The following is a 288,358-nucleotide window of genomic DNA, read 5'->3' as shown; positions in this document are numbered from 1 at the left end:
ACTCCTCATTTTCTAGGACAAGTTCAGTGTCCTACATTTAAAAAACACCAGAGAAAATTCACAGCGACAGAAATGTCTGGCTCACACCTGCGTGGTGTGATCTGCCATGTGGCATCAGCTCTCCCCCTTTGGGTTTCCCCGCCCGCTGACCTGCTCACCAGATTACAAGAACATATCATTCATGACAGATGGCCCTGCGCTGACCGCGTCCCCGTGTGGCGCTCCTTATTGGCACCTCACCTTAATTGTATCACATATAACACAACTAAAAGCATAATAAATCTGCCACTGAGCGAAACGTTTTATGCAAACCTTCATCTCTTTTTCAAAATGTTAAATTGCTCTTCTCTTGAAACATCACAACCTTTTGACACCACGACAGCATTCACTTAATTGCCTTTTCCACCAGCACCAAGGACGAAGGAAACAGATGAGGAAAAAGGGTGGAGAGGGGACAAAGAGCAAGCCATCATTAGGATTCACAAAGATCTGGAGGAACATTAACCGCAAGTGGAGTTAGGTATCATTGCCTGCCGGTAAGTAGTGCAAGGCAAGAAATGGCATGAAAGTCTATTGTACAATTGCACAATATGATGTTTTACACCGATGCGCTGCCCAGTAAATCATTGTGGATTGCATCCACATGAACAGGTTGTATCACCACAGGGTTTTTCGCTCGAAACAGAACCACACTTGCACCACACTGGCCACCGTTCCCATCCTTTCCCAGGATTGTTCAAAGGAGAGTGGTGACGTCGTCGTGGAGCAGATGCTTCAGGAATTTCCAGGGCCAAGTGATGAGTGACGGACTCCCTCCTGTCATGTGGGAATAAAAAGACTCAGATAGACAGTGATGTCAGGTGATCCTGAAATATACATGATATAGCAACACCAAGTACTATTAAAGGACAAGACACATGCATAGGGTCAGAAGCATGACTGCAGTAGATGACTAGATTAGACGTAGGATTTGCCTGCTTCCTTATAAATCGATGTTTTAGGACTATTGACATTCTGAATGAGTTTAACCAAAGGTCTGTACAGTTCTAGTTGAAGGCAGAAAGATCACATCAGGGTTGTACACAGAAATGCACATAAAAGAAGCAAAATGCACATTCAGGATTGACTGCTTTTGTGCAACTGTGCAGTCGCTTACTGTAGTGGGGCGTGAGGGAAATGCTAAAGAGTGACATTCTGATGTCTAAGTCTGTGTACTGGAACGCAATTTGATTTACAGTTACTTTTTTGTATTTATTTAGAATCAACCGATTGGACATATTCAGAAGTGCATGGCAGATGCTACCACAGCCAAATCGATCACTATCAATGGACTACGGCAGACAGCAAATGACCAAGGTGAGCTGTCCCCACTTGAAAAGCTGGCACAGCCTACCCAGTGGAACTGTCTGCAACCGCTGTCCATATGACAGTCAGTCCCTGGAAAGCAGCAACATACCGGGTCACAGCGTAATGTCCCTGATCCAGACCTATCCAAGCACCTGAAGCTGAATGAGACTGGGCCACAGTGCAAACCAAAAAATGTTTTTTCAATTCCAAATCACAACTCCCAATTTCATTCTCAATATCAGAATTGAAATTTATTTCCTGAAATGACAATGAGTATATGAACAGGCACTGGCGCATATGGACCCCGAGTGCCGGAGTCCGTTTTTTTCTCTCCGTGAGAAAAGTGGCCCTTTTCCTGAAGCCAATTGGTCTCCTCTATCTTGGAAAATCCATCAATCAATCAATTCCGTCCCAAGTATTTGACAAGGCATTTAGTTCCTCGTTCAAGTTCTTGAGAGAAGTGACTTAACCGCTTCTCTGACCTGCAGCATCAGACAGGTAAACACAGTCTTTGCGCAAAAGCCAGAGTTCGGAAGATTTTTAAAAATATATTTTGATTGATTGCTTGGCTGATGAGTTATAATTCGATTTCTTAAGAAAACACTCATCTCGTTGGACTGGACTTGAGCCTGCAACCTCTTTCTTTTTCTTTCGATAAAATATGTCACAGCATAGACTCGTTGATTTCACAACAGTCTTTTGGAAGCTGCTCTGTTCCCACCGGAGGAGTGTGACATCAAATAAATTGAATTACTCTCAGTAAAATGGAGTTTTATAGATATAAACATGAACTAAAGTTCAAAGAACATGAAATTAATTAGCGTGAGTAAGTGATCACACAAGGGTGTTTTCTATTAGTAACAAAGATGACATAAAATTGTTCTCTGTTTCTCTGCTGTTGTGCACATGGTCCCTACTGCAGGACTCATTTTTCATCCATTTAATTTCTTTTGATTATTTGAGATGCACAGTCTTATATGGCATCTAGGTGTATATGATTTGTGCCTCTTCATCTGCTTCATTCAGTTTGACCTTTCTTCTGCTGAACCTTGCTCAGTCTTCCATCCACGCGCAGCAGAAGCACCGCTGTAAGTCCTTGGCGTGAGTCAATGCTGAAGCGGTGGTTGCTTCTCTTTTAGCCATCACCAAAGAGCACACAGTAGGCTGAGTTTGCACTTGTGCAGCATTTGTAGGAGAGAAATAAAATGTAACTACACATTCTTATTAACAGTCAGTGACAGGGTGAAGGTTTTTAAATGCAAACACGACAGGCAGATTTGACTAACATTTGTCTGTAGAGGAAAATCTAAGTTATCTATTGTTTACCATTTCATTACCTATTCTGAGCAGTTATTGGGACTCATAGATAAAACCCTGCTTAGTGAAAGGTGAAGCACATGTTGTACAAATGACAACTTTTCACACTGACATTCATACCCACAAATGATTGAGCTAAAACTACAGAAGCCCATGTGAGATTTAATCGCATGAATTTAAAGATGACCTCTTTGGAGTTCAATACAAAAGCGTGACATAATAATCAGAAATAGATGGTGCTGTGGTATTTATTCAAACTTTCCTCATTGGGGTCTCATATCTTTGCACCATGAATTTTCTTTCCATTCAACTCTCTGGTGTGGCAGGAGTCAAAATAAGTGTCTAACCAGAGGAATGAGGTGAGATGAAATTTTCTCTATTGTTGCTTGAAAGAAAAAAAAAAAAAAACTTGACCTTTACCTGTCAAATGACTTAACCTGCTTATTTGAAGGCACCGTGAAGTTACAAGTTTGCCTCGCAACGCTCTTCTATGCTGTTAAATCCTTCAATTCCTCACACACTGTTTTTTTTTACATTCACATACAGAAGCATAAATTACAGACCAACCAACAGAGTGCTTCACTGTTGATTTAACAAGCCACAAACATGTCCAAAGACATGAACAGTACATCCATAAATACTTACATCTTCAGTTAACCACCACTTAGTCCTGTTCAGGGTTGCGAGGAGTGCTGGAGCCTATCCCCGTCGTCACTGGCCGAGAGGCAGGAATACACCCTGGACAGGCTTCTGTCCCCCCCTATTCCCCATATGTGCAGATGACATTTTGTCTTTCACTGTATTTTTTACTGAGAAAAAAGAAGGAAGGGACACAAGCACATCAAAGACACAAGACTTGTGCAGCAACAACTCCTGATAGAAAACACAACAGGTAAAACATTCTGATTTAGTATTGAGAATGAATGTGGTGTACATGCAATATGTAAAATAAAGTTTTTTCAATATGTGAGTTTTATATGACATGGGAATCTGACATTGACGCTGGGATGATTCTGTAGTCAGACTAACCAAGTGTCACGGTCAAGGTCATTAAAAGATGACTTTTTTGTAATAACAATGACAGTATTTTATCACTTTATGATCTCCAGTAGACTGGTATGATTTGATACTACAGTGTGAGAATGTGTTTAGACCTTATTTCTGCATCATCAGAATTGATGGCATGTTTGGGAGGATTTGGGTGATTTTAGGAAAGCGTCTTTACTCATCAGATAAACTACACACAAGACAGTCAAAGTTGTTGTTGTTATTGTTGTTGTTGTTGATTCATTACTTTTCTCTGCAAAACTGCCGGAGCAGATGTGGGCAATGAAGAGGTTGATCTAATGGGCTCTGTGCTCTTTCAGTTCTGAGAAGCTCCCCTGCCTGAAAAAGGAGGGTTTGCTGCAGCAAAGAAAAATGGAAGAAGAAACACACAGACAGAGGAAATCAATCAGGGCGTGTAAGGAATACTCTAAATGGCTTGCATTTCCTCTCTGATCATCAAAAGGTTATTTTACACCCAAAAGCATGTATTGATTGCAAAAACTCAGCAGTCGCTCACCGGCAATCAATGCTTGTTTAATGTAGCTGCAGGGATTCTGACATGAATCATAGGATCCAGGGATATTACGTTTTATTTGCCCTCACCACTGGAAAGGCTTAAGCACCATGAGCCATACAGTTTAACCAAGACTTCTGCTGAAATGGAAAGACACCTGGCTTCGCACACACTAATCCTTAAATCACGATTTTCCACCAGGATCAAAATCATTTTCGATCAAAAACTCTAAACAGCTTGTTGAAAATAGAGAGTGCTTCCCCTCGCCATGTTGTATTCTTTAACCACAATCGCAGCAAATTCTGAACGAGTGCGTCACTTGACTTCTATATATATATATATATATATATATATATATATATATATATATATATAGAGAGAGAGAGAGAGAGAGAGAGAGAGAGAGAGAGAGAGAGAGAGAGATCCCTTTGGGTAAGAATTCACAACGAACAGAATGCACAGAATGAAAAAGATTTTCATGATCAAGATTAGCAATTTGAAGGCAATAACAATTTTGCATGCTGCAAACTGGCAATTTCGATGCCGCTGGCAAACGTTGCTGCAGCTTTTGCTGTCTTAGATGATCAGTTCCAACAAAACATTTGCTGCAGTGGGATAGATCAATTCAACTGCAAAACCTAAAACACTGAAAATGTTTTCATGACCAATAGCTAAAGAAAAGGAACCTAATAGAGCATTACGGCTGAAGATCATGCAAGTGGAGGGGGCATGGATGACTCCTCTTACTGTAGTATTTCCCAGCCACTAAGAAATTATTGGTTTGGGCGGGATGGTTAAAACATGCAAACACAATATAAAAGCACTTCATTCCTCTCACTGTATTTTGATTTGGAGGACAAGAAATGCTTTAATTTGACATTTCATGATAACTATTAATGTTGCCAGCGAAAGAAAACAGGCACATAAAATGGGGGAAAAAGATACATAAACTTGCATTTCCCAGCTGTCATTGTGTGAGCGGCAGCCCAAATGAATGACTAGTCCCATGCAAATGTGCTGAAGCTGAGGGAAAGACTGAACAGAGACAAGATGGATGCGGGGTCAGTAATAGTGGGTGACAGCATGATTTGCCTCTGACAGCAGCCATGGAAGCCACCCACTTTACGGCTCGTCCTCGCTTATCTCCCTGTCTTGTGACACGTCTGCTCCAGCACATTTCAAAGACTCACTCTCGATGCACAGGAGTTTTAGTGAGGCGGTTCCAGTGAAATAACCTAAAAGGCTCTTTGATGTGTGATATTTCCACTCGTGCAGAAAAAGCCACATGTATGCAGATGATGAATAACTGCGGCACAACACTTGCTGAACAGTAGCTTCGTCATGGCTGCCGCTGATCAATATTTCTTTCTCCTTTACAGCCAGTGATTGATCACAAGGCAACATGCATTTTCAAGATGAAAACAGCATGTGTCTTCTCTGGAGGAGAATGTCGAGTAACAGGGAAGCGCAGGAGCTGATGAAACCGCCGGGCCGGCTGAGACATAGAAACGGAAGCCTTCACTCACCCACACACGCTATGCGACTAGAGAAGCTCGACTGAAGAGCCCTTGACAGCGGATGCTGCAGAACCCCTGACTGCTGCTTCTCCCTCACCATGCACCACTCACTTTTCCCGTAAATGACGCTTTTATCTGACGTGGAGGCTGTTCTTTCGGGTTTAGACATTTTGTCCCCGAACTTATGTTCGCTATGCCATTCGCTGTTGCACTGCGACACTCCAATCTTGCTCATTTCTTTTTCTTGCAATATGCCATTATGGACCCATTAATGCAACTGCATATAGTTTAGTTGGAATTAGATTTTATACATTTTGGTTTTACTTACAGTAAGTGAGCATTCATGGACATAAGGGTTGATCTTTCGTTATATTTCTCTCACTTGTGAGAGAAATATAGCAGTTGATCAAAAAGAAAAAGGTGGCACATATTCAAAAACTAGTGTTACAATGAGGGTTCAGGTTACTTAGCAGCCGTTCATGACAATGTAACAGCAATGTAACATTCACCGCTTCACTCAGTTCAAGGTTAGGTGCAACAAATATTCAAAAACAACTGACGGCAATGTTTTTCATCTGTATTTTTGGTTTGTTATTCTGCTCCAACATCTGAGAGGAAAACCTGGAAACCAATTGGAACATTATGAACAACACAGGCACAACAAGGACCATGTTTGATTTCATTTAAATTCTTCCTTTAACACCACACCTTTTCTTTGCAGCTCTTTTTAAATCCTGCATCTCCGACATCTGATGTAGATTCAAAAGTCCCTTTCGTGTTTCACCAACTGACTGATTTAACACGGCAGCCGGCACAGCCAACACTGATAAGACAAGCTGTTATCACAAAGCAGATGTTGGAAAGGGACAAAGCCTCTGCGATTTCATATGCTGCACATTCACCCCCGTCCTTTGTCCAGCTGTCTATCTATAGGAATTGAAATGTGAGATGCATCCGAGGAACGAAGCGTCCATTCTGAATTGATTCCATGGATATTAGTGCCATCAAGGACATCTGAGTGGTTCTGTCAAAGCTTAAGTGATGTTCAGACATGTCCTGGTCGGCATCTGATACATCACTAAGGATTAAATGTTTCTGATATGATCTCTAATCATACAGCAGCCTTGAAACGGTCAGAGCAACATGTTGCATGTGTTGTAAAGGACACTACCATCCAAGAAGACAAGATCTAAATCCTGACATTTCTAAACAATGGTGTGGATATCTTCCCCACAGTCGCATTCCTACCTCACTTGAATATTTTTAGATGGCACCTTGATTAATTGGTGGATGTAAATAATAATAATAATAATAATAATAATAATAATAATAATAATAATAATAACAATAATAATAATAATAATAATAATAATAATAATAATAATAATAATAATAATAAACTGACCCTGAATATTTAAATCGCAGAGAAGACACAGAGTCATCCTGTCTTTTCTTCTTGGTCATGCTATTCCAAAGTCAAAACATCTTGACCTTGGAAACCTTAATTCCTGTTAGATTTGATCTAACTGGGCACCTGGACTCAGGCCAAGACAAGGTTTAAACTTCTTAATAATAATGATAATAATAATAATCATTCAGTCCTGAGCCCAAGCCAGATACAAAGCCCTCCCTTACCAATGATCTGGCCAACTCCGAAGTTACTGGCTCAGAATTAAGAGAACCCTACAGACTCAGTCACCACCTCCATGTTGGCAGGGGAAAGAATTAGGTTAATGCTGGCCAACGTATAGGAAAATTAAACATTGGGACCAGTAAAAAAGTATGGGAAGGATGAGAGTGCAATAAAAGATGCACCACAGGTTAAAGTAGATTGAAGGACATGGACGTTCATGTCTTATCAAGTGAAGAAAGGGCAACAAAAAGATGGGGCATTCAAGGGAGATGATTCAGAGGGAGAGGGAGAGAGTACAGGTCGATGTGAGATGGTTGATAAGGTAATTCAGAGATTTGCTGGCTGGAAGTGAAAGGAGTAGGAAGAGATCAAAATGGACCCCAATAATAGCAAACAGTATTTTAAAAATTTCATGTTTGGATTTGTTGATAACTTGCTGGTGCTATGCAAATGTGAATAGCATAAGTATCCTGAACTACACAGCAATTCTGTTTGAAAACAGACTGAATATATTATTTTTGTGCAATGTGCGTTTCAAAGTACAGAAGATAAACAAGAAAACATTTTGTGAGATGAGGGAAATTAAATGTATCGCAAATATAATCATAAATGTGTTACTTTGGTTGTACACTTTATCATTTAAAAGGTATTTGTGATTTTAACTGAGTACTGCCTGTCTATGTAATTATGCTGCTACAGTTTGTTTGCTTAAACTGTACACGTACACCTTGATATCCAAACTAAATCATTGAACAAGAAAATCTTTTTCCAGTTCAGAAATACCAACCAACAAATCGGCATCTTGCCATGGCTGTGAGTCTTTGTTGAATAGTACACACAATAAATAGCCAACATGAAATGGCTGGTATTTAAACACTACATTGCTCTCTTGAGTGCCTTTTTGACATGTTTCACTGTTGACATTTGATTCCTGGAGGCCAGAAACAAATCACATGACAGATATAAAACACCATTGAATGTTGTACTTCCTTGTCAGAAGAGCTATTACTACAATGTTCTGTCTTTCCCTGATGGGACAAGGGTGTAGCTCAAACATTAACGAGTCCTTGTCTCTTTTATAGCAGCATGTTCCGACCGTGTAGTACATCTGGTGGAGTAAAATGTGTCTATGGCTTGTGCAAAGACTCAGCTGTGCAGAGAAAAAGAGCAGTCTTTGATGACTTAATGAGAGAGAAAATATCAGGAATCTGTGCGCACAGATTCTATCTTGCCATGCAACAGCTGTTGATCTTATTGGACATATGAGCACATAATATTCAGCCTGATCGTATCGGTCATTTCTATCACCTTTTTCCTGCTGTTAATCTTTTGTTTTGTTTTTTTCAGAACATCACAACGCAGCACAACGCAACACACACGCCTGGCATTTACACTGCATCATTTTGTATCATCACTCTTTTTCGTTGTTGTCTTGTGGACACCTGAAATGACACATTTATTTACACATCACCTTTTGGAAAACAGCAGGGAGAAAGAGTGGAGAAGAAAAGAGAAGAGATGACTGTTTACAGAAAAATGTTTATTGTGCATTACCTAGTTTGAGTGAGTGAAGGGAGTTTGTTATTTATGTCAAAAGGCTGTTGAGCTTTTGCATATTTACTTATTATTTTATTTATTCACAATATGTCCACCTGTAGAACTTGTCAGGAGCTGCCGGCTGTAAGAAAGGTGGGCTTTCAGACACGCTCAGCGCCCTTCTCGTACTAAAAGGCGAACACATATTTCTGTATGCATGTCATTCTGAGGATGGGCAGCACTGCTGTGAGGTGGATCCTCTTTCACTCCCACGTCTCCTCCCCCGCTGTATGTTCTGAATTTGGGTCAGTGTTGGGAGTCGAGTCTTGGGGGAGTCTACCCCTCTCTGTCAAGGGTCTTGACGCCTGTTGAGTTTGGGACTAACCAGAGACACTCAGAGTTGGGTCAAGTCTGTGGATGTGGGTCCTATTTAGCAGACCTATGACCTAACTCTAAGCTGTAAGTCATCTGCGCTCCACTTTGCCAGGTGACATTTCAGCCGGCAAATGGGTGCAGATTGTTCTCTTTACCTTGATTCCATACCCGATGGCGAGGTTGAGAATAGGCTGAGAATATTTCGACAATCTGACATTGTCTAGGTCAAGGATGGCCAACCAGTCAGAGGCTAAGAGCCACATCTTTTTCCTGTGTTGCTGCAAAGAGCCACATCCTACAAACATGTAGGTACAGCAAACAAGGCTGTAAGGTGTCCCTGAAGAAGAAGTTCTGCGACTTTGCGTCAGTATAGCGATTAAATCACATCCTTGCGTGTCAAAAGGTTGCTGTTTCGAGTCCAATGTATGGGGCGTCTCATGTTCCAGAACTAAGTAATCGTGTTGTTCGTGTATCAATGATGACACCAGTCTGAGGGCCACGAGGAGGGGTGAGCTTGGTACATCTGTGGCGGGACGTATTGTTTACGTTTCAAAGTTAAACGTGATTCAAAGTCTTCAAACAATATTAGTTTTTACTTTTTCGATTTATTTCCAGAACAAACAATAATCTCAACAGGAAGTTGACCAAAACTGCAACCAGTTTGGCGGCTCTGTGGCACAGGTCATTGGGCGAAGAGCCAGCATGCGGCTTGGGAGCCGCGGGTGGTCCAGGCCTGGTCAAGCCAAGTACTCTGGTCTACTCTCACGACCACTGGCCATACATTTATCATACGGCCTTTGCCTAGTCACCAATTGCAAAGCCCGGTCAGAGAGCAAATACACACTCTCATAGGAGCCTTGGGTTACCTGTAGGTAACAAATGAAGGAGGAGCAACTGCTGACACGTTCTCCGTGCACAAATAATCTGTCGCGCACAAAAAAATACGCCCTGAAGTGAAAATAAAATATAGTGAGGCTGATATATGCATTTTTACGAAGTTCATTGCTGTCAAGACATTCAGCCTTGTCACATCAGTGTGCTCAGAAATGCTCATTGCGCTGTTCAGCTGGCTGTTGTTTAAGTGATGATTTCTCTTAAAGTCGCCCATGGTTGGTCAAAATGTGAGTCAATCACGAGGGAAGGAAGATACATGCAGCGGAGTGAAACGAGAGAGAGGATCATCTCAGTGCAGGTTTCAGGGACGATATGCTAGTCAGGTGAAGAAATTGAGAAAACAGTAACCGTGTAGTAACTGTGTGAATGAAACCTGTTGCATTGCTGGCAAGCGGTCTACATAGTATTCCTGCCTCTTGCCCAATAACCGCTGGGATATACTCCAGCACTCCCGGCTACTCTGAACAGGACTGAATGGTGGTTAACTTACCATGTAGGCATGCATGTATGAGTAGTTACTGTGTTCAATCCAGGTATGGTTGGGTAGAACAAGGGTAGAAAGAAGAACTATATAATCCGCATTGAGCTCGTTGATGTCAGTGCAGAAACATTATATGTCGCCCCCTTTACCTGTCACTTCCTCTTCCATCAATGTAACCAACATGACTTTGTACTTTTACCTGTTCTTTCTCAGAATATTCAATGGAAATGATGGGACAAAGGAGGAGTATACGTCCTTAGAATTATGGCTAAAGGATGGGCCCACATCAACGTTAGAATCGGTAAGTGTTCTTTTGCATATTATGCCGTTTGTATGGAAGTGGCAGTTATTGTCAGAAGTCCAATGCAAGTGGCGTTCAACCCAGTCGGCACTTCTGAATAAAACTTGAAAATAGCCAGGTTTTCCTTTGTCCAACCATACTTGGGTCATATTGCTACTCGTGTAAATTTATGCAATTGCTTGGTGGCTTCTAACCTGGATGTGTTTTGGATCGTAATAAAACAATAATCTATGCTAAATGATAAATACCAAATACCAAATACCAGTGTGACTGAATGAGTGATCTGTTCTTCTTTCAACCAGTGATACAGGTGCAGCTACAACAAATTATCACCAGCATTATCTGTTCCTCGGCTATGTACAGAGATGTCTGATGTTTAAGATCGAATAAGAAGGCAAATAATACTTGATTACATTATTAAAGCAAAGTGATGACTAAATTCAATAGAGTCCAATTGGAACAGCTAATCCACTCTATGATGAAATATGTATTTGCAGTAGAATAATGTGCAAAGGAGTCCTCATAGTTATGGGATTTCATGGCCTTTATCTCTGTCAGGGGTCAGCGTAAACAAGGCTGAGGAATCTAATATATTACCATGAGTCAGATGAAGGCTGTTAAGTGGAAGATGAGGTCCCATATTGAAGAGGTCAGAGCCAACGGTCAAGGTTGCAAGCTGGTCCAATAAAGCTGATTCACTGTGTTCTTCAAACCAGGGTCAGCATGTCCTCAGTTGTTCTCAGCAATCCTTGAGCAATACGTCTGTTGTCTTGGTTGAGCGGCCAATTCAATGAAAACAAAATAGTGCAGAAGCAAAACCTCTTACAAGTTGTGTTTGTCCTTTGTGAAAACAACAAAATCAAAACAACAGCAAAATGCATGGCTGCACCCTCAGTATTGTTTAGAGATGAGGCCTTGAGGGTGGCAATAGCTCAGTTATGGAAATCGCATTGGCTACGTGTCATTTTGGAGGTCTTGAAAGGCAGGGACGCTTAATTGGTTAGAAAGTATTGTGCCAGCGGGGAGGGAATATCAATACTTGATGGCTGTATTCCGCCCAAGCATCTGGGCCTTTAAAGGACGGATTTTGTGAAGGACAGGGGCAGACAGATTTTAATCATCACTCTGATGCAATACAGTGTTTTGTGGTTCAATATTGTGGTCAATAGTCTTTGTTTCTCTTCCACAAGCCTGCACCTCCGTGTACAGTCACGCAGTCATGGCCATGTCGACTTCTCCAATAAGCTGCCTCCATGACGGGACGCTCTTGATGCAATTCTTCTGAGATAGGAAGTTGTGGTCATTTGCTTGCAACATGTGTCCCGACGTCTTATTGCCATTGGGTACGATTGCTCAGAATTTCGGCTTTCATATGAAGCAGTTTGTACATTTTGCCATTTTGGGAGGCCAGACGAACTCCAGGTTGCAAGATGCTTCAGTCAAGATGGCAATGCTATTGCTTATGAATGGAAGCAACAAGTGCCTTGAGTGTCTGTCAGTTCTCTCCATCTGGACACAGTTGATATTATTGAATGTAAATCTTTGTCTTCGATCAGCTTTTTGACAGGGCCCCATTAATGTGTTGATAAATGTGGGCAGGCCGTTGTTTGTAAATGAGTTTGTTGTTCTACTGTTAACCTCTCATGTTCAGGTTGAACCTTCCTATGAATAGGTAGAGGAGTGTCTCGAAGTATGGGTATCAACACTACGGCTGAAAGGGGCTGTGACCTCACTGAATGAAGATGAGAGTGCTTCGAGGTTCAACTCTTTGTCTGGTTCCATACAGTATAATCTTTGTGTGTCTCTGTCTTGGATCTCCAGAGTTTATATCATTGGGCCATATTTTTTTCCCCAGAACAGTGATACTATATGTTGTAGGGGCAGCAAATGTATTTCCACAATTAAGATGTAAATAGCCACAAATGGAGGAGTATTTAAATGGATTATTACAAGAATTGTTTAGTCAATATTTGCATCACAATGTGTAGAAGCTGTATTTGCTTGCTAAGGAGCAGATTTCTTTTTTCCAATTCACATGCCAGATAAAACTCAACAACCCATTACAGTCAGTGTTGATCCCTTATTTACACAGGTCTGTATTACATGGGATCATACACTGATGCTGAGAGACTGAGAGAAGAAATCCTTCTGTGATAAGCGAAAGCTTGCCTCCATCTCTCTGGACAGCTCTGGGAAATGATATTTCCAGCAGGGCGACGCCCCAAGAGCCACGTGTGCCTCGGGGTGACTGGAACAACCACTTATTCTGAATGGAGCACCGACTACAGGATAGATTTACAAGCTTCCCAACGGGGAATGTAAAAAATAAAATATTTGGGGAATATTAATCAACAAAACCAAATTTTTATTGAAATTTTTCGAGTTACAGAGTCATTGCATTTATGTGCTTTTCTGTCACTGTGCGCCTGCTTTATGAACTGTGGAATTGATTTAGTTGCCCTTTTGTGTTCTAATTAGCATGTTGAATTTGGTAAACATTGGCGGTTCCCAACTTGTAAAGGTCACAGATCTATGTATATGGCAAGCTGAGAAATGCTGTCCACACTTATCAGTGCTTTGTGTCTTCTCACAGGAGATGATGGACGGCGCAGCGCTTGATGGATGTGCTAGCAGCTTTTAAGTAAGTGGGGCAGAAAGGCCAAGTGCGTTTCAGTGACGCGCAGTGGGAAACATGGTGCCCATCACACAAATTGAGCCTCAGCATGAAGATTACGTTCTTCTGTTTGTCGCAGCCGCAGTTACCACCAGGATTAAATAACATTACTTTAGGACTAGTGATGCTTGAGGTACAATTTATGACTTCTAAATCCAAGCTGAACATAATCTTTTCCCCGCCGTAACATGACTGCCATGACATCACTGTACAATCGTCAGCGAGAAGAGAAATATGATTTTACATTTCTTAACATGACTCTTTCAAAATGGGATGCTTCATGGATGCAGTTGAATGACTAGTCTGTAAGTCACAGGTGCAGCGGTGCAGTCCACGCTGTAGAAAGGTCAGTGAATTCTGTGGGCTGTCTTAAAAATACGCCTCTGAACAAGAGTTTTAAACAGGGTCCCGCAACAAGACTCATTTGTAGACAATATTAATGATGAAAACACACTCGGCTATATTCTCAATGTGCATCATGGCACTACTATAACTAGACTTGTCAGATCAGACCAACGACATTACTAGTGTTTTATTGATATATAATGTGTGGCTCACCAAAAATGTATGATCACTTTATTCGGTCATTTCAAAAACAGGGTAATTTGTTGGCTAAATTGTATCCTCATGGGGCCTATTTGCAAAGTTTAAAAAGGTCACATAGATCTTGAAGAAAGGGCAGACATATCTATTTTTCATCAGTGTGTCAATGAAGTGTGTCCACGTGAGTCGGTCAGCAAGGACCTGCAACACTTTTGGATTAACTAACAAAACGCGGGTCTAAGTGCACATATCAATTGATGTGTTCAAAAGAAAATACAAACAGCAGGTTTATACGACTCTAGTCTTAAACAGCTGATAATGACGGAAACAATTGATTGTATAGTTGTTAGTGAAAAAGCCAGATAGGCCGATAGATGAAAAAATAAATGAGAAAATACTGCAGTCAACTGCCAATTTTAAACCAGAAATTACATCTTTTCTTATTTGCAACATAGCACAAAAGCACGAGCCCCACGCAGGACCAAGGACAGAGACCAAGGTTAGAAATTAAATGCACACAAAAGTATTGGAAGGAAGCCTCATAAGGGGTTAAAAATAACAACTGACATCCTGTTCAAGTCACTAAAGACAGGTTCTGAACATCTCCCCCTCTACACCGTCCCCTACACTGGTAGCGAAAGGTTTTGTACACCATTGAAATGCCTATGTGTCAACATGCAACGCGGAGGAGGCCACTTGACTAACATCAATATTTTACACCGTGGGAGTGAGGATGACTTAATTTTACAAAGCCCCCTCGATTACATTTTTTAGGAATATGTGGTAACTTGAAAAACATCAATACATCTGGGTTTTATCCTCAATTGAATGTGCTTCTTACTGGCATTAAATGTGCGCATGAGACACGGATGCAGACGGAGTTCAAGTGCTACTTTATTATGGTACGCACACCAGAGATGGACAGTTCAGGTCATTAGGTCTCCTTCTCACTACAATCACAGCATCCTCCTACACAGAACGTGCTATATAAAGACTTCTGGTGCCTGATAACTCACTGTGTGGTAAATTTAAATTGCATTTTCTCCTCCTGAACAATTCCATGTCCCTGAGAGAAAACTGGTAGACTTTAGTGAGTTTGTATTTGACCTGGGCAACAAGATTATTCAGTCAAGTACTATATTTTTGGTAATGTTTTGCTTTCATTTCATTTTCATTTTATTCACTTTTACATTTGTAAAAATAGGAATACTATATATGTGTGTGTGTGTGTGTGTGTATAATTTTTTTTAATTATCTGTCATTTCTATGGACTGTATTGTTGTATAAAATTGAAAAAAAAAAACCAACTGGTGAATCAATATATAATTTTATTTTCAGGCCATACTGCCCAGCCCAAAATTGTTTCAGTACTGACAAACAATTATAATCGGTCTTCAAAAGTAGATGAACATCTTTGAGAGAAACAGCCCTCCTAAGATGACAGTCCTGTTGAATAATGTTTCTGAGTCAAAATATATATTGACTGAAAGCTGTTGAATAAGTGTGTCACAGTAGGAACCAGGCACTTCCAAAATGTGCCATGATACCAACCTGCTCTCTTCATTATTTGGCGGCAATTAGTCGTAAATGTGATGTGATGTGATCTGACTGAGTCACAGCAGAGTCAACTATTTTCCCAACACACAGGGCTGTGGCTGCTGGCTTTTTCTCCTCTCTGATAATTGGCAATTGAAGCACATCATAATTAATCACCTGCTTTCTGGAAATCACTCAACTTTTCCCCTCTGTCTGGCACTGAAGTGGTCTGCAATTAAAGTTGCCACCGGAGGAAATGTGAGTTGTGAGTGCGACAGCTAAAGGTCTGGTGTCAGGGGCCGATGCAATAGTCTTCAGAGGCGAGGCGTGATGCCATGAATACTGTCCAATGGTGGATCTCTCTGCTTTCCTGGATGGTCTTAAGGTTGCACATCTACTAGGTTTATTTGTTTATTTGTTTTTCATTTTATTTGGATCTGTTTAGATGACAGAATTGAGCCAAAAGTTATATATTCTGATTTAGCAATGGCACATTGGAGCTGAGTCATGGACACATCCCTCGTACCGTTGCCCTCCAGTGAGAGTCTTCAACTGTTAATAATATCTGTAAATAAATAAAAATTGTGAATAAGTGTTGAGCTTCGGTTGTTGACATGTATTACTATTACTATTGTTATAGAAGGAGAAACTGGCAACAACTGATCAAGCACAAGCTGACTCATCAAACCTGAGTGCAATTTTGAATTGCACCTTATTTGTATCAAAGTACCCAAGCTGTGCAAATGTACAGTGACATGTGGGTGAACAGTAATTGTAGTGGGGAAGAGACATCAATGAATCATGACAAGGATTTTTTTTTTTCAAATTATGCATTATTATGAATATCATTGTTTTCTGAATAGTGGCTTTACTAACAATAAATAAAATCTAAATATGAAACAAAATGTATTGTGGAGTTCCAGACAGATCGGTGTCTGTGTGTGCAGTGAAGTGCTTAAACTATCACGACTGTAGAGCATGTCATTGCTGATGGTACGTGTGGATGCTTTCCCACAAAGACAATAGTGATAAAAAGGAGGGATGATTGGACGTGTGTATCAAGTATAATTATCAAGCATAACTAATATAATATTTTCATGAGCTTCTAAAGTTGACTTCATGTACATGTTACTCCTTAAACATGCTACGCGTGAAGCATGAAAAAGTTTAGATAAAACTGTGTGTGAAGAAGGCACGCCCCAATCCTAATCTCTAAATGACTGATCTAATGTTTCTATATTTGTATCGTTGTTTTTGTAGTGTGAGATTAAGTTGGTCTCTCATTACATGTCAACACAGATTTGAGGATAATTTCAAACCTGTGTTAGGAAGCAAATATTATTTTAGATGTTATTAGAGGAAACAAAAGGTCCCTCTCTTGTCTGCTGGAAAATATTCTCTCATACATGAACGAGCATCTTCAGGGTCTCATGTCTCCATGTAGCCAGGGGACACAGGACCGAGAACTGTCGTAATAGTATAATAAAAACATCTGTGATGTCAGGAATCATATAGTGCAAAAACACAAGACACACCATTCGCTTTTCTATTAAACTTATTGATCTCCACTTAGAGCAATAATCAATTACGGATTAGCATTAGCCACCCAATCTCCTCTGCTGCAAGCAAATGGATATGAGCTGACCTACATCACACAAACGTGCGGTGTCACCATTTGAAATGTGTGTTTTGTCAAGGTCAGAAATCGCAAGGTTCCTTGTGAATGATTTAGGGTTGCCACTGTTCAATGAGGGATGCCCTTAGCTGAGCAGATCCTAGAAGAAGCAAACTAAGGGACGGCTTGAACGGGGGCAGAATAATAATTCACATATAAGTACGAGAAGTATGATGTTGAGGTTTAAACTGTCGGGCAGAAGGCGGAGAGGAAGGCCAAAGAGGAGATTTATGGACATGGTTTAGCTTTGAGAGAAGAGGACACAGAGGACAGCGGGAGATGGAGGAAGATGATGCACTGTGGCGACCCCTGAAGGGAGAAGCCGAAAGAGAAAGAGGTAGCAATGGACAGTAGTGGATGAAATGTCTGGAGGACCATGACTCGAAATAATTGAGATCCCGTTTGCAGATTTCCTATCAATCCAAAATGTTTCACAATAATTTACATTTTGATTAAAGAGGAAATTTCTTTAATCTTGTAAATTATTCAGTGTTTTTTTTTTCATTGAAGCCATATTTTATACATTTTGTGCAATCAGCATTTATCAAGTTTCTGTCCAGACTAAGGACAAATCATCATTAAAAATGGATTACTCACGTTCATATGTGAGTCATGAGTATTTTTACTGAGTAGTTTCTCATTAAGTGACAATGAATTCATAATTTTTATCTTCAACAAATATTTTACAAAGATATGCCAGAACTAACATTATTATTATCAATGTCATCTTGGTCATGTGACTGAGTTTGGAGACATTTCACTGTAGTTTTCTATCCAAACTAGTTTTGTGGTTCACAGTACAATGTCATTAAGGTGGCACCACTGTTGGCCAGTCAAACCAAACTTACTCAGTGGACTTTCATGGAGTACAACCCTCAACATGAGTCCTGGAATATAGCTCTTAAGGACGGATTTAATTACAGATATCCATTTTGCAATTCATTTTAAGCCTTAAGACTAAATGTCAGCGTTGAGTTTTCATGGTATTTATGCCCAAGCTATTTATGCCCAAGACATACTTAAAGGAAAATCCAGTGAGATTGGTTTTCACTATTAACTTATAATTTTTTATTTATTTTTGCACAGCAAAACATAGCCACTGTGTCCATGTTGTTCAGTCATCATTTGTTCTTTTTTTTTTTTTCGTTTGATCATATTTTCTTTTAAATTTATCATTTTATTTGATCTCGTGACGCCTTGTTTCGTCTTCCACATTGTTTCGCACAATATTTCAGAGGAACAAAATATCTCATGTTATAATAACACCATTTTTCCTGCTGTCAGTCACACTGGTCTTATATAATCACTTTTACTGCAGTGAGTGATCTCACACGCATTACTCTTTCAAAACCACTAATGAAATTGATGTTACTAATCCAAGTCACTGTGCGTTTCTTTTTTTTTATTTTCTGGAAGAAAAATATTTACATTTGCTTTCTTCTGCTGTTTCTTTCGGCATGTACAGGAAACATCAGTCACATTTTCAGCATGTGGGCAGTTCATGTGTCAAGTTGCCAGTGACATCAACAAAAGCAGGGGAGTAAGGAGAGATACGCTCGCTTATAGCTGAAAATACAGATACATCCACCACTCTGAATTCGTGTCTGCCACAGATGACAGTATTAACCCTACAGAGTCCATGGATGTGCAGAAATGACCGATTAAAGAAAGCGAAAAAGGGTGTCAAAAGTGCAGACTCAAAACAATATAGCATTTACCACAGCCCTCATTACAGTATCTTGCACTTTAATCTGGACATCGTTGGTATAAAATGGATGCTCATTGGATTCATGAGTACATGATCTTGATTTGTGTGTATCAACGTGCTGTTCGAGTAAGTAGGGTTTTATGTAAAGCATGCAAGCATTATTATAATTTCAACTGTGTTGAATCCTTGCATCAACTGCAAGCGGTTCACTCACAATAACTTGAACTCCAATGTTTCCCTGTGTTCAGAACATGCATTTAAACAACGCTGTCTCTCCAAACTCTAACGTTTATGCTTTTATTCTTCACCAACAGCCCAACAGACCTTCTAGATGCACAATAAAAGCTTCCTCCAAACTCTGCAGCTGCTCTTCCAAGCTGGCTCTGATCCATCTGTCCGAGATCAACCGTTTTATCGGATTATCATTGACAGGGAGTCTAGACCTGCTGAGAGAGGCACTTTCCCTCCTGATTCTGGATCTGACATTGGGACCGACAACAAACAAGTCTATTCCACAGGGAGAACAGCTCTCTGTAATCCATACTGACCTTCCCTGGCTGCAATTCAGCTTTATTTTTAGTTGAGCTGAAGAGGACAAACCTAATCGTCTATTGTAGAAGCAGGAGGCTGCTATTTTCCCAGCATCACTCCACCCTTCCACTCATGTGTGAATAGGAAAAAGGAAAATTATAGACTCTCTTCCTCAAAGCCCAAGTATACCGATGAAGGTGACCGTGGATCAACTACACAGAATTTTACATCTTGTCTGAGGTCAGAGCCTTAAACCCATGGGTTCTGTATAGTTTTGAAAAACGGATCTGGCGCCACTGAAAGTGGCTTTGTCGAATTATGGTCACTCTGCTCAGCATCCAAAACTTCTGTCAAAGTTAAAATCAAAACATATATGGATTAAATTCAGAAAGATTAATCATAATTGCTCATATGCTATAATAGTGTTCAACCTTTCAGCCATTTGAGGTAAAGAAAACATTGTCTTTGCTTTGCTGCCAGGAGTGCCAAAGGGTTTAGGAATAGAGACATTGACACAAAACAAGATTGATATATATACTCATTTATTAGCCTATTAGGGCATAAATAAACACAGAAATGTGAATGTAAGTAAGGAAAGACATCTGTGTGATTTATTAGCTGTATTTCCAACTGGACAGTTGAGGCTTGGTGTCCTCACTGGAGCATAGGCTTTGACAATCTATTTCAATGAACAAAATTTCCAAAAATGACAATAATGCTTCATGAAGCCTCAACAACCCCCATCATCAGAAACACTGACACCAGCCTTTCTGAAATTAATTCTAACAAGTTACATGAAATTGAATGAATTTATTCCCAATACTTTGTCCTCTGATCATACAGATTTTCACAGCATTGTGTTTAGATATACTACCTCTACTGTGCACATGTAGGTGATTTTGTCATTTGAGATTGCCTCATCCTTCTGAGTCAGGTGTGTAGGCAGATTCCTGGGGTTTAATTTTTCAAAGCAAAAACAATTGCTCCTTACAAAACACAGTGGCAGTCGTTTGTGCACACTGACATTCAATGGCTTACAAAGGCTTACAAAGGATGACCACAAGAAGGGAGAATTGTTTTCAGTGAGTCTCTTGAAGGGGAAACACTAGCATGGTTATCGGCAGTGAAGTATGTGTCAACGAAGAATGCATGTCATATGCAATTTCTGTAACACTTTGTGATTAACCTAGACAACAAATAAACACCACTTTAAGACTTTAACACTTCTGCAACAAATAAACTTTTGATTATGCGGACACAGCAGCTACGAGCACTATGGCAAGCACCACTCCAATATCACATACATCGTCAGTGAACCCCTTAGTCCCGTAGCATGTTAAATGTTTGAATCCACATGTCAGCCGTCGTTGATAGGTCCAGCAATGTTGGAGGTTTGCCTTAGAATGGATGTCCCCTTGGTTTGCTTGCTCAGGACTGGCAGTGGATCAAATCTGTGTTGATCTGCGTTTCTGTATGGCCAGCAAATATCTGTATCTCTCTTCCTGTTTTGTCCTCTGTGTCAATCTGTCACGACTAGATCCACCCAAAACTGTCTCTTGGTAGATGATATGTAAGTCCGTTTCTGATGTCTCACCAGCGATTATAATATTGTTATTGTTATTGATGAACTAATCTGGTTCAGGGTGACCACCTATTTTGTTCTCATTGTTTTGTTTCGGTTAACGTTCTCAACGCTTCTTGTTTCAATTGTTTTCATTGCTGTGATATTTTAAGATTGTCTGGTCACTTATTTCCTTGAGTTGTGTAGAGTTGAGTATGAAAAAGATATTGTCTGTAAAGAAAGTAAAGAAATTGACATTGACTTTCATATTATCATCAAAGTCTCCGTCTATTTAGCTGTTTTCATACAGGAAGGGTAAAACCTGGCATTTCCATTTCTCTGAGAGCCTTTAGATAGTGATGTATGCGTGAATTATGTATGTTATTCACTCTTGTTTTCTCAGTCGTGTGGTCTAATCATTGAATATTATGCCAAAACAGGCAAGTTTCAAGAGAGTAACGAGATAGTTTTGTAAGAGCAAAGGTGGGGTTTAAGCTGTCTGAGAGACCTCCCACTGCAATGAACCTCCACTGTCGTCCTGAATTTATCTCAGTGTCATGTTTCTCTTTTTGTCTATTCAGCTGTGCCCTCTTCTTCTGATTTCACCTCCTTTTTCCTTAATTTCAGTTCAAATTCCACACTAACACACCATTGTCAGGGGAATAGATATAAGAGATTACGTTCCAAGATCAGGGCACATGAGATCCATCTCTGGGACCATCTCACTAGAGGAGAAAACGAGAAGCCAACGTACGGTAGGCTGGGTGGTTGTCGACGACAAGAGGAGGAAGATCCAAGGGGTGCAGTGGCTACTGCAACAGGCTTTTAGAGGGAGGCGGGAAAGGTGAAATTTATCTGGAGTAATGAGATGTACAGTCAATAGGTTGATGACCCGCTTGAACCTTGATGCCAACTTGCAGTATACAACTTGCAGAGGGAGGTCTCGAGTGGAGAGTCACACTTGCCGACCTGTGCAGTAATCAGGTATTGGAATCTGGTGATTGTCGGGTAGGGCATGACTGTGTTGGATAGAGCGAAAAAGAGCTTGTCTGGTATGTTTCCAGACAGAACAGCAGAGAAGAATGTTGGCCCTCAATGTCAGGGAGTTGTGGTAACTGGCAGCTCCAAGATGCCATGCCGACGCAGTGCAGATGGCCTCTAGATGCTGGTTGGTTTTCTCAGACTCTCCATTAAACTGGTGATGGTACCCACAAGTGAGACTACAGCTGGCATGATGCTTACAGGGGTGACAGTGTTCCCACTGAAGGAGGTAAACCAGCGATTAAGTCACTGGCAATCCTTCACAGAAACTGGGCGGATGTGGACATTAACCAAGTTAATTGATTGAATTGAGTTGGCCACTCAATCATTTGCCCTGATAGTGCCTTCCTTTCAGGATGAGAGACCTTTCCCAGTCTTTCCCAGACCTTTCCCGGGGAGTCAAGCTATAGAATAGAATGTACAGTTGGTGAGGGCCAGTGACAAGGCCCTCAACTTACTGAATAGATCGCCCAGGTGGTGATATTCTGGAGTTATAGCAGACTGGTCAGGATGAAGAGCAGAATTCCAAGGAATGAATGATGAAGCTCAAATGCTAGGTCTTCTTCTCAGCATCGCATAAGCAATTATTAATCTGTTTTTATTTCTGTATTTCTTTTTTTCTTATTATGTCATTTTTTCTGCATCATAAAAAACAGGAATGCACGGCAAGACAAATACATTCAACCATTGCACTTGGATAATGTTGAAGGCTTTCTGGAAACCGGAGACTGAGAGAGTTTAGTAACAGCAGCTGCAAATTGCTGCGAAGAACCACAAGAATGAGACAAAAAATGCTGAGTGAAACAAGAGCTACATGGTTATACTGGCAAAACAAGGCAACGTACCAATGATGGCTATCAATTCAGGGTTAAGACGACATGCCTGTTTGAGTACAGCTGTGAATGGGAAGTCCACCAAAAGGGTTCCAGGAACCCCCTGTTGCAGGCAATAGTGCGAGACGAGCAGCACATGTTGCTGTGCGGGAGTGTACGAGATGGGCAGCAGACGCGGGTGGTGACGTGCAGGAAAGGCAGACGTGCTGAAACTCTCTTCACTGAATGAGACTGATGGCAGTTGCTATTTATAACCGCTTACGTGGCTCTCCTCCTCCTCAAACGCACAGCCGTTTGATGGCCTTTAAATAGCAATTTGACACGTTATTAAAAGTAGAATGAATGGAGCACCATCCCATAGCTTACCCTAACCCCAACCTCCGTTGCTAAATGTAGAACAAATGGAGCACCATACCATGGTTTACCTGAACCCGAACCTATGTTGTTTTTTCACGTGCTGCACAGACAATGCATCAATGTGCAATGCTGATGGCTGCCTTTTTCGTCAGTACAGCTCACAAAAGGCAACTTTCCCAATGTATGATGCCATGGGAGTGAAGCCATGCGCCATCCTCTGCAGGTGGATTATAGACTTGCATGCAGCTGGGGACAACTGTCTCAGACACTCACATACAGGAGGTGGACCGACTGGTGTCCTGATGGAGACACAGCTACCTGATGCTGAACGTCCAGAAAACAGTGGATATGATTCTGGACTTCAGAAGTGTCACGTTCCTCCATCCCCCCTCATGATGGCTGATGTGCCCATTTCCATTCCAACCTCCTTCTATTTCCTGGGAACCATCATCACCAAGGACCTCAAATAGGAGCCAACCATCAGTTACCTCATCAAGAAAGCCCAGCAGCCCTTGTTGTTTGTGGTTTATTTATTCATTAGTCACTTCTATAATTATTGTGTATTGGTATCATTTATCGTTTTATGTTATTTGTTATTATTATTATTATTGCACAATATACCAAAGCACTTTCATAGTTGGTGGGATCCTCACTGAGCTTGGCAATAAAGGTGAGTCTGATTCTGAGTGACCTGTGTATCTGGTTCAGCTGTACTGGTGAGGACCTTGTTTTGGAAAAACACTGACATTTTGCTAAATGAGGGCATCTTCACCAGTCCCCATAAGGTAAAGCCTTGCTTTGAGGATTAAAACTTCAAAATAATGGACTCATTATAATTATTTTTGAGCTTGGTTAAGAGTCGTGGTTATGGGCAGCCATTTGTTTTGGAGCATTATGGCAATGAGAAACCTCCAGAAGTCCAAACAAGGATAGGAATATGAACTTGCGCCTGTGTATCTGTGTGTGTGAGTGCATGTGCGCCTGTGTCCTTTAAAGCGGAGCTTTGAAGTCTCAGAATGCCAGGTACAGAACCAAGAAACATAGAACAGGGAGAGTAAATGTTAAAATTACCATATTGATGGATGTTACAAAATAGGGGCTTCATCTTTTTCATCTGACTTTTAATGCTGCATAATCATAAGAGTCATACGCCTTGCCTTTTTGCATAGTTCCTAAAATGATTCAATATTGAGGTAATTTCACCAACAAGGGAATATGGACTACTTGGCGAATATTAGCTACTTATCTCCAACTGCCACTCACAGCAATGCACCTAAAGCAGCAACACAACATTCCAAAATGTTTGTCCAAAATAATCCGCTTCCAACAGCTTGACTTATTTTGCAGAACATGCCGCTGTTGCTAATTGTGTCAAGTGATAACAACAGCAACATAATCAGGTTCCCATCATGAAGATACAGTGTTAACGTGTGTTTACACCAACATTTCTCTGCTCTGTGCATGGTGGTCACAGGAGGTAGCGACAATTTTGTATCAGCAATTTTGCAACGTGTTCATGGACGTATCGTTCCTTAAACCCTCCAGAGCAGTCTTGAATGGTAAATTGCCTCCAGCCAGTGCATACCAGCCTTTGTCAACACAAGGAGAAGACATGGGCTGCAACCAGAGAAGAATGTTATAATAAATCAGGAAAAGGCATTTATTATACAAGTAACGTCCCACTTACAACCGACTATACAAGTAACATCTGACCAACCGGTCGTAAGTCACTAGTGCAGTGGTAGATCGCTGAGTAAGAGTGAGATACTGGGATACTGTCGTACGCAATGCCGGCTGGCTGCCATAATTTTAGTACACGTTGCTGGCATTGAAAAAATAAAATAAAATAAGCATCTGCTGGCTGTGGTCATAAGAATGGGTGGATGCAGGTCGAGCAGGTTGTAAAGCGGTTGTTACTTGTATTTAATTCAACAATATACAAGTATGTTTATTATTATTAATATTATTATTATTAGTATTATTAATATCAAACATGATTTCCCGCTGGCATTGAACTGGTTGCAAAACAGCCGCGATGTCACTCCCCTATGAAGCTGAGGCCATGGTTCTCAGTGGGAAATGTATGGAATGTCCATGGGAGTGTGGGAAAGCTGTGGCATAAGATTGAGAAACGGATTGGTGCTGAGTCTACCTAGCCAAATCGTTCTTGTGTTTTCAGGAGCCATGTGATTAACCTGTTTGATATACACAATATTACCAAAAGTATTTGCTCACCCATCCAAACAGGTGTCAATCTCTAGGGATGCAGACAAACATTTATGAAAGAATGGGTCGCTCTCAACTCTCTGGAACTGTCATAGGATGCCACCTATGCGACTAATCCAGTCGTGAAATTTCCTGGCTCCTAAGTATTCCACATTCCACTGTCAGCTTTATGATAAGAAAATGGAAGAGTTTGGGAACAACCGCTCAACTCAACCACAGAGTTGTTGTCCCTATAAACTGACGGAGAGGGGTCAGAGGATGCTTAGGCGCATAGTGCAAAGACGTTGCTGAACCTTCAGATTATCCCAAGTACTGAACACAGAAAGCTCCATGGAATGAGTTTCCATGGTAAGGTAGCTGCATCCAAGCCATATATCAATAAGTGCAATGCAAAGCGTCGGATGCAGTGGTGTAAAGCAGCCGACACTGGACTATAGAGCAGTGGAGAAACATTCTCTGGAGTGATGAATCACGCTTTTCCATCGGGCAATCTGATGGACGAGTCTGGGTTTTGAGGTTGCCAGGAGAACGGTACATTTCGGACTGCATTGTGCCAAGTGCGAAATTTAGTGGAGGATGAAGGATAGTGAGGAGGATGACGAGGGGTATTTTTTCAGCAGAATGGCTTGGTCCCTTAGTTCCAGTGGAAGGAGCTTTGAATGCTTCGGGATATCAAAACATTTTGGACAATTCCATGCTCCCGACCTTGGGGGAATAGTTTGGAGTATGCCCCTTCAACTTCCAACATGATTGGGCACCAGTGCACAAAGCAAGGTCCATAAAGACATGGATGAACTTGACTGGCCTGCACAGAGTCCTGACCTGAACCCGATACAACACCTTTGGGATGAATTACAGCGGAGACTGAGAACCAGGCCTTCTCGTGTATGATCCGCAGAGTGTGACCTCACCAATGTGCTTTTGGAAGAGTAGTCAAAAAGTAATAAATGAATAAACACTCTCCTCAACCTTGTGGACAGCCCTCCCCGAAGAGTTTAAGCTGCAATAGCTGCAAAAGGTGGACCGACATCACACTGAACCCTATGGTTAGGAATGGGATGGCACTTAAGCTCATATGTGAATCAAGGCAGGTGAGCAAATTTTGGAAATATATATCCTTTCTGATATCTCACCTGAGGCGGTGTGTGAAGACTTCACAGTCGTATACAGTCATATTCTTTCCTTGCTTTAATGTTGATTTCCTTTTGATTGCATTTGTCTTAATTGACATAGCAAGTCTTGCCACGTGCCACACTCCCAAGATGCCAGTGATTGGATTTGCATGCACTCGACATTGGATGGGCTTCTGCAGGTTGCTCACTCAGGTCTCCATGGCAACAACTTGTCATCTGTGTTTAAGTCGGTCTGTGTAGCAGGCTGGCAAATGCAGCATCAGTACACATCACAAAGTGACAGCACAATTTACTTTACTCCCTAATCCTGTTTTCCTCCTCGCCAACGCATCAATACCTGCAATTTGCCAAAATATTCAAAGCGAGTGTGTCACAACAAATTTATGCTTTCTGGTTGTATTTTAGCTATATCTATAGATGAATGAACTCTACATCACTCCTGTCATTTCTGCAAATATCCCATTTATTCACAACATCCCCAAAACTGTTCTGCAACCCAGTTTTTAAGTCATAACACAGACTCTACTTTCAACATATATAAGCTATAACAGCTCATCAAACTACTTTAAAGTGAATATCTACATAACATGCCACTCAGGCAGAACATCAAGAAAAAGCAGCGAATCAATACACGCTTCAGGTATTGACAAAACTTTTAATGGCTCATAAACACAATGTGCAAACAGTTTTCACAGCACTCTATTTTCCTTGCGGCACATTTGCTTTCAAAGACACTGACTTTTCATTCAAGCTCACTGCAGAGGACTGGAGGTAACAGCTGAAGTAAAGTTGTATGGCAACATTAACCGCAGTCTTTAAGGCGCTTCAATGGAATTCCAGGACGGGGGTGTGGATCGGGCATCACACTGCCCACAGCATCAGGATATGCCGCGCAAGGCGGAGTATGTGCTGTAGTTAAAAGTCTAATGCGTCTACATGCAACACGGACGGACGCAAAAGTCCCCTCCTCATTATCAATATAATATGTCATAGCAGTGAGGATGCGTTGACCTGGGTGAATACATGGAGTGACCCCATTACCATAGTGCTGCCTCCTAGAGCCCGTAAGTAGTGATGGGCTGGTGAGGCTTCATAAAACATTGTCCTCATATTCAAGATTAAGTCAATCATGTCAAGTTAAAGCCCAAAAGTACACATATGTAGATGGCTGCCATCAACTTTGTGTATTCATCGCAAACATCAACAAAGCTCAAAGGATCAATGCAGTGTCTCGTAACACACCCCTGCCCCCTTGAGAGTTGACGCTTACATCCGAGGAGCAGCAGAAGTTCACGCAGACACAGGCCTAAGATCATCCATTACGTTCATAGTAGTGCTAAACCAGTGGTGTCCAAAGTGGTCCTCAAGGGCTCCAGTGGGTGCAGGTCTTTGTTCCAACCTAAAGAGTGTATTCAGCAGTCAGGTGTCTTCAGACACCTGAAGCCTGTATAAACTCATCTCCCACGATCTCAAAAATGTATAAAGATGTCAAACTATATTGAATATCATTTTTCAAACTCACTGTACCTATTTCACTTAACCTTCACAATGGCCACGTGTTTGGTCCTGGAGCAGTAATATTTGGAAAATAATCCGTTGGTCATAGACTTGGCTCCTCTGGTCTCAAAGTGACAAGAAGTCACTATCATCATGCACATAGGCAGCAATATTATTCATTCTGTTCTGCTATTGTTATACGTACCATAACATAGCCGCAGTAACATATAGCTACACTATGAAAGGTCTTAGACTTGCTTGCTGCTTCCATTGTGAGCAGTGTCTTTATCAACAATGTAATATATTTCAATTGTGTGTTTGGTGTAGGGTGGTGTACAAGCAGCAGTTTTATTCAGGGACATTATTTCAGCAAACTTTGTCCTTATCGAAACACAATTTGCAGTTGCATGCAGAGTGTATCTTGGGCAACCACCTGACTAAGCCGGTTAGGCCGAGTGTGTCGTGTTCTCTCGGTTTATATGCAGTGCAGTGAACTTCACGTCTGTGACAAGAGGTGGCTCGATGAGTCCTTCAGTTCTTCTGGTTCCTACGACCGTAGCGGTAGAGCAAGTTGGCAGCAAGGAGCCTTTTCAGACTGTTTTATTGGCTGATGAACTAGTCCAGAGTCAGTGCATCGGAGTGATGGTTCAATGCTGTCACCATTGTCGACACACTTCCATCACCAGGTTTTGCAATTAAAGTTGCTGAATAAAATGTAATATTCTGTGTGTCCTTTGTATCATAAGAATGACAGATGTGGAATGTCTGTAGTGCAGAGTTGTGCTTTTGATCATTGACATAAGCTCACTTAGCAACCATGCTGACAGTTGCTAACATGGAGGTAATGTTGACTCCTGAAACCAACAAATCATGTCTTTTAATCTTCTTGTGGGAACTAAAGATCAAAACGACCTGAGTGAAGGAAGAAAGAAGACAAATCTGCAGTCTGAGTTACAAATCACAGCTGATATCAGGTTGACATCGGCTAAGACACAGGAACACACGTACTGCATCAGGTTACACACATGACTTACGAATTAAAAAGTCACCAGTTTGAATACAGGTTACTTGTCAAGTTACATTTAGCAGCTGACTACAGCTCTCATTGCCTGAACAATATTTGTATGTCAAATTTGAGGTAGGAAGTGTTGGGGGTCCAGTGTTTGTTATATTAATGTATATCAATCTTTCATTTTCGGTTTTCTGACCTGTCATGTAAACATGCTCACAGTTTGATGGTAAAATTATTGTATAAAAGCAAGCCAGACTTTAAAATGGAAATAAACATTTCAATGGTGTCTCCATGCTCTGTTGTCAAATCCGTCATTCTTCAGCTTATTAGAACCTTTTGTACTTCCAACTGCTGCGAATTCGAAGCAAACAAGTATGTCGCAGCAGGGCCCTGATTCCTCATGTGCTTGAGTCATCAAAAGTCTGGCCTTATTCTGCCAAATCCACCCCTCACTTACTGGAAGTCTCTTAATTGATGGATGAGGACATTATGGGAAATGGCAGGAGTCGTTAGACTGCTGCTTTTCCTTCAAACAAGTTTGCCACTTGCCTGGCAGAGGAAAGGACAAGTTTTCTTTGAGCGGCTGAGAAACTGGTGGGCTGACGATGGCACTTGCGTGGGGGGTGTAATGCAAGGACTAAATGATTGACATTGACTTAAAATGGAGCAGCGAAGCCGACCATTCTGTGTTGGTGCCTTAAGTCACAGTATCCACTTTTACCAGACGCTGTTCGCATGATGTGTCTAATGAAAAAGGACTGTGCTCTTTTTCCCGTCTTCAGAATCTTTCGCATGTCTCTGTCCTTCCTTGTTACCCACAATCCACTTTCTCTGCAGACCATTTCTCTATTGACAAAGTGTACTAATGAAATGTCACCTCCAACAGCTGGTCGGGAGGAGTGACGTGCCAGAACTTATTTTGCTTGATTTGAATTTTCTTCAGCTGCACTTGCTCTCACTCTCAATTTGCTGATGAATTGAGAAAAGCTCAGAGTACGGCACGGATTCATCATGCCATCTTCTCTAAGTTACATCTATTTAATACTCAAAAAGCAGTAAACAAGCAAACCCTCTCGAACATATTTTCTCACTTGCTCTATACTGTCTGGAATGTGAGAGCTTTCCTACATTTTGAATACTTACCCCACGCATTTCTTGTTTCATATCTGGAATCTAATAATATATATTTTAAAAAACAGTCACTAATTTGAGATGAATTAATAACACAGTTTCATGTCCAAAAACCCCAAGATGTACTGTGTGTTTAGGGGCTTCAGTGCCAGCAAAGCAAATAAGAATACTAGTCTTGGACACCTCCATTTGGAATGAGTCAATATTTTCCTGGAATCTGCTGTCAATTCATCTAAAAAATTAATGAGAAACCATCATCATTATCATGTCCATTTATGTTTGCTGACCTTATATACCAGGTATACAATATCATAAAAAGCACAACTCATTGGATCTAGCCCCCTGAGTGATGCGGCATTCATTGCATCTCCACTGGTCTGGTTACTATCTCCAAGGTGTGTCACTACGAACACAGCTCCCTGGGCTCATCACCACCTTCCTGCTCACATCCAACCATCAAATGCAATCATTTCATTGGCAATAGCTGTAAACACTTTCAGTATAATTGAGGGGAAATCCATTATTCATGATGCTTCCCACTGTGACATGTCCAGCACTCCCAAATAAAGTATAGACATGCCACTGTGACAGATATTTTTCCCTCATTTGTTCTGTGCACAGCAAGACAAAAAAGCCTAGAGACACTTCTCAATTGGCTTGTATTTCATGCTGAGCTGCAGCTCAAGGTGAACACAGTGCACTCACCGTCTTCCTCGCAAAAAAACAAAACAAAAAAGAATCAACATGGAAGTAAATGTCTGATGCATTAAACATGAAGTTCGATTGTCAACAGCAGTCCAGTGTATGAAGGCATAGAATAAGTGTGACTCATGTGGTGAGCTCTTACAGTGCTTATACTGTTGATCTTAAAATCTGTTCTTTCTTTGACGGTGGACTGCAATGACATGACCTGTACCATCGCCATGGACTACCTTTTTTCAGTATATATGGCTATCTATAAATATAACCTCATTAAATGTAGAAAAAAAACACCTTCACCTTCACCTTCACCTTCTTCTGCCGCTTATCCGGGGTCGGGTCGCGGAGGCAGCATTCGGAGCAGGGAAGCCCAAACTTCCCGGTCCGCACAAACCTCCTCCAGCTCCTCCCGGGGGATCCCGAGGCGTTCCCAGGCCAGACCAGAGACATAATCTCTCCAGCGAGTCCTGGGTCTTCCCCGGGGTCTCCTCTCGGTAGGACATGCCCGGAACACCTCCCCAGGGAGGCGTCCAGGGGGCATCCGGATCAGATGCCCGAGCCACCTCAACTGGTTCCTCTCGATGTGGAGGAGCAGCGGCTCCACCCCGAGCTCCTCCCGGATGACCGAACTCCTCACCCTATCTCTAAGGGTGCGCCCAGCCACCCTGCGGAGGAAACTCATCTCAGCCGCTTGTATCCGCGATCTCATCCTTTCGGTCACTACCCAAAGCTCGTGACCATAGGTGAGGGTGGGAACAAACACATTTTTTTCTAATAAAATGTGGATGATAATGATGATGGAAAAATATTAGCTGGAGTGTCCTAGGATGAATTTCTGGGTTTCGGTATAGACATGCAGCTCACATGGACACAGAAAATACAGCACATAAACCACAGAATGTAAATATCAAGACTTAAGAAATGCTAATACTACTTGAATGAGTATCAGGCTGCAGTACTGTGCTGAGAACACTGTACTGTATACTGATGTATACTGAATGATGATGATGATGCCACACCTAGAAAATATTCATTTCTTTATTTTGTATTATTATTGTTATTTGTTGTTGTTATTATTATTTTTACGTTTTTGTTCATTCTCCTTCTTCTTCTTTTTTTTCGGCTTCTCCCTTCAGGGGTCGCCACAGAGGATCATCTTCCTCCATCTCACCCTGTTCTCTGCTTCCTCTTCTCTCAAACATACAAACCTCATGTTCTCTTTCACCACGTCCATAAATCTCTTTTTTGGCCTTCCTCTCCACCTCCTGCCTTGTAGTTCCAATGTTGTGGCTATCACTCCTCTGTACATGTCCAAACCATCTCAATCTAGCCTCTCTGACTTTGTCTCCTAAACACCTGACATGTGCTGTCCCTCTGATATACTGGTTCCTGATCCTATCCATCCTGCTCACTCCCAGAGAGAACCTCAGCATCTTCATCCTCCTGTCTTTTCCTCAGTGCCGCTGTTTTCAAACCATACAACATTGCTGGCCTGACCACAGTTGTGTACACTTTCCCTTTCATCCTTGCCGACACCGTTTTGTCACACATCACACCTGACACTTTTCTCCAAAGACTCCATCCTGCCTGTACCCGCTTCTTCACCTCTCTCTCACACTCTCCATTGCCCTGGACATTTGAGCCTTCTTTATTTCTGAATCCTGTAACTTCGCCTGTCCACTTGGCTCGCTCTCATTCACACACATGTATTCCTGGCGTAGAGATGGTCTGAGGTTATCTTTCAGGAAGCTGGATCGGTGACAGGTGAGTCTGCCAGAGGCAACTTAGTGAACGGGGGGCTGTGACTCCCAACATCAAAGAAAACACAGTGAAACCGGGTGCAGTGCCATGTGGAAAACCATCCAAGCTCAACCTGTTTACATATAGGGATAGCTGTGGATAAGGCACAGACGTGTTCCATCCAATGAGACGATCCATCCCTTGAGTCAAAGGTCACAAAGTGAGCCACGACGGGGCTGCAGTTGATGCAGGTTTTTATTCCAACCAAACAATCGCACTCACTTCACTCAATCAGAAGTCCGCTGAAACACCAGACTGACAATGGAGTGATAACAGTCTTCAGACACCCAATTGATTAAAAGGTCATTGGCTTGAACAAAAACCCACACCCACATGGCCCTTTTAAGACAGCTCTGAGACCTCCGTCCAGACAGTCTTCCGGACATCTGTTGGAATGGGGAAACACCTGGTTCGACCGAATTGAGTGAAGCCTAAGACCACTGAACCATTTTGTGTATCTCTCACATTTAGCGGACTCCACCTGACCTTAGAGTGGGCTACAGCAATGTGGATTCAAGTGAGTAATGGTCTGAATATGAGCTGGCGGAGGTAAAGCTGCCCTGACACTGAGTCTAGCAGGACACCCAGGAAGGGTGTGGTCTCAGATGTGTGCTCATGGCTCCTGCTTGGACCTGGCTGGGATCAACCAGTCATCCAAGTTTGTCCTGATCCATAGCTCTTTCCACCTTTGTGGTTCCAGCCTTGGCTGTAAGTACTTAATAATTGAAGAGAGCGCTTGAGGATGATAGGTGAGTGTACTGGTACACTCGACCCTCTTGTCCAAACCAGAGAAACTGTCATTCTGACAAATCAAAATGTAGAAGTACGTGCCTGTCAGATCTGTAAAGGTCATCCTGCTCCCTGGACTGATTTCAATGAGAGCACCAGCATATTGATGGGCCCGCGAGTGGAGAGTGAATTGGCCTATTCCTGTGATGGACTGGTGACGCTTCATAAAAAGACGTCCATACTTTCGTTTCATGAAGCCTGACAATGCAGCCCATCACTATCATGGAGCCAAATTTCCCATCAATATGGGAAATGTAGACCACTTTGCTTTGTTGTAAATAAATGACCCAAATGAATATTGGAGATAAGTCTGTGTGGTCCAATCTTCCCTGTGATAAAGGATCCAGAGCATTTCCACAGATATCAACAATGAAGGCATTTACACAGGTTTTCTGGAAAATTGCTTTGGGGGTTCAAAAGGTAGGCAATTTTTCACTAACATTCTTTTCAGTAGATGGTGTATTTTCATAAGCATGCCTCCATTCAGGGAGGCATTATCGAAGTGGTATAAAGAGGTGCCGCATCTCCACATTACACGGATTTGCACGGATGGTTGAGCTGTCTCATTAAGTTGCTGAAGCGCTGAAAGCCTGCAGTCATCTTGTCAGATGAACAGGATGTTGTAAGGTTAGAGTGAGGTATTTACACGTAAGTGTCTGACAGAATGTTGGAGGCAAGCACTGCAGTGCCATTAACTTTCTGTGTGACCTTTCACTGGAAGCAAATAATAATCCAAACAAAAGTGCTCTAAAGCAATTTTGAAGTCCGACTGAGTTCACAGTTTATCTTATAATCGTTTCAAAATTTAACACAAAGTGTAACTGTCGTCCAATTGTTTACGATACGTGAATATCCATCTTAATATTTTTAAATGTGAGTTAATTCCTTTTAACTCTTACTCTCACAACATAGTAAAGGCAGGCAGCAGTGACAGACAAACAATGGAGGCAGGAAGCAGATGCTAAAATTTCAGATTTCATTTTAATTCCCTGGTACACGACAATGTTGATAAAGACAAAGTTATTTGGCTGCACTGCAAAGCTGCACTACTTATCAACACAGTACTTGTAGTTTCAAATATCACTTGAATGTGAGGCACGCCATCGCTGCTGGCAGATCCCTCTCACAAACAAATACTGGAGTGAGCTTTCGGCACTACGCTACGGTGCACGACAGTGTGTGGAAGAGCCGGAGATAAGCAGAGGTCAGACAAGCAAATGTAGTCTCAAAGTGGGCCTCTACAAATTGCTGGCTGATTAAAATGACTGATGTTGAGCTGAGTGAGTGAATGAGTGAACACATCACTAACACATATCAAGATGCACCACCACGAGACGAGTTGTATGGAAAACAGAGGACTAAAAGAGTGTATATATATATAGACCTGGCTCTCAGTCTCCGCTCTAATGCAATCCCAGAGATTCAGATCAGGACTCTGTGCAGGCCAGTCAGGTTCATTCACACCAGACTCTGTCATCCTTGTGTTTATGGACCTTGCGTTGTGCACTGGTGCACAGTCATGTTGGAAGAGCAAGGTGCCCGGTCCAAACTGTTCACACAAGATTGGCAGCATGGAATTGTCGAAAATGTTTTGGTATCCTGAAGCACTCAAAGTTCCTTTCACTGGACTAAGGGGCCAAGCCCAACTCCTGGAAAACAACCCTACATCTGCGGCAGTTCCACGCTGGAAATCACTGAGCTCCTGTGAGCCGTCCATTCTTTCACAAATGTTTGTCAAGCATGTTTGCATGCCTAGGTGCTTTATTTTATACACCTGTGGCCAGGTCAAGCGGGCCAGACTTCGAACAAATCGGAGATCGAACATTTTCAGATTTTTTTGCTTCTGATTTCGAACGAAAATCCAGAACTCGAACACCCCCGAAAAAAGCTGGAAAAAACATAACGTGCCCAGACCGATCAGCTGACCCACGACACGCTTTGTTATTGTGTATAACGCAGCCTCTGTATGCAGACGTGTCCCTGAATGTTTTTTCTTCATATTGAGGTATAAAACCTTTCCTGTCTCCACAGTGGACCGTGGCAGAGTGTCCCAGGGGAGGCGCTCGCTCTCCACACCTCCGTGGCTGGAGCGCACACTCCAGGGTTTGATGTCCTGTTGTGGGTTGGATCTCGGACAGGGATGAGGCGAGTCTCGGACAGAGCGTTACTTGGTTTATGACTTTGTCACAGCCAAACTGCACAGAACCACACATTCAGAGCTGGACACGCACCGGGCACCTCTTCACTTCTGGAGAGACGTCACTCACTCAGCAACCCCTCCCACATGCAGCGGCCACACACATAGACGAACAGTGCACCTGCAGCAGACACTCTACATTCACTCCTACAAAAACCTATTTTAAGGCTCGGAACGCATTATTTCTTTTTCCATTAATTGTAATGGGAAAAATCAATTCAGACTTTTCAAGGTTCATTTCTTGAAACGCCTTCTGGAACGGATTGTGATCGAGAACCGAGGTTGGTTTGTATGCGCTTACTAGGCTTACTATTGATGAGCTTGTGAGGCTTCATGAAACTGAAACAGCTCTCAGCTAAAAGTAATGTCCTGTCATGTCTGTTTCATGACATGGAATAGTTATTCATGTCGTGTTTGGTTTTAATTTACTTTACTTTTTCTTCCTGTGTTCACCCTCAGTTCTTCCGAGGATCTTGAATGCGGTTGATGGGAAACAACTAGAGATGCAATCATCGCCCATTAATCCCCTGCCATCCCTGAGGTGTGCGACAAAACAACATTGTGCCAATGAAAGTTCAAGTTATTTGCAGTAACTGTGAATGTGAGCTCTCTCACCCCCAGAGAGATGCAGAGTTTCATCTGCCGTATTTACACAGTGAGCAATCCACCATCGCTGCTGAGCGTTCCCACTCTGGAATCAGAGCAGTGCTAACACAAGCACAATGAGGGAACTCTGCATTTGTCACAGATCTGTGGTGGATTCTTTCATTTTTGTCTGAGTGAAACAGTTCTCGTCCTTACTTCAGTAAAGCAGAGATCACGCTTCTCAACCAGACATTCATCATATCCGGTGGGAGCAATAAAACTGTACTGCAACTGGTTGCTTGTCCTTTACATTTCCATCTCAGCTTTTAAGCGCTCATTTCCATTCATTCTAGTTTTTTTTAAATATTATATTTATATTTGGTAGCGCGACTTTCATTTGTATGGCACTTTGTATTTATAAAGTGATACAGCAAGCCTGTATGAACACAGTCAAAGACTCACGTCCTCCTCAATTCAAACATGAGCATCTTTTCAGAGTGCATCCTCCATCCTTGCTGTGCTCTTCTCTAGGGCATGCGTTCACCAATGTTATGCCTTTACCATATCACTGAGCCTCTTGAGTACCTCTGAAATTATTCTAAAGCATATCCTTGATGGTAAATGTTATATCGCCTTACAAATATTTTGTGAATACATAACCAAACGTTTCTGGGGGAACCCACAACAAATGGGAATTCAATGTTCCATGGCTTGCTGTGCTTCGGAGAAATTCTGCACTGAGCACCGGCACACCTGCACCGACACTGTCATGACAGGTATTTGGTTTGTTGACAGTTGTGACTGTAACACTCACAGAGAAGAGTGGACAAAGGAGATGGAAGTGAGGTTCGCAGTGAGGTTTCTACAGAATCACTGTCATTACATCAGTCAACTATATGATGAACGACAGAAACATAGTCTCAGTTGATCAACATTTGAACAAATCAACACGTGCCACCATTGTTTCATTAACTCATGTCAACTGGCGATGGTCTCCTGCCATCAGTGACTTACTTTGCACACATGATCAGAGCACAAAAGTGACTTCCCTAATACAATGGAGTCATCCGTGCTCCATCTTGCTGCTGTTGGTTGAAAACACTATGCACAACTCTGCTGTTGAAACAATAGAAACTCACTACCATGATGTCACTGCCCACATATGAAGTGGATGTGTAGCATGACCCAGTGATGCTGCTTCTTCATTATCAACAGTGACAAACTGCTTCAGACATCTGTACAACATATAAGAAAGATAAGCAAGAAAAGAGTTGGTGTGGTCTATTTGATTTGTTCGCATAATTTGTGTAGCTGTAAACGCATAGATTGTATTTTCAGTGTATTTAAGTACTTCTATTTGTTCTTGTCCTTGTATTTCCGGACATACACTGCTGGGGTCCATATTATAAAGATATTTAAGGGAAAGGCCTGGTTTTCCAGTTTCCTGAAGAAGGATCAGGAACCGCTGTGTCAGTTACCGGGGCAACATATGCATTGAGCCAAACCTACCATGCAGAAATCCATCCCATCAGGAGAGGATGATCATCACCCATTTGGATGTTATGTCATTCCTGGAACCTGGATGTGAAGCGTTACTGTGACTTCCAGAAAACATTGTTTTAAAACATCAGACTGCCCGTGTCACACGCTGCATTCAGAAGGGACAGGACAAAGAACGACTGACCAATAGGAAAAAAAAGTCTAAATACTCGAGCTGTCATAGGACGATCGCCTTTACTCTTTAAACACCTAGCAGGTATGTACCTTTGAACACTTTTGATGCGTATGTTAAATATTGCATTTTAGTGTCAACAATCACATTTTAGGTTGTTGCTGGTCAACAGGACGAAAGCCACTCCACACACGTTTATAGTGTTCAACTCTCATTCATCACAGCTGCGTTCATAAATCCGTACATTGGTGTGGTTACATTCTATTCCATCAACACAGTTTGCTCAGGATACTCTGAACAACAACACACCTGCCTCCATTCAACAGTTTGTGTTTCTAATTGACACCAACGTTGACCTGGCCAGCATTCTTTCTTTTGTCCGTTCACTTTCTACCTGAACAGTCAATGTTTCCGTCTCTACTTAGGAGAAAGTAGGAGGAGTGACTCTTTGTTTCATGTGTTGCCATGGTGAATTTGTGCAATTGGCATTCCACAGATGACAGCTTTTGACGTCTTCATGATCAAGGTGTTTGCAGATCCACTTTTACTTTTTCTGAAACCAAAAGTTCAGAGATGGAAAACACAAGGGTCTGGCTTTCTCACCGGCTTTGACAGATGCTTTATTGAAACATTTGGCAAAGCTGTGTGATTGTGTGTGATTTGATTCTTCTCTTTTTCCAGATTGTTTCATTGGTTCTGCTTGTGCTTGCACCTGGTTCTTTCCTCTGTCAACCTTTTGATGTCATTGTCGAGTCTCCTTGTTGCTAGCAACGACACACTCATGGGATCGTTGCGCTCACAAATACCTTGGCAGTTCAAAGTGCATTGACTGCCACTGTGCAGGGTCTGAAAATGTGGCCACTGTTTCATGGAGCCACACAAGCCCATTACTAGTTTCCACTTATTTTGTATGTTTTTGTACTTTCTATTCTTTGATCAATCAAAATTCAAGGATGAAGAATTGCCTGTACGCACAGTGTCTGTCCTGGACAACACAAATGGAATCATTTCCTGGTTGGTCAGAGTCAGCTGAATTTGGTCTCATTGTGCCTCAGTTGAGCACTGCCTCACAAGCTTGACTAGAACTATTAGAATTGTGAAAGTTACAGTGAGATCATGTGACCAAACTAAGTTGCTACCCTCTTAACTTGTAGTGGGGTAAGGATAGCAACCTTTGCCATTCTCTGCTTCATCATTTCAGTGACTCAGAACCCTGAGATTAGAAGGCACAGACGTTAATGTGCTGTCTATATAAACAAAAAATGTGAAGTAAATCAGCTCCAAATGTATTCTTTTTGCTTCATGTAATGACTGCAGTACCATTCAAAACTTGAATGGTACGGCAGTCAATCTACATTGGTGCCCTAAAACAAAACGAGATGGGAGTTTTGACAGAGTGTGCCATTAACTTCAGGGTGACCAACTGAATGTTAATGGGTGAGTTGTGCTTTTTCTCCACCTGGTTGGAAGTGACTTGGAAGGCCAGAACTGCAGGGAAATGTGCAGCAGTCATCAATCTTGTGATATTTAGCCTGCACTGCACCATGATGATGCATGCACAGTGTGGTGTGAATGGGAATGGAATTCAAAGTGGCAATGCTGACTGTATGCTGTTGATGCCCAGGTATTCATCGAACCCTGTTTCATTTTGCCACTCATCCATGTTAGATTAGATCTTTGTGAGGACCCTTTGCCGGCCTCCAGAGGTCCAAACCTTAGTTTGAGGATGAAGATTTACAAGATAACAAGGGGATTATAATTGGTTTCAGTTGGGTTCATAGTCCTGGTTAAGGAGAGTCATGAGCTTTGGAGGGTTAAGTTAAGGGTGAGAGGCTGGGGAAAGCATTATGGCAATGAGAAACCTCTCAGTGTCCCAACAGGGTCAGCAATACAAACGCGTGTGTGCGTGTGTGAGTGACCGAACACTATCCTTGTGAGGACCATATGACTTTGCGGGGACATTTGGCTGGACGCCTGGCAAAGTGAAATGTCACAATGTCGCCACAAGGACAGAAATACAAACGTTTGTGTGTGTAGGCGTTGCACAGTTTCTGTGTACCTCAACATAGGCAAAATGACTTGGTCACGGAAAAAAAAACATACTATGCAGCTTCCTCTTTCCCAATGTTGTTTACAGGTTTAGCTATTCTGTACATGTCGGTACAAATTCTTGGAAACACGCCTGCTTGTGAGGCCATTTTGCTTTGTGGGGAGATAAAAAAACAGGATGATTATAATTAGCTTAATGTTTGGTTCAGAGTCCTGATTAAGGTTTGCCATGTGTTTTGGATGGTTATGTTTTATGGTGAGAGGCTGGGGAAAGGGTTATGTCAATGAGAGGTCCCCAAAAGTTAGTGAATCATACAATTAACAGTGAATAGTCCAGAAGCTTTGAGGCACAAGTACAATGAGGAACAGATGCAGCAGAAAACATTCGGTTTATTTTTCAGTCTGGATATACAATAACATACCCTCATATTCAGAAGCTGTAAAGAATCACCAAAATGTGGCTAAGTGTGGCGCACGAAATGGATATGACTCCTGGGGCTTGCAATTTCATCACTCAACTGTAAATTTATCTGCCCATTACTTTATTGATCTCACCCTCGTTCTATAAAATCCCAAGGAAGAGGGTTGAATTATCTCAATATTTCTACACTCACAGTGACTCCCAGTGCTTTCTTATCATGACACACATTGACAATTAGATTTCTCACCAGAGGCATAAAGGAAAGACTGAAAAATAAGTCAATATGTCTTCCTTTTTCTATTGGTGTGTATTTATATTTGTCGATGAATTACATATTTTCTGTGGTTTCTATTTTTGTAAGACATGCTGTTTTAAGATGGCGTCCTGGGTTTGTACAGCCATTTCACACAGATATAAGAAGTAGTCAGGTAATACAGAGGGAAACATCCACAAACTGAGAGATCACTGCATCTCAACTGCAGGTGATGCTTCACAGTCCAACCTCAGATTTGCTCCACGCAGAAAACATGTGAAAAATGTCCTGAGAAATGTAGTGTTTCTTCATGACAAAGTCTGATGATGGTTTAAAGGCTTTTATAATTGCGTATAAATTTCATATTTGGAAGGAGGATTGATGTTTTTATTCAAATGAGGTTGATTACTAAATAAGGCCAAATTGAACATGAATCTGCATTGTATTGCACTCTAGTGAAGAAACAAATGGAATCTTCTGATATGTGCATATGTCTCAGTGCTGGCTGTAACTGGGGTTTGCAGCTATCCAGCATCTGCGATTCATGCCGTCCATGCATACCTTCTCCCTGGCCTGACGTATGCTATCAGCAGTGACAGCTGAAGTGAGAAGACGTTGGAATGCAAAAGCCATTTCTCCCCCTTGTTCCATGTGCAGCTTGCCTATGGTAAAGCTTCTTCTGAGATAGCTGTCAAGCCGTCCAGTACCCTGTTATTTTCTGCCATTTGACTGTCCCCTCTGCCACTGTGAAACACTTCTGCCTTTGCCGTTTGAGTGGTTTGATTCTTTTGACATCCAGCGAACAGAATCTGGTGATCTGTAATGGTGGTAATGTTTCCTGTCACTGGATGATCCAGGGAACTAAGGGTGTGGGAGACAGGGAGAGTGGGAGGTCTGGCGGATGAAAAATGAGAATGTTGAGGATTTCAGATGAAAAAAACATTCTCATATAATATGTAGTTGTTCTGTCGCTGCTAACAGCTCTATGTCAACGCTTTTACATTGTCTGAGAGAGAGAGCACTGTTGTTGTTCTGACCACTCTTCTTCAGTCACTTTCATTCACACACAAAAGGCAGTAATTACACAACAGAGGCACCACCTATTGTTCACCCCCTGCATGGTGCCATTAGTCCAATACATAACAGTATTTGTGACCGATTTCCTGGTTAACCTCAAGCTTCAAAGATTACTATTTTGGTTATCATGACAGATGTTGATCAGGTGACGAAAAAGTGGATCATGACCTACAAAAAAAGGTAGGGACGGTCTGGATTAAGCTTTCATGGAATTGAGAAGAGGAGAGTGCAGACAGGGTTAGACAGGGTGGTGTTGTGTAAACCTTCCCAGCTGGACGAAAAATGTAATTATTTGTCTTCATTCATCATGTGAATTAATAAACTGCTCACAATTCATGTGTGTTAGCATTTCTCACTCAACATATACACAGGGATTCCTCTCCGTCAGCGTGAAACTAAAAAAAAATATTACGCTGTGATTAAGTGTGAATCTTGAATTAAATCCAATTGGTCTTTTTTAAACTCAATACCTTGGAATATTAGATATTGTTGCTTTGCAGAAATCACAACAAATGAGCTAAAGAAGAAGCACTGGTGTGTTTTGTGTTACTATTTAGAGCTTTATTACCACATTTGCTAAAAGCCATATTTGACCGCGTGACACGTTAACACATTTGTTAATTACCGTATTTGGGCGTGTAACGCCTTACCACATTTGTTAATTACCATATTTTGCCATTGTGACACATTTGCTTGTTACCATATTTGTAATTACACGTTACACGCGACCACATTTGTTAATTACCATAGTACACCATGTGATACGTCACCACTTTTGTTAATTACCATATTTCTCCACATGACACATTACAAAAATTGCTACTGACCATATTTGGGCATGTGACACGTTACCACATTTGTTAATTACCATATTTCACCGTGTGACACATTGCCACAATTACCATATTTGGCAGTGTAACGCGGTTATTACCATATTTTGCCATTGTGACACATTTGCTTGTTACCATATTTGTAATTACACGTTACACGTGACCACATTTGTTAATTACCATAGTACACCATGTGATACATTACCACTTTTGTTAATGACCATATTTCACCACATGACACATTACAAAATTTGCTACTGACCATATTTGGGCATGTGACACTTTACCACATTTGCTTCTTACTATATTTCACTGTGTGACCAATTTCCACATCTGTTAATTTCCATATTTCACCACATGGCACGTTACCAATTTTGCGAATGACGATATTTGGCCGCATGATGCGTTACCACATTTGTGAATTACCATATTTTTCCATGTACCGCGGTAATTACCACATTTCATAATTACCATATTTCACCACCTTACTCATTACAACATTTTATAATTACCATATTTGGGTGTGTAATGCATTACCACTTTTTCTTATTACCATATTTCACCGTGTCACCAATTTCTATTTGCCATATTTCACACGACTCATTACCAAATTTGTTAATTACCACATTTCACCGCGTGGCACATTACCACATTTGCTGATTACCATATTTAGGCTTGTAATGTAATAATTACCAAATTTCCAATGACCACATTTGACGGTGTGATGCTTTACCACATTTGCTAATTACCATATTTCACCATGTGACACGTTATCACATTTGCTAATACCATATTTTTCCGTGTACCGCGGTAATTACCACATTTGATAATGACCATATTTGGGCATGTGACGCGTTACCACATTTACTTATTACCATATTTCACTGTGTGACGCGTTACCACAAATGTTAATTCCCTCCCATATCTCTCCCAAGCCGCATGCCACTCTTGGCCCAGTTTCACACGGCTCTTCACTGAGCAGGATGCAGTTTGGGTCATGCCGTTGAGATGTTATACAGTTATACAGGAAATAAGTCGAAAAAAGTAAAGGCTATTGTGGCAAAATTACAAAATATAGTTCGAAACATAAAGAAAACGCACATTTGCCAGGTCCTGCAATTGAATGCACATTTCTTCGCACACACTCCCAGCCATGAATCCATTGGCCCAAATAACTGGCATCATAGTTCTTTCTGTGTTTGGCCAAGAATTTTCATATTGGGCCAGTCCTTGTCATCACATTACATTGTATCATGTGGTGCACCTGGTGTTGGTGTACTGAAAAATGTTCCCTGCCAATACATGATTGTTGGATCAATTAATTATAATTTATGGACATTAATCATAAAAAAAATAATAATAGTGTAAATGGAGATATAAATATTGTGAATATTTTGAAAACCACTGTATTCTATGAGTTCACACCCATTTTATGGATGACTTATGTTTTGTCAGCACTGACTGGTTTTTAAATTAGTTAACGATTCAATATGCTCTTTTTTTTTCTTGGTGGTAAAGTATTTGTCTCATCAAGACAACACAAACATGCTTCTGCAGATTATGGTATAATATGACCATGGTAACGTCATGTCCCGCAGCTGCAGAGTTGTCTAATGATAGTTATTGCTGGTGTTTTTCAGTGGCTGTTTTAGAATAGTGGCATGTGATGCCATCATTCAATGGAACTACATGCACAGCAGGTCTGAAGAGTGATTTTCACATCAAGTGGACAACGCAATGTGAGAGATTGTGTCTTTCAAACACAAAAGTGTGCTGCAAAGGTGAAGCGAGCTCAGCACTTCAGCGGCGACATTGGAATTCACCTTTCCCCAGGCCGGTGTTTGTGGGAGGAGCAACTTACAGTCGAGCATTGCATGCATGGTTAGGGTTCCAAACATGACGGTGGCTTAGTCATGGTATCAATTCTGTGCTTGCTTTAAAAGGAACTCTGGGTAATTTCACTTCCTATTTCATGCAAATCCGTCTCATTACTCTTCTGGAAGCATGGAATGGAAAATGAGCCAGAGTTTTCAACCCATCTTAGGATTCTGTAGTGAGGTTGTTACCCAGCGCAGTGGACAGTTTTAGTGAGCTCCGCTGTCTGATGTGAAATGTAAATTTTGAATTGTACTTTCAAAACAGCTTGGAGCATGAACTGAACGACAAAGTGCCCCACGTGAAAGTTTTATTCCAACCTGCTGGTAATAATCCCCTTCTCATCTCTCCTTCCAACATTTTCAGTGTTGTTAAAAGAGGAACAATCGATAATGAACTGAATCTGGCTACATTAGATCCCATCTGGGAAATGAATGTTCGTTCCCCCCATAAATCCATAACATCACTGGACTGGCAGAGAAAGAGAGGCTTCTTCGGGTGCATATTTTGAAACAAATGGAATACAAAGCAGTGCTCTAAACTCAAGAGATCGTCAATTCTCCTCCATCACAGTCACTCAGCAGTGGGACTGCTTCCCTGAGGACAGTAGTGCGGTTGCAGATGTAAACCACACTGGCTTGGAAATGGTCCATGGACATTTGCAGACGCTGCCGAGAATAAAGTGCAATAAGACTGCAGGGAGAAACTGCTGTTATCGGTTGGATTTCATTACATGCGCATAGACCTTTCACTGATTCATCTGGACATAGAACACATTGTTTCTTTTTTCACACGATCAACATACACTTTCCCTAAGACTTGCAACACAGAGCTCTTTTAATTGACCAACAGCAACTCTGGTGGGATCCAACTTTCACTGGAATTTCATCCCACTCATCAATGAGGCCCAAACTGCGACAACGTCAAATAATGTCCCAAATAACCCATATTAACAAGGTTTGTTACCCCACATTTATGTGGCACCTCCCACAGGATACCACAGGAATATGGTAAAAAAAGTCCTGTGGCGACAGCCCTGGTGATGTGTGCGTTGTCACTTGTGTCAGTGGACTCTCCTTCCCTGAGGCCACCTCAGTGAGATCCTTGTGTTCTACTCTCCCAAAAAATTCCCAGCACCTCTTCATATATTTTGTACATTTCTTTATTTTGAGGTGCACAGAGGTCCTATGACATTACTATTACTGTGGTTCAGATGAAAAGGACTGTGCTCACAGTAATTCCTTTGAATGTCAGTACCTGGCTCTACCTACTGTATATTAGCATGCGAAACGTGACCTCAAAAAGCCCCAAACAGTCATATCCCCTCTCAGCCCGCTCCACAGCCCTCTTCACGGATGCTTGCTTCCGTGTGTCTTCTTGTGCTTTATAAAACCCATTATAAATAAGTAAATAAATAAACATGTCAAGGCATGAATGGTGCAATGCTCAGTATATGTGACCTGCAAGATTTTGATACTTCAAAAAAAAATGTTCAAAAGTGTTGTACAACTGATGTTGAGTAAATTTGTGTTAGCATTTTCACCAATAAGTGCCAGCACTGCTTCATGTAAAAATCAGCACCATAAAATAGCAATGCAATTTATTAATTCAGATAAGTCTCTGTGATGATTTTTATAGTGGCTCTGCCACCTGATGACTTCAGTGTTTGTTTTATTAAATCAAACCTGGATAAGGTCGATCGGATCTGGCAAACAACCACACACAGGCAAGGGACAGAACAAGAAAAAAAAAAAAAAAACAAAGAAAACTTTTTTTTCTTTTTATAATTTATGAGCAAATATAATCTCTGACTACATACCTGAACTATTCTATTGTGCGTCTCAAATGACACCTTTCAACTGGCATACAAGTATCTCTGAATCGCTCTCTTTCACTGATTTCACGTGAGCAACCAATAGGTAGCGTGACAATCTTACTTAACCCATGTTTCGACACTTCTCCACAAGGTTGAGGAGTGTGTTTATAGCAATTTCTGACCACAAGCGCATAGGTGAGGTCACACTGATGATGTTTACCCAAACCATTGAAGAGACATTCGAAGTCCCATCGTGTATTTTATCCACCAAATGTTGACTTGATTGATTTTCAATTTCAATGCTTTATCGACAGCTACAGTTATTTATATTTACCCATTTAAATGTGTTTCCATGATATTTCTGCTAAACATATTTATGTTAAAAACGGACTGATTTTGATCAGATGTGTGCCAACACTTCAGTTAGAAGGGTAAACATTTTTGAAAGCCTTGTGTGGTTTGGGCTTCGCTCAGGAGGAATAAGGAGGAAGTAGCATGCGTCTGCTTTGAAGGTCAACCCTTTCGCTGAGACTTGTGTCTAGCCTGTAAATATTTGATGATTTCAAAATGAAAAATGGTACATCCAATTCAAACATACCTCCAAGTCATTCCAATCGAGTTTCAGGCGTGCTCTTTACAATATGAGCAATGGTAAATTTCCTCTCTTTTATTTATCAACCTAAAACGCTCTTTTGTGGATTTCAAAACCCCCACATCAATATCATTCGTCGTGTGTTAAAAATGCTCACCTGTATGTCATGTACACACATTATTTACCGAATCGGTATGATCGAGTTTTTGCTGCTTTCCCATTTCAGCTAAATGTAGGTTGAAATACTTTAAGCAGAACAAATCAAATGTTGCTTTGGGGATTGAACACCAGAGATCTGGCCATAACATACTTGAATCTTGTCTTGGTGGCATCCCAGGAATACTGTGATAGAACCCTGAGATGAAAGGTACCGTGAGTCTGAAGAAGGAGGCCAATCGATCCTATCCTGAGTCAGTGAGGCCCTGGAAAATGACTTTCTGTCAACAAAGAGTTTTTAGACCACCATTTGAAAGCTCAGGATGAGAAAACTGAGGCAGAGCTGTGGCCTTCTTGACCTTGACCTTGCACATGGCTGGTATGTGGAAGGAATTCTTTGAAGGCAATCCCACTGACATCAAAAAGGGGAATTACACTTCCCAGGAAAGGTATATTCAAGGGAGAATCCAAGCATGTTGTCCCCGTATTGTGGACAATGTTGGTTTCCTTGCAGTTGGGCATCAGGTCTCCAGCTCTTCGTCTGAGGCAGGATCTTCGGAGGTTCATGAGAGTTTGCTTAACCAGTGTTTTACACAGGCTATCTGGTTCTTTGTTGATTCAGTCATTGGGTCTCACTCTCATTCATTCATTTGTAAATCCAGTTTCAGTAAACTGCGGTATAATTATTCTTAAGTAAGACAGAGCTGATCCGAAAGGCGTAGCTGTCTACTTACTGATCGTCTCGACCCTCACCTATGGTCATGAGTTTTGGGTGGAATGCTGTGGAATTTCCTGCCTACAATAAAGATCTTGGAGAGAGAATTGTCTTTTATGAATATTGATTGAAGAATCTTTGCAAAGAGAGTGAGAATAAAAGTTAATACTGTGTATGAAGTTGACACAGACTGAGGAATTCTCAGCGACGATATACTTTAACCGGATGGGAGGGATAGACAACAACATTGAAGACAACAAACACACTCAGTCTTTCACTCAGAGTTCTGAAAACAAGGAGAAATGGTACAACCAAAAATAATGAGACAGCCTTCACCTGTAACTTTCCGTTAGTCTGACCAATAACAATAATTGTCCACAGCCATGACCTTAAGAATGAGATCCCGGATACAAGGGGCTGAAATGAGTTTTCTGCGACGGGTGGAATAGCAATAGTGTGAGTAGTTCTGTCGCTCAGGAGAGACTTGGCGTAGAGCCACTACTAGTCAATTGAGGTGAATCGGGCATCTCATGAGGATGCCTCCTTTTCAAAGTGTTTCAGGCACAGCCAGCTGGGAGGAGACCGAGGGGTCGACCCAGGACGAGGTGGAGAGATTGTCTCTCTTCACTGGCCTGGGAGAGTCTTGGGATCCCCTGTCGCAGTTGGTGGATGGTGCCTGGGAGGACGTTTGGTGCAACCTTCTGAAGCTGCTGCCCCCGTGACCCTGCAACGCATAAGCAGATGAGGATGGATGGATGGACATTCATTATTCTCAAGGCTTGAATTCATTTGACTAAACAGCAGTTACAGGACTCTGCAGCAGCGTGGCCTGAGTGACAAATGCCAATATTATCTCACTTGGCTGGGACAAGAGGAGGGAATGACTATAGATCAACGCCATGCAAACACGGAGAACTGATCCATCATTTAGTCAGCCATTGTCCTTAGGCTGAACTGGATAAAAACCATGAAACAGCCTTTTAAAAAATCACCAATGGTCTTTATTAGAGTTAAATTTCAGGTAGGAAATCCATTAAAAACATAAATTTGTGTGTAACAATGATTTACAAATTATACTGAAATCTCCTTAAAAACCATCCCCATCTGCATGACTACCATGAAAGACAGTCAAGTGAGCAGTCACATTGAATAACTGTTGGCCTCAGTTGACACAAAGTAACAAACACAAAGTGCTTAATTTAAATGTTGAATATGTTAAAAGCCTCAAAGAAAGGTGTTTAATCCAAGGAAGACACCCTGCACAAGGATGTGCATTGCATTCATTGATTTAAAAAGCCACTTAAGCAAATTTGAAAGGTCAGCTGCAATACATAAAGCTGTTGATATTCGACAGTTAGTGGTGAGCTGTCCATATTTTCCCTTTTTCTCACCCAGAATCTAAAGAGCTGCACTGGAACTCAGTTGAGTTGAGCCTGCGTCACTGGAGGCAAAGTCTGCACAGTAGGGGTGTCCCCCTGGGTGAGGGAGGAGTTTGTCGCCACACAAGTCATCTGTTGTTGACTGGTGTATTATTGAGGTCTGTCTCTTCCACAAAGCACAGTCATGAGCCGTTAGAGACACACCCGTCAAGACATCGACGGACATCAGGTGCGTACCATTAGGTCCACTATCCACCTGGAAAAAATGTGTTTGGGTCAATAGGTTTTGATACCCCCTCAGAAGGAACAAGGGAAGGAGCAACGAGGTGAAAAGCAACTACAAATGTGGCCATGGAGAAAGCGGCAACTACACCGGGGCAGAGTTAGTCGGTCGAGTGAGAGCCGGCATGTAAACAAGGTCTCGATGAGTATTTAACATTGTCGGAAATGCAACGTGGTAGTCTCAAAGCTAAAAAAATTCAGTGGTAGTCCTTTGTCGCTCCAACATCCCTCACCCTGCACAACAAACTGCAGCGGCAATCACTTAATATCTACCAGTGGCGGCCCATGCATTTTACACCAAGGCCTTCAGCCAAGTCCTCCGCCGCCTACCAAGCGCAAAGCCAGCCTCCGTCTGGTTATCTGGTCGGTGTGGCTGTAGATGCAGGAGCGGAGAACAGCATGATACGCGCTGGATTGTCACCAAACATCTGTGGTTTCATTGCTCTGAAGCTAGTTTGCCCACAAAATTCTGTATATGTTTAAGCCACAAGATTCAGAGAGCGAGAAAAGAGCAGTGACTGGTCCGGAAATGACGGTATGAGTATCCCATTACAGGACGTGTTCAAGTCACGTTCACCATGAGGCCAGCAAGAAGGTCTCGCTGTCCCCAACTCGTGATTTGATTGGCTCTCGCAACCACGGACCATATGTGTCCGTTCCTCTGAGGGCACCTGCGCCTGCACTGTTGCTGCTGAAGGCCTAAACTGATTTCACCTGACATGACACAAGCTAGCTGAATTCTGATTGGATAAAAACTGTAAGCTATAAAAACCACACCAGGATGCCCTATGACATGATTATTATATATACTATATATAATATATTTTGGGAAAATACATTAAAAATGAAATTCACTTTTGTCATAAATATGCTCATGATTTCTGGTTATGTTACGCCTGCAGAGAAGGCCTTGCTGGTCCTTACTGTCTGCCAGATATCCACCATTGATATCTCCATATCAATTGACAGCTGTGACCAATGGCTCTGAAATAAGACTGGACACACATTCTGTACACACCCTGAAAACTTTTGGGGAGCCAGAAGAAATGGCACACATCATAAGATGTATTACTGCTGTTGTTGCTGGAAAGGTTTCTCAGTGAAATAAACTTTAACTTTAACTTTGTGCCTGGCAAAAATAACTTAATAACAAAAATGCATGTGGAAACTTCAGAGGTCATTTGCTGATTTTGGTGGCCAAGTGCCGAGAACATATCCCCATGATGCAAAAGCTGGCTAGTTCAAATCCTGAGTTACTATTTTAGAAATCTTTTGCACAAGTTCGAAACTCAATAAAAATTAAATTCCTTGTGCTTTTTTAAACAACTAATCAGCAATATCAAACGATTCCAATAAAACACATTCATATTCTTGCTCAAACACCATGTTTACCTCTCTGATGCTCAAATAAATGGACCATCAGATATTAAAATACAATTTAGCAGAACTGATGAGCGAGTAACTTTTTCAGGAAATGAAGAAACACAACACTTTTCTCATACAGGGTAAAGGGGCTGGTATGGCCTCCACTTTCCATCCTGCAAAATATTTAATATTCCACGCACTCTGCCACCCATTTAATAGGATTATTCTTTTTATCCAGGAAGACCTGTCTCCATTTGTACTACGTCATCTAATAAGCCTGACACTTAGTACAACATCGATGGTGCTTGGCAGATGCTGGCCCAAACTGCATGACGTGATCTCCTGGATGCTCCTTCAAAGGGTTGTCTCCAGACTGTGTAGGAGAGGGCCCATCCTCAGAGACAGTGAGGATAGACTCGCATAGCACTTTGGTGTATGCGTGGTCTTCTAGGTGGTGGGTGGACACAGGAGGTGGCTAAGTAGACTTCGTCCACTGTCTATTTTTCTTGAGGCTATTGATGTCTGTAGTACTACACCCCACCCACCCCAGTTCTAGCCTTGCTGAATGTGAATTTGCTTGTCCCTATAACCAATGAGCTACTTGGTTCCAAAGAGGCTTCAGTTCCAGCCATCAAATCCCTGAGTTGAGTTCAGACATGACATGGTTACCTTGTTAATTGAATTGATGTTACGGTTTTTTTTTCTTTTATTCAGATGTTATCTGGGTTTGCAGTGGTTCAAGTGGGGGACGTCGGACAATCAATTTCCTCCTCCTCTCAGTACTTGCAGCGGGAAGGTGCACATAATACCACCATTCACTTTGAGGACTTATTTGCTGTATCTTTGCAGAGCAGGTCCTTCACGTGGAGCAAACTTTTCCGGAGTCTCCTGTTATTGTGCTTGGTGACTTCAACAAGGCAAATCTGAGCGAGGAACTTTTCAGGTACAAGTAGGTGTTAAAATGCCCCACCAGAGAGCAGAGCGTGCTGGATCACTGTTACACATCGTTGCACAACACTTATACCGCCCTCCCTCGTGCAGCCCTGGGACTCTATGATCACTTTACGGTTCATCTTGTTCCCACATAAAAGCAGAGATTGAAGCTTGCAAAGCCTGTTGTGAGGGGCATGAAGATCTGGACAAGTGAAGCTGTAGAGTTATTTGGAGACCACAGACTGGGAGGTGTTCAAGGCTGCCACCAGTAATCTGGAGTAAGAGTATACAGATAATGTGACTTCATGGATCAGCTACTGTGAATAGTGCATAGTTCCAACACGCACCAAGGTGAGTTATGCAAATGGTGGTTCACAGCTAAACTCAGCCAGATTAGACGGGAGAAGGAGGCAGCTCGCAAGAGTGTAGACAAGAGCTGCTACAAAGAGCTGAAGTATCAGTTTCAGATGGAGCCCAAATTTGCTCAAATATCAGTAGTGTTCCTTCTTTCATCCCGCAACGAGGAAATTAAACAATATGTAATGATGCATATTGTGTGTCCCTCAAATCTCACATGTACCTTTGACACTGGAAAAAGTCACATGTCTAGTAGACTGAGAATGCAAGACATCTCACTTTTGTATTTGACTTTATTTGGAATCGTGACAAATTGAAGCCGATACCGGATCTGGATCAGGAAGGTCAGCATAATGGCAAAGAAAATTACAGGCACATTAACTTCAAAATTCAATTATATGTCAAGTTAGACTAGTAATGTATGTCATTTGGTGATGTCACTCTGTAACTTCACTGAAAGTGGAGGAGTGCTCTCATACTTCATCCAGATGCTGTTTTACACCATTTGCATGAGGGTGCATTGTCTTTTTTTAAGTACTGTACATGGATCGATTTGAACTATTGTTCACTAGGCTGTTGAAAAACAATAGAAACAGAAGCCAACTGGGCATCAAGGACTCTGCGATGCCTCAGGACAAGGCATCACAGAGCGAGTGAATATGAACTTCATGGTCTAAAGACTCTTGAGCTAAAAAGGGGAGGAGGAGAGAGACTGACTTTAACCACACTTATCACATTCAAACTTAATATGAAATAGTAGTTTGTCAAGAACAACTGACACTTAACAAGCTACAATTGCTCCGAATGTATTTGCAGCAAGAAGGTTGTGGGTCGATCCCCGGGTTGGACCATATTTCTGCCTCTTGCCCAATGGCTGCTGGGATAGTCTCCCACAACCCTGAACGGGCGCGCTCTTGTGCGTGTAATGGAGTAGACGTGTTTTGCTTGTGCTCTGTGATGAAAATAAACAAAATCAATATAGCTCCCAGTTTACAAGTTTGGTTTACATATTTAAACCCAAACTCATCGGATTCAAAGAGCAGGGCCAGACCTCGGATCAGACCCGGGTTATGAATTCGAAGCTACACCACAACTGCGATGTTGGAAAGATCTTTCGCCGTAATTGACCCTAGGGTCCTCTGCACTGCATCGGGGAAGAGGATTTATACCTTCCCTGATGACACTGCTGAGAAAGAAACTTGACAAAGCTGTTGCTCAATGCACTTTTCGCTTTCTAGCCACATGTTTATAGCAACGCTACCTCAGTCTTCAACACAGCTGAGGATGCTGAACGGTTTGCAAATTCGCTATCGAACAAAGAGCTGCTGCAATGTAGACATTGTTGTCTATAGAACATTTGTAGTTCTGTTTTTATTTGTTTAGACAGCATCAACATTGATCCCAAGCCCAGATAAATACAGAGGGTTGTGTCAAGAAGGGCATCCAGAGGTTTTATTTTTTATTATTTCTGGTTATTTTCAGAGTTTTGTGTTTTCGACAGCTTCCAGTTTTTTGAATGTTCAAGTGAGTTGAAGCACTATATATAAATGGTTAACGGTTCTAGAACAGGGTCAGGTTTTGTTGCAATTTCATTGACAATATGGAACGGTGGAGGTCTGGGCAGAGCTATTAAAAAAGCAAAAGCATTTTCACATTTAAAATCTCTTGACTCTGATATAGTCTTTTTGCAGGAAACCCATAATCATTCCACTGAACAGAGGCGATTAAGGGCCAACTGGGTCTCTCATGTCTATCAACCATCACCCATCGGTACAAAAGTAAAAAAAAAAAAAAGTTAATTAGTTTTGGGCCAGTTATCGGTTGTCCTGTTGGAGGGCGCAACTTATGAATAGCAGTACTGTCTCTGACCCACTTGATGGGGGATGCACAATGCACTCTGCCTTGAACCCCTCCTCCAAGCCTACAAGGTGCCGTTTTCCTCGGTTTTATTGAAAGTATGTTTGTATTTGCATTTGATGATGATATGATGGTATTGTCTTTACTAGAACAGAGAGGGATGCAGAAAACATTCAGCAATTACTATGTCGCATATACAGTGAGGGTCACCTGGAGCGAAAGTGGGGCCTTGCTGTTGGTGAGTGGTGTTGAGGTCCCCTGGTTGTACCCCAAAATCTGCAGTAGGGTAGAGACGAGGGTGTTTTTAGAACACAATTTTGTTGTTATAAAGAACCACGACAATGTCACAGAAGTAGCAATGTTAGAAGCTAAAATGGAAATGGAATTTGCTCCTTCCTCAGATGTATCTTAAAGGCAGAGTGTTGGTTTTACATAATTTGTTTTGCTTTTCCATTTCTGCTGACTTTTAGCCAAAACATCACGAGATACAGTAGCACACATAAAGCAACTGAACTGACATTAGCACAACAATTCAAATCAGCAATTCATTTGCAGCAGTATGTATCACAATAAAAGCTCAACTAATATTACCAATATATGGTGTTAATGGCAATTGTCACATCTCGCCATGGTAAGCCCTCAGGTACCAGTTGAGGTTTGTGATATTTTTTTCCCCAGTAATTGTGTAACTGCATTTGTAGCGGCCTCTCACACCAAGGCACGTTTGTTTTTCTCTTCAGTGTGATTGTTCCAGACCATTTGCTTTTATTCAATAATCAAGCACTGAAATGACTATTGATGATGACAGACGCATCTCTGACCAAGCAAATGTGTGTGTATCAGTGGAAATATTTTGCAGCCTTGACTGTCATGCATGAGCTCATGTAGCAGTCTCACACCAGGGCAAACAAGGGGTGAATTCTAATTCCTTCCTAAATCCATAACCACAGTTCTCAGTATTCTCAAAAATGTGTGCTCTTCAGTTATGAGTTGTCCATGGTGTCAAGTATCAACCGCTGCCTGCTCCATGGCCAGAAAGTGTGATTTACTCAACGCAATGTTGCCCCCCACACTACGAGGCATTAAGAGGCATTCAGTCACACATAGCCTTAACACTGGGTTCTGAGGGCTAAGGTTGGATTTCATCCAAGGACATATATTATTTAATATAATTTCTAGTACTTCCTCAGCTTCCTTCTCATTTTGTGAACAGACACAACTTATCAAACCCACTAATAATGTCATGGTTTGTGGGATCGAACCACTGGATTTAATCGATCCCATCGGGAACCGGAATCATAAGTAAAGAACCGATATTATGCTCATTTTGAGGAGCATTTAAAAGACATTAGATCCCAGTAGGCACTAATTTTGTCTGAAATGTCTCAAATAATATGAGAAAGAAATTATTCAAAGATATTCAATTAGACAAGCCCACACACTACCTTTGATACAGCTGGTCAGAGAGAGTTCTGCTTCAGTGCAGTGGAGGTATGAAAACGATAATAAATAACTCTAACAGCAGTTAATAATATTATAGAATGTTTATAATATGACTATAAACACCTAATTGTGTTGCCATTATTATTATTATTATTATTATTATTATTAATAATAATAAGAATAATAATAATAATAATAAGAATAATAATAAGAATAATAAGAATAATAATGTTATTATTATTATATCCTATTCGACCTTTTTTTTTTAGCATTTCAGTGTCGCCTGCTTCACAGAGAGAGTGAATAATGAAACAGGACCTGCTAGAAACGTCTAGACTGCCCTCTTTTGGTAAAATAATGCACTACTTTAATATTTTGACAGCCAAGGTTGTGATAGTAATTTCGAAGAAGATGGGAAAAAATATCGAAAAGTAGTTGAACTGATGCTCTGCAATAGTAATTAACTGAAATAGATGCCCTGAAAGGAGTGGTTAGCTCCCTTACCTCCGACCACCATGATAAATAGAGAGTTCTCCAACGTGCCTGCCCATAACAATAGAAAGAAGAATGGGCTGAGACCTACTCACTGATGTAATCCTACTCTCACAATGTCGCCTATACAGCGAAAGGTTAAAATAAGGCTCCACTGAAACAAAGGCCTGCATGTTTGTATCTGGTTATTATGCAGTCATTGGAATGTGAAATGAAATGTGATGAAAGCTACGCTTTTTGAAACATGATATTTCTGACAAAGAAAATCGTTTGTCAAATGGAAATCTTAGCAGGGCTGAACAGGACCACATTCTGGTTCATCTGGACCATATCTTCCTGAAACATTTCAGAGCGACAGTTTTGCTGCTGCTGGATAATCCAGTTCACTGGAGTTCACGAGGACTGGACATTGCACTGTGCAGTACAGTAATTGCCGTCCACACACACACACATATATATATATATATATAGTGTGTGTGTGTGTGTGTGACGTCACCAATGCACTTTTGGAGAGGAAAAATTCCTATAAACATTCTCCTCAATCTTGTGGACAGTCTATATCAGGAAGAGGCGGTATAGCTGGGGAAAGAGAAGAGAAATGGCCATGGATCATCAGTCTTTCCCAGTTCAAGGGAAGTTCAATGGAACTTGGATTCATGTCATCTTTGTAGCAGTTCATTGAACTTTAAGGCCCATTGGTCTGTCTACATCCAGTTCTGCTTGGCAAAAGGCCAAAGAGCTTATCAAACTTAGAGCAGCGATCAACAAGCTCCCAGGAAACGTTTCTGAATACAATCCAGAACATTCAATTTGGGATTTTATTTCAAAATCAATACAATATAAAACTGACGCTCAGCAGAGAGGATTTTACATTGCTTTTTTCCTGTCTGGACAAGCTATGTACTGTACACGAGTTGCAAAATAACTGTGAAAAGTAACTTGAATTAGGTGAAAATACTAGCCTGGGTCAAAAAGGGACCTTGCATCCAAAGCATTGAATTGAAAACTTGAGAACATTGAGAACATCGTCAATGTTTTCTAAAAATTTCAGACACTTTATTCCTTATGAGGCTCTACTTTGATTACTCAGTCAAGCTCAGTATACATTTGGACAAGAATTGGAAAGAAACCAGAGTAAAACCACATATGCACAGGGAGCACCTAAATCTGACAAATGGTGCCTCAAGATGGATGCTAACATGACATTTTCCAGTTTTCTAAATCCCAATCTGCTCACACTCCACATCTACCCAGTGGATGGGTTACGAAAACAACACAGTATTTTCTGTGTAGTCTAGTGTTTGATGCTGTCACTCAGTAATTGCACACACAACTGTAACCAATCATACAGTTCAATGGAAAGTGCCATTTCATTGAAAAGTTTAGTTATGGTTTTGGAGCACAGGATCACACACACACGGACCTTTTCTGGTGTCAATGATGTGTCTGAGATGCATGGCAGGCTTAGAGACACAAAAACACAATTTAATAGAAGACGAAATTAAGTTTTGCAGGTGAATTCATAGTGAGAATATAGCATGCAAAAGTGAACAACTGTGACTTGTTACAAAAAGAATAATGGCCAACAGAGGAGTGTGCCAAAAAATGATTGATCACAATTCTTATTTGCTACTGTACTGGAGCTGTGGAGAAGAGAAACAGAAGGGCTGCACCGTTGATGGGATGATACCAAACGCTGGTCAGATGAGAAAATTGAGAAAAAGGCAACAGGGTAGAGTGGGAAAGAAAAACATTGCTGAAAACACATTTATTTTACATCGAGCAGCAAAGCAGGTAGCTCACAAAATAGTCTTCATCCAGCAATCTCAGAGTACAATGGCCTATAGTGGACACAAGTCCTGAATTATGACGGCATCATGAGCTTTCGTTCATTCATTTTCATTCATCATTCAGTTTGAGTAAGGTCGAATATGTCACATTAGATGTTCACATATTTTCACTATCAAGCTCCAGCACTGTCATTTTACTTCATTTACTGCACGTGAAGATTATCCAAACATTCTACACAAATTTTCAGTATATTCAATACAAATCGATTTAGTGTGTATTGAGCAAATTAGTCCAGGACGGAAATATTTAAATATATTTAAAATGAATTCATTAAAATCTGCTGGCTGCCCTCCATTTTGTAACTATGTGGTACATCAACATGTCAGAAAAGGAGATCCAACCAGCTCCATCGTCACTAAAGCTTATTTCGAGTTCTACCAAATGCATGAAAACACCGAGCTGGACATGAAGCATATCATCTGCAAACATCGCAAAACTACGATCATGCACTTCGACAACCCAACAAGTCTGCCGTCTCGTATGGTGAGGACCCATCCAGAGATCACTGACCCTGTCAGTCCGCCATGCACAGCCATGCAAAACAGACATCAGAGCTCTACCAAGAGATTAAAAAAAGTCACCAGTAAAGCCACCTTGCTCAGTATTTAAAAGACAGAATGTTTAACTAGATATTTTTTTAATACAGAGGCATTTATATATTTGTTCCTTTAGCAGTATGTGATATTGATTCTATGTAACATTTGCACAATTTGTAACCACGGAAAAACTTAATAAATGAGGTAAAGACACTGGCGTCAACTATTTGTCATTCTGTCTTGCAGAGCAGATGGAAGTAGATAAAATCGTCCTTGAATCAAAATATTGGAATCGATTCGAATCATGATATAGTGAAAGATTCCCACCTCTACAGTACATTCGGAATGGAAGGCAGGGCGCAAACTGCAATCTCCCTAACAATTTCAAGAAGCTCCAAAAGTGTTGCAGAGTTTCCCTGCCTTCATTACAGTTAGTTTCTTGAGAAAACAAAACAAAAGACGGATTTGCATGTTCTTCTGCAATTTATTTACCCACCTGCTGTGCCTCAACATCGACACATGAAGTTCACCAGAATGCATATCAGTGATGAACATTTATGAATACACATGGATCATGTTTCACCAACAGCTGTTTGAGACCCACAAATGACTGTAAATTTAAACATTTACATCCTCAGGTATTCAGTTCAGTGTGACCCAAAACCTCCAGAATAGTTATCCAGTACCTCACAAACTTCCTCCTCCTCATGATTCCATTGAGTACTAAGCAAGTTAAAAGTGACTGTCATTTATAAATATGTTCTAAACGCTTTCACAGGATAAACTGATAAGATATTTTGCAGATGAAAGAAGTGTTCAAATGTTGTTCAGGAAGTGTGAAACAGCAACGACCACAGGAAAAATGTGGTGCTCATCTGTTGTCTACAGCAGAGGTTGGGTTGAAAATTCTGGTCAATGCTGGTCTCAGTTCTCTTTTCTTTTTTCTGAGGCTGCAACAGACAATCTACATACCAGTGTGGGTGAGTACGCTGCATCTGTGTCAGGATACATACGGTGGTGCACGGAGGAGGTTACAGTCACCAAGACATCGTCACTCGGAACAACCAGAAACCTTGGACGACTAAGGAGGTGCATGAAAGATGGAGGGAGTGCAATGCTGCATTCAAATCTGAGGAAGCGCCGGCGCTCAGATCAGCGAGGGCAGAACTGAACCATGCCATCCGAGTCGCAAAGCACACCTACAGTCAAAAGGTCCAGGGCTTCTTCCGGGACCCCAGCGACGCCAGACAACTGTGGCCGGGCATCCAGGCTGTCACTGAGTACAAAGCCACACCTGCTCCCTGCCAGGATGACATCGGCTTCCTCACTGAGCAAAATAACTAACTAAATAAGGTTTGAGGCTCTGAACAACAGCCCTGCGCGAGAAGCTCAAAACCACTGCAGTGCAGAGAGCTCTGAGGAACGTCAATGCACAGAGAGCTGCAGGCCCTGACAACATCCCAGGACGGCTGACCAGATCAACTGGCAGCAGTGCTCACAGACAACTTCACCTCACACCTCATTGAACCAGGCTGTTGTCCCTGCCGTGTTTCAGGCCAGCCATGATCATTCCAGTGCCCAAAAAACCAGTCATCACCTGCCTTAATGACTTCCAACCCGTCGCACTCACATCCACCATTATGAAGTGCGTTGAGAGAGTGGTTAAGGACCACATCATGTCCATACTCCCTCCATCATTCGACTCGTTCCAGTTCGTATACCAGGCTAACCGCTCCACTGAGGATGCCATCTCCACTGCTCAGCACCTGAGTCTGACAACAGTTGTGGGCCTCATACAGGACAACAACCAACTGGTACACAGGGAGGAAGTGCGACATCTTGTGGAATGGTGCAAGATGAACAACCTGGTCCTGAATGTCAACAAAACTAAAGAGATCATTGTGGATTTCAGGAGACAGAGGCACACACCCTCCACATCAACGGCGCAGCTGTGGAAGTCATGACCACAACAAAGTATCTGGGAGTGCACATCACCTATAATCTCAGCTTGTCTCTCCACACCTCCTCCCTGGCGAAGAAGGCACAGCAGCGCATGCTCTTCCTGCTGTGGATGAGAAGAGCTTTACTCCCCCATCCAATCCTGACCACCTTCAACAGAGGGACAATCGAGAGCCTGCTGTCCAGCAGCATCTCCATCTGGTCGGGGGACTGCAGGGTCCCAGACTGGAAGTCTCTGCAGAGACTGATGAGGACAGCGGAGAAGATCATCTGGACTATGCTCACCCATATCCAGGACCTGTCAGATAGCGGCCGCCTATCCGATTTAACTACCTCCTATTGTGAAATAACCTCCCCAGCTGCTACAATGTTTCTGTTTTGTTTGTTGGTACAGTTTACATATAAGTCATTTGGTTATTTTGTTTTCTGTTTCGCACTTTACTTTACTTACCTGCACTTACTTTGCACTTGTAATTATAGTTTTGCACTCATTAGTATTTTATTATTTGATCTGGAAGCCAAGCAACAGCATTTCGTTGCCAAGGTCACACTGCTGTGTTTCCTTTGTGCAATGGCAATTAAAGGAAGTCAAAGTCTATGTGACATTAATCTGGGAAGTATGAGCCTAAAAGAGATCATTTCATTGTGTGTCAAATGTCTCCATATCTTGATCATTTCTCTTAAATGTGTAACTGAAGCGATATATCAGAGCAAAATATGAGCCATATATGGGAAATGTGAGAACTCTTTTATTAGAAACACACCACAAAGATCAAAGTTTAACGCCTATTTGGGAACAGCATGAGAACAGTATAATGGCCTACTAAAGAACCAGTACACTGCTGGTACTTGGGAAAGCAGCATTGTGTGGTGACCTTGAACGCTTTGCTTACAGAACTGGAATAAAAAGAAAAGAATAAGAACCCTATCCTGCCTACTGCAGACATAAGTTGAAAGACAATAACTGTCATGGCTGTCTGAGTGATCAGACCCAGGTGCAACGTATGCTGGCTGACAGAAACCTCAGAGACGGGGTTAACTTAGAGATTTATTAAACAACGACGAAGCTATAAACAGATGAGCATATACGAAGAACCAAGGGCACCGGAACCTGAGCACAGACGGGGATATACACACAAGGGCTGGGAGAAAAAAACTGGAACAGAAAAGAGGTGAATTATAATCAAGCCTACTAATGGGGAGAACGCAAACACACTCGGAAATCAACTCACGAGGCCTAATCAATAGAAAACATACACACGAAAGGCACAAAACTTGTGCGGATACAAACAACTCCCAGTCTCCCTGTGGACAGGCTCTTAGGTTTAGGCCTGTCATAATAACACATTTTGCTGCTTGATAAATTGTCCCACAAAGACCAACTTAACTGTTCATGTAATGGTAATGTATAAAAAAAATAATGCATGCACACCCTTTTTCTTTTTTTCTCCATTTATTTCCACCAAGATGCAGTATCTTGTGATGGTCTCGCTAACTCTGAAATGACCATCATGAGGGTTCATTCACTCAGTTCATTCTGCTGTAGAACATATGCGACCGGGGAAGCGTCTGATATCGTGGACAGAGTGAACCCTTGTGTCGGCCGGCGAAGACGGGCTGGTCAGTAGTTAGGAAAGAAGAGGAAAGGAAACAAATGACTACCACATCAATCCAATAATAATTCTCACTGGATGAAGCTGCCAAAGCCACATGGACCAGTAGCGTAGAGGCCATAGGTGGTGGGTATCCTGAGAGTGAGAGACCACTGATGCCCACTTTGGTCGATGCATCATAAAAGTACGGCTGAAACAATTACTCGAGTAATTCAAGTTCTCGGCAGCAAAACAATGTTCTGCCTCGCGTGCTCATAAATTTTATTTTACAATACAGAAATCTGCGCACCCAGATTTGCGCTGACATCACCCACACAACAGCTGAAAAATGGTGTCTATAGTCAGAAACTCCCAAAAGTATAGGAGCCTTTTCGCCTGGATGTGAAGACAGATGACGTGCCTGTGTTCAACAATGCATGCCTCATCATCACTGTAGCACGTCTTCAGTCCTGCAGCAGCTTCATCGCAGACATCCAGGAGCCATGGAGTCAAAACAAAGATAAATCGTTAATATGCCAGCCTAGCATGACACTGGTTTTCTGTTGAATACTACTTTATTGCGATTGGTTATGGATTCTTAAACCAGCCAGTTGCTGCTAATACAGCTGGCACTCTGCTAATTTTGACATAGTATGCACTTGTTGAATATCACTCAACAAGGAGGCTGGTTGGATAGCTAAACTCACCACAGTTGTAACCAACTTCTATTGGTGCAGAACTATGTTAGCTACAACATACAATGCACACACACAACAATATTTATATGAATCTCTGGGTTCACAAAAATGTCATATATGTCATTCATTCTTAATAGTGGCAAGCAGTTATTGTTTTTCTTATTTTTAGCAATCGTCAGAGTGAAATGCCAAGTTTTGTAGTCTATCTGTAATATAATATATACAATATATAAAACACCTGCATGAAAATAATTCAGAATTTGGGCCACTAGTGTTTCAGCCTGTTGCATGCCCATCATCAGGCGACTGATTCTGCGTGGGGATAATGGTCAAACCCTGGAGTCAGAGGAATCCTGAGTTTTGCTGTTGAAAGAGAGCACAACATAAAGCATGCAGAACAACATAAAAAGAAAGTGTTCCTCACACCTACCAGGTTGGTCATTTTGGCGAGAAAACAAGAGCTGCACGGCAATTATTTTCAAGTTTTGACAGGTATTTTGTTCTTGACCAGCTTACATCAGCAAGTGCAGTGTTAGTGTATGTTTGTATGTACAGTATTGTATTCTTGGGTGAGCTTTTGCACAAATGAGCAGATCTTCAAGCTCACAACACGCAGACTCGGAACTAGGGATAGAAGGGTGACCAGTAAAAATGGCTAACCACAGTAAAATCCCAGACTGTTAGTACGACTGTTTCCTTTGTGACTCATGGAAACACGTCTCATTGCCTTAAATAGCAACTAAGAGGCCCTTTATATTGGCACAACTCTTTCAATTACTTTTAACAGCACAAAGACGGTCTGATTTAGAATACAAGACTGTAGATTAATGCCATTTAATAAAAATGAAAAACAAAATAGATTCATCAATTCATCAAAAAAAAAATCTATTGATGAATGATTCTTAAAATAATCTTATATCTTGATTCTTAAAATAAATAGTTGCAGCACTAATGTGTATAAGTTGATATATTTTGAGAACATGACTGCAGTCTGAGTTCCTGTGTTTGCCTCATGCCAGAGTGAGGCACATAGTTATTTAATTTAGTTTCCATCTCTTCATCGACTTCCTACTCACTTTGTAAATGCAGAATATGACACATCCACCCATGATGTCACGGTTTGCAAACCCAAACCAACTTTTTTTGGTTGCAGCCAAGAACCATCTTTTCTGGTTCCCAACCATTCTTTTTAGCCGTCTGAACATGCAAGATTCAAATTTTAACCTCAATTAATCGCACTGGAGCCGAGTAAACTCGTGATTAACAGCAAATTACTAACACATTTTGGATCTCTTGTAAATGTAGCTTAAAGAAAGATTTTATCAACACAAGAGCAGCCACTGATGGTTTCTTCATGCAAACATTTGTTTCCTACAACAACCCAACCACATGGCGAAAGCACAACGTTTTAAACATTATTGGACCCTTGCGTTGATAACATCTTCCTTTAACTTACATAGAGAACAGATTGAAGTTTTTATCGAGTGACAGCCCTAGATTTTTGTTTTCACGGATCGCTGTGCTCCCTTGAAGTTCTGCGTCCAGTGTTCTCACCTGCAGCCAAATGCAGCACCGATTTGAGCACATCAAGTGCTGCATTTGCCTACATCAAATCAGTCAAATACATGTTGCTGATGCAACAGAAGTTTCAGATGTTTAGCACACAATACAGACATTTGTAACGTTTTGGAGTCATCCGTGCTACATGGTGCTGTACTTGGTTGGAAGCATTAAGTGCACCTCTGCTGTTGATAGAATAGAAACAGCACAATGCCAATGAATGCACAATGAATAGTATAGTGTGGACATTCATTAATGCTGGGTGATGCTTCTCCATCCTCAACAGTGACACAAAGCATTTCAAATGCAGACAGCTGCACCACACTATTGTTTACAGTGATGTGTTGTCCAGAAGTTCACATTTTATTTGCAGAACCATCATTGCCTTAGTTATTTTCAAGCAGGGAATATATTACTGTCCGTTATTCGATTTGTTTGCTTAATTGTAAGTTGTAAACAGCTGCATATTACAGTTTGCTTTACTAAATAAATCACAGTTGAATAATTTCAGTGCATTTAAATACTTTTTTCTGAACATTTGAGCACATTACAATAATGAATTTTGCAATAATTTTGCTCACAATACCCATGACAATACATTGTCATAGTGTTATATCCCTACTCATAATCACTGGAGTCCAGCCCGCACCAAAACAAAGACACCCAGGAAGTTTGAACTCAATTTCATGTGTCATTTCCAAGTCGAAGCCCTTTTGAAAACGATGCTTATTGAGAATGGATGTATATATATTTATGATATCTTGGAAAATCCCTTAGGTTGACCACTATCCCGCTGGTTTATTCTTCAAGTTGTATTTCCACATAAAGGCTCTTTGAAAACTAAATCCAAAATTTTCAGGACAACATTTTGTGTATTAATACCCAACGCTACAAATCTTGCGCCAGAAATGAAATAAATCGACACTGCCTCAAGATTTTTTTATTTATTTATTTTTTTTCTGCAATTGCAAATAATATCACGTTGCTGTCCTCTTCGTAGTGTAGTTTAGTTTAGTTTAAAATAATTATTGACATAACAATATACAATTATGATGATATGGAGTTTAATCAACATCTGGTTAAAGAAAACTATTATTTGTATATTATATGTATTTTTGGTTTAACTAGGTATTGCTCAAATCAAAGGATTACAAAAAATTATAATGTCTAGAATTACATCGTCTGTTTGGCATGGTACATGTAAAAAAGCTGTGTGTGTGTGATATTAAAAAAAAGGTATAATAATGCAATATAATCAGCTTTTGTATGTCCCACTGTTTATGATTAAATATCCATTGTAACACTGTAAAATGTAATTTGTAATTTGAATTGCAGACTATGACAAAATAAGTACTGCAAAATGATAATGTTGATATGACCAAGGCTGCGATGCAAGGGAGTGGAAAAATAATGGACACCAACCCCTTGGCCTGTGGGGTTCAGTGTGCAAGACACGTTGCATTAACAGCAAGATAAACCCTCAAAGGGGGGATTCGAACTACAGGATAATTCAAAACTGTTCTATTGAATTACTGAATGATTCCACACAGTCTTCATTTTCTAGCATCGAAGAACTCCGTAGTATTTAACTAATATTTGGCAGGTGGTGATTTCCTGGTCTCTACTGGTTGTCAACCAAAGGGACTCTCCAAAATATCATTATAAATATATTCATCAATTTTCATTCAGTATCATTCTCATTTGAAATGACACATGAGAGTGGCCTAGTGGTCAAACTAAGGGATTCTCCAAAATATCATAGATAAATAGGCATTCATATTCACTTGCCATAATTTCTTTCAGCTCTTACTTTGAAATACTGCATGAGACTGAGTTCAAACTTCTTGGGCGTCTTGCATGGGACCATGAGTTGGATACAATGCAATACGGTATATTTCCATGAGAGAATTGACGAAAACCAGAGAGAGGTGAGGTGAGAGCTGTGGTGGAACATATCTGCCACATCCGCACGTTCGTTCTGTTCATTTTTGTATTTCCTCCGCGTTCCGTCTTGTGCTTTTATTTTCTTACTCTCGGTTGTTCTTGTTTCCTGTTCCTCTTTTCTCTCCAGCTTCACGGGCAACACAGCTGGCATTCATTCCCTCATCAAGCCTTCCAAGGATATGAACCTGTCAATGCCATCTCCTGTTGCCAAATGGTAGTTTCTTGCTCTATTAAGGTAATCACTTGCAAGACTTCCGTGTTCTCGCTCTCCTCCCTGACCTTTTCTAGATTTTACTTAATTCCATTTCAGCCGTACCCTGAGTTCCTTGTCCTTCCCCGCTCCACTTTTGTTTTCTCCCTGACTCCATTCAGTCCACATGTGAGCTGTTATTTAGAGTCTCACTTTTCAGTTATATCTTCGACAAGTTTATTCCTCGTGTGTGTGTGTGTGTATCTACACCACTGAGCGCTTTCAGTTTATTGTCACCCTGTGAGCTTAACTCAGAGTGTGTTTTCTGTTCTCCTTGTTGTAGGCTTCAATTCTAATTCGCCTCTCTTGTGTTTCAGAATCTTCCCCGGTCCCTGCGTGTTGTTCCCGGTCCACGTTCTGGTCCCGGCGTCCTTAGTTATTGTTATTTGCCTGTCTATTTATTGTTTACTAACTTACTAATCTTGACTCCCGTGCCTTCTGTCGACCAGCACTTCCTGCACTGGTTCAGATGTTGGGAGGTGTGATGAGTTTGTCGCTATGCTAATTGTTGTTCATCAGGTGAGAATGTGTCTGACTTTGTGCAGGCCATCAGGATAAATAGTGCTGTGACACTACTGCCTGGACACCAACATCTGGTGTGGGGGATAATCCCATGGACTGCCAAGTAGCACTGTTGTGATCAAAGCAACAAAGCCTTGCTCTAGCCCATGAAATGTTCTTGTTAGCAGAGTGGTAACACCATTGTGGGAAGATGGTTCAGTCCCTAGGAAAGTCATTATCCCCACAGACAAGCCAATAACCATCAAAAGGAATTCAAATCTGGCAAAAAATTTTCTGCGTCTGGCTGTTGAAGAGTTCTTGTCATGGCTGTCTGTGGGATCAGACCCAGTATGACTATGACACACAAGCTAATAGAGAGAAGCGAGAAAAGCAGAAAACGGAACGAATAGAACCAACTAAGGAGGCGACAGAAGATCAAGCATGCACGGACTTTCAAAATATAAAACAGGAGCACGAGTGAATGGAGGGTCGAGACAGTTTACCGTGAGGACGCAAAGCAACCAACTGGCAGCGCAGACTGGAACCCAAGTGTAGAAATCAGTGGAGTCTGATCAGCAGAATGGGATCTGGCTGCGCTGCTGTGAAGCTGGGGAGAAACAAGGAAAAGGAAACAATACGGGAACACAGGAAATAACAACATAAAAGCACAAGACAAACGGAACATTACAGCTCCAAGCCAACAAATATTTATACCCAATGTTCCCACTAAGCTGCGCGTGCGCGCAATTGCGCACAGCTGATACGATCTCAGCACACAAAAATATCTACGCTGCGCAAGAAAAATTCATCCTGAATTGAATATAAAATACCGCAATTTCCGGACTACAGGGCTTCTGACATTGCTACATACACAATGGGGTGAACAGCAACTAGAAGAGCTGCTATTTGAACTGAACTATTGGAGCTGGCTGATGTTTAAGAGCTGATTCCTCCTAAAGACACTCGTGATTGGTCAAAATGTGTGCATGCACTGAGCCAATTGGGCGGTGGAGTTGCGCACAGGAGAGAGAGAATCGTTGCAGCACAGGATTCAGACTGCAATACAAAGGGACTACACGCTAGTCAGGTGAGGAAATTAATAGTGTAGTTAGTGAAAGAAACCTGTTCCGTCTTCATTTTAGTCTGATCCACACAGACTCACTGTTCCGTGACGAGCGGTCACAGAATATGGTGGCCTGCAGTGGACAAAATTGTATGCATATATACAATGGGTGGCGGCTCAGTGAGTTTGTGTGTTTGCTCAGGAAAAATTTGAGGGAACATTGTTTATACCTTAAGTCCACCAATCAACATGCAGATGAAGATGTAGCCAACCTGACAGACATGACTGAGATGGCTGTAAGAGGATGTGCATGCTTGCTCTGAAATTTTCTCCAAGCTCAAACTTGACTGCGGTAAGGTGATGGACTTTCTTTACCACATTCATCTAACGGATGACAGGCCTTTTCAAATCCCTTACAGGCTCATCCCTCCAACTCTGGATGAAATTGAGCAGAAAAAAATCAACCAGTAAGTTTGCCTCTTTCCTAGTCCTTGTGTGGAAGGGGAATGGTGACCTCCGTATTTGCATCGTCTTCCGCTGGTTATACAACCATACCGTGAAGGTTTACCCTTCACCCCATCAAGAGGATTGTCTTGCTGCACTGGGAGGAAATGCTGTGTTCAGCACCATGGACCTCACCTCAGGATTCTACAACGTTCCTTTGCCTGAGGAGTTTGAGAACTTCACTGCCTTTGTCTCACCTGTTGGTTTACATGAGTGTAATAGACTTCCACAGGGACTTTCAGTAGTTTCATGATCATGAGGATGAAGATATTTGGTGACGGACATCATGAACGTATTGCTTTATCTGAATGGGCGTCTAGTGAGGATGAAGCAGTTGAATGGCTTATGAGAGTCTTCGAGCGTTTGCGAGAGCACAATGTTCACACTGAAGGTTCTGTCTTGGGTGGCCTGAGCCTGATTCGCCCCCTGGCCCTCAGTCAATGTCCTTTTTTTCTCCACAGCTGCTGCGCTCTGTGAAAAATAGCTGGTTTGTGAGCCACGATCAAGCACGTCTTAAGGAAGTCATCATAAGCCGGGCGACAACCTTTTTACCACCACACCTCATTTCTCAGTCACTTCTCAGCACTACGAGTCATCGTCACTGCAGATATTAACTGATGACGGACCTCCGTCATGGCTGTAACAGAATGTGGCGTTTCACAGCCAAAACTAATCATGAACAAATGTTGTCATGTTCTCATATTCTACGTAGTTTCTAATGTTGTCATGTTCTACAAGGAAATAGTGGAAACAAGCTGTAAGTGTCTTGATTGATCCACGCTGCTCTCACAACACGTTGAACAAAGTGAGCAAGATTACTGACGATCAAGAAGTTTTGAAGTACAGATCTAGGCGTCAGAAATGAACCCAAAATTGTCTGGTCATCTTCAGTAACTTGGGAAAAATCAATGTCTTTCCTCTTTGCTGTCCTCATTGAGACGTGAAAAGACGTGAACATCTGCACACATCGCTGCGCTCTCATTCCCCTGCTCCATTTTGCTGCAGCCGAGGCTGCACACCTCAGTATTCAGGGAGTTTGCAAAATCGTTTTTCAGACCCTTTGCTGCTGTTTGCCTAGAGTCGTGCTGTACTCGTAGTTTCTGGAATCTAGCGCTGAGTCGCCTGAAATGAGAAGCTCAACCCCCGTTTATTTTGTCCACCGACGCATCTAGTGGAAACATCGAAACACATCATGGGGGTGGAGATGAACATGACGGTTTTCACCATGCTTTTCACGTATGAATGCCATAAGAAAGGTGACAATGGCTGACGTCCGTTGTTCGCGGAACTGAAATGCATTCCAGCCGGACATGTGAAGGAGTCGGACCATTGTCGAAAGATGTATCTTACAGACAGATTTATTTCTCACAACTAAAGGATAGCGGTTTGTTGTCACCAATTCAGTAAAAGTCAAAACGTTGCCCTTTTCGTGAGCCTGAAACGTGCAGTCGAAAAAAGGTTTCATAATCTGGGCCCGTCGGTCTTGTAGCTGCTTCAGCCTCACGCTGGATACTGGCTCTCCTCACTGGCTGCATGATGGAGTTCAATTCCTGATAATGAATAACAGAGAACTGCAGGGTGAGTGGAAGGATAAACACACAGGTAGATTACATCATGTGCAGCGAGATTAATTTGTTGGGGATAGTGACCGTAAGGTGGTGCAAGGAGATCATGTTGCAAGGCAATGCCAGAAACCTGTGGAGGAATTGATGTAGTGGACTTCAGGGGGTTGTGGTGAGATTCCACATGAACATGTCAGCCATATGCCTGTTGTTGGAATCACTTCAAGCAATGAGATTGCGCACAGATTAGTTTTGGGAAAAACCTGCAAGACAATTGAACATGTCACATGTCAACACTCATTAGTCAGATTTTTCTATCTTTTGGTTGTTCATGTCATTCTTATTTAAAATACTGGTTTCAGTTAAATGGGCTTTGAAAATAACATTCAATGTACTTTTGTCTGACAAAAAAAAAACGTTTTTTTTTTTTGGACAATTAATTAAAAAGTGACTTCAATTGAATGGCTGGGTAGCCTTGTCACAGTTAGTAAAGTAAGTGACCCTCAAAAAGTCACCAAATATCCAGAGATCCTGCATGAAACCATGTATATCAATAAAAACAGGTCTGACTCAAACTGCAGAAGGAGAGACCATTTGAAAGTCTGTATCAACAAAGCTGTTGTTGATAGTGATGAGAGCGCATTTGAGGAAATGACAAATTCATCTGCCGAGTTTGAGGAGGGAATTGCGCTCTTCAAAGCCAAAGCAAGAGTGAAGAACATTACGATGTATTCAGTGCCAGAAGACATGGGAGCAGATCCTCTCAGGCTCTTCACAGAGAATCCAAGGACAAGATTAGACTCAACTAAGTATTTTTGATCAACTCTGCGCAGCAGACCGGCCGGCTCGGATCATCGAGCTTCACAATCTGAATTCATCTCCAGTTTGGTCACTTAAACTGCAGGGGAAGCTCAACACGCAACAGTGAACTGTCTTGAAAGCAGGTGAGACATTCAATTCTGTTTTCTAAACTGCATTCAGCAGGAACAACAACAGTGATTAAAACATATGCTAATCAGGAGAAAAGTGCCAAAGTTACACTCTTTATCATTTGTTTGTCGCAAATGAGAGTGTGGCTTCAAACTTCCACTTTAAAGGCTTTATTTAGCTTTTAGGTGAGTTACGCATTGCTCCTATAGCAATGAAAAAAACTGTACATTTTCTTTTTACTTGTCAAATCTTCACAAACAACACCTCCACATCGTTAACTGACCCTTCAGAGCTGAAAAAAAAACTGCTGCAATATGAATAAATAAGCCAACACACACTAATCTTGTGCCCCCTCACACAGCGAACAGTTCTGAACTCAATTTCACACTTCAGTGCCTTCTCAGACAATTTAGACAGGCTGATGCCAGCAGCAGAAAGTAGAGAGACAATGCATTTATTTATCGACTTTTTGGCAGAAGGGGGTATTTGTCAAACTGTGCTGGCTTATATCTGTGTTCATGTGCCCATATATGACAGGGACACATTGGAGAGAGGCATGGGAGATGTGATTCAAGCCTGCAGAAAAAAACAAAAAAAAGCAAGATAGTGGAAGACCGAGACGACAGGCATATCAGGGGAGGATTGTTTTCGTATGTCATTCAAGCTGTGCCGCAGCAAGGTGTCTAAGGAGGACATGAAACATCTAGAGACTAACTTGCATTAATAGTGCTGACAAATGACAGTCAAGTACTTTTCAAACAAGTAGGACAGTGAGCATGTTTGAGTGATGCAAATATTCAAAAGGAATGTTTGTCCATTGTGCATCGTATTGCGGATGAAATTCTGCAAGTGATCATGAAATTGTGCGGAAAAGGATAATATTGCATTATGAGCCAAATACTATCACAGTCTGTTTGAACCATGGTATCCTGTCACTGCATGTACAAGCCACAAAGTGAAACAAAGAAAGAATATTTCACATGACAAGACATGGCTGAAACGATGCAGAGTCTGTAAACGCTGATAAACTCACAAACTGTTCTAGTTCATAACAAGGTGTTTGCCGAATACCTTCAACACATGATGAGAAAAGGAACAAGTATAATAAGAAAATACTTCATTTAATTACATTTCTGTCTCTTGACATGCAGAATTGTCCATTCGCTGCTTTGTTTCTACAAGGCCACTGCATCCAGTGAGTCCTATAGGTCGGCAGACAGTGACAGGAATAAGGTTAATTTATGTGCTATTAGGTTTTGGTTCCAAATTGCCAGCGGTGTCGCCTCAAGTCCAGTCGAGCGGATGTCCAGTAAGGCAGCAACAGTGTAAGCATCTGAGAATGCCAGTCCTGCTATCCTTTATTATTATATTTATTGACTTCTTTACGACATGGTATACATAGAAACAGTGACCCTGTGATGCAGCCTCAAACCAAGAGAGCTCCATTTCGATGCCCACTAAAAAAATGCAGACATAGCGTGGTATTATAAGAGTCTCTGTTTATAACGACAAGTCCATTAAACATACACTGTCCATGAATCTTACTGACCAGGAACGAATTTCGCTTTTAGCTTTTTTCCTTGCAATATTTCCCATTTGTTCATTATTGGGTTGGCTAATTTATTATCACTATAAAATGCATTTGTGTGGTACCTTTCAGTACATTTACAGGTCCATAACATCAAGACTTTGAATAATTACCTCAGGCATACAGCATCAAATGAACTTTCCACAAAATCCACAGGTCGTCAGGTGAGACATTTTAATGGGCGAAGTCATCAGGCGGGGGGTAATATCTTTGAAATCATTTTCCATATATATCCACAGGCATTTTCATCTTAGATGTAGCACTGCCTGAGGGCATCATTCATTTGTGGTTGTGATCTGGCGCACATCTGTGTTGTCTCAGTTTCCGAGTGTTCATAATCAGCACTGAAGGCCACAAGTTGTGCGTCATCTCCGCAGTGTGTATGATGACTCCTCAGCGATACTGGGGTTGTGAGGGCACATTCTTTCAAGGTAGTTTCTGATCAGGTGTATCCTGTAACATGCGGAGGGATGTCACTGAAATGTTCTCCTGCTCAGCTGTCTGCTATTGTTTACTTCGGGTCTCCCTCAAGCTACAGAATCTCCTGAAACATCAAGCGATGAAGCTGCATCTGAAGCATCTCAAGCCCGATGAGTTCAGTCAAGCAGACTGGAAGCTTCTATGTGCCAATTTGCACGTGAAATTGATATACGGCGGTTGCAGAAGACAGACAGGGAAAATAAAAACAGGATGTTGTCATCATTCTACCTTGAACTGGCATGCATTTATGGAGTGGCCTGAGACAGTGCACCCTGATAGAGCTATGCTGTCTGCTGAACAGAAGCAATGGCACCATCTGGCCAATTGCTGCCTGCCATTGGGCTCACACGCACCAGTTTCATCACAGGTCAAAATACATCTTCACTTTTTTTTGCTGGTCCAATTTAAAAACCCATCCTCGCCTAAGTTGTGGATGGACGTCTTCTCTGTGGTTATTCACTTTGGCTTCCCCTGGTCAATCCTGCTAGAAACAGGATCAGAAGATGTGACGTCCTGATGCTCACTCAGTTCATCTCACATGGACTCATGCATCTACCCGCTACTTGCCAGACTGGTGTTGTTCTTCAGATCCAGGAGTTTATACACATCCAGCATGAGGCCAAATGTCTGCTCCTGCTTGTCTGCATGTGAAAACAAAGCCGTTGGGCAGTATGTCTAAGGGGCACAATGGCTGCCACTCTAGTTTTGTCTTTAGAGACAAACTGGACTGATTATGTTTGTTTCAAGGCCAACTCATTTTCATTGTCGGAAAAAATCAACTGGCATGAGTTTAAGTGTAAACATACCATTCAAAAGACGTTCCTTGCTACAGGAGATTAGATTGCTGATCTCTGCGGAAGAGTGTCATTCAAAAGATGCATGTGGAGGAGTAGATTGCTATACAAATGTTAGCGCCTTTAAACGTAGCAAACACATTATTAATGACTGAAGTATGAAGGTCAATATTCAATAATTAGAAACTGTGAAAAGTGTACTGCAGCATTTACCTCACAAAGCTCTTATTTCAGGTTTCAAGTGAATGAAAGAACGATATAAAAACTCTTGATGGTTCAGCCGTGCCTGCTCCTCTTCCTGAGTCGTGAAGTTAAAATGTCAATTGTTGACAAGCACTCAAGAGTGCACACATGTATAAATAAATCCTCAAAATATCATTTTGAGCATTTACACAGTGCTAATAAAGCTTCTACTGTAAGAGCTTGCATCTCATGTAGGGAGTGAGAAGTGCTCTTATTAAAGATGTGATCTTATTAAATCATCCTCTCTTATTCAAGCTCAAGAGACCAAGAACTATCTGGCCTTCCTAACCAGCAGTCTCTTTCTGTCCCTGACAGTGCCCCACTAAGCCGAAAGTCCTCAGCAAGGTCCTGCACAGCACCAAAGGACCCAAGTCTGCTCAACAGGTGATCGTGGCTCTGGCCCTTCTTGTACAGAGCATCTGAGATCACTTTCTCTGGGAGGGAATCATCAACTCCTTTGGCTTGTTGACATTAGTGCAGAGGTTGTTTTCTCCACAACACTGAAAGTACTTGACAGTCTCTCTGTACTCCTGGTCGCTATTGTCTGCCACCCTCCACACAATGGCAGTGCTTGTGGAGAACAGCCAAAGGTGACAACTGACTATATTATGTATGAATCCAGTGTGTACAACATAGCTGGAAGGGAGAGAGTACGGTGCCCTGTCGTGCTCTTGTGCTGCGTAGAACCACGTTGGACATACTGTCCGGCACCTTCCAGTTTCTTTGGCTGGTGATGGTTTGACGGTGATGGTGAAGCACTGGAAAAGGCAATGTATTTACATTTACTTTATGACATCATCAGGGCACACATGATAACCACTATCTCGCACCATGTTGTGTAACGTATGCAGTGCTCAGTGCCTATGGCTAGTGTAGCCATATCTTCGCATTAGCTTCTTTCAAGTTATGATGGGCTTAAGACAGTCAAAAACACTTTCAGATGGACACATTATTCTCACCCTGGTTCTTAAATACCAAATATGACTCATCAATATGTATTGTCAACTAAATGACTTGTGGAACAAGTTCTGCTCCCGATCATACTCTGAACGTGGACGTTGAGCCCCACCTCTAAGTTACCTGTCTGCTACCACACCTGTGCAAATTGGTCTCTTCCGACACCCAAATTACGTTATTCTTTTTTTCTTCAAATTCGACGACAAAAGAATTTGTTGTAAATCATGAGTGGTTATAAGGAATTGTTGAACATGTTTTCTTTTTTTTCACACACCCGCCAAAACTTAGGATGATGGAGTCTCTCTCATTGGTAAAAGCACAATTTCATGAATCTCAATCTTCCTGCCCTGTATAAAATCCAGGTAGGGATGGGATTTATGGCTCTTCAGAGTCTTCAACAATCAAATATGACGACATTGCTGAGGTGATATTTATTTAATAAATGCACGCTTTATTTTTCACATGAATCGCATGAGCTTACATGAAATTCTGATATCTGACAGAGAGAGAGAGAAAAAAATGGAAGTTGTCTGGAAAAAGAAAAGAAAACAAGTCAAGACCATGTGAGGTCAGCGTTGGAAATCTCTGTAGCAAACTTTTAAGTGTCCCAATTCAACACCACAGAAGATTTATATCAGATGACTGTCAATCTTGGAAATTGCTTGGATGCAGGACATCTAATAAGCGCTATCCCCACAATACAGAACAACAAAGGAAAGGAGGGGATGGACGTCTCTCAGTGGAAGTTAATCTTCACTTGTTGAGTTTTATCCAGCACTCTGCCATAATTTCCCCCCCAAACATGAACTCTTGGGATTACAGCCCAGAGAATGGTAGTGTCGGCGCTGACGGCATATTACCATGGCAACATTTCATTGCCATAGTCTCCTTAAATTATTTACACCCTGAATTGCGGACAGGAGCAGGAAATGCATGCTTAAACAATATGCAATACTTGTGTGTGTCTTACTATTTTAGAGTAATTATCCAGCAACTTGCTTCATCGAGAATCATTTGAAAAGCATAAACAACACCCTGAAGCATTTCCTCACAGCAAACGTGTCCTCAATCACCCAAATGAGGCACTTGACGTGGAATTACAAGTACAAGAGACGCTCAGTGATTGTCTCACTGGCACTCAGCAGTGGGGAACATTCATTCTGGCAGCCGCCTGTCTGCTTTTGATGAAGCCACATTTCATTAGAGGCTGTATCAGCCGACCCATGTTGCTGCGGAATGACTGCCGCAATAATGATAAGACAGTGATGGACGATCTGACAGAGCAGTTTCTGGGTGAAAAGATACAGGCAACGTCATCCCAATTGGTATTGTGGGTGATTATGGAAAAATATATTTTTAAAAATTGTTGAGGTAGCATCATAACTGTCATTTACAGTGGGAACCACTGCTGCAGCATTCACCGCTATTCGCACCGCAACTGTAACAGCGAATCATCGCACTGTCACTATGCTCTGAAGCAGCACATGCCTTTCTGCATGATCTGCAGCCTGAGAATATCACTACTGAGAAATAGTGTCAGTGAAAGCCACGCTCTTGCTCTTGGTTGGGCTTCTAATTCATGACTCACACTTGTCTCCGCTACAAAGGTTGGTTTTCAAACCCTTTTTACTCAAAAAAAATCATATAGATCCAGACTCAAATGGTGCTCCGATTGAAGTCATAGGCATTCGTCGTGTGCCTGTGTGAAATAGTAATGACATGAGGCTCCATATCTGCAGTTTGGCTTGTTTAAATGCCATGATGTTGCCTGCGGCTTCGGCGCCCAAAGGGTTTACACATGTTACTACTGTAGTTTGTTCATACTACTTAAAAGTTACTTCCTACAGGATGAATGGAAAAGTGAAAAGTATCTGGTTTTACTTAAACCATACCATGACCTCTGAAACAAATGAAACCATGCCCATGCCCCATTACAATAATAATAATAATAATTACTTAATAATCCTTGTTATGTTCTGTGTTTGTCTAAACTTAAGCTTTTCCTTTGTTCCCCCCAGCTTAATGACAGTGCAGCTGGAGCTCATCCGATGATCAAGCCTCGCAGATTTCTACACCTGGGTTCCAGTCTGCATTTCCAGATGGTTGTTCCCCCTCTAGTAAAGTCCTGCTCGAAATTAGCTCTTTGAATTCTATCTATTGTGCGTGTTGTTTCTGCCGCTTCCTTGTAAGTTCATCTCATTTGTTTCCTGCCTTTTATAGCCATGTTGTGCGCACTGCGAGAGTTTTTCATACTCATGTCTTATTTTCTCTTCCTCGCGTATGTGTTTGAGTGTTCCACCACAGAGCGTTTTTTGTTGTTTGGGCCTTGTGTGTGTATCAGAGTGTGGTTTTGGTGGTCCCCGTTACTTGGCTTTATAATAATTCACCTCTTTTCTGTTCTCAGGTTTTCCCTACTCTTGAGTGTTTCCCTCACTCCGCGTTTTGGATAGTGACGTCCTTAGTTCTTCGTCTCCTGTCTGTGCCCTGTTATTTTTGGTTTGTTGTTGATGAAATATAGTAAAACTGAGCCTCGTCTGTGTCGAGTCATCTGTGGGCCAGTTACTATCTAGGACTTGGGTCTGTTCACCTGAGCCAACCATGACAATCCTAGTCTTATTAACACAACCGTTTTTTATCATGAGGAAGTTTAGGAAAGCTTTTTTGGCCAGTGTTCTGCATAAAAGTTGGATTCTTTCTAAGCACCTGTGTGAGAAGACGTGCTTGGTCCTGGCCACTAGGGCCACCCTGCACAGTGGTTGCTGTTCTCCGACACATCATTACCGTCAAAACTAATGAGAGGAAGCACAACTGGTGGACCTTTGCAATCACTAAGCCTGCAATGTGTGATGGATATTTTGGGTTTGGAATGTTGATTTTGGATGTTAGTCATGAATTACATATGACCTTTCATTTCCTAGTGCGGCAGTCAACTTGCTAATTTGTCAAACCATGCAAAGGCTTTAATTGGGACGTCTGATTAGTTAATGGTGGACATGATTCAAGTGGGAGGAAATGCTGATTAATGCTCTTCACTGCAACCAAATTTGATTAATTTCACTCAATTTTCCAAGCTTGTTAAAGTCGCACTAACTTCTTTTTCCTCATTTTTCTGAGCTTGTTATGCATCGGGGCAATTAGTCACACATGTCTTCCCATTGCTTCTGACTGCTTTTACTTTGGAAATTACCACATTTATTCTTTCTTATCTACTAACCCCCTTTAATCCCTATAGAAGACATAGACAAAGAACCATTCCCATATCCACTTACATACAGGTAAGATGGGGCTTCAGTTGCTATGCCCATGTTTGGATGATCAAACTTTAAAACAGAATCACGAATGCTGTCCAGAAAAAGTGGTTTAAAAAGACAACTTTTCTGTTATATCTTTGTAAATGAATGAGTTTGTGTATTGTTCCCAACTTTTTAATGGAGAAACAGCCAAAGTGAAGTCCATCAATAGGTTCTTTGTGCTTATTTTCGTTGTGTGTGTCTCAACATTTTCATGGTAAGTTTTCTCTGAGTTGACTCTGGAAGTGAAGTGTGTGGATAAGGTGTCTCCAGAAGTAGAGGTTGGTAATTTCCCGTCGTAGACAGACGCATGGGGTGGATGCACCTCAGAGACGTTCCTGTAGACGTTGGGGAGTTGGGACCCCAAAAACAGACTTTGAGCAGCAATTGTTGGTTGAAAAGAAAAAGCCAAAGATAAGGTTATTAAAAATTCCCACAAGAGTTAAGAGCGGTAAGAAGGCAGAAAGGAAATCGGCTCTTCTGGATGCTCTTCCACTGATCCTCAGTGGAAGGGCTGAAAGGACTCCCCGGTCTGATAGGGAAAGATCACAGCGAATATTGTCAACACATGATTCATTTCCTGAATTATATTTCATGAGGAGCAGGAAAAAGAGGAAGCTGGATCTTATAGCCAGCAGATGTATGTCAGAAATCAACTGATGTCAACAAAGCTAAGAAGGATGACAAAAATGTTCACTCACAAATGTGGGTGCACAAGGTCTGATGCTGAGTGTGGGAGCAGTGAGTCGTGCATGCAAGACAGCAGAGGACGAGGACAAGCATCCGCCCCAGGATGATCATCCTGGCCAGGACTATCTCAAACACCTCCTGCGCCCCAGTATTACCCGGAGGTTGAGGCGCAGGACAAGTACACTGAAGGGCGATGCTGGGTCCTGGAGGGAGGTAAGGCAGAGCCTCTGATCCAAGTCATTGTTTGTGGACTGCATATCCAGATGTTGGTCGACACCGGAGCAACCATGTCATCAATCCAAGTGCAGCTTCCCCCCACTGCACTCTCCGGAAGAACGGCAGCACTGATGGGATTCGTTGGGGTACTTGTACGTCTCACAAGGCCTTTACAGACTCTGATTGTCGGACAGACTCACTATCAACATTTGTTGTGACCCAGAACACTCCAGTCAATTTACTGGGAAGTTCAGTGTCACTCTCAGATTCCCAAACAGGACGACCATGAACTGCAGCACGCATGGACAGTACAAACAGACCCAACTGCGGATGGAGACCGTGAACATGCTGACATTTATGTGGTCTGCCTGTGACCGGAGTCCAAAGGCGGAAGTGGGGTGAAAGCAAGGGAACTATGTCCAACTAGGTTAGGCTGACAGACTGGCAACAACAGAAAGCATCAAGTGTTTTTTTATGCAACAAGGGCAAATTGCATTGAGTGCAACATGACGGAAGGTGAACTTTTGCATGCCGTTTTAACCCATTTACACAGAGGCAAACTTTCAGACCATAAAGACTCTGAATCCATGCTGAACTGACTCCCAAAGAAGCTGTGGTTGAGTGGACCAGCGGATGCTGGCTTCTGGTAATCAGTGAAACCAATCACCTTTGAGGTACGCAAAGATTCATTTGTGAATGTGCCTCACTATCCTTGCAAATCAGATGCAGAGAGGGGAATATCAGCTGCCTTGGAGGGACTGTGCAATGCGGGTGTCTTGGAGCTTTCAACATCTCCCTGGAACAGACCCATTTGCCAGTCAAAATACCAGTCGCATACCTCGACCGAATCAATGACATCATGACCACACTGTGTCTCCTGCTCCTTTATTCGCACCGTTGCCTGAGTAGACTCAGTCCAGACTTTGAATGGTTTACAGTCATTGAGTTGTCTAATGAATTTTTCTGTCTGCCTCTTCCAGAAGAAGTTGCGTTACATCTTTTCATTTATCAAGGTCGGAAGTAAACCAGGATGCCCCAAAGACAGAAGCTGAGGCATCTTCAGGTACTGCGTGTGAGTGATCTGCTGAAGGACTTAGTGCTCCCAAATGGCCCCTTGGTGCTACAGTATGTGGATGATTCACTACTCGCTGCTGTAACCAGCTCACTGTGTTTGCAGGCCACAGAGATGTTTCTGTGTCGGCTCTGAGAACTTGGTTTCAAGGTCTCCAGGAAAAAGCTACAGCGCTGCCCTAAGTAAGTCAGTTTCCCATCAGACCATTATTTACTTTAAAGCTTCAATGATTTGTCTCTTTGTCTTCTGTGGATCACAGTTAGTTGAGGAATGGGGTCATGGAAACGTTTTTTTTTTTTACATTTACACCATCTCTCTAAAAATGAAAACAAAAAATGAAAAATTTAAGCTACGGCCACAGACCTTCTTCTGCAAAACTTCTGCACCTTCTGCACATGAGTGTTTGTAGAGTATGTTGTACAGAAATCCACCTCTTTCCACTACATTGACATGCTTCAAATTCACTGGTCCTCCTGCCTCTCTCTTCCACACACATGTATTTTGTTTTGGTTCATTCATCTTCGATCCAGCATCTCCTCCAACTTTTCCTTATTCTCACTCCAAATCATGATCCATGGAGACTCCTTCATAGCCTCTGCTGTCAGTCTGTCCATGACTAAACAAGAAGGAGCTGAGCGGTGATTCCTGAGCAATGGTACAGCACACCTCACCGCTGTCTCATTCCACATACATGTCCTGCACAACCCTCACATTCTCCATTGTTGTGCTTCACTTCCTCATACACTACTTCTTGTCCTCCCTAGATCCACAAAAACACAGTGCAGCTTTGTGCTTCTCTGGTAACATCGTCAGTGCATACAACATATCTAGTGGTGGGGATTTTTCTTTGACTAGTCTTCTCTAGTAGTGTGACTCAGCAACTTGATCCCTCTGCAGTTGAGAAAGTGTCACCAGGGACTTTTCTTTCACTCATCAGGCATCCTCTTCAAGATCATGGTGAACAATTGAGTCAGAAAGTTGCTCTTTCCTTCAGTCATAGGGTGTGTACATTCCTACACACAAGTAGGGATAGTATAGAACGTTCCATTGCCATAGTGGTTTAGAAAGAAAAAAAGAGATTTTGCAAGATCATGTGAAGGATGAAGCCCATTTTTCAATTCAGTCTTAGTGTTGTGCAAATTCTTAGTCACATTTAGACATTCACATTTGATTTTTGTTAGTTGTTAGTTGAGTTTTTTGACAGTTTCACAACAATTTAGTCTAGTTTTAGTCAAACGAAAACTGAATGTGAGTGGAAAAACAAATGAAGACTTTGAACAAATAAAGCGTGTACAGACGGCGAGTAAGTCTCTGGAAATTTGGAATGACTTTACTTCTGTGTAAGCACTAAACCGTTGATGCTTTGACCTGCAAATTGCCATTTTTGTCTGTGATACCCTGCTGATGCCAACAATGGGAAACCGCATGAAAACAGATCCACCTATAGATCCTTCTTTATAAAGATGTATACAAAATTAGAGAATACATTTTGTATTTTCTTCCTTATTTTCGTTCATTCTAGGAACCCTTGATCCTGCTAGTCCCAATTTCCAATTTTTTCAAACTGCTTTCATAGCAAACTTTCAATCGTGAGCATCTTTGAAGAGTAAATTGTCTCCAAAGTTGTGCTCATTTCAATGAGCACATTTCCAAATAAACTTTGCTCTGCCGATAAAAAATTCATCAGTAGACGCACAATGTAACAGATTCACACTGCTGTAAAATATATTCACATTAAATTTGAGAAGGACTCATTTCTGCCCAGAGAAATGGGCTTGTTGATAATGTTGCAGATGCCGCTGTGGTGATTCTGAAGCAACACGCTGATATTTCATTCAATTATGCCAAGTTGATTGCACAATGTCATCCATCGTGTCTGACGTCTCAAGATATCCTTCAAACCCATTTTGGCTTTATTGGCTGGCTGCTTTTCTGTCTGGAATCTCAATGCTTGTTTGATGCCATTAATGCACCATCTTCTCTATCCAGACCCAGGGATAGGGGGTGAGCTTGTGGTCCATGCAGAGAGATGCATGTGTGGAATCTGAAAGTCAGATGTCAGAGGAGTCAGCGGAGGGGAGGAAAATGCAGACACTACACTGGAGTGGAATATCAAACGTTCAGTTCTCTTCCAGGGAGTGTGGAGTGTGACTCAAATGAGGAAGCGTTTCTCCTTTCAAATTCAACAAACTTACAAAAGCTCACTTGACATTGGTCAAAGAGTTTCATCACTTTTAGGAACAAAAGCATTCACGTTGGGGGTTTATCCTTAGTTAGCCCCGAGTTTTTTTTGCATCTTTCCAAGAAAAAGGAGGAACATAATTAGTTGAAAGCAACACACAGCAGAAATGGTTCATAAATGAAATATGATAGCACAGACCAGGGTAACTCAATTCCGTCTGACAAAGGTTGCTGTCACTCTTGAAGACATGTCCTGGACTTAAGGCCAGCTTGAGAGAGAGAAATAGACAGGAGAGTGCTCCACTTTCTACTGGGAAAGGTGCTTGTGAGTTTTTTAAGGATGTTTGTCTTTCAATAATACTGACTTGATGCTTGGATTGATTGACAAAACTTTTACTTGCTTGTGAATGCCACGTTCTCTCTTCTGGTGCTGTATTAAGACTTTTTTTTAGAGTGGTTTCGTGCATTTTTTTTCACCATGTAATATGTGACATTACACTTTCATTCCAGTTCACGCACAACAAAAGAGTTACATTTTTAAAAGTGACATGTTGTTATATACTTATTCTGATTCTTTGCGTGTAAACACTGGAATATTCTAAATGTTATGCCGGTTATATGATTAAGTCAAACTGGTGTGGATGACATGAATTTGCAATGGAATTGTGAACCACATGTTGTTGGAATGTTGTCTTTGCTTGGTCTCTAACTGATGGAACACTCAACCTTGGCCTGAAATCAATGACTCAGCCACCATTACTCAGTGTGTTCATACTGAAATCATTGCTTTCAGAAATATGACTCAGCTTGAAGCACTAACGTGTGGTGACTGTGTGTTACACAACTTTGAATCAGAGAAGTGTCACCAGAAAAAAAAAATCAACTTAATAAAAGTAAACTGCTGTCTGTTTAGTGAAATTAAAAGTTTGTGAGCGTCATTGCTTTGGGAAGTCAATTCAGTCAGTCACAGTAAAGTGTTATCAGTGTTGAAGTTCACGATTGGAGTTTATATGAAGCAGTACATTACTCAGTACGGTACTTATCGAATTCCTGCACTGAACCAAACATGCTACAATGCTTTGATGTGATTATGCACATTGCGTCTTAAGTAAAATTGGGTTTTTTCATAGTCAGCAGTTCCACTTTCTCTTAAAATGTATACAACAGAAAGTGTTTCTCTGTCCCTAGATGGACAGCAACTGCACAGTGCTAATTTCCCACATTATACTGAACTAACCTTTTGGCTGATTTGGGTCTTTTGTAATTCAATATGGCATCATACATACATACAACATCCCCTGCAGTGTACATATATAACAACATCATGCCATTTGGATGTATTTTAGGTTCCAGCTGGTCAGATAACAATATTATACTTATATTATATTACTGACTTTGTTTGTGTGGAGCAACTTCTAAGTGAGTGATGCCTTGGTGGATTTTTTTTTGTCAATCTTGTCAACGCTCACTATCAACAAAAGCAACTCAACTCCAATCACCATTCAGTAACCCAACACTAGCTGGAGGTGCAGACATTCAATGGCATCTACATAGCTTAGCGCATCTTTATCACATTCAGACTCTTTCACGGTTGTTTGTAAAACAACAGACAAATAATCCTAACCTCCTAACCTCAGATGAGTTAGACGCATTATCACTGAAGCCTGGCTAACTCAAGACTGCTCCCCACTCAAAGAAGTGACTCCCCCAGACCTGACCCTCACGCACAGACCCAGGTCATCAGGCTGGGGAGGAGGGGTTACACTGATCCTCAAGAAATTGTACTCCCACTCCTGATCAGGCCTTCAACTCCTCAAGGCCTCGGCTTTATAATTTACCTAGTACCTACCCTGGTTTACAGACCACCAAAACCCACCTGAACTTAGTTCTCTGGGCTCCGGACGCTTTTTTCTCCAGAACTCATCCTCGACCGAGTTCTCTTCTGGTACCAACCCCACTCATATCATAGCCAATGACTCAGGGGTGTAGGACATGAACTCCAAACATTTTCTCTGTTCTCGCTCACTGAGGTTCCAGCCCTCCACCTTTGTGGTCCAGCAATTGCAAACATTCTTTTCTTGCTTTGCCTGTGAAGCACTTTGTGACCAGTGTTCTAAAATCTGCCACCACAATGCAATGACAGCTACAGCTATTACCACAGGCCCCAACAGGCTCCCTGCTGCTACGTGTGTGTATTTTGAAGTCAGAGAAACAGAGTCTCCTCACGTGAGTTTTCAGTCCATAGGTGCAGACCCAGAGAGAAAGATAAATAACAACCAGCAAACCCTTTTTCTTCTTCCTTTTTTATGCAGAAGCATGATGCACATAGGAGATGCAATTAACCCCCCAGCCTCACTCGTCTGCAGGAAATAAAGCTTTTACATGCAAATACCCAGGAGTAAATGGCTTCTCATCTTGCATTTCACTGTCTCCTCTGGGGATGTGGCGCCCGCAGACTGTTCTGCATATCATTGTAAACGCACACAGACCTCCAAGTGTGGTAGCTGCGGAGGAAATTACGGCACAGACTTCACCGCCTTGGACTGGGGGACACAATTAATCTTCAGTGAGAGAAACTAGGGGTCAAAGGCCATTTACCCCACTGAGATTTAATTAATCCATGGAGCTTTTATGTTGAAGCAAGCAAGTGTTCTGGACTGGAAAATGGATTTTATTTATTCATTTATTTTCATACATCAAAGCACCAGAAGCAAACAAAGGTTCAACAACATGTCAGACTGCAAATAAAAAAGGCTGTGAAAAGTTACCAGACTACCAAGGAAGTGAGAGGGTTAAGTGGGCAACGCATATCTATGATGCACATGAAAAAAAATAAATAAATAAAAAGCACACTCATCAGAAAATTGCGCCCTCAACTGGTCTCCCAGTACAAGGGAGAACATACGGTATATTATGAGGCTGCCAATGGCATCACTGTAGTGTAGATCATGACATTAAGAATGACCATTAAGAGTAATTAAAAATAAGAGCTATGTGTCAGAAAAGGTCAGAGAGCTCATGAGGCTGGCGGCCTGACAACAACCAGAAATGAATGAGCGTGAATTCTGAATGGCATTGAAGAATTTACTTATTTCAAAATAGACTGATGTTGTCATGCTGCAACATCTAAAGCTCCAACTTTCAGTGACACATTCATGTAGATTTTAGATTAAGGTCTTTATATGAAGAAAACAATGAACTAACATGAGTGATTTATGAAGTATAGGCGGACCCACCTATTTATTCTCAGCTGCACTGTGTGTATTCACCATTGAGTTGAATAGTGGCTATAAAAAGTATATTGTGGCACACTGTGGCAAGAATGAATACTATCTATCTGTCGATCTAACTAGCATTAGCACCTAAATATACTAGAGGAGTGGTGGCCAAACATTTCAGCCGGCAACACCTGAAAAAATGGCACCACTGACTGGCAACCCCCACATCCTCCAGGAGGGTAGACTACAAACAAGATTTAGGCCTAGTCCAACACATACAGGGCTCAATAGTACAAAAGAATGTCAGCCGAACAACTTCAATTTGAGTCATTTTCAGGTTCCAGTCATGTTTTCACTTTTTTAGTCTTTATTAGTTTATTTTACTCACACCTGGCAGAAGCCACAACCTACAACACCCACTTTTGAGAACCTCTGGCAGCTCATCCATAAGTTTTATTAATTATAAAACATAACAAGACCTGTAAAAAGGCTCCCTCGTTTTATTTAAAGCAAAATGAACAAATGTTAGCTGCATGTTACACACAGTTCAACAAATGCAATCAAGTATTTCACATCCATTCCAAAATTTTAGCAGCAGCGGGTGATGGGCAAGAGCGGCCTCAATTACAGAACTCAGAAGGGGGCAGATTTTTAAAAAAATATGCATGTTTGATGGTACTCAATCATTATATGTAATTCATTCCACAAAAGTATGGATGTGTAAAATAACATGAGTATGGAGAAGGTGACGTTTATTGCACTGCCCCTGCAAACTGAACGTTACCTGCTCTCTTCCACCCAAATACACGAAAAATAAAGGAAAACAACTGGTTTATGTTCTTGACAATTAAATGAATTTCTTCATCCAATATGTGTTAAATCAGAAACTTATGATTGACATCTAGAGAAGCTTGTTATGGCCCAAGAATGAGCATGCATTACCAGTCCAACCGTGGTGTGAGTGGAGGCAAATGGGAAGCGAGCAGCAGGAACTGTTGCTCTGGTGCCAGAGATGGCAGCCCTGTTTCGGCACCGCAGGTACTGACCCCTGCAGACACAAACTTCAAGAGCTGCTTGACTGATGAGGGAAATGTCTCCTGTAATTGGTGGCGACACAATTTTGAGCATTCAGCAAAAACTGTTTAACAGTTTACATTTCAGCCGTCTTTTGAAAAGCAAGGTCTTGCTTTTCTTTCTAATGCTATTGTAGTTACCATGAAACGTCAGCTCCTTATAGTCAAGAGAAATTGATGGGAAACTTGACGACGGATTTTGGATGTTGCTGTCACCATGTTGTTATTCAATGTATCCCGCGCTGCCAACTCACGTTATGTTGCAGAGTGACAGTGCCACCTAGCGGTCAAATGGTCTGGATTTTTTTTTTCTCCTTTTTTTTTTAATGAAAATACAAATTACATCTATGCTTCAGTCTCATGTTTATACGCAAAACGCATTGGCAAATAAGTTTCAAACAAAGTTTACATATTCTAAATCATCAGCATCATTCATGCAAATGATGAGGTACACTCGAACGGGTAGGAGTCTATTCTTGTTGGCCAGTCCTGGATCCAGGAGAGTTGAAAGAAAGACACTGACATGCAGAGTTGGGGCATCAGGCGTTCTTGTCGGCTGAGTCTCTCTGACCTCTGCAGGCCTTCATCAGGGCCTTGATGGCTCTGGCCCTCATCTCCAGCTCCAACAGCTCCAGCTGCTGCAGGGTAGGTTGACAGACGGAGGGTGTTTGGCTGCTGTGAGAGGGTGGACTGCTGACTGGTTCTGCTGCTGGCTTCAATGGGATGCTGGACTCCTTAACATTATCTTTGCTGGAGGACAGAATCTCACTCACACTTCGGTCTATGTCACTCTCCATTTCCTTCTTCGGCTCAGGTGGTTGGGAGCCCATCGGAGGAGACACACGCTTGGGGTCATGGACTTGAGCTGTGGTCCCCACAGGCTTGCCTGCTGGCTCTTCTCTGGCTCCTTCGATGTCGCTGTCACACATGTCTGCGTTGATACTGAGAACATCGCTCTCCTCACCAGAGCCTTCTGCAGAGGGGCGAAAACTATTAATCCACAGCAAGTAGACCGCAGGTATTATAAACTCACCTTGTTTGGCTTCTTCAGATAGGGCAGCAGCTTTCAGACAGGACGTAGAGTCAACATTATTGTCCTGTCTTGCTCACACAAATGAGATAGACAGCTATTTGAAACATTCTCAAATTGAATTATGTAATTTAAAAAAATAATCATAAAAGTATCATTTCTACTCACTGACTCTGGGAAGCCTTCTCAGAGCAGGCATCCTCTCTTTCAGATGTCACCTCGTCACCTCGACGATAAATAATACTCATTCACAGTAAGTATCATACCCTCTCATGTGCAACTATTTAAAATCACATTCCATTTACTGTGCTTCATATATTGTGTATTTTGACTCAGAAAAAGAGCGCAACACACATTTTTAGAATACAGACGCCACACTAGACGCTGTTGTGTTACAGGAATATATATATATAGTACACATGCAAATGTATTGTGTATTGAGTTTTTCTTTGAAAAAGAAAAAAAAAGTGGTAATACATTTAGTTAAGATATATAAAACGATGACATTTATCTTGCACCAGGGGCTAAGTAATCCTATATATAATGCTGTAGAAGACAGAACTGCACCTTGGTCACAGCAAGACTGAAGAAAGTAATTTTGAAATACTATTTTTAACTGGGTAGAAGACCATAGCATGGTCGTTTCAGAAGTAGCATGTCAAAGACAACAAACTATCAAACTTACCAGCCAAAATCTGTAAAATGCCCTTGTCTGAGATGAGCTCCATTTGCTCCCAACACAGTTTTCGAACTTCTTCCAAACAGCATCCCTTATAATATTACAAATAATCAATAATGGAAAGAAGACTACAGCAGAACGTTCAGCATGAACTTCATAATATAGTGTTTCTGTCACCTTTAGTTCATCAGGAAGCATCTTCTTCAGTTTCTTCTCCCCGAGCACGTTAAAACACTGCTCCAACATTTCCTTCCTGTTACAGATGAAGGCAGTGATGGGTTTGAACAGAATGCTCAGGTCAAGTCCTCCCTCTTCAATGTCACTGCCGATCCGGTCGAGTTCCACATCTTGCTCTTCTTCCTTGGATTCCTGCTGCTGTGAATCATCATGGTGGAGAGAACCAGTGTGCATTATTACACTCACATTTGAATGGTGCAAAACGTGCTCATGAAATATGAAGAAGGAAAACTATTAAGGACAAAATAAACTGAAACTAGTCACTCTCACGGGGGCAGTGTATATTACTGAAATAAGTAAATACACCTGTGAACGTACTAAACACTAAATTCCACAAGCAAACAAGGTTCGAGTGAAACCTGCATCGTTATCTAGACCAACGTGTTGAAGAGGACGCGTAAACATGAACTGAACCCCTTGAACAACTCACCTCCATATTCGCCTCGGAACTCCTCCGTTTACTGCCATGTCTCTTTTCAGGTTTAGAATGTTTCCGCTTCTTTTCAGAGCCACTCGACTTCTTTTTCTGCATTTTTTTATTCCTTCAAACAGCGGCTTGACCAACTGAAAAATGACTACAAATAATGGTCGAAGACAAATTACGTCACTTACAGGCGACGGGTTCTTCTTCTCTCCTGCTGCAAGTCGGCATTAACACATACACTGCCACCCTCTGGAAGATGATAGTACTGAAGCTAGCGGGAAAACTCGGAAGGGCTGGTACGTCAAAACACGTCAAAACATCTTTCAGAAATGCACCAACCAGTCCGTCCGTTTTCCATGGACTGGTATCATATTGGTCCAGTAATTTAAAGTTGCCACAATGCCATGTTTTTAATTGTTGAAGTTTGTATTTATTGTCACTATTGTAATTATAATTATTAAGAGTCATTATAACTACCACTATATAACATGCTGTTCTGTTCTCAAACTCACTCTCTTCATCGTTTTATGTCCTGTTCCAGGAACTTTTCAAACTATTGATGGACATGCTCACAAATGCTGTTTTCCACTTCAAAGCAGACTTGAGTCTCTCACAGTGTTCAACCATGAGTCGTCCTCACAGCTTCGTTAACATGCACTGTAGAACACGACTGTCATGAAACCGTATGCTGCATCTCATCTCATCATTTACTGATGTTTTTTTTTTTTTTTTTTTTTTTTTTCTTTTCCCACTCTAAGCAAGTGCTGCTGCCTCAAATGCAAACATAGGTGTCTTGAATATGATAAGGGGCTAGCAATTGCGGCACATTCATCATAGACATTTCATGAGTTCACAGACGAAAGGAACACAGGCAATAAGTCATCTCATGAATGAGTAATCGATTACCTCTGAGGACAGCATTTCTGTGTGATAGAACCTCAGTCGTGACATGATAAAGTTGATGACGAACATCTAAATCACTAGGTTACTTTCTTACGGAGAACATAAACAAGCAAATTAGATAAAAGAAAAATAATAAAGAATTAAAAATGCAATAAAGCAACAAAGAAAAACGGCATACATAGGCAGTTCCAAGTAAAAGGGTGACAGAACTGAGTTTGATGGGAAAAAATGAATAATATTTGAATTGTATGATCACAAACACGGTGGCTTAATGTCGCTGTTTGGAGGACAAATGACAGAACAGGTGGACAAGTCAAAAGTTCTGTCTAGCTGTGCATCTTCAATTATTATTATTATTATTATTATTATTATTATTATTATTATCATTATTATTATTATTATAACTAAAGAACAGTCAAGTAAAGAACATTTGACAAGTGGCAAGTGTAGGCAGCGTCTGGGAAGAGAAATGTCTGGGCCTCTTGGCTCGATCTGCACCAAGGAAGGAAGTCGGTCAAGCTTCCGGTATAGTGTGGTCAAGAGGGCAGTCATCGTGTGGACCTTTCAACAGGATTCAGGTGGCAATACTGAACATCACCAAATTGTAATTATCCGTTGCTTGCCCCACAATCAAGTTCAGATGTAATGAGATAATTTTGCTAAGCAAAAAGAGAACACAGTCACAGTCCATTCAGTCTCAAAACAGTCTTCTGAAGCAACTTGTTGATCACAAAACTGTTTCCACACTCAGAAGCACAACCAGGGAAACAATAAGTGTCATTGAAAAGCCACGACAGTATATTACGCAAATGCATGTGAACGCAACACAATTGGCTTTACATTCTTTTCTTTTTTTCCCCTTTCTCTGAGGAACACAATAAGTGAACCCATGCACAATGTAATAGATTAAATATGAACTACATGAACTACTGGCCTTGAGACAACGTTGGCAATGTTGAATACACTGCCAAAGAAAGTTGTTAATGCAATATTACAATCAAGAAGACTACATATTTTGTGTATCTTATTATTTTGCAAGAATAAAGTAGGAGAAATTCTCCTCTTGGACTTTGTTTTTGATGTCACTGTGGATACTTTTATTCCAATGTAGAGCAAGGACAGAAAATTGAGTAACAAGACTGGCTGATGGTTTTTGCAGCTTATAATAAAGATCCTGCAGGAAGAAAATCTTTCAAGGTTCCAAGCCGAAACAAATTTGGCCAATGGGTGCCTTTCGTAACTTCTACATGCCGACATTGGACGTTTTTCATGTTGAATAAAGCTAGTTCAAACAAGGGACCTCCAATTCATCGTTTCCATTATAATACTGCATCATTGTTTTTTCTTTATTCAAGATATGAAAGTAATTCAAGGTCGATTTTTATTTATTTAAAAAAATATTTTTGTCAGCAGAAGACACTGTGATCACAGCTGAATTTATTCCGAGTCAACTACTCAATTATAAAAAAGACATGAGTTCTCAGAGGATTCTACCGTTGTAATGAGACAGAAGTTGCATTAAAATAAATAAATAACGTCCAATATCAGCTTCTGGTATCGTTGTTATTGCATGCTAATGAGGACCTGCTCATCTAGTTTGGGCTTCCAGGTGTCACGGTGAAAAAGCATTGAGCATGGTGCTTCGACATGGAGGATCCGGTGTAGAGGAATGAGGTCGGCCATCTTGTCTGCACCTAGGTACTCTTGAATATGCATATGTTCACATGGAAAATTGTCAGCAGATACTGGGGAGGCAAGACGAGGCATGGTGTTCCCACGCTACTCACAGGGCTTGCATCTGTTGCAGCTGCAGTTGCCTTTTCTGCTGGTGTCTCGGCTCTGGAATGAGTCCACTGTCAGTGAATTACAAAGGTTTATCTCCTGGGAAATAAAACTCCTCTTAATACCTATAGATGCTGTCTCTGGCATGGGCATCAGTTCACCTCCCTTATCTGACAAGTGCGGACTTTCCCTTTTATTCTGGATATTGACAGTTGAGGTTTGATAAAGACTGACTTTTATGTTGTTATCCTTTTGTCCGGCTAAAAGACTGAACTCTCTGAGCACTCTCTGGTGGATAAAGACAAGCCATGTGGCCATACTTTCTAGGAACTAGAAATGAAGCTCATCATAAATGTTGTGTTTTATAATAGTAGTATATTTCTAAATCCGTATTGCAATTTTTGACTCTCCTGAGCAATGGTGGTGTAATGTCATGAATGTGTAAACTTCCTGTTGGCCAAAAAGACAGAACTGGACAACAAATAACGTTTGGGATCGTTTATCTATTAGATCCTAATAGGATTTTATACATAATTACAAAAAGATAAAGAAAATGAACCTGTCACACTAAAACAAACCGGTAGTGGTTTTGCAGAGGACACTTCTACAAATGAAAACAACACACCACATTACACACGGAACAAATAAAATATGAACATATGGACCGCTAACCTACTTCTCTTTTGTTTGAACCGCTCTTAATCACACACGTGCCTGCTCCCGTTCACTCTGTTCAATGAAAACACACGACATAAACATGACGACACCTAACATTACAGGTAACATAGTTGAACACGCACGTAAACACTCAATTACACATAGCAAACATGAACAAAACAAAACCATCTTACCCAAACGCCGTATCCCCCATATACATGTGCGTCACGCATCTGCACCCCGAAACTACTTCTAACTAAAAATGACCATCAATATTTAGTGAAATGCCTAAAATACAACAGAGTTCACACACATACGTTTTCTTCTAATGCTGCAGGCTGCTCAGACTGACGTAATGACACGCATATAACACGGTGACATCTATAACTTTGTTAAAGTAACACTGACATGGGACGGTAACATTCAAATAACAACATAACATTTTCCAACTGGTTACATTCCCGATACATTTCAGCATAACTAACAACATACCAAAGTGTGTGTAATCCAACACAGACTAGAGACAAGTGCAAGAAAACTCTTTGTGGACATGTTGACTGATTTGTTGCGGATAGCAAAAGATCAGAGCCTTGAGCCTCTCCGTAATGTGCCATTATCTGTGTCGGTGCATCTTCAGAGAAGTGTAATATTACAGAGCCTCTCTGTCAATGGCCTCTTCAGAGACTTCCTCTCCACAGTCTCTTTGAAATGAGAGTCAGTATAGGAGAGAGCCATTATTATGGCTGAGTACCCACAAGCTTGACACCCCACTCTTTTGCTCCTGAGCACTTTGGCTACACACACACACCCACCCACAAACGTTTGTCAGGGGGCAAATGAATCGTGTGTTAAAAACAAAACAAACAAACAAAAAAAGACCATGGGTATATATGTCGACGCCAGGGACTGTCAGTTAGTTAAAGAAAGAATTGAGTTAATCTCAGTAATGCACAGTCAACTCTCTAAAACCTCCACTGGTCTCCTGGAAGGCTGTGGGATGAGCTGAATAATACAGACGACTAGATGCCAAGCCCTTCCTCTCTCCATGCAGCAATCGGCTGAGAAAATCCCATAAACTCTGAAGCTTGAGGGGAAGGTGAAGTTTCCTTAAATGAGCAGAGACAGATTGCCTGTCAACAACTCTGGGTCAGTTGTAGACTGGAATCCAGCCTTTTGATGCAGTAATTGAGGACAAAGATAGGAAGGATAACTGACAAGCTTTCATGAGCTCTCGCCAAGGATATTTCCGCATTGACTTCTTCCGAGAACCTCCAGTCGAAGTTGGAGTAATGTGTAACAGACATAGGACGAGCACCGTTGTTGCACAAGTTCTTGTGTAATATTATGCAACTGTTAACGTTGTATATGTGTAATTGGAAATGTACATAAATGTACATAAAACATTCTTTTTCCTCTTAATTCTTGTTAGTAATTTTCTTCAGTTGGTGCAAATCATATCTGTTCAATGAATATTTTCTTGGATCCTGATTTTCCGAGTTGATGGATTATTGACAGGTGTGGAGCCTTCTCTAGATTTTCCAGCTGTGCTTGTTTTTAACAAACCCTCCACTTATTATTATTCTGAGGAGAAGCCACAGGTGCCGTTGGCTGTACACTAAATGCAGACACTGACAATCAGTCTATGCTGTGATTTTGGGGTGTGACTACACAAAATTTAGTGCCTTCTGGGGGGAAAGTACATCTTCATTTTGTTAAATCAAGCAAACAGCTGAGGCATTTCAACATTGACAGATTAAGGTGTGACCCAGTATAAATGGTTAAGATAAGAAGTTAAGAGTAATGATCGATTGGTCACCGATCATGATCAGCCGATTTCAGCGTGATCGGTGAATGCAGACCACTAACTGTCATTGCTGATCCGCGCTCTGATGAAGCCCTGCTGGTTGTGATGCGCCCGCTCCTCCCTACATGCTGCTCACCCTGTCATGTGAAGTTTGCATCCTGCAGAACATGCACTGGAAAATGCTGTGCAGGGAAGCAGGTTAAAATGAAAGTCAGTCTGCTGGTTCCTCAGCAGCAGGCTGTAAGTGCAACTTACGCAAAGCAACACCCGCAGGTCTGAGCGTGACATTCGGAACGCTAAGCAAATTGCCCCCCAAAGAAATGATTAATTCCACCGAGCTAGATGACCAGCCTTTCTCAGATGTTGTTTCTCACCGTTTTGGAGTTGGATCACCACCTGAATCAGAAACTTTTGAAAACATCCGGATTGGAAACTTTCATAAAGTTTCTTTCTGTCTCGGAGTCCTGCTACAAGCAGCGAGTATGTCAATATTTCATGATAGCAAAGTCTCAAGAGATTCACCAAACTCTGACGTCTCATGTCAAATTAAATGTTTTTCAGTTGATAGAATAGCTGTTGCATTCTGCAAGGTTTTCCTATTTTTTGCCTCCTTGATGAGGTAGATGAAAACATGTCTGAATTTAAATGATTTAATGGTTCATTTTTTTCACATCATACACAGAGAAGGTCTCATCATTTTGATCACAAATTCATTGTCAATCCATGTGATCGGTATTGGTGATTGGCACTTTTATTATTTGTCAAGGTGTATATTTACCAGTGATTCTGGCCATTAGAAGGTGCGTGAGAAGCCTGAATATTGAAATTAGTGTTACGGAACAGTCTGTGTGTGGACCTAAATGCACGAGTTCAACATTCAACAAGGTGCATTCCAAATAACAATTAACAAAAGGAGGGCAACGTAGAGCGCTTTGCACAGAAGGAAGATAACAGACTTGACTTGACTTGATTCGACTCGACATGACAGACTTGACAATTGGACAACACAGAAACAGAGGGGCAGATAAGGGGAAAAAGCAAAACACCAGGTGCAATCAATGACCGGATTAGGAGTAGACGCAGGTAAGGTGCGCGTGGAAGGATGAGACAAAACCTCACCAAAATAAAACAGGAAGTGAATTAGACAACATTAAGTACAAATTTAGATGAACTTACCATGTCTCCCTATAGTAAATAAACTATTCAACAGTTCCTGGTGTACAATGACCCCGACCACCCGCAAAATTGTATCATCAGTTTCTTACCCCATTTCTGGCATGTCGTGAAAATGCCATCAACATTTCTTTGAACGTTTAGAGTTAGACTGCTCATAGTCAGATTTTGTGTTGTATTAGCTGCCTGTCATGACAGAAGTGAAGGCCACAGCTGATGTCATAACCTCCTCACTACAAAAATTTATGAGGCTAAACTGATGAAAATGATTTCCCTAAACAATCCATACACGGTTACACACATCACATGCAGCAGAAATGTTTTTACCCACTTCCCGTGCATCACAACTGAAGCAGGCTGAAGTCACACTCTCTCTAATATTCTATTCTTCAGTTGGCAGTGCTTGCTCCTTCTAGGTAAATGCTAAGCACTGCATTTCTCATACATGGCTGCTTTTAGTTCCATGATCCCCCCTTCATAACGCACATAAAAGTTGCACTCATATTCACACACAATAGCCTCTGATCAACTGTTGTTAAACCACATATTCCTTGAGAATCTGCGGATGCAGCCAATCAGGCCTGCATGAATGCACAAGCTTCAACAGGCTTCAGGCGTCAGTCACAGACCCAAAAAAAGAATGCTGTTGATTGTTGAAAAAAAAAAAAATCACAACAACCTGAAAATACAACTTGCAGCACATAAGTGCTGGTGATGGTGGTTGATTTGATTCAAGACACACTTCCTTCATGAATCTGCCACATTGCCTCTTAAACTCAGTTTTAGATTTTTTAGAATTTTCTTTTAGAGATGGCAGTGTTTCATAGCTGAAGAAAAGGATCGTTAGCTGCCTGGAAACAAGATCCAGCAGAACATGATCAGGTCAACATGAAGATGAAGTCATCTGTTCAATAACACTGCACGTCACTTAAAAACAAGATAAAACCAAGCAAAGTTGAAGTCAGTTCTGCTTCCTGCAGACGAGGAGAGTGTACGCAAGTGCCTCGCCAGTGCAGCATAATTATAATTCCCCCATGATGCGCTCAGGGGTGATTACTTCAGAGTCTGGATGGCGTCTTTTGTGTGCTGAATATTAACCTGAGTGAGTCATTCTGTTTAATTTCTGATTGAACATAAAGGTGGCTGACATTGTTTAATCACCACGCAATTCATTTATTTTATGTTTTGGCTGACTGTGACCGCAGGACTTGTGTGGACTGTGGGATTTACATAATTACACCCACAGTCTGGTGATTACTTTATTCCACCTCCTAAAAACTATATTTTCTGTGACTGATTCAAAGAGCATATTTAATCCTGTTTGCATTTGTAATTGTGTGGCCGATTTACAGACACAAAATGTAATAAGTCAAAACAAAGACGGATTTTCAAACATACAAATATTTATTAGGCTAAATATCCATCTCATCAGCAATTGTACATGAATTTTGAATGATACTCCTTTTGACCTTGGCAAGACCCTTCACCACGAGGGCTAGCATTGGTCTTTACTGTTCAGTTAGGGCTCCACTTTGTAGATGTGGTTAGCTATTTTTAGAAACAAATAAACATCCCTTCATTTGCGCCTTTTGTTTACACATAAATGGAAAAGTTTCCCCTGGAAGCAATCCTTTTAAATAACTCAGAGTGGAGATCTTGATAAAATCCGGTTGCACTTTTGCATATAAACGGAGCACTCACATCTAAAGTGCGGCCACCATGGATTCCGTCAGAGTTGCAGCAGAATTGATGATGGTACTAGACCCCTTTGCATGTTTTCATTTACACATACAGATACTCGAATAAATTTCAACCGATCGAGGTTGAAAATGTCACACTAGTGTGAGATGGAGGTGGACGTTATGGTACGCAATCCTCCTCTTCCCACACACTCAAAGCGAAGAAGAATAGCTAATGCCGAATGTGACGTCTCCATTCAAAGCTTTGTTGACACTCGTAGACTGTCAAAGTTCCTTTTCATGACTTAAAAGTTAGATAATACTAAATGCAGAACCAAATAAATGAACTCCAAAACGTGAAGCGTGAAATAATCGTTGTTGTCAAGCTGAGGCAAACAATGTTAAATATATGTCTGGAAATGCCCCAAACTGGAATAAAATCATGCAAAACACATTGTGATAAAATCGAAATAGTTATTCAAAATAAATCAGTAAATCCTCATATATTTTGGCATACTGTCCACCCCTCATGGAAGCATTTTTAAACAATTTTTTTAACACATTTTAAACACATTTTCTGCTATTTGTTCCTGCTTTGCCAAAGTCGCCTAGTGTCAGTTGCTACAATTGTTCACAAATTAAACAGGATTTTCAACAGGACTGTCGACAATTACACAATTACACTATGGTGGAGGGAGCGTTGGTTGTGTGCCTCAGGATTTTTTTCAACTAATTAAATGAGCTGTGGCTTGACAAAGATTGAAAAAACACTGCTCAACTATAGCCGCTTTCACATTGTAGGAACAGTTTCAGTTCCAGGCACGATTTTGCAGATTAAATGGTTCCAGTACGTGTTCGCACAGCTGTTACCAGGATCCAAACCCAATGGTTCTAAAGACCTTTTTAGTCCCTCTTCCAGAGCAGGGTCGTGTACTTAGGTCCAATGGAACCATCTGCACACCTCTACGACGCGTAAGAACCTGCTGAGAGGCAGCAAGAAGAGAATCTGGAGGACTTTAGTTCACATTCGCTGTTGTAGACACGTTTCAATACTTCAATAGCTCAATAATGACACTTGTAGTGACAGGGACTCTGAGTAATGGCTCATGTATTCAATAATGCTGCAGCCGTCATTCTGTTCCAGACAGATTGCTGATTTATTCTGGAACAATTTGTTCATCATCACTGCGGATAACTGTAGCTAGGACAAGGTTCAGGAATTAAAGATTCGGTGTAGAATACGTTTGGCTGTAAAGTATACAGATGTAGAGCCGAGTTGAAACTTTGCTACGGCTGGTGAGTTTTGAATCAGTCCCTGTTCTCAAACATGAGGACATCGAGCGGTTAAATCCATACATGACGCTCAAGGACACCTCAACACACATATTATCTGGCAAGTGCACAGAGGCATGTCCTCAGCAACTGTCATGCTCTGTCAATCAAATGTTCTGAAGCTCTTTGATCTGGAGACCTGACATAGCCTCCGATGAACCGGCTGATGACTGATAACGCATGACAACAATTCAAATACTCAAATATGACAAAGCAAAGCATCGGGTGCGGGCAGCTGCAATCCCCAACCCACTTTCAACTCCAACTCAGAGCTAAGAGAAAGACAAAACGCAATACATCATAGGTGCTTTAACTATTGATGCTACCCCGTCATTGGTCCACAGTGGACCCTCTCCATCCATCACACACATCCTCCCTGTCTCCTCGTCCTTCTCACACTGGCACTTTTTACAAATGAGTTCCCAGGATGCTACCTGTCTTTCCCACCAACACACATTCTTTCACACTATCTGTGTGAAGTGCAAGCTGTGGATGAAAGAGCTTTATATCTCTCAGCAACGCTCAGCTCAATCGCCAGGGTGGATATAAATGCAGATCATGATTTTGGTTCACAGCAGAAATCAAATCATTCAGAGCTGCGAGAGGGGATATGGTTGAAGACAGTGTCTCGGCCTTCTCCGAGGACCTATCCAGACTTCAGACCAACCTCTGCATACCTCCACTATTACATCACATTCAGCAAAATCATCAGTGTTACTTGTATTTAGTTTTGCAAGTTTGTGGTATTTGTGGTTTCAAGAAACATTATAATTTGTTGGTGAGTTGTTGAGTTCTACCGCAGCTTAAACAAGTTATTTAAACAAACTTCAGGCAGCACAGTGTTCATACTCACAGATGGAAGAATAAAATGAAAAGCAGTGAAATAACCTGACAAATCTAAAAACATCCAACATCTTTGTTTTTTGTGAACCCCGAGAACATGTTTTTCCATGCCAAAAATTTAAGACCAAACTTTCTCACACTTACAAATAGCAGCCGTCCTGATATTGAAAGCCGTGGTGGAATGGACACAGCGACACATTCACACACAAGTCAGTGAGAATCACAAATGGTACCTCACTTACAAGTACAGGGAGGTCCCAACCAAAGTGGAGTTGCTCACTTACCTGTCCTATCAAAAAAAAAAAATCTATTCAAGGTCTGACGGAGAAAGTCGTGAAATATATTCTCAAGATGTATATTGTGCACTGATGTATATTGTATACTGTATATTGTACATTTGCTGCAACGTTGCAGAAATGTGGGAACATGACCTGATTTCATCAGCCCAACGGTCAGGAGGGGTAATGGGGGGATCACAGGTCAAGACGGGTGCCACAGATCCAGATGGGTCAATGGACCCTGTTGAGTCCTCTGACCAACACAAAGACCTTCTGCAGAAAACAAAAAAAAATTAAATGTGTCTTATTGCATCAGTACAGCTATTGAAAATGAAATTAGGCAACATAATCATAACGTTAGATTTGTGCTTATGTCTATGAGATGAGAAAGCTGTCTTCACAAGCGGCCAAAATAAGTAAACATGTGAAACACACAAACAATTCAGAGAAAACCTTTTTTTTATTAATGAGATCATTTAAAAGTGGTGAAACATTTCCCAGTGCGATGAGAGTCAAAGAGCAAGAGTCAAATGTCCCCCCCGCGCCTGCTAGAGAATGAGTTGTCATATTACTGTTACCAGAGACATTTGTAGCTCACTTTGCTTCTAAAGGATACTGTCGTTGATGCTTGGCTACTTTAGGGGATAGGCAGTGAAAGGAGTAACTAAAACTATGGTTAACATTTGTGAGTCACCAGCTGGAACTCTGGCACATCACGGCTTGCATCGAGCGACCTGACCTAATCCTGTGTCCTACTACACTTGGCACACTCCTCTCATTAATGGGTCCAAGGGTCCACGCCTGCCATCTGTCTTCAGGCTAAAGTTCAGAGAGGCCCCTACTGTGCCCTGTCGCCCTGTGTGGCCCTTCACAGTCACGAGGAGCAGAAGGTGACATTCTGACTTTCTCACTTCTCAGTCCGGGTTTGGAGCCTGAGTACCTGAAAAGAGTTGGCTGGCGGTGGTGAGAAGAATCAGGGGATTTTTGAATCAGCTGCACCTGACTTTGAAAGCCTTGCTGTTTGTTTGTGCATGTGTGAGGATCCCAGTGCACCATTGTACCCGCTGGCAGGATTCACAGGAATATATGGGCAGAAAGACTCAGAATAAACTCTTTGCCTTTCTTTTCCAGCGGGCATTGACTCTCAATAGAGAGGTGCGAGCCTAACTCAGCGTGACAATGTTCTCTCCTTTTCCTCTGAAAAAGTCAGAAAAAGACCAAAGAGCAGTTGAGGATAGTAGGGGGAGAGAGACAGCGGCAGTTGGAGCTGCTGTCAGAAGAAGCATGACTGGCAGAGGCACTCATCTCATGTGTCACCCCCAACTGAAATTAGGATGAGCTATAAATCAAACGCTTTGGCAACTGCTGTGGCCATCACCGGCAAAATGACTTTTAATCTCCTGGTTTAACCGTTGGATTCTCAGAAGAAAAAAAAAAAACACTCCACACAGATGTTTGTGTGGCGGAAGAAAAAAACAAAATAAACAAGAAAATAGATTCTCCTCAATTCATTCCATGTGACAGCTATTTGCTTTTGAAATCGCATGAGCCAAAGGTTTTCACAGAACCTCTGCCGTGTAGAAAATAGTGTCTCCTGCAGGATCACTATTAGCACTATAAATGACGCTAATGCTTTATTGAATTATTGGATCAGACAGACCATTATAAAAATGGTTTTGTATACTTTTTGGGCAAAATCAAACGCAACAGATCTCCTTAACTCACTGCCCACTGGCCAGCACAGGCAAGGTAAAAAAACAAAAAACAAAACATGTACCAGCTAATGCAATGGAATAAAATAAGATGAATGAAACCCAGATAATACACAAATGGAGATCTCTTGGTCTTGCTATTGAGCACCCACAGATGTCCCCTGTGAAATATTTCGAGGGTTGGTGGCTTGTCTAAGTTAACAATCCATAATCACTTTCCTTTTCAAAGCTGTGCCTCTGTTTTGTGTGTCTTTGCTTTGCACCAGGGTCTGTGTCCATTCTTGCACTGTACCTGGCTGCCGCTAAATGAATGCAAATGACCGAGCAAAATCTGAGTGATGGCTACCATTGTCATACTATCAAATAATCATTTTAAGTATTATCAAAAACAAGAGAGATCAAGTGAGTGAGACAAAGAAATACCATTTAGCCACCATTAAACTGAAAGCGATTTTTGCTTTTGGAGACATAATCCAGAAACACACACCACAGAAACATTGCTGTCTCCTCCCCAGCTAATTTCAATAAGTTTGTTTTGAGTGGACAGTGTTTCTGAGCTGCTATCGGACCGGTGTCCAAGTCAGCGAGCCCACCAGCGCCAAACTGAGGAAGAAGCAGGAAGAAGCTCTGCAAACTAATAGCATGTCAGGAGGACCTCGTGACATGAACAGTGTTGTAGAAAGCACAAGGGAATAATGGTAGCTCAGCTAGTTGAAACTGCTGAGCAAGTTGGGCAGTGGCTACAAGTGATGCCACTATATTGAGTAAAACAGGGCACCAATAAAATAAATAAAAATATAATGTAATATTTTTAATAATATTAAAATATAATAAAAAAAATACTGTTGTGTCCTATGTGTCAAATCAGGGGTATAGGTCGTCATTATGATAATTACAGAGCATTCCTGTTTTGTAATGTAATGTAAGTTTAATTTATAACTATTATAGCAAAAATGTATAACCCTGTTGACAGCTCAGAAATATTTCACTGAATTTTAACACCTGAAGTTGAACATGATCCTATAGATCACTGGCAGAAAATGCAATGAAAATTGGGTCAGCAACACAGCAGAAACCGGATGTTGTGATGACAAGCAAAAGCAGACCGTGACCGTCTGGATAAAGTCTGCAGCATGGAGGTGTTTCTCAGACAGACGCCATGTCAAATGTGTAAAGCTGAAATTACAGGCGCAGCATCTGTAAAGTGTTTGTCCACATTGCACTTATTAGATGCAGGAGAGCCTCTGTGTGCAAACACAATTCTTGGCAGCATGTCGTGCTGATGGCAGCCCTCTGTTTCGACGAAGAGACTTGTACTAGAATTACAATTCATGACTCATCCACAAGGGGCCAGTAGCAACCCACATGAATATCTCCCACGCTACCTGCTGGTAGTTTTGGAGTCCTTGCGAGTAAACAATGTAATAATTTGAAATATACTTTGAGAGAACATGCATCACGTGTGAATAATAAATAAAACTTACATTCCAACCCTCCTATCAATTTCATCCACCTGTCTGAAGATGATGAATTAAAGCTGAAAACATGGAAATATTATGATCAGGTGTGCCAGTCAGATTGTTGGGATACTGCAGCAGAGCTGTGAGGAGGAAGAGGAAAAAGTTGTGTTCATGTTTTGATGCAAAAGACTCCATCTTTGATCTCGGTAGGGTCACTCAGCATGGGGTTTGACAACTCATTCGCTCGGCCATACGATGAATCAGCATCATCCCACCCAAAAAATAATGAATGCGGAGACAGTTGCAGCTGGATATACATTCATGACCATTAGCCCTCCACAGAAGCACTCACTGCATCATTTTGCTAATACAGCAGCACACAGAATTGTTATTATGAGATTCCAAACAGCATTTTTGAAAACAATCCACGTTAATTTAGGTGAGACCGAAGTGAAGAAAGAGGATTTATGAACTAAAGTTTGAACAGCTGGAGCCACCAACTGTCTCTTCTGACAACACTCCCTTTGTTTGAATCACGCTTCTGTTTTTTATGCTCAACCGCTGTGCAACCATCAACAAGAGCATGTGGTGAATAACAATTTTAGGAATGGTTACAGTCAATCCTGGCTTTATCTTCTGTTCATTTACCACTTCCGTCTGTGATTCATCACAGGACATTCCCATCCATTCAAAACGTACATTTCATTTTACATACATTTGAAGTGAAATTCTAAAATAATTTTATTCAAGGTAATTTATTGAAAAAGGTTTGGATCAGAGATTCTCAATATTGTGAATATGTGTAACGATATTAAATGTGTGTCAGGAAATAAATAAAAAAAAAGTTTGAAAAAATGTGACATTTGGTTATTGTCTGAATTTCTTCAAGGACACTATGCACAGGCATCATCTTCCAGTCTTTTTTTCAATAATGCATATCAAAAGTAATGAGTTGAGTTGCACTTCAAAGGAGCCCCTCTGCGAACATACTGACGCAACCAACAAACGTTCTGATCAAACTCCATGTTCTGTTCATTTGTTAAGACTCTTGGCAAACTAAAGGAAACTATATCACACCGAAGACAGACACAAAGTTGTCCATTAACTCAGGGTTGGTAATAATTTTCCAAATAATCGGCCAGATCATCTTCTCTGCTCCGCTGTTGACTGGAAAGTAAAACCCATCACAAGTAGTGACAAGGAAAAATGATGAGACGTGCCCCTTGAGTGACTGTCCATTCATTAAACTCCAAACTTGCTGCGCATCGAAATGATTCCTTCAGCCGCTGTTGGAAATTCAGGTGTGTGAAAACCGAGATGAGCGTGATCCAAGTGCTATGAGTTGACATACAACCAGAAGAGAAGAACAGCGAGTCAAACTATATCATTTAAATAGAAAAAAGAAGTGTCCATGAATATGGCAATCAAATATCTCAGTGTCAAAGCACAGCCCAAAAAACCACCATCAAAACGTCCATCAAACCATGGAAAACAACGAATGGGGCCGAAAGTCTAAAATAAACCAAAGACTACAATGTTATTGTGTGTTTCCCACAAGTGGGAAAAAATAAAACTCAGGAACCCAGGCGCAAGAGACAAAAATACAGAATTGCTTCAAAAATCCAGGATATCCAAAGTCAAGCAGGGGGCCTTCACTAGTGGGTAATCCGGAACAATCTGGCACACAGGTCTGGAACTAGGCTGCTGAAGTAGGCTGTTGCTTCCTGCAGGTGCTGATCAGTTCCAGCTGTGACCCCTAAGTTGATATCAGAGAGAAAAAAATAGAGGTGTGTAGACGACAGAATAAAGTAGATCATCACAGGAGGGAGCGGAAGATTCTTTTGAACTAACTGAATCAGGGTCTCAGAAGCCACCAATATCACATTTGAGAATTTATTGTATCCCAAATATGTCTGCTTCAATCAGTCCAGTCAAATTTGTTTTGGTAAGCTGCTGAAATGCATTCATTAGTACGTACCATGTGGATGAAGAACAATTATACAGCGTTGCACCTACATTTGCAGCATTACTGACGTATATTGTAAAAAATAATAATGATAAAAATAAATGAAAATGAAAGTAACACAACATAATGAAATGCTACTGGGTACGTTTGGGAAAGTCTTTCCCCCCAAACTGTTTGGAGATTTTGAAGGTGACATATATTAAACCCACAATAAGGTAAACACTGAAGAACTTCATGATGGTCGTGAATAGTGGCTCTCATATCATAGAGAAAAATGTGCAAGGCCTCAAAGTTATGTACTGGATATATGACCAAAATACAATATCAATGTCAGTGCTTGCAGAACTGGCCTGGCCATCACGCTCCCGGCTGTTGTGACAAACCCGGCAAACGGATCACACATCCCTCATCGCACCAGCAACGGACCAGGTGGTGGGAGAGAGGGAGAAGGGGGTTCTTCCCTCAGTATTTCCTGGTTCCATAGAAGACTGCAGGGATGAGGCTGATTCTGGATCTGCTCCGATTGAACTCATTCATTGCACAGAAGCCGTCTCGGATGTTGACAATCAGACAGTTGCAATAGATATATAAATATCTCAGCTTTGCAATCGGGGGCGATGTGTTTCAAGCGGAAACGTTGCTGCATATAATTGAACCTCTTTGATGTCCTTGGGTGACAAAGACTCACATTCATACGTCATGGCGTCCAGCGTCCGTGCAAGCATACACATTATTAACAGAGCCAGATTCTGAGAACCAGCTTAATATACTTGGTTCAGTAACACAGCGGAGAGCCGAGCAGACAGCAGCACAGAAACAGACAAATTTGATGCATCTTTAGTCCACTCTTTTTTTTTTTTCGCTGTGAGAGATTTAATCTTATCTCCTTTGACAAAGGGGCAGATTTGTTACGAATGTCTACCAAATTGTCCACTCTACCTCTCCTCCTCTCATTTTTCTGACTCTGTGACCTTGATCTCCATAGGATGTGAAGTATTTGCAGTCTGTAATGATTTCAGCTGCCTTGTCATCTGCTCGTGAAGGTCCTCAGTGTTTTCTGAAGTCCACTGGTAACACAGCCGTCGAAACAAGACATTTTAGAGCACTTCATGTTTCTTTCTGATGACCAGCTTTGTGGAGATGCTTGTCTGTAGTTTGAGCAGGATTGGCACTCTGGGTACCAAAAGCAATGACCATGGAGACTCTCTGCTTGACTGACCAGCAAGTCAAACGAGCCGTGTTTGCATGACTTGAGACCCATAAATAATATTTTGCAGGAACATGAGACACAACCGACCTAATATTAAATATAAAAATATTAAAGTGGTCACGCCCATGCTATACCGTATGATGCAGTGATTCTTGCTAAAGGACGGCAAACCAAGTATTGAGTGCAGCAAAATGGACACTCTTTTCAGAAGCCTGACATTTGTGCTCAAACCATCCTTTGGTCTAATGTGATTTTTTATTTTATATATTTTATATTAGATTTCAGGGTTTAATGATCTGGAATTCATGATCATCAAAAAAGAAACTACATGTGTAATGCAATATATGGGTTTCACTTTCACTAAAAGAGTGGACTTTTTTTTAACCTTTTCATGATATAAATTTTAGCTGCGGCAAGGAGGCTGTAATTTTGATGTTGGTTTGTCTGTTATGGTCCAAGACGCGGGACAGGACTCAAGTGCAGTGGTGAAAGAGTCACAGGAGGCTGGAGCGAGTCAATACAATTATTTAATAACAAGATCCAAAAATATACAACAAAAAGCATCACCAAACTGGGAGAAGAAACCAGAAAAAAAAAATACAGAGTGTCACCAAAACTGGGAAGAGTCCACAATGGAATGAGTCCAAACGAAAAGCGTCACCGAACCGGGAGAAAGAATGCAACCAGAGTCCTTAACCGGAGAGCAAACACACAATGAACAATATAACACAAAGTATCAAGGGCGTTAAAATGAACACACAAGTAGGGATTAACAGATACAGAGAGAAAACCAAGAAGCCATGCGGAGCAGGGACAACAAAGCGAGTCAAAATACAAAAACTCAGAACACCGGGGTTTAGAAATAGCGACAAAAAAAACGACAAATGTACAACAGCAGAGAAGAACAACCGGAGCAGATTACCAGTTGAAGCAAAGGAGTCAATCTGGCACATGTTGCTGGAGTCCAGGTGTTTTTAAGCATGGAAGATTATGGGTACACTGGCCCCAGCCGTGTGCCACAGGAACAGGAAGACAGGAGGGAGAAAACAAAACGGGACTCAAATGACCAAATTAAAAGTGGAATCATGACATCTGTCTGTTAGTTTGTGAGCATATTTATCTGTGTTCAAAATAACTTGGGGTTGAGCTGGGCTGATGTGGTTGAAATTGCCAGGAAGTATGTAAAACGGACAGTGTGAATGTGAACAAATTGTCATGATTCACATTTATTTTTATCCTTGTCACTTCCGTTTTGGTTTTCTCCCTGCTTCCTGATTGTAATGACACACGGCTAAAATCATCTGCAGAGAACCTTTAGGCACCGTGGTTCCAGCAACTTGTGCCAGATCGACTCCTTTCGTAACTAGTTAAATTGGCTTTCCGCGTTCATTCAACTCAACCACTTGCAACTGCTGATCCTTGTTTGGTGCCTAATGGGTGTTTCCCATTAGGCAGCAGGGTTTTCCCTGGTGCCTAAGCTTGTGTTTTTTCATACTTGTGTTTTGTTCTGATTTCCGCGTGTTTCCCTGTTTCTTCTGATTCCGTATTTTCCCCATTGTGAGTACGTTTTGACGACCGCAACCACGATTTAGTTATTTCTGACCATCGAGTTTGTATTTCTATTTTCAAATTATCGTTCATTCATCTCCCTGTTCGGTGACACTTTCAGGTTGGATTCTTCCATTATTTTATTTTTTCATTGTATCATTGTTCTTGCTCCTCAACCTGTCTCCTTGTGAGTCTCCCATCGAGGCATTTGGGTCCCTCTCCACTTGAAGCATTACACAAATGCCACATGATGGTGGGTGTAAAAAAAAAATGTTATCATTCACTGAAATGCCAACAGACCAATTCAGCTCAGTGATAATAAATGTGGTGATATTGTTTTGATCTGCTTGCATACGCAGTGTCTAGTTCACATTGTAAGACTAGTTTTTGCAACCTCTTGAGTTGTTGCTGAAATGTCCCCAGAGTTACGCACATTAATTCATAGCAATAACACATTTTGGTGGTGTGCACATTCAATGTACCTGAGCAGAATTTCAGGATTGACGAGGAGTTTGGGGAAGCCAAACATTCCATTAACTTCCTCCTTTTGTGGAGGCCTTCCGTAAAACCATACAAAAGCTCATAAAAAAGAAACTATTTTAAAAAAATCTGAAATGAATAAAATGCTAGCTGGATAGGAAAATCAAATTTGTACAGCTGATATTGATTTTACCCTCAAGCTTTGTTTGAACTCACCCAGGTACTAGGGAAGGAATAAACATTTATTTGTTGGTGTGTAAACCTGAAGCAGCTCTCCTTTTGTTTTGAATATGTGTGCTGCAGGTCTTCATGACAGCTCAATCTCACTTACCACATCTGCTTAAAAAAAAAACAAAACAAAGAAAGCATTAGTCAGCAACTTGTCAAAAGAACAGCAGCAAAATCAAACAAATCCAAATATTAAACACAATATAATAAATCCATGTTCAGGTAGATGTGGCTGGAATCAATGGATTTGTGCCTCTTAGAAGAGTCATTCAACGTTTACTGTTATTGATATTGAGTCAGCTGCCATCTTGACAGGCAAGTATCTTGATTAAAAACGGCAATTTAATATAAGAAGTTAACTGCAGTTCTTTGTCATTAAGAAAAAAAAAACCTTGCATACATTCAATTGCGGGATTGTAATAATACATTGTGGTGAGCAAAGGACTATCGTCAGTGATATATTTGTATTTGCATCAAATCTTTTCTTTTGGTTGTCACAGCTGTGATTTACCCTGTGGTTGCTATTATCAGTAATCTAGTGCTAGTGGGCAAGCGCACCTGTTTTTATCTCCACTGTGTGTAAGACATACTTCAATGATGTCTTTGAAGACAAGAAAGAAAAGAATGAAATACACTAGGTTCAGTCTGTTATTACGATTATTTGTAATAGTTAGCACTAGTGTCCACAGTCACCCAACTAAACAAGGTATGCATTTAGTGTGGTAGCCAACAGGACACAGGCAGAAGCTTGGTCACCCTTGGCTGATGTGCAAACTGCGAAAGACTTCAGAGGCAGAGGGAGGAGAGTGGTTAATGTGAGGGGAAGAACGTAGATTGCACAGATCTTGACTGAAAAGGGTTGGAGAACAGAGAGAATAACTGGAGGAATATTATGTGTGCAAGAAACCAAATGCAAATGCAGTACAGCTAGCAACATTGGAGATAGATTCATGGTCTTTTTGCATGGGGTAGACCGTGCGACCTTTAGGCCACCTAAAAAAGTGATAAGTGAAAACTACAGCTACGTAATTAGAAAGTAGGATTGGGTTTTATTCTGTGGAAAAGAATAATTAAATAAATAATAGAGTTTCCATATGGTACCATAAAACACATTGATTCTGACAGGGTTCTCATTAGGAGGTCAAACGCTACCGCCGTCTTGTGAGGTAAATGGGGATGTGCTGATGGGTTTGTCAATGTTTTGAGGAAGATCATGTAAACGAAGGGCTTAGATTTCTTCGAACCACGTTGTGGAATCGACGACTCACCCTATAGGGAGTGAGAAGTGTCTGAATGTGATGGTTCAGGGATGGATGGACAACTGAAATGTGAAACTCTCTTAACAAGGGTCAGCAAAACATAATATTCATGTGGGTAAACAGTGGACCGTATTTTGTCTTTAACCAACGAGCACCTCTTTCTCACTCGTTTTGATAGCTACTCTGTACTGTTCCGGTTTGTATCATTGCTTGCCATGTCATGTGTTTCCATTCAAAAACAGAGGGCATTTTCCATCAGTCTGAAAACCCTTTTTTGTCAAACTTTCTGTCATAATGGCAGCTGATGGACCCAAGTGCAGGAAATGTTGGTCGGCAGAAGGCACGGGAGAAAAGGTTAAATTACAAAGATTTATTTGTTGGAACAAATAAATACAGACAAATAACTAGAGACACCGGGAACCAAAACACAGACCAGGAACAACACACAGGGTTGAACACGGGGTGAATCTGAAAAACAAGAGAGGCGGATTAGAATCAACGCCCTACTACATAAATGGGAGAACAGAAAACATACACCCAGAGTTAAGCTCAACGTGGTGGTGGCACTAAACTGAAAGCGCTCAGTGGCAGCGGCTAATCACACTTGCGCACACGAGGGGTAAACTAATGGATCTATAACTAAAAAGAGGCTTAGATAAACAGCTCACACGTGGACTGAATTGAGAGTAAGGAAGTAAGCACAGGAGTAGCAAGGAAGAACAAAAGGCGGCGACATAACAGGAAATCTAGAAAAGGTCAGGGAGTAACGCGAACACACGGAAGTCTTGAAAGAGTTTTACCTTGACGAAGCAAGAAGCAACAATCTGGCAAACAGGGCTGACGACAGGTTTTTATGTCCCTGAGGAGACTGATGAAGAGATCAATGCCAGCTGTGTTGCCAGTGATGCTGGAGACAAAGCAGGAACAGGAAACAAAGACAATCGGAGGTAACAAAATAAAAGCACGAGAGAAATACAAAAAGGAACAGACAAAAGTGCAGACATGACACTTTCAGGACAAAATATGAATGAATGTTTATTTCAATCTCTTATACATAACATTATAAAAACATTGCTTTACATGTCACATGACTATTTTAGAACTGTTATATCACATGGCTTCTTAATTCTTAAATGCTTACAATACTGTCAATATTTTTTCTTACATTACATAGAGATTGAAAAAGAGCAGAGTGGAGAACGGTTCTTATAATTTCTGCATGTTATTCCTACGTTCCCTGTTCTTTGAATCAGGTCTTGTCTCAGTGTGTGTGGGCCTGTAGGTGTGAATGAGTTTTTGTTTTAGAGTCCTTTTGTGTGTTACTAAGCTTCAGTTACTTTTGATCCTTATAGTTTCTTCCCCAGAGGAATGTAGCAGTTTAAGTGTCAAATTCATTTTCATTTCCTTTGTTGTTGTTGAGCTCCACATTTCCCCTCCCACCATTCCAGAGTACATTTGCCTCAGTGTGGTTCTAGCACATGGTTGGTAGAATTTGGTAGAATTTCTCACATCATCACCTCCTCATCAGGAGTTGGTTGAAACTGTCTTTGGAGATGATCCAGGAGCAGTCCATTTCTGGCTCTAAACACAACTAACAGTGTTTGTCTCTCTACTAGATCGGCTAACTACAGAACTGTATTACTTTGGTAGGTGTTCCCACACACCTTGTCTCCATAGAGTGCGTGTGGGAGTATCAGTATACGGTAGTGTTTTCAACGCTCTTTCATTCAAGCAGTATTTGTTCATGATATACAGCTGATTTCACATCATCTACCTCCACGTACTGTTGCCTCCACTTACAGTAGCTGTTTATCCAGCCCTTTTTTGGGCCTCTGATCCTATATCCTTGAGACCAATATATCATGGTCAACGGTGTTTATTTTTATTTATTTAAATATAATTATTTTATATTAATTATTTAATATAAATTTAAATCTAGAAATTTCCTTTTGCATACCTTTTTTGGTCAACTGCTTCTGTTATGTCATCTGTTAGACTCAAGAATGCCATGGCTGGTGATCTGTCACTCCTGAACCCGAACTGTCTATTATTCAGTGGATTTTTTTTAAGATTTAAGCAAAGCTTCAAAACACTAATGGTCGCTACTCATCCCTCATTCTTCGAACTTGCTTCACTTTTTTCTTATGACGCTCCCCATCTTTTGGTGCAATGGACAGGCTCACAGGCAAGATTAGAACATCTAGCCAACATGCAAGAGTTCAGCATTTCTCCTTCATATACACTCTGGTGGTGCGTTAACAGGATCTACCTCCACCCACGTCACAAAGGCTCATTTCCTGTTTTCGATTTGATTCACTTACACAACTAGATTTACAAGGAGACAAAGACATAGGGAAGGGAGAAATCTAAAACAGAACAGGTGAATATAATAGAGCCTGAAACAGGAAGAAAAAAATGGGAGAATATAAAATGTGTGCTACAAAACACTCACCCGAGCAAACCAAACCCACAAATACATAGTGTGTGGACACGTACGGAAGGGCAGTGGACTTAAACACACCAGCGGAATCAAACTAAACAAAGCACCAGGAGTACACAAGAACTTCATCAGGGTTGAAACAATGACATTGGCAGTGAAGAAACCAGGAAGCTGAAGTAGTCAAGTAGTGATCGCGGCATGGGGCCCAGTTAGGTGCCGTAATTGAAGGAGGGGTAACTGGACCAGCAAAAAGAACGAACACAAAAACCACCAAATTAAAGCACATGAAAGGAACATGACACAAGTGTGTAGCTTACAAATACCAGTGTGTGGGCTCCTTGTGACAAACAGCAGACAATTACCGTGTGTGATCTAAGGCCTGGGTGCACCACCAACATGGCGTAATGCAGAGTTCTTAACCTTTTTGATCTCGGGGCCCACCTTTCCCAGAGCAAATGGGCCCAGTGCCCATTCCAGTAGTAGAACTGATTCATTGCTCTTGATTTCATTTGTGATCAATAACCATATTAAATCTACTCACACATAAACAAACAAACACCTTGTGAAACCACGTGATCATCGCAAAGGTATTTGTCAGTGAAAAGTCCAACCAGCACCAGAACCAGGTGCAAGTCATATTCATCAAATATATTTATCAAATGTAAAGAAAAAATGCACTTGATCACATTTTTTTTCATTTCAAGAACTTCTTCATTGACGGTAACTATCACAGATTTGCAGCTTTCAAGTCAATTCAGTGACACACGACTGCCATGATACGTGGCTAATGTATTAAAACTGAGGATCTTACGGCCTTCACGACTCAAAGGTGTAAAACAGGAAACTTTTGGCGGCCCTCAAGGAGGCGCTCATTGCGCAAACATGGACCCTAACCCTGTGGTTAAGAATCACTGGTAATGTACTGAGGTTTGGAAAGTGGACTTTTGCGTATCATACTGATAAAAAGGCCGCCTTCAGCATAAAATGTAACACACAGATGTTTCAATGGACTGAAAAAAAACGTTTCTCTCCTGTTGTGTTCCAAGCAGGGTGGCATGCATCATTGCACAGTGCCGCATGGCGCATCACGCGTGGGGGTAAAGAAAAAAAAAGTTTTACTTCTATACAGCTCTAGGGTGTGGATCTTTTTGTGTGTGTGTGTGTGTGTGTGTGTGTCACACTGACAATCCGTCAACATGTAACGCTGATGGCTGCATTTTTCATCATTATAGGACGTAAAAGGCAACTTTCCCAATGTCAACATATGACGCCATGGGAGTGAGGATGTGTCGTCAGTCGCATTATAACTCAGCATTGTTTCATTGTCATCATTATTATTTAAGTGGTCATGTGCACCAAGGGAGTAAAAGCATGTGTGACAAGAACATTCAACTTAAGTTTTGAAAACTTAAGTGTCACCATTGAAGAATCAAGGCTACCTTATACCTTATTACCTCTCCTGAATTCACTACTTCAGGCCTGAAGCCTGAATATAGCTTTTTCAGCCGTGATCAGCTCAGGACCAAGTTGAAAGCAATTGCAGTTAGCAATGCAGTTGCCAATATGAGAGTGTAATAAGAAGATTAAATTGTATTAAAAAAAGGGTTGTGTGGATATGTGAAATATAAATATATAATAATATAATAATATGAAATATAATTCATCATGTTTACAAAAACAATTTTCACCACAGGTTCAGGTTCACTTCTTATAGGACCCCATTTATGGAGGGGTAAAATGTCAAAAGCTCTGCAAATGGCGTGTTCAGTTTTGGGAATTGAAAAGTCAAACAATTGACTTTTCAAATTTTTCGGTTTAACCAAATCACAGTTTCTAACGTCAACCTTCAAATATTTTTTTCAGGCCAATGAATGCCGTACATAATCACTGAGACCTCTGACAGCACTTCAAGCTAAACAGACAGGTCTGAAACGGCATCAGTCACAGTCCTCTAGAAAGGGACATGAAAGAATCTCCCACATTTACATTCAAATCCAAACATATTCCATCAGGAGCCTCATTGGGATGACTGGGTCGTGTCAGTTAAAGAGTTGACAGTGATGATGATGGAAAATGCATTAGTGCTCTTCTGCCTGGGAGGCCCAGACACCGTCCCATACATCGTCTCAAATGAAGATGGAACTGCAACTCATTGTGGGCATCGCCTGTCAATCATGCGTTGCCCAGCCACATTAATGACCTCATTATGACCACACCCACCCCCCCACTCACAGCTGTGAATGTGACCATGAACCACAGCCGTCAGCATCTGCTTGCCCACCCTAGAAGCAGATTGTTCAGAAGACAAGGCCAAGCTTCTGGTCACCTCTATCTGAACGTGATCGCAGCGGTTGCACTGACAGAGGAAACATGGCATTGGAGCATGTGCAGCTCAGATAATGGAGTTTTTGCATTTGCTTTCAAATGTCATCGCAGGCGTCTCTTACATTCTGAAAAATGGGGAGAATGAGTCGCGAGCCTGCCGGGCAGTCACTCACAGGGTGCTCTGGCGGGTAACATTAATGATCTGCGAAGAACCAAGGGATCAACTCAATAGATGACACAATCAGTAGCATTTCCTCGTTTTTATGTTCTTACTATTAAAATTAGTTATCAATTATAGTCTGCTGCATTTCTGTGAAATGAAGTAATTGAAGTGTCGGAAATAGGTTGTCAGTCTATTGGACCAGAGCACCACACTAGCTCGCCCCCAGCTGAGCAGATCACCTTAATAAATAGCATTTACTGCGGGAAAAGACTGGTTTACGGATCAGTACATGCTGACAAATTTCAGAGATTAACACACATTAACCGGCAGTTATCATCCATTTCCGAAACGTCCCACTTTGCAGATTCCTTTAGTGCACAGTTTTTAGTTTACAGATTATACAATTGGAACTGATGTCAAGGAAGCTTGTCATGTAGCCCTCAAACGATTATCAGATTGATGACTGACAAACTGCGACTTTTTAAAAGTGTTTTACTTTTGTCTTAAAGTAGCTGTGCGTAGTTTGGGAATATTTCCTTTTGGCGGCACCACAGGTAGATGAGTGTAATTGCAGGCTGTTGTAAAGCTTTGTCTTCTTCCCATCCCATGTTTGTTTATGAGGAAAGACCAAACGGTGAAAAGTGTAATCACAGATGGCAATATACACAACACTGTCCAGCTTATACTTGCAAATCAACTCTAGAAGCATCGATCGTTCAGCAGGCCGCCAGTGAGGAGAGTCAGGATCCAGCCAGAGGCGGAGTCAGCTACAAGACCGACGGACCCAGATGATCAAACTTTAGTTCGACTGCGCGTTTCAGAATGAAGCAAAGGGAAAGTTTTAGCATTTACTGATTATGTGACAACAAACCGCTACCTGTCAGTGATGAGAAATAAATGTGTAAGATGCAGCGTCATCAGGGTTTCTCTCCCTTACATGTCCGACTGGAATGCATGGAATGCACACTTGAGTTCTGCGAGCAACGGACATCAGTCGTTGCGATGTTTCTTATGTGATTCTTCCGTGAACATGCTGAAAAATGTCATGTTCATCTCATCGGCTCTCATCTCAAGCTGTGGCGATGCACCACCGTTGTTTACAGCGCTGTTGAATAATATAGACGAAGGAGCAGCCTTTTCCCTTTCTCACTTTATTACATGTGGTTCAATTAGGAGCAAACAAGCAGCGATCAGAACATGAGCATCAAAATGTCCCTTCACACGTTCATTTCGAGTTGACTGTGGACACAGATGTCAGAGTTAGAAACTATTCTTCTTCAATCAGTTCCAGAACAACCGCCAGGGATGATGAAATGTGGCGCTGGTCACGTCTCAGCAAAACCGAGCAGGTTTGCAGATCAGAGGACTCAACTGCAGCAGCTACAGATAGAACATGAGAAATAATATGTTACGCTTGTCCGAACCAGATGGACCATAAACACTGCAAATCGACTTGTGAATCGACTATTTTTCTGTCTGATAAATGCTGGTGGACTTTAGGTAGCGGCTAATGAACTAGAGCTAAAAGAGCTAAAACGTTTTGCAGGATATATTAAACGCAATAAAATGACTAACGGACACTTGCACGTTTGTTATCATCTCAAAAACAAGTCCCCCGCATTTGATGACACACCCAAGACCCGTGGTAAGCACAAAGAATGCCTTACAGGCCTTATTAGCATTGTGGCTAATCGGTTTGGCCAGCTATATGTTCACTGTAAGTGAACAATATGACAAACAGGAGACGAACATCCATAACTGTGTTAGAACGTGAGCAAGTCAGTTTCGCTGGAAAACTATTTCACCATACACGAAGTATATCTATCCCGTTTTAGCACAGCAGTTCATCTCGGTGCAAACATATATACACTACACTTATATACAAACAACAAGCATATAGACATTTGTTTAATGATTTGGCAGAGACAGCAGTGAACACAAAATTGACTTACAAGTCGAGTAGAAACATCGCCACTTTAGGATCAGATGAAAAACCTTTTGTAGCTCTCAGTTACTGCCAGGCTGTAAATGCATCACCTATATTGACACTTGTCTGGGATCTTGCTCGGTCATTCCATTCTTCTGCCATGATCTAAACAAGGAACTCATCTCGCTGCCGAAGTCGCCCTGCCCGTCTGCCGTAAAGTGTTGCGGTGGGGGTGGAGTTGGGGCAGTGATGTCACTCACAGAAAACACACCTCGGGCGGACCGCCCAGAGAAAGTTATGTACTCCAAGGGAGCGTTTAGCAGACAGTCTGACTCCGGGACTTTGGACTGTTCAAAATGAAACCTGTCATCTCAGGAAATGAAAATAATCTGTTTATGTCTAAATGTTGCACGTTGTGGCTTTAAAAGGTAAAGAAGTGCGCGTTGGGCTGTAAGGGAGAGGAGCATGCAAGTCTTGGTGGACTACTTGGCAGCAGCTGTGGGGGTCTCCGTCAGCAGCCAACATTTCAGAGCGACCAGCTTCACAGACATGATATAGAGTATCATGCTTAATCAAGGCACTCAGTTGGGAGTGTGACATCATGTGGTTTTGCGGTTTCCCTACATTGTGTAGCGAAACAAACAAACGTCTTATAGAGATGCGTTTTATAGAGATGCGTCAAACAGATTTGTTTAAGCACCTTTAAATGCTTTGGTAATTTGATTCGCGATGACAAACAATAGCACCAGAGGGCCCCATTAATAATCTCATTCATGTTTAATTTAATAGTGGCAAAGAAAAACAAAGAAAGAACTGACATTTACTCTCAACAGATACTGTAGATATGGCTTCATTGATACCATCATGTAAACAAGCAAAACATATTCTAAACTTCAAGAACGATGACAAAGGAAATAAAAATCAGCCGTGGCTGATGACTGGCCTCTGCAGCATTTCTGCTCAAGCTTGAATTGGTCAATAAACAGCATCCGAATGGACTTCCTCTGGAGAAATAACTGCGAGTTGGTCCTCTCCTTTATCGTGTCTTTCACCCTCCGCAGCCAGGATTGATGGTGGTTGTCCCCGTTGAAATGTTTTTTCGTGGTAACATGCTTTGCATCACCACATGCTTTTCCTTTCAGTCCTTTCCGTCTTTCAGGCGTTAGGTATGCTTTGTACCGTTTTGGAGTATGAACGCAAACTGATGCACAAAGGCGACAAAATTATTACTGAGTACTTGTTAAGATCACCCCAGACTGTTGACTATTAGCTCACATACAACATATACTAGGGCTTCTTTATTTGTGATTGTGGTTTTGCAGCTATACTTAAAATTCTGAAGTGAAAAAAATGAGGCATTGTTCTTTCACTGCTGCTGTGGACAGAAACAGAAAAGATTAATTGAAGCTGCCTCTTAAGTTTGGGTGTGAGATCCTTTCATTTATCATGTCTGCACACAGTGAACCTCATTCCTCAAACTTGTGAGGAAACTGGGTTATATTCATTAGCAAAAAAAAATCCTCTAAAGCCTTTATCCACATGAGTTTACCAAACATGCGTTACAGCACCATGAAGCTGATAATAATATAATATAATATAATATAATATAATATAATATGTCATTGGACATCAAACGTGTATTTTTTTGTGCAAATATTTTGCACATTGTTTTTTCTTTTTTTCAAATCTGCTGTTTCACTTCAGTGTTTCACTGAGAAAAATTGCAACGTTGATTCTGTCGGACCAAGGTTGACTTTTCAAAAATTTCACTTAGGACAAGTAAGTATTTGAAGAGCTCATTGTTGACGCGTCACGTGTGAACACACAAAGGTATTGAGGCTCTCTTTGGCAAAAGCTCAAACTATTTCCTTTGTATTTTCGTCTTCCTGGCCTTTCATCCGGCCATCTCCCACTCGCACATCCCACCAATCACCTGATTGGTCAATTGAAATATTGTGTCCATCAAATAACTATAGTTGGCCTCATCCTCCCCAGCAACATTCTTCCCATCTCCAGCGCTGGTCCGAAAACAATATGTGACATATATGTTACAAAAATACTGTATCTCATTTGGAAACTCGGCACACAGGCCACATTTTTTGTATTGTTAGATCCTGCTTATAACAGTCTGGTTCAGAAGGATTATTAAAGTTTGTCGGGCATATGCAGCATTTTCAAGGTGACTAATCCCCTATGTCCTCAACATTTTTTTCCCTGATGCAGCGATGAATGCGATGAATGCGATGGTAAACATATGTATCTTCCTCTCTTTTTTTCGCCGACTGTGCTTATCTCCAAGAGTGCAGTGTGCTGATACCGTTAGTTTCTAAGCTCTGCCTTTACACTGATTCACTCTGTGTCCCCTGTTTTGTATTCCAATGACAGGAAGGTCAATTCGCATTTCATTTGAGGAGGGTGGTAGCAGGGGGGCGGTCTTTACAGACAAACCAAATATTCACGGCATGGCCTGCAGAAAATTGTTTTCAAGCTACCACAAACCTCTACAATGCGGGTTAGTATTTATCATGAGGAGACTTGCGAGCGCAGGGCTGGCCAGGTGGATCTTCAGCACATCACGGCCCAACTGCTCCATCAGTGCAAAGCAAGAGGTGAACCATCTTGCGTTCCATCAGGCTTTGCTGATCAGTATGCACCTGCAGGCAGTGGTGTCTGGTGCATTAATGTCTTTATTCCTGGCTTGGGCTTTAACCCCTGAACCCTCTTCTGCATACAGATTCTTTTTCTTTTGCCATACAGTCTTGTGTGATGCATGAGGGAGTTGCATTTACTCCTCACACTTAAAATGGACAGGAGAACAGGACATCTTTGTGCAAGAAGTTGAAACAAAAAAACATTTCCACGAGTGCAATGTTGTGATAGCAGACGTAACGTGCACTGTGTAGATATAGACACAACTAGGCGAAGAAGATTCCTGTTTGCAAAGCGGCTTTCACAATGCAGGAAGGTTTTGGAGGAACTGGAATTGGTCTTAGTAGGAACAATTTGGAGGATCAATTTCTTTCAAAGAACCGTTCTGGCGGACAGAGGGACGTCATCATTGTATAAATCTCAGAGTCTCTGTTCACACTGTTGTAATTATTGAGATTTCACGAAATTTCAGTGAGAAAGGTCAGAATGGGGGTAAAAGGGAATTTCTCGACAGCAGGGCGAACTATCTGTGACTTCACAGTGGTGTGACGGTCTTCATCACTGCAGGAGATCTTAAATGAAGCCCAATAAAAGGAGATTGGAGGCCCACACAGTGAGCAGGAACCTTCATCATTCCCCAGCATGAGGCCAAGGCACATAGGTGGCATCTGCTGTTGCTTGAAAACCGCATGAGCAAAAAGAGCGACATACCTGATCATCAGAGCCATTTCAGGTGCTATTCTGCCTTATGTACGATGAAAAAGCAGGACTGGGTTTCACAATGAGTCACTGCAAACACCCACCCCCCGGAATCAGGGAATCTACATCCGCCAGGGTCAAAATGACTCACAAGGTTATGTTAGAGTAAAAATAGGTAACTGCTGAGAACAAAATGACCACGCCACCCATCTGTCTGAAGTCAAGAAGAAAAATAAGGTTATAGTGTCACTAAATCGTAGCAGAAAGATCAGAACTGACAAGTGGTGGTGAATGCCAAATGCACAATACAGGAGTGAGGATGTCAATCTATGGCAAAATAAAAAGAAGGTCTACATAAATCTGATCTATATTAGAAGGGGAGAGTTTTCATCAAAAAAAAAAAAAAATCTCACAAACATGCAAGTCAGTATCCTTAATTTCATTAGCTGCTGGTGTTGCAGTCTGTCATGACTCTTTCATGAGCCATTTTCAACACTGATGCTGTAGGTAGCAGAACTGGATGAGGGTGCAAGGAGGGAAGTTTCCCTTCTCGCTCAGGATGAGTGAATCATCTTTTGCATCAGGACACACAGGTTGTTTATGTCAACAGATTCTGGCAGATTGTTTGTGGGAGTGGTCAGGGTTAGGCGTTTGTTTGACTGTGTGATGCAGTGTTTTCGGACATTTCTCAGGACTACAGGCTCATGTAAAAACAGTTCATTTGGTTTAAGGTATGTATCATTATCTTGTTCAGTTCTCATATTGAAGTTCCCGAGGAAGGGGTTGGATCATCATTCATCATGCAAGTATTGTTAAATGACTTGTGCATTTCAATATCGGTGTTTCTAATTTCCATAAGACACAGCCTTTTGAATTAGCTTCCCGCGGTGCGTTTATTAGATCTAATGAATACATCAAACTCACATTGTGGGAGCAACAGCCAGTCGCGGCGTTAACTAATGGGAAAAGGGGATTATTGAGTTTTGCAAACACAAAGAAAGTACGTTTAACGATAACTAATCAGCATTTTAAAAAGGAGCAGCAGTGAGGTCTGGGGAGATGTCACATCTCCCATGTTGCATATTGACATGACTGATTTTTAATAGCCATCAACACTCGCCCGGGTATGATCTTACGTATGATGTTTTTTATTTCTTTCGGCATTAAAAACTTCATTTAATTTCTGCATGTTTGCGGTGGCAGGCAAAGTTCTTATCTGGTGCAAAACAATTTGACTGCAGGCTGCTCGGACAGAGTCTGCAAACGAGACGAAGGCAGCACGGCAGCATTGAGGAGGTAGGCTTTGGCAGCAGCAGCATCATCTCCTCCACAGGAACAACCCTCGGGAGAACCTATTGACCAATAGCCACAGTTAGCATGCCCATGCTCTAAGCCTAAGACATGATGGATGCAGCTGAACATGATCAGCTTCGGGAAGGGCCTCAATATGAATCTCCTCAATCAATAGGTGGAAATACCTTTGGGGTTGAAGGCTGGATTCGGGTGGAATTCGCTGAGGACCCCCAGACACCAAAAGGTTTGCGGTCAAGGCTGGCAGTGAGCACACACTGGTCACTGGCTTTTCTGTGTAAATGGCTCAACGGAGGTCCTGGAAGTAACTCCATGTGGACATCCTATAATACGGGACAAACCGGTTATTGCATGTGCTGCACAAGAGGGGGACTACTGACAGGTTTCTTCTGGAAGATAACTGCCTGTACCCCTGGTTTACGGTTCGCTGCTCCAACACTCTGAGCGATGTGCACTACACCCCGATCATGCACCTCCGCAGCAGACTGTGAGTGGCTGATCCAGCACTGAAGAATCAGTGAGAACTTCTCTTCTGTGATGCAAAGCATGTTACCATGCTCATCAAAGGATGATAGGCAGCCTAAGTCTCTGCATCTTCCGGTCAGTCCATGGGACCTAAGATCTGTAAAAAATTAATGGAAGTTTTTTGGGAGATGTGTTTTGACAATGTTCATCAAATAATTTATGAGTTATTTGCTTGTGAATGTATGTAATTATTTGGACTACAAATCAAATAGTGCATGTATGACCTCACTGCGGAATCTGCGTCAAGGCAGATGCAATAGGTACTAAACTATCAAAGGTAGATGATAGCAAACATTAGCTGACATTGTTTAACATTTACAGTGACCCTGGAGAGCTTGTCCCACCTGCTGGACTCGACTGACCATCGAGTGAGAGCCTGCGATGAGCATTGTAGTTCACGACTACATATCACACAAAACCTAAAGTAACGTTTGTTGCCGGTTGGAAAGCAGTGTTTCCGCTGTAAATGCACAGAGAAAATCTTGGTATTGCCTTTAAATACTATTAATACACTTGTCAAATCAACAGAACTCAGGGGGATGTGGAGTGTCTTTACACTGTTACTACCCATTTGACCCAGATCCCCTGCAAATACGACATGCATATGTCTTTCATAGTAAAAAAAAGACCCCAGGTCTCGGATAAAGGAGGAAAAAACAAAACAAAAATGTTGCAGCAGTGAGCTTCCCACTAAAAGAAAGAAAGAAAAAAGAACAGGAGTGGGAGAATGTAATAGAAAAGGCTCTTGTTGATTCCAATATATACACAATGAACTCAATGGCTGAGTCGGAGGAAGCCAGAGCAAGAGCCAAGAATATGATGATATATTCAGTGCCGGAAGACTAATGATCTCAGGCTCTTCAAAGAGAATCGAGGGCAAGGTGGGATACAAAGACAAATTTACTATTGACTCTGCACAGTTGATCAGCCAGAGGATCCCCGTGGATGCAACGCCATGCTTCATTTTGTTGAAATTCCAGCAAGTAGTCAGGTAGTTCAAGGTTTTCATGGCAGCATCTGGGGCGAGAAATGTCACCGAAAGTGATGAGACCAAGAATATTTTCGACCTCAAAGATTAAGAAGTTCCTGGAAATAAAGTCGAGTCTCACAGTGTCCCATATGAAGCTGACGACATGTTGCCTTGAATATTCTTCTCACACACTTCTTCAAATATATTTAGTTGTTATCGGGCCCAGTATTGTTAGGCGAGAACTTTAAAGATTTAAGTGTCCTTTAAAATAATACATGCTGTTGTACCCATGGTACACTGCGGTGTCTTTCTTTTGGCACAGAATTATACATTTTGAAATGTTTTGCCAGGAAGATTATGACTCGTTCATTAGCTAGGAAATGTGATCAGTTGAGGAGGGCAACCAACAACTGCATATGAAAGCACAGTTTGTGAGGGATATGGGAAGCCGTCTAGCACTTTCTTTGTTTGTTTTGAGGTGAACATTGTGACATGGTTGGAGCAAACCATGTAAAAATTTGAAACACAATTTATCTGAAGACGCTTTCATTTCCATTAACAATTCCAAGACAACATCAGTCCTGTTTGGTTTGGTAGACCCTGAAAGTGGTTTCACTGTCGGCTGAAGTTCTATCTAGTTCTTTGTCCTCAGATAAAGTGATAAACATATTTTCAATCTGAAGTGACATTAGCAATAATCTGATAATATATGTACTTTTTCAGTGGGCGGCCAAAAACTTTCTCGACCAGATGTTCCAGCTCGTGCCTGTGACCTTTCTCCCACAGGAGATGCAGCAGGCGTGATGTAATGTTGAGTGGAAGGAGGGGTAAAGGAAATCTATCCTGAAGGTTGACTCGCTGTTAATTCCTAAACCATGCCCATGTTATTTCAGTATTTGTTAATATTCTTATAATAACTAAACATTACACACCACATTGCAATAGCTAAAAATGATTGTCATGCGTTGATCATTAAGTTGTTGCAAAAATGCCATACAAAAGTACCTGAAAGATTTTTGTTTGATGTTTTAATTGACAATTCTTTTCATCTCGGTTCACATGCTAGTCTGACAGCCTCTAGCAAATGTCCTGCTGTGATCACCACTCAGTTATCCGCTGCCACATTATCTATGACTGTGATGAAAGACCTGACAGTTGAATAAAAAATGCACATGCGCACACACACGTCGACTTCTTAAATCTATTACAAATCAGATGAGTGATCTGAATTTTATTTCACACAGTCTACTGTTTTGGAGTGTAATGATTTGAAACCAGTTCAGCTAGTGATTGTTCTTCAAACTTTTTACTTGGCGGTAATTATCAATAAGGTTTAATTCCTGTGAAGTTGCGCTTATTTGTTCACGCAACAATCGAAAAAGAAAAGCATAAACCCTCTGTTAAGAAGAGAAAATAGAAGCAGAATGGTTTCGTGCCACACAGAAGTGCCGTTAAAAATAAATGAGGCTTTGGAATAAGCCACACTGTGATGGAGATGTTTGCAGATAAAATGTAAACATGCCAACAAATCTTTATAAAAAGCTTGAGAGTGCAAAGATCATCGCCATGGAACACCATGCATATGGAAGGTCTCTTATAAAAGATGCTCTTCTGTGACCAACACTTGATGCTGTTTCTCATCTGAAACATCCACCACATTGTTGTAAGCGTGTGGCTCCTCTTCCTCATTCTGGTGCCGCGCAAAATTGACAAAGACCTGCAGAGGAAACAGATAAATATTAGAGTTTTGCTTTCTCACCATAGCCCTGGCCTGGAAAACAAACAGAAACAGCAGCACGGTCACTGTGGGAATGCCAATGAGCCTGCTGACAGAGTCGCATCTCGTCTTGCACGCTGAGTCCAGCCTGAAGCTTCAACCAGCTGAGACTCAGAATTAAACAATCATGCTGTTCTTCAGCGAGGTCTATTTGTGCTCAGCAGAAATAAATCCTGCCTTGCTCGTAAAAGCTGCAGATGATTTTCATTGTGCTGTAAACATCAGTGCAGGCTTTTATCCAAGGAAGGCAAGGAACAATATTTTAGAGGATTATATAAAGTGATAAGTGCATCACTTTTTCATTAACAGTATGTCAGTCGCTGTGGACACAAATAAAGAGTGAAGGGTGCAGTGCATTTACGATGTAATGGAAGATATTCCTCAGAGAAGCAGCATGTTATAGATGAAAACGGAGTCTGACAAATTGGTAATTCAATTGGTGTTGGCAGTTAAACGCATTTAAAATGACTATAACTATATTGAAAGAAATTCCCCTAAAAATGAAGTCACCATTTTGAGCAGTTTAGATAGATACAATGTGATCTAATTCCTCATCGTGAAACAAATGTTTGTCACAGGTCTGAGAATGGATCAGGAACAGTCATTCAATTTATATAAGAAGTTGGTGTGAAACACTCATCGTCCTTCACATATCCTATCTACGTATGTCAGTGTTCATATTGCTATGAGGTCAAACGAACAGCAGGAGGCAGGAGCCTGTAAGGGCCTGTAAAACACACAGAAATGAGAGGAAGTGGCAACTCTGCTGAGAATAAATGAGAAAATTGTTAAAAAGTTGGTAAACGCACACTTTTTCACCATGGTCTCATGAAGGTTGATTTATCACTGTGATTCAATTGTATGTTGTTACGGTAACTGGAGCTGGTCAACAGATGTGCCACCCATTTAAAAATCCATGGGGGAAACTTCAGAATGTTCCTAAACAGAACATATACACAAAGCCCCTATAATCAGGAGGGGAAAAAAAGGATAAAAATAATAATAAAAAAAAAAGAATATATATGTAGTTAAAGTTTATTGTGATTGTTGCCATTAAAGTATATGCTTTACAGGAGCACCAAGAACGGCGCATGTGCAAGAAAATAATTTGCTGCATATTCTCCCAGAATATGGAAAACCACACAGAAGTGTTAATCATTTTGTAAAGCACAGGCGTGTGAATGACACTGAATGACAATTAGGCAAGTTTAAAGGCAAATTACGACGATTGAAACACTCATTTTTCCTTTGGTGGATGTTGACATCATAAAAATAAGGGAGATGGGTCTTTAAAATGTGACGATTTCCTTGGACTGGTCCTATTTTGCTTACTGAGGTTTGTTGAGTGAGAGCACACTGTCAAGCTCCACATTACTGCAGCAGTTTCAATGGCGAGTGCAAGGACACAAAAGCACCAGGCCAACAGAACTACCATTCACAGGGTTTTCTAGTCAGATATCAGTGAGTGTTTTGTGTTCACACTTTCGGAGAAAGTCAGAATGCATGCAGCCTGCCAAGTAGTCTCTGGTGCCATGTGAAATGTATGGTTTGAGGGCAAAACATACCATCCAATTCATTACTTATTTTTGTTTCCAGTGTGTTCATTGGTTCCATTGCAATGTGTGCCAAGACAAGGGCCATATTTTACCAATCTCCCACTAAAGAGGGACCGGTAGAGACAGACACCAGAAGGACAAGCAATATCACATCATCATAAGGTAAAATGCCATCTATCTTCATCTAACTGTGGAAAAGAAAACGGCAAGCTAGCGAGAGCAGTGGGGTACTGATTAAACGGGGAAAGGTGTGCGCGATGTCCTTCCATCAGACAAGGGTTGGGTCACAGTGGTCAACAACTTCTCAAGATGTGAGAGTGAGAAAGAGGATGAAGACGGTGGCATAGACACCCACGACTTGCACAGCACCTGACTCTGCCAGGCTGTTGCAGTATCTGCTTTATGGGACAAAACACAAATATAATTTCCACAGCAAATAGACACAGTCTCTCCAGAATGTACTCTACTTCACCCAAAGTACGAGGAAGTCAAGAGTTTGGACAGATGAAAAGACCCAAAGTGTAGCTTCAACGTCCAGCTGACCATCGTCACACAGTCTATCTGATTAGTGTTTCCCTAACATCGGACGTTAATTACATGGCACAAGGTGCCGTCGGTGTTTATCCGAAGCCTATTGAGGCAGAACAGACGAGAGTAATGCAATGAATCACCCAATTAACTCCTCCTCCTCCATGTCAAACTTGTCCTTGAAAAGTGAAAGCACCCGAAGGAGCTCTTCAGGGAATTACCATTACCAACTAATCTAGAAACCCACGGAAATGGTGACAGTTCGCTCATCACGACTTGGGCACCGTAATCTACTTGGTCACAGCAATGGTAGCTGGCTTTGCTGAAAGCACAGTCTCCTCCAAACGCAGACATTTTAAGAATTCAAAGTTCATTTTTTCTGCCCCTTTCAGCACCACATGCAAAAACGGTGCAGTGATGGTGAGAAATCAGCAAAACATTTTTCAGGTATTACATCCTCGGTTTCCACCGACTGCAACTGGGTTTTGGACTTCCTCACACATTGCTCAAAGTATATCAGAATTGGCTAACACACCTCCACCCTTTACATTAATGTCAGGGCCTCCCAAGACTGCTGAGAGCATTACTCTACACTTGCTTCGCACATGACTCCCACTAATCTCATGACCAAGTTTGCAGATGACACCACGGTGCTTAGCTCATCACCGTGCTCATCAGCAATAATGATGAAGAGAGTTCTGCCATCATGGTGTGTCAACCACAGCATCGAAAACTTTCACACGTCCAGTCAAACCATACACACTCCACACTCCATTGAGAATGAGCTGGTGGAGAGACTTGTCAGATACATACTTTCAAAAGGAACTTCCCCAATCTGAACAAGTGATCGCTGCGTTGCCTGTTCCCCCCAGTAATCACTAAAGACTGAGCAAATGAAAGAGATCTGGAATTACATTTTTTATTTACAGTCCTCCCAGCCAACTTCCAATTTAAATATCATTATCAGCAACTCAAATCTTTCAGGCATTCAGAATAACAGTCAAGATTGCTTTTGCACATCTGCTGGGCCAAAGCGTTTGTTGAACATGTCGTCCCCTGCTGCAGGGAGCTGTGAGGTGAGCATGCAGGGAACATTTACATAAAAACCACATAAAAATCGGATTGCGTCATTAAGCATCTAACACAACAGAACAGAGAACACAGCCAGACCCAGACCTGTTGTCGCTAAATTGTAGCAATTTAAGCAGACTTACTGCGGCGCGATGACATGAGATATTTTACATGGCTTTGCTACACAACATACTAAAATAGTTTTTTTTAAGTGTGCAATATTTCTTTTTCACTCTTTCACCCGTAACTTATATAATAGAAATATCACATACCACCTAAGTTACAAAACAACAAAAAAATGCCTCTTCATTAAAATAATAATGATGAAAAATATTTCCGTTAAACATGCTGCCTCTTAAATTATGAGGAAAGTGCTTTTACTGGAGAACCTTATTATAGCCTCTTGGCAAAACTTACAGGCTCCGCTGTCAGTGATGCATGGTAGTGTGCGGCTGACTGCTCCTGAATCTGTGATCTCTGGATGACGCCTCACAATATGAGCCGGCAGATTTGTCGTGTCGTCGAAGTGCATGATTGTCACGTCCTACATGTCCACATGTAGCCATGTCCAGCACAAACCAAAAATGTCACAAAACTCTCAAAACCAGTGAGAGAGATCTGATAGGATCTCCTTCTCTGCAATGATTGTTTTGGTACTTTGTGAGTGAGTGCGTTTCAGAATGGTGCATGGTGATGTCACGCGCATTTACAACATGGCGGACAGCCAGTGTATTTTTACATTAAAAAAAGAAAAATAAGGGACCTTTCAGACCATGACAACACCAAATCTATGCTGAACTGACCCCTGAAGGAGCTCTGGTCGAGTGGACCAGCGAATGTAGGCTTCTGCCAAATCAATCACTTTTGTGGTACACAAAGATTCATTCGTGAGCGTTCCTCAGTATCCTTGCAAACCCGAAGCAAAGAAGGGTATCTCAGCTCCATTGGAGGGACTGTGGAATGCAGGTGTTTGGAGCTTTCAACCTCTCCTTTCAACACACCTATTTTGCCACTCAAAAAGGCAGATGGTATCAACTAGCGGACGACACAAGACCCAGACAAATCAATAGATCACGACCACACCGTGTCCCCCAGTCAACGCAGTCCAGACCTTGAATGGTTTACAGTTATTGATTTGGCTAATGCATTTTTCTGTCTACCTCTTGCAGAGGAAGTGCGTTACATCTTTGCATTTACCTATTGAGGTCCTAAGCCGCAGTACACCAGGATGCCCCAGGGATCGACGATGAGCCCGGCATCTTCAGTAACTGTGTGAGAGATCTGCTGAAGGACTTGTACGTGGATGATTCCTGTGACCATCTCACTATGTTTTCAGGTTATGGAGATGTTGCTGCTAGTATTTTGCTTTCAAGGTCTCCAGGAAAAAGCAACATTGATGCCATAATTGGGACGAGTGATTTCGCTGGCAGGTTGCTCTTTGAGTGTTAAGCATTGCTCGGCAATTCCAAGACAGATAGTCCGGAGACCGGGCAGGGAGATGCTCTCCTTTCTTGGACTATGTGGGTATTCTCAATCATAAGTTCCACGAGTGCACCATGAGGAATCTGATGGTGAAGCTGCAGTGGACCCCAGAAGCAGAGTCGGTCTTCACAGTATTGAAAGGTGACCTTGCAGCTTCCACTAACCTAGCCTGACCTGATGATCTGTCTTCCACTCCTCTGGAAGAAGGACGAGTGTTGTTCACGGGCTGTTGCTGTTTGAGAGAGCGAAAGTCTCTGGTCCGCTGAGACCGGGAGCAGCTGTGTTGGAGCAACAGGTAGTCCAGTGGCTCATCTGGACCTGATGGTACTGTGGAGTGTGGCAGTGGAACTTCCCAAAGCAGGGGCAGTGTTGAAGTGTAAAGGACAAAAAGCAAATTGATGCTGCAGGTAATGCAGCAGCTGACCCTGCAGAAAAGGCAGCAGCTGCAGGCTACAATGCAGGTAAAAAGGTTACAAACCCTATTAGGACTAGGTTTCTGCAATTGTCTCTCCTTTTCTCAACAGGATCATTCCACAGTCACTCGTCTGGACAGTGGCATTGACTCTCTACCATCTACAGTCTTCTTGAAAGAGTTGCAGCGACGGACACGCTTGAAGTGACAGCTCACTTTCCTCACACTCTCGACAGGCCCTGACGTGTGGACAATCCTTTGGATAAACAATAACACTTTTTTCATTAACTTCATTTTGCTCAGTTTATGCATGCCGTGTGATAGTGTGTAGCTTGTGTATTTGCTTATTGTTGGTGTCAGTTATAGTTGTATGCTCATCAGGTAAGTCCAGAACAAAGGCTGACGGTAAGCAGAGAAAAGAAACACAAGAAGATTGCTATATTACTTATATTAGTAACTGTGAGTACAGACAAAAAACATTTTATTTATTTTTTTCTACTTTGGTCCCAATCCATCCAGAGGAGGAAATGGAGCGTTACAGTACCCTCTGGTGAGAAATGAGCCTTGAATATGCTGAATTCGTTTTGTTTTATATATTTTGGGGGATTGGTGAGAATATAATTCAGCACTAATTGCATGGACGTATATGGTCAATAATGCTTGACTTGCTTATGCTACTAATGCTACAGTGGAGTGTAGGTGGAAAGGAAGTGTGACGTGTGTGTGAGATTGACATTGTGAAAGATGGTTTCATGATTACAGAGATCGAGTAAACAGAATGCTACAACTCATGAGGAGGCATGAGATGAGGATCATCCAAAGGAAACAAGCAACAGAATCAGCAACCACTGGTTTTCGGGGACCAAAAAGGGTAACAGCAACATCCACAAGGTTGAGGAGTGTGTTTATTGGAATTTTTTACCATTCTTCCAAAAGCACATTGGTGAGGTCACCAACTGATGTCGAGAAGGGCTGGCTCTCGGATTCCGCTCTATTTCAACCCAAAGGTGTTCTAGCGGGTACAGGTCAGGACTCTGTGCAAGCCAGTCAAGTTCATCCACACCAGTTTTGTGCACTGGTGCCAAGTCATGTTGCAAGAGGAAGGGGCCCACACCAAACTGTTCCCACAAGGTTGAGAGCATGGGATTGTTGAAAATGTTTTGGTATCCTGAAGCATTCCAAGCTCCTTTCACTGGAACTACGGGTCCAAACCCAACTCCTGAAGAAACACCCCACACATAATTACTCCAGCACCAAATTTCACACCTGGCGCAATGCAAACCGTTCTCCTGGCAACCTCCAAACCCACTGATCTGATGGACCGGTGAAAAGCGTCAGTCATCACACCAGAGAACGTGTCTCCACGGCTCTATAGTCCTGTGTCTGTGTGTATTACACCACTGCATACAGTGCTTTGCATTGCACTTGGGGATATATGGCTCGGATGCTGATGGATCGGCCGTGGAAACCCATGAAGCTCTCTGCGCACTGTACTTGGGTTAATCTGAAGGCAACATGAAGGTTGGAGCTCTGTGGCAATTGACTATGCAGAAAGTCAGCAACCTCTTTGCACTATGCGCCTCAGCATCCGCTGACCCCTCTTCGTCCGTTTATATGGCATACCACTTTGTGGAGTTTCTGTTGTTCCCAAACTCTTCCATACAATATATATACATAATATAATAAAGCCGACAGTTGTGGAATATTTAGGAATGAGGAAATGTCACGACTGGATTTGTAGCGCAGGTGACATCCAATGACAGTTCCAGACTGGAATTCATAGGGCTCCTGAGAGCGGACCATTCTTTCACAGATGCTTGCAAAAACCGTCTGCATTTGCGCACCAAGGTGCACCTGTGGTCACCACGATGGTTCTGATCATTTGGATGGGTGAGCAAAACAACAAACAACTTTTGGCAATATATTGTACTTTAGATTTTACTTGCTAGTCTGTTGGTTGTCCTTCCACAAGAAAAGAAAGGTTGTGTGTGTTTCCAACACAACCCTACCTGCTTCCCATTTGACACATAAATGAAGGCTAACCAAACAATGGCTAGACACTGGCCTCACCACAGGACCCTTGCCAGTTTTTTCAGGGGTGCGTCTGTCTATACATAATACAATTCAAATCGACACCGCAAACACCACTATGCTACAGTCTACCTCACTCATGACCTCCAAACAGCAACAACACTGTTACACAGCGATGCAAAGAGCAGTCTTATTTCAAGTTCCATTCATAATATTTTCAAAAGGTGCACTGTTGTTGGGCAGCAGCTGCTCCTCAGCTGGCTCTCTGAGTGTTGTGGATCAATATTAATTGCAGCGCAGGTCAGCCAGTATAGCTGGTCAAGACTCTTCTCTATAAATCACTTGCTGAAAGGTGACTGGGTCTCCTACGGTGTCGCGCTCTTACCATTGCAGTTTTAATATTGTGACCTCAACATACAAGTATGATTTATTAAGTGTACTTTTCAGTAATTATTGATAATAGCAGAGAAACCTGAGCCTAAAAAATGCTGCATCTGAAAAGTACATCTAATAAAATTGAGACCATCATCACGATGCTCAATCGTATTCAATAGAGCATTCAAGATACAGGTAAGTGTGACCCCATGTGGAGGACCAAAGCTCCTTAAGATCCTTTGGGGGTCACCCCTATCCTCCCATCCTTGCAGTTGCTGTTGAGCTAATAGCAGCTTTTCAAGTCCATACACACTTGGAGTCACCTCTGGCAGCGTGACTGCATCAGGTCTGCGGGGTCAGCAGGAAAAACACCAGCTGAAGAGGCTCCACAACTCGGCTTATCTCACAAATCAGAGAGCTGTAGGACGCCAATTGAAAAATAAAGTTGCCCACATTTAGAAGGGGCTTTTCACTCGGCCTTTGATCAATATCTAGGACCACACAGATTGTGTTAGGTCGAATGGCTCCAAAGCTGATTGATGAATGCAGTCAGGGGTTTTGGCGTCCTGCTGCGACCACACAACTACAGTTACGTCTTGTTCTAGAATCTGGTCCAGGATGCCAGTGGGTCATATCTAAACGCTGGATTTGTAGATAGAAACAACGCTTGGCGTACAGAGGGTCATGCGTGTCATGAATATGCTTTACGTTTCCTTATAATATATTGTATTACATCACACGTGATTACTAAATCATCAGCAACACTTTGAGTGTCATAGCTTACCACATACATTTCTCTCGATTGGAAGATGAAACATCACACTGAGATATGCTGGAATGTGTTGCAACATTTGGTTGCCATTTTTCGCGGTTAAACCTCAACCACGACACATTGGCCATTTAATAATACTCTAGTAATGTATAAACTGGATTGTGCCTGTGCTGTGTTTGAGCCTTCATGCAGCTTGGGAAATTGTTGATGAAGCCACCAGATCTTCACCAGAACAAAACATGTGGTCCATTCCATCATGGAATGATACCAGGTGTGCACCTTATTATTGTTATTTTTTTTTTTTTGGTTGATACTGTTTGCCGACTTTTTGAAAGTCCCAAGCTGATACAGATTTTTACAGATTGTTTTTTCTTTTCATTATATCACACAATTAAAACACACACAAAAGTCACTATTTTTTAAATTAATTACACATACTTTGATACTGAACAACACTGTATAAACAATAAATATGAATCAACAATAGAAAAGGTAAAGTGGTTAATACAGTATGAAGTCAACTTTTCTTCCCCTTTCAATGAACCATGGACACGTCAATCCAACAATAACTACCGGAATGTTGCCTTATGACCTGACAGGCCGCTCCTCTTTTCATTGACTACATGTCCAGGGAATGATCATCTGGGGTCTAGGTGCGCTATTAGCTGCGGTCTTTGAAAACAGAACACGGCTGCTCATCTAAAATGATAATCTCCTTTAACATTGGTTTCGCCTGTGGTACATTCCAGCTAGCTTTATTATCCTCTTGGTAGCGCTGAAATTCGATGCGGTGTCTCATCAAGTTCGTGGTGTTGAGGGTTTTACCATGGCAGCTGACTCCAAGGGTGCACATGTTGTGAATCGCAATTTGGTGGTCAATTTTCTGAAGTGTTGTCAAATGACCGCCATTGTGGCTTGTTTGATCTGTGGTCTGTAGCTGTAGCAGGTAGGCGTCTCTGCAGCATCACAATAACTTGTGTAATACTGTCAGTAGTCATTATGCATTAACATAAATAGCAAGCTTATTAAAAAATAAATTAATATCTGAGTACATTTGTCATTTGATCATCTGATCATGATATGTTATAAATGCCCATAACGGCGCCACTCGATTGTGCAGCCCTCAAAAACATGAGAGAGAGGCACACGAGTTTCGATCTACTGTCTGTTTTGGTCTAGTATCACAGATATCATTTTGTTGTCTTGCCAGTCCGTACAGAACTTAAGACATTCCATCCTGTGATCACAATAAACCTCATGATGTCAGCAAGTCCTTCTTTAAAAGGGAAATTCATGCAATACAAAGATAATATGAAAAAAGTAGCATTGTTGACACAAAATCATTAAGCAACTCCTTCCTAGTGATGGGCTGATGAGGCTTTATGAAAAACCCTAAATTTTGAGTGCGATATTATGAGCGAGGATACTGCATCATGAACCCTCACTAGCCCATCACTACTTTCTCAATAATAATAATAACAATAATAATACATTCCTACCTGATCCAGAGTGGTCTGTGATACCGAGTAGTCTTCCACCTGCAACATGCTTTGATGTGTAGTGAACTGGCTGAAGATGTTGGCCAGCGCCCCCCGCGTATATGGAAGCTGATACTGAAGTGTGTTGTGGTGTTTTTCTTTTAGGACGCTGCCCGGGAAATTCTGCTGGACAAAGTCCTCAACAGGTTTGAGAAGAGGAGGAGAGCCACCGACTCGCACAATCACAGTGTACCCGTCACCGAATCTGGAAAGGAAATGAAAACATTATGGCATGACATGAACTACCGATGCTTTACTAGTGGATGTGACTATTTTTTTTTTTTTTTTTTTTCAGGTGGAATGACAATGCATGGTCCTTGGCTCCCACCTAGAGAGGGAGGTGCCAGTCGCTGCTCACTGACAGGGCCCACCAGAGCATAGATTAGGGGTGTTCACCTTTTCCCGATGTGCAAAAGCCACTTCAACTATATGATGTAATTGTCAACTACAGTGCATGAAGCTGTGTTTTTAACCAATGCATTCATGACAGAAACCAAGATGGAATAGTCTAACTTGCCATCAATTCAGTAGCAAATATCAGAGAACAGACCACGTACCTATGCAAATGACATGAATTGATAGTGGATGAATGGGACTATCACTTCAACAGAAAACAGCAGGGAATGAGAGGTTATGGATGTTTAGTGGTGCTTGATCCACATGAAGTCACAAAAACAGCGTGAGCACTTTTCAAACGGATGCAGAAACTCTGTTGATTAGAAAGCATGACCAATTGCCTGTCTCTACATTCTTACAACAATCATTCGAGGACAAAATCTGTTTGCCGCTCCGAATCAATTTTCCCCTCCACAGTACCTTTCTCATCTCTTACTCCTAATTGGTGATCTACACAAAGGAATGTCTGCTCTTCAAAAATCTTCCTCTTTTCAAGTCTTAATCACAGCTGTAGTGCAGAATACACCATCCATCATACAAAAAAAGTGCATGGTCATATTCCAGAATACAAAATGACGCTCAAGTGTGGAAGACTAGACAGTTTGTCTTTGGCTGGTGAGGAAATTGAAACGCAATTCCTAGGGTCTTGCAAGATGTGACTGTTTGTCTGTGTCGCTCAATGTTGATCATCTTCATGACTTATTATAGAAGTACGACACTTCGCTTCTTCTACGAATTTAAACTGGGTCCAATTCAGCAGCCAAATGTTCCTTTGTTGATCTACAATAAATCTTGAATCAAATAATTCAAGTTTAAATGATAAAAAGTTAATTCAATATTTATTTTTAGGATCCAGAAGAAAGCCCACCTGCATGAATTGCACTGGTTTGTGTATGAAGGCACGATAACTTGGAGCGAATTAGCATAAAGCATCTTGTTGATTGTCTTCCACGTCTGGTAAAAACCAAACAAGACCTTGTTATCCTTCCTTGTTATGCTGTCGTTAGCACTCTTATGACCCATTGTGTTGTGGCTAATTAATTCCCTAATGTTGGCTCTACTCACAGTGGTCTCATATACAGCTTCATTTAGAAGGGAGTCAAGGGGGATTCCTCAGTGGCAATAACTGATATGGTGAATAAACTTGAAGGCAACACAATCCCAGTGGGAGAGAGAAAGTGAGGCTATTCGATAAACCTAACAAGCTGAATCGACGACCTGCGGAGACTTTGCCGTGAAACATCGCCAGCACCCAAAGCGATGTGTTTCAGGACATTGAAAAAGATAAATGCTGAATGAAAGGAACAGCAGTTGGTCTCAGATGTCTGCATACAACGACTAGAGACTTTTAAGATAGAAACGTGCACTCGGACCAAGCACTCACATTCGCCTTCTTTCATTGTCATGATAGAGTGGATGCAGCCGTCCCAGAGACAGACTTGGGCCCAAACAGAAAATAATGTTCATAGTTCTTGGGCATGATTATGAAGCAGGCGTAACAAACCCGATGAGAAAATCTGACATAAATTGGAGTATATTGCCAAGTTCACTGGCAAAGGGGTACAATTAACCTGCATTGTGAAAAAAATGTTTATTCTGATTTCCAGAAAAAATAGCTCAGGCCTTTCTGGCTTTCGAAATTGGGTTCCAGGTTATTAAAGCGTTATTGTGACTGCATGACATAGTTTCCTCACCGAGTGGTGTTACAATGTGTCGGAGTGGAGTGGGTGCCTTTTGGTATTAAACCTGGTTGTCGGGACTTCTGGGTCTCTGAGGTGGGGTTTGAGGTTGAAAATTGGAAGGAATGGTTACTGACAAATACCTGTCCGAAAAAAAAAAAAAAAAAAACATCCTACATACACGTCAACCTGTTTTTCTGTAAAGTTGACTGGACTTAACTCAAAGCCAGTAAGACCATCTGCTGAACTAAATAATATCAGGAGCACTGACCAGTGTTTGCTACCTAATTTCCACAACATAGGAACAGTTGCCAACAGTTTACTGCCATTCTACTCATTTCACCGCATCAGAAGGCACAGCTTCAATAACCTATATAGATTGATTTTTTTTTTTTTTTGTTTTATGTTTCTTTTTTGCTTGTCAGTGATCCTATGTAAAAATAATAATAATAAATAAATACATTTGGAGTTACCATTTTTCCATCAGCAGTTCAGAGAACAAATATTGATCAGGATCAGTGATGCTGTGGTTACTTCAATAGGCAGAAATAAGACATAAATAAGAAAGAGGATGTAGAATGTAGGTCAATATCACTCTGAGATACTCACTTGAACTACTTCTCGAACAATTTCTTTAAGACTGTCTCCACAGAGTGTGTGCATTGACAAGGCCACAAACTCTGGTGTCTGATTCAGTCAGACATAGAGTTGTGCTGCTACTGTATGCCGGGCAGCCAAATGGAACAAGCTGAATTGAGCACCCTGAGATTTTCCAGAATGTAGTACTGTTGTATACGTCGATAGATTTGTTCAAGTCATATTTTCAGGAAAGCTTAAAGTGTTCAAAAAAACAAGGGCTTTTCAGTTGACAGTAAAATATCAAACAGCAATTTTCATTCCAGGAGAAGCTCAATATGATCTGGTATCTCAATGTGAGCAGAGTGCTATATATATATATATATATATATATATATATATATATATATATATATATATATATATATAGTCCTAATCTAATATCGTGAGAAACAGAGATTCAAAGCTATCACAGTGTGCTACATTGCTCAAAACAAATTCATCCCTTTGGAAGCCGTTTTCTGAGAAAAGAATAGAATAGAATAGCCTTTATTGTCCTTGTACAGTGTACAACGAAATTTGAGCGCTACTCCATTGGTGCAACCAATGTACAAAAGAATATATCAAAAAAAAAAAAAATCAAGCATGCAGTCGGTACTAAAAAAATAAAAAAATAATATATACACAAGTAGCAGCAGTAAAAGGAGCGTAATGACAGAAAGTGGCACTTATCCGGATGTAAACTTCAGTGATTTGTTATTGCACATAGTTATTTCTTTATATCAAAGCATTGTCCTGGTAATAATATATCCTTAAAAAGTTGGATTGACACATTATTAAGAGCTCTCTCTCTCAAACGAGACATCGTCTTTACATCATCTATGTTATGCGACTCAAGAAAAAAGACAAGATTTTGTTTGGCGGATCTTTGATTTTAAATGTATCCTCCCCATTGCAGCGTGCAAACCAGAACGCTTAGCGAGTGCTTCCTTTATAGTAGCACTGTTGGCGAACTATATCGTATTTATTTTTGCATTTTTCATGGGCTTTTTACGATTGCCGACGGAATAGTTCATTTTTGTAGAGAAAAAGCAGGGGTCTCAACCACCGAAATGATGAATCGGGCAAGAGATTTGTTTTTGTTGCACAGCAGAGGAGAGATGACATCTATCAGCAGGAGCTGTGGAGTATGATGGCATCAAGACATTTCAAACATGCAAAGTCTGAGACAATAAACCTTGACCTTGGAAACAAAAGCAACTTTTCCAAAGTCATGATCTTGATTTTTTTGTTTTCTCGCAACAATGATCACCATGTCATAAAATGAAATCATTGATGTTGTGGAGAAAACAAAAAAAATCAAGAAAGGGAGAAGACCGTGGCTAATTTACCGCAAAAAGCCCAATTGTTTTTGGCTAAAATTGATTTGGCTTACAGAGTAACAGCACAGTTCTCCGGAAATGAATGTGATGCGATTGATGACAGGTGAAGATTAAAACTGGCCATGCAATCTCAGCAAACTGCCAAAGCAGGTTTACATAATGGGCATTTCCATCAACCGCAAAAAACGCTATAAATTAGAAAATTTACAAGTTTGTTGACCCAAGCAGCACAATGATGAGGATGTTTCTATACCTGCATCAACATTTGTAGAGCCTGTCAAATGACAGGCAAATGCCTTTATTCACATGCAGTCATGGTTCCACCAAGTCTCAGGCCAAAGCCCATTACTTCCATCGAATGGCTCAAGAAGTTTTGTCCAAGGACTGCTGAGAAGGTCTGTGATGCAAACATGTTTTTCACAGAAATCTAATAAGGCAGGGAGCATTGTGGTGAGGGGATTTAGGAAAATGGTTTGAGGCATTTGTGGATAATGAAATGCTTCTTGTCAGTGACTGTAAAAGGGCTTATCAATTAGGTTAGTCGTCTTTCTTCTCCCTCCCAAAGCTACTGTTATTTTCCGTCAAGCTGCAGCTAACGCTGGGCAGCAGGCTGCAGTTTGGGGGAAATATCTTTAATGTTCGTTTTTCTACTCAGCCTGGGTAATCACAACAGGAAAAAAAGAAGAAGCTTTTTCATCTTTCATACACTGTCTCCTCGGATAAACTGCCTCTGTAGAAAAGCAGGCTTGAGGAGCCTGTCATAGGACCATCAGGATATAGAGTGTTTCGTACAAAGCAAAAAACAGAACAAAACATATAACATATATGTATAACCATAACCATTTTTATCTGCATTTTGTTGGTGCTGGCGCTACACATCACAACAGCGGACAAAAGGAGAGCAACATTCAACATTCGACAGGATGATTGCAAGCAATGTTGGACTGTGTATTATATAACCAGTTGCACCACTTCATGAGACTTTTAAAATCCCAGGGCACGCGCCTCTGAAAAACTCATATATATCTACAGTGAGTGGTGGAGAGGTAATGCGAGTATTTTCCCTGTGTAGCTATCACCACTACCACAATACTACCAAGTTAGTTCCCTGCAGAGGTGGACGGAGGGCTGTAAAATGCAGTTCTATTGTTGTAAAATGAGTTCCTGCTGTGCATTCTTTTATGTCAAATGCCACATATATAGAAAGAATAGCTTTGTATCAAAATAACAAAATAATTACATTTTCAAAGCTACGTCATGAAGACAACAAAGGGTTGCTGCACAATGCCTGCGACTCTACAGCTACAGCTTGAAAGCTTTTTCAGATTTAATATAATAATATTGTGACCTCACCGGATGGAGGCCATGGTGTATTACATAAGTATTACAGATGTTTGTCCGGTCCACTAGTGACACGCGTCCACATATCTCAAGCAACAATGACGATTGCCAGGCATCACCACTGCAGCCTCCTCCACTTTTTGCACTGCTTTTTCACCCACAGCTTCTGTTGCATCTGTCACTCTTTTGACATTCCAAATGAAGATTTGACCAATCCTGCTACCCCAACCATGTCCTGGTGAAAAAAGAATTGGCGCAAGCATGTGCTGCTTGTGGACTATCTCAGCAAACTGACTTGCAACAGATTCTGAAGGACTGGACGAGTCAAGCTCCTGGATTGTTCATGTTGAAGTGTTTTCTGCAAAGCCTGCAATAGCTCACGTTTGTGAAGCTGGCACTCTGAAATGATGCAGAGGCCGAACACTCCACTCCATCTTTTCTGCGGATTCAGGATTGAAAGACTTAATCCTGTATGTCCACAATGAGCCTTTAATATGGTGGTATGGATGAGGGACGTGCCGGCGTGTGTATGCAAATGAGTGGGTGAATGAAGATGTGCAGGAAAGCAACGGCTAAAACTGACCTGAAGATAAACCTTGACAGGTAGAACATTGTTGTGCTACAGTGTAATTGTAATTTGTTTGTGCGAGAGATTTTCTTTGTCTGTTGTTGATGTTTTTTGTAACAAAATAGAATATGTGAAAACAACCATTATCTTTTTAGTACAAAGAGGAATATAAAATATATAAGTCTATATGATCAAACATATAGTTCTTGCATGTTCTGAAATGCTCTTTTGTATTTCTCTCATCATATAACGTTTTTTGTTTTGTTTTGTTTGCTTGTTTCCATATGAATACAAGGTAAACCATTCCCAAATGTAAGCAAAGTCTTTTTCGGTTATTCTTATGGAAGCACTGAACAAAAGAGCTCGGAAGTGATTGCTACGTTAATTAGTTTCTTGGCAAGAGTTTCACGCTGCATTTTAGCAGATAGCACTTATTCCAGGAAGGTCATGGAAGATCCCTGAGCCCCTAAGTATCATGGGCGAAAGTGTCTTTTTTAATTGTTGCAGGTTCAAATTCTGTAATGCCTCTCCTCGAAACTTAATTCCCTTGAAAATGTATTAAAACATATGTCCCACATATTAAACCAGTATACTTTACATTAGGGGCAGAATTGTTTTCCAAAACTTCTGTTGTGTTGTCTGTCTTTACAAGAAACAATGGGACCAAATAAAGCTTTTTGGTATTCAAAGAGGAAAAGAAAACATCCACTTTAGTTGGAAGAATCAAACACTCGTACACAAAACTTCAATGTCAACTCTACATTATGCTATAATACAAAGCTGTCATTCCGGCTCTCCTCTCGTCTGCTGGTCGCTGGCCTTCCATGTAATTTAAAACAAACAGCGGACAGAGATAAGGGTATGACAAGCGAAAAATGATTCTACAGTCTGCCATCATCTGGGGTAGTCCGGAAAGGTCACCCTCGCTCGAGTACGCCTCCGTGGAAGGTGGGGCGGACACAGGGTAAGAGGTCACACAGTGACTGAGGTGGTCCGAGGCTTTGATTAGACAGGAGGTCATGCAAAAAAATCTTTCCGTGCTCCTCAAGGTGAAGCCAGCGAAGCAGTGGAGTGAGTCACCACAGCTAGAGCAGATGGACACTAAAGTTAAAGATGGTTGGATTTGCCTTGATTTAACTGCAACTTCTCAGCTGATGTGCCATAGACTGGTTAGAGAATCTTTTCGACATCCAACCCACTCAGTCATACTCTTACAGAAGCAGCCATAAAGCACTGAGTGCCAAGCTCGCCTGCAGAGGGAGTTTATTGGAATGTGCGAATGTCAGCTCCAACAGATTGATCCAGATTTTAAGATGCCACTCTAATTTCAAAAATAAATATATAAAACCTCTCAGGCTCCCGCTTGGATTTACTTTATTGCATTAAGGGCACTCTGCTTTTACAGTATATCATAGTCTACTTAAGCCACATGAGAGCCAGTCTTTTACTGTGTGCTTACTGCAGAACTCTTTGATATGTATGGCATCAATCAGAGTGAAATCCTTGGCAGGGTTGTTTGGTGTCCTTACCGACTGACAAGATTATGGGGTGGCTTCAAAGCTAATTTTATTGCATCTTCAACTTCAATTCGGTGTACTCAACACCGGGGGGGGGGGACCTTCACACTGGCATGGTGGTATACTAAAGCGCAGTTTACTGTTCGTGGTGATTTTTCTCTCTTTCAGCTTTAGCAATCCAAAAGTGGCTGATCTGAGAGCTCCTGCAGTACTGATCTCGCTCGAGGTTGAAGGTTTACTATTTGAAATGAAGTGCACCTTCTGGGCTTTCTGCGGTGGAGAGAGATAGATTGACTTTGGATGTCACCCCAAATCTTCCGACACCAACATCCAACCAGACCACTCTCTGGTGGTTTCAAATTTGCTGCCTAAGTTTGGTGTCCAAAGCACTGAGGATGTTAATCCAGCAAAAAAAAAAAAAAAAACCTATCAGCAATGTAGGCGAGGTAAGAGCTATAGGGGGCAGCACTAACCAGCTCTTGGCTGGCTGGACAGGAAGCCAACTGAGACTGTCAGTGGGAGGAATAAATAAGGGTAATGTGGCGTGAGGGTGGTAGGGGGCGACTTGTATTACATATGATCAATAGAGGCACTGAATGGGAGCACGGCTCCTCATGGTGAGATGCTGCAATGCTTACATGGGCTTCTGATGAAAAAGAGATGAAAACCTCATTCTGCAGGGGCAGGAGGGAGGGCAGCTCCCAAAGCTTTGGGAAGTCAGCCACTCATGCTGCGTGACAACAGCCGACACCACCTGCTTCTATCGTCACTCAGCTGGTAGAACCCCTCCATTTTGCCAGCTGACAGCAGCTTGTGTTTTTATAGCTCACTTTCTATCATAACACTGAAAAAAAAGAAGAAATATTGGAAAAGCGTGGACAGAAAACTTCGGCAATCTAAAGTTGTGTGTCTCCGAGACTGTGTGTGGGGTGACGGGGACGGGTTGCGCAAGCATGTGGCGAGGATAGTGACGAGAAAAGAAAACAGAGACGACAGTCCTTAATTGCCTTTTCAGTCATTAACAGGGTCCCACACCTCATGAAACATTAATTAAAGCAGGCGCTTGCAAAGATCGGCACACTTAATTAGAAATTATTCACTGCATAGCATTGATGGAATGCTATTTCATTTGTTTGTGTGGGTTGGAGTTGAAATACCTGAATTTGAAGAAATAGTCAAAGCTTTTTATGGGGCTTGACCACCTGTCTGACGGAGGGATATTCCTCATTGATCACCACCAGTGTTCATGAATTCCAAGCATCACGTATGTCTGTGAAATATAGGCTTTTCACAGACATAACACACTTTTAACACTTTTTTCATCTGCGATGGACAGAACCTTTGCTCTCCATCTGAAAGTCTGAATGATGCTTTGAAATTGGCCTCTCTCTCAATGAGATACACCGTTTACCTTTACCTCCTTGTTCCTCTCATCCTCAGTTTGAACGAAAACGCTGGAAGGTGTATTCCTGAAGCCAGCCTGTGTTTATGTGTGTATTCATATCCCATCCTTTTACAGTAATCAGTATTTCCCTGCTCATCCTCGGGCATGTGAGACCTGGGTAACATAAGTCATGCTGTGGTAGATAGTGATAAACAGCATTGAAGTGACATGTCACTCACTGTAATCATTATCTGTCTATGGTGGAGTGAGGTCAAGCATCCATTCATCACATTCAACTTATCCAAGGTCAGGTCACAGGGCAGAAACTGGAGCAGAAAGGTCCTGGCTTCCTTCTCCAAAAACATACTACTATTTTATGGAAATCAGGATAACTAAGAGGCTCTTCTGTGGCCTTGGTTTGTCCAGGCGTCAACCGCCCCTCAAGCTTGTGGTAAGATTTGAGAGAGAAACTACCGTTCATATGGGGCGTTAAGCGAGGACGCTCTGACCAATCCTCCCTATATCGAAGGGAGAGAACCAACACCCAGTGCAGGAGACTAGTTTGAGCAAATACCGGTAATATGAAACAAGATAAAATCAAGTTTTTTCTGAATTTTTTGACCCAAGCCTTTTGAAATTGTTCGGCCATTTTAAATAGAGAATAGTTAGAATGTTAACCTTATTGATGTATTGCTGGAAAAACAGAAGGGCAGGCGTAATAGGAAAAAAAATGACTCATTCACATAAGTATCGTGGGAATGCTGTCCTGTAGAGTATGGGTACTTTTCCATTTTATTGAGATGAGGCACACATAGAGACAGAAAGAGGACTCTTTACCTGCTCTTCAGATGCTGGATGCTCCCCAGACACTTGAAGCGGCCATTTACCATTATGGCCATGCGAGTACACAATGCTTCACACTCCTCCATGCTGTGGAGAGACGGAGGTGTAGCTTTAAATATAATGGTTTCAGCTGTAGTTTGCCGTCTTTTTCTTTCTCTACAACAATTACTATTACTGATAAAGCATTACAAAATCGAACATACTGTTTTACTATCCCAAATTGGGGAAAAAAGGCCAAGGATAAACCAAGCAACTGTTCTATATTCTATATTCTTGTTTTGATTGACATAACTGCATTTTGGCTCAAGAGAAAATACCGTAATTTTCGGACATTAGAGCACACCGGAATATTAGCCGCACCATCTTGTTCATACATAAGCCGCACCGGTCTATAAGCCGCAGGTTCAGTAATGGTGTTTGTGGTGTGGACAGGTCAGTGGTGCATGGTCTTAAAAAGGCTTTTCAAAACTAGTTCTGAAAACAGGGTCCAGAATCGAGAGTGAGGAAATAGTGGAAAAAATCTGCTTAATACGGAGCGTCTTGATTTATTCACTCTGCTCTCACAATAGACAAGGTGCAGCTCTGCAGCTGGGATCAAGTCAGCGGCCAAAACCCGACTCGCTTGTGTTCATGTTGGACTGTTGAGCCGTACGCACTTTTTCTGGAGACAGCATCTCACATCTTTTATTCACATTAAAGCCCTCAAAATGCACTGTATCTATCGTTCGCATGCCCAAAGTTCCGACACCATTACCAGTCTTGGTGGCTGCTTATATTCGCCGCGCTGTTGTAAGGAGCTGGGCTCAAACTGCGAGAAAAAAGTAGCGGGTTACAGTCCAGAAATTACTGTACTCCTACTATGCTAACGTTCATCTTATGGTAAAAGAAGTAAAAGAATGTGATCAACAGTTAATGTGTTCTGCTCTTGAAGTACAGTTTGTATTATTATTATTTTTTAATATTAATTAATCCTAAAAAAAAAATGAAATTCAATCAAAGTAGTCTAGGAAAGACATACGTACAAAAGGGTTTTCCCTTCCCTAGTGTTCGAAGCGGGTGTGTGGGTCATCGTTCAGAAGCTCTATTGACTGTATTCTATTCTATTCACTGAATTATTCTGAATTACATTGGATTTCACTTGTTTTATATATTATACCATAGAATAATTTACCGAATTTTCCGGACTATAAGCCACTACTTTTTTGTCGCAGTGTAAACCGCGTGGCTTATACAACAACGCGGTTAATTCACGAATTGTTACTACGGGTGCTCCAATCGATTGGACACCAATTATGAAAGGCTGATCTGTGAATGCCGATCACTGCCTGTCATTGCCGATCACAAAATCCGATCACGTGACAGCCGGCACTCTGATGAAGCGCCACCTGTGGTTTGTGATGCATCCGCTCCTCCTTCCCTCCCTGCCAACTCGCCGCTCGCTTGGCATCAGCATGTCTACTGGGTTTTTTCAGTCTGTCATGTAAAGTTTGCACCTCTGGTCAAGTGCACTATCCGCACTTGCTGTCACAGGGGGATGTCAGCTTGATGATGACTTTGGATCTCTAACTTGCATATCTGCCAGCATTCAAGACAAGTACAAATGGAAGTGAAGTGGAGCTGAGCCTGTGGCTTTAGACAGAGAGCGATAGTTGAGCTTTAATACAACACTTTCATTCTCTGTCCATCTTCAGACCACAAAGAGCATAAGCTTTACAGGATCTGCGTTATTTTTTTCTTTCAACTTTTTTTTTCGAATGACTGGAGTTGCATGACATCTGACTACTGGGAACATCATTGAAGCCTTAAATACGTCTATATACCTATTTCATTAGTGGTTTGACGGTATTACCATGTTTACAAAATCAGATAATATTGACTGAATAAGAGTCAGCTATAAATTTGGGTGATTTTATGATACTAAGTGATATAATGATCACCGCTTCCATGTTCTGATGAGATTACCTTGACGCAACTTTTAACACAATTGAAAATCCAAGTGAGAAGAAGTCCCCATCTGCTGCACTTCCTTATCTAACTCTTCACTTCCTTTTTTTGGAATGAAGTCATTTGTACTTGAGGCACAACCTGTGAAGCCTTTCTGAAGAATGGGGCAATTAGGATTATGACTTTGTAAAACCCCGCAAATCCGCCACTTAACAAAGCAGAAGCACCTGCTCTTGCCACGGACGATTGGCTGCCCCTCAGCCACATTCCCTGGCAAAACAAATGCATTTTTCTATGCTTACTGAAAGGAAACTAGAAAGTGAGAATGATATATTCAACAGTCAACAGCCCAGCATATGATTTATGGACTCCCGCATATCAATGTTGGTAGATAGATATTGGGACTGATTTACTGAAGGTTTGCGATCACTCATTGTACACTCAATTTGTCTCTTCCGAGAGAACAATAATGAGAGATAAAAGACTTTCTTTGGACATCTCATATGTGCTAGATTGTCTTGTGCATATTTGAGATTGATCTGGCAGGCGAGAAATTTTCTCTCTTGCCATCAGTGTGTGGGCTGCTGCAAGTGCTGCTGGGCGTGTGCGACGCTGAGACACTTGAGTCAAGGTGCGGTGTTAGTAACTCGTGAGTGTGCATGACTGCCTCTCTTACTGTGAACGTTTTGCCACAGTGAAAAATCTTATAGTCTGGAAGCATAGATGTTTGACTTTAGATTGACTTTTTCAGGGCTGAATTATTAGCGCTCAAGGAGGCCAATATCAATATTTGTCAAAATGTTGTTTGCATGGAGTCCATGGCCCTCACTTCAAGGTGCATCCCTGCATTAAAACTGCATTGAATTGAGGTCATAAAGGTTTTACTCTCACTCTAACTCACACATCATGGATAATTTCCATATCATGGCTTGGTTATTAATGTACAGGAAATAATCTAATTCGATCATATCAGCTTCCTTTTGTGTTGGTGATTCTCTAAGGGCTCTCCCATATCTCTCATGCTGCAAACCATGAAACATGCAAAGTGTGGACCTGTCTCAGTTATCCTCTTTTAATTTGCACACTCCCTCTCTGCCGATTACCCACATACTGTGGCCTCGTGATGAGAGAAGTTCCAGCTTGCGCAAGCAAATTGGCACATGCAAACAGGAACTTATTAAATCAAGGACCCCTTCAGCAATAATCATCTCTTGAAGAGCATGTTTGTGACAATTTGAAAACAGACTGCATCGGTGAATAACAATTGTAATTGTTAAATTGCAGTGACGCTAGCACTCTGATTTACATTAATAGAAACAGCAGTACTGGAAAGGTCAATGTTCTGCAGAGTTAATATTGGCAGCTGTTTTTAATATTAATCAGGAGCGTAATACATCGTGCATTTGACCCAAATGAATGATTGCACAACGTCAGTTGAGTCTCTGGAGCTCAATGATAAGAATACCTGTGTGAAGTCAGAATCACAGAGCGCCCCTCCTTGATGACACTGAGGATGCAGTCCCACAGAAATCGACGGGCTTTTGGGTCCATCCCAGTGGTTGGCTCATCCTAAAACAAATACAAAAAGAACATTGGAAATGGAGGAGAAAAAAAAAAAGTTTTTCTTTTTTCCAAAATAGCACAAAACATTGTTGATCCAATGCAGCCGTTGTGTCTGTAAATAACCAGATTTATCAGTGGCCTTGAAAATATTTATTTCACCATGACTTTTCTAAACCCTGATTTATATTTTCTAAAAACAATCATTTATATAAATGATGCAACAAACTTTTGGAATGGTGGTTTGGAGTGTTGCACCAAGATGGAATGTGATGATCACAGCCATGAAATGGAACATTAAAAGCACCGTCCAACAAGGTGAGCAAACCACTGTGCTTAGTGATTAGTCCCAGACTGGACACAAACACACACACACCGTACTGAAATGCACACACCTAACTTGTGGAAACAAAGAATACATAAAAAAATAATATAAAATAAACATTTTATGTAATATTTGTCAAAATGGTCTTTATTTTCCACAAGTTTTCATTCTTTTTAGTAATCATATCCACATATTGCATATCTACTCTGAAGCATCTATGTATGCCACATGGATATATACACGGTATTTATGACTCTGTAGCAATAAGATATACATGAACTTTTCTTCTGCTTCTACATCTTTTTTTCCTAGCTACACCTATAACCACATTTGAACACAGGCTAAGTTTGAAACTGTTGACCATGTACTATTTTTCTTGCTGTAACATTTCTGGACTTTCCTATAGCGTGTGGTCTTTATGCTCCTTTTTGCAGAAAAATGCTTTTAATCATTCGGTGCACAGACACACACAAACAGACAGAGCAGCCTCTGCTTCAGGGCAGCTCTGCCCATTCACAATTAGAGTTGGGCGTTAGTTCTCGGTCCAGCGGCTGGTTTGATTCCCGGCCTGCTCCCGTGTCCCTGGGTGAATCCTACAAATCCCAAGAGACATTTCCGTCAGCATGCCTAATGTGGCCCACTGAAAGGATATCTGCACGTGTGCCTCCAGGCCTCTGGAAACCCACTTTGCTCCCAATTTTGACACTGACACCTCCTCACACTCTGCTGCTGTGAATTTGTCGCAAGGCTTTTTGGAGAGCTGCTTCGCCATGGAAATACTTGACATGATTATTCTTTAAATGTTATTCATTATGCTCATCTCATTACATAACTGTGTCTGCATAATGGGATGGAATTCACTTTATAAATATCACAGCGTGTTTTATTACGGCTGGGGAGCAGCATTTTAAGAAGCCCTAATCTGAGCGATTAAATGCAGCGGCTGTGTCGAGTGGTTACTAAACAAAGTGAAATTAGTCAATTAGCTTTGAGAATAATACGGACTGGATGATATTCAACACAAGGACAATAAGTCATTCGAGGTCGTTGAATATACTCCCTCATTATATCACAGACACAGCTGCCTCACACACTCTTTCCCTCGCTCACACAGGCACACACACTGGAGCTGTTCTATCGGATGAAAGGGGGAGTGTATTCAGAGTCATGGCGTAATTAATCTTCCATCAGTGCAAGAAACGATTTTCTCTTAGTTCTAAGTCCTGATGAATGAGACTCTAATCCGTGCAAACACAATCTATGTGCACCACCTTTTACTCCTGAAATTGCCTGAGAAGAAGAAAAGTTAAATAAAACCCTGCAGATTTTGCAGTACAATCAATTGCACTGCGTGGAGCTTCATCTGGAATGGAAGGGGCATTCATATAGAAAAACAGATTCCACAAGACAAGATAATTCAGTGAGAAACAATTTGATGGGGGAATGAAAAACACTGCAAAATATTAATGTGCAGAAGTAATGAAATGGTTGTCATTGTACCGGAAAGACTACGGCATTAAGGGATATCTGTAGACAGTGAAACATGAAAATATTTCATTTTGTTGTGAAATGTTTGATGATGATTTCAAAATGCAAAACAACCTTTGTTCTAAAACACCAAGCGGAAATACATTTCTTATCAATATTCCAATATTTATATTTTGATTATATTATATAATATATTTTGATACATTAAATTTTATTATACTATCATATAACGTCAAAGACTTTTAATGGCCTGGCTGTTCATGAATATCAGCATTTCACAAAATTCTGCCTTTTTATTCATTCATCTATTTTTTTGTTTCCACAACAATCTACTTTGATTCCTGTTAAAGTTATCCATCTGATCATTGAAGGTTCAAGTCACTTGACCAAATTGGGCACTGGTGAATGGGATTCATGAATGAGAGCTCCTTCTGCAGCAAAGAGCGATCATCGTAGCCATAACACAGGCTCATCCTGACAAAGTTCATGAATGAAGTTATTGATCATGAGGCAACTGTGAATGCCAGTTGATTCATTACATTTTGTATCTCAATCAAACTCAGAAGGAACTTATCTGTAACTAATTCATGTTTTTTGTCATTCATTTTTGTTACTTTTTTTAGAGCAAAGATCACCTGCACAAACACAATATCTGAAAGATACATTCAATCCACCTCATCTTACCAGGAATATCACAGGAGGGCAGCCTATCAGGGCAATAGCAGTTGAGAGTTTCCGTTTGTTTCCGCCACTGTAAGTCCCTGCAGGTTTGTTTGCATATTTGATCAGACCCAATTTCTGGATGCCCCAATCTGCTACCTGATGAGGAAAGAGGAAAATGGATCGAACAAGAGATTCAGTTTCACAAAGACCTCCATTCACACACTTTGCATTTGACTGGAGTTCATTATTTAACTCAAGGACGTCCAAAGCGGTCGTCCAGGGCCACAGTGGGTGCAGGTTTTTGTTCAACCTAACTCGTGCACACAGCTTCACCAACCATGTGTCTGAAGACTGTAATAAGTTGATCGTGAGTCTGGTGCTGCTTGGACAGGCCTGATCTAAATGGCTGTGGAGGAGTAGATTGGAAGACCTAGCAGCAACTTGAGCCCCTTCATCTGAGCTTGAAATCATAAAGTACAGCTGCTGAGGCTCTTACCGGTCTGCAGTGATCAGTACCTTTCAAGAGGTTAGAAATGAGTAGCTGTGTGGCTACAGTTTACACTATTGTTCAAGGAATCTGTGTTAAACCAGCAAGTGGTCTTGTAAGTACCTCAAAGTATCTTGGCCGATAAAGACATCTTAGTCAGTGATCATTGGACATTTTTTTTGTAGAAGCCATTGCTTTGCATGATCTATTCAGGGGGGATGCCAAGGTAAACATTTGCCAGTGTCTTACGAAATACAAGTGATGAGCCCTGACGGGTGTTTCTGCCCTTCCGTCAGAGGCCTGGTTCACATAATTACTAGACTTGTATTCCCACGATGGCCGACTGTGTCCTTCCATGTGTTTAAGCTCGGCAGCTTTCAAGGACGAAGCTTGACAGCTGGCATCGCGGTTAGACCTTCATCACCACTGCAGAGCTTCACTTGCCTCCCCTCTTTTTCAACAATCAGCCAAATTGTATAAATCCACCGAGGCTTGAAGGACATTGTTCAGGGCTACCAGTTTCATTCAGAGAATATTCAACAAAATTCATGAAGGAAAATGTGTCACTTTGTTGAGAGGACACACCGTCCACAGTGAAATGAGGTAACGTCATCAGTGCAGAAATGCATCACAGATGAGATGTTGGGCCGTTGGCGATCGATTTCAAGTCAACACTCTTTTGATCTGGCTGTCACACAGTGCAGGGGCAGAACTGGGAGGCCACACCGGGCAGATGAAACCAGCGGGCATGCTAAATAACGTAGTATGTTAACCCAAAGAGGCAGTGTTTCTACAGCCATTCAATATGTAAAGCTTCTTGTATGAAGACAATGAATCACTCACATGCACACTTGGACATGCCCTACATATATATATTTTCATTGGCATCAATAAATAAATCTGATCAGAAGACGTTTTCTTTCACTCACCAAATAAATTTGGTGAGTCTGCAAAGCAACATTTTGAATCATGGAAACACTTGCCACTTGTATAACAGTGAAACTGGCCCTTCAAATGCATCAACACAGCCATTAAGGTCTAAAGAGCTGGTAATAAAAGAATGTACACCTCGAAGTTTAAATGTCCAAGCTTTACCCTGTTATGTGATGTTATGACTTCATAGTGGTCTCAGGTGTGAACAGTTATGTTCAACTTGATGTTATTGCTCACACATTATGTCAGCTTATTTGTTTTTTATAATGCACACGGCCACTGGAAAGGAACCAAATCCTGCACAGGGTTCGACAAAATTATTTTCAGAACATCAGTTTTATAGGAAGGTCGGTCGATAGTTCGCTTGCTTGTCAAATCCTAACCCAGAAGCCTCACCACTAATACAACTGCAGTCAGACTTGACCAAGAAGTCAGGGCAGCAACGTGGGGGTCAGAGCAAAGCCCGTCTGGCCAGTCCCAAGAATTTGAAGACATTGTTTTTTTGAAAAAGCAGGGAGTTTAAAGAAGATTGAATGCAAATCTTACCATTTTGACTTCTTTCTCAGGCACCCCACGTAATCTGGCATAAAACTCAAGGTGCTCCTGACCAGTCAGAAGATCATTGATCGCGTCAAACTGTGGACAGTAGCCCATGTTCTGATGCACGTCCCTCATTTCAGTGCGTATGCTGGAAAAAAGAGAAAAGAAAAGAAATAAACAACAATTGATATCTCAATTTATGAACAAAAATGTGGTCTTTCTACAACAGATGTCATTTTGAAATATTGTCATACATATTTAAAATAGTACAAAAGAACCATGAAAAGCACATGAATTGGGCTGAACCTTGGAAGGAGCTGTGGTGTCTGGACCCAAGACCATGCCTATCCAAAAATGAAATGAACATGACAAAATCAAGAAGATTTAGCGACTGCGGACCTCAGGTACAGAGGGCGTGCAGACACAGGAATGTGGCCTGTGCTCTTTTCCAAAGCAAATTCAGAGGAAAGGAGTAAACATTTGGAAATTTGCAGTGCTTTCTTAGGGGGCAGTTTGGGATGTGCACAGCATTGCATTCATTAAAAGCACCATCACATGACAATTACTGTCACCACACTTTCTGATTCTGCAATACTAGACGTATGTAAAAGGGCTGTTGTTTTGGCCCTCTCCCGCAATGCCGATTCATGACAAAACACAGGTCTTGCACAGCTAACTTCACCAGACATGGGACTCCAACAGCGCACATGACACAAGATATATAGCACAACAAAGAAAAAAGGGTCCTTCAATACCCACACTCCTTGCACCGTGGTTTGACAAAATGACCCAAAATGATCCTGCAAGCACCACATATGAAAGTGACAATTGTCAAGAGAATGGAAACATCTGCTCGCGCTCCTCTCATCTTCTGTCTGTCATTCTTCTTGCTGATACACTGAGTGGATAATGTGTTGTAAACAGATGTGTGGGCATCTTTACATCTGTTTCTCTGTCTACCTTTTAAACATTCTGTCTCTGCAGGTCTGTGGGGCTGTCCAATTCAGCTCAATACACTCATGGTTTCAAGACAGCTTTCCTCTTTGTCATAATTACATCACTCTGAAATTGCCAAACCCTTTCACACATGAAGATTGAAGATGAATGGATATTGCACATTGAGTCTCGGCTCATGGCTGAGTGCTTTGTGGATACTATAAAAGAAATAAATAAATAAATATCTGATTCGAAGAAAAGTTGGAGACTGGATTTGGGTCCAGTTTGTTCCGGTATCATTGATTGACTTTTTCTTTTTTTGTTTTTGTTTTTTTTTTCATTACACTGATATGTTCCTCTCTTGCAGAAAGTCATGGTGATGGCCGACCCAGAATTGAATTACTGAATTGATTTAATTCAAATTACAAACGTCTGCTGAATACAGGGTAGAACAACGTGGTTTAACCCTTTCACGTTGTATACACTTGTGCAACTTACAAGCAGTTCGGACTGGTTAAGGAATTCAGGATTGTCAGTCCAATTGTAGTCCCTGATTTGTGTTGAAGCAGTTGAATGCAAGACTGTGGTGCTGTTCAGGGACTCGACAGATGAAACGATCGGAGGCCCTCATTGTCACCTCATGATCTGAGTACATCTGGTCAGTGGACACTTCACTGGCCCAGGCAGAAAGTGCATTATCGGAAATAGCAGACTCAGATGCACAAGGATTGCCACATTGTGTGGTACCTATTACAGAAAGTCCCTGGCTCTCCAGCAATCCTCTTTAAAACAAGTGATCACGATGGACTGATCTTGAAGGCCACGTCTGTGAGCTCATTTGGACAGATGCATGGTTCGATCAAACCAAAGCATTGACTCAATAATTATGACTGTCATTATGGAGCATTTGAAGTAGTGAAATAGATCTAACACTAGTATTAAGAATAAAAGTCTCCAGACACTACACACTGTTTTGTGTTGGTGTCAGTTTCCACAGCCAACAAAGTTAGGATTCAATGCTTATGATGCTTGTTCACAGCTAAGTCTATACAGTCTATGATTATTAAATACTCCTGTATCCATGGGACATTTCACAGACTGACTTCCTGTCTGAACTATTTTCTTTACCCTGCCAGCAGTGTGAGAAAGCAGGTCAATGCAGAGGGGTAAAATCTGGGCAGTCAAATCTGGATCAAAAGAACTAGCAGCAGAGGAGCCTGAAAAAGGACTCTGCCATCCTTCTTTTGGGGTGAAGCGCCCGATGACACGCGATCACCAATGTCTGACAGTCTTCTGGCTATCAGCTACAGTCATAATAGCAGTGATCAAAGGAAGTTGTAAATGTGCACTAATTGAATAAAAAAATGGACTGATATTATAGAATTGGTATTATTATTCAAACAGAATGAAATTTCTAGCAGAGTTTAATACATACAAACATCATCCATTCACCACTGCTTAGTCCTGATCAGGGTTGCGGGGAGTCTTGGAGCCCTTGACAGGTTGCCAGGGCACAAACACACACACACACACACACACACACACACACACACACACACACACACACACACACACACACACACACACACACCTAGGGGCGATTCTAGAGTGTCCAATGAGTGAGCATGTTTTTGGGTGTGAGAGGAAACCGGAGTACCCTGATAAATCCCATGCATACATGGAGAGAACATGCAGGCATGCATTCATTATTATTATTATTATTTCCTCCTTGAGCAAGCCTTCGCTCATCCCTGAGTTTCGTCCCAATAAAAACTACTGAAAATCTCGCCACAAAGGAATCAGCAGCATAAAGTTGGGAGAGGTGCTGAAACAAGGCGAACCTGTTTGTTCCTTGAAAACGGAGGAGAACTGCTGCTGCCAACATATTTTTGGCTCTTATAGTTTTTTAGGACTCTGTAAGCTACTGAGGGAAGTAAACAAGGTACACATCTGAGATGTGAGGAGGAATCCAATATGTGCAGGAGGATCAAGCATCAGAAAGAGAACAAAGTCTTGAGCTTTTCTGAAAATGGTGAAAAATCATGACAGAAGTGAAGTTAAAAAAAGGTACAATGCACCACAAGTCTGAACACCTGGGCAAAGAAGGCAAAAAAAACGAGGTTAAAAAAACCCAAAACAAACAAAAAAAAAACCTTTGTTAGAGACTAGAAGGAAAAAGAAAAATCCCGGCTGCAGCTCCTTGGCCGTCTGAGCAGCCTTCCTGGGTGGCTAATTATGATGACTTACTCTGTGCACTGGAGGGACTTTGCAGCTCACCTGTATCCATTTAGAAAGGCCTCTCCGCTGGAGACTGGGATGTCTCCTGTCAGCATCTTGAAAGTGGTGGTTTTCCCAGCCCCGTTGATCCCAAGCAAGCCGAAACACTGCAGAATTGAGAAAAGAGAACACTGGATCATCAACTGTTATGAGATGGCTCTTGCTTAAATTTGAATGTTTACATTTCAATTAGAAATAAATGCTTAGTTATGAACTTCAACAACTGCTTTAAAATAGATGCCATCCAAAGTTTCACATTCTGATTTTTTAAGGAACTAAAATGTCCGAAACAATCACTGTACTGTATTATTTTATTTTGTTTTTTTAATGGCGATCTGAGATGTGAGATGAAAAACTAGAGAGAAATGTTCATGTATGAAGGCTCAAAAGATCCTGTACTGACAAAACGCCAACTGCTGTTGTCCATTACTGATGCCAAAATATTGAACAAATCCCATTGCTGGACAAGAAACTATAAAAGGGCAAACATCCCTCAAGCTACTAGGATTCCTCCGCTCACATAAATATTAGATTCCTGTCATTCATTGATTGACCCATTCTTGAAAATGCAAAGAGGTAGGATAAGCTTGATGTAAATAACGCATGGAAATGCAGTGTGTGATCATCAGAGATGCGTGTGAGTCAGAATACAGCTGGCATTTACAATGGAGCTTTGAGTAAACAGAGGTAGAAAGGATGGGTGGCAGCGTAAAGCCACCGAAGCACGGACGCTTGTCAGCATTAGAGATTACCTTAAATCTTCTGCTGATTCTGGGTTGGAGAGTTTGCATGTTTAATGTATGACAAACATTGTGTTCTGTAGACCTTTTTTTTTTTTTTTTTTTAACAGATATCTTTTTGTATTTCGAAGATTTGGTCCTCTCATTCCTCTGCTCATCACAGATGACTGCTCTGGCAGAGACGTCTGCCTGTGGGTTTCCTTGGCAGTATTATAAAGGAATCAAACAAGGAAGATAAGAAGCTTACAGCAACTCCTTACACCTTATTTCCAACACTGCTTGGAAAATATTTCCACAAGATTAAAATTTGGTTGGCCTAGCATCGCTTATGTGACTCAAAACACAATGTTCTCAGCCGATCCTTAAATGTATCCAATATTTAGGAAATTAGTATTTTTAAGCTGGTTTTCCCATCGATTAAGGTGACATGTTGACATGTTGAGGTCACCTTTCACTAAATTACTGCATCGACAAACTATCACATGGGATGGCTTTGGCTCCCGGGACCTGCGATTGACATACGCGTCAGAAAATTAAAGTAGGAACTAAATACAAGCACCAGAGTCAGTAGGGCAGATGGCAGATTTGATAAAAGCTATTTATATTATGGTCATACTGTGGGCATGAACTCTACGTACAACTCATAATGAGATCAGATTAGTTTGATCACCTTCAAACATTTTGGCTACGCTTTCAAGTAATACTACAGTTTAGAAAAGCATGAACAGTTTTCATTTTCTCTTGCGATACAAAGATCTGGCCAGATGACTGTTAATGGGAAAGGTATTTCCAAAAGATTGCCAGTAAGATCTTTCTCATGCGGTAATGGCGTTGTACTGTAGTTCATTCAAGGAATTGTTCTCCAATTCTCTGTTGCGAAATCATAAATGAACAAGATGAAGATACCAAGTGACATTCCATCCATAGTGTATGCTGAATACATAAAGTCACTGCCGAAAGCCATATAATAAACAAGAGTGTGCTTGTGTTATCCAGGAGAATTGGGCTCACCTCGGCTGCCGGCACACCGACACACAGCCTGTCCACCGCAGGGGTGCTCTTCCCAGGGTAGACCTGCAGCGATCAGACAATAAAATGAATCAAACAAGCAGCGAGAGGAATGGAAATGTGTAGAGCGGGCTGGGAGAGCGATAGTAACTCCGAAATGAGAATATATGAGGCGGCTCAGAGTGGAGCAGCAGGGAAGAAGAGCGAGTCCGTAAGTAAGTTGAGATATTTCAACAAGAGTGGTAATTTGCAACATTTACGGCATAGATGGGTAGATGGGTCCAGAAAAGACAGGAGACCGAATAAGAGAGACAGTGGACATAAATATTTTAGAACGTATTCCCAAGTTTCGACTTGCAGCTCCATTGCATGACTCTTTTTTATTTATTTTATTTTAGTTTATTACAGCGAGTGCACAAGGGATGAGAAGTTGAACACACATTGAAGCATGTTTTGATTAAAATCACCATGTTTGTGAACAGCTAAAATATACTGCGAAGTACACATACATAATGTAAACAGAGACATGCCAAAGCATGTTGGACATCATCAGATAAATCAATACACTCTGCTGTTGCGCAAGTTGAGAACAAATGACGCCTGTTAAGCCATAGTAAAGAATGTTTCTATTTATTTATTTAATTTTATTTTTTTTATTCAAGCCTGCCTGTTTTGTATGTTATCAGTTGATTTTGTCATGTTTACCAAAATGCATTATCATGTGTCTCTGCTGAATGGTGTCACTCCTCACAACATTTAGGCGTTAGTTCCACGCTTAAGTCCATCTATGCAAAATGGCTGATCATGTCATTTCACAAGCAAATTTGGATACACTCCCAGGTGAATCTTGACTTTCTCTAATAAAAGGAAATGCATGAAGCATTAACCAAAAGAATTTGATTGACTATGTATATGATCACCAGCCACACACACACAACCTTCTGACTGCCATGGATGCTGCATGCGATGACATCACAGCAGATCCATGCAGAGGGTGCAGAGGACACTCTAAAAGATGCTTTCCATGCTGCATTGCAGGAGAAGATACTTGTGATGTGGATGACAATTCGTTGCCCAATCTTCAGGAACTTTAGGTGTAGGAAGAGAGCACTGTAATTCCTGCAACACGACATGCACTTTCCCCCAAAGATTGCCCAGTGTTCATATTACCACTTATCTTGTTGTTTTATCCTCTTTGTGCTCTGCAGTGCTCGCTTTTCCTTTCTGTATCAATTGTGCGGTCTGTCCAATAAAAGCGTGAATGTGCATCGTGTCCAGGATCTTGCTATCACTGTTTAATGACAGCATAACTGAGCAATTTGACTGTCTTGTCCGTACACAATGACGCAAGGACTTGACATTCTGATGGCACTCACATGTTCAATGCCACAGAGAGATTTACTTTTGAGAGATGGACTAAGGGTCTTGAGAAGGAGACGGGATTTTGCAGGCAATCCATGGTGTTGTGCGATTTGTACTAATTGTTTTTAGAAATGTATGTAATGTTTTGCCAATAACAATGATGATTCGAGAAATGTACCACAGCAACTGAGAAAACCAGGAACATACTTCAAAATTACACTTGTCAACTTTGCTTTTCACTGAACATCTTAAGCAGTGCCAGCACATGATGAACTTAGATAAATGCATTTACAGACTTAAAATCATTATTGGGTTCACCGACCTACAATTATTAATTGACCAGTCTGTCTATTATTTATTACTGTATATTATTTACATATTAATTTATTATTTTTAAATCACATACTTAATTATTACGCCTGATGTTTCCCTGGGTCAAAGTGATATGGACCGAGATAAAAGTATGAAAACTCAACTCATTTTATTTTTATTTTTTCCTGAAAATTTGCGCTCCTTGGTTTAAGCGTATGCATTTGTTACCGGACAATCCCAGACATTGATGTAAAACCTATACATGAAAGCTATGTTTGTACGGGAAAGACCCATAGACTGGTGTCGCCTCACATTGGGTCCAGAAGAATCAGGTTCACACCATTACACACTCATCAGTTGTGTTTGTTGCAGTGCATTTGTGTGCTTGCATTATTAGTATTATTAATAGTAGTATTATTAGTGTTACATCTACATTTAAAATGAATGTTTGAAAGCAAGTCATTACAAATTTGCGGTCAAGGTGTTCGCCCTCAACACTCCCTGAACCCTGCCAATCAAGAGCTTGTGTTTCTTCTTTAAATAGAGCACACAGAGAAGCACCCTGCTCATGAATTTATCCAACATGTCAGTAACCGTTCAACATTTCTCCCGTTAATGTGTTCAAATAGTCACACACGAAAACAGACACTGCTCATTAAACACTAGGACGTACGACGGGTATACTTCAGAGGAGGTCTCATATTTAGCTATAAGAAGCCCCACTGTTGCGAAAACACAAGCAGATAAAAAAAAAGAAAAAAAAAAAACTTCACTGAACAAACAATGACTTTGCATTGGTGTCACAGTTGGCAGCTTAATTTTTTATTTTATTTTTTTTTTTTTATGGAAGCAGCCTTGCATGGAACCATCAATCTTCTGGCGCCATCTGGAAGCTTCACTCTGCACTTTTCAACCTGGATTGTGCATCAAACTTTTTACTGATAGTTTGCAGTGTGGCAGTCACATCAGAGCTATGGGAACATGTATGAAGGAAGGCAATTATAGGCTAAGTCCCCTATGACTGGAGTCTCATGCGACTCTTACGATACGCTGACAGATGTTTTATCGAAGAGACGGCAGCTGAGAGGATGAGCTGGAGGCACTGGGACAAACCTGAAATACAGAATTAGGTTTGGAACTGAGCAAACTGCGGCTGTAATGTAGAAGTCAGTGCCATCTGGTATGTAAATAATCTGGTGCAACTCACAGGGGTAAGCTTGCGTCCACTTTTTATTGAAGGATGTAAACTTCATTCTAGAGCTTCAACTTGTGACAAATTTTTAACTAAAGTAAATTTAAATCCAAATCACAAAACAGTACATTCATCTTTCTTATTGGTTCATAGTCCTTTCAAATTCATGTTTCTGTTTGAAAGTTTCTAATGTAATGACCGTTCAAAAACCATTGGAAAGAAATTTACATTTTCAAGGTCTCGTCTTGGAATCAACTGCAATATTCATTCCTCTATTGTCGCTGAAGAACTTTGGCTGCTTTGACAAGACCACTTAAGACCAGCAGTTGAAGTGCAACTCTTCTGCTCTGTAAAAATGCGAGCGTCCCTTGACCCATATGCTGGTGACTGAATAATGAGGTTTCACTGTCAGAGCTCAGATGGAATCAACCTCTTTAAAAATTAAGTGAGGTTTCATTGAAACAGTTATTCGAAGCCATGCCACCACATCATTGCTGTACACACACTCTCTTAATGAACCTTATTTGCATCACAGTCAAGAGGGGAAAACGAAGAACTTGGCGAGTGACAAGCCGGCTGCAAATGCAACAGTTATGTAAACAATACCTGGGTTTATTTGCCCGCTGTGCTTGAATATTTCAGTTACAGTGAGTTCTGAAACAGTTTCTCCTATTATAAAAGACACCATTTCTGCTGTCAATTTTAGCAACAGTGAAGTCACAGTGCCTCACCACTCATGAATCATTCTGTGTTACATTTTCATTTTTTGGAGTTTGTAAAATAGTAGAAAAATATTTGAAATTCACACTTGGATAAAAGTGCATTTATTGAAAATATAACAGAAAATGACTAGTCAAAGTAAATGCACGCTTGGAGAATAGAATTGAACTCACTACTCTCTGAAGCTGTTTCCTGATGAGGAATGTAAGTAAACAAAGTAGGTGGTTAGAATTTTTGTCTGTTTAAATGAAATGCAACGGAGTAAAGAACATATCTTAATTAGGAATATGTGAAAGTTGTGAAAATTTTAGAGGGGTATAGCAAAAGTATTTTTACTTCGTTTAATTAAGAAAAAAACATTGCTAATACAAACAAGGTAGTGGATGCGTCAGGATCAATAGTCAAAGATTATTTTTGCCAAATAAAACAGTTGCACACTGTGTCAATATAGTTCACCTGGCAACCAGAGAGATTCAATGGGTCATCGTGTTAGAAAATATAAAAATGAAAATGAAAACCTCATGGCTGGTTTCAATGACTTGTAAATCGCTTGCTATGAGAGCATTTCATTTTGACTTGGAGCTCAGAAGAAACCCGTTTGTTGAATGAGATCGACTTAATGATCCAAACTAGAAAAAGCCCGCACAGACAGAATTCACTAGGTGTAGAGCAGGTTTCAGAGATGCAAACCTCCGTGAAGCCTTGATTGATTAGAGAGCAAATACTAATGCAGGCAAGCAGTTGGGTCACGTAGCACAGCACTCCAGTTCTGAGCAGCAGGAAGAGGAAGAGCCTGAGTAGGAACGTGACAAATGATTGATGGAATGTCGATTGCAGCAGAGAAACGTCCAGATTTATGACAGGACTCAGCCTGTGGCACATGGCCACCGATGCCGTGCGCCCATTGATCACTTTGTTATCTGCAGCCCAACTGAATGAGGCACTGCCGTGGTGGGAGGCAGCGAGGCACAGCAGGAGGAGACCTTCTGCCACTGCACTGCTGTTCTTTAGCCACCATATATCATCATGAGCCGTGAGGGAGTGGGGAAACAAACACTGTGCTACTTGTCACTTCAGACAGTTTCACTCATACCAAATGCATTCTTTGATCAAGTTCACAGATTTATTTTGACCACTGACGGCATGTTATGGTCATTGTCAAAGTATATTTTGAAGAATTACTTTAAATGTGACCATTTACTGGACGGAAGGGAAAAATAAATATCAAACCGATAGCCTATGCTCAACTTTGCACAGTGAATAATGGAAGGAGAAAAGAGGGGAAAATAACATGCTGTCCATAAATACACATGAATTAGAATCCGGTAATAAAGCTGTCTCAAAATGTTTTTATAGGCACATCACTGTAAAGTGCATCTGGATGCGTTCTTTACAAGGGGATCCATTGAAACAGTCAAAACAAAAACCTTCATGACATCACAATTGATCACAAGTGGCCATTGCAGTCATGGTTTTCATTGGAAGGAGAGAAATCCTGCGCACAGTACCTTACTGAGATCAAGGATCCTTAAGAGGTCATTCTGGGCACTGCCCTCATAAACCCTCTGTCGTTCTCGAGCTACATCTATATCTTCCTCCTCTGCAGACAGTAACTTTGAAGAAAGCAGCCTGAAAACAGAGCGAATCACAGTTGGCACAACACCTTCCATTACAATTAACACAACTCTGCATGGGAATTATCCAGGTCAAAGTTCAATTTCTGTGAAAAGTTTCTTGGTAATTTTGCACTGATCTTAAAACCTTGGTGAAAGTTTCCATGACAACCTTTCTAAGCTAAGGCATATTTGCAGAGCTCAATCAATTTTCTGATATTTAAGGCAAATGACGAAGCGAATACATGGGCAGACGCATCAGTGCACTAGTTGATATACACGCTGCCTAGTGAGTGGACAAATAAATGGGGAGGGGAATATATTCATTGGATTGGTATTGGATAACAGGTTATAGGTATACATGAAAAAAGAAGGGAAAAATTGCAAGATCACTCAAGATTCAGTATCATGCAATTTGTAAGTGACTGGCAAGTGGGTTGGATGAACACTTCAAAACGAATGAAAAATACGCTGAGTAGGAGGGAAGGTTGGGAGGAACTTACAGAACACAGCCAGTCTGAAAACTCTGATGGTTAGTGGCTGGGTGAATATTAAAGACCTTAGGAAAAAATGGGGCTTGAGAACTACTTTTGAGGCGACAAACTAGTCGTCACACTGCATGAAAATTTCAGGTCATCTTGTAATGGAGGTTGCAGGTTGAATGACCTCGCAATGGGTTATCATTGGGACATGGGATCATTTTCACACATACTGTACTGTCAAACCTTGTGATCTGCTCTGGCAGAGTGTATGTCTCACTGTGGGCATGTGGCTTAATGAGGACAGACTGTCGGACAAACATTTATAATCTGTCAATATACAGTACATCTACATTTTTATCATGCGAATCGGTTGGAACTCAGAATGCATATGAAAATAAGTGTTTCCACAGAGAGAGTTTCCACATTTTTCAGGGTTGAAAATTCTCGTGCTCCTACCGAGGTTTGCAGAAGAACTTGTACTGAATGAGAATGGTAATGGAAAACATGACAACCCCCACTATGGACATGGCGCAGAGGTTCTTTCCCACCATGTTCCAGCTTAGTGGGTCCTCAAAACGGTCCTCACCTGAAACACATAAAGAAAGAAGGCTGCATCAGTGGCTCGACAGCCACCAGCGTGGGGACATTAGCAGAAGCTAGAAACGTGCACGCAGCTGATCACCCAATTAGGCTTTATTGATAAACTTAGGAAGCCCCTCATAAAAGCAGACAAGCCTTGTCTCATCCCTGCACAAAGTTCAGAAATATTTTTTCTTAAAGATGGTTTGCATTCAGTGTTTGTAAAATGATGGTTTAAAATATCACTTGGCCTTCCAAAACTGCAGTGAATGGTGTCGTGTGGTGAGCCTGTTGACGTCCCGCGTGCTTTGAAGTTGAAGCCTCCTTTGGCTAATCAACACAAATGCTAAGCAGTGACAGCCCAGTACTCTAATCATTTTCACTTCTGCCTTTCTTACCGACGCCTCTCAGTATCTTCAAGCTCTCCAGCCTGAGGGGGGACATTGACGACAAGAAAAACACTCTCATTCTTGTACTCTGGTAAATAGCCCCTTCTTCATGCGAGCACTTTTAAGTTGTGATTGCTTTTTTTCCTCCTGATCTCTGCTGCCACTACAAACGATCCCCCAAACCACCATTTCCTGCTCCATCTTGCCATAGATAAGAGGCCTCTTTTCCTTTCATGTCTCGTTTCACCCCTTTGCAGTTGCCTCAATCCCAGCTTCACCTCTATCTCCTCATTCACTTGACTCAACTGCTCCCATCTAAATGTAACACTGCCTGCATTTGCGGATGAAGTGGATATCTGACAGTCATAGTGACGCTTTGACATTTTTTTTTGCCAGGTGGAATGACAGATCATTTCCTTTGGTAATTAGCCCTGAGAAAATTTGAAGCTATTGTTGGGCAAATTTGGCTCAGGTGGAGGAAACTGTGTCCCTGACCAGAGTCATCTTGTGGCTACTTCTATTGTCAGCCCTATTTCTACTGTGTGCTCGACCCTTTTACCAGAGCAGTAGCTAGCATAGAAGCTTGGCATTTGCTTAATATCTGAGTGATATGACTGACATGACAGATTTCTTGAGCAAAATCAAACATCTCAATCAATAATCATTTCGGAGCGGAATCATTTCAAGTGTTCAGAATGAGTTTCCTCCTCAGGGTGACTGGGCACTCCCTCTGTCAAAAGGTGAGGAGCTCGGTCATGTGGGAGGAGGTCAGAGTCGAGCCTCTGCTCCACCAAATCCAGAGGAGTCAGCTGAGTTGGCTTGGGCATCTCTTTCAGATGCCTCCTGGTCGCTTCCCTAGAGAGGTCTTCTAGGCATGCCTGACAGGGGAGAGGCCATGGGGAAGACCCAGGACACGTTGTAGGGACTATGTCTCACGGATGGCCTGGGAACGCCTCAGAATGCACCGAGAAGGAGGAGGTGTGTCGGGTCAGGAGGGCCTGGGCATGCCTGCCCAGACTGCTGCTGTTAGTACTTGCAACACTAAAAAGGCGTTAATGTTCTGGCAGCGCGAATAAGACAAAAAATTCTGCCAACAGCATTCACAGTCAGTGAAGGGATTTCAAAAGTCCATCATGAAAAAGCATTGCAGGAAGCCATTTTCTCCTGTCCACTATCATATTGAAGTCACAAAATTGGTGCAACATTATTGCAAAATGACTGTTTGCATATTACAACAAATAATATACGGTAAGCGAAGCTAATATTACATTTCACACAACTAACCCGCAAGTAGTACTACTGTACTTACTATAACCAATAAGCCTTGTTCGAGTTGTGTGTGAGTACTCCTAATATAGGACTGCAGAGATTCCATAAAAAAGCAACCGAGTCACACATATATTGGGCTCCATGAATAATGCAGGGCTCTGCCTCTCTCGCAAAAAGAGTAATGACAGTGTCCTCTCACCAAGGCTGCTGAAGAGCGTGGCCATTGCCTGGTTCTTGGCCATGTCAATTAGGCCCCGGCCCAGACAGAAATGAGGGAAAATCAGCAGCACCTGCTTCACAATGTTGTTGATGTGGGACACATTCTGTGGAGGACAAAGACTAATACATTAGCATTAAGCAGAAGAAAAGATTGGTTACATTAAAACAGGAAAGGGATGTGTGTAATGACTTCTTCGTCACAATTACCTTTTAATTCATAGATTAAACATATGTTGATTAAAAACACACGTATAGCAAAGGCAAGCAAAGTCTGTTTCATTCTGAACTCATCATGGAGAGAATAGCAAATGCAGAAGACATATCCTCTTGTCTGTCACACAACATTTTCCATCAGTGGATGCCACAACAAAACAGCCTCCTCCACCTTACCCTACCTTGTGCAGGGATACTCCTTTTCATATTATCCTTTGTCAAATCCATCGACCTTAATGGTTGTCTTCATTTTCTTTTTCTTACCTGGTACTTACATTTCAAACAATCTTGTTCCAAAATATTCTCTCCTCTTAATGTATCCAAACCACCCGTTGTTTGGTCTCCATAACTTTAACACATGACATGACATGCTATTCTTTCTTGGCAAAATACCTTTGACACACCTTCATGGTGTAAGTTACCATCATGCAACCGATCCCTTGGTCATTGCCACATGTCTGAGAATCGGTAAAAACACTAGTCAAATAAAAATAATGTGAATTGTGAACCAATGTCACATAAATCAATTCTAAACAGGGTTGCACACATTAAAAATCATTAACTGCAGGTCAATGTAATTAATATAAATGCACTCTTATGGTTACAAATGATTTAATGCCTTTTTTTTCCTTTTGGTTACAAACTCTAAATGTATTTGGGTCAGTCCAGATTTCTGTTGTTGTCAAGTGAAACCCAAAGCAGTGTAACTGAGCTGGGGTTTGCAGAAAAGCACAGTGAGTGCAGAAATGGCGGATAAAGATGACAAAATATTAATATGTGGGGATGTGATGGCGTTCAAAAGCACATTCATGCATTATGCATTCAGCATTACTGCAGCCATCTCTGAGCCTTGTATTTGAAGGGGGAACTATAAATTCACAATTTCCTGTTTTTAGACAAAGAGTAGGTGGTGCTGGGTGAGCTGTGTGTTCCACATAACTGCCATTATTACTGAATAATTCACACACGATTCATTTTATTCAGTTACTCACAGAACACACCGGCTTCTGACAGCAGATGATTATCGGATGTGGACTTCAAAAGTGACTTTGCATTAAAACTGTTTTGATGTGACGGTGATGGCAATTCGCGTTTAGTTTTCCTCCATTCCATAGAAAAAAAGAATGCATCTCATTCACCACTCAGCAATTAAACATGCACTTACTGTTATACAATCCCGACTATCGTCCAAGCTGTGGGAGAGTAACAGTCCACAGTATGAGATGTGTGTGTATGTGTGTGTTAATAGGAGGTGGAACAAAGCCGTTCTGCGGTACAACATCCATGTCGTTTTGTGGCTGGCTCACATTTAGCAGTCAAAAGCGTCTTCTTCATCAACAACTTGCGAAGACAAAACCTGCAGGACTTCAAGGCTCAGTACTCAATCAATCAGTGACTTTGGGGCAATAACTTATCATACACAATTTATCGCTGAAAACAATCCCCATGATGAGGACTTTACATCTCACAATAAATTTGATAAAGGCAAGTGCACTGGCACCATGCGCCGCGCTGTGCAGCTCCACAGAGTTTGACAGCAGACACCATCATGACAGTCATGGAGAGTGTGGAGGACCAAACTGGGCCAAACTGCCTCACAGGCAGCGCTGTCTGCTAGGGACCATCAACAATTCTCATTTGGCCAAAATATTTGTGATTTATCTATTTATCTAAATCATATTCAAAGTACATGTAATTCATGGTCCATGAACTAATATCGCTTTTTCAGTTCAGTTAAACATGATGCCTTTCAGATTTGTTGTGTTGTCGAAGAGCATAATCGTAGTTTTGCAATGTACACCCATTTTTTGTGTCATGTTCTGCACAGTATCTCCGTGCATTCGGTAAAACCCGAAATGACTCTGAAATATCTAGCCTTTAGCCAAGACATTTTAAATCGATTCTGAATCAAATCAAATAAGAATCGGGATTCTTATGCAAGTACTTTTTTTTTTTTTTTGGCAAACCCCTGGTGAAAAGGAAAATAATCCTAATAACCCCATTTCAACATATGTGCATATCTATTTCGAGCATATCCATATGGCTTTCCCAAAGCAATATTTTCTTCATTAAACGTACACTTTGACATTATGAAATCCTACAGCTGTGCACTTCTTCATTTGGACCGGCTCTGTTTTAGTGTTTTCCATGAGTTAAGTAAGTGTTCTCCTGGCAGAATGTCTGCTCCAGATAAACGAACACACTAAAAGGCTTCATTGATCATCATATCAAAGCTGGTGTTCAGATTTCGATCCAAGTGTTCACCAATAATTCATCAGCCTCTTGATCTGCAGCTGCATGTTTGTCAGACAACTAAAACCTGCGTCATACTCTTTGCTTCTGCAACGTTGGCTCTTAATATGCATGGAAGATTAGATGGAAACCCTTCCTTCCTCCCTTCCCCACCCTTCCTCACCCTTCCAGACATCATCACGTCAGTAAACAAGTCATTTGAACAAATGAACACACCGCACTACTGATGGGCTCTTGAGCAGAACCGACGAAGCAACTGTTGCTAAAAATGATTCTTGGAAAGCCAATCAAAACTTAGGATACTTTGGACAGCAAGCAAACATGCATTAATGCTGTTTTATTAAGTGTGTTTTCATTGTTTTGTAACACTGGATGCTTATTTGTACTTTTGTTGCTCTTAATCTAATGTGTATTTATAAAACGCATATGGCAGCCATCATGATGTGGCCACTCAAAGTTACAGATTTTCTCCCCAAAAGACTTCAAATTTGTGTTATATATATTTTTTTTCATATCTGCTCAAAAAACAAAGAACAAAGCAATAGCAATAACCTTGGCAGCATGCTGCTCGTCTGTCTGCCAGGAACACGCCAGGACCTCATTTCAGATCAATACTTGAAATTACTCATTTTCTTCAGACTGGTTGTTCATCAAGGAGAGTCTCAGTCCAGGCGATGAAATCCTCAACAGTATGCAGCTGTAACTGTCAGCAAGATCATTGTAACACGCCTAGGTTTTTTTTAAAGCTGTTTCTTTGACCCATTAGCGTATTCTACACTACAGAAAGAATCATCATGAGCTAGAGAAAGAATGTCATTTGGATTATCGGATGTGTCCTAAGGAATGAAAAGACCCAAACTATGATATGATATGAAGCACATCAAGTGTTCATGTCAATGTGTGTCGTGGTACCTATGTGTACATTAAAAGTGAGTCCGCTTATAACTCTGTGCTGTTAGATGAAACCCTCACAAAAAACAAACAAATACAAAGAAAAGTGTGGTTATCATTGCGTGGCATGTGGTGGAGTTATTGGCTCAACAACAGCGACATGGATGCACAGCAGCCAGGAATTGATGCAGTCCACAGGGAACTGCTGAGTCCTGAGGGGGGAAATCTACCACTGGTCTCCTGACAAAACTAGGGCGCCAAGTCTGTAAACTGTGGACTTCTATTCTTGCTTTTACTTTTGTGTCTTTCCTCCCTTAGAGAGTGGGGGGGAAAGACAGATGCTGTGCCCAAAGGGGATCTCGCTCTTCCCAGTGTCTGGAAACACAGTAGCTTTTCCTTTGACTGACATTGTGAAACTCATGCCACTGCTGAGTCGTGGCAGTGAGCGATACCACTTTGAAATGAAGTCACAAAAGTAGATGACTGGATTCAGCTGTCATATTTTCGGATCTCTCTTTCCCGCCAAACTGGGGCGCACTAGGGCATAGACATAGCTATTTCGCCTGTTTTCCGGAAAGACTCTGACCTGCTGAGACTTCCACAGCGAACACAGACACCTTTAGTGTTAGACATTTGGAGGATTGATGTTTGACCCCTGAGGTTTGTCTATCAGGTGCCACATCAAGTCAGATTAGTGGAATTAGTTTTACAACTCTGGAAGAAATACTGTCCTCCCTTAGAGGCAAGAGATGTGTGCTGTAAATCTGACAGTGGACAAGCTGATGGCTATTATAACACCACCAACAGCAGCCTTCACACGCATTTGCTCATGGCAACACTGACTCCATGTGCAGTTGCAGTTGGTAATACAGACTTGTGACAAGTGCTGCCGACAGCAGGCTTGATCATTTGAGAGTATTTCTGACATATCTACACGAATGGCATCAAATTGACATTACATTTTAAATTGTCAAGGTAACTTCTCTTATTCCTTTTATTGCCAGTTATTTTTCAGTGGCATGACAGGGAGGAGGGTTGAAGTGAAACTTCTCGATGTACTGCAAGCTATAAACTGAAGTTTATTACTTCAGCATCGGTGCAATAATTTACCTGAACACAACTGGAAAGGAAAAAGCTAAAGGGAAGAGAACATACGACCATGAAGAAGATGTCCTTACAGTTAGTCTGTCTCCACCACCTTAACATAGCATGCGCCTCCTCTCTAGTCACACGATATTCATGCCCTCCGTTACTATCTTTAATGGCTGTCGTGCATTTTATTCAAATTCAGTAGTATTAACATTGGCGTATTAATAAAAGGGCACAAACACGTGTGCAGAAACATTCCAAGTCATCTAATCACAAACCAAACATGATCTTCTGAAAATGTAAGTAAGTATACCGACATTGTAACATTAGACATGACAGTCAACCAGAAGTGACTTCTATAAAGATGCCGTCCTTGAATGCTTCATACTTTCATATGGAGGTACAATGATCACTGTGGTCTTTTTCCATCTTCTGTCCTCTATCACAGAACCACTGCAGTTTGAGACCACTGATGCTTCAGACTTGAACTTCTTCCTTGCGATGATCAGGCTAGAGTAAATGAGGAATAGGTTTCTTAAGCACACAGTCATTGTTTTCTTCACAGTTCATCACCTGACCACCGTGCTGTGTGTAATCTCTCTGTTTATTGCGCGAGTCACCCCTCTTTTGCTCACCTCCAATCGGCGGGAGCATGTGGACAATTGAGACGGGAAGTGTCGTGCGGTGCGTCTCAGGCAGAAATGAGGGTTGATTTAATCGCCAAGTTTCGACTTCCACACTGGCTCAATATCTGTTAAGTAATGTGCCTCACAGATGCTGCTGTGGGATCGTACTCTCAGACTTCTTTCACTGTGTCGCTGTTGCTAAAATGTTGTGATCTTGTTGGCACCTTTCTGATATCAAACGATATTGGAGTTTAGAGTACAATCTTGTTGATGCTCGCCTATTCTTTGTGGACAGATAATATTAAATACCCATTCATTTTTCATTTCAAGTTCTGATGCTAGTAGAGCTATGCTTTAATAGCAGATACAGGTTTATTGATTTTTAAGATGAACAGATAATACAATATTTAAATAAACAATATTACTATACAAGGTAAAAGCCACAATGATTCCAGAACTGAATGAACCTTTATGTTGTGATAAGGCAATGTATTTATGGTTTTATGTTTTCTAAGTGTTCCACTAAAAGGAGAATATTTATAGCAAGTATAGCAAGCGTTTAAATGAATCCTTGTGCTACTTGACTAGTGGCAGATCTCAGGTCACAGACATCTATCCTCACTTCACTCTCTCTTTATTGTTAAGCCATGGAGCCTTAGTGCTGCAGCCTTGTTACGAGCTGCAGTGAGTGTGCCTTGTCTCTTAGCCAACGTCGTGCTTCAGCTGAAGTGTGTGATCAAAGCTGAGAAAGACTTTTGAATAAAGCGTTGCTTGTTAAAGCCGCTCATCAGAGAATTAAACGCCGTCACATCACTTGACGTCTACTGACAGATCAGCTCCGGGCTAAAATACAAAGTGAATACCAAGTATGTCATGGCCCAAATAACAATTAAGTCTGCAAATCAATTCCAACAAATTAAGTCAAGTCAAAAATTTAAAAACCAAGTGAATTCTGATAACTAACTTTATTTAGGTGAAAACACATAATTTCGAAATTATGTGGCGATTTCGATTAAAATCAATTAACTGAAGAAAAAAAATGAATCCAATTTTTCTGCACTAAGAAATGGACAGACACCAGCATTGATCCAGTGTCAAACAGCTTTGCTCATTTAAGGTGCAGGGTTGAAATAAACATGGCCATGACACTCATAAGCTCTCACCACGACTTCCCATGAAATGTTACTTAGTATATACACTATATTGCCAAGTATTTGCTCACTTGCCTTGACTCACATATGAACTTAAGGAACCAGGAAAAACGTGATTCATCACTCCAGAGAAGGTGTCTCCACTGCTCTATAGTCCAGTGGCAGCTGTTTGTACACCACTGCATCTGGCACTTTGCATTGCAATTGGTGATGTGTGGCTTGGATGCAGCTGCTCGGCCGAGGAAACCCATGCCATGAAGCTCCCTGCATACTGTACTTGGGCTAATCTGAAGGCCACATGAAGTTTGGAGCTCTGTAGAAATTGACTATGCAGAAAGTCGTTGCATCCCCTGACCCCTCTCCGTCAGTTTACATGGCCTGCCACTTCCTTTTTGCTGTTGTTCCCAAACTCTTCCATTTTCTTATAATTGACTGTGGAATATTTAGGAGTGAGAAAACATTGTTGCCCAGGTGACATTGTGTGACAACTCCTCACTGCAGCTCCTGAGAGCAGCCCATTCTTTCATAAATGTTTATCAAAACAGTCTGCATGCCTAGGTGTTTCATTGTATGCATATATTATTATTACTTAATCCACATGTCCTCCTTTTACTATGTATCCTGGAAATAATAGAGGGTTTTTGCACTTTTTCAAGGCATCTTCATTTAAATCTGACTTAAATAAACGCATTCTCTCGGTGAAGCAGAAAGCCTTGATTTGACTGGTTGGTTTTCTTCACTACGACTGAACAACTTCATCCCAACAAAAGAATTACACTACTCCAACATAATGAATATGGTGAGTATTTCAGATGGAGAAGGATTACAGCTTTCAGTTTGTCATGTCGAACAGTGTAATTTGATAACTTCGAGAGTTATTTTTGCTAGATGAGTCACATGTTGACAGCGCAGCGTGGTCTTACTCAGGCCATTAGTTAATACCTGAAACAGTCCTTCAGTTGACACGATGCTCTGTGCACCTACACCAGCTGTACTGTTTGCAAAATGTTTTGGACTGTTGGTTGTCGAAGGAAAGAGGACTATCTCCTATACGGTCATTCAATAATAAAATAATACATATGTTATCTTCCGTTTATTCAGGTGAATAAAATCCTAAACCAGGAGATGAATTAACACCAGTGAAAGGCGTCAATTGGTCCTCGTTCTGATTCTCATCTTTCCCAGGCCAAAACTGACAGTTAAATGAACACATGCACAGAATCCTCCCGAAATGATGAAATGTTAAAATCCTCTCATTCACCTCAGTGCTTGTCTAACGACCATGATTGCTGTATATGTGCTTCAGGCGATATGAGTCTGTCTGCCACTTACGTCATCATCAAACAGCTCCATGACAAATGTGGCCACGCTGCCATTGATGCCGATGAAGAGGTTTATGCAAGTCAAAACCACATAGGCTGTGCTTGGCACACTGAAGATGAAGGATGCCGGGTACATCATCGGGGTGATGGACCAACTGCAAGACACACAGGTTCATGAGTCCTAACCTGCCCAGGTTACGATACTCATAACATTAAAGTAACGCTCTATTTTCTTTATACAGAGCAAACATTACAATGGATTTCTAGATGAAATGTTGCATCATGGGATCACCACTGGATCTGATCCGCTGCGATACTGTTCTGCATTGTACTGGCAGTCTTTGTAAACCAGACTCAAACCACCATTCCTCCTCAAATACAAAAGTTTAGCACATGCATGCTGTTCATTATGTGCATGCATCTTAGTAAAAGTGCCCCTTAATTCATAAGCTTCTTTGGCTGAAGTCTTTGGAGAGGGAGCAACAAATTTACTTTTTTGAGTTTAACATTAAAAAACAGTGGAAAACCCTTCTGATGGCATGGACTTAACTAAAGTGAAGTGTCATTTCTTGAACGATTTGGATTGATCGATATTGACAGTTGTCTGCATTGTTCTAAAAAGAATAATTAAAAGTAGGGATGCCCCGATCGATTGGTGCGTCCACTCTTCCCTACTCGCTGCTCCCTCAGCAGCAGTATGTCTGCTGTGGAAATGCAGTGCTCCCTGTCTCGGTATCCTGCTACACGCAGCCAGTTTGTAAATATTTCACAGACACGGTAAAGTCTCAAGAGATTCGTCAAACTGAGACGTGATCAGTATCGGTGATCGGCGGCAAAAATCCTGATCAGACCATGATCAGGTACATACATGACCTACGTCCTGAAGATAGTGACACTGCTTTTGCGCATAATAATTATATTTAATGTAAAAAGGTCATAACACAAAACGGGGAAAACGATGGAGTGGCAAAATCTTGCAGAACAGAGTTGCAGTGCGTGTCTACATACCCGTAGAAAAGGAGCAGCAGAATCAAAGCTGGCAAATTCTGCGGAGAAGCGTAGGCTTTTTGTTGGAAGCACAGAAAGATGAAAATGACTATCACACATGGGACGATGTAGTTGCACTGAAAGAAAAAACAGAAACAGTTGCATCAAAACAAGATGTTAAAACTGTGTAGCCATTTCCATCGCAACAAATGGATTGAACGTAATCACTAAATACAAATGACTTTTTACTTTGACAGTCATTGTTAACAGCAATTCCATTACCTCGCATTTGCCTGCTTCAGTAGTCGCTTAATGATACTTTAAAACGAACTATGGTTGTATTGAATTACACATGAGGCTGCTGTTTGTTGTTCCAATTAATGTCAAGAATGTCATGGGAGAACCGACGTAAAGACATATAGAGTATTTGCTGATAGACACCATACATCGTGCAGATGGAATAGAAAGGAAAAAAATGAGGACACTGATGTATGGTTTTCTATGTTTCATGGGACCATTAAGCCGGAAACATTGCAAATCTGGTGCAGCGCTTTACCCAAATATCCCTATTGTTGATGGACGATGTATGCTAATGCAGATCACTCTGGGCGGAAATCATTAGACAGGCTCCTTGTGGGTATTTGTCTCCCTCTCAGACGGCATTAATCTTAGATATTGATGTGCATTTTGATGCCACTTCTTTATCAATTGCACCTGATAAAATGTTCTCTTGCTTTGTGCCTCAAGCTGCTAAGATGGTAAGGTAAAAGCTGCAAGTTCATCTTGCAAAGCCCCTGTGACTGAGGTTTGTTTCCACAGAGTGCAGAAAGTGCAAAACTGCAGAGCTCAGCCAGCAACAACTCACATATTATTTACATTGTTGGCACTTCAAATAATTAAAAAAAAGGGCTACACTGACAGTACTATGGTGCGTTGTACGTTTACTGCACAACATAACTTGGTCAGGATCAATATTTGTTGTCCTCAAGTCTTCAGTAGCTAGGAGAAAATAAAATTTGGCTGTTGCATAGATGGAACACTATTTCATGGCTCCTTGTCATGACGCTGCTCTTATTTTGTCATGTGAGTCCTGTTTTTGCTTTCTCCCTCCTTTCTTCCTGTTCCTGTGGCACACAGCTGGAGCCAATCAATCTCTGATCATCTACGTACAAAAACACCTGGACTCCAGCAACATGGGCCAGATCGACTCCTCTAGTTCCTGTGATCGACTCCTATTGTTCCCTGTGAATATTCCCCTAGTTCTGGTGATTGCACCTTGTTATTGTGATTTCTCCTCTAGTTCCCTGTGTTTTAAGTTCGTTGGATTCTCCCGGTTCTGTGGCGCTTTCCGTTGGACTCTTGTTCAGTTCCCTGTAGTAATTTGGCTCTCCTAGTTCGTCCTCTTGTTCTCTGTGTTAGCTACCTTATTTTGATGACTGTCTTAAACCCCGGTGCCTGAGTTAGTGTTTTGTTTCTTCCTGTTTACGCGTGTTTCCTGTTTTCCTTTGTCACTATCTCTGTTCATTGTGCTTATCATCTCCACGTTTCCAGATTTGAGTTAGTTTGTTTCTCCCGGTTCGGTGACGTTTTCTGTTTGGACCCTTATTCATGTTTATGGACTTCTGTTAGTTTGGTTACTCCGTTTGGACTTTTAGACTTTGTTTTGTTTCTCCCGGTTCTGTGACGCTTTCTGTTGTTTTTGTTTTAATTATTAAAATATCATTTCTAACTTGCTCCTGTCTCCCTGTAACTTTTACCACTGCGCTTGGGTCCCGCTCCACGTCCCTTGACCCCGTTACACTTCTCTTCTTATTGAGAAGGACACAAACCTTGTGACTTGACCTCAAACAAGTTGTTTATGTTTGTGTTGTCTGTGAATATTTGTAATTAACAGAATCTAACCCAAATATTTTCTTTCGTCATCAACATCGTAATTGTCATTCTGACCACAGTAGTACTTACGATGTCCCAGGCAAAGTTTGCAAGCCAGTACACAGACGGGTTGACGCCACTGACAAACTGTAAATGCTTGGCTTTGTTGACCCTCTCTTGTATGAGGAAGAGGACGAAGCTGGCGGGGATGAAGGACATGGCGAAGATAACGCAGATGGACACCACCACATCAGTCGAAGTTGTTGCCCTGCGACAGCATGGCAGAAAGAGTTGTTTGAGGTAAGATTGAACAGATAAGGAGTCAGGACATTTGAATGGTATCATAAATATGCTCCTCATCACCGCCTGTGGCCTATCTCAGTCTTTTACCTTTAACTACCTTCATCTTCGCCCTTCACCTTACCTTTTCAACAGGCATTTCTCAATTGTTGTGGTGTATGAGTTAAGCACTCACCGTCTCCCTCACACTTGGTCTACCATAATCTCTGGGAAGACGTCCTGCTGGCATATTAGCATATTAAATAAGTCCCCCTGTGTGGCTACGTGGCTGGATTTATCACCAGCGAGCAGACACAATTAGAACACGTAAATACTGAATCGCTTACGGCAGTGGGTGCCAGTTTGCATTTCAACAGGTTCCGGGGCACAGTGGAGCGGGATAATTTAGGGGTCAAACCTGTGAGTGATCTGACCCTGGATGCTTGGAGCCAGCTAATAGCTGCGGAGAGGAGGACAAGCACTCCACTTATTAGCTAATAATAGGACAGCACACAAGATGAGTGGGGAGGGAGGGGAGGGTGTGTTGCTGGATTTTCTCTCCTTTTTTGGGCTGTATGTGACATGAGACGATGGTTTAATGAAAAGCTTCAGACTTGCTGGATTCCCTTAGAGCAGTTGTTTTGTGTCTGATCTACCAGTTCACATCATCCAGAGCACTTCCTAGATGCCCTTCAATGATGTACTGCAAGACAAACCAAACTCATACAGCCACATACACTAAAAATAAACTGTAGAATATTTAGTGAGACGCTGCAATATGACCACTAATCCACGTTTATCAACGTTGGTGGCTGACCATCAGTGAATTGAGAGACAGATGGACCGAGCTAGGCAGAGTACACTCAGTACTCTTCTAATTTAAGTGGAACTCAGCAAAAGTATTATTGCACATGTAATGTTGCGCATTCAGAACAGGATGTCGAAATGAAGGGCCAACATTTTGGTAACGGCAAGAGTGGTAGAACAGTGTAAATCTATATGTATTATTTTTTGTAAGCAGTCTATGACTCAATGAATGACTCACTGGTGTATTATTTGATGCATTTTCCCTTTAACTAGACTTCAACTGCATCATTTTATTTTAGTTTTGGGGAGTTTCTTGAGCAATCCTCATCATTCACAATCTCATATTGCCACTTAAACCCCTGGAATAAATATGTGTCTTTGTTTATTCACATTTTGAGGTGCATTTATTTGATACAGTTATTTAAGTCAACTATCAAATAAGGGACACATTGATCCTCTATGATTGGAAACTGAGTACAGTGGAATAAGAGGTTGAGTCTGTTTCATCCCTCAGTGCGGCATTGTAGCACTGGATCACATAGAATGGGACGAAATGACTTAACAGAGGGACAACAATCTGATGGTGACCACTGTTTTATGTCTTATTCAGATTCCACTTCAGGATTTTGCCACATACTTCCTGACACGTCATTTGTCCTTTGCGACCTTACAGGCATCCAGCATCCTTAGCTGTTTGATGCACCATGAAAAGCTTATCACGACCAAACGAAAAAGAACAAATGATGGCAAGATTTAGATTAGATTGAGTCATTGCAGCTGCCAGGTGAATGTAAGTGGTTGTCATCTTGCCACCTTCAACTCGGCGACAGCAAGTGCAGAATCCATTACATCCATACAGTGAAACAGTGGAACTTGGTTGAAGCTGTTGCCGTGACGAAGCACGGCACCTATGACGTGTTCAACCCAGTCAAACAGTCTTCGAATGTGCAGTGTGAGATGGTACATGGTAAAAATGGCAGTAAAACGTGTAACATGGCCTTCCGGCTTACTATGATGTAGAGAGACTATTATCACATAGTGTGTAACTACAAGCAATAAGAGGCAGGACAGTCAGATGAACAGTTGAACAAGCAGCTGTCACTTAAATTAAAATTATTGTTCATATATTTTTTTTAATAAATAATAAATCAGGTACAAATGTAAGTTTTCTCAGATAATATTGACTTTTCTAAATGCAAACACTTTATATTCCTCATACTTAAAGGCTGACACAAAGAGTTAATGCAATAGTGTGCAGCCATTTCCTGTGCTCACTGTCTGGACTAGTCGAAGATGGTGACAGCAATGAATCCAACATGCTCAGTTTGATGAAACAAATGGGTCATTGCAAATGGTTCAGAGTAGGCATCAATAGTCGGAAGCATGTGTTCAGCATGCAATCCAACCCGTAGGGTTGCACATTTCCTCCTTTTACACTGAATGGTTACATATCAGACAAAGCGACTTTCCATTATTAAAACAGTTGCTCTCATTTCTTTAAACCAGCACATGACTCACATGGCAGCAAAGGATAACTGCTCTTTGGTCAGGTTAAGCGGGTGATTCGAGGCAGCGATGCCATAGTGGCGGGGGTCTGCCTCTCCTGGGAGATTCCCTCTAAGGATGGCGTTGTTGGCCACGTTCAGGAAGGACGTCACAGCGTGCCATGCCTGGTTGTAGAACCACACCTGCAGAAATAAGCATCAGCACTGAGAGATGACGGATGAGAAGACAGCAGTTAACAACAGTTCCCTGTGTCTTAAACCTCAGCTTGCAAAGAAACACTGATCAGCCATATTGGAGAATCAAACACTCAGTATTTGGTGTCATCAAAACAAGAACCGGGTCTGATACCTCTGGTCATAGGCAGCATTCAGATGAATTGGTTTTCCCCAGCAAAAATGATATGTAGTCATAAGCCCCTGTTTATGACTACATTCATAAACGTTCATGGCCCCGGTGAAAACAACGCTTTAACTCCCCAGGAGCAATCTGGTGATCAACGATCACCACCAGATGATGAGTTCATTATACAGTAGTAGTAGTAGTGAGCTACGGTTTGAAATGTAAAGCACTTTAATGAAGCACTCTGACTGACACCACAGCGGCAGAGTCAAGCAATTGCTCTTGTGCACACTCCACTTTTGTCCTTTCCAATTCATCATCAAGTGTGAGAGAGAGGAGGGCAGTGTTTTCAAGTCTACCTCACCATTCTGGAACCCTTTTTCAAAAGCTGCCCGTTTACACAGCAGGGATGATCCATTGCATCAGATTGGGTTACATAACTTCCAACACTGCTTAATGTGCTAAATTCCAATTAGTCATTTTCCTTTATCAGTGGTTGCTCTGGCTTTTATTCAGCAACAAAGAGCTAAATAATCAAGCATATCTGTTAGTATGCAGACGTTATCATGTGATCCTAACAGACTGTTGAACATTGTTGTACAGTGGTGCCTCGGTTTTCGAACGTCTCGGACTTCGAACAAATCGGAATTTGAACAAAAATTTCGATTTTTTTTTTTTTTTTTGCTTCGGATTTCGAACGAAAATCCAGAACTCGAATGCCCCTGAAAGAAACCGGAAAAAAACATAACATGCGCGGACCGATCAGCTGACCCATAAGCTTTGTTATTGTGTATAACGCAGCCTCTGTATGCAGACGTGTCCCGTTAGCTACATTTACTGACTGTTTCTTCTTCATATTGAGGTGTAAAACCTTTCCTGTCTCCACACTGGACCGTGGTAGAGTGTCACAGGGGAGGTGCTCGCTCTCGACACCTCAGAGGCTGGAGCGCGCACTCTATGACTTTGTCACAGCCAAACTGCACAAAACCATACATTCAGAGCTGGACACGCACCGGGCACCTCTTCACTTCTGGAGAGACCTCACTCACTCAGCAACCCCTCCCACATGCAGCGCCTACACACATATAGACGAACAGTGCACCTGCAGCAGACACTCTACATTCACTCCTACAAAAGACTATTTTAAGGCTTGGAACCCATTATTTCTTTTTCCATTCATTGTAATGGGAAAAATCGAATTTGGATTTCGGATTTCGAACAATTCGCTTCTCGAACAGCCGTCTGGAACGGATTGTGGTCGACTGTACTTGTGACTGCTTCATCCTAAGTGACTGAAGCATCTCAGTGAGCAGTAGTCACACTGCTCCCATTATTGTCCAATAATTGCAGGAAATTATGTGACAAAAACACGCCATTTATCCACCAGCACTTAGCCCCTTAGGCCCAAGAGCTGCTTGACTTCCAACTTCCAAAGATATCCGCTCCGTATTATTGTTGTCGTTATGGCCACAAATTCCAAAGCAATAGTTTGTCATAAGCCACAGAAGTAATTATCGAAACATAGGGACATACTGAGTAATCTTCTTTTTGAAAAGAGATCTGAGAGCAGCACTAAATAACACATCAAAAAGATCTGTTTTTATTTTTTCGCATTTGCATTCTGTTCTATAGGAAGAAAGTGATCAAACTGTCTAACGCAACTTTGTTTCATGGAAGCTGAAGGCATGTGGCGACTGTCAAATCCCGGAGTGGCATATTAAATGTACTTCAGAGACAAAGTGGAGAAGAAACATTTTTCCACACTTTCTTTTTAATGTAAGTGATTCGCCAAGTCTGTGACTGCTGGGGTGAAGAAGAAAAAGAACGGATGAAAGAGACTGGGAGTGAGAGACGACTCCCTGCTGATAGTGCACTGCTAATTAAGAGTGGATGGTGTTTGAGTCTAGTCTGGACACACGCACGCTCACACACACACACACCCCTGCTCTGCTGCAACGTCTTCTCTCTCGCACACAACGCATTGATCCTTTCCCTCCATTATGATTCCCTGGGCTGCTAGAATATCTACTGATACAATATCTCTCAGAAGACAAACAAAAAGCAACCATTTTTCGGTGATACGAAGAAGCATGGTTTAAGCGCCATTGAAAAACGGTCTCCTGAACTTTTCTGCCACTTAAAGGAAGGAATGGAATACAAATTAACTCAGAGACAAAAACATGGAGACATTTCATGGAACTGCATTGTAGGGGTGGAAGCAACTAATACATGCTACTATTACTGTATAATTAGATGTTCTGTGAGTACTTGTACTTTCATGACTATATTTTTTTCACATGTAACGAAAATGTAATTAAACATATACACGAATACAATCTACACCATGCAAGTGGCTTCACTATGTTTAAAATGACAAGTCGCTACTAAGTACAGCAACAGTTTAAGTTTTACTTATACCTCCATCGCAAACTAAATTAGTTAATCAATTCAATTAAGTGATGATGGAAGTCAAACTCTGCTTCAGCAGCAGGCACAGATTTATGACGTACCTACACTGCGGAGTGGCAAGCAAAAGAATGTGAAACAGCCCAATATGTCACCCACTTCTTTTGATCAGCAAGGTGGGTCTGTCAGTGGGGTGCGTAGTGGATAGTTGTGGAACCAGGGCTCTCGAGTCTCACACATTCGGTGTGTGATTGACACACTTTCACCATTTCACACGAATGACATGGTACTGCTCACGCAAAAAAACATTGTCTACCAAGTGACACCGCAGCGGAACGCACAGGAACTAGTGGCTAAGTGAGTAATGGAAAATGGCCCAAGATTAAGAGCTGGTTGTGCCATGGTGTAAAAAGAAGGAGTAAAAAGAAATATCTCCTTATTTTATTTTAGCCTGATCGGCTCAAACCGGTAGCACAAGTCCTCCTGTGGTCTCTGACTATGGTGGCCTGAAGTGGATGCAAATTAAGTTTCACAGAAGAGGTAGATAGATAGATACCCATCTATCTACCTCTTCTGTGAAACTTCCAGGACTTGTGCTACCGGCTTGAGCCGATCAGGCTAAAATATAATAAGGAGATATTTCTTTTACTCCTTACGTCAGTTATTCATCCCTTTTCAACAAGTTTGAGAAAGAATAAACATTTCTTTATGTTGCATCAAGTGCTACCATGTTCAACACCTTCACATGAGTGATTTGATTGTACAGTGTATGCTACTATGTCAGGACACATTATATGCATTTATTTTCAATATTGCATGATTACTCACTTTAACTCATTCACTTTTTTGTTATGTATATATTATTATTATTACTATATTACCTGATATTTTTACTATATTCCCCACTGTGGGAGTAATAAAGGAAATCTAAATTTCCAAAGTCAGGAGTGGTTGCTCCAGCTTCCGTTGTCCTATGTGCCAGACTGCAAATTGTCAAATCTCATACTACAAGTTCAGGTCAAAACTAGAGAGCCCTGAGGAACATTAGTGTGTTGTCCAGAGAAGACCTTATCCATAGTTCATAAGCCAGCATACATACCTCTCCATATTTCACTGTTGCTTTAGGTAAATAAAAAAAAAAAAGAAACAAAAAATCATCAATTATTATTATTATTTAATTATTCAAAGAATGAGGTGAGTTTTACATAATTTTTTCCTGCAAGTAGCTGAATCCAAATAAATTTCAATTCTATTCTCAGCACATCACTTGCTAAGTAGCGGTCCTGTTTTTATTACAGAAATATGGGGAAGATAGTCACCAGTAACATTAAAATACAGACTTCCATACAATAATCATGTGACAGAGCGAGCTCACTTGTCTGTATGCAGAACTGAGAAATGTTTTTGCTCTATATTTGAACAGTCACCGTCATTACAATCACTCACAGGCCTACAATCAGAAGGCCTATATTTTGTGTTAGAGTGATGCTGACTAGAACACAAAGTGCATCAATTGGAAATTAGCCATGTCATGTTAGCTTGTCGGTAAGATACTGTCGTGCAACATTTAGCATTAAACAATGCAGTGTGAAATAATTGTCAACAAGTCATTAGTCCGGTTGACTTGATTCAAACCTTTGCTGCGTGATGACTCAGATAACTGAGTGCTCACACAAAAAGTTGCTTTTCTTGAATTACAACACAAAATAAGGGTAAACCTATTTCTATATTATTCCAATTCAGAGCAGCACACAGAGCAAGAAACAACACACACAGCTTCACCAGTCAGGTGTCTGGAGACTGTATGCAGTTGATGGTTAGTTCGGTGCTGCTTGTTTCAGCAGACACCTGATTGGTGGGACGGTGCAAGCTCCATAGGTTGGAAGAAAAACCTGCACCCACTACAGCCCTTTCTGGAATAGTTTGGACACTCCTGGCTTAAACCATGAAAGTCACAGTGCATGGTTTGTTTGTTTTCTTTGGCTGGAAGGGGAACAAAGTTTAAAGAATGAGGGACAACTGAATATTCGCCTCAAACAGGCTCTGAAAATGTGCAAATGTGCATGGTTTTCCAACGTAAATAAAAAGCAATGATGATACCAACATATCAAAAAAATGGAGCAAAGCAACAGTGTCGCCCGGAAAAGAGTAAGTCCCTCTATTTGCCCACAGGCATTATATGTATTGTAGTGTTGACCCTTCTTAAGAAAGTACAGCATCCACCTTAAGTTTGATCTTTGGAGTTTTATATTGCTATTCAGTGTTCTAGAGCCACCCGTCTCTGATCCTCCACGTTTATTCTTGTTAGAGACACCTTACACGCGTGAGTTGTCCCCTCCATTGGAATATATTAGTAGAATTCGCCACTCGTAAAATCAGTATAAAAAAAAAAAAAATATGAAGATCCTTGCGAAAGGTGGCTCTGACACTCAAATGAGTGAATATTTGTGTTGCCCAAAAACATAGTCAAAGTAATCAACTTGTTATACCTTCACATTGTTTCGTGTTCCCAGCCTTTTCATTAAAGTCTCAGCTCTCCGAAGGATCCGATTTGTCTCGTTGTCCTATTGGGGAGGAGAGGAAACCAGAATTGGAATTAGTGGTGAGGACGTCACTGACACAGTTGGAAAACTCTTATTAAATGGTAAAAAGACGAGGCTTGAATGAGCCTCCTAGTTCCACATATAACAGGCCAGAACTACAAAACATTTGTGGGATGTTACATACAGTGCAGGACACAATGTTTTTTTTTTTTTTTTTTTTTTTTTAACTGCGGCTCTGCAATTTTCAAGAGGCCTACTGATATCATCAGCATCACAGGAAAACAGAGAGCAAATGTCTGTACGTGTGAAATATGCAAATGCAAATGTCTTGTACTGTTGAGCTGCGTCCACATCATAGGATAAATCAAGAATGGGGTTTAGACAGATCAGAAAACCATAGCTAAAATATAGCTGTGTACGGAGAGTTAAACAAAACAAACAAACGAAGAACATCTGTATTTTGACATAGTTCCAGGCAGGCTGGGACAGACATGCAATTTTGTCTTTATACAATCAGTTTTCTTTTCTAGATGATAGAAATTAGTCAGTATGAAACTACCATTCCTGAAACACAGCAGGGACTCAAACTCACCTTTTCATTTAATGAAAATTTCCCTGTAAGGGTTAGCATTTTGTGGTTAGCAGCATTGGATTCAACTGGCAGAAACACATCTTAACCTCAAAAACTGCAGAAATCGTGTAAGTGATTATTGTTTCTGTGAACTGTATTGCTCAGATTCATCACTTATGAGACACTGCAGTTATTGGAGCGTCATTTGCTTCTAAGGTTCAGCCTTCTAATTTTGATTTTCTGAACAGCGATACCAACTGGAACAACATTTTAAGATCAAAGTTTCTATGTGGATATGTTAACAGAACATAGTGGTGCAGATTTGAGAAACAGTAACAACAAGCTGTGTGCTACTTCCGTATGGTGACCTAAACAGCTCCCATGATGATAATGGCAGTTCAATCCAACTGGAACAGCATTTTAAGATCAAAGTTTCTATGTATGTATATATGTCAATTTGACCCAGTGACATACAGAAAAGTATTATATAACCTTCACTGGTGTTCACCAAAACCACCCTCCAGGTCATGAATGATTGCAACCCTTGAGTCTGGATTAGTTGTCAAATCACCTACCTACACAACGAGACGGAGACATGAGAGAGATGGACACATTGAATAGCAGAACATGTAGAACTGCTTATATGGAAAATTGAATAAAACAAATACATAAGAAGAGACAGCAAATTAGCATTCAGTTCTCCTAATTCACTTTTGTCCTCAAGGAATTATTAGACTGTGAGAAACCACAAAAAAAAAAAAAAAACAAGAGTCTCTGAGGAGGTGCTGTTACAGCGAATAGACCAAACGCCATTGGACAGAGCATTAAAAAAAAGAACTGAAAACTGCACTGAGTGTGAGCATGTGAATAGTCACAGGTGCCCTTCTGTCCTGTCCCGAATTAAACATTGAAATGGCTGTAGGGAAGCAATTATTTCCTTCTTTTTTTCTTATATACAAGGACATCTCAGCCAAGATCCAGGAGGCAAAAAGTGGAACTATTGTCTCAATGACATTTGTGCTGTTTATTTACAGTTTATGTTCCCTAAAGAGCAAATATGAGAAAAAGCCAGGACCAAGTCAACACATGATTGAACCATCACATGCTGGTGGAGGGTTTGAGCAACCCAACAAGAGTCGGGCCTGCACTACCCTGCCGAGGGTATTGTAGGTCTCTCTCTCCTCGTTGGTGAACCAGTCAACTGTGGTGATGGTGGGTGTAAGGTAGGAGACACTTCTGAATCTCATCCCTTCTCTCAGGCAAATCGAACAAATATGCAAGTCATAATTCCAAAAAACGTAGATCCCGTAGTGTTGTTACGCAGCAGGAGTCACACAGAAAGTGGGCACTATTGGTCGAAGATGACAGAATAGAATAGGAGGGTGAAATATAGGACTCAGAGAGTGAAAAGGAAAAAGAGTTGTTGATGTGAGAGAAGTCATGTAGAATGAGTAGGGTTTAACTGATATGATGAAGAGAAGAATGGTAGGACAGGACTATATCAGGATATTATCAGGAAAACCCAAAAGGCTGTCTGATGCGTAAAGGAAAAAAAGTTCTGGAAACAGAGGGCGCCTCAGATGTACAGTAACAAGAGTATTTGTATGAACCAGGAAGAAGACAGTTAGAAATTATAAAGTGTAAATTTACAGAAAATGCAATCTATTGTGTTTTCTGAACGTAGCCATACAAAGCATATACATTGTATGAGCAAAATTACGCCTACTTCATCCAGCACAACTGTGTTTCAAGAAAAGTGTTGCAGAAAGTTTGCGACAAGAAAGATATTCTATTCACCATGGTGAGCTTGGATCATAACGGCTTTAAACCAACAGAGATTTGTGTCCAGACATTTCCCAAGGACATTGTTAATAAGAAGAGAAGCAGAACGGCGAAGGCCAGCCATTGGGCTTACATCATCATTGCCGCACAAATTAAAGGCATATTGCCATGCGGATTTAAGAGACACAGGAGAGAGGGTGGAAGCCTTTGGTTAAGCAGTATCTTGTTTCAAAAGTAGGTTATATGACGGAAACTTAAAATGTTAATGGAGGAATGTACATCAGAGAAAGGAAGAGGGGACAGGTGCCATTCAGTAACGTAGAAAAGCATTGTCATTTCAGGTTTCATACGTGTGTCTTGGACGCATTTTTACTCAGTTAACATAACTTAGAGACTACAAATCATGTTATTTAAATGAAAGGTTAGAAGGTCCTGGTGTCAACAATATACAGTATCTCAACCTCTTTATTTGTTTGAGGAAGGAACTAGCTTGGACCTCTAATTCCAGCAACGCTTGAGGAACTCTGACTTACCTATTCATGTAATCGATTTCTTTGGATAGAAATGCATTTTTACACGTCCTGAACACTTACTACTACACTAAATACTTTTTCATACCACTGGTATAGATTTGGTTATAGAACTACATCTTGGTCAGAACACAATTTACTTGAAATAAAAGGATAGGCATATGGAATATGTGAATGATACAACTAGATGTTACTGTTGAGACACAAGATTATTGCTGTGAATTGGATCCTGCAGATTCACCACCATGTGTAGTACGTGCCATCTCTTGAGGACCTTAAGCTGTAGCTGAAGGCATCTTTTGACAGATCCTTTTATGTCCTACCAGCAATGAAGATGACGATGAAGCCGAAGGTTCCCTTTGTACCTGATCGAAGCTTTGATTAGGACCTTCTTCAAGACCCTAAGACCCCCATTTAAGGTGCTGAAGGCATATTTGCAGATGTGGTGCAGCTGACAAACTGACTCTCGTACTACTACCTATCAATACGTTGATTGACACTTTTGGCAGGAGACATTGGGTCTGGCATCTTTGGAGTCCGGGACGCGAACTGATCAGTTATCAAAGGGATCTTCTTTGAGATTGAGATGTTGAAGACATGGGGAAGGTGGGATTTATACCAATGGAAGATAATTGGGAGAGGGTCGTGTCATGCAGGAAGGATGATGGGTGACTAGTATGAGTTTGTTCTCTACTCTAGGCTTGATGCAGATGTTTAAGAAGGATGGAGAGGTGCAGAGCTGTAGTTTCTCCATTGCTCTGCTGGATTCGGCAGGTTTTTAAGGGAATGACACTCTTTCAGCTTGTGCATGTTACTCATTTATTTTCATCTGATGTTCTTAGTGGTGGGAATGGAAATGGTAAGTTGAAACGCAGCAGTCTAATGCCATGAACAAGGGACGCGTCTGGGCACAGTTTCAATCGTCAATTTAGCGAGCTGGATAAGCATCACAACCATCGCCTCACTCTCTCAATTCCTCATCTCATCGGTGACAGTGTACAGAGCTACTGAATTATATTTGAGAAGGTCATGCACGGCAACCGGTTACACCACCGACTTCCTGGTGTTTGCTCTTATATTGCTTCCCTCCATCAAACAACCTGGAGCTAGACTCCAGGAAGATAGTGGAGCTGATCGAAAGACTTCAGAATAGTCACATTTCCTAAATTCCCCCTCATGATGGCTGAGTCACCCATTTCCATTGTGGACTCCTTCCGCTTCCTGGGAACGACCATCACTAAGGACCTCAAATGGGAGCTGATCATCAGTTCCCTCATCAAGAAGGCCCAGCAGAAAAAGTCAGAGGTCCTTTGAGGGTGTGCAGTCAACACTATGTTGCCAGGGACACACATTTTTACGGGATATGCATGAAAACCTTTTACTTCTTTTGCCACTGGGGTTGGTTCTCCTCCAGCAGGATGGTTGGTAGACAGCATACCAATGCTTCACTGGTATAAGCAATGGATGTTAACCACGTGGTGACTTTTAAACATTTGTAGTCCTTTGGGATCCAAAAACCAATTTGAAGGAGATGGTCACAATGCTATGCTATGTGGGGTCCTGTTGACATGAGAAACGCTGGATGTGTCACCAAGAATCAGTGGCGGGGACATATATCACCACCATGGGTGCAATATCAGAACCAAACCTTGAATATTCCACCAGCAGCATATTTGTTCTGCAAACAATCTATCGTACGGACTGATGCGTTCAAATACACACAGATAATGTGACTTGCACAGTTAAAGGTTTCTAACAAATTGCTTGAACATCAACAATGATGCATCATATCATTATGCTTTTGAATTGGTTTATTACTTTATGAAATTCATTTAATCATTTTATGAAATTAAGTCTTTTAACATCCTGTCCTACTTTATTGTATATACTGTAAGCAAATTGATGAGAAATGATTTTAATATAAGCACTATATTCATTTAGTAAAATTGTGAATACAAAAATGGGATGATTCCACATTTTCAACCGCACATGGATTATCGGTAGTCTACCCAAACTAACCTCTGTGAACAGTTCACTCAAATAAGGTCACGTAGCTAGAATTAAATAGCACAGTAATATGCAATGCTGTGTCAGTAATAAGGAGTCAATTTTGTGGAATTTTTCCTTTTGTTTGGATTAGGAGACCAGGATGGAACATCTTGGAGCGATTAGACTGATTCACCATAAAAAAAAAAAAGACACCATTTGTTTGCTTCTGTCAATATCAATCACAAACCTGAGCTGAAGTGAAAAAAAGTCCTTTCACTTCTTTGAATGTGTCTTCGATCGCAGCCTCTGTTATGCGGACTTGAGAGTTGATTCCTCCGACTGAGACTCCCCCAAACCTGCAGTCACAAGAACGTACAATATAACAAGGCAGGCATGTTTTAATGGTTACAAATGCATGTTAACGTCAACAACAACACACTTTAGTGCCCTGAATGTGTCCTGGATGTGTGATGAACAGAAAAACGTGCAGGACAGATAAAAGCAAAATAAGTGGATAGCTAAATAACTAGAAGCCAAACATGGCTTTCACCCAAACTACTCTCCAGTGACCCTGTGAGAGTGAATGCATCAACGGCACAAAAGCCCTGTCCTTTACCATATCTCTCTGCCTGATTGAAAACAGAAAAGCGATAAACAGCACTTTTCTCTAAGATGCTGATATTTTGTTATGATTCTTTTTTTTAATTCGTTTTCTTCTCATACCTGTTTTTTCCTGAATGCTCATAAGTTTTGACCAGGAAGTCTGTCATATTCAGTCCAGTAAGGTTTTGGAGTGTCTCTGTTGTGTTCTGGATCCTCTGCAAAAAAACAATGAATTAATAAGATATAGAAAAATGGGATATATGTCAGGATATCATTTGCATCCTTGCTAAATGGCAGTAGCAACATGCAAACTTCCTCTCAAGTCTGACAGGTTCCATAGCCCTTAACACAGTTGTCCTCACATTTTGTGAGCTCAGAGGTGCTGATGTCGGTTTAAAGGTTTGTTTTTGTATTTGGATTTTCCATGCATATAAAGGACTTAATAGTGGCTTTTACTGAACATTGGCCATTGGGTGCCCTCTGATTCCACAAATCTACACAAGAGAAATCCATTAAGTGAATAGTCGCTGCCCTTAACAAATACACAGAACCTTCCAGCAAACCAGCTATTTCTTTAAATCAGTGAGTCTGACTCAGTGTCACTCACATTTCCCGCCTCTGATTTAGAGCAAAGATATCACAGTGACAGTGAAAGCTAACATGGAACACAATCTCTCAACCCGCATAATAATGGTCAATTAAGGTTGGCCATGAACCACGGGATAAAAAGTGTCCCACAACCCACACACTGAAAAAGCCGGGTCTGGTGTCAGAGGACCCTAATTAGATGCCCTTCAGTGGATAAATAGGTCCATTCACACATCCAATTAGGATGTAGTGCAACACACTGCCATGACAACCCTCCACATTTGTGTGTACACACCGCCACATACCCAGAGCAGCACCAGGTCCAGCTTGGTTAGAAGAGTAAGAAAATAGTCATTAAAAGAGTCATCTTTGATAAAGTGAACCACCCCAGACACCTATTTACCAAGCCCAGTTACTCAGGTGTCCTGTTCTTGTTTACAAACAGCTTCAAATGAGGGGACTGAGCAAACACGCTGTGTTGCTTAATCAGATACTCCTGCGAGACAATGACCTGAGCGAAGCCACTTTTTTCTTCCCCAATAGGACATTAGGTATTCATTAGGTGGTGAACAGAGCCCGACTTGGTCAACAGTTCAGGAAACAAATCAAAACATGGTGAACCAAAGCAAAGGTGGGTTCCTGCGCCTTTCCTGCCACAAGACATTTGAATAGCATAGTGTATGATAGACATAGCAATATATGTTGGCACAAATATACACATTAGAACTAGCACACAACTCAGAGCAGAATCAGGGCAAACACTTGTTTATACAGATTATCAAAATTCATGGGTATCAAAAACAGCCAATAAATTGTAATTGTTGTAAAAAAATAATGAAGTTCTTGGTTGGCTGGTGTAGGCGTGTGGACTGCGCATATCATGAGGAGCGTCATGCACAGGGCAGGAAGCCCTTGTGTGGCTCTCTTCCTGTGCAGTCACCGTGAGTGAAACACACTGCCGTTTGAGGGACTTTAAAACGCAAATGGCACGTTGTTTCTGGGATAATGAAACGAGTGCCATCCTCTTTATTGCCCAACCACAACATCTGTCTTTTTCTTACATGCTGCGCTGGAGGAACGGGCTTCAATTGATATCCTCATGCGTCCACATGCATCGCTGAAGGCTGCCTTTGGCATCAGCAAAGGACTTCCCCTGTCACGTTCCGTACTCTGTGCTCTTATTCTTTGTCTGTTCCGCGTGCTTTTATTTTGTTAACCCCCTGTAGTTTCCTTTTCCTCTGTCCCATCCAGCTCAATGGCAGCGCAGCTGGAGCTCATCCCGCCATCAACTCCTCCGTGGATATCTTCTCGTGGGTTCCAGAATGCTGGCAGCTAGATGGTCACTTCGTGTCATTCGGTAAATCTCCCAAGACTTATATTCCTTGTTCTTCTGAATTTTTCTAGATTCCTGCACACGCTTTAATTTCTCTTCAGAGTTTCGCTTTCTCCTCCTTGCTCCGTTTCTGTTTTCATCAATTCTTTAGCCAGACCGCGTGTGAGTGTTCTTAAACTCACTTTTCGATTGTGTAGGTTTTTTTCCCTTCGTGTGAGTTTGAGTGTTTCTCCTCCACGTAGCGCTTTTAGTTGATTGGACCTTGTGAATTTATATCCGAGCATGTTTGAGTTCTCCCTGTTTTTCAAGGTTGAATCTAATTCACTTCTCTTTTGTTGCAGAGTTTTCCCAAGTCCCTCTGTGTATTTCCCGGTTTGTGTTTTGACTCCGGCGCCTTCAGTTCCTGTCTTTGTTGTCTGTGTTCATTGTAACTTGTCTATTAAATTTATTAATTTAATCTCGTTGTTTGTGCCTTCTGTCAGCCTGCAGTCATCTGCACCTGGGTCGCTTCTTAGGCAAACATGACATCACCAACGTCAATATATTACACCATGGGAGTGAAGTGATGGGTTGGTTGGTGGAATTAAATAATACACACAATCATTAAATTAAACTATCAAATACCAAAACTGAATGTGATTCTGACATCAGATCAAACACTTCTATGGGTGAATAGTGAATGTTTTGGAAACAATCTGAATCGGAGTGGCAATAGTGACATAGACACAGTTCTCATGTGTAATGGATGGACATGAAAGAATAGGAGGGAACAGCCCGCAGTTCACAGAAAGATATTTTCAGTGATCAAAGTGCAGTCCATTGCAAAAGACATGCATATGTTTTTTTTTATTTTTTTTTTTTTATATTCTGACTTGTCCATTATCCCATGCTACACAACCCAATAGCCAATGTGCCTGAGACTACTACTGTAAGTGTCCAAACTTGTGGTAGCTCAAGTCTAGGGCCTGTGACATGGCTGGTGCAGTCAACACTTCTTACATTTCACAGAGATTGAAAAGGAGCAGAGTGAAGAAGCATTCTCATAATTCCTCCCCTTGTTTCCACTCTTCCTTATTTTCCCGAACAGTGGTTATGTGTAACTGTGTGTAGACCTGACTGTGTGTGATGTCCTTAATGTGGTTTTGTGTGTTGCTGTGAGTCATCTGTGTGTTATCACCAGTCAGTTGCTTCTGATCTTTGAAGCCTCTTCTCCAGAATAATCTTGCTGTATCTGTGTCAGATACATTTTCTCGAAATCCTCATTTGTTGTGCAGGTTTTTCATTTCCTTTCCACATTTTTTTCCACATTTCACTCCCACTATTGCAGTGTACATTTGTCTGAGTGTGGTTCTGGCATATGGCTGGCAGAAAGAGAGCTGAACACCATTCAGGCAGGAGAGTTAAATTCCTCAGGCATCAGAAGGCAGCTTTGATGCAATAACAAATAAATATCCCTTGACAGCTACATCCAAGTAAATTCGAAATTTCTGGCATGGTACCTGTTTATCTCTCCATAGTCCATTGCAACTTGAAAATAACTATTTTCATTCATCATACATATATAGTATGTTTTGGGTTTTTGGCCGACATATACATGTAGTCCTTTGCATTGCAATTCCTTTATATCAAAAAAAGGGAAGTAGGTGGTTGGGTTCAATTACTCAACCATCTGGCTGCTAGTTATCACTGATCTTTTAATTGCAAACTGTGTGAGGAAGGTTCACAGTTTAACTCGGGGCAAATGTGTAAAAGGCTCACATTGATTTTTGCCAGACTTGAACTGCAGCAGACAAGGGCTGTTTTCAAAAGCATCTATCGCAATGAACGCCTTAGGGCCGAAATGGCTCCATGAATCGTAATTTGACAGACTCAAAAAGCTTTGCATTGCATGGAGGTAAAAGTTTTCAATAAATAAGTAAGTAAATAAACACCTTGCCAGTCCACTCAATCTCATCAACTAATGTCTGTTTCATTCTCAGTTGATATTTGCAGCAGACTGTTAACACTACGGGAAGAATATATGCTTCAATTGGAGGCCTAATTTCTAATGTAATTTAATGTAATTGTAATGTAATAATGTATTTTGTTTTTGTTTTTGTTTTTTCCTTTTCCAGCCATTGTCTATCTGATCTATTTCAACATTTTGAACAACTTGAATAGGAGAGTGCTTGTCCTTAAAACAAACCTCATTTATAGTCCATCTCTTTCTCCACTGTCCCACTCATCTACATGTGAATGCTCATTACAGTGTTTGTTGTCAAAAATGATTGTACATTCATTATACTATACTCAGTCAGGTGATGAGGCATGTGTTGCCTGTTCGACTGAGTCTAAAGCAGGGGTCGGCGAACTGACCCCCAAAGGGTTTTTGTTCCAACCAAACAAGACCTTTTTACCAATCAGTTGATTTTCAGTCAGTTGTTACTTGTTTCAGCTGAAACCTCATTGGTTAAACTGTGTGTGCTTCATCAGTTGGCACAAATAAGTGCACCACCCCAGCCCTTGGTGGACTGGTTTGCCCACCTCTGGTCTGTAGTGTATGTTCCTTACCCAGCCAACCTTCAAATCAAGCTGTTCTACACTGGTTTGATGCAATAGACAGTTCAGGAGATATTTTGGATTGGAGTAAGTTTAGAGTCAAGGTGTTGGCAATGAATGGGTGTTTGATGTGATGCCAGTATCATGTTGTATCTTCTGTACACTGACTTTACAATATATACGTGCTTGTTTTTATTTTTATTTTTTTATTTTTTCACCAATAATATGAGGAGCATATGCAGTATACTTTATACTATCAATGCATTTGCCAACATTCTGTAAGAATATTCACGTCTTCCAGTCCAAAAATAATAATAATATAATAAAAATCTTGTTCAAAGTATTTCTAAGTAGCAGAGATAGTTTACAGCTAGCTAGTTACAGATAGCTAGCTCAATTTACATCAACAACATTTGATGATAAAGAGGCAGTGTCACTGGTTAGCTCAGATCAGATTGTAAATATGAATATTCGACAGGTTTCACCCACATTGTGCATATTTCCTAGTTACACAGAGCTTATCCAAGTTGGTTGTGCTGCAGCCACTGACCACCGTTTCTGTATCTGATAACCACTAATCGTGAGATGAACCGGTTGAACTAGTAAACGTATGTCAACCTAACAGACTGCAGCTTGTATACAAGATGGAAAAATAAAAGAATGAACAATAATCCTTGGATTAAACAGAATCACCATCGACTTGCACACAAATCTGTTCTTCATGTTAGTTTATAGAACAGTTTTACATTGATGCAAGAACAGCAAGACTCTTGTGTATCTCCAGTGTAGTCTTAGAAGTGATAACACAAAGGAGGAAACATTGAAGATACTGGGATGACCTGCTGCAACACAGGTAGCACTTTAACAAAGAGGAGTACACACTGACAGGGCTATGAGACAAGGTCATCAGGGGAGGAGAGAGGTCGCTCTAAGGCCACTTTTCTTTCTCGACTGTCACAACAAACTTATCCTAGCATGATTGCTGGACAGTTGTTCTCTACATGTGGCCTTGCATAGCCCTGTCATCTAGAGATGCCGACAGTGAGAATTGCACAAGTTCAACGAGGCGTAACAGACTCATGGGGAGGGAAGTGCTATATTGGAGCATGGCAGTGTAGTGTTTAGGGGAAGTAAGAGAGAAGAAAAGACTAGGAAAATAAAGGGGGTGAAGAATTGGCAGCATATACAGTATATATATATATATATATATATATATATATATATATATATATATATATATATATATATTAAGAAATCAAAACTCTCATAATCAAAGGATAGCTTCACATGAAAATAAAATGTTAAATCTTGGGCAATTTCAAAGTAATGGCAGAATGGCATCGAAGTATTTAGAATAGCATAAGACACTTTACACATTTCTGACTGAGTTAAATCAGAGCTATCAATGTCATGGACAGCATAAAGTTCACAGTTTTATTCATCTAAGAGCATGTGTTTAGTACGTGGCAAAATCTCAATATCCACTTCAGCTAGAACAGCGAAGAGATACACAGACTTCAAAGTTCAGAACCAGGACAGCTCTTTGAAGAAGCTCCTTACTGAGTTCTCCACAAAACCTGTATTTGTTTGCAGCAAAAGACCAGAAAGGCAGCTCCTGCAGTCTTGTCACTCTAAAGAGCCACATGTTTTGGGAACAGTAAAGACATACCCCACCTTACAGATAAAAATACACTTCTACATGATTTAAGACAAGAGCCCAGCGGTTGAAAAGTTACTCCCTGGAGCCGATGCAGCTCTGTTTACTGGGATCAGTGCACAGTCAATCTCTGATTCTGTCCTGGTCACATGCATGCTCTTTGCGACATCAGTGGGCTTGACGTCACAAAGCAAAGAGATCACGTTGTTTTTTTGTTTTGTTTTTTTAACTAAATTAGTGAGAAATAGATGGACGTGGTTCATTCACACGTCACCATAAGTGCATGTGACATTTGATCTTGCTAACACTGTTCGCAAGATGCAGTACCATCTGTGATCCACTTCAATAACACTGGTGTGAGAGGCCTACCTGTGGAGGTGGGAGTCCACCGGCTCCAGGAGGGCAGTCCGGTAGCATGATGTTTCGTTTAGGAGTACTGCACAAGCATGAAGGTGAAGGGTTGGACATGTTCCAGGTCCCATTCATAAAGATGTCTTCAATTGACTGATCCACGTCTGGTGTGAACCATTCAGACTCAAGAGGAGCACAGGGTAACAAGCTGAAACAAGTCAACAAATGTCTTTAATAAACAGGTTATTGACACTTTATTGCACAGTTTGACCTTGACGATACGATAGAAAAACAATGGTAAGCACAGCCCACCACAAACGGTGTTTCAATTAACAATTGATGGAGAGGCACACAGAGGAAGAAGGAACTCATACCACTTGAACTGTGCCCAACCACACTTACTGTAGATAAAAGAACCCACTAATAGTCAGGGTGAAAATGTGGAAACGCCAAGCGCGCAGCATGACAGCATGAATTAGACCATCAAGTGAAAACACGGTGTTTGAACCTCATCACAAAAGAGAACAGAAATACATAAGTCTTTTTCAGTTCATGGTACAGGGTACATTTCAATGCATTATGACTCGGCAGGACCCATACTGTAGCAGATTTTGAAAACATGTCCTTGGCCAGAGTGAACTATAGTCCATCTCGCATACGATTTAAATCCAGATTATGACAGCTCCCGGCTACTTACGGTATGGGGTTTCCAGTCATGCAACGAGTTCCGAAACCAGGGTTGTTCACTAGACTCTCCACCACATTCGCAACCTCCATCTGTGTCCCATCCTTGCTATAAATAAAATTGGAAAGTTACTGTGAAGTACCGTGCAACAACGTATATTGCTGACTTAAAATGTGCAGGTGGAATTGAGCAGCAAAGGTCAGCAATAGATTTATCCGATTATTGAACTGCATGCGTCCTAAATTCTCCTCCTGAACACTGTTTTTGTTTAACTTTTTTTTAACTTTTTATTTTTACTTTTCACCATGAAGCAATAACAAGATGCATTTTCTACAATTTCAGTACAAAAATGGCTGGGTCAGCGACAGCTCTGTCTACCAATAAACTACTGAACCACAGGGCTTTTAAAGAATCGATGACACAACTTAAAAAATGTGACAAGCTGGACAATCCATGTTAAAATTGCCTATCAAAGTTAAATTCCTGAGGGTAAGCAATGCGGTTTGTCATAATTTTTATTTTAATTACATTTCCATATTAAATAGTACCAAGTCAACCCACAACAGCATGACAGGCGGTTATACACGGGTAGGACCTCTTAAAGTCACTTTACTGTGTTGTTTCTCACTTTAGTGTATGAACATTTTGCAAAGGTCAGCCAAATGTAACATCATATATCATGGATAGAGGTAGTGCTTATCACATGGTTGAGTTTGGACACATTTTACTGCATAGTTTTGTTGTTAATTTGTCCTGTGGTTGACAGTGAATTATAGAGAAATGAAAGATTATTGTTCAGTTGTTACTTTCTTGGCCCCTGCAGTAAAATGTGGGTGAAACAGCCACTTTATAGCCCACTCACTATTTTCAACAATCTGCTGTACCCGTCCACCATAATTTCATTTAGACAAAGAAACAGGATTAGAAGAAGGCAAAACACAGGTTAACACCCATGTCAATAACCTGGAAGGACACATCACCGACTGATGGTCCAGTGAGGGAACTTCTCGTGATGGCACTAGTAGGAGCCATTGCTGAGTTGACACTACATATATTGTTTGATATAATCACCCTCATCTCTCTCACATGTGGCCATCGTCACAGCAAGTTCACAGAAGTAGATTTTTATGGACGATTTTTATGCTCAATCACCTGATTTAAGAGAGATTGAACATTTCTCAAAAACAACAAATGTTCAAAGTTTCTGCCAATCTAAAAAAAAAAGCAAAACCTTGCTTGTGTCTTTTATTCCCTTTTAATTGTAGCTGGATGTCAAACGATGCTCAGTGTTCAATATTGTCTGTCTCACAGTGTGGGTGGTGCATTAACATACTGCTACTCAAAGTGAGGCCAGCCTACTTTTTAGATGCTTCAAGACAATTATTCAACATTTTTGCTTTGAAATTAAAGAAACTAGAGCACCAAAACCTTTGGTTTTCAAGTAAAATATCTGGTTCTTTAATCAGTCCGTACACACACACACATATATATATATATATATATATATATATATATATATATATATATATAAATAATTTCATTGCATGGTTTCTTCACTACCCAAGCACCTTGCACTGTGCTACAGATCTGAGAGACTGGGCCCAGTGGGGGTTAATCCAGTGTCCTGCCCTGCCAGCAGTGGCCACCATCATTAGCATTAGTGCACTGTTCATTGTCTTTCATTGTCATTGTCATTTTATCGTATATCCATGAAGGTCAGCCGGTCAGTTCTCCAGCCATTGCTGAGAGCAGTTGAAATGGCCTGACTGTAAAAACAGATGATGTGCAACCATCTGTTTATGCAATTAACAACGGCTCGGTTAGCACAATATCCAAGCTCATAAAACTAGCTGATAGTTCCAGGATGGACACTTGTGAATATACAGAGAAAGAGTGGAACTAATGAATAGTTCATATAAATGCAATGAAACGGCCGAGGAAGTGAGGAGAGAGATAATATTGGAAGAAAGTCAAATGTGGTCCATCTAATAATACTTTATAGTGCAAAGCTTTGCTTCTAAAACTGGAGGGCTGGGCAGGGTGTAATGTGGGCAGGGCTATGCTTGAGAAGTGTTTTTGTTGCAGTTTTTATTGGAGTCGCTGGAACATTTAACGTGCTCTCTGAAGCACAAGGTCGAGGACCATGTTATGGAGTAAGTGTTGCAGGGTTTAGATTAATGTATGATTGCCATTTGGATGAAACACTGATTTAACATCTCCATTAACACCATTGTTCAAAGGTCAAGTAGCCTCAGTGGCTACGTTGGATATCCTGCGCTCAACCCACCCCCTCATTGGCGAAATAGCTAGTCGTGCATCAATAGCAGTGTAACATCAATAAGACCATACCAAGTGTTTATGGAAGCTTTTCTACTTTCAGCTGGATATTGCTACATATCACATATCTCGTATCCCAGTTGTTGTCTCGTAACGGCTGAATAAGGTTAATAGAATCAGATTTAGGGAAATTGCAACAAAGATAGACCGATTAAAAACATACCAGCTGCTACCTATACCCAGATGCAGATGAACAGGAATGAACAAGCCACTAACAATTGTCCATTGTCAGATTTCCAGAACGGGTCATTTGGCATTTACGAGAGAAGACTGTAAGTACGAGAAGTTATGGACCATTTAGTGGTGCACTGGCCATTAAGTTGGACGTTTAAGGCAATTCATGAGAAAAGACAATATTCAGTAATTGGCCGGAGGCGGTGATATTAAGGAGAGCTGTATCACGCAAGAATAGCTTGCTTGGACTCAGCTTGAATTTTAATGTTGTCATGCAGAAGACGATGAAAAAAGTCAACATTGAGAATGTTGCTCAGGTTGTCGCTATTTGCCTTTAAAGCAGGATTTTACAGTGATTTTTTTTTTTTTCAAAATCATGTTGCAGAAAGAATCAATGTAAGTTTTTTTAATGATACCACAATCCTAGCCTGGGATTTCTACATTGGTCTGGAACAATATCAATGAGCAAATATCAATCAAGCATATAGGACAGCTTAAAAGTCCACTGTGTTTTTTATTCCTGTTTTTTTTTTTCTTCTTCCTCCATCAGTTCATATGTTTGCCCTCATTCTTGCCATGGACACGATATAATTCACAGTGTTATTCATCCAAAAGGTGTTTAGTACGTGGCAAAATCATGTATCCACTTCAGTGACAGCAGCTCAGGTGAAAAGGGAGTCACAGAATCTGACGGACAAAAAAAGCAATGATCCAGAACAATGCGTTGAAAAAGCTCAATGATTGAGCATCAGTGGTTTTCTGCAGAACCTGTAATACAGTGTGTCATATCTGTAAAGATGTTGACTCATTGACTGTCTGTCCAACATATCCTCACTCCTATGACGGTATATATTGGACGCTGCATAGTATGCTTTTTTTTTTAGACCACGACCAAGTCATTTGGCATATGTTGTAGTACACAGAAACTGTTAACACTACATGAAGAGAAAACTATCACAGTCTTCCTTTCTAAGTTCAGTTTAGATGCTCTTGAATCAATCAACTTGCTGGCTGATCTCAAATGATGCACTTTGAATCTCATTTCACATTTATAATTATTACCTGTAAAAAGTGGTTTGAGGCAGATTGTACATCCAGGGCTGCAGTTCCAGGCTTGGATATTCGGAGAAAGGGGGAACGACAAGCGCGAAGATCAGGGAGAGACACACGAAGACTGCAGGTAAGACGACCTATCGAGACAAAGAGAAGTTGCTCAATTTGGAGCAGTTGCCCAGAATTCAAACAAGCATGACCACATTTTTTTTTTTACAGAGCATTCACAAGAGAGCTTTTTATCAGAAATGTTATTCACTGTTCAGCAATATGATGTATAGCTCCTCCAATGGATCAGTCATGATCAAAGAAGAACAATTTCAGATTAAAATCAAATGTGCTACGCGTACTGCAGTCATCAGCTCAAAGATAAAATCCCAGGTCCTAAAGTGTATTCCAGATTATAGCCTTGAACATGCTGCAGCAATGCCACTTTATCCATTTGTAGTTTCAGAAAAGGCTACAACCATTGCCAGCCGCCTCTTGTTTGGTTTCACACAGGGGCGCCATCTCCATTAATGTGTCGCACCAATCGGAGGAACCAAAAGGAAACTTTTATTACATGCTAGAGAGGCTGCTGTGTTCACAACAACAATACACCAAGGCCCTTTGCAGCATATTAAAATACTCCCCACCATTTGGTTTGCTGAAAGCTTCAAGAGTTTGATTAAAGAAGTCAAGCTGGGCCTCAATCACAGAGTTACTTTAATTTGTTTTCCTTTTCATTTTGCTTTTGTGCCTTTTTTGGCCAACGCAGGCAGCTGCTGTGTAATGTGTGTTTGACGCTATTGTTACAGAGGAGGAGGAGAAAAGGATCCAGCATGTCTTCAATGTTTAACGGTTCACAGGTTGAATTGGACTCAGCAGGAGGGGGCTGCTTTTGATTCATTACACTGCACGCTACATGGCCAGGCCAACTCAACTTCAGACAAATTAAATTCTTAAATTTTCCACCAAGTGTTGTTAATGGGAGAGGAAAGATAAAGAGCAGCAATGGGACAAAAAAGACAGAATGCTGAAGAAATTCAGGAGAAAAAGCTACCCAGCTCTGGCTTTTTTCTCAGGCCAGTAATTGCAGGTGCTACTTCTCCCAACGTGAGACATCCAAAAAGCCATTAGGTTCTGTATTCACATGAATAACGCAGTCCATCACTTCCACATGTTGGTTGGGGATATAAAATCCTTTAACAGCAGAAGGGATTAATGGCTCTTAAGCTGTGGCTGCTAATCTATCTAGTTTTGTTTGCGAACAAACAGCTCATTTGCTGTTTGGTCCATTTAAGTGGATTTGGGCGTAAGTGAAGCAGGATCAGCTTATTGGTAATGTGTTCATGTTTTCAAATTAGATTTGGCAGCCTTTGTCTGTAGGGGAGAACAGTGTGAGGTTGGACCTCCACAGTATGGTGAAGCTGCACCCTGGACGAAAATGCATGTCTATCTACAACGGACAACCACGCAGCAGAATCATCATCATCAATTCGTACGGGTCATAAGGACCAGTGTGGCCTGCCGAGGCAAACAAAAAATATTAAGCTGTGTATGACAAAGAAACAACCGGCATGAACCACAGCGGACACAGACCCTAAAGAAAGTCTGCAGGAAAAACCAATCGATTGTTGGGGAGCCGATAATGCAGCTCAGAACACAGCTTTTTACGCAGAAAATTGAAGGTTTGGAGGAATTCATTTGATACAAAAAAAATGGAGGGAAAGACGGCGGCACTAAGAAATGAGAGTAAAAGCCTGGAACAGGAAATAAACAAGCTGAAAGAATCAGAAAACAAACAAAGGGAGGAAAATGATGATGTGATGAAAGACGAATTAAAAGACTGGAATCAGAACCAGTGCAAGTGTAAAACTGGGCTGGAGGCATTCATCCGTTTCAAAGCCGAAGAAAGATGCAAGTGTGAGTGTCAGAAGACAGAAGTTGATGATCTCAGGCTCTTCATGAAGTACTTAATGTCATGTCTGCACTTCATTGTCTGTTCCTTTTTGTATTTTTCTCTCGTGCTTTTATTTTGTTACCCCCGGTTTCCTATTCCTGCTTTGGCTCCAGCTTTACTGGCAACACAGCTGTCATTAATAGACTCCTCTTGGATATAAACCTGTCAACGTCAGTCCTGTTTGCCAGATTATTGCTTCCTGCTTCATCAAGATAAACTCTTCCAAGACTCCTGTGTGTTTGCTTCCCTCCCTGATCTTTTCTAAATTCTCCTTGTGCGCTTGATTTCTATTTCAGCCGTATCCTGATTTTCCCTCATTCTTCCTCGCTCCGCTTTTGTCTGTCCTTCTATCTTCCAATTCAGACCGCGTTGTGAGCTTGTTATTTAAGCCTCACTTTTTAGTAATATCTTCGTCAGTTTACCCCTCGTGCGTGCGAGTGTGATTATCCACCGCCACCGAGCGCTTTCAGTTTAGTGCCACCACCACGTTGAGCTTAACTCTGGGTGTGTGTTTCCTGTTCTCCCATTTATATAGTAGGTTGTTGATTCTAATCCGCCTCTCTTGTTTTCCAGATTCACTCCGTTCCCTGTGTGTTGTTCCTGGTCTGCGTTTCCCGGCGTCCTTAGTTTCTAGTTATTTGTCTGTATTTATTTGTTCGTTCCAACGAATAAATATTTGTAATTTAACCTCGTCTTTCGTGCCTTCTGCTGACCAACACTTCCTGCACTTGGGTCCATCATCCAGAATTATGACACTTAATCCAGAACAAGTTGTGATACAAAGATGTGTTATCGAGTCAGCATATCGAACGACCTGATTTTGAAGTGATCATCCTTGTAGACTGCATCTTCTTACAAAAATGGTGTATGAAGAAACATATTTCTGACTGTGCCGCCACAGGAGCACACCATCATGGCGGCTTCAGAAACGTGGCTGCCACTTGTCATATTCCAAAAGCACAAAATGGGCACTTTGAATTTGGTGCATAGACAGAAACATGTTGTGGTGATGAGGCTTTTTTGGTCGGTGTCCACTCAAATAGACTTTCATGAAGCATCACCAACCCATCTCGACTAAACCGTGAACAGTATAATGCAAAAGCAACATAGGGCAGAAGCGACAATGTGTGTCAGGAAAAATCTAGAGGAAGCAAAATGAATGCTTTGCTGAAACTTTGACACTGTTCACACATGGAAGTCATCAAATTCAAGGCCATCATTACTTGCCACCACTAATGTCTTTTGAGTTCAGCTGCTGGTACTTTCAGAGATTGAGCATGTATGCAGTCAAAGCTGGGCCCATTGGAGTTGTTGACATGAATGGAGGGAAAATGCAGTTCTGCAATTGAACAAAGGGCTGCGAATGCATTTGGAACACACTTTGGTTGGACACTCCTTTCCTCCCACTCTGAACTACTAAAGAGAGTGACAGTGACTCATTTGTATTGGTAGTGCAGCAGACTCAAAGAAGAGGAACAGCACAGCAGTGTAGCAAGATCAGTCCCTGTCAACCTCCACCACACGTTTCCTTGATGATTATCCCTGAGTGATGTCAGTGTCTTAACTGACAGAATTACTTAAGTGACAGAAATATTGATTCTCATCACATCACCACCCACAGCTGACCTTCTGCGGCAGGGGGAAATAAATACTTGAAAAGTGCTCCTCAAGGAAATTGGTTTTGACTTTTTGAATACGTGCACATTATTAGTTTGGACTGTTGAAATCATGTTTATGAGGAACAAAATAATCGCGACGCTTATTTAAATGGCTAATAGCAGCCTGTCATTGCTGTAATTGTTACGCGATCACATCTAATAGAGAACTAATGAAAACACGTGATTAATATGCAGTAAAACGAAAGAATAACAAATCAACAGTGTCACTTTGCCTTTTCTTCTGCCAGTCACGGCAATCAGGTGGGTTTCACAGGTGGAGGAACAAAAAATAATGACAACTAAATCAAGTTTAAGAGGCCAAGCTCTCGGTGTGCTGGAAATCAGAGTAAACCAGGGGTCAACTCACATTTGTCGTCGCTAGCAAAGTCATCATCAGTGTTACAAGGGGAGATCGCAAGACTGATCTAGCTGGTGAACAAGAGCAGCTCCATCACAAAAAGAAACAGGACTGTGTGGAGGAGATGAAGGAGGCCAAATGAAGAGCTCCATGACCAACCCCTACACTCTTTGTATGACAAACTCAAATGGAGATGACGTTGTTGGACACCTGCCACCCTGTGGAGCAAAACTGACCGCTTCAGACATGGAAAAACCCGGCACAGCGAATCTACAAGGGCTGAGCTACAAGTTCTTGATCATTTTTTTCCTCCATCAAATAAGCCATAACACACAAGCAGACGGACCATTCATATGCACATGCCTTTCAGTGGAGTCATGGTTTCCCACGATAAACCATCTCCATTGTCCTTAAAGAAGGTCTGTTGGGAAGAAACGTTGAAGGTTTCTCATCCCTCAAGTTCAATAAAAGAAGGCAAAGATAAAAACACTTGACAAAATAGTAGCTGCTGTCTTAAACAGCAGGCAGCCAGAGAGAGTGTCTTCACAGCAGAGGTTAACTGTTTCTCAGAACATTTGTATCTGACAATCTCTGTGCTATTCTTCAGCACTAAAACCTGCTGCACTTTGTTGGAATGGATGATCATTGTCCCCTTCCCTGGCGTCATGTTACTTCATTCAGGCCTCTGCTCTCTCCATTTTTCACACAATTCCCCTTCAAATGGCCATCTTTCCCCCCCAACATATTTTCCTCAAACAGTGACTCCATTAAGATGGATGACCTGACTTTTCCCTTCTGATTCCAAATGAGCTTACTCCATCACATGTGTCATTAAGTGATTTTGAAAGCCAACATGTATTTTATACAATATCACCAAGACCCTCCCGTGCAGTCAGCCAGTGTAACCCTTCAATTCATCAATATGACAGACAGAGGCCATTACCTGGGCAATGAGTCCCTTGCGGCTCCTTCGGGCATGGTGGAAACGCTTGATAAAGAGAGCCAGAAACTGCTTCCTGATCAGCTCCCATCCAGTGATGACTGTGGATCCTCTTCCACTGACAGGGGCCTTTTTCTTGGACGCTGCAATGCACATTAACCAGCTGTGTTATCCATTTTGGATACAACCGTGTCAAACCTGAAGAACTGAAGAAAAGGTCATCACAAATATCTTTCAATGGGTTCATTAAAATCAATGGACTGTGTCAGTACAGCACTGTACCTTCCTCAGGTGACTTTAAGAAATAAAGAAATGGACATGTCTCCTCCCCTGCCTTTGAGTGTGTCGACATGAGCTCCATACACATCTTATACACAACTAAAGATGCATCTTTTGGTTTTCGAGTGAGTTTGTTCTCAGTATAAATGCAATTCTGTGTAAAGAGTGCCACGTACTCACGGTTGCGGAAGTTAAAAAATAGTTAAGACAGAAGCCAAAGAAGATATGCCTATGTGATAAATACAAACCTACCTGGAATGTTGTATGTTTCCTTTGTTTTAGGATGGACGGCAGCGGCACTGCTGGACTTGGATTGCCGGGAATTTTTCCTGCTGTCCCTCACCTCCCCTTCTTTTGTTGCTGTGAGTACAGAGAAGGTGAGTGGTCTTGCACTCATTAATCACAATAACATGTGTGGCGCTCTGCCACTGCGTTTTTCACCGCAGAAGCGAAAACATGGCAATGAAAACAATACCTTAAATAATTAACGCACCTTGTAAAACCGCAATGAAATGAATGCTTTACATCATGTAGGGATGTAATGAAAAGATCATTTATTTCTTATTTTTAACTGTCAAGACCCTCCACTTACATCATTTGTATAAATAAATAAATCGAATAAAACAACCATCACAAACTTTATGGAACTGTATCAAATTGTATGAAATATGTTTATTAATAAACGTAAGTTTTCTTGTTTTGTATTGTGCCCTATTTATCGAGATGCCGACTATTTCATTTCTTTCGAATATGGAGTTCACACGTGTACACAATAATATGGACTTGTTCAGCTCTGACCCTACTTGTGTCGCAAGCGCTTGGGAAGTGTGTTGTATACCTGCTTGTAACTGTTAACAGCAAGGACTCAATGCTTGCTTGAGGAAAGGCATCAAGAGCTAGGTTAAAAATAAAGAAAGAAAAAAATCCAGTCGCACCGTTTTTTTTAAAAATGCCGAAGCCAGTTATCCTCATCATTCTATTGAAACTGAAAACACAAAGAGTTGTGCACCATAAATGGAATGGTTCAGATGAGCTCTGCATGGACAGATAAGAGGAACTCAAACTCACAGCTCAGGTATTTATACAACTTAAGTCTGGGAATTATTTGACCATACAGGAATTCTTCAGGAAGACAGAGGTGTCACATCTCAAATTAGACCAGTGATCAAGGATGGAGCTAAGGATCTAGGAGTGACCGCTTGGCAACTGTCAGATACCAGGTTGAATTAATTACATCCCTGGAGATGCCAGAAATAGACCTGATTGTGACTCATCCCACCATTCAGACACTGCAGTGCATGTGTGTCATAAACAAACTGCACTGCAACACCAGAACTGAGATAGCTGAGATTCTAATAAAATGAACAAATGCAAGTTGGCAAAGTAGACTCAAATGTATTGTCAGTGGAGTGTGAAATGCAACTACCAACAAGATGTGTATTCTCATCTTTCTGAAAGCATGTATGTATCAATCTTTCTTTTTAATTTACGGTTTATTTGTATATTTAATTTAATCTTATATTTGTACAATGGTCAGACAATTATTTGTGCACAGAAGTTGAGATTCATGTAGAGGTGATCAGGAGAGTGAAATGACAAGCAAATTCAGAATATAGTAAAAACGTCAAAGTTGAAATTACTTGCAGTTAGTGACAAAAAAAAAAGAAACAATGTATCAAAAAAGTGTCAGTATCTGTTCTGGTCCTAACAGAACTGTGTCAAAATATACAGTGCATCACTGTATGCAGCTGCTGATGACCAGTGACCTCTTTCAACAGCATTATTCTCCTACCTCACAGCACAATACAATACAATGAAAGTTCAAGGTGGTGAATCGACTTAAAGATTTCGTATTTCTCCATCTGTTGCATGTTCAATGGCTCCAAAGCTACACAACTGCAATGTGTTGATGACACAAAGCGGTTATCAGTACTGTCGGCATCAGTCTAACTAACTTTATGAATGGGATCTTTTATTTCTTGATGTTTCAGATTGTTGCTAATGCCACATCCTGCAACTGTTTCCATGATCAGAATTTCATTCTCACCTGAAATTTCTGAATCAACGCCAGTATCTTCTGCCACTTTCAGAAAAATCTGTGAAAGAGAAAAAGAGAAAATGATCAACAGTCTGAACAGAGCGACCCCAGCTCTTATAATCAGTTTGACTTAATGTCTGCGACAGGCTTTTTCACATTCCCTAATATATAATTCACTTTTTAGATAGTCATTTTAGTCTTCATCTTTATTCATTAATATATATTTATTTCAACCTTTGCCAACTCTATTAATTATGTAGTAACTGCAAAAATAAATGGCACATCGACTATTAAGGTATGTACATATACATTCATTTTGAATGTCCCTCCTGTAACACGCAGCTGACAGATCAAAAAGCAGATCTGTATTGACTCGAGCAGAGATGAAAGAGGGACAGTTTTTTTTCATGTTTATTAGCAGTTACTGTTACTGAACTCAGCTACTACTGAAGTACTGTGAGTATTGAGGCGGTGACAAAAGCACCCACTCTGGATCCTGTTTACAAGTTGTCGGATTCAAGCAGTGCCGTACGAACACTGTATTTGACACTACTGTGGAAGACTATCATTTCTGTCTCTGAGAAACAGTGTTGGTCCTCACTGTAGAGATGTTACCTGCATTCACTGTAATGTGTCTGCACAGCAGTCACGCAGTAGAATTGTATTGAAGTACTGTGTGTGGGGTTCTGGACACTGTGTCATGGAGCCTCAACAGCCCATCACCAGTGAAACACATCTATGCCTCAATGCTGATGAAATGACCTCTTGTCTCTGTGTTTGCTGTACCTTTCTCTCGTGATTCTCATCCTGGAGCTTCTCCTTTGATTGTCTCTGCATTGTACAATTTCAAACTGGGGGTAAATGGTGTTAAAATTGCCCCCTATGTGTGCGTGCGTGTGAACGGTATGTGTAACCTGTCATCGACTGACAACCTGTGTACGGTACATTCCTGCCTCTCGCCCAATGACCGCTGGGATAGGCTCCCTCACTCCCCACAACCCCGAACAGGACTAAGCACTGGTTAACTGAAGATGTATGTGTTATTTAAATGTTTGCAGCTCAGGTCTTGTTTGAGAGTTTGATGGATATTTTGATCTCCAGTCAAGTACATTTGCCAGCAGTCGAGACATGCCAGTGAGGCTGGATTGCACAACAAAGAAAGTGACAGAAGTACTGGCAAATTGGCCTCAATAACCACATAGTCTCTGTTGGATTCCTTTAAGAAATTCTGTCCACACGTCAGTATCTGGCCTCAGTATTTATGAGTTGTGCTCAATGTAATTTTTACAAGACCTATTGCATCAGTGAAAGCACTGAAACAATGTTTAAAGCTGGAGAAAAAAAAACATGCTAAAATAAATGTGAGTGCTGCAAAACTTTATGATCAAGAATCAAACCCATCATCGCTTACTTTTGTGATTTTATCGATCCATCTGAGGAGCTTTTAGATGTTTATTATCGCTTCATGAATATATTTTTTTGGTCGAACTGAGAGAGCACAAATAAATCTCGAAGGACATCTCAAAGCAGACAAGGTCCATGGGAAGTTGTAAATCAGTTATCTTTATATGCCATTCATATATTTTTATATATATATATATATATATATATATATATATATATATATATATATACACACCATCCCGGTGTATATATATTAAAGGTAGTTACAAATTGACTCTTGTTGACAGCCCTAACTTGGCTATATGTGACGTTGCCTATATTTATTATTGTGCTTTCCAATAAATAACAGTGAGTCATTCTGTGTAGTAGCTGAGTGGATAGCAATAAATATTTTAACTGGATTAACTTTAAGAGGAAGATGGCTATGTGATGAAGTGAAAATAAAGGCATTACGATGTAGCTTTCAGGACCACTTTTACTGTAAAGAATGTTAAAAATAACCACAGGAAGTCAAAAGGAATTATTCAGGTTTGCCCAGAGTCATGTCCAATTCCTTTTGGTTTGGTTTGTCACTCGGCTTTATGCTCATTTACATGTCCACCATTGTGCCTTTGACTTGCTCACAAATCTGTGAAGACATGATGGCAGCTCAGAATTAAGCAGTGGGATGAATTTTAAATCCATTAACACTGAAATTCAAAATCAAGGAGCAAATTATGGCATTGACTTCACTGTGGTCATTCAATACAAGACTGTTGAAACAGCCATCTACTTAAGTCCGACCATGAATAAGCCATGAATGGTATTCTGTCCTCTGAATTACTATTGTCCATAATGTTAACAGATATTGTGCGCTTCTTACTTCTTACAGGATGTATTCCATTTGACGGTTTGTTGTGTTGTGCATCGGTTCCCTCTCACGCACTTTCCCTATACACTGGTCTGTGGTGACTAAACGCATGAACCTGAGCTTCATCATTACACAGACGTCCAATTTTATCATGATCATCACATTCGTGATCTGAAGAACTTATGAGCATGTTTTTTCTGCTTCTTCAACAACAACAAACTTCCAAATTTCACAAGTGACATCAATGTGAGCTGAGTAATGCACAAAAAGACTATCATCGATGACAGTTTCAATAGGTGAAGTCCTATGAGATCCTGCATCACTTTTGTTTCGACTCTCCCATTGTGTGTCTGGAATTGAGAGACTACAATAGGAATTGACTCAAACACATGAGGTAATTTTGATGTACGCAATTTTCCTGTGAAGCTTGAGATAACAAGAGGAGGATGATGAGTAAAAAAAAAAAAAAATGGAGATCTTAGACCCGTTTTATTTCTGTGTGAGGAAACCAGGATCAATTTGTACTCGCACATTTTTGTGAACACCAGTCACATGCTGACCTTACCTCCTCCAGAGTGGTGTCAGAGATGCCATAACTGGTCAGTCCTAGGTCACCCAAGGCCAGATCCAACTCTTGGAAGAGCAGGGCAAAGGTTCCATCTCTGGCTCCTCCATAAGGCAGGATGAAGGTGATCTCCTGACCAATGCATTCCAAGAAGACTGCCTGAGGCACGTGGCGTTGCACCAGTTGACCTACTGCTGCCAAATCTGCTAGAAGAAGACTTCACATGTCATTAAGATGTAAAGAAAAACAAAAATGAAAATAAAAACAATAGTGGGTTTAAACAACAGTGAAAGTTCTTTGCAATACTTTTCTTAAAAAAAAAACCCAAAAAGGCAATAAATTCTAGCTTCATCTGACCTTTAAATATAATGAAAAACATCAGTCGACATAATTCTCCTCCTTCATCCATCCTGACATCTGGTCTTAGAGAGAATCAATCAGAACAGTGTTGCAAAACCATCCATTATTGATCGAGAATCTCTCATACATAATTACTGCGGCTCAACAACCCCCGCTTCTGTGGCCTTATGAAGCATTCATTCTCTCTTTCGTGCTTATGAAGCATAGCATGTCAGGTGCTGTCCAGAGAAACCTCCTTTGTCCAGTCAGTGATGTATCACCGGATGATGTTGTTGTGATGAGACTTAGAGAGGAAAAAAATAGATGATTGAAAAACAGCACCATTGCAACTATGACAATTGCTGTGAGCGAATATTGGAGACACGGCATGTGGCACGAGAAAGTGGGATCTGGTTCTTGTCACAGTTCTGAAGCCAAACTTTTGTCAAAGGAAATTTGGAATGTGATCATATTATGAAATGTTTTGAGTTGAACAATTAAAATTCAGCATAGCATTTTTATTTAATAGTGATGGATTCATAAATAAATAAATCCTAAGGCACACAACCAAAGGAACCTTGGCCAGAGCACATGGACATCATGCTTTGTTGAAACTCCAGAAAATGTGTTTTATTTTTGTGAGACGTTTTACCAACAGACACTTGACAGTGATGGAATACTATTGACAGAGAAAAAAAACAAATTTGCTGAAAAAAATGTTCCCGACCTAACAGACAAGGATAATTCCCCATGGACCATCGCCACACACTGGTTGAAAAACACAGAGGAACAAGCATTGTTCCTAACATACACTTTATCAAGGATATGTGTTAGGTTTCAGAACAAATAAAGGATGAGGTACTTGCAGAGTCCAGCCTGTTGTTGCCCTTGACTACCAGTACAGAGGAATATTGATGAATGAATTTATAGACAATTTAGTTCTCTTTTAAAAACCTTGGAACCATGGCAACTGATCCACTGTTAATGCTTTCCCTGAACTGGAACGACAATACAACCGGCAGTTGCCACCCTGGCATTTAAGATATTCCTTTTCATCATCAAGTCCATTTTCTAGAGGAAGAATGGAAGTCTGTCTCTTTTTGATGGTTGATTTTCTGACATTGAGGGAGGAAATGCATTGAGCGAGGCTCACTGTAGTTATTCACAAAGAATGACGGACTGCAACAAAATGCCTTTACACTAATGACAGGCAAATGAGGAGTGGTACCTGAGGGGTCAGCGTTACTCCTGCCAGCATCCGGACTGCGGCTCCTCTGCGGAAGGTCTGTCTCCTGTTGATCACAATTGGATTAGGACTGTGTCGTCAGTCCAGCACACTTAGACAGATGAGCATGCTCTCCTTGACTGTGTTGCAATTTTTAAATAATGGCTGACATTGACTGAATCTCTGTGCATAAATCTGCATCAAGAGCATCTTGAGCAGGGCATCGGGTCATTTGGACCCCCTCTGACATTGCGCTATGACACTGGATATATGCAACATTGGCCCACTTTCTGGGGTCAATTTCTTTTCTTTTTTTGTTTTTTTTTTTGACTTGTCTGTATATTGGATGATGAACTGTATTGATAACTTTCCCGATGTGTGGGAACTGAGACATCAACCTTTGAAGCAAAAGTTGCCTTTTCTACAAGTTCATATAAAGGCAGTGCATTTTTTTTCTTCCAGCTAAAGGACAAAGCAAACAGTCTTGTGATTGTATGTGGAAACATCTCATACGGGATCCCTAATGTGTGAAGGATGATTAGGAAAAATCTGAAAACCTGACATGATCCGGCATTCACAAATAGCATGTATTAAAACCAGTAGGTAATGATGTAGATTCACTGAATAACAGACATTGCTCTTCGAAATGGCTTCAGATGTGTCAAGATGTGAAGTCATTTTTCCCTAGAGTTGACAATAGTGCAATCCCCTCATCCCATATGTTTCAATGGGTCAGAACCATACAGAATCATTCAAAGTGTGATACAAAAATAATAATATATTTTTGTTATTTAATTTGATGAAATAGTTGTATCAATTATTAATATTCACATTCTTGTTATTATACTGGAATCCAACTGACTTGTAGAACAAAACTAAATAAATGCATAAATCTAGGTTTTAAAGTATATTTAGTTCCTTTTAATCTGCAGTAATTGAGTCTCGCACACCATAAATTGAGAGTCCAGTTCACTCTCTCTCTGTTTAGTGTTTGCTGCATGTTTAATTCTTAATTTCCCACAAATGATGGCGCACACCTACGAGAGCCAGCAGACTAATGATAATTGCCGCCGTCCTGCTGGCTCCACTGCGTCTTGTTCATTTGCTCCCATTGATTCAGACTGTGAGCGAAGGCCCAATGTAGAGTGAGGGACAAATACCCCTCCGTGTCTCACCACCCTCCTCCTCCCTAGTGACAATTAGTATCATCCAGCGTGTAGGCGTTTTCTCCTGTTTGGAGAGACTTAACACTGATCATTACAGGGTGAGGGGGAAGGAAGGCAGAGAATGGAAGTCTGCTCAATAATAGAATAGCTGCAGTCCTGACTGGATGAAAACATCAACTACACCATCCACAAATTCAATGAAATCACCACACAATGCAGCTCAACTGAAACAGATGTGTCTCATCATCAGATTGACTAATGGTGCTCACGAAACTCAAACACACTGAGCCACGGCACCTGGATCATCAGTCTCGATAGGCCAGAAGTGGCAGACTTTAACACAAATGCACACAAATGTTCAAACCATTGTCCTCCTCGTGCTAGCCACATAGTGCAGAATAATAGGAATATGAAAACTAAAAGAATAAAACAAAACTAAAGCCATTGTTTTGTAGAATAGGTGAATGTTTAATGTCGCTATTGAGAGATACTTTAAGAGCGGGGAAAATAATAAAAAGTGTTCCATATGTAATTGAAAACTTTTACACTGAATTATGTTGCTTTTCTATGTTGCTCTGTGAAGCAAGGTAATGCATTTCAACAGTACTTAATGGTTGGTGAAACGAGCGTTGGCTTGAATGACAACGCTATTTTCACCATACACTGCATGTCCCCACACTCTCCCAACATATTAGACTGTTCTGCACCAGGAAACCCCCCGTGCTGTTTGCCAGGCTTGGTTGTCGTGCTTCCAGACACACCATAATATAATGTCTAGAGTGGCAAAGCTTTACCATCAAGAGGGAGACAGTGATGAACCTGTCCTTCATCTCTGCCAAGTCAAAGTTGAGCCATAGCTTAAGTTACAGACCATCCGTCCAGGTGACTCACTGACTGCTGGAATACAAGAGGATTCATTCCGTATTTAAAGACTTTTCAAAAGTGATCCACAAACAACTGTGGCGTGAATCAACAAAAGTATGTGGTTGTCTCTGTGCTGCTCTGTCAGGGTCCCAGTGAGGAGTCACAGATTCTCTTCTCAGCTTATGTTATTTTGTGTTTAATGTTTGCCATTATCATGACTCAAACACTGTTCAATAATTTACCCTGACAGCTGTCGTTATTCCACACAGCTGTTTCATGTAGTTCCCTTTATCCTCTCCTTCCATGAAACAGGAAACACACAATCACTGAAGAGGTGTCTCCAACGGTTCTACACAGAATCTTTGTTAATATAACCAGCGATGTGTGGTCATCAGCTTCTGTACAAACTTTGAAACAGCAATCTTCAGCCATTACATTTCCCTTTTGCTGAGATGATTAAATGGGAACTATGCTACTGATTTAAGTTTACTTTTAAAATTATTTTGATTTTCATATTCAATTTGCAGAAACACCCTGTTAGGACACAGTCTGCTGTTCTATGTACAAACAGGTCTCCGTGCCTCTGCCAGCAGCTGTCGTCAGGAACTCCTCCCATGTAAAGAGCCATCAGGAAAAGTACTGCTCCTTCATTCAGAATTCAATTTCCAATGCAAGCTTGCACACCGGCAACATTATTTCGCTGAGTGAAATGGGTACTTTTGTCATTTAAGTATGGTTGGGATGATTGCACATCTGACCAATTGAAACGCTTGTTCTTTACACATATCAAAACATCCAACATTGCGGAGTGATTGATGGCGTTCAGATCCCAGCACCCACTTCTTTATGACAAACACTAGTGGGTCCAGAGAAATTTTTGAAGAGTGATAGAGGGGGTAAGAACAATTATTCTGCAAGGGGGGGAAAAGGTGTGCACAGTGAATACAATTCTACAATTCTCAAATTCATACTATCTGAAAAAAAGTTGCAGTAAAAATAAATAAAAACATGCTAGTGTTCTGTGCAGTTTCATTATTAATGTTAAGCAACAACACAAAACAGATGCTAACGTTACAGAAGTAGTGGAGAGATCAGAGAGAGAAAATAAAAGCCTAAGTGATCCACATTTGCACTTTTAATGTGAACCAATATGTGTTCACACCACACTTTCCCTTTTTAATGCATTTCTTGGTGAGTGACTTCATATGTGTTAGATGTACTGCGCGATGTACAGAAATAGAATGTGTTTATCAAAACAATGATGCACAGCGGGTCTGAACCAAGCTCCGTGACACCACTGTTTGAAATTCTTGCCACCTACTCCCTCATCTACAGATACAGTACCTGGCGCTGTCTACCCAAGTCACTGCACTGCTGAAAACCAAATATAAAACTACTGTATTTGTACTCTACGTACGACACACAGAGTGATATTTGTGCAGCATATGTAGAGAGCTTAACACAATAATGGACTTTTGCAACAAGTCAATGACTATTGGCGTGCACGCAGGGTGGCCTATCAGATTCCAGGATGGAAAAGTGCCCACCTGTGTTGTCATAGAAGATCCTCCACTGATGACAAAAACACATGAAAAAGACATTGTTTGAAGGAAAATAGCTGTGGAGATTGAATATGATGACAGTCGGACTGGGTCACCGCTTAAAGGTGGACAAATACTAGCATACACCCGCTCCATGCAAATAGGGGGAAGTGTTCTGTCGCTGAGCCAGAGACCTGCGTGTGCGAGCTTCCAGAGTGTGTGTCTTGAGCATCTACCGCTCCCGTCAAGAGGGAAATTGCTCTCGAAAGTCTGTCCCCAGCACTGTGTGTGTTGCACATACAAACAGGCACACAGGACAACTATAGCATTAATATCTATAGTATTTTTTTCAAACTATAGTAGTATTTTTATATTGTAGTATTTTACATATGTATATAAAAGAAAACAAACCTCTTGACCGTCGCTATGTATGATACCGTGGCGTTGACCGGTCATCTTCTTGGTGCTCTCTCTGACCAGGGTGAGGTAGTAGCCACTGCCGAAGCACTTTTTGAGGAAGAGAGAGGTACCACAACAACGCATCCTCCCATGAGAGATGATGGCAATGCGGTCACCTAAAATGTCTGCTTCATCCATGTGGTGTGTCGAAAGAATGATTGTCCGTCCTGAAAAAAAAAAATAAAATAAATGAAATAAAAAATAAATGTTGATCAATTATAACCTGACCTAAGAGAATGTAGACTTTAAGTTAGATGTTTATAGTAAGGACAACACTAAATTTCCCCATTTTTTTTCTGGCATTTCAAAGACCCATGACTTCTTCAGCGTTTTCATGTATGATATTTTTCCTTTATTTAGCCTTGAAGTTTTCATGGTAACAATGCTGAGAGCACAAACGGCAACAGTAAGGTACAGTGTTCTATAAAGTTTGTCTATAATGGCCCAGTTCTTTAATTAGACAGACCTCAAGCTGAGCACAAATGGAAAGCTCACAAAGCGGTAATGGGTCATCTATGGTGTTCAAGATGTTTCAAATCCTGCTGTGTCAGATAACAAAGTCATTAGCATCTGAAGAGGCAGCACAGCGTGGTCATGCTTCTGCACTCTCCACAAGTTTAGATGAATCTTTGTGAACAAAGTAATTAGCCTGGAATTCATCAGGTAAACATCTACAGAGAGGGTGCTATTTCCTCCTGTCCACAACACAAACAGACTGTTATTTGGACTGTGCAACTTGAGGCTATTCTGGAGTGAAAAGCAGCTGGTTTAGTAATTTAAACAAGAAACCAACTGACTGAGAATTCATGTTAAAATGCCAGTGGCAACCTGACGTGGTAGAAAACGCATACAATTCTATGACAGAGTGATCATGCTTCTTATGCTGACAAGTGAATCAGATGATGATTTGGGACCATAGTGGTTTTTTTTTTTGGTTTTTTTTTTTTTTGCTTTTTGAGCGTTTCATCCAAATCCAAAGTGAGGATGGCAGTACTGCACTTCTGTAAAATAAGAAACTGCAGTGCCCATCCTATACAATTGCCACTCTGGAAACACATCCGCTTGTGTGTTCCACCCAAATTGCAAGCTTTTCCTTGTACTTCCAAAGAGTGTGATACAATACAGTTCAGTTAAACAGTTACCAGCTCCATGTCTGCTCAGTCCTGTTCATCAGAAATTACTGTTTGTGGAAACAGGGTAAAACAGGATGCAGTGACAGGTAGTCAACAACACGTCACAGATGTATAGCTTGTCTTAGACAATGTGAAAATCTGGGAATAGGCACAGTCAAAGCCTTCACATTATCTGGTGAAAAATAGCACCAAATCCAATGTTTGTATTTGTTAACTGATGAGAAAAAACGAATTAACATGCCATTATCCTCTGCATAATTTCCCAGCTCTCCCTCCGTACAAGACCTCCCACACTCTTACAACAAACTCCCAGGTGTAGCGTGTAATTTCCCCTAACAATTACCATGGAGTGTGGCAGTAGCTTGCTTCTGACATCAGCATTTAGAACAAGAATTTCTCTCCCATGTTAGTTGGAGAGTTAATTCCTGCCTGCATGAAGTATTACTGTATTGACTAATATTTGTAACTACAAACTTTTTTATCACTCCATTAGACCAAAATATTCATTATATGGCGAGGAGGAGGGGTAACATTTTTTCAGGCTTGGCGACACACATGTGAAAGTAGGGCTAAATTCTTAAGTTGTGTCATCAGAGTCATACAGTTATAGCTCTGAACGTGAGTGCAATGAAAATGGATTGTTGATTTTTGACGGTATAAGTTGATTGATTTGTTGAGTTCTACTAAAGGTGAGGCATGGAAATAATAATCAAAAGTACAGCATCATCTGTGACTTGGGAAGAAAACAAATGTGTTTAGACTGCAGAAGGTCCTCTGAGGTATTCTGATTTATGGTACAGCACGGTGCATTTCAGCACACAGCCATATATCAAAGGGAGTGGGCTGTGTTCAGGTAAATTTATGGTGCTTGCTCAGTGTACAGAAAAGTTATTCTGAAAAACAGGTTCCCTACATTTCCGTTGACTTCCTTCGCTGATAAGTGCAATGACACAATTGAGATTCTTTAGCTTATGTTATTGTGAACAGCTGGACACGTTGAGTTTTATCTGTGGTGATGGATGCACTTACTCTCACAAAGACCACCAGTAAAAGTTAAGGAATCAATGTTTCGTTTGCTTGCTTCTCTAGTTCTGCTTCACTACAGCCTATGCAAGCAGATGATAAATGTCAACCTGGAGCACAAAATGTGTGGAATGCTAAATACTGAATATGCCCACTTACTGTTCACCATATTTAAAGAGTTATCTACAGTGAAGATGGAACATCATCTTAACATAGACTGAAGTGTGAAACCATGACATCCATTCCAAGAGTCTTACTAATATGGCATGTTTAAGCCAGAAAGGACTATGAGATCCATGATGCAACACAGTGGAGAAGAATCGCCACTGACGGCCCATACTACACGAAGCAACATTTTAACTGTGGCCATGTTGGGCATCCTCTACTTACTGTTTATGTCAGGGGTGCCATTACAAGTAACATCCGATGTACGACTGTGATCGGTTCCGACCAACCGGTCATAAGTGGGATTGGACATGAATCAAATGCAATTCAAAATAGCTGACGCCAGGGTTATAGGTGCTACTGTAGTGGTAGATCACTGTGTGAGATGCTGGGATACTGTTCTGCTGTTACTGTAACTGCATAAGACATTGAATTTAAAAAAAATCAAGCATCTGCTGGCTGTGGTCGTAAGGACGGGTGGACGTAAGTCGAGCAGGTCCTAAGTTGGATGTTACTTGTACTTGATCACGATCTACTGGTGAATCATAAAGACGACATTGGCATGTGCGACGCAACATGATGACAAATTGATCACACTCACACACCTTCAGCTCAGCAATCATACAATGTCAATCTTTTAGTTGAATCACAAACACTGCATAGCACGTGTTCCCACCAGTTTTGAACAGTAAACTCAGTTATGGTGACTTGAAATTAACTTGACGTTCATTTCTCATGATGCTCTGCAGCCCTGTCAATCAATGACAGTGTTTGATAATGTCAGCAAAATATCTGGCATTGTCATATCTGACCAATGAAAAAATGTTATTTTTATTACCATTATTATTATTATTTATTTATTTTATTTATTTATTTTTTTTACATTATGATGAATGAATAAAAGTCATTTTCAGCAGAAGTGTAAAAGCAACACTTTCTGTTGCATTAGGGTGAGTCCCACGCAGCCGGAGGAGGATCAGTACCTAGTTGACATGTGCCTTCTCTGTGGCGTTGGCATCATTTCCAGTGGAGCATTTATACTGTGACGTATCCAGTATCATGGCTGAGCATACCTTTGTGAAACTACAATTTTTTTAAATCAATTTTTGCATGTGTTATTCAAGTTACACATGATCATATTGTCTGTTTTGACATTAGAGAACAAATGGAAATGGAAACAGGGAAAAAATAATTCAACCTGGACATGAATTTCGTCACCGAGCAATAGTATGCAGAGGTGCATGCTGTCATACTGTGAGGTGATGTCATCATTATTAACTCATGAAACAAATAGAATATTGAAATTCACCTGTGGGGAAGTTTTGCTCAGGGCATTTCCCACATGCTACATGTCAAAAGACATAAAAATCTTACATGTCAGCAGAAGTCTGTCATCTGCGTCTAGGCATGGTCGCCCTTAAAATTCAATAGTCTTGGTTGAAACACTATCACTTAAAAAGTCATCGGCTTATTGTAAGGATGGTTAAACGGCTACTGGACAATGGTTGGCCTGCTGAAGTACAAGCCATTCTGAACTCCTCTAAAATGAAGCCTGTGCTTTTCTTTTATCCATCTAAAGAGAACACACAATTCAGGAGGCTGAGAGGCTGAAAAACCAATGATAAAATATGATGAAATGAAAATAAAAACAAAATATGTAGAAAAACAATATTGGCAGACTTGCTGCTTCTTCTGCATTGGGAAGGAGGACATAATCAGAGAGAGAACTTCTGGAGAGGGTAAAATGTCACTCCATGTCCATTAAGCATCTAGACATCTGTTGAGAGTGTCTGCATCCAGTATATATGGCCGGAGGGTGACACGCTCACTCACAATTAGAACTCTCTTAAATAGCTATATCACTTAAAAGCCTCTTTAATTTACTTCTCCCCAATTCCATTCCAATCTGTTAAAGTACACATTCTAATTTCTCTCCCCCATCAACTGAGTGTGACCTTGAGCAAGGCAAAAAAGTAAGCAGTTCATTATGGTAATTGCTCTTCTACTTGGATCATTTGAGTCTTGTTCAGAAAAGTTATCTGGCTCAGATTGATTTTCCAAAGTTCCACCGGTTGACACAGATTGACAATGAGGTCTGTGCAACTTGAACGTGTTCAGCACACTTCACACTTATGGACTAACCTTGCTTGTACTTTAGCAGCAGCTCCCAGATGCTACGCCTAGCATACGGGTCCACTCCCGCTGTTGGTTCGTCCAAAATGACTATTTTTGATCCGCCAACAAATGCAATAGCCACCGACAGCTTCCTCTGCATCCCACCTGAAAAAGAGCTGCAGTTAGAAACAGTGTTTTCATCCAGATTTGAAATAAATAAATAAGCCAACTGCGACGCCTGGAAACCAAAGTGCTCCTGCAATGGTTTTTGTTTGAGAAGCTCAAAATTTAAAATGCAAGATTGGCGGTTCTAAATGAATGAAAAGAAGATGGTGATATCACATTAGAATGGGTGAGTCAGGGTTGGGTCGATGGCTGGAAATATATTGCCTGTTTTCCACTGTAATATCTTGTGGCTGATTCAGTGGCAGCCGCCTGTGTGTTTCTGGCCTGGGAGGAGGTGGACCAAACAGCCATGACCCAGTCCCACAACATTGAAATCCTCCTCTGTTCTGGCTTCTTTCTCTCTACAACTTGGTATATGCAGTACCTCGAGATCAGAGCTGCACTCACCATCATTTCACTCATGGCCGCATTAGGCGCCACCCCGAGTGTCTCCTAACCCCAACCACTTTTTGAATGTCACGCCATGCTACAAGAGGGGAACACCTCACTCAACTGAACACCTGTGTGTCAACATGTAACGGGTGAGGTTCTGCAGGAGTGAGAATAATAGTTCAGTGTTTGTTCATCAATTTAGCTGTTCAACCCTGGCATTATCATTAAATATTATATCTGGTTTCAAACAGCATTATTCTGTATACATCTGAAGGCTTTTGGATTTGGTCACAATGTCTGATGATAAATGGTCATGAAACGCTTTCTCTTCTCGCTCTGCTGTCCTTTGCTTGATGTGATTGAAGCACATGTGCACATAACTTGAGTGATTCCCCGTGTACAGTCTTGGCGACTGCTACAGCACTCATGTGGTGTTAATGTTGTGGAAATGCCAGCGTAGATCAAGCAGGTAAGTCATATATCAACGCCCACCTCAGGCCGCTTCATAACCAGTGGCACAGTTATGGCTCACCTGAACACCCCTGCAGAAGGTGCTTAGAGCAAAGCCAGTAAAGATTAGTATTAGTCACACAAGCACACATTGTCAGGTAACAACCGCTTCGTCCTGTTCAGGGTTGCAGGGAGTGCTAGAAGTTATCCCTGCGGTCGCTGGGCGAGAGGCTGGAATACACCGTGGACAGGTCGCCAGTCCATCGCAGGGCACACACATGCACACCTACGGGCAATTTAAGAGCGTCCAATTCACCTAGTGAGAATGTCTTTGGGAGCATGTTTGTGGGAAGAAACCAGAGTACCCACACGTACACATGCAAACTCAATGCAGAAAGGCCACCGGTCCCACCCAGGAATCGAACTTGCAACCTTCTTGAGGCAAGGCAAGTGCTCACCACTTGGGCACCGTGTGGCCAATATATTAGTCATTGAAAAAACAAACAAATGAAACGAAAACATATGGACTTTCACACCTGACAGGTTTTTAGCCAGATCCTTCCGTTTATGTGGCAAACCCACATCATTGATCATCACGTCCATCTCAGTTTTAACCTCTTCTTTGCTGTGTCCTTTCAGCCGAGCGTAAAAGTAGATGTGTTCCTCCACTGTTAGTCTGCAGAAAGTAATGAAAACATAAAAGCTTTTAAATTCAGAGCTGTGGCTGTGGGAAAACAAATAAATCAGGGGTATACAGTAGTTGTATAATAGTTGGGGTACTGAAAATGTGGGTGAAGAATTCAGTATTGTTCTCAGTGACTCAAGAAGGGATGCGAGCAGGAGGACTGTGTGCTTCTGGAAAGTCAACCAATGGATTAGAATTGGCTCAGTAAGTAGTAAGTCAGTAATACATCAGTAAGTAATACATAGAAACGGTACTGTGTTATCAGGTGTCCAGTGTGTAGGAAAACGTTCTGCTGATGAACTATAAATATAAAACTTGATTTTGACATTTGTTTTGTTCTTTTTAATATACTCCCATTATTTATCGGTTGCAATTTTTGGAAATATTGGACAGCCTGCTAGAGACATTTTTGACTTTACCACTCTTGTCGACCCAAGGAGGTTGAGAATGGATACGTTAACAGACCAGCAAGTAACAGACAGCAAGCTTGTTGAATGACTGAATTAATTCTTGTTACCTCCCAGGTCTCTCAAATAACATCCATGGCTCATTCCTCACAAAATATCCTGCAACAAACCTGTATTACATCAACCGGTATTCTAATTTATTAATTAGGTCATTTCTATTTTAATAACAATTAGTCAGAGACTCTTGCAAATACTGACGTTCAACATCAATTTTCAAGTGCTTTTTTTTTTGTTTTGTTTTTTTTTATGACATGTCACCAGCTGCACTGGGAGGCGACATAAATCTTAAATCACGCCCAGTGAAAACAAACTTTCTTTGTTACAATTGGTTGGACGCGGAGTCTTGCAGATTAGTTATTTCATGTTAATGCTTTCCAAAAAGGAGATCTTAAGATGCAAATAAATATAGAAAGTACACAGACAGACAGACAAAGAATTGAGGTGACATTGTTGTTTCCACGAAGTGTATATTGACTATAAAAGCTTTCACTTTTGAAATAAGTTTAAAAACTTGATAACTGCCACTGAACATAACAGTAATCACAAAACAATTCATGACTATCAATTTAATGAAAATCACTAAAAACTTATTTTGGTGTCAAATCTGAGTTGTTACACAAAGTTTTATGTTTTCTCCATGTTGTGTTTTAACAGTGCTCATGTTGCTGAGAATATTTGATATCCTACTCTCTGGGCTTCATATTAATGGCCATCATTTGCAAGTCCTCAGGAAGCTGTGGTCCAGCAGGTAATCACTCCAGGATGGAGGAAGAGGAGCTTAAATTTGGAAGAAATTCGAGAAGAGAACTTCAGATTCAAAAGGAAAATGTAAAAAGGGAAAAGAAAATGTCAGAGCTGGGGCCATTAGTCTTTGAACAAAGTCCTTTTGATCAGCGTTGGGAATGATGACAGTAGATGTGGCAAAAGAACCAGAAGTAAATTGGGAAGATTTTTACAGTTTTGGATGTTAGTCATGGTGCCCCTTCACCTTCAGTTAAACTTTAACAAAACTAATTTCACTTCGGAGCTTAAGAAACGTACTCGTTGAATAAGACGTTGTGTTGAGGGCACATTCCTAAATACTTCCGGATGTTGTCCATGTCAGTGTGGATGTCATAGCCATTTATTAGGGCAGTTCCCGATGTGGGGGGGAAGAGTCCGGTAAGTATTGACCTGGGAAAAGATCAAAGCAAATAAGAGGAACGCTGGAATGGTTGGGAGGTCATCATGAATCAATGTATGACTGGCATTAAAATGGAAAACACGATAAGAAGGATCATAGTGACTAGGTCACAAGCCTAGATGAAACAAATATCAAAGCATGGAGAACAGGAACTTACATAGTCGTGGTTTTGCCAGCGCCATTGTGTCCAAGAAAGGAAGTGATCTGATTCTCATAAAAGTCCACACTCAGACCATCCACTGCCAGCTTTTTTCCAGTCTTGTACATTTTGACCAGATTGCGAATTGAAACGCCAGCTTTCATGTTGGGTGGCGATTTTTCCAGATATTCTAAAGCATGTCAGAAAGAATGTGGAAAGATAAAACAGGACCGCACAGAGACTACTAACTCAAATCATGCTTCCAGCATTGTGAAGAAGGGTAATGCAAGAATGTAAGTCTCAGAGGTAAAAGCCAAAGCTGAAATCTGTAATATCCAAAAGTAAGCTTGTCGTTTGTCAATGATGGTGAAAACCCACAGTGCCATTATTTTGAGTTTGAATGTTGCGATGCACATAGGCAACATTTAATATAAATGACTTTGAATCAACTTTGAAACATAAACAATTCGCCTCCCCGGACGTTCACCAAGCTCCCCCATTCAATGCCAGTGAGAGTCACAGTCCTCAGACTTGGATCGGATCCATGATCAGCACAATTTAACTTACACCACTTGACTTCTCAAAGAGGATTACGACAAAATGTATCAAAAGCAGAAGATATGCGGGACGCAAACCGACAACCTTGTGACACGCAGCAATGTGCTTTGACATCTATACTTCTGCAAAGTCACGCGTCAAGCTGTTAAGGTGAGACTTACAGCCTTGTTTCTCATACCTACATATTTGTAGGATGTGGCTCTTTGCAGCAACATTGTAAAAAAATGTGGCTCTTAGCCTCTGACTGGTTGGCCACCCCTGGTCTATTGAACCATTCGTCTTAGATTTGGCTTGCAGCTAAGTCTCAGTGTTCTGTTCAGACTGCTTTCACTCTGGTGCATGGGTGTACTGCTCTGAATCGTGACAAGTTTATTCCAATGGCATATTTAAAATCTGACACAACTCCAAGGTGAGAAATAGAAATTGCAAAATACTTCACCGTTCTGCATATTGGAGTCCTTCTGTGAATTGGGGTCAGCGTCACCCAGTGAGGCAGTTCCACACCAATAAGCCGCAGTGAAAGGAAAGTACCATGGCTTGGGGATTCCATACTGGCCTGGGATTAAGTGCAGACAACATTAGTCACATTTTAATAACACCATGCCATTGGGGAATATTGTGCTTAAAATTGTACAATTCTTCAGAGTAGATTGTCCCTTTTTTCATTAATTATTATTATTATTTTAATTCTCGGGGCAGAGAAAGCAGTGTAAGTCAAAACACATATCACACTAATTCATGTGAATATGATATGTTTCTATAAAATGTAATATTGGGGTCAAATACCTCAGGAACAACAAGACCATGCTGTTGTCCTAAACATGTCAGAAGAAGTAGCTATCAGGTGCAAATGAAAGGTTTGAAAGTATAACATCAAAATGGCATGTCAACACTGGAAAAATGAAACATTATCAACATTAAACATAAAATAGACATACCTGGGAAAACATTCTCTATGTACCAAGTCAGGGTCCAGTACAATGCAGCATCGAAGAGCATCATGAGGATGGACACGATGAAGGTGTACTGCTCTCCTTCTTCTGGACTCCTGCCGATGTTGGACCACTGGATGCCGATGCCTTGCTCCTCATATTTTGAAAAGCTCTCACATCCAAAGCCAAAAGCTACGCAGGATAATAAACTCTGTGGATGTAAAAGAAAGTAAATAATTTGTGATCCCTTCTGTTCTCATTCCATCAATATGATTGCCAAAAAAAGAATTGGAAATATGGGGACATTTTTATGAAGTCACGAAATAATTCACTATCTGCTCTGTTAAAATGCCTGTAATCCATAACAGATTAATGGCACTTTATTTAATTTCTGTGGCAGAAACTGATTTGATGTACTTTGTAATATGAGCACAGACACAAATAGACCAAACTCACAATTCGAGGTAACCCAGCGCACCATATTTGTACTCGCCATGATGCTTTTGGAAAATTATTAAAAGACAATAACCTAGGGAGGATGCATCAGGTAGGTGGCATGGGGGAAGTTGACTCACGAAAAAGAAACTCAGTTGTTTCATCCAGCGCATGTACCGAGTAACCATTAAAATATTATTCCTGTTTTTCCACTAGAGAGACACTAAATGATAAGGTACAAATTGTGCTTTTCCCAAGAGGTATCATCTGCCGTTTCCCTCCACAGTATTTTTGCCAGATGCTTGATCATGCCTCATTGCCTCGCACCATTTTAAATCCAAGACCTCTCTGAATCTCCAAAGAATGTATATTTGAAATATCTAAATTTCACTGACATATTGATAGTGAGGTTTGCTATTTTTTTTAGATCCATCTAACAAACAAATATAAACAAACATAAACTGCTGCTCTTTTAACAATGCAGGGCTCTTCCCCCATCTGACAGCTGTACTGTCACTGGTTAGAAGGTGAAGGTTGACAACAAGGCTTGAGGGCATCAATCCCTGTGACAGAATGACATGACTACGGACCAGACCTTCAGCCACATAAGGGGGCAAATTCTGCCCAGTACAATCATGTCACGACTGTTAGGACAAGAACTGCACTCCTTCTGCAGTCAAAACATGTCACTTTGCAGCAACCAGGAAAAAATCATTCAATTTAACAATCGTCATGGTGTCACACACAAGCAAACCATGTTGGGAGCCCCTCATACTGTACCTCGCAACAGAGACTTGTGGAAGACATCTAATTACGTGCCAGTGTCAACTAATGGACATAGGATAAAATTACATTGTTGATGTTAAAGCTCAGTAACAGTATAGATAGACAGTACAGTGGGTCTCCGGCTAGATTCAACATCAGCAGATTATTTTGAAGGACATATCCACAAGACATTTGCAGAAAACCCACAGATTTGCAGACCTAAGTGTAAGATATGTCAAACATATTATTATTATGTATTTTCAACTTGATAATACCAGTGTCTCTCACACCCTATAAACAGACAGTCTGACTCTCACTGAGAGATGCAAAGCTGCACCTGTGTATTCAGCTCGCTATACTTCCACATAAAAACAGTTTAGCAAATTTCAACGTCAAATTTCACAATAATATTAAAGAGTTGATTCCATTTTCATCAGCCAATTATGCAGTTCCATGATCATGAACATTGTAGGCCCCAAGTAAAAAATAAATAAACAAAATAGACGCTTCAATTGTAACAATGTCAAGTTCATGCAGAGGCAAGCAGGAAGCCATGAGTAGAAATACTCAAAGCTACGGGTTAGGATTAAACCCTCTCTTCAAACATGTCAGGTCTTGACGTGTAATTGTTGATAAGGACTGGTTAATATTAGAGAACTCTACACTCACTCAATTCTTCAAGTCAAAGATCTCCTTTTTATAGCCCAGATTTTTCATTCATCATTAAATAGATCATTTGATACAATGTCCGTCTGATTGTTCTAACAATAATATAACTGAATATACAAAAAAAGAGGGAAAAAAAAACTTATTTTAAAGGCTGAGGACTTTAAACTTCTTAAACCTTTTCCTGTTTGACTGTGAAGTTTAACAACCAACATTGGTCATGAGAAAATAATCTTTGATGTGTCACGTTTCAGGACCTACCACTGCAGTTGTAGTCTGCAGAGTGGCAGCACAATATTGTAACCCCGGATTGCCACAGAAAGCAGATCAAGGCGTGGTGATGGACTTTCTTGTGTTAAAAATACATCGAAAACTACGCTCAATAACCAAAGTCATCCACACGCGGTGTGATATCTGACTCACAGCTGCAGTTCATACATTATAATGTACCTGCTGCTCTTTCGCAGTAAGATGTGAATAACATCAACACATTTTTATTATGAAATTTTCCCGGATTCACGTCACTTTTCACAGTACGATTACCGGGCGATTTGCTTCACTCCCACTTTGAATTGCAGCAGAGGTTCACCACAGCAATATGGGAGTATATTTATCACAGCCTACGACAAGCCTCTTTTCCGTGAGAGTTGGCAACTCTCACAGAAAAGACCCTCAACACACTGAAGCTGCGGAATGGGAAGGGTGATATAGTGAGAGAACATTGTAATCCAACAAAGATAGGCAAGGCTAAAACACGGGATTGGGCCACCACCTGCTTCTGACAATGGTCACGTGAAAGATTCTAGAAAAAAGTCAAACCCATCACTTTCAACTGGGGTGAAATTGGTGTAATTGGAGTTGTAATTATTTGTAATTCATGTTAAATTGTTGTTTTACAAAAAGCAATTGTGTTTTGATGTCTCTTAGGTGTCTGCAAAGAAAATTACCCTTCAGGGACAATACTAAGTAGAAAGCTAAAACTTAACAATTGAAATGGATTACAGAAGGGTTGTGACATCGCCCCACTCTGGACGACTATGTGACCAGATTTGTTGAGGAACTCCCAATAGATACCTCTTACTGTACAAGAGAGGGTGAAGGATGAAAACACTGGCGATTCTTCAGACCTATATCCCTCTTATCAACAAGGAATTGGCATCCAAGAGCTCGACAATAAACATTTTGAACCCTGCTGAGACTAGGTCCTGGTTGGATCTTTCCAGATTGTCCCAATGGATTGTGAATGGTATGCGGAGAAGAGACTGAAGGTAGCTCTAATAGCCTGACAGAAAGCCTGAGGACCTTGACAGTGAATTGAGGACCACAGTTGAAAATATCCCCAGGAAAAGGCAGCAGATGTAGCTGACCAGCATGTGGACAATATAACACTCCATTACGATCTATCCTATATAAAGCCACCAGAGTAGCTGTTTGAGTGTCAATCCAAAAATGCCTGCCCTGAGATGACAGCTGGTACATTTTATTTGACCCAAAGATGCCATATATCTGCGCACAGCAACACCTAAAATGTTCTGCACAGTTAAAGACTCCATTATCAAGAGCAAGGTGGGGAGATTTGTAATCTTTGTTACAGGCATAGTTACATCTTGAGCAGGGAGAGTCTGAAAAGAAAAGAAAAGAAAAAAGAAAAAACTCTGTTAAAGCACACGACTGTGATAAAGTGCTGGGATGCTCTTGATAGTACTTCAGTTGGGGGAACATTGCTCATGCTAATGAGTGGGCCAGTGGGATCACCATTCATTTGCAGGAGAGAAGCTTCTCAGACAGAGGAAAGAATTAAAAATGGGCCATTAAAAATAGTGAGATGAGTTCCCAAGCATTTAAGCACAAACAACGCAACTTTATTATGAATTCATATCAATCTACTGGGAATGGCAGTCTGGTTCTAACCACCTTCCTAAAGGGACTTGTTTACTTAATTATGAGTGAGACAACATTTTGATGGTATGAAGCCAGCAGTTGGTGGCCAGTGAAAAAAGGTAGTTGGCTCTGTCATTTCCACATTCAAAAAATCGATTACTGGAGGCAGAATTTGAGTAGAGTCCTCAAGCATAGTCCTCCATCACATACAGGTGAAAAGTGAACATATTTCAATGCAGAGGTTTGCAACGTGAGCAGAAGGCCATGTTCCAGTAGGTGTAGGTACAATCTACGTCATCGCTGCCTGTCGTCAGTAGGGACATGACCACATCTCCTTTCTGTTCATGTCAATGAAAATACTTTGCATTAGACACTCAGCTCCCACCACAGAGCAGTGTTCAGGTCTGTCTGAAGTCAGCAGACATGATTACATTTATTTACATCCCAGTTTCTTCACACAGCTGATTAAAATAGTTTTTGACAGCTTCATTAACTCCAAGCATTATTTTGATGCTCATGATATGATAAAGGAAAAGTGGGCTAGCTTTCTGAATTTTGTATTATATCCTCACCCTCTGTAGAGTTTCATTAGTCTTGTGAGACAAACCCAGAAATTATTGCTAATAAGTCACAAAGAGAGCAGTGCTATGAATTAGTTGGTAGTAGGTAGAAACAATATTTATTCCTCATACAACTCCTCAGGTTCTACAAAAGTGTAGGGCCTTGTAACATTGACAACCAGAAAGCTGGGAGCATATTGAAATTCAGAAAGGAGCACGTCCAAATGACAGAAAAAAAAAAAAAAAAAAAAACGTTTTTGCTGCGAAAGGACAAACAATAGCAGCACAGCCACAAAGGTCACACAAAACAGCAATGGCACGGCTTGAGTAATGATGCACTTTTTATCTGTACGCCTCAGCACAAAGGAGGACACATGTACAATGCCCTTTTCTTGTTTTGGTTCTGAAATCAGCCAGGAATTAGCTATAAAGAGTTTATCTGAACGATCTTGTGTGTCTGTGAATCTACTCTGCCTTTTGGATTCTTTCATTCCATCTTTTCTACACAAGCATGAGTTGGAAATCTGTACATTTCGAAGTTATATTACACATTTGATTTAATTCTATTATAGTAGTAGAGCCCAAAAGTAAAGGGATTTATTCACTGAAAATGAGTCACGAGTATGTACATCTGTACACAATAGAGAATAAAAAATCAGCAGGGTTCACCTCATCAAACAAACAAACAGTTCACAGTCTGCATGCCTGCGTGACTTAGTCACTCAGTATTTTTCTTATTTCAATCTGGACCACTGATAAGTTTTTTGCAATGACATAGCAACACACCTTAGGGTGTAATAACACGTTCACTACCATGTGTTGTCCGTTATCCTAAATGAAGTGGCTACATCTGGAGTCGGCTTCTATACTAAACAATGCAATGCAAGGAACAATTACATATGAATAGAAAAAAAAAAAGACTTACCACAGCCACCTTGACCCCAAATCCCAGCATGTCGCTCCAGGCGAAGCATAGGATGTGTGGCAAGTAGAGGACAAAGTAGATAAGGCCACCGCATGCGGCCGCCAAGTTGGCCTTTGAGAAAAAGGTGCTAATGAAGAAGCACTGGGTGATGGTGGCCAGGCAGAAGACCAAAAGGAAGATGAAGATGATGGAGGGGTCACTGTATTGAAGGACTTTGCCATACTGTATTTGAGAAAATAGAAAAAGTAAAAAAGAGAGAGAGACTTTTGAACAACCAGGCATGAAAAATGAAATCAGACATGGGTGTGTGATTATGATGCAGTTCAAAGCTGTCATGACCTGATTTTGAACTTCTGATTTTGAAATCCAGTAGGCAGAGATAACGTGGTCTAATAAATAACACGTTTGTCTGTGCCACAATCGTGACGATAATATCAGTCATTTAGTTAGTCACACGTTCACTCTGCCGAGTAGATGTTGAAGGAGGACCTGACTCCAAATTCTGAGGGTTTCTGAAAAATCAATTCTTCATATGATTCAGCCACAAGGCTGAGGCAAAGAGCCACTTCTAGCATAATGCCATAGCTATTGAAGCGATTATAAGTAAAGCTTATGAAGCGACTCAACAGAGCCTGTGTGTGGGATCATTATTACAGAAAGAATGGAGATTTTAGGGACATCACCCATCTAACCAAGAAAATTTGTTAAATTGCCAGTTCTGTCAGGTGCCTTTTTTTTCCTCTTACAGTCTGTTCACCGACATCATTGTGTTCTTTTCTCCACAACACAAGTTAAGAGTCAATTACAGTTATTATTAGGGACTACATTCTTCAACTTACTGTTTTGCAAACCTATGCTTATTGCATATTTACTTGAATAATAACCATCAAAATTGGAGCCCATTCCACCTTGAATTACTCACTGATCATATTCAAATCACCTTCAGCAAAAGTGAAAGCAGGAGGGAACTGATGGCCAGTGGCAGTGAACTAGAAACTCCCCAGGTCAGCCAGTAGATGGCCGTCCTCATTCCCATCATCTTTAAGTTCTCCTTGAGTCTGGCTTCCTTTTCGGTCACAATACTCTTCACGATCATGGCCACTGCGTAGATCCAGGCTAGTGTCATGTATAGAGGTAGGGATCCTGCCAAAGACCGGAGGAACCTGGAGGGAGCAGGAGTTGGACCAGAAACCAATCACATGAACTCAGCTGCTCGCCCGGGATTAGATGCTCTACTCTTGCGTTTTTTTCCACACAGCAGTAACATAGGACTTGTGCAGCATCTGAGTTCAGAAAAAGCAGGTGACATGATGATGGCCAAAATAGTTTTGAGTTGCAGTAAGACCATGGTTTCTCAGTTAAAACGAGATTTTTCCAGGCAGTTCACCTTTATACAAGCAGCAATGGGACACGTTTGCTCCTGTAAAAATATGCCAAAGTAGTCAGAGACAAGGGGTGATCACCTTTTCTTCATCCTTCCCTCATGTTGTGATTGTGTGCATATTAAATTGCCAACAAATGGAGACCATGAGTACACTAATGAAATAATAATTACAAGCGATCACCTTGCCATGCAAGTTTGTGTATGTGTTTATCTCAGTCCAACGAGGTCACACATCGAGCTGCAGTTTCCAAAGCAACAGCACGATATAAAAAGCCATTTGAATCATTGGACTGACATTTTGGAATGGCTGCAACTTCTTCATCAGGGGGAAAAGTCTGGTATTTGGGTTCAGTCATGTCCATAGAAAAGCAGGTGCTGTGTTATTTTCCAGTTAGACAGCACTTTCAGCTACCTCTGTGCAAGGCACTTTAGTCATGAAGCTAATTGATATGTGGTTTTGACACTATTCATATGAACAGTGTTGAGCAATCAAACAGATGGTGACATCATGATGGCCACAAATGTCATGCGCGCGTTCGTCACACTTTTATTTTGGTGATCCTCGGTTGTGTCTCATTTCTGTGTCATTGTATTTCCCCAGCTTCACTGGCAACTCAGCTGGCGTTCATCTTCTCATCAGAGCTCCCATGTATATCTCCCCGTCAACACCAGCTCGAGTTTACCAGATGGTTTCGTTTCGTCACGTTCCAACGGTAAATTCTCTCAAGACTCCACTCTCTAATTCGTTCTCTGAATATTCTAAATTCCTGTGCGCGCTTGAGTTGTGTCTCAGCCGCTTCCTTAGTTCCTCGTTCTTCCTCGCTACGTTTTCTGTTTACTCCCCTCTCCTTCGCTATTTCTACCCGCGTGTGAGCGTTTCTATTGGTCTCACTTCTCATTTATCGTTGACATTGTTATATCCTCGTGAGTGTGTGTTTTGGCCTCTTCCGAGCGCTTTTCGTTTAGTAAGTCTCGTGAGCTTATCTCCGAGCGTGTTTGTGTTCTCCTCTTTATACAGGCTTGACTCTAATTCGCCTCTCTTTTCTTTCTGATTTTTTCCCAGTCGTGTAGTTTCCGGTCCACGTTTTGGGTTCCGACGCCTTTTGTTCTTCTCTTCAGTTCGTCTGTGTAATATATCTTGTTCGTCTGTTATCAATTGTTCATTTAATCTCGTCTCCGAGCCTTCTGTCGGTCAGCAAACACTGCATCTGGATCTGCTCACATAGATAGCCATGTCAACAAATCCCAAACACCAGGCTTATACTTCATGAGGAAATACATTGTGATCCTTCACAAAGGGATAATGCCATGTGCTCGGATGCCACCAAGAAAAATCATTTGTATGCCGCTGGCAGAAGGTTCACATCCAATCCAGGTACAGCCTGATAAGCATTTAATTCGCTCACTGTATTAATGTGGCGGAAAAGACTATACAATTTGCATATAGCAACGAGACGATGCTAAGAATACCTGTTGTTCATGCTCCTTCAAGGTTCTTCACTAAGTCAATTCAGTTCAGTTCATGGACACATATTGTTGATGGCCCACAAACACATCAGGGCTGCTGGGAAAATACAGCCAGCTGTTCAGATACCACTCTTTCACAAGTTACAGTGTCCTGTATTGTGAAGCTGCTGAGGATGTGACCTATTTAAAGCAAGCAGAGCAATGATGTTGTCGTGATCGTATCACACAGTATTCCCTGATGACCTTAACATTCAGGATAATCCTAGTGATCTCCAGCTCATTAGATTAGTCAAGTCCCGGAGTCACCATGCTCATCATCCCAACAATAAACCAAAATATTTACACAACACTGCCACTAATATCTTTCATTAACTGGCTGTTTTAGAACTGTCTTAGATTTAAATAAATGAATGAAAAAATAAATAAAAGTCTCAGATGGATTGTGAGGAAGTGAGGCTGAAGGATGTGACTCTCCCTCGAGGGTTGAAAAGAGCAGCTGTGTGTTTTTGGAGTCTCTTTAATTGTCGTAACATTTCGTTATTTCTTTCTTTGACACGCAAATACTGATAAATACTGCTTGGATCATACTGTACCAGCTGTTATTATTCTGTTCAACACAATGGTGGACAGGCTCATTCAGTCGACTTACTGTCAACGGAAAAATGAAATATTCCTCCTCCACAGGCGCATCAGCTTCCATCCTGAGACCCAACATTCATCAGACATGTTACATAACAGAATCCTGCATGTTTGAGGCGATGAAGCAGAATCACTGATGCAATTACAAGCTGTTAAGTGATGAAACATTTGTGATTGTAATATGACTGAATTACTTGCAAACTTCATTGAGGAGAATCTTGCGTCATCATTTGATAGTGCGTTTGATTGGTTGGACAAAAGCAAGGCTACCAGAACACAAAGCAATGATGATCTGACTTTTGTGTTTCAGCATGTTTGCCGCAGCAAAAGACACCTCTACGGACCAAAAGCCTTCACCTTGCCTTTCTATCATGCAAGATTTGTTTTTATTAGTCAGAAACCCGGGAATTCCTGCTCAACAACTGACCTACACGTTAGCTTTAACAAAATGCCGTACAGTATGTGGCCAGGCACCTATGTGAAGTTAAACACACACATATTGACTAATATACATGACGTACGTTGCTTGGTGTGACTGCTAGGACTCATGGAAATGGGAATTAACGCCTTCAACAAGCAAAATGTTTGAGAAGAAAAGACACACTGAATCTTAAAATGGGTTCAAGTAACACAACTTAATTTCGTATCATAGTATTTGCATCTCTGTCCCTGGAGAAATATTGCATCATAAATACAATGTAAGAAATGAACTTGACGATAAGAAACACAATTTTCATCTCATACTTTGCTTTGGGTTTTGATTCTAGCACCTCAGTTCTACTGACCTTCACCATGACACTTAAAAGTGCACAGGGCACAGTGACCAGAACAATGTTCTCTATGAACGTGGAGAGCCACAGGGCACTGTTCCGAATGCCGACAGCGCGCAGCACCTCTTTGAGCCGTAGCTCCTTCTCCAGTACCAGACCCTTGATGATCATGCATGTGGTATACATGAAGGCCAGAACCAGGAACATGGGCAGCATGCCACCAATACCGGAAATGAAGCTAACGTTGGAGAGAAGCAAATAAAAAGTCAAAATGCAAAGTGGAGAACATAAGACTCTGAAAACAGTTGCAATTTGGAGTGAGGTTTAATTGAAATACTCATTCAACACCAAAGGTTTTAGAGCAGAGATCGACCACTACCTGCTTATTGCAGTCACCGATAGGAAGATCCTGACCAGTGGTGACACAATTAGAGGAACATATTGTTATAAATCATTTGGTTAACACTTTTGCAGGTTTGGTGGGAAATCACGTGTGCTGTCAAAATCTGTTACCCCAGACGAAGCAAACTGCTTTCAGTCCAGAACGATTACTGCTACACTCTCTGAATATAGCACCACATGAAGATGAACAAGAAGAGACGATATATTGTGCGATTATTTGCCAATCACAGACACATACACTAGGCACACGTGCTGCTGCAGGCAAGTACTGCAGCTTCAGTACTGGAAGTTGACTGAACAATAGGTTTTTAATAACACAAACCCAATTAAGGTATTTCCCGCATTGTAGTATTCAGAAAAAAAAAAAATAAATGCTGAAAAAGGAATCTACAGCCAATTGTTTCCCCTGTAATACTTGCTGGAGAAAGAGATTCCAAATGAAAATGTTGACAAACGTAAAGAGCATCTTATTTATTGTTCTGAGCTTGGAGCAATCGCATGCATCCGACTGAACATAATTATTATCTGTTCCTTTCAATGCAGCGCTGGAAGAGCGGATGGTTTGTGTGTAAATTCAGTCCTGTGACTGACAGGACTGCAGGGCTGAGGATCAGTCATGCACACTGTGTCTGACACTGACAACCTTGCTACCAGATGCTTTTGAATTATACATTGTCTGATCGATCAAAGGTGCTTAAGTAATAGAATTCTGGGCAGAACAACGTTCTTTTGCAGCAGTTTCATTGGCAGTCTGACCTAAATTTAGGGAGCCTGGAAGATGGACTTCACTGTAAATGAGAAATGGACGAAACGCTAGCTCCCTGGAGGTTGCTGTTCTGTGTTGAGAGAAACAAACAGACGTGCTTCCTCTTGTAGTCTGGGCAAATGTGTTCTCTTACACACCTGGGCAGTTTATTCTTCAACCACAAAGCAGGAGAAGCATCATGAAGAAAAACACATGCTTCATCTGCAGGAACGAATCACATCTGAATATACCTCCTTAAATCATCTCTGTAATAGCTACTCCATTGAACACATAAATGCAAAGGGTAAAAATGGTACAGTTTTCAAAGGTTTTAATGGGAGGGTCACTTTCTATGCTCTACGCTCCCGTTGGGCCTCAGACACAAGTTTTCACTCTACACTGACAAGGTGCCATTTTATTACAGATTTCAACTGGCAGCACAGGTTCCTTGTTTGTGTACTTTGTGTAGCTGATCATTTCCTTCATCTTCTGTAATCCTTCTTATTTAACTAAATGAAACCTTAATAGAATCCAACACAGTGTTCAAACAAACCTCTTTTGTATGTGGAAATATGAAACAGCTGTTACAACAGCAACACATGGTTTTTACAAAATCCAGTTCCTCCTCGATCAACCTCTGCTCGACACAGGAAGACCAGACGGACAGAAGGGTTATCAGTGGCAATGATCAGTTCATGTAAATGTCTTGTGTGTTACTTCGCAAAAAGTTTGTGAGTAAATGACATAATGCCAGCGATGTCATCACTGGTCAATAGCCCGGAGACAACATTTTTAATGACAATGTATGAAAACGTAGCCGTCCGCTTCAAACAATGTTACTGTCACTGATCACAGACTTCCAAGCATTCTCTACATTGGTACTCTTCACCAATATAGCCACCAGGAGCCAGAAAAGAACAAGAACTCATCTCAGGTAGTAATAGCAACACCGCTTCCATGGTTCACTGGTGGTACTGCTCTGTTTGACCCGTATCCATATCTGCTTTGTGGAAATGTGCAATGGGCAAATACACAGTGATCATGCTGGGTGTTCACGTTATCAAACTAAAGAGATCCAGATTTAGTGCAACGGAGAGATGGTTCAATGTCGTCGGCAGTAGCCGATAGCTGACAGGTTTCTGGATTTAAGTACAACAAAAGAAAAATACCATCTTTAGAATAAAATTAAACTAATACTAATCCCAACCAGGTTTGTAAAGTGTGGAGTATAGTGTAAGTAAAGAATGAATTCTTCCCACTTGGTTGGAGGACTAGGTGAATACATGAAAACCTAATGATGACAGAATCCCAGCGTGTGATGTGGTCTGATTTAGGAGTGTGTGGTGGAACACGGTTCACTCATAAAAGACCATTTCATGTTATTCAAGGCTCAGCTGGAAGTTCATGGCTATCCCACAGCTGCATCTTGGTGCTGCCAACAACATAAATACAAATATCAGTGGGGGCTGTCTCGCATAGGTTTCCTTGGGTTCAATATACTTCATGCCAGCTATGCTCAGGATGGAGGTTTTCCTACAGTGCAGTTTGCAGCCCAATAATAAAACAATAAAATAAAAAAATAAAAAAAAAACAGTTTTTTACAACATGCTTGCATGGCTGAATGACAGACATATGCAAGAGACATTCTTCCAAGTGGTGTGGGGGAGTGTATTTTGCGGCACTAATTTATCTTCCATAATTATTAGTGCTTTCTTTCAGGAGGATGAAACGGCGGCAGTGGGGTGGTTATTAGCAAATCAGCCGTAGCACAAGTGCTTCATTACTGATCACAATCTAGAGAACTGAAGATTTTAATTGATTGTGCACGTTTACAATGGAACTGGATATTAAAAGGCTCAGCAGCTTGTCACATGATCAATGATATAATGAATAACAGTAACTACTGCTAAGATATATCATAAAAAGTATGAGAAATCTGCCCATGTTTTTGCTGAAACAATGTTTTGCTGCCTGATATTCTCATGCTGATGATGACCCTAAGCTGGTGGTGTTGGACTAAAGTCTCAGTGGAACTGATGCGATCCCTGGAGGGCATTACTGGGCCACTACTTCATTAACAAAGAGTCCGATGTTGTAAGGATGGAAGACATATTCCTGACTCCAGAGTCTAAGATGAGATTCCAAGACTGGTACTTCCTTTGGTGAGTGATGCGCCATAAAACCTGAGAGGGATGATGTAGACGAAACACAAATGGATGCTGTTATCTAAATACATTCAAAGAGATATGGTGCATATGTATATGAACCGCGTGCAGTTTTCCTGGTTATATCAGCAAGTATGAGCTGTCCAGGTGTATCATGTGACTCTTACATCACAACTGCTTACTTCCACTCAAATCCATTTTCTGCGTTTAAGCCCAAAATAAACCTGTCATTCATCAAAGTCTGGCCAGAAGATTGTCTCCTGCAACTGCAGAAAGCGCAGCATCTTTAACGTCAGGTTCTGTGTGGATAAATTCACAGCGGAAAGACAGGAAGAGCTGAATCCACATGTTTTTTTAAGCAGAAAATCAGCAGATGATGAGTGAGGTCCAAGCTCTGATCAGAGCTCATGACTTGATTCCCTGAACAAGGAACAGAGAGCTTGACGGCACTGGCAGAGCAAACCCGTCTGGGGGATATCAAGGGGCAAGATTTCATAGAAGAGGAAAATTGAGTACCCTGGAGGACAATAGTCAACATAAAATCTGGAGTGGCATCATTTATCATGGTTTTACCAAACCCTCCGCATTCCCTCAGCATCCAGCAGCAGAACAGTGGGAGATGTGGTGAACAGCTCCTTAGATAGGAATGAGGCCACCACCAGTGAGTACAGTACCTCAGCTCCAGAATCACAATGCTGCCATTAAATACTGACTCAATAAGATGTTAACTTTTTCTGCACAAACTCCACATTGACATTGCATACTACTATTGCTATTACTATTGAAGTCCCTTTCTGACAGAAAAAAAATCACTGGGAGGGAAAAGAAAAAAGAAAAAAAAAAAAACACCTGGCGTGAATTGGCTTCAAATTTTCTTCACGTACTGTGGGAAAAACATAATCCTCATCTGTAAAATGTTTATTGCTGCCACTTGTGTATTGGTAATTATGTCAAGTTACTCCTAACAATTATGTGATTAACAAAATATAAAACATGAATGTCGATTTCACCTAAAATCCACTGAATTGTGACCATAAAATAAAACCAAGACTACAAAAGGAAAGAAATGTGGATTTCAGTGAATGCACCGCAGATGCACAAAGCACTGCTGTTGTCACCTGCTTTGGTTAGACAGACTACTTCAGCTGAAATGAATACCTAATCTAAATGAAAATATTTCATGTAAAAATGTCGGGAGAAGAAGCATCATGTTTCTACTGCATGAAACCGGGAGAAGTGCATCTGTGCCAAAAGAAATCCACATTTCTTCATTTGGCAGCTTTGGTATAATTGTCTGGAGGCAATCAACATACATCTTTTTAATATTTTATTAATCATATAAATGTTTGCAGTAATTTGACACTTAATATCAATATACAAGTCGCAGCAATGAGTGTTTGATTAATTAGGATTTTTTTTTTTCCCACAGTACCTGAGCGCAATCTTTTTTTATTTATTTATTTTTTGCCTGGCAGAAATGGACTTCCATGTGCAAGTCCAATGCCGCGACCAAAAAGAGGTAGTTTTTGGTACATGAACTCATTAATATAGACTTCATGAAAGTATTTTTTGATGTATTTGTTATGCACTGCATATACTTTGGTAATTTTCCATACATTTGAAACAGCAGGCTACTTTAGATGACTTAGGTTCAACAACCCATAGTTGCAATGAACTGTATTTTGACTCTATCACGTTTTCTTGCTTTAGCATCTTTTCCATTGTCTTGTCATTGTACATTCGCAGACAGTGAATGAAAGTGGAATTGAATATATTCTGAGCTGAAGCACCGCCAGCCCACGAGACCTAGTATAAAGCCATATACTGTTCGACCCCTGAATCATGTTTGCAACCATGGTTTCCAACTCTCACGCAATCAGCCAGAGACTCACGCAAGTGAGGCTTGTCTCAAGCACTCGCCAAACTGGCCATTTCACACACATTTCTGGACAAGTTAATGTTTAAAGTCACTCTGCTTTGCAGTCCGTGAAACAGTACGTTGGCCCTGAAAGGCAAATGACAATCACACCAGAAAAGTTCAACAGTGACTGCATCACAGAGGAATAAATAGATAAATGAGGGTGCAGTGATACATTTTAGAGTTGTAAATGTGTTCATTGCTTGTAAATGTGTTTTTTTAGGTTCTGAAATTGTCAACAGGTGGGCAGAAGCAATTACGGTTAAGTATATTAAAATATAATAATTATATTTATTATAATTAGAAATAGCTCCTTTTGTCTGAACTTATTCATTTTGTCGGACCGCACAGTGTTATGTGTGTTTTTGTTGTGATTATCACTTGCTTATATGGTTAAAGGTTCCATAACTAAAGACACTTTTCATTTATGTGAATCCGTCTTCATTGTCTTTTACAAGAAGAGATATTATTAAGAAGAATCCCTTATTTATTAACTTTACCCTGAGAAAAGCCATCAGGTTACACAATTACTAAAATGAAATTGCATAAGAGCTTTTTAAAGTAACATCAGCCTTTCATCTGTCCCTGTGAATTCAGCGGCAACCCTGTCACTGGGTCATTGCTTTTTCCATCCGAGCACGAACTGCCAAAAAAAACAAAAAAAAAACCAACATCTGACCTTGAATTATGTTATGCTGCAAATTCCTTCCATAGATGTTCATGCTAGCAAAGTATTTCTCAAGCATAAAGCAGCAGGAATTTACAGGGAGTTGTGTCTATTACTATATTTTCATACTCATGACTAAGACTAAATGTAACATGTAATTTTGCTCAGCAAGAAATGTTTAAACCGTTAAATGGTTTCGGATACAAGGGCACATATATAGGACAAATGAGTACATTGGTTGGCTGACAATGCTGAGCAGGCAGGCAGCTCTCCTTCCAAAATCTCCCCAGTGTGTATTGAGGAAGTTGGAATTCTTCGACTCCCTCTAAGTGAGTAAGAAATAATTTACAATGCCATATTTGCTGAGAGACTTTTACACAAACCGGAACAGGTTAACATAATTTCCCCAAATCAAATCCGAAGTGATAATGTCATTTCTGAGGTCTCAATAATGTTGGCTTTTTGAAAATTCTGGCCAAGGTGGAGATTTTTAAAACTGTGTTTGTGTTGTGGTCAAAACAGGGAAAAGAGTTGTCAAACACCACAGTATGTGCCAGAAAACATGAGTGTGATCATTTGAGCACCCTATGTTTATAATTTCTTGTAACCATAGGGTCCACAACACAGACTCTTTGCCACGCTGGAGACATCACTGGTGCATAGCAGGCTTGTATTGAAATATATTTCAAATTCCAGGGTACAATGAAAAAGCAGGTCAGATCCAAGAACTTCCATCTCTTTCAAGAGAGCTAGTGAATTTCTGACTTCACCATGAGTCACTGTTGCCACATATCAAATTTGTAATTCAATTTTAATCCAACACACTGAACAAAATAGTTCATGCACCATGAATTACATGTACGTTGAATATGACTTAGATAAATCACGATAATAATTTGAGATGCACTGAATATTCACCTGCTGAAAATGATCAGCTGAAGCTGGACATTGAGAGGACGCAAGCAAAACCACAACCAGTGTCTCACAGGTTCTCTTCCACATGTAAAATGTCTAAAGGTTCATCTATGCATTGCACGAATTACATGCTAGAACTCCTCTCTAAGTAAATGCAGGTCTTGGCTGCATGTAGCGCTAAAGGCAAGCCCTCGCAATAGGCACCTCATGACACTTGGTTTTAATAGTGAACATTATCTCTCCTCTTGCCTCCAACAAGCTGCTAACTACAGAGAGCTGTGTCTCTTGCAGACACTGTGCAAAATATCAACAAATGTGCTCTTTTTAGAGTCTGTGCAGACACACATCACATCAAAGAAAGAGGTTTGGGTCCTCACTCTTTACATGTTATCAGGAGTCGCATGAATGACAGTAAAAACATGTGTTTGATAGAACAGATTCGAATCAGCAATTACATATTGAAACAGTTTTTCTTTCCATATTTGTATGTCTTTGTTTTGCTGCATATTGGATAAATCTATATTCTATTTATATCGAGCCCATAATGTACATATAGTTTTTAAAGCCTGAGAATGTTCTGGTTATTGATGTGAAGACATTGTTGTGCATTGTGGGTGGCAACTTGCAGTGGCGACCCCTGATGAGAAACATCAAGCTAAACAAGAAGATTTGCATTCTTTCAAGATAATTAAATGCACGGTATATATGTTGTGTGGACCAAATAAGTACTCACGCGTCATCCACAAAGCATGGGTATGGCATCTGCTGAGCAAACACCCCCAGAGATTGGGTCTTTCCTGTATGTAACTTAATGATGGCATGGTCTATCATGTCCTGGAGATAGGCAAAGCCTCCCCATATGTAACGCAGGTCATTAACAGGATGGTCCCTGGCCCCAGGAGACCACGACCTATGCAGAAAACAGACACGGAAAAGATGAACATGTTCATCAGCGGTACACTTTTCAGCAGACTACAGCCACTACTGAACTTGCCGCATTTACAGAAGACCAACCTGGATTTCAGTTTGTTGGTGCGCTCCACCTCCTCAACGTCCATGCGGATTTTATACTTGATGTACGGTGGAGTGTCATTCGAATTAGGCTTCAAAGTCTCAAAGACGACACCAGCCCAAAATGAATCATTCTTGAGTAGGTCCAATGCTTTGCCCAGAAGATGACCCTCTGTAGCAGTTGCCACAAACTTGTTCAGGTCCAAACACTGTGACAACACAAAAAACAGTGACACAATTGGTGCAGTTCATATAACTACAATGTTGTCCTGTGTGAGTATATTGTACATTTTCCATTCATGAGGCAACAGCTGTTGCTCATAATATCCTGGTCAAAGTCGATTTTTTTTTTCAGCCGCTAAAAAGACTATATAGGCAGCGGAAAACATGCATCTCTCTATTGTTCATGTCTGCGACAGAAAAGTTGTGATTTGCCAGGATCCTAAGTGAGAGATTTGAATGTCACAGACTTAGTTTAACTTGATTTTATTTATTTGTCTGTTCTTTTTACACTATTAATTTTGCTTCACTCAACTTGCTTCATGCTGTGGCAACTGCTGGCAAAAGACCTTGCCCAAAATAAAACTACCATTCATGTTTGGTATTTCCCAGTGCCACCAACAAGTTTGTAGCAACAAAGCTGTCATTAAGATGTCCAAGGTCTAGTACTCACTATGTGCAGATAGGCACTATTCAATAGAAACCAGGTTTTGACAGATTTTAATTGGATTTTGTTGATGGTGGGTTTTAGACAAGCACACAGGCTCCCATTGCTACTTAAATCCAATTCATTTTGTTCACACTACAATGTGACCATGTATTTTCGGACTAGAGAAAAGAGACCATCATTTATCTTCCCATTTTCTGAACGGCATAATTATCTGTATAGGAGAAGAGCTCCTAAATAAATAGAACAGTTTTAGGTTTCAGCAGACAGGCATAGGAGATCCAGGGTTAGTCGCAGTGCAATTGCCGTATCCTTGTCCAACTGCTCCATGAGACTCTAATGAGCCAGGCATCCTGTGAGGCAGTCGTACCTGACAGCTGTCTACACATGTCACTGCTGCAATAGTTTTGTCATTCCCCGGATTCTCCGGTGTGCTATCTATCTCAAGCTGTGGTGGCAAGCAAAAAATCACAGCCAGCGCTTCATGTGTGAATTTTTACAAAGGATGTTGCTGAATTTTATTATAAGTCTGGTTTGGAAGGATATCGATAAACATACAGTATGCATACTGATGTCCACTTATCTGTGGGGTCTTAATATAAATGTCACAATAGAAATTAAAATTGTGATATCAAAGTTGAGTATTTCATTGTAAAAACTCTTGCTCCAAAAGGGTTAAATATCAGGGAGGAAACCACACCAGGGAATGGCATATATTAAAATAAAACTTGGGAGTTTAAAATTAAATATTTGAACATCAACTTTGCTTGACCCTGCTTGGATGACTTCTCTAAATAGAATAAAATGGCTCCAATATACATTTATCCATTATTGCACAAAGATGCAGACAAGCACCTGCTCTATACGTTTGACCATGTAGCTTAACACGGTGGTACTGTCAATCTTCTTTTGTGTCATCCATCAAACAGTTTATTGTACTGATGGACTGATGAGGTTTCAAAATACAGTGTCCTCATTTTGAAATCTTAGAAGGCGGCTCTCTTGGGTTTAAGATGATGCAAGGCTTCAGAGAAATAGTTGTTCAAAGCCAAATGATGACACTGTTTCATGAAGCCTCAAATCCCATCAGTAGTTTCAAAGGCCTGATCCACCAAAACCAGTTACTCTCACGGTCAAATTCACAACTGCGTCTCTCCATGCCGTCATGCCACTAACCATGAAGCACTTCTTCTGAAAACATGTGTCCAGAAGCTGTTTGTTGTCATCATTACTGTACTTCTATGACAATAATCTGCTTCAGTTTATTGATCAGAGAGTTAACAATAGGAAATCTGTTCCAGGACCGAGAATTCTTACGAATTGCAAAGACATTTTCCCCTTTGTTCTATTTATTTTTGTGTTTTGTTTTGTAAGTCTAAAGTAAGCATAAGTGTAGTTGACTGTTCCATCAGCAGGGGATTAGATACTGAACATACTTTCCTCTCCATAAGTCTGGTACACACAGACGACAGTGATCTATTGATGATTCCACAGCGATCACCGAGTAAAGCTGCTGTTACAGAACAGTTAGGTCAAGGATGTTAAGCTTAAATTAATTAAAAACCTATTTCCCCCACATGCTTCTCACAAAAAAGCTGGAAACACTGTTCGTATCCAAAACACTGTCATCCTCAAAAGCCTGAACAATAGGGCAGAGATAGTTTGTTCATTCAGTAAGAGTGGAAAATAAAAGACAACACTGAGATCAACTGCTGCAGATGCCTGCATTCAGCAACAAAGAATTGTGTGAAACTTACCTGGCAATTCGAAGAATGAAAGAAAAGGCTATTATTATCTTAAAGGCAGTGAACAATTAGTTGGCATAATTATGTGGCAAAATTGAAAAACCTTTCCATTGGAGCAGAATGATGGGCAATACATGTGCAGGCTACAGGTCTCATTATTTTATTTTTCAAACCAATGAACCTGACAGTATTTGACTCCCAGCCTTATTGTTTCTTATAACTGTCTGCTGTGATAGAGAATGTATGGGATGCTACCATAAATATCACGGCTTCTGGTTTGGTTTTGTGATGCCAAGAAAAATACATACACTCATGAAGGTGGAAACAAACTCCAGTATTTTGGTGGTAGTGTTGTAAACATCCCTCCAGTCATAGGGTGGCATGCCAGGTGGCCGGTCTTCTGGGGGTCCGTTGTACAGGAAGTTGGCCAGTAACTCTGCTGTCCATCCAGTGCCATTAAGGAGGCCATCCAGGGCAGCAGAAATCACAGGATCCTTTAGCAAAACCTGTAAGCAAATATGACAAATTGAAAGTTTTTTTAAGGCTCATATTCATGTCAGTCTTTAGTCATGAGTATTGAAGAGCACACATTCGATGAAAGTCAAAAGTTACTGTTCTATTTCTAAGTGAGATTTGATCACAGGAAAAAAAAAAAAAACAAACAATAGATCCCTTTTTAGTGCATTTCAATGACCATACAGCCAGAGATTATGTGACCTGACCTTTTTAAAATAAATAAATAAATAATACTTTAATATTAATGTTTAATGTCATTGATGATAAGTAAACAATGAAAATGATCATGATTAAACATGGATGGATACGAGAACACACTATCTCGCAACCACATTTCGTGTGTTCAGTAGATTAGATCAGATATGCTTTATTTGTCCCACAGTGGAGAAATTCACTTTTATATATGGACATGTTAGGTCTGCCTGGCCTCAAGCTAAATAGCACCGCGACAGTTGTGGAACAGGTTAGCGGCCAGCAGAGATCTACTTATTCCACAATTACAGTAATAACAAATACAGTAATTCAGATACTGTATTTTCATTTGAATTCTAGAGTAAAGGAAACGTGAGAATCTTACGAATGAGAACTAGGTAGCAGTCGAGGCCGGGGGGCCCGACGACCTGGTTCGCGTGGACATTCTCTGGCTCTTGGGACATGGAATGTCACTTCGCTGGGGGAGAAAGAGCCTGAGCTTGTGCAGGAGGTTGAGAGGTACCGGCTAGATATAGTCGGGCTCTCCTCCACGCACAGCCTGGGCTCTGGAACCCAACTCCTTGAAAAAGGCTGGACCCTCTACTTTTCTGGAGTTGTCCGCGGGGAGAGGCGGCGGGCTGGCGTAGGCTTGCTCATAGCCCCGCAGCTCTGCAGCTTCGTGTTGGGGTTTACCCCGATGAACGAGAGGGTCGCGTCCCTACGCCTACGGGTTGGGGACAGGTGTCTCACAGCGGTTGCGGCTTACGGGCCGAACAGCAGTGTAGACTACCCGGCTTTCTTGGAGTCACTGGGAGGGGTACTCGACAGTGCCCCAACCGGGGACTCCATTGTTCTACGGGGAGACTTCAACGCCCACGTGGGCAATGACAGCAAGACTTGGAGGGGCGTGATTGGGAAGAACGGCCTACCCGATCTGAACCTGAGCGGTGTTCTATTACTGGACTTCTGTGCCACCCACAGTTTGTCCATAACGAACACCATGTTTGAGCACAAGGGTGTCCATAAGTGCTCATGGCACCAGGACACCCTTGGCCGGAGGTCTATGATAGACTTTGTGATCGTGTCATCTGACCTTCGGCCACGTGTCTCGGACACTCGGGTGAAGAGAGGGGCAGAGCTGTCAACCGATCACCACCTGGTGGTGAGTGCGATCCGCTGGCAGGGGAGGAAGCCGGTCAGACCGGGCAGGCCCAAACGTATTGTGAGGGTCTGCTGGGAACGCCTGGCGGAACCCACTGTCAGTGGGGTCTTTAACTCCCACCTTCGGGAGAGTTTCTCCCAGATCCCGAGGGAGGTAGGTGACATGGAGTCTGAGTGGTCCATGTTCTCCTCCTCCATTGTCAGTGCGGCTGCACGCAGTTGTGGTCGCAAGGTCTCCGGTGCCTGTCGCGGCGGCAATCCCCGAACCCGGTGGTGGACACCGAAAGTAAGGGATGCTGTCAGGCTGAAGAAGGAGTCCTATCGGGTCTTGATGGCCTGTGGGACTCCTGAGGCAGCTGACGTGTACCGGCAGGCCAGGCGTGCCGCTTCCCGTGCAGTCTTGGAGGCAAAAACTCGGGTCTGGGAGGAGTTCGGAGAGGCCATGGAGGAGGACTATTGGTTGGCCTCGAAGAAATTCTGGCAAACCGTCCGTCGCCTCAGAAGGGGGAAGCAGTGCCTCACCAGTGCTGTTTACAGCGAGGGTGGGAGACTGCTGACCTCGACTGGTGATGTTGTCGGGCGGTGGAAAGAATACTTCGAGGGTCTCCTCAATCCCGTCGTCACGTCTTCCACTCAGGAAGCGGGGACTGAGGACTCGGATTGCTCTCTCATCACCCGGGCCGAAGTCACCGAGGTTGTTCGTAAGCTCCTCGGTAGTAGGGCCCCGGGAGTGGATGAGATCCGTCCGGAGTATCTGAAATCCCTGGATGTTGTAGGGCTGTCGTGGCTGACACGTCTCTGCAACATCGCGTGGCAGTCGAGGACAGTGCCTCTGGATTGGCAGACCGGGGTGGTGGTCCCCCTGTTTAAGAAGGGGGACCGGAGGGTGTGTTCCAACTATAGGGGGATCACACTCCTCAGCCTCCCTGGAAAGGTCTATTCCAGGGTACTAGAGAGGAGACTTCGGCCAATAGTCGAACCTCAGATCCAGGAGGAACAGTGTGGTTTTCGTCCCGGTCGTGGAACACTGGACCAGCTCTATACCCTCCACCGGGTGCTCGAGGGTTCATGGGAGTTCGCCCAACCAGTCCACATGTGCTTTGTGGATTTGGAGAAGTCGTTCGACCGTGTCCCTCGCGATGTCCTGTGGGGGGTGCTCCGGGAATATGGGGTGCGGGACCCTCTGCTAGGGGCTGTCCGCTCCTTGTATGACCGGAGCAGGAGCATGGTTCGCATTGCCGGCAGGAAATCAGACCTGTTCCCGGTGCATGTTGGTCTCCGCCAGGGCTGCCCTTTGTCACCGGTTCTGTTCATCACTTTTATGGACAGAATTTCTAGGCGTAGCCAGGGGTCGGAGGGGATCCGGTTCGGGAACCACAGAATTTCATCTCTGCTATTTGCGGACGATGTTGTTCTGCTGGCCTCATCGGACCGGGACCTTCAGCATGCGCTGGGTCGGTTTGCAGCCGAGTGTGAAGCGGCCGGGATGAGGTCAGCACCTCCAAGTCTGAGGCCATGGTTCTCGACCGGAACACGGTGGTTTGCTCTCTCCAGGTTGGTGGAGAGTTCTTGCCTCAAGTGGCGGAGTTTAAGTATCTCGGGGTCTTGTTCTCGAGTGAGGGAAAAAGGGAGCGTGAGATTGATAGACGGGTTGGTGCAGCGGCAGCAGTGATGCGGTCGCTGTATCGGACCGTCGTGGTGAAGAGAGAGCTGAGTCACAAGACGAAGCTCTCGATTTACCGATCGATCTACGTTCCCACCCTCACCTATGGTCACGAGCTTTGGGTAGTGACCGAAAGGATGAGATCGCGGATACAAGCGGCTGAGATGAGTTTCCTCCGCAGGGTGGCTGGGCGCACCCTTAGAGATAGGGTGAGGAGTTCGGTCATCCGGGAGGAGCTCGGGGTGGAGCCGCTGCTCCTCCACATCGAGAGGAACCAGCTGAGGTGGCTCGGGCATCTGATCCGGATGCCCCCTGGACGCCTCCCTGGGGAGGTGTTCCGGGCATGTCCTACCGGGAGGAGACCTCGGGGAAGACCCAGGACTCGCTGGAGAGATTATGTCTCTGGTCTGGCCTGGGAACGCCTCGGGATCCCCCGGGAGGAGCTGGAGGAGGTTTGTGCGGACCGGGAAGTTTGGGCTTCCTTGCTCCGAATGCTGCCTCCGCGACCCGACCCCGGATAAGCGGCAGAAGAAGGTGAAGGTGAAGGTGAAGCTTGTTGTCTCATTACGTTTAGCAGCAGATGACAGTTGTGTCGAGGCTCTCACTATCAGAATCTCCACCCATATTGGAGCCGACAGTTTAGACAACCTTGAGAGCCAGACGATGATAAACACTACTGCCTTTCACGAGAATACAAGGCTGACATTCCCCGAAGAGACAGATCTATTTTGTTGGGCATGATTTACATTCATGATTATCACAAATGATCACAAGGAAAAAAGTGATGACAAAAAATAGAGAGAGATTGTCTTTCATGAAATTAGGTGGATTGCAACCCCTGGGTGCAGGAAATACCTTTCTCTTCAAGTTTCATTTATAGAGTCTCTCATCTGTTGGAATGAGAGTTGAATGAGGGTTTAAAGCAACAAGAGGTAAGATTTAAACATACGTATATTATTTTCACATTTCCTGTGATGACAGGTTTCACCTTGAGCAGACAGATGTCAGCAAGTCTCTCTTTGGCTACTCTCTAGCTCTCAGTATAAAGAATCTCGAGACAATCTAACTTTCCCTGTGCGATGCAACCAGGGCCGTGTCCTAAGAGTCAGGCAGCCATAGCCCACACACGTGGCTACCAACTCATTTTACGCTACCTATGCCACGCTAACTCAGCAGCAATCATTCAGTATCATCACCGTAGAGGCAAGAGTCCACAATGAAGAGTCTAAGAAGAGAAACTGATTGAACAAAGAACCAAGGACGACTGAACAGCGCAGATGCTGAAATGACAGAGTTGGTACTGGACTTGTGAGTCATTCTTTGTGTTTACCAAGGTTTTTGGGTGTGTCATCAAATGTGGGAAACTTATTTCTGAGATGGGAACAAATGTGTAAGTGCCTGCAACTCACTTTATGGCAATTGTTCTGGAACATATTAAAGAAGACTCCACAGTCAATTCAAAAAGTGTGAACAGACCTTTTTGATGCTCACTCTTTGATCGCTGGTATGGGAATAATGACATTTTACTTATAATTATATGAATCAAGGTATCTTTTTACATTAAATAAACTGCGTCATAATGCTTTACCGAATAAGACATTGAATCCAACAGATGCTGGTCTATTGGGTAAGGTAAACTCAATTTGACCCTGTATGTATGGAAGAATGTGTGAGGTGAAAGAGTAAGTCATGATTGGGAGGAAGCAACTGGTAAGCACCAAGAAAGAAATATTTGGGCATCATCGGTGGAGGAAGAGGATTAATGATGGACCAAGGAGTCAGGCAGAGAGCAGACGAGACGGTAACCAACAAGCAAGCCAATCAGAAGAATGGATCGGGTTGTCTGTTTTACAGCTATAAAGGTTAACATTTGGGAGGATTGATCAACGTCGCTCCAGACCGAGTGGAGTCGACATGACTCGTGGACCTTGACCCATTGCAGCCAGGACCTAAAGAGACCTGGACCAATCAACGGAGACTGTGCCTTAAAAGATGAACTGAAAGTGTATAGAAAGGGTCAGGGCCAGATCGTCTTTGTCTCACTCCAGTTGAGCTAAGGCTAAGTGAGGCGTAGCTGCTGAGCCAGAGCTCTGGAAGGGTAATTAGACTCCTCTGTCAGGGAATAAAATGTTTTTAATTTTAACTTGATTTATTGGTAGTCACTCATGATTAAACGGACATGTGGAAGATAGACTGAAGGTGTATTTACATTGTATGCTCCTTATTGAAACACACTCGGTCATGATGTAATAAAGCTAGACAGGAAAAAAAGTGGCACCTTCATCTCTATTATTCTACAGCATTGTAAACAATGGTGGCGCATCACCATGGCTTAAATGAGAGCCACCAGGCCATCGGAAAAATGATCTCTTTCATGTGATCAAATGTATTTAAACAAAGTGGAAACATTGAAACAAATGGATAGCACATAACACATCATGGAAGTGGAGATGAACATGACGGTTTTCAGCATGTTTTTCGTGAAAGAATCCCAAAAGAAACATCACAATGACTGATGTCCGCTGCTCACGGAACTCACCCTTTGCTTCAATCTGAAAAGTGCCGTAGAAATAAAGTTTTATGATCTGGGTCCATCGAACTTGCAGCTGCTCCAGTCTTTTGCTAGATCCTGCCTCTGCTCACTAGCTGTATGAGTTTGAGTCCTGATGTTGAATGACAGATGATTCTAAAGTTCCCTTTGCAAGTATAAGCTTGACAGTGTTGTGTATATTGCCATGACATTTTTTGCTATTGTGTCACAATATTTCCTCATAAATAAACGTGGGATGGGAGGGCAGGACCAGACACCCAGCTTTACGACAGCTTGCATTTACACTTGTTTACCAGCAATGATGCCAAAAGCAAATATTCTACCTATTCTAACTACCCAGTGAACTTTAAGAAATGCTCACATACGAAACAACTATTGTGGACATGTCTTCCACTTTAAATATGCTTCTGTTTACTCACTTCTCTCACTATTTATCAACCAGCTGTGATCCCTCTGATTATTCTTCAATGGTTTAACTGCGCCTGCTGTGAAATTAACATCCAAGCTATAACGTGAAACTGTTTCTTGAATAGCTGCATTGCCTATTTACCTTTAATGAAACATCAACATTCCAATTCACCTGCTGGGTCCACAGGGGCGAACTGAAACAAGCTGAAGCATGAGCAGGCACCAGACATTTCATTTGAATTGATTCATAAACACAAATGTTATCAAGTGATCCTCTTTGGCAGTTTGATATCTGCCAGGGCACCACATATGGAGGTATTCATTCCCATTGAATTGGTGGACTTTAGAATGCATAGTGGACCACCCATTCATATGGGCCAGTAGGCTACTGTGATTATCGGTTGGCATGAAAGGCTGTTACCTCCTTTCATATCAAGTCTGATGTGAAGTCAAGATGACGTCGCAACCACGAATATATATCAGTCGGTGCAGATAGTTGTCTGTCAATCAATGTCAACAAATCTGTGACCTTGAACTGCCTTTGAAAATGGCAAACCCTCTGAATGCTTTCCTTCAGCTGAAAATGTTGAGGACAGAGCAGTGGGTTGCAGGGAAATGAAGACAAAGGAGGATAGCTGTCCCATTTGTGTAAAGGTTAGGGCGAGGGTAATGAATATGTGGCTATATGGAGCTCCTGATGTCTGCTTCCCTGCAGCTGCCTATAAGCTCATTTAGAATGACACTGGAGTAATGTCAGTGTCAATGAAATGCTGCGACAGGCAGTGAGAGAGCGAGAGGAACATGAGGGAAGGAGCAGTTGCAAAGTTGCGTTTACATCCTAATTCTTGAGCTAATCCCTGATTCCAGATAAAAATTACCCAGCACTTTGCCACAATGGCTTCAGTCCTTGGTTTCGATATGGAGCAACAAGATGACATACGAACCATGTACTGTATTTACCCCTGAGCTCTGCCTTTCAGAGCATGACCATGACAGAAAAAAAAAGGATAGGGTTTCATCCCAGTCCAGCTGCTACATTTTTTCCTCAAATCCAGTTCAGTTTTTCTTTTTAATCTCATTAAATGCCATTTTTTTTACATCGTTGCCGACTACGTTACATACAAAGTAAGCATAATCTGCAACATAGTGTCAAATGTCATAGAAATATCATGACCTCAAGATAGGGTTGGCCAATTAATGGATCTCAATTTCTCCATTACCAGCCATCACCATTTCCCAAACAACCACAGACTTGCCTGCTCCTCGGATACACCTCATGCTGTTGCATGCCTCACACTTAACTTGTGTACGTTCATTCAACTAGTGTATTAGATTGTTTGTCTGTTGGTGTTTTGGCTACTCTCTTTGCAGCAATACAAATATAACAAATTCTGATGCAGCATGATACTTGTTACGACTTGTGTGCTGACAGGAGGTTCAGTTTGTTGTTTAAGAGTGTACTGTTATATTTTTCTACATTTGTTGGGTTTAGATTGTTCTCGTCATTTGCCTCAAGCAAGTATTTCTTACTTTTAAATACTGGAGTATTTACACACTTGAGTGTACTTTTAAATCTCCATTTTCTTCCGCAAGTAAATACCGCAGTACTTCTGACTCACGCCGTGCACGTGCCTTCTGATGTGGATGCCATTCAGGTGTAGGTGATTCCATCAAACAGCCATTTCCCTGTCTGTGACCTACATGGAGACGGCTAAGATGCCACTGCAATTTAGATAACACAGTACAGATTCTCTTGTATCCATCTATGGGGCGCAGGAGCGTTTTTTGTCCACAATCGCTTTTCTTCCTGTTTCCAGGACCTGGGGCCTGTCTGTTCAAACAAGCTTCCTAACACCACTTTCAGAGCACCTCCATGACCACATAAGCTATTTCATCTGCAACACCTTTTGCTGCCAATCCTCCAACACCTCCTGACCCAACAGCTCTCTGGGATGTCAACACTCCACCACCTCCAGTCTCCATTCTGCCTGTGAAGTGCAATTCTCCAGACCAAAAAAAAAAAAATAATAATCCAATCACTCGCCCACCTACTGTCTGCCAATGGCAATCAAATTTCTGTCTTATTTTGACTACAGAGATCGGAAGGTGGCTGGGCTTCAGAACAACTCCAATTTATTTTTTCTGCGCCTATTTCAGTGCTGCTTTTACTTGCGTACTTGTAGAGCGTCCTTTATGTTAAGTTGCTCCTGGTGCTGGTCTTTGAAGTCATTATTCTTCTCTGAGTCAGATACTTTTCTTCAAAAACCCTTGCATCTGACCTGAGATCTACTTTTTGCTAATTATTCGGGGTGTTTATCTGTCTGTTCAAGATTATGTTTGGAAGAGGTTGCTTCCTTCTTTCATGTTCCTCTCAATAGTTTGAAGCTATTGTTGAGCTCGTCTCTCTTTGAGGTCAGGTGAATTCAGAACTGTCACCATTATAAACAAGTCATTTGTATGTGCTTTATGGCCTTGTAAAATATTAGCCATCTCACTTTTTCTTCTATGTATAGTCCAATTTCTCTTGGCCAAACCTTTTGCCTAAAGGAGAAAATATCCCATGCAGTTGCATAAGACATCAAAACATTTGTAAAAAAAAAAGTTTCAACAATATGATATTGGTTTTGAAGATGGCACTATAAAGAAAAAACAATGTTCTTTGGTTCCTAGATTTCTCCAGTGATAGTTTTAAGTGTGGCTCAATCTTACCCTTAATGCATTGACTTGAGGACTATCCTGGAGGAAATCCCACACCCGTGGTCCGATCTCCTCCCAGGAAGCTGCCACTTCTCCCACAGCCGCCAGTGCACTGAATGTGCTATTTGCCTGGAATAGGAAAACAAATCCATAAAATCATCTAATTTTCCTGCCTCACATCGACCAACAACATCACCCATGAAGTTTCTCCATCTATAGTGTGAGAAAATTGAAACATGAAAGCACTCCTGCGCTCCATTTCGGGCAATCCTTGGAGAAATATATGGCGTTGTTAGAGTGCGGCCCCCCTTGGAGCTGGTGAATGTAAATAGGATTATTCACCGATGAACGTGGACGTGTCAACAACACGTCGAGGCCTCCTGTGTTTCTGCTCATTGCTTCTGTCTGCAGATTTTGATTGGGATCATTATGTATTCTGAAAAGTCCTCTCTCCCTGTCTGCCGTTTGTTCTGCTAATGTACTTAGCGACATTATGCTAATATCTTGGGAAAATAAAAATCCTGTCATGAAAATCTATTCCATTAACCAGGTTTCACAAATGCACCTCCTGCCTAAATATTTTTCTTCTTGTCACACAGGTGTTTACTGGGATATCTACTAATGGTGCAGTGAGAATCTTTAATGCAAAAACAAGCTCCTGTCTTGTTGCACAAAAAACTGTCTTTGCTCTGCAAACTTTGTGACGAAAGATGTGTTTTTCACTGTCATACAGGGTATGTTGAAATCCATTCATGCCTGGGAATATATAACAATTAAGTCCATGTATACAGTTCTAACAGTTCTAACCCTCCCAAAACCGTCATTTGCAATAAAGCTGATTCAGGTTTAAATCATGGTTGTTCGGTCAATTATTGATATTGCTTTTTTTGTTTGTTTCGGTTTGTTTTCTGAGGACTTCAGTTTTTTAAGCTATTGTATTTATTTATTTATTTTTGGGTCCCCTTTGGTTTGTCTGCATTTCTGTCCCAACAGTCATTCAGAGCTATATTGAGACGAAATACTCTACTTGGTAGACTTGAACTGACTTTTTTTTTTTTAATCTCAGTAATAATTATAGTGATAATATTGCTTAATAAAATGTTTAAATTTTTGGTGAAATGTTTCTATTTCCAATGCGTTAACATATTGTTTACATAATCCAAATGAATTGTGTAGCCATCTCATCAACAATGGTTTGCCTCTTGATCATGTCATTGTGATTATTTTATTTGTTTTAAAGGGAACCACATGTGTGATCCCTTTCGTATCAGAGTTGTCTACAGTGTTAGAAAGGTGAAACCTCATCTTAATATGAGCCGCGTTCGCAAGTGAAGTGCGAAAGAGCAACATTCATCCATTTCTGTGGAACGGAGTATTGAAAATAAGCCTGCACAATACGTTGCCCTTGCATTCTTGTGACCCACAAAGGATCATGGGATCGATGACATGCCGCTCGCTGTAAACAGAGCCACTTTCGACTGTAGCAATGTTTTTACCGTTACCAAATGAAAGATGTGATGAAATCCAGTAATAGCGTCTTGGTTTTGTTTTTTCTCTTAAAAGTTGCTTCACACGCTTTCGTGATTGACATTTATGATCAGTCGTAACAGGCAGGGAAACGGGGACAGTAAGTCAATGTCAACATTTTTTTTTCATATGTTTTAACTTTTAATAGCTTTGAAATCTCAGAAAATGTTTTTTTTTAATATTTTATTTTTGTCATTGCTTGCATCGCCTTCAAATTAAGGCATGAAAACGTTCAAAATGGTTTGAAGTGTCCTGTTTTATGGGACAACCTTGGATATTCAATCGCCCACTGTGCAGTCTGAACCCTGGTTTCCACTGGATGCGTTTTAGCCGCGGGAGAAGCGGCAGTCTTGTGTCTGAAATACTTTTATCCAAGATGAAGGCCTCCACCGGGCAAGACACTGGCGTGTCTCAGAGGCGTTCCAGAAGCCTTATGCTCCATGTCACCAAAAATACACAGCGCTTCAATCTTAACATGATGAAGTCGTGTTATTTCTGCATGAGCTTGAAGAACGACATTATGGAGCAGATGTGTATTTTACATGCTCTCCTCTTATTTGTTAATTCATGAATTAGTGTTTATGCTGGTGATGTTCATGATCGGATTTGGGATGCAAACAAAAGTTAAATATAGTGATAAAGTGACAAATACGATCAAGGTCGGGGTTACCGCAGACATTTAACCATGACCGCCTGCCAGAAGAGAGTCATCCTGAGTTTCATTCATTCTTTTGGGGTATTGCCTGTTTTTGGATTTAACGCTGACCACAGATTTTTTGAGGGATTCAATTGGACATTTTATGGTGAAATTAACATTGATTTCAGGAGAGTGGGAGATCATGTATTCACTCCATGTCGGTTGTTTTCGACATAACTTCTTTCGGGTAACTGTTTTTTGCTCCCAGTGGAGCGTGTACATTGCGTCGCGGCTGAAACACTTCTACTGGAAACCAGGGTGAGGCTGCAGTCAAGCAGCCCTGTGTTTTGTGATGCTTTGCTGCAACATGTGTCTCCACATATGGAGAATATTTCTAATTTCTGATAAAAAACTTCCACCTTACACACTTAAAATTGTACAGAAACAGAATGCATTAAGATTTATTTTCCTTAACTGCACTTCAGTGTAGTAGAAGGTATACAGGACATTAATATCATCCTGTTTCTATATATTAACTCGACTGCTCTGGTCTTGCCATACTTCAATTTCTTCATCCCTTCAATGGCAAACAGTCATTAGTGTGAGATTGAGTTCATGATAGAGACCATGTCAAGTGTATTTAGTGACATGAGTCATGATTCCCATGCACACATTCATTCCCCCTTTCGTACCTCTTCGACAATACGGTGAGCAGCAGGTGTGTCTGGCGAGTAGAGGATTTTTCCTTTCACCAGAGGCTTAAAAGTGTTCCAAATGTAGCGCAGGTTTGGCGTGCTCTCCAGAAAATCCATCAATCTCTCACAAAATGATTCTGGGACAAGGAAAAGGTAGGATAAAAGACAAAGCCTTTAAATGCTGCACACACACACACACTTTCTCAAGCGGTATTAGCGTGAAAAGTTGTTGTTCATTCAAATGAGGACTGAGAAAGAACTTAAATATTTAGTTTATATAAGCATCTGTCTACTTTTACTTCTGTATCTTAAAGAAAATAATGTAATCCCTCAAAGCAAGTCTCACATTTCAACCTCAAAGTTTTTTTTTCTGTTTTGCAATGTTTTTGAGAAAACTGTATATAAATATAAAAGCCGGTGTACCTGAACTGAGCTCTGACCCCAAAGGCAACCTCAGACTAGCTGTACTATAGCTCTCCAACTTGAGATGAATATACAAATATATATGGTTTTCCATGTGAGCAGGGAAGTTGAAATGAACAATGAGTAAAGGGTGTGTTCACAATGCAGTACAGCAGTATTATTTAGAATAGAGAGAGTGACACTGTCGTGAAGAGACCAGCAAGAGCTCAGTATGAAGGAACTGACTGACTGAAACATATCCGAGTGTACAGGTTTCTGAGATCAAAGTTGACCACGCGAAAACAAGTTGCGTGCATTGGGACCGGTGGTCATGGGAGGTTTTGGTTGCAAAAACAAACCACCTATTTTCATTCATTTCTTTAAGCACGTGATAATGACCCTTTATTCCACAAGGTAAATTTTCTGTGAAACTAAACGTTTGCCTGTTGGCCATTTCTGCCAGGTGCTCTTGAGAAGGATGTGCAGCTAATGGCTGACTGCTCCTTAGTGGGACTTCGACCAGCTGTTCCCCCCACTGACTGCACAGATGCTTCATCCTCATACAGCCAGCATGGATTGTTTTCGTGCAACTCTATCTCTTGGTTGGAGAAATAAATTCTTTCATTGGGAAAAATGAAAAGGAAATAGATAATTCAAAAGAAACTCTGTGTACTTAGTTTTATTTATGCATTTTAGTTAATCCCCATCCCATTTGCATGGAATACAGGGGCTTAGCAATATATAGTTTCAATATAATTGTAATTACAAGTAAGGTTCAGCAACTGTGGCCTGTTTAAATGACTCTAAAAGTTTCTGAAATTTGACAGCGCAGTACAGTTTGTGATCAGGTACAATTAAGCACCATAAGATCACGGTCACATGGTAGTAGCGGAAAAATATTCTTTGAAAGGTCTGATAATAATAAAGGCATTCATTTCATTCATTTTTCAGCCATATTGTGTTTTAGTTAGATAAGGAAGCAGTATATCCATGTCGACTATGTTTAAGTTTGGGGCACATGTATCTATTTCCCCTAAGATGATTTGAATCTTTAAAGAAACCTCTACTTTTTTCCTCCAAAGGTTGGAACGTTAGATAGACAGACAGACAGACAGACAGACAGACAGACAGACAGACAGACAGACAGACAGATAGATAGATAGATAGATAGATAGATAGATAGATAGATAGATAGATGAGCACAATTCAAAATAATGAAAAAACAAATTATTACAGTATACTGTAGACTAACCTGAAGTGTTGGCCATGAAGTAGTCAGGCTGACTGAACATTGTGTGTCTGGATGAAAATAATCTGGAGGTTCCATAAGTAGACTTTGACCTCCTGTCACACATGAGCATGTTGATGCTGCCGATCATGTCGTTCTGAAAATCCAACGATGCTGTAGCTTTCAGGCTGGCCGAGTTTTGCAGCCTCACCACCTGGTCGGTAAATGAAGATTCACTGTGTAATGTATCTTCATCATGTGCTAGCTCAGACTTACCTCCTGAATTAAAGGGATTGTATCGGCTGTGGTTTTGGCCAAGAGGCTGGCTGTGTCTGCAGGGTTCAGGTCCAAAGCCAATGTCAGCTGTGTAAATCAAATGAAGGAATTGTAAATAAGCTATTAGTTACATTTTCACTTCTTCTATTTAACAAAGAAGTGCCCTTTATCTTTAGCTGATGACTGAATAATTAGCACTTTTTTTCAATTTTCAATTTTGTCCTACTGGAGCACTGACTGTGTGTTACAATGACATTTAAAGCTACACAATATCAGTCCAATTAGAGGAATTTAATGGCACAAACGTCCAAAAAGGGCGCACCTGAATAAGCTTTCTGCAACAACATAAAGGTCAAAGCCAAACATTAAAGGAGTCAAGATGGAAAAAAAAATCAACCAAAATACAGCAGCTTTGAAGACATCTTAGTAACCCACTGCCACAAACCACCGCTGTGATAAACTTTGACTTTCACTGGTGTCCTTTCCTTTATACTTTTGTTGTTATCGTCATCCTTCAGCAACTTCAGACTTAAAGTGTGAGGGCTTGATGTTCTTTCCATCCATTTGCTTGAGGTACTGAAGAGCTTTTCCTCCATATCTTGTCTTGGCTTTATTTTTTCTGTGTCTGAAAATGCCTGCGGGCTTAAATTGTTCAAATGCTTCCCAACAACTTCCTGCCTTATCACTTATTTATTGGATTTGCTTTCCCATATATTTTTCCTCTAAGATAAACGGAAAGTACAGGCTTTCATCATTTCGGAGGGGAATCTCAGATTCAAAGGAATTCACTGAATGAAACTATGAAATATTTTCTTCCTGCATTGAATAAATAGCACTTAAAGAAAGTCAACAGAATGAATGAATGAAACGGCAGAGTGGAAGTAACTTCCCCCCTCTCCTTTGGGAGGTTTTTATTTTCAAGGGTAGAACAAAGCCCTCGCATTTTGAACAAATCAAGTGAGAGAACATCTGTATATGGCACATGGCTGTGGTGGTCCCAAAACAAGCACTGTGAAGGATGGTCGTGGTGGTGGACGGAGAACAAGACAAAGTAAACTTCACCTGTGTGACGACCTTCCCAGCATCTAGGTTCTGCAGGAGCACCAACTGGACGTTCATCAGCTGTTGCTGTGTGAGAGAGCAGCTGATGTTCTGAAAGTGCTCCCTCTCATCTTGACTGCCAAACTGGATGTACTCCTCCAGACCCGTTCCTTCACACAAGACGTCCCTCAGTTGATCAGCCCCGGGGATAACTGTCGTCTGAAGAGCAAGTATAAGACTGGAGTTCACAAGCAACTCTTGGCATTGGGAATGGTGGGTGTTGTGTTAATTAAATAAATATATTAAATAATATATTTAGCATTTCAAGGCAATTTCAAACCAAAATTAAATGTTAGGAAATGCCAGAAATGAAATCTTGCTTCACTGTCCACCTTGATCATACGTAGGAAGTATTAGTGCTGGTGATTTGTGTTGCAGTTCGCCGCCGTGCGTGTCCACAAAAGACACAAAATACACAATCAGCAATTGTACATTACATTGCAAAAAAAAAAAAAAAAAAAAAAAAAAAATATATATATATATATATATATATATATATATATATATATATATATATATATATATATATATATATATAATTAGCAATATATAATATAATTTAGCAATTTGCAAATTGTGTGTGCTGCACACTGATGTAATCTAATTTCATCTTTGTGCCAACTGAACTGACAACAATAAATAAATGACTAAATAAATAAAGAAAAATAAAGAAAATAAGACTAATGTGCTGGTTGTTGCTTTCAGTCATGCGGTGTCTCCATATCATTGCAAGTACACTCATAGTTGACAGACAGACTTTGCCAAACCTTTCCCCATCTGTCAGTTGACAGGACCAGGAACTGACCATGGTGCTGCAGTGTGCCTCACTAATACGCTCAGCCGAAGTGGAGGAGTGTCTTCAGTGGTTCTTTCATTTAAAATGTAAACAAGTTTGATCACACCTAATGAATGTGCTGCTATTCACAAACCGTCCGTTGTACATGTAAAACTGTCTTGTGAGGGGAGACTAGTGTAAGCGCAAATCTTCGGACAGGGCTATTAGTATCATGATAAAAACTGATGGTACAAATTGTAGTAACAATGAATATCACGAGTGCAATTGCTTTCTACAGCCTGTGAAGCAAGAGTGGTGAACATTCACTTACTGGATTAGTGTTGACTTTAGCAGCCAGGAGGCTTTGAATGACTCTTGGTGGCACCATCAATGACTCTTGCAGGTATGTGGAGAATGTTTCATTCTCTCTGAGGATATTCTGCAATACCACTGGTTGAGCTGTAAAACAAAAATATCTTCAGCGCATCACACAATACCAAAAACAAAACATCTACAAAAAGAATTGACCACATCTGATCAGACATTCAACACAATCACATCAATTGTTGTAATATGAGACACCTGGACAACAGTGAGTGTTTATTTGCATTTTTTTTTCTGCTTGTGTGTTGCTTCATGCGGTGCTGCATGGAGCACAAGATTATGATTAAGATCTCTACACATCACACACACCTCAACTGAGCAATTATGTCCGTTATGCAATCATTTCAGAATGCAAAAACATATTAATAAGAATAATAATAAATAAAATAAAATAATCAATTATAATAGAAGTTACAAATAAATAAATAACCCACAAACAACAAGGCAGTACACGAATTGATCAGTCTGACGGCCGAGGGGAAGAAGCTGCTCCTGTGACAGGAGGTTCAGGAGGTTCGACCGTAGCCTCCTGCCAGAGGGAAGAGGGACAAACAGTCCATGACCAGGGTGAGAAGGGTCTCCCATTTGAGGTCCTTGGTGATGGCGGTTCCCAGGAAGCAGAAGGAGGCCACAATGGAAATGGGCATCTTAGCCATCATGAGAGGGGATGGAGGAACTGTGACTCTCCTGAAGTCTATGATCATCTCCACTGTCTTCTGGGCGTTGAGCTCCAGGTTGTTGTGGCTCCCTCCTGTAAGCCAACCCATCTCCATCTGAGATGAGCCCGATGATGGTGGTGTCATCAGCGAATCTGATTAGCTTCATGGTCTTTTTTGGAAGCGCATGTCAAACTTAAGAAAGAAAACAGTCTGAAGAGTCTGCTGCATCAGTGTGCACCGCGGTGCGTCAGTGTGGATATGAATCTGTAAATATAATTTGTATTTGTATATGTGTTTTGTGTAGCCAACTGATTGAAATAATGGAGCAGCGTGAATCATTGACTGACATAACAGTGTGAAAGAGCCTTACTCTGGTCTTCTGAAAGATGATGAAGAGGTGACATCATTTCATTACATTAGGCATTTTCCTTGTGCGATACATTCGAATCATTCAATTATTTAAATGAGGAGAGCAGGTGACATTTACTAGGTTGCTAAAGGTTCTAGACAGGGATCTGGAAAAATAGAATAGAATTGACGACTCTTTTTTTCACTCAGGCGTATCATCCTCTTCAAGTGTGCTCCAGTATTCACAGGGACAGGTAAGGGGGGCACAAAAACAGGCCTCGGGGTCATCCTGAGCACAACTGCAGAGTCTTTGAATCAACCCTCAGCCAAGAACAAGAACAGGACAACACCATCACCTTTGCCTTGCTGGTCTTTTGATAGTCCTCCATCTGCCTGCCTTGATAATGACCTCTGACCTGCTGTGTTTTCACCACGGCCCATGAATCCTATTAATTACACCCCGGCTTAGATCGCTGATGGATTTAATCTTGTATATTACAAGGCAATGACCCCAAAATGCAAATAGCCCACCACGCGTTTGTTGTTCAGCATACGCTCCCCTCGATGCCTCTTTGCAAATTAGGTGCCACATGAAAATGTGAATATCATCACATCAAATGAGCCTAATGCAAAGTAGCAACTTATCAAGACAAATGATCTGTCAGTCTGCACGCGGAACTGCATCATAAATAATCATGCCCCTGTTGCTTTTGAAGGGATAAAGGAGAATAACAAATCCTCAAACTTGTCATCCACATGACAGGGATACTTTTCCTGATGGAGAATACTTGACAAAGACATTGCAGAGTGATTGTTGCTTCGCCAGAGTGTTTATCAAACCATATTTGAGTCATTATTTGATGACATATTAAGAGCCAACGTTTGTATCCATCTCAAATTTTAATGAAGAATGTTTGGTTGGTCTAGCGTGTGCAAGATGAATGGATCGTGTCATCTGAGGCAACTTTGATCCCACTGATCTTGCTGAGGCCATTTCAATTGATGGTGGCCAGGTAAATGTGATTTTGCCATGTTTATTTGGGGGTAACTTCAAGGTTATGGTGCAGATTTTTAGCTACATGAAATTGGTCTAAACCTTTCTCATGATTTCATTTTCTTTAGTGGACAACCATCAAGCATCCAGTGTAATGCTGCTTGAGTCATGAGAACAGATGTGAACATAAAACAGGAATGAAGCAGCTTCCAGCAATTTATTAATGCCATCAGCATTTGGACTCCAGACTCCGCACTAATATAAACAAATAAAACCTGACAGGACAGGATTCAGGACATTTTTCACTCTGTCCAGAATATTTCGGGGCGTGCGGTCACCTTAATTGGATTGCATTTAAAAATGTATTTCACTCAGACATTTGACAGATTTATCATGCACACTAGAGACAGACACTCACATGGTGCACGACACCTCTGTCATGTCAATTCCTCTGTGAATGAAGAATTTTTGTCAACATAAAAGTAAAGTACAATATACAATGTATATTCTAGTTACTTGGCGCATTCAGATTTTGCAAATTTGCATTTTCTCATCCCTGAACACGCTAAATTGTACATTCATCTCTTCAAAACTGCTAACCATGTCTTAATAAATCACTTCATACATTGCTCAGAGTAAATGATTGAAATAGAATATATGATGTATGATCAGCCAACTGTGGAGATTTTTCTTTCACCTATTCTTTCAGCAGTATTTTTGTATTTTATTTATTTATTACTTTTGTTCAAAAGAATCCTCTTTTGGCCGTTATCTTAACCTGCCATATTCCCCAGCTTCCCTCATGCTCCATTCATTTTTTACTCTGTCTGTCCATTCATTTCTCATTCTGAATCCAGGATCACTGCTCTCTCCTGGCTTTCTCAAGGTATTTGCTTTACATTTTTTTTATACGGTATAAGCAGTCTGTGTGTTCGACTTCTCAGCAGAGGCATGGGTCCACAAATGTAATGAATGTAATATTCATTATTCTGCAATGTCCATCAGCCATTATCATGGTGGGCTTGTGCTGTCGCGGTTGAAGCTACCGAGAGGGTAACCGCTGGACAAAACATTCCTGTCCTCTTCACCCTGCCCCTTAAATTATTCCCATTTGTGGGTACCCAATGGGTCGTAGGATTGATCTTGAGAGTTTACTGTTAGCTGTAACAGCTCTCTAAGGCCTCCCTGTGAGCCTTTTTATAACCACTCACACCAGCTGGTCCTGATATAACTACCAATGATGAAGTGGTTACATCATTGTTAGAACAAATTACGTGTTGGATGTGGAGCCATTTGTACTTCTTTTCAGTCTAAACTTTTTTTGGAAAATATAGAATGTTGCTGGGTCACCCCAAAAAAAGTGTTATTCAAAGGAATGTCTTTGACAGAATCAGTTTTGTTGGGTTGTTGTAGTGAATAAATGCTACAGTGAATGAGCATTGGTTAAAACAGATAGTTAGATCCACCACAGTTATGTTATAAACCATCAGTCTACAGTTCAACAAACTCAACAAATGACCAGCTAGAGTGAAAGTGACAAAACCAAGTCAACAAGACAGACATGATTCATGCAATAGTATAATAGATTTGCAACAAAACATGGGATATACCTTAAAAAATGTAAATGAACAAATAATCATGAGGTCACAAAGAGGTGGAAGCTCAAACTAATTGACAAAAATGGCTGACTGAACAGAAGAGTGTGTGTCAGCTCAGACATACTCGGCATTAAGCCGATAGGATTCTGTCCCTGTATAGTCAGTCCCTAGTGAGATCGCCCACTGAACTGTGTCCACCGTCTGAGCTCATGAAAAGGCCTTTTTAACACAAAAACAGACACCGTCTGTGGGCGAATGACTGACCCTTTTCAAATCTAGTGAGTGTTGGAAGAGTAATTCATCATAGTAAATGGAGTAAAGCACCATTAGGACTGGAAGAATCTGAAATGATACAAAACGCTGACTGAATATTTTATACCTGTCCATGTGGACTGTGATTATTTTCTCTCCACCATATATGTATGACAGTTTTCATAGCAGTAAAATGTGTTACCTTGCTGTTTTTCAAAACTGTAAGACAGTGCACGAGGTAAGCTAGCGTGAGTGCAGGGGTACGAAAGAGATAACAAGCAGGTGTGCTTTTTCTCTTGACTGCTGGTTTTCTCCCCTTTGCTACCTTTCTCTTTCTGTGATTCATCTGTTTCTTGAGGGCAAGATAGGGAAGTATACAGTGGAACAAGAGATCATGCAAGACAGAGAGGCCAAATGCCACGTAGAAAGCAGAAGAAGAGAGGACGAAATTCTGCAAAGTAAAGAATGAAAAGATTGAAAAGAAAAAGTGGAACACCAAATTGGAGTTTTGAACGAAGGGGTTGTGCAACAGACCTTGAAAGTGTTGGAGGAAACATGAGAGAGCGCACGCCAGACAGAGGAAAGGGAGAAAGGGGACGGTGTGAGGGTGAGCAACAGAGATAGAAAGAGATTGAGTAAGATTCAGGGGACAAAAGCTGAAGTGCAAGGATGCAAGAAAGAGGAAATGCAACAAATACATGTAGATAGAGAGAAAGAGCCAGGGAACACACAACATACAAAGTGAAAGACAAACAGAAAACTGGGCAAGAGAGAAAATCAGCAGCAGCGGTCAGAGGCTCAAGTGATCAAGCCGGTCCTAACGCGAACATTGGCAACAGGTTGCACCAAATGTGTCCTGTCGATTAGACAGACACATTAGCACCTGCCCTCACTGTCACTGATGACAGAGTGGCCAGCACCAGCGTCCTGCAGTCTGAGACTATTAATGAAGCAGCTGATGACATTGCCCTTTCTTCCACCTCTCTCGCTGTGCCTCAGTCACTGTCGCTGAGCAACTTCAATTGTGGCCTGCCACGCAATATGGTCACAATATGCTCCTGCATTCACTGCAGGAGAAATAGAATGTTTGACGTTGATCATGATGAGTCGAGCTTGGAATCCTCTGCTGCCAGGAAGCTGCACGGTTTTTGGCATACACCAATTAGTGCTGTGTTTAAAATATCGATTTCGATTCTGAATCGATTCGTACATTAATTCCATAAAATTGATTCGTGGGTCCAAAGATCGGATGAATTAAAGTTTTAACACATATTCTCCGGGTGAAGTCCAACCCCTTTGACGCAGGCACACACCTGGGACACCAAAGTCAAAACAACACGCCTCCACACAGTGGCAACACTAGCAACGTGCCGGGTTTGAAAACGCCTGAAATGCTCAAAGCAACTGTCTGGCACCATTTTGGTTTCAGACGCGACCAAACCAAAAATGCGCTCGACAAAAGCAGAGCAATTACCATGTTATGCCTAATGGAGGTATTGGAAGTGTTGCAGTATTGCGGAAATACGACCTACCTCACGAATCACGTGACGCGACATCACCCAGAGCTCCTGTGCTGAGAATGAGCTGAGAACATCTTTTTTTTTCATTTTGCTAATAAAATAAAAATGCATTAGTATTAAATAGCAGCATCTTTTGGGTGAATTTTTAATGCCATATTTCTAATAATGCACCAGTCCCCTGAGCAGTCCATCACCACAGGTGTAGACACATCTGGCGTTGTCTGTCTGGATCTTTCAGGTGATCCTGCCAGCATGTTTGTGAAAGCAATGCTACAACCTGGGAGGCGACTGAACCTTCCTATTTTCACCACTTTTACAGCCATCATTTACTACCAATCCTTCATTAATTTCCTGTTGAATGTCAATATGATACTAGTATTAATATATTGCGTAACTTGTCATGTGATTATGGCAACCGCTCAGAAAATGGTTTAAATACTAACCTGAATCGAGATCGGATCGGATCGGATCGAATCGAATTGAATTGAATTGTGATAATCAATTCTAAGTCATGAGAATCGGAATCGAATCGATTTTTGAACTTAGAATCGATACTCAGCCCTAACACCATTGTTAGTCAATCCTACTGTTGCCTCACCCATCATCCTTCACTATGGATCTCAGAGGACTGAGGTCTGCACACAAGAGTACAAACGAGGTCCAAGCATATGTGTAAGTTATTGAGGACATTTCGGTCTCCAAAATCCAACCCCACTCTCCAAGCCCAGCACTACCGCACACACTGATAGCCATTGTTGCAGTGCAACTAAAGTGAGATGAAATCTTGAGATGCAGGACAGCATGTGCCAGATCTGCTTCAGGGTTGGACTGTTGCGTTCAGAGTTGCATACCTCAACTGTAATAAGCAGGCATTTGAGTTTCTATCATCTTGACCCAGTCTCTGTGGACCTCAGACGTCAACAAGGCATTTTCACCCACACAACTGCCACTCACTGAATATATTTCTCTTTTTCGTACCATTCCATTACTCATGAGATAATTGTTTGGAAATTCCAGCAGATTATAGAACGCGGCAGGCATTTCCACCAACAACCATGCCATGTTCAAAGTCACTAAAATGCTCTTTGAATTCTAGATTTGAACTTTTGCAAGTCGTCGCAACATAGAGATAGTGATTAGCATTTAGGAGCTGCAATCTGACTGTGGCTGACCGTGACACATGAAAAAGTGAAGAAATGTATTTTGTTGATGTTGCTGATTTGACCTGTTCCACTCACCATTACTGAGGTTGGACTGTGTCAGCAGCGAAGTCCACTGGCCAACATCATCTGCCAGTAACTGCACCTTGCTGAGCATGGAGCGGTTCTCCAGGAGGGCTTGGAGCTCAATGAAAATCCCCGAAATTCTGCATCAGATCAGAACAAAAGTTGATCCATAATCAAGGTGTGGTGAAAATGTGGCCAATAGTCTCACTCATACATGGAATTGTTGAAGTTGTTGACTTGGCCCGGTGTTTCTCCAGGGGTCGGGGAACTCAGGCAGGGATTGTCAATGTTACAAACTATTCCCTGAAGCCACGGCAGCATGCCGGCTGAGGGCATGGCCTTGTTGGGGTAGTGACCTGCAAATTTTGGAACTTATTAATCAATTGCAAAAAGACTTTATACATGAAGTGGACCTCTTTTAATTTGTACTTACATTGGCCTTTGTATATCGGTTTGTTGGTTTGTCGAACCCACACTAGGATGATGAAGAGGAAGAGAGGCCAAACGATTTCAACAACCAGCCGCACCTGGAAAAAACAGCAGTTGCACTTCAAACGTCACGCAATCCACAGTGTTCACGACAGCTGGCTTTTTTTTTTTTTTTTTACAGCAGCCAAATGAACTGAACTGTGTATGATACGACTTCACACAAGCTACGAGGCTGTTTGTGAGTTTCTGACTGTGAGATTCATAGCTTCAAGTTCCCAGCTGACATCACTACACATTATCAATTAATTACATACAAAGATGTGAAGGCTATCTGTGCTTCAACAGGAAGATATTCTTAAAGGGGACCTATGGTTTTTTTCCAAGCGTTATCTACAGTGTCAATATGATCACATGTCAACTTTACATCATATCAGAGTAATTTGTATCTAAATGCAAGCCTATCAAATAGTTTCATTCCAGTCCACTCTGTCCTCTAAACGCCAGCAACACTGTGCGCATTCATTGATAAGGCACGGCACAGGATAAACAACTCAATGACCATCAAGACTTCGATTTTTCCTCTGAAAAGGAAGTGTCTTTTTGACTGTGAGGGAGAGAGACCTGTTCCATGACCTTGTCGCATTTCCCAGTGACTTCATCAACAGTCTTTACATCACAAACCAACACATGTTCACTGCTGTCCCATGTATTCCACAGTACGACGCTGCACCACCACCAAGTGCAGACATAAATGCATTAAAAAGGTCAAGGGGACCAAATTAAACACTCAAGTATCGATCTATTACTGTTGCAGATTCATGCCGCTGCAATTATAATCACCAAGTTATTTTGACATTTTACCGATATTTCTCTGATCCGATAACAGAGCTCAGTTTTCTGTTTTTTTCTCGCCATTGTTGTCAATTGTGCATTAATTAGAAAACTAGGAATTATTATTTCTAGGAATTTGTTTTCTGAGCAGTGTCATTTCCAAAACAAGGAAATAATCCTGGCTGGAATGTAAATCTGACTGGGAGCAGAAACATATCAAAAGATTGTCAGATATCAAAGGCCCTGGACAAAGAAGAAGAGGAAGACAACCACTGAGGTCCATGGATGTTATAATTATAATAGTCGTCGATACTTGAACATGGTAGCTGAGACCAAAACATGTGATCCCCCTCATCACTATCGGTCATCAACTCTGCAAATCCCGATCCGTCAATAACATTTTATGTTGCAAGAACGTTCTTTATCAGAGTGTGGTTGACATTATTGTTTATCTTTTGGGACGTTCATGTTGTTTGCACATTTTGGCAAAATATGTTGTTTGGGCTATATTGTCATTTTTTACCTCTTTCGGACTGCTTTTAGAAAGGTTCCACTGAAACAGAAAAACTCCCTTAAAAATACATGTGAGAGCGTGATGAAGGCCAAACCATGACTTTAAAATATATTGACAATATACTATGAATGCTGACAGATTAAGAGGGATTTTCATATTGTGCTATGGCCTGGTTTCCATTTGTGTACCCGGGAATTTTTGGCTTAACAAAGCTGAAAAGCACTGATCGACTGTAATTTGTTCCAGATCCTTTTTCATTATGCACTTACTCATTCCTCAGTATGATGCTCACCTTTTCCCTTCCTGTCCTCACGATGGTTAAATTGCTGGAATCCATCCCCATTGTTCCTCTTCTCATTCTTTTTTCCCACATTAAAACCAGTCTTCCCCCTCTTTTTCTGTCCTTTTCAACCAGCAGTGGTGCTTTTTCTGTGCCCCACGCACCATAGACAGACCTTCTTTCTCGGCAATGGCTGAGCCCATTTGGTTCTCCTAGTTCCATGCGTCCACACTCCCATGGCATAAAAAAGTGGACTTCTGCGTGCTATACTGACACCGAAGGCAGTCTTCCGCACTGCACGTTGATGCATAGGCATTTCAGTAGAGTACAAGGAGTACTCCCTACTGACACTGCAGTCAGGACGTCACCGTGGCTCACTCACACCTGACACTGTGGAAAACGCACGCCTGTTTTAGGGGCTATAAATACCAATTGATGCATTGTTACAGAGCACCATTCAATGCCTTACCTAACCCCAAACCTTCTCTTTGTTTTACGTGCCATGCTGGCAGGATATGCTCCAGAACGTACTTCAATAGAAAACATAATGCGTCAGCATAGGACGCTCCCCAAAGTGTATATGGAAGTGAGGATGTGTTGCTTAGTTCTGACTTAATGACATGAATGTTGGCATGAATATTGTTTGGCAGTATGGTTGGTTTTGAGCCAGCTACGTCTTCACAATTAGGGATTACTAATAAGTAGTAGCGGAAAACAACAGCAATTATTGACAAGAATAGCCATAGTGAACACCAATACACTTCAAATAATCTGGTATTGCAAGCTTTCAAATGCAACAATCAGACATCAGTTCTAAAAAAAAAAAAAAACCTGATTACAGATGGTGCTTCGCTTTTGGACCAGGGTGCGAATCATGTGGTTCATTCCAGCAGAAGAAGTCGCCAATGCTTCAGTGGCATATTTCATTGCACTGAACACACATTTGAAAGATGCAAAACTTTGCATGGTTTCTTGTTGAATCACTTCAACCTTATTTGTGTAGAATTACTTAAACTGTGTCATTAGTTTCTCTACTGAGTAAATGAAATGGTAATATAACAGATTAAGTGTTTAAAAGTATGACCAAGAAAAATAGCTTACTGACTGCTTGCTGGTTACAGGAATGTTTTGTGGCGTTTGCTTTAAAAAGCCATCCATCCTTTGCAATAATAAAATCCATGCATTCAAACACACAAAATGAAAAAAAAAACATCAATTATTAGTAATAGTAGTCATGAGAGTAGTAGCATTTCTTCTTAAATCACGTGTGAAAAATATGCAACAAAACAAACAAGGCAAGCTGGGACAATCAGCTGGGTGCCACCTGAATCATGGTTGGCTGTAGGCCCTGACAGATACTTCAAAAATGTATCAGGCGAAATTTTGCCTTAAAATTTAACCGAGCAACCTTGGGTTGTCACAAGCCTTTCTGTTTGTCAAACATCAGCGTTTCTTTGAACAATTGCCGTCATTGTGGACACACAAACGTAGTGAGTCAAGGTAACATGCGTTTGTTAAAGATCAATGTCAAGTAGCACTGGCACAAAAAAGATTTTTCACTTCATGAAAGAAGCATATCCTTGCAGCGAATACTACAGAGGCATGGGCAGTACAAAAGCAAACATTCAATGCAGTTTCTGCTATCAATACAAGGGGTTACACACACTTTCAAGTGGAAGAATGTGAACAGACTTGACATCTTTCCAGGGGTCTTGGTATTTTTCAGTTATTCGATATCTAGTATTACACTCGTCCTCAACCTTTCGCATATGACTCAAACTTGTTTAGATTCATTTAATGTTAACTATGTGAAAACAGGTCAAGGTGGAATAAGCTCATTGTTTGCGGCAACCCCACACAAGGTATTGTGTAAAATTGCATGTGACTTTGAAGGATCCATAGGTTCTAAGTTCCACTGTGATAGGACACTGGGAAACTACTTTCTCGCACACACACTAGCAGTCAAAACTAATCCGTCAAATTTGACAGAGGAAACACAAATAAGAAGAGCAGGGAAACACGACAGGATGGTGAAAAGTTGTTCTGGGGAAGTGTTTGTGACTTGTCCTGACATGTCATTGCAGAATAAAAAAATCTATCTGGCTTTTGTATATAATGTAATGTTTGCAAAACCGTGTGGAGACATTTGAGAGATTTTTCAAAACTCTAGAGTTTTCATCACAGTTTCATTGTGCCATATCGTGCATTTCCAGGAGTGAAGGAAAAGCCAGCTAGTGATGCAGCTGGTCAGCGTTCTTCGACAACACCTCTGGAGGTGCAGGCATGTACTACGCATGACGTCTATTCCTCTCATCTGCTGTAGAAGGTGCATGCCTCGTTGCACCTTGTTCCCCCAGGAACATGATGTTGCTTAGCACTTAGTCTGTCAGACCAGCTTGTCCGCCTGAGCTGCTTCGATCTGAAGTCAGTGACGATCATCATGTTTTTATTTCAACATTCAGTGCCATGTGGTTGTCTCAACATTTCACCTCCTCTCTGTTAGTCTGGTCGCCATTTTTATGGCTGCGGCCCACAGCTATTGTGTCGTTCACCATGTTCTCATGTAATTAGGAGCGGATCTGGCACAGTGGTCGCTGGCCGTTAGGTTAATCACAAATGGACACAGGAAGCAGCCAAGAGGGCTGTCGGCACTCAGGGTTACACTTTCACTTTCATCTTTCGTTTGTGTTCTGCACTGATGTCACCGGTTGTGTTCATTTATTGTTGTTTGTTTGTTTTATAGGCCTAACTCTGGGTTTTGCACAGCTGTGTAAATAATGTAAATGTAAATTTAAATGTAAATAATATTTGGGGACTTCATTCATTAGACTTTATGCAAGTCTGTACATCAAGGTTTTGTATAATGGATATTTTTTGGTCAATGATATACAGTCAACATATATATATATATGTGTGTGTGTGTGTGTGTGTGTACAGCCCTTGAATGAATGTGATGTGCTGAAAAAATAACTCAAGAATGGGGCAAACCAAAACTTTCTTCATGCCGTTTTCATGCCGATGGATGAAACATCTCTGCCACAGCTTTCAGGCTGTGATGATGATGTGTCTCGTGAATGTAAAACAATGTGTTTATGGTGTCTTTTACCTGATGCCAACTGTAAGTCCAGGGAAGTGTTGTGTGTATGTCCATGAAGTCTCGTGAGGTGGACAAGATTTTAAGACCACAGCAGTGGTTACACTCACATTTTTGAAGCACATTCTCCATTTCCTCAATATTTAACTTGGTGAAAATAGGAAGAGGTGATTTTTAAATGACACTTCATACGTCTTATAAAACAAAAAAAACAAAAAAAAAGAAAAGTCATTTCCATTTCAGGCAATAAATCCGTCCGGTCTGCATCTCTCAGAGGACGTAAGACAGCTGAGTGAGTGAATTATTATAATGCACTTTGAAAGAAAAAGGCTCAGCAAAGAAACTGAAATCCTGGGGACTTTCTCAATGCTAGGCTCCCCAGGCGTTTGCCATCGGACACCAGGCTCTTTGTGCATAGTTAATCTCCTCCTATGAAATGATGTGGAATACTGAACCATAAAATCAGTTTCATGCTTGTTATAAAATCTTTAAATGCTTGGTGAGGCATTCCTATAATTGGTCATTAACCTCCACAAGCCCTCCACAAGCGCCATTGTCCTTGCTAAATCCCCCTGATCCCAGCTAATAGTGTTTTGTGTTGACATTAGCAAAATTTCCTTTTCCCCAATATGAATGGGAAAGGACACCGTTGTCTTCTTTCAACTTGATAAGCGCCAATGTGACATTTATGAGGGTCTTTCTCGCCGAGGAGACAGAACATGAGATGTGTCTGAAGCCCCAGTTTTTGGGTTTTACACCCATCATTGGGGAAGTCAATAGTGGTCCATCTTTTCTCCAGCATCCATCTAAAATATGACGCACAAAGTAAATTGATTTCGTGACAACCGGTTTTGACCCTTGTGATTCCCTGGTAGCTCTTATCAGTTACTTATCTTGCTGATGCATGTGCAATCCACCTTTTATGGTGACAATTACAGCGATAATGCTGGCAATACGCCGGTGCAATCAGGTGTGTATAACCGGAATGAGGAAGTGGGTGAAAATGCCACGAAAGAACATGCAGAACTCTACTCATTAACGTTGAAAAAGACTGAACCATGACATTTCATAAAAGACGACTATCACTCAGTTTTCTTTTCATGGTTTTTATGTCGTTGTTATGTACGTTAAAAAGTTTTTTCCCCAGACAATCCGATCTTAAAAAGCAGAGCAGACATTATGAGTTATATCATTCTCTCTGCTTCTTTTTCATCCCTGATTCAGTATTATTTTTATTTGATTCTATCAATGAAATATATTGAATGTTTTTATGAAAGAAAACAAATGTGTGACTGAGCCCAGAAACACCCTTCCATCTAGAGGTGAACTGTACCTTGCACCCGCTAACCTTTTCCTCCCTCTGTGCCAACGAAATAAGACCAGCCCATTGCAGCATCTGCCTTGTTTGCCCACGCCTAAGCCGGCAGCAACACACGCACGCACACACACACATGCTACAGTTCTGCCAAGTCACGTTGGGAAGGGGTACAGGCATTCGGTTGCTGCTACTGGTGGTACCAAATGTGCTCTATGGGGTTGAGATCAGGCGATGTTGCTAGATAAACCACGTGACCACCATGTGCACTCAGACTTCCTGAAGTTGAGCTGCGACGATTCTGCCACAATGTGGTGAAACATCATCATCCACAAACCGAAATTTGGGTGTGCACTCTCTCCTTGCAACAAGAAGGTTGTGGGTTCAGTTCCTGGGTAGGACCAGTGTCCTTTCTGCATGGAGTTTGCATGTTTTCTCATTTAATATGTGAACATTACGTGTGAGTGGGTTTTCTCCGTGTTCTTCGGTTTCCTCTAACTCTAAAATTACCACTAGGTGTGCTTGTGTGTGTGAATGGTGTGTGTGTCCTGTAATGACCAGATGACTGGGATAGGCTCCAGCACGCCCCACAGCCCTGACCAGGCCATACAGTATATCCCGTGTTCATGTCATACCACTGTATTGATCCCAAATGCTTGACATGGTTCAATCAAACATGCTGTACACTAGCACGGACAAGAAAGCACAACTAGCAATGAACAGTCTGCATCACTTCAAAAGACCAACAGAGACTATATGCCCTCCAGACGAAACATTTATCCGTCTCGCTCTTGATTCATTAAGCCTCATTGACTTTGTTAGATCAGCACTACAGACAATGTGACATTAAATTCACAGGAAAAAACATTAGCAAAATTGAAGGTGACAATTTAAATTGTTTGGCATTAAAGCGAGCTTGCTTTTGTTCTCTACCTGAAAGAAGTGGCTTCAATCTATAGGGAGTGATTTACTCTGAGAATCCCCTTCATTACCTTCTCTTTTCTTATAACACCTTGGCTGTCTTTCACAACACAAGCCCACAATTGTGTCCTCATTCTGCCTCCACGGCTGGTTAATCTCTGAAAATATACTCACACATTGATTTGCTAAAGTGGCTCGGTGCATGTACCTTTTGTCTCTTGCGGAGAGTGAAGTTCTTCCATAGGAGCAGAGTGAACTGTGTCAGGAGACCCATTACAGCTTATCCCGGCAATATCCTACCCAAGCGTCGCTATGGCAACTGGCCCACTTAATAAAACCTGGAGGGAATAAAAGGCAGAGTTTGGTTTTAATACAGTAGAGCAATGCATCATGGGGATGCAATACTAATCATTCACTTCCCAAGGCCGAGGTACTTGTGCAGCACCCCACTGCTCTGGGATTTGTTTTATTACCTACATTCAGCAAACTCCAAGAAAGGTTCATATCTGCAATAACAGAGGTCCCTAGTTTTATCAAAGACCAGTCTTGGGTTTATTGACGTCAAATACTTGAATGTGAGGATGGACTTTGATTGCACTTCACAGTCTCTGTGGTTTCACCACTGTTCCATTCGAGCCAGACGCAGTCTCTTACTATACCTGTACGGAGTTGGGCTTAGACCATATGCATTAGGCCCAATTCAATATTTCCAGATACTCAATTTGTATTGTGATTCTGGCTAATCTTGCGATTCTTTATCCAATTTGATTTATGTTGCTATTGTGATTTATTAATTGAAGGATAAATTATCGTGAAAATGCACATCACTGTTTCACACAGACATTTGGTCAAAGTGGTGACAGTGGTTGGATTTAGGAAGAGTATTATTCACTGTTTATAAATGGACAAAGCAGTTGACAGTTCTGACAGCATTATTTTGGGGTCTAAATTGTTTCAGCGATTGAGAGCTATCGATATCGCAGACAAAACTGCAGCTGCAGTGAGACCGTTAAAGAATTATTCCAGTATGAACAATCCTCCAGACCTACAGTATACTGAGCAGAGAGTGCATGTTAGCATCAACATATTAGCACAGGATGGCCACGGACAGGCCACACTTCCCACTCGTCTCACCTTTCTAGCCAAGAGACTTAATATGTATATATACTGTATTATGAATGCAGTCAGTGGTGCGCTTGCGAAATGGCAGTGTGGTGTGACGTGTGACGTTCTGCCCGATGCTAGCATCAGCTACGTGAGTCGAGCAACGAGTCTTTGGAATATATTTGTCAATAATTGGTATTTGAAAATAAAAGTTTGTCACGAGCATTAAACTTGTGAGTTTGACTAATTCTGGGCAGAAATATATACATTTTAATAGAAGAGTCACACAAAAAAATCAAATTAAAAACATTTAGTACAATTGAGATGGCATCCAATCGTACTGAAAGGAAAATGATATGCAGCCATTTTAATAAACACATTTGTGTTTTCCCATATATATATTTCACAATGGAAGCTTAACTGAAGAGATTTCTCAGAATACATGTTCGAGAGGCCTAAGCAAAATGGAGACGTAGGCAACTCTTCCCATTACATCCTGAAAGATACAATAGAATTCCCAATTGTACTCCTGGATTGATAGGCTGTAGTAGAAAACACATGAATAAAGATGTGAAGAAAGAGGCCAAAGAGGCATTCGACCCCCTAAAATGGGATAACTACCTTCTTCATACTAGTCGCAATTGCATTGTGTTGCGTTATGTTCAGTGCCTGTGATATACCCAGGGTTGATTCAGGTAATAGATATGTCACAAATCTCAGTCGAGGATTCTTCCTCGGGGGATCCTGCCAATTGCACAGCTCATGTCACTCAGTATGATCTGATGAAAGGTGTCAATTAAAGAGAAAGAGATTCATGCTGGCGCTAACAGAATGCTTGGACAAATGAGATGTCCCTGAACGCCACATGCAAGTCAGCTGCTGCTGCACGTGATTGAAACACAATAGTAAATCATTAACGGGTTTAAGAGACAAAGTTCAGCAGCATTTCCCTTTCAATGAAAAGAAACAAACACTTCCATTCTGAAAGCGTTTTCAACAATTTGCTTTGGCTGGGCAATAAAGGCTATATTCTTCTCCTTTCACCCCTTTTAAGCTGTCTGCCCAGAGAGAATATTGAACGCTTTCAATGAAGATAAGCATGTCTGTGAGCAGTCCATTTGATCCACCATTGAGAACACACACACACTGCCCCAGTGGATTTTAGAGAACAACAACAACAGCATATAGACTGCTTCATGTGAAATTTGTACCTGAACAAAATGTAAATCACAACCTACCTTCTTATCAGCACATCTTCATGCAACAAATAAATGAACCAGTGCAGTGGATGAAGAGAACGACACTAACCATCTCTGCTCTCTGACAACTAGCCTTTCCCTCCTCAGTCATAAAGTATGCAAATGACCTCTGTGAGCTCATGGTGGTGACTGTAGCCACAGTAATACCTCGGCCTGCGAGCACACAGGTGGTGTGCGTTACACAACACGGTCTCACAGCACAGCACACATGACTACTGCTCACAGTTCTGTCACCTAAAGGCCAAGGAGGGTGGGAGAGATCAATGCTCAACCATTCTCTGGCCTTGTTTTGAATTGCTTGACACTCACTCAAGTTTGTCTCCGGGGCGCCTTGTAGTTAACTTTGTATTTAGGTCATCAGCAGACTGAATTAATTATGGGGTAATTAGATGCGAAAATGTCAGTGTAAGTCTGGCTGTGTCGTCTGTAATATCAAGGAGTCAGGATAGCTAAAGAGGAGAACACCCTGAGATGCTTGAATGATCTACATTTACTGTCGCTTTAGACGTTGAGTTATTTGCGACTTTTGACTTTTCCACAATCGTGCTTCTTCTTTTTTTCTTATAAATAATCAGCATTAACACCACTTCAATACAAGTTCCAGGGAGATTTCAATGTGACAACATCCTGCAAAAAAAAGTCAGAGTTGCAGCAGAAGAGAATACATATATTTTTGATAAATGAAACTCAAAATTCTGATGACTGATAAAACTATGCAAGTGCTCAAGCCCGTATTGCGGGCAGAGCGAGCGAAGAGAGGCTCCATTGATGCGAGCAGGAATCCTCGCAGTGCAGTGCCGACTGATTCTCAGTTGCAGCTCCAAACCACACAGTGATGCAGGAGAAACTCATTTTCTATGACTACAAGTTGATATAAATCTGTATAAATCCAGATGGTAACTGATTCATTGTGGACGGATCACAACACAGTTTTGAAAGGCATGGAGATGTAAAACGAAGAAAAATCAAGTCAACGTGTTTCCAAGAAAATAAATCACATTCATGGTTCGTTCAGCTTTTACAATTTACTTGTGCTTATCTGCCTGCGGTCGGGGATTGATCATTAATCATTGTTGAGAACAACAGATTTAAGAAGTGTCATACTAAATCTTGATAATGGTGAAAAGACAAAGAGAATAAAAATAGCAACCACAAATCTCAGATCTCTTTGCGCAGGACTGCAATTGCTACACTTCGGTTGGCTGCGGACCAGGGAGGAGAAATACATTCATTTTGGCCCATCATTTGGTCAGAAGACACCATATTGTTTTAAACATGAAAATATGGAGAACTGTGCATTTTGGATCACAACAGATTAACTAACCTTCCTGTCACAATCTCATTTCAAAGTCACAAACAATTTCCATTAATCATTATGTGCACCAGCATGCACATGGCTATTTAAAGGTTTCAAAGGAAGCATATATGATGATAAATATTGTTTATATTTGACATTGTTGTGCACTCGATGGCTCATGACAACAACTGGCCCCTGTGTGGGAACAGTAAAACAAAAACAAAACACCAGATGGCAGATAAGAAAGACTTAATATATATAACGCAATACAGGGAACAGAGAGGACTCTCAGTGTTACCAAATAAAAACACATAGTCCAAAAGTAAAACCCTTCCCTCTCATTTTTAACCAGCACGGTACGGTGGCCGGTGCTCACTGCTATGCTACAGTTTCAAGGCACCAGGTCTGATCAACTCTGGGTATTCGATTTCATGCAGAAGGATCAGCGAACCTGTGTGTCAGTTACCGGGGCAACATAGGCAGTGAAGCAAACCTGATCGCAAGGAGGTTAGTCATTACGTCGTACTTGAGTGGGTAAGTTTTGCGGCTTCGATGTAAATATGAATGACTTTACTACACTAGTATGATTGTCAAGCTTTTATATTTGAGTTGTGTCAGTCTGGTTTCAGTTTCATCTAGTGCCAGTCAGGCGTTATGAGGGTTGTTGTTTTTGTTTTTTTGTTTTTTGCTGATACTGAGGACCTTTTTGCAAAGTGAGGACATTTTATTTAAGTTATTTCCCTTCAAAATGAGGGTTGAAGAAGTAAGGACCGACCAAAATGTCCTCACTTTGCAAAGAGGTTCTCAACTATAGATACATTTTTTTTTAAAACTCATTACCATTAACATGCAATAGACAAAACTGAAACCAGAGTTACACGACAGAAACACGAAGCTCGACAATCCTACCCGAGGAGCCACTAGGGAATGAGTGAATGGTGAAATTAGTGACACGTGTGGCTCTAATGTTGTCACAGGGGTCGGAGAAGCACAAATCAATTGCAGCAGTACGACATAATAGCATGTGAATGCCCCACAATTGGAGCACATTTCATTTTTTTCATTCTCGCAGGAACAAGATGAGCTGCAATTGGATCCCCATTCATTTTTCGTTGTTTTCCGTGACCCTATGCGTGATGCAATAGATTAAGACTGTATAAGACCCAAAAATCCACTTTCCCAACGTCATTATATTACACCACAGGATTGTAACTTTACATGGCATGCAGTTCCATCACGCAGTGCACAATCCATTCACTTTTAAAAGCTGCTGTAGTGTGTGTGTGTATGTGTAAAAATGCACACTCAGAAATGATAACTACATCTTCATCTGCAAAGATGATGCTTTATTTCCCTGACTGGTTGTACATCTGGGTTGACGTGTTGAAATACAGGCAGTTCGGTTAAACATGTTCTTTTAAAAGACATTATATCTTAAATTGCAAAGTCAGTCAGAAATAGGAGGTTCGAATCAATTACACTTTCATGCCTATTGACTCCCACTACAGCATATATTATGTTTTTTTGACATAATATATATGTGCTGAGTTAAAATGACTACAGCCTTTGCTGATTATTTATATTTATTAAAATACACCAACACGCCACAGTCTAATCACCATTTGAACTCGGACAACAATCCACATTTTCCCACTCAGAAACCTTTGCAAGTCCTGTACGTAGATGAGGCTTCATAAAATGCCAGAGCTTCCTTTTACAGAAGCTGCTGTTTCTTCATAAACTAATATTCACTGACTTTGAGGACCCTAACCCACTTTTGAGAACACGTCTGTTCAAGTAGTACAGTACGGTTTGAGTGAACCACCATATCAAATGTATCATTTGAGACTCATCACATACGTAAGAGAAGAGTAATTATTTCGTGCCACCATTAGTAAAATATTCCATGTTCTACATTTCAAATGTTTTTTCCAGCAGTTACAAAAGCAAAATGCTTCAGTGTTAAACAGGTGAAACTTTCATCAGCTGACGACCACTGTATAGGAACAGCAGAAAAGAATAATGGCGGAGCGGCTACTTTTCTCATAAATCCAGCCAGTGAAACCACAAAAACAAGAATAATGATTCCCTTCCTGCCGCAGGTTCCCCAGAAGGTGTTGATAACCGTCGTTGTTAGCAGGGAATTCAGTGTTCAGGAGCAGAGCCATACAAAACTGCTGTTACTGTGGCCAGATGGAGATCAATGGGTCAAATGGGTCAACGGTCCACAACCAGGTGTGACACCTGCTGTCCTGCTGGCAGCCATGACCACAAGTCAACATGCCAGCTGACTGTTTGTCAGTGCAGTAACATGCACCACATTCACTAACAGAGGAGAATTAGGTATAAAGAAAGGTGTATATTTTGGTTCTGATATAGAAAGTGCATGTGATTAAAATAGGAATATCAATGAAAATCCTGACACAGTGCTGAACTGATGACTGTGACTCTAACACTGAACAAGATGCAGACCTTTTCCTGGTGGCCTTTCGCTTTGACAAAAAGCTCCTTCAACAACCTCTCTGATCTCTATGGAGATACATGCTTTATGTCCTGCAATGAAAACTGTCTCACAAATCACCAGGCACCATGCGCAAACTCATCTCATCCCAAACAGGATTTATGTTGTCAACCTACCTATTGTTCCACATGAAAGCACCACCTATCATTTGTGCGAACCGCCTCAGGATTCTCAACGGTGCTACTGAAGACGCAATTCCTTTAAATGCTGATTGATGGATTTTTAAAAAGCCATTTCCACTTTAAATCCATCAAGCATCAAAATGTCGCATTCCCTGGTTTGGTTTCAACATATAAAATATTTCTTTCTTCCTTAAGACAAGACTGCATGTGCAATCTATGCAAACAAAGAATTGAGGCAGTTCTGAAGGGACAAAAATGAGTCCACACAGCAGCAGATTTGCAAAACGTGCACAGTTACTCTGGTAGATGTTGCTTTGCCTAACAATAAGACTGATAGGTGTTGGGTTACTCAACAGTGATACAACACTGGAACCTGTACACTCAGGACAATAAGTGGCCGCTTCTCACGTAGCAAACATCAAGCGAATATTGTATGGTGTGCTATGGAAGACAATGTAGATCAGCACTGAAATATAAGACACAAACTATTCCACATGCTCTCAAATCAGTCACGATGCAATTATATTTGTATATTCTGTATCTCATTGTACAGTCTTTGGAACCACTTTTTAAATACATTGGGTTCATAATCGTAATACCTGGATTACTAAATGATTATATCGCTCATTGGAAGTTGTCATTTTAGTAGCTGATTTTACGGGCACTACTTTAAGGGCGTCCTCTCCACCTTTGACATTATTCATCACACAGTAAACCCTTCTTGGTGAATGAATGTTTTAATTTCTTGAGTAAAACACTTCCCCCACTATTTATAGTTGCACATCAAAGAAAATGCCAAAGTGCTTCACAGAGAACACACTTAAGGAACACGCTTGCAAATGGACAAGTGAGCAAAATCGGGGCCAACATGAGGAGTGGGCACGTACTGGAATGTTCTCTTCATTAAGTTAATCGTTTAACCTTTGAACCGTCTCATGTTTCAATTTAACACTGCTGGATATGCTGCCGGAACATGACTTTGAAAAATAGGATCAGCATGAACGGGTCACGATAATGTGACTAATCTCCGATATATACAGACTGTTTCCTCACAATCTTGAACTGATGAAAATAGAGCCTGTTGTTTTGGATGCAGAAAAAAACCACATGAACAATTTTATGATATATTTCTTCTTTCATCTTTTGTTTGGGCAGACATACCGTATTATGGAGGATGAAAAGAATCAGGCTTTCCTGAAGAGAAACTGGGGTATGTGAATGTTCAGTGTGTAGGGTCTAGTGAATGTTGGATCAGACACTCATTGATCAAAATCAGCTGAGAAATCTGCTGACACTAAAAATGGTTTCCTCATCATGACTCAGTAGTTTACGCTGAAGCCATTAGGTTAAGATTAATCGTGCTAATACTGCCACTGTGTATGTCTGCATTGGACCACAGCTGTGCCCATAAAAGAACAGAGCAGATGTGTTGTCGCCTCCAGATACAATCACACACACACACACATGCACACACACACACGCGCGCACACACGCACCCTATGCACATACACAAGGTTTACAGGTGTCGTGATTCCGCTTTTATTTTGGTCCCTTGAGTCCTGTTTTGTTTTCTCCCTCCGTTCTTCCTGTTCCTGTGGCACACGGCTGGAGCCAATCAACCCCTGATGACCTGAGTACAAGAGCAGCTGGACTCGACTGAGCCAGATCGACTCCTCTAGTTCCCTGTGATTTAAGTTCGTTGGATTCTGCCGGTTCTGTGACTCTTTCCATTGGACTCTTGTTCAGTTCCCTGTGGTAAATTGGCTCTCCTCGTTCGTTCTCTCGTTCTGTGCGCTTGCTAGCTTATTTTTGGTTACTCTGTCTTAAACCCTGGTGCCTGAGTTAGAGTTTAGTTCCTTCTTCCTGTTTCTGTGTGTTTCCTGGTTTCTTTTGTGATTATCTGTTCTTTGTGCTTTCGTCTCTCCGTTCCCAGGTTTAAGTTCGTTTGATTCTCCCGGTTCGGCTACGCTTTCCGTTGGACTCTTAATCATGTTTATGGACTTCTGCCAGTTTGGTGACTCTGTTTGCACATTTAGGCTTTGCTTTGTTTCTCCCGGTTCGGTGATGCTTTCTGTTTTTGTTTAATGATTAAAATTATTTTTGACTCGCTCCTGCCTCCTGCGACTATCACCACTGCGCTTGGGTCCCACTCCACGTCTTGACTCGTGACAACAGGGACTTGTTTGCACATATTGTGTGTGACAAAAAGATGTCAAGGCCAACAATTTGACCTTGGATTTACACTCCCAAGACAGCTTGGCGCACTCAAGATTCTCTCCTCAAAGTGTGAATGGCATTTTTTAAAGGACAAGGAGAAACATATGATTGGCTGCAGATATCTTCATTCATGTTTCACAGTTCACAGGCCTTGCAGGAAGAGGTGAGAGCGAACAGGCATCGATGCCAAATCACTCTTCAGCCACCCTGTACTTTGTAGTGGTACTAGTTGTATGGTCTACACAGGGAGCATGCTTAAGAGCTAGGCCACAAATAGTTCAGGAATTGAATCAAATTCTGTCACACTGCATCCCAGCCTGCCTAAGCCTAACACATCAGTAGAGGGAGACGCACTTCCCTTCCAGCCATTGTACATGCACAGCTGAGAAGCCCATATTTGTAGAACCAGGGTTGCACTAGTAACCTAGGGCTTCTACAGCAGCATGCACCGCCCAAATACTTTGCTTCATTGTTGACAACAGGCTGTCAGCTCAAGGGCCGTCCTACTGTACTCTACTCCACGTGTTAAAGGGCTGGAAATATAGCCAGAGGTTAAATGCTTCCATTTCATCACCTTTTCAAAAAGTGCCCTTTCCATGTCCAAGACCTACATGAATCCATTTGCTATCATATCTGTAAAGCATATTATCATCTTCACTGTCTTTGTTACAAGAGTTGCTACATTTGTCTTTCGCAATTGCAGAAAAAATGTGAAATATGAAAGGTGTGGTTACACACAATTAATCCCCATGGGTTATCATACGTGTTTTCTAAAAATGTTCATCAATCTGTCAAAACTAGAGTGAGGAATGTTCTCAAGATTCAGTGTTTGTAATTTGTAGTATTTGCAGCAACGACTGATGTTATCTTTCTTTGATATCCACCTATACTATCAGAAATGAATGTATTTTTTTAAGCTGATAGATGCTTTTATGCTTTTGAGAGTACAAACACTCTACCTGAATCCATTTCAGTCTAGATGTAAATATTCCAACAGAATACACAAGATGCAAAGACACAAATAAAGAGAGCATCCGTTGTAGTCCTCGAGGTTCTCCCTGTGCTTGTGCAGGATTCCTCACCTGAAATATTTCAAGATACAGATGAGCTACCTTGCCCACTGTTCAGTCTAACTCCATATTTACCTGACTGCCACAGAAATGGTTCCAGGCTGGATTCATGAAAGGATCTTACAAGGCCTCTCAGGTGGCCACCGATTGGGCCATGCTTACATACAACTCAGCCAAACAGTAAATCACCTGGAAGTGCTGCCCCTAGTGTATTCTATGAGAAACATAACTATACAAAGTAGCTCAGTGCAATCTGTGCAAGAACACATCCATTCTGCCCCAGGTTATTTGGCTATGTAACTACATTTAATTGAATTCATTAAATGTTAATTTCAGACTTGACAGCTTCCTCAAAACCAGCAAACAAGAGATGGATGTAAGAGGAATAGTGCAAGCATTATGTCTAACTTGACTACCGTTTGACCAACTTTAAAATGTTGGCCTGGAAGGTGCAAGAAATTCAATGTCTATAAGACAAGGACGAGGTCTGGATGAGCACAATAAAGAGGAGGAGGGAGTCAATTACTTCGTAGTGACAAAGCTTTGGTGTCAAAATCTGATATTGCAGTAAGGAAGAATGGAAACTTATCGTACAATGACGGTTCTCACATTAAAAGTGACAGGCTGACCACTGAGGTAATTTATTGCTGGACAGGGCTCATTGTGCCACTCCAAAAAAATCTACAGAAACCACTTCTATCTCCACCTCTGGGAGGAGGGAAGGGGGAAGGGAATGATGAGGTGGATGGCTGTGGACAGAGGGGTTGTGTGAACGCATGTGGTGGTTCTGTGCAACGCAGCTGGACAGCAAAAATAAAACCTTAAATAAATAGAGTGCGCAACAATTACGCTCACTGCAGAAGATAAATGAGTCAATGCAATGTGATTGGCCTGTCTCTCGGGATGTCGGGACTTGTTTCTTGGGTTGTTTGTAAATCATTGCAAGACCTCAAACATCTTAAAACAATTATTTAAAAGGCAATTCAAATGTCACATTGGCAGTTGCTTAATTACATAGATGGAACCCATCTGGAAAACCCACCGTGTAAAAAAATAAATAAATAAATCCTGTGGAGTGCCACATATCTCCCATCCACAGATTTATGAGGAACCATTTCCTCGAGACCACATCGGTATTAACCTTTCTTTCAGCATCTTTCAAATATCAATTACTGCGCACCACTTCATCGCACAAAGCAAGGATGCCGTTATAATGTCACAGGAGGAGACGTCCACGGTGAATTGTGCGCTGACAATAAGTCCCACAGTTAAATGACAATTACTGTCACAGGAAACTCTTTGGAAAATAGGAATGGATATGGATGTGGCTTTTAATGGGCTGTTTCTGCATCAGGGACAGGGAATGAATATAAAACTCAGATGAGTGGCACTTTCTTTCTTGAGGCACAATTAGGTTCAAAAAAGCACTTCTGTGATTTTGATGGAAAGAGGTCATTGTGCAGAAAGGCTGAATCCATCATTGCAAACAATCTGGACTTTCTGGTTTGAAACAAATGAGTGATCAGACTATTAAATTCAGACCCGTTCCACGATTTCCGAGCTTTTATTTGGTTACCTTTTAGTGGTAAGAACAACTGATATATATCTCAGTATGGCCAACTCATCAGGAATTACAGCAACAGTCACAATACAACATTCAATTGTCTGCCTGAGAATTATTTGGAATCCGCAACAACACATTCTCTCTCTGAAGGCACCACATATTGACTATCGTTTCGCACATGCAATTTCCATTTTGCTCTCACTGTCGTCCACCCACAGTGTATTGACCCTACTTTTCTCCTAGGTACCACAAACCTCCACTGAGCCTGTGGCTGTGGAAACATTCTGTTCGGAACTGCGCCACCGTCGGAGTGCACCTCAACTGAATTTATTAGACCTTACAAGGTAACCCATGAACCCAGGTTATACCAGATGAACTCCAGCTGTGGAATAGAGGAGCCGCCAGCTAACTCAGTTCTGTTTGAACTGCTGGGGTATTTAACAGTATGTTAAAGGACATAACACACCCTCAACTGACACAGTTGACAACATTTTTAACTCATGCACAAAACTCCTGCTTTTGGGTCACAAGAGGGGGATGGACACAAACAGATGCTTCTGTAGAGACCATCTGGATCCGGTGTTAGAATCTCATCTGAAATGGCTTCAATAATTGCTGGTTTCCAGTTGCAAGTCACCCAATTCATTATAAACAGAGCAATGTGCGTAGCAATTCACCTCCACACAACGGGAAGAGAAAACAACACCATGTTATAATTTAAGGCCAAGGATGCACCACAGAATTTTAAATAACAAAATACGTCAAAACCACAATTAAAACATTTTATTCAGTTAAAAAATGCAGAGTAGAAGAATAAGAATGTTCATTCTCAAACAAAATGGCACAACAGCTTCCAGCTCTCTGGCAGTCCCCAAAAAACAAACAAATGATCCAACCAAGGTATTCGCCACATGTACACAAAAGATAACTTACAAAAAACTGCTGATGGCTGAAAAGGATAACAATGAATGGACACATAACTGACGTCGATAACATGCATAATTCACTGCATTGGTTAGACCCTGACATAATTCTGCTGCACGAGAAGGGCACAGTGACCATTACAGTTGTATGTTTAAAAAGCATATTTAGCAAATGAAAAGTCTTGTTTTGAGTTAAAATATAAATGAAAAAAGAAAAGAAATAGAATGTGCAGCAATTCTGACATTGCATTATTCATTTTTTAAATTAGACTTTGACTGGTTGCATAAGACTCCATTTTTAAAAAGTGGGACAATCAAAATACTTTGAATAGCTCTCAATATCACACTGCAGGGAGGACATGGGAGGACATGGAGGATGACTGGTGGCAGTCAGGTAGACAGATGAGCTGGGGCAAGGAGGGAACTAGAGAGGAAGTATTAGTTTTAGCATTAGATTGTATTTGTGTATATAGTGGAGGAAAAGTGTGCACATTTTCAAGCTGAATTACCATGTATACCAATTTTCATTTAACTTGAAAGAGGAAGACTCTTGTGTTGCCTTCAGGGAGGGATTGAAGCAGGTTTTGGGTGGCCAAGAAGGACTTCCAGATGATTGAGCCATGTATGTCAGCTCATTCAAAAGTGAGTTCTCAAGCTTCCCAGACAACGATGACAGGGCTATAAAAATTGTCAAGGTCACATGCTATGATGGCATTGATGTGCTGCGAGAAACATCAGGCGTGGTTCGTGACATTTTTCCTTTTTAGCTTAATACATGAAACCTGAAGGCCTTAAGTGTGGTGAGATGATCGACATTAATTTGCAATCACTTACGATCCACTTTACCTTTCAACCGATTAACATGACGTCTTACCTCGTCCCTATGTGTCCACACCATTCATTCAAAAATATTTCATGATAAACAATTAGCGATTCTTGTTGAATACAGCCATTTATTTTAGTCTGAAGAAATAATCACTTAACGCGACAGTCACAAATCAAAACCTTCTTTTTTCTGAGAAGTCACCAAGATGGCGGTGGGTGACCAGCTACGTGTTGCAGGAGCTCTGTCCCTCCTTTTCTCTTTTGTTTTTTTTTTTCCAAAGTGTGTTGTGCAACTGTGCTGACGGGAAACCATTTCAGCGGCGGCTCACAGCGTGTGAGAACTTACGCGCTAGAAACACTCCTTGGTCTGTGGGGCCTGGCTCCGCTCTGTGCTGATAAACCTGATGTGCCTGCAGTGATACGGAGAAAAAGACGAGGCTGACAGAGGTGGACAAAAGAAAGGAGGACTTATATTCCATCTGTCATCATGGGAAATGTCCACTCTCTTGTCAACAAGACCGAGGAGTTGGCTGCGCTGACCCGGCAGCAGGAGGAATGTAGGACTGTAGTCTCTTGTGTTTCTTGGAGACGTGGCTGAATGAAGTTATACCAGACTCTGGTTTCCCTGAACAGATTCACACTAGCGTGCGTGGACCGGAGAGCTGCTGAGAACGGGAAGAACAAAGGTGGGCTGGCAGTTTTTGTGAATGAGCAATGGTGTCACTCGACTAACATGCACGTAAAAGAACAGCTGTGCACGCGGGACCTGCTCATCGCCAGCGCGCAGCCGTTTTTTCTACGGCTGCAGTTTCTGTCCTCATGTGTACATTCCATCCTTGGCAGACGCAGCCACCACGTGTGAGCAGCTTCATAGCGGCGTCAGCCAGATCCAGGCTTGCCATCCATGAGTCCTTCTCCTGATCAGCGGAGACTTCAATCACACCTTCCTCACCACCTCTTTCCCGACATTCATGCAGTATGTGATGTGTTACACCAGGGACAATAAGACACTGGACCTGCTGTATGCAAATGTGAAGGACGCTTACACCTCTGCGGCCCTTCCCCCACTAGGATGCTCGGATCACAAACTGGTCTAGCTGCTCCACCAATACATGCCCAAGGTGCGAAGACAACCTGCGCAGAAGAGGACAGAATGAAGGAGACTGAGAGACTGTTTCCATACCACGGGAACAGAGCATGTTCTGTGTCTCTTTTGGCGATGACATCAATGGCCTCACGCACTGCATCACCAATTACAT

At 41.2% G+C, this 288,358-nt stretch overlaps 2 protein-coding genes and 2 long non-coding RNA genes across 8 annotated transcripts; 2 read left to right on the top strand and 2 right to left on the bottom strand.

Annotated features, from left to right (window-relative positions):
• Positions 1-3,317: 3,317 nt before the first annotated feature.
• LOC128756580 (uncharacterized) lies at positions 3,318-6,054 on the top strand. The gene is made up of 3 exons (XR_008414268.1): positions 3,318-3,556; positions 4,032-4,126; positions 5,605-6,054. It is a non-coding gene; the product is annotated as an uncharacterized LOC128756580 (long non-coding RNA).
• Positions 6,055-12,158: 6,104 nt separating this feature from the next.
• Positions 12,159-21,408, top strand: LOC128756104 (uncharacterized). The gene is made up of 3 exons (XR_008414193.1): positions 12,159-12,305; positions 13,556-13,603; positions 18,856-21,408. It is a non-coding gene; the product is annotated as an uncharacterized LOC128756104 (long non-coding RNA).
• A 63,797-nt stretch (positions 21,409-85,205) lies between these two features.
• LOC128755748 (caspase activity and apoptosis inhibitor 1) lies at positions 85,206-89,898 on the bottom strand. Of its 3 annotated transcripts, none has more exons than XM_053859704.1 (7): positions 89,689-89,895; positions 89,183-89,316; positions 88,693-88,890; positions 88,522-88,606; positions 88,005-88,062; positions 87,840-87,907; positions 85,210-87,779 (listed from the first exon to the last, which is right to left on the bottom strand). In XM_053859704.1, exons 2-7 carry the CDS (start codon positions 89,282-89,284, stop codon positions 87,346-87,348), a joined length of 945 nt encoding a protein of 314 aa, XP_053715679.1. In that variant the 5' UTR covers positions 89,285-89,316; positions 89,689-89,895; the 3' UTR covers positions 85,210-87,345. The 3 variants fall into 3 exon arrangements, with proteins under 3 accessions (XP_053715680.1, XP_053715679.1, XP_053715678.1); XM_053859703.1 differs by having other exon boundaries at positions 89,183-89,327; positions 89,689-89,894; XM_053859705.1 differs by having other exon boundaries at positions 85,206-87,779; positions 88,693-88,887; positions 89,183-89,898.
• Positions 89,899-123,997: 34,099 nt separating this feature from the next.
• Positions 123,998-276,683, bottom strand: LOC128755395 (phospholipid-transporting ATPase ABCA1-like). Of its 3 annotated transcripts, none has more exons than XM_053858789.1 (49): positions 276,540-276,683; positions 274,406-274,535; positions 267,247-267,340; positions 267,028-267,184; positions 266,826-266,953; positions 260,164-260,291; positions 259,019-259,216; positions 257,957-258,043; positions 257,705-257,894; positions 256,048-256,187; positions 253,204-253,320; positions 244,312-244,509; positions 241,595-241,800; positions 241,314-241,490; positions 233,784-234,006; positions 229,509-229,730; positions 224,283-224,487; positions 223,784-223,900; positions 222,805-222,976; positions 222,506-222,637; positions 220,849-220,988; positions 219,332-219,469; positions 214,821-215,035; positions 210,842-210,905; positions 209,275-209,480; positions 206,465-206,513; positions 204,670-204,777; positions 204,142-204,281; positions 199,250-199,377; positions 195,689-195,784; positions 195,010-195,199; positions 188,645-188,739; positions 188,169-188,277; positions 182,996-183,070; positions 177,774-177,943; positions 175,260-175,437; positions 173,319-173,434; positions 172,321-172,465; positions 164,746-164,869; positions 162,766-162,895; positions 161,723-161,843; positions 156,632-156,694; positions 154,881-154,987; positions 151,674-151,815; positions 149,729-149,863; positions 147,137-147,240; positions 143,722-143,814; positions 134,003-134,246; positions 123,998-124,216 (listed from the first exon to the last, which is right to left on the bottom strand). In XM_053858789.1, the coding sequence occupies exons 2-49, from the start codon at positions 274,469-274,471 to the stop codon at positions 124,094-124,096; spliced, it is 6,705 nt and encodes a 2,234-aa protein (XP_053714764.1). In that variant the 5' UTR covers positions 274,472-274,535; positions 276,540-276,683; the 3' UTR covers positions 123,998-124,093. The 3 variants fall into 3 exon arrangements, with proteins under 3 accessions (XP_053714764.1, XP_053714765.1, XP_053714766.1); XM_053858790.1 differs by having other exon boundaries at positions 209,275-209,477; XM_053858791.1 differs by having other exon boundaries at positions 267,028-267,169.
• Positions 276,684-288,358: the final 11,675 nt, after the last annotated feature.

Source organism: Synchiropus splendidus, chromosome 3 (assembly GCF_027744825.2).
Source record: "Synchiropus splendidus isolate RoL2022-P1 chromosome 3, RoL_Sspl_1.0, whole genome shotgun sequence".
Classification (NCBI taxonomy): domain Eukaryota; kingdom Metazoa; phylum Chordata; class Actinopteri; order Syngnathiformes; family Callionymidae; genus Synchiropus; species Synchiropus splendidus.
The sequence above is the reverse complement of the archived record's forward strand: the minus strand, read 5'-3'. Positions and strand labels throughout refer to the sequence as shown.

What these genes read in the sequence shown, in the direction of transcription:
- LOC128755748 (XM_053859704.1), bottom strand. Translation starts at nt 89,284, where the DNA reads ATGCAGAAAAAGAAGTCGAGTGGCTCTGAAAAGAAGCGGAAACATTCT. An exon ending in TGCTTCCTGATGAACTAAAG is followed by an intron (nt 88,607 to 88,692) that starts GTGACAGAAACA and finishes TAATATTATAAG; the next exon opens with GGATGCTGTTTGGAAGAAGT. An exon ending in GAGAAGGCTTCCCAGAGTCA is followed by an intron (nt 87,908 to 88,004) that starts GTGAGTAGAAAT and finishes TGTGTGAGCAAG; the next exon opens with ACAGGACAATAATGTTGACT.
- LOC128755395 (XM_053858789.1), bottom strand. Translation starts at nt 274,471, where the DNA reads ATGGGTCTCCTGACACAGTTCACTCTGCTCCTATGGAAGAACTTCACT. An exon ending in CTGCTGCTCCTTTTCTACGG is followed by an intron (nt 172,466 to 173,318) that starts GTATGTAGACAC and finishes TGTGTCTTGCAG; the next exon opens with TTGGTCCATCACCCCGATGA. An exon ending in GCCCTCCTGTGATATTCCTG is followed by an intron (nt 147,241 to 149,728) that starts GTAAGATGAGGT and finishes TATTTGTTTTAG; the next exon opens with GATGAGCCAACCACTGGGAT.